Genomic DNA, 288,358 nt, shown 5'->3' on the forward strand with positions numbered 1-288,358 from the left:
ATGTAGAGAACCTTATTACTTTGTCATATTGAAGACTAAGTCATCCTGAAAAGGATTCAGCTGTGGGTCCTGGAAGTTCCCTTCATTTTCTCCTAGGCTTGATAGGACATTTTTGATTCTGGTACCAGAATAAAGAAGCCCCAATCACACAGAGCTGAAAGGTTTTGTCTTTGGGATGACATCATCATACAGTAAATTATAGTTCAGTACTGCAGAAAGTTTCTATTTATGAAAGACTCCATTGCATCCTTTCTGAAAACCATTTCTATAGACTTGATAATCCCAGCTGTTTTCCTGAAAGTCCACAGAGCCCGAGGTTATCTACAACACAGACACTGATATAACTTTTAAGTAGGGTTTAGGGCAGCAGAGCTGGCTGGGATATGGCTCTGGTCTCGCATATTGATTATGTAGAAAAATTTTGCCTTATGGGGTCAAATTCTTAAGCTCTTACTTGTGGATCAAATAAAGAGAGATTGAGAGCTGCTGTGCCACTTATTGATTTTGAAGTAAGCAAGAACTGCTCAGAACTTCTTACAGCCAGGCCTGAATTGATCAAAGTTCATATGGGTTGAAAGTTATGACTTGTTAAGTTACTTAAATTATTTTAATCTTAAATTATTTTACACATAACCCTAATCCAAAGCTTAGTGAACTCAATAAAAATATTATCTTATGCTACTATAACTTGGACTGAAGGTTTATTTTAGCAGGTTAGACACAGAATTGGACAAATACTTAGAAACTTAGTGCTAAAAATTAGAGTATTGAGTCAAAAAAAAAAAATCAAAGAATGAAACATTCACAGCAAGATAGAGGAGGCTCCAGACAAGCAGTGACTTTGAAAACGGTGAGCCTTAAGTAGCTGCTTAAATGTGGAATTTAAGGAAGCCAGAAACAAGCTGGAAAAGTGCATTTTCTAGTGCATTGTAACTGGCTTGTCTGTGATCTCTGTAGACTGAGGACAGGAGGAATATGATTTTCAAAAGGCCAAGACAGGTTTTCAGCACAGCAGGGAATGGTTCAATCCCTGTTGTTACCCAAGATCTCCACTGCAATGCACGTGTGCTTACAGTGTACAGGAAGAAGCACAATAGCATCAAAGATTAGCATAGAAACAGCTACAGTGAGCTGGAATAAAATTTTTTCCAACTTTCATGAGACTCTCCATAAAATATTGTGTTACTCAGACTTTTTATTAGTATATTTTGGGTTTATACGCAGAGCAAAACTGTTCCTGAAAATTCCCTGTGGGAGCTGTATATGCAACAGTTACTGATTTTATCTCAGTCTGATGTATTAGTTTAAATAACCAAATAATAGTTACAGAAGCTTAAAGCAGATGGTACCACCATTTAATCTAATCTGTGGCTAAGAGCCACTGCATTTTTCATTCTTATTTAGAACGAAATAATACCATTACTGACTTGTAAGAAATATCAATGTCAACAAATCATCGTTCTTCTTTATCAAGGCATTCATTTTACACTGATCAGGGCCTCTTAGTTGACCTTGATTATATTCTCTCCTTTTTCTATTTTTTTTTTTAGTTTAATTTTAACATTAAAAAAATACTATAATGCAAATCTGTTACCATTTTTCAGTATCTATCATTTATTCAGGAAATGGCAGAGATATTTAACAGGTACTTAGCATCTATCACTGCAAAGTAAAAGGTTGCTTATAAATAAGAGTGAAAAGGTTTACTGAAGACGGAGGAGGTATGAATTTTCTGATGATCAGAGCAGCTGATGAATAATTCATTATCCTTCCCTTTTCCAGGAGCCAAACTCATGAGCAGTGGCCACTGTAATTGTAGACAGCAGGTGTCACGTTATTAGGTTATTAATTTGATTATTCAGTGTCATGCCACATTCTATCACAGCAGCTCTTTGTGTGGCCCAGCTAAATGGGGAGTTTGAAGTGCTGGAACGTGGTTCAGCCCAACAGGGACAGAGATCAAACCCCAGCACTTCAGGGGATCAGCTGCTCCATGCTCTGTGCACTGCAGCCACTCCCTGGGATGACACCGGGAACACAGGAGTGGGATGGAGAGAGCTGCCCTCGGCACCTCCATCAGACCCAGGTGCTTCAGCACACCCCTAATTAAAGGCACCGAGCCTTGAGTTCCAGGTGACAAAGCAGGAGATCCAGACAACACCACTCTGGAGAGAGTTTGAAGGAGCAAGACAGAGGTGTGAGGCGCGAGTCTCGATAATTTCATGGGCCGTTTTCTAATTAGCTCATCCCTGAGAGGTTAACTTGCAAGGCTGATGAGAAACCAGCCAAAGAATAATGGAGTCTGCAGCACCACAAGTGTTGCTTGCCTGACCTTACATGGATTTTATGCTCCTGAAGAAGTGCAGCCTGCCAGTTACAGAAGAATGTCTTTGCCTGCTCTCCTGGATTGATCAGGAGCTGCTGCTCCAGACACAGCAGCTGAGCAGGGATGTTGTGCAAGTAGATGCTGTTGAAAAGGAGACAAAAAAAACAAAGCCCTAGCTCATGATCCAGTAGGGGAGGCAGAGAAGATCTCAGGATGTTGCTTGGCTCTGTTATCACGATCAAAATGAAGCCATCATCAATTAGCACAGTTTTAGAATCAGTGACAGGACTCTGTAATAAGCACACCCAAGCAAAACATAACTGAGGAGCTGGCTTTAGCTTATACAAGGGTACAGAACAAATAGGAATTGGAATGACACTGCCACAGATGTAGTTACCTCTAACTTAGTACAGGCATTCCAGCAACAGAACAGATATGTGTAAATCCAAGAACATGGTGTGCTGCAAGTAGGAATTTCACCCACAACTCATACTTTTAATGTAGGGAGGTTCTATTCTTTCTTTTGAACACTAAAGAAATAATGCCTTATTTCTACCTTATGTAGAAATCTTTCAGATTTGAGTGAGAAAATAAAGGCTTGGAAATTGCAAAAGTTGTGAGAAAAGTTTATTCATGCTAAGTTTATTGTCATGGGGGAAAGGAGACTTTATTAAAGCTTTAAATTTAATAAAGTAATAACTCAAGGAAGAAATAAAAATTTTTATAAAGTTGATCCAAAAGAGCCTAACAATAAGAGGGCTTAATCTGAAGGCTTACAAAATCAGGAGTCAAATACAAACTCTGCAGAGCAGGTTCATGTAGCAAGTAATGAGCCTGCACCTCTGCGTAACAATGTGAGAGAATATAGTCAAGAAACTGAAAGAATTAGATGAGATTCTTGACACCAGGGATTAAGGGTTGTGGCACAAAAATAAGGAAAGGATCTGAATGAGTGAACATGTGATGTATCTTGAGCCGATGACTTTCTGTTCTTAAGATTTTATTTGGTTTTTAGTACTTTCTGTCTTGGAGGCACAGCACAACTGTGGCTTGTGACCAGGCTTAGCCTTCTGCGTCTTTTGCTGTCAGTCTGTCCATTTTCCTGATTGTCTGGGGCTGAGTTCACAGCTCTGCATCATGAGATTTCTTATTCTTTCAAAGTTACCATTTGGGGAACTGTCTCTCAGTCTGAGCACACTGGATGACATTTTCATTGCGTCCAGATCCTGTAGGAGCGAGGCATCAGAGTTTCATTTGCAAAGGAAGGTACTGACAGCCAGAGATTTCTAGTTTAAATTTTCCACACTGAAAATGGTTATTGTGCTACATATTGATTGAGCAGCCCAGGTCCCACTGACTGTCCATTTCCCTCCTTGCATTTTTCATTGCACTCTTTACGTTTACCCTGGGAGAGCTAAAGTGGCTCTGTGGCAAGGCTGAGCTTGCGTCGTTTTCTCTGTGTGGGCCTGGGAAAGTTTACAGAAAATACTTGACCTTGAGATAGAAAGATGTAAAGGGAGTGAGGGAATGGATGAACATGATTTCCTTTGATTTAGATTACAGTAAAAATTTCAAAGCTTCTTGACCCTTCTGATTCCTTCTAGTGGCTCTCCCAGCTGCGAGACACTGGTCTGCAGGAGCCACCTGAGATGTGCTCGCTGCTCAATCCAACCACTTTGCAGGCGTGGCAAGCACGTTTAGAGCAGCCTGAGCCAGGCACGGCTCTCCCTGGGCTGAGTGGGGGTGAGAGTTAATTAAAGCTAGTCTTTCAATGGACATTCTTTCAGTGCATTTCTTCTATCTGTGATTGAGGAGAACATAAATTGGCTGATTTTACTGCAGGTCATTAACATTCCAGTCCTGGCTGCATCCCCACTGATCCAGCTCAGCAAAGACCGCTCTCAAGTGATGTCACTGCATATTTCTTTGCACAGTCAAGAGTGGCAAAGACCATGATCATTGCAATTACTGCTCTGGTTAGCCCACTCTGCTGCTTGAGGTAGTAAAATATAGATGCTTCTTTCACCTCATGGCAAATCCTCATTGCCAGGCTGTCAGAAGCAAGGAAGCAATATTTACAGTTTTCTTTAGGGAGCTCTCTCCCATCATGCAGTTAATTATGATAAACTGTTTTATTTGTAAGAGCTTAAAACTGCTTTGTACTGTGGCAATGCATGGCTATAAAGGAGCTGCTTAATGAGGATGGTCAGACCAGCAAATGTCTCCTGTAATTTGACAGGAAAAACAGCAAGATGTGCCTGCCCTGAAAAACAAAGGTGTGATTGTAGCATGCCCTGATAATACAGCTGTGTAATGACAAGTGAAGATGAAGGCAGAGTTTTCAGTGTTTCAGCACAGGCTCAGGTTTTCTCAACACTTTAGGCAAAATTGGATTATGAGTCCCCAGAGAAGGCAGGGCCTCAGCATTCCTGTCCCATGGGAGAATGAAACATGGGTTCTCACATGACAGGAGTAACAGGGAGAGGAGAGCCCCATGGAAAGCTGTTTTGTTTGCTTGTATGGAAATGGAAAGATTTCTGGGGAACCAGTTCCCAGTACAAGTGGTTGCCCCACAGTCCATACAGACTGTGCCCAAAGCCTTTTGGGATTGCCTTGTTCTGGAAGGGCTCTATCAGGTAAAATAGGCAGCAGCATCCCAGGAATTTTGTTGCCTCCCAACATCCAGCTCTCTCCCTAAGCCTGGGGATGGCCCTGCAGGTGTTAGGCTGCGTGTACACAGTCCAGGCTGAACTCCCATCTCCCTTTCAGCACAGCTCCTCTGTCATTGCTCAGGCTCTGCACAAGCCCTGAACTGGTGTAGAGCACACAGGCCTTATTGCAGGACCTGACACGAGCATGGACTCGTGGCAGGATGATCCAGGTGTTAAGGACTGTTATAGCACCCTCTGAAATCAGAGTGAGACATTGTGTGGATTTCAGCAGATCCCAAAACATTCCAAGATTCAGCACAAGCAAACAACTGGGTCATTTATGGGTGCTGTAAGGAGGGTCTAGCTGAGGAAGCTGGCTGGGGGCTTTCATTGGAGGAGATTCATTAGCATTTATACAGTAAGAGTTGAAAAGCCCCCGCACTGTCTCTGCTGACCCACATCAGTGTCTTTCACCATGACGCTGCAGAAAGGAGGACTTGACAGACCATCTAAATTAAGGCTGTGTGAGCAAAAGTATTCTTTATCTTGGGGAAAGAAAGAAATTATATTAATATATAATGCCCTACATTTAACATTCCCTCAGTACCCTCCCATTTCTGAGTTACCGTACTTGGAGATGTGATCATATATTAAACACTGTGAATTCAAGATCTTCTTCTTCCTGGAAGTTTGTCTAGAGCTACTCTATAGAATGTGTTCAGCTTTTATATTCATCTCAAAACTGAAATTTATTGGAATGATATATTGTTTAGCATGTCTGGGAGCATCTGACAGTATTGTAGTTCTGCTCCTCTCTTTTGTGTTTCACACACCTGTCAGAGGAGCACATGCATTTTCCTTTGCAGTCAATTGCAAACTAATTAGAGCATAATTAGAGCAACTATTGCTTCTCATGCATAAAATCATAACGCCTCGACCGTGAGTCACAGGCTGTCTATAGTGTAAGGTGTGCAGGTAGGTTGGCCTGTGGTTACTGGTACTTTTCCCGAAGCTTTAATTAGAGCTTTTTGCTGGCTCAGGGTTTCAGAACTGGGAAAGCGGGGCTGGGGACAGAGGAAATTGTTTTTTCTGGTCAGCTGCTACATCAGGACAGAGCCACAAACAGGGCTGTGAACTCAAGGAATTCAGCCTACAGCCCGATTTCCTGGCCCTTCAGTTACAGGCGACACAAAATTTAGAAAGTTTGTAATGCTGCAGAAGTGCATCTTTTTTTAACTCAAATAGTTGCATTTTCCAAATGTTGTTCATTCACAAAACTGATACAATTTGCTATGAATCCAAAAACATTTATAAAATACAGGAGGCGTAGCTGAAGAGTTTTCTTTTAATGGAGAGGTGGTTAGACAGTGAAAAGTTGGGGCTCTTTCCTAAAACTGTCAGTGTTTATGAGGCTGGCTGGCTGAGCTAGATGGGATTTGAGGACATGTTACCAAGCTCTCTGTACAGGATAGAATCTTAAAGAATCCAGAGAAAGAACACATTTAGAGGACATGTCTCTTCAGGTTACAGTGCCAGTCTGGCTCATGATACAGAGGCAGTCAGTGCAAACTCAGGTTAGATCAATGTAGAGCAATTTTCACAAGGTAACCACTTGCAGGGCTGTGGTGATACAGAAAAAACCCACCATGCTGAGATAGTTCAATTAAAAATTGTTTTATATTTAGTGAAGAGGAAAAAAAATTATAAATCTAAAGCAAAAGAGGAAGAATAAAGAGAAATTAATTTTTTGAGCTGCATGGTGCTTGAATGTGCTTTGAAGGACTCTGTGTGCAGAGCAAGAAATTAATCTTACCTGGCAATGAATATTTACAGTATTGGGAATTCCATGCAGAGCCCAGCTTTGGTTTCCTGTGGAGACTGGAGCATAGTTTGCTGTAACAAAATAGTCAGGTTGTTCTGGAGAGGTATTTTCTTTCAGTTCCAACAAAAAATTGTATCAGTGAGAGCATAAAGGAGTAGTTTGGGATGAGTGGGAAAAGGTCCAGTTCAGCAGCCCAGCCCTGTGAGCAGCCTGCTGCTACAGGGGCTCTGGGGTGAGCAGGTTTCAGTCTTCGCTCAGCAAAGATAGATGGAAGAATTTACTTAACCAGCTGAATGTCTGGGGTTTAGTCACTTGGAATCATCCTTTCATGCAGAAAAGGTGGTTTTTAAACACTTGGCTAACGGTGCCTGGGGTAAAATCTCCATTTGTTCAGTACTCATTCCATGTTAAATATTAACCTTTGGAAAATGGGTTTAACTTTACAAAAGTTTAAAAGACTTCCCTTCTATTAAGCAGTGTTTGAATGCATTTTTCCAGCAGATATATGCAGGACTAAAACTTAGGAGATGAGTTTTGTAGCAAAAAATTAATATGCACTGAATTGTAAGAAATAATGCTTTACTTCAGTACTTGATTAAGGAGCTGAGCAAATTATATGTCTCAACCAAACATAGGCATTTCTCTCTTTTAATAGATCCCTTGATGTGGGGACAATGAAAATGCACTTAGGAATCTGTCTTTTAAATAAAAACAGAAATTAAATGTACCGGTTAATAGCCAATGTGCAGGTGTTACCTTATAAAAGTATTATTTGTCATTCCTATGCCTTCTTTCTGGGCATGCTTAAATAACCTGATATCATTTCTATGAGCTGGATTTTATTATAGCTGATTTATGGAGGCTTGCACACAACCTGACATGCATAGGAAAATGACAGACAAGGGAAAAGCCAGAAATAATTTTCTTTGCTGCTAAGCACTAAATGATATTATTTTCTTCAAATGAAAAATTCTTTCCTCTTCTGCTCTTTACCTTCAAAATACCCTCTCACACCAAATACGTGTTTCCTAATTACAAGCAGAATCAGTTTAGTTGTTCATTAACTACTCTGAACCAGCATGTTGGACCTTTCCACCGGAAAAAAAAAATTGTTTCTGTTTCTGAGCATCTCAAAATTCTTCTGTTTGAAGCTCAGAGATGCCTCTGTAAGGATTTAAATTAATTTTTAGATTTATTTCCAAGACATCAGGAATGCAATTGCAATTTCCCATTGGCATGTAGATACTTAGAGATACCAATGTGAGATAATTATGAGATCATTTAATTAACATTATTATCATATAACCACAATTAAGAGCAAAGATTTTAATGCACAATAAAATTTTCAGCTGGAAGTTTCCAATTTGTGAAATTATGGGCATGAGCAGTTCTGCAACTGTATAGCTTAAAACATGAGATTTCTTGTTTAATTGTACTTACATTTTACATGTCTATCAGATCCTGTCTTGACCAGAATATTTACCAATTTTGATAAATCTGATTCTTCATTTATTTTAGGATTTCTGTTCTTATCCTGTATATGAACAGTTGTGCAGGTCATGAAATCTTTAGATTCTTTTCATGAGTTACAGAAAGTTCTATTACAGTCCCATAAACCAATGTAGGATATGCTTCCCCCTCAACTTGCCACGATGAGTCCTCACAAAAATTAGCATTATTGTAATCCTTTCAGACTACAGAGAATAAGAAATAATGCAAAGAGCTCAGCTGGCTGCATCATATGGGATTCTCAGTCTCCTGGTTTTGATTCATTTTCTCATATTTGTGGAAAATGCTTTAAAACCAACATGAGTTCCATCCTGCTCAGCTTCCACAGGGGAAGGAGCTGGAGCAAAGGGCAAGTCTTTGGAGATGTGTACATGCTGAAGCCTTCTCTGGAAATCTCTAATTCCCTTTACTCTTAGCAGTACAGAAATCCAGTTGGAGATTATGATATTGGAATGCAGATGTCCTTTTTCTTTCCATCTTCTTCCGGAGGGATGGATCACATGGCGGGAACCTTTATGAAAGAGAGCTAAGGATGGCTTTGGACTTAGTGATGCCAAGATGGGGTTTGGTAACATATTGCAGTCACCTGCAAACTGCGTGTGTTTCCCTCAGAACTTGTTCTCTTCCAGCCTTTTGTGTGTGTCATTTGTCAGAGTCTCCTGAAAGGAAAGTTCAGAAGTTTAAATGGTCAGAAACTAAAGCTGGCAGAGACCAAAGTTAAATCCTCCCTCATCCAGTGCACGCTCAGGGCTGTAGTGCAGGACATAACTGATTTGCAAGCACAGCCGTGGCCATCAGCGGCTACAGCCAGAGTGCCAATGAAAGCCCATTTCTGGAACAGCAGTGCTCTAATTGCATACATGAACAGGAAATTAATTTCACAAACTAAATGGTACATGGGATGCACCTTGACTGAAGTCCTGAGCCAGGCTGCCATTGCAGAGATGGGAACTGAAAGCATTCTCGGTTTTCTAGAAGCTATAGATGGATATAGTCACCTTTATGAATAAATATGTTTTCCTTGGAAACTTGCTTTTCTACCTGTGAAATCTATGGGTAGTCAAGGCATTTTTATATGCGTATAATTCCTTCTCCTCACAATGAAAAGACCCTCCCTTTTCTTTAAAATCAAGTCATCTTCACATCTTTCTCTCTTAAAATAATGCATCACTATTCACGCTCAGTCTAATTCTAGACCTGTTTAGTCAGACTGGATGTGTGTGTCTATACATATAAGCATACATATAAATATACATAAAATTCCGTTTTAAACATTCGGAGAATAAACACAAAATTGGACCATACAATCCATTTTTTTTCTTTTTTTGGTATGTAGTTACTATTTCCACCTTCATAATCCTCAATGTAAAGTGTAAGTAAGTTTTTCTATCTGTTGTAGCAAACCATAAGCACAAAAGGATTCAGAAAGTAATAACAAAGATAAATAACTTTGCAATAAAATTTCAGCTCCAGTAATTTCCCATTTATATTTTCTCACTGAATCATGTAGTCCCAAGCAATGCACTTTTTTACATCTGGGCTGCATCATACAAAGTAATTTTATATCTAATACTTCCCAGTGTGTCCGAAATATAACATCACATGCACAATGCATGACAGAGCGGTCGATGAATTATACAGAGCCTTCAAATAATATCACTGGGAATGTGATTTCATAGGCTTTCTAAGGCAATCAATCTTACCATATTATGACGAATGAATTGTCAGTCAGGGGGTTTTTTTATTCTACCAGGAATGTTTCAGAAGCTGTTACTTAATGCTCTTTATTGTTGAAGGCTGCCTGCTGAAGATGTTTTTCCTGTGTGAAATTAGTGATGTGTTCTGAGTGTCTTAAAATTTAGATCTCAGTTAGCACAGCATTTTGCCAGAGTGAACTACCTGAGGCTGTAGGAAATGTTATCAAGTGAAAGGAAGTGGAAACTTCAGGGAGGAGGAGGTAGGATTAGTAGGAGCAACAAAAGAATAGCTTTTGTGTATAAAGAGCTTGTCTTTGTCTTATCTAAGTGTAAGCTCTCTCATCTTCCCTCCGTCTCACACGTACTCCCACACACTTATTTAAAATATGATTTGCAATGACAACTTCGCCATGTCTTCTGAGAGCAAACAGATGAAGATGTACTCTCTTCCTTCCAAGAGAGTGACTGGGATGTTTCTCCATATTTTTCTTGAAACAGCTGCATCAAAGAGAAAAACCACCCTGGCAGAGGAGACGGGATTTAGTCTTAGCCTGGCTTTTCTCTGATGTTGCCACAGCATGTCCAAGTCGGCTGAGTAAGTGGTGTGAGGTACCTGTGGATTCCTGGCAGTCATGAAGCCTTTTGGGGTTACAACTGCCTCATTTTCTTTCCTAGAAGTTTTCTGTAGGTGTTTTGAGCAGTTAGAGTTGGGCTTCTCTACTGAGTCACTTCCGACAGACAGCTGAACAGATGGCTCTGTGCTCTCCATTATTAATGTTAGCTCAGATCCAGTCACGTGGCACCGAGGAGTCAAACGCAGTGAGACAAACATGTCAGTCTTCAAATTTGGCTCTTCCTTCTGGGCATTGATCACTGAAGTCACTTCTCATTCGCTAACAGTTTTTCACCTGGAAAGACGTGAGGGCTTTACTGCCCACTGCAAACCTGACAGGTTCACAGGGAGCCGGGAGTATTCGCTCACCAGCAGCTGATTTCAAAACAAGAAGTAAAAGTGACAGAGATGAACCAGCCAGTTGTCTCCCTGCCATCCCCTGGAAGCTGATGTTCCAATATTCTTTTGGACGCTTTTTCTGAATTTAATATTGATTAGTTTAAATGTGGGGGAGAAAAAAAGGGATAGCACAAACAGTCAGAAAACTCTTTGTCTTGGGACACTCTTTAATAAGAAATTTTTCCCAGTGGGGTAAATATAATCTTTAGTTGATTCCAGCAAGCTTACAGGTTACTGAGACAGAAGAATCCTGAGTGTGAAATTCTGCTGAGTATTTACCTAGGTGCTGTCATCTTACTCTTTCTCTAGAGACAAGTGCAAATGTGTGCCGCAGATTTTAAATATGCCATTAATTACTGCACATTGCCTCCCTTGCACATAGCCAGTGAATTCCATAAGTTGCTTTCAGTGTAAAGGAGACAGAGAAATTCTGCCAATGTTTTTCAGTTTGCAACTTACTTTAACTTCTGGAATCAGCTTGTGACAGCAGATGTTAATTCTCTGCTCAGTAGAAGCCTCAGCACTGGTAAGCAGCAAAGTTACCAAGAACAGCTGTCATAGTTCAGTGCAATCTTAACATTTCTGAGACTTTTATAATCCTGCTCTATTGTACAGAGGGAAATTTAACCTTGGAAATGGAAAACCTGTTGCATCAGCACCAGAGAAACAAAGATAATGTTAATACTGGTGGATGCCTGGTATGCATATGGAATCCAACAAACAGGAATGAATTTTTAAAAATACAGTTTTAAAAAAAGGAAAAAGCCATTCACATGTTATTACATAAAAAAACAGGGTGTGCTTCAGATTAGTGGAATACTATAGTATTTCTATGTAACATCTTTCAGAAATGCTTTCCCAGCTGTTTTTTATTCTATTTTAAAGACTTCTCCCTCACCTGCTTCCAAATGTTAGTCTCAAGTTCACAGCATTACACTGTTCAATCACCAAGTATCTCCTATTTCCTGCCAGGGGAATGAGCCTTTCCACATGAGGGCTTTGCTTTCAGCTTGCATCTTCTTTGTTGTCACTTTCCCAAACTGGAATTACCCTAGTGGTTTCAGTTCTTGCACCATATAAGTTGCTTCATTGAACTGGCTGCTGCTGACAATATAACATGGAATTTAAGATGGGTTTGGAACTTTCCCAGCCTCCAAAAAATGATGTGTTTCACACTAATGGGTCACATCCATGAATCTGTTCAGAGCTGCAGTTCATAAACGAATTTTGTTGTCCCCACTTGCCACATGTTGGTTCAGCTGCAGAAGGGTTCTGGTAAATTCAAAGCAGATTTTTTCCTAAGAAAAATCAATCTGAGAAATCAATCCTAAGAAAAATCTCTGCCCATGAAGTGTCCTCAGGCCACCCACCAGTGAGTGGGGATGCTGAGTCCAAACCAGCACTTGCCCCTTTAGGCAGGTTTGGTCTGTATATGATGGGGAGGATCCTAAAGTCAGACTCAATCCAGTCCAAAGGAAAACCCCAGATTACACGAAATTTCAACAACTCAACCTTAACACCGCTGGCTTTACTCTGCTGATCATTTCCTTTCATAAGCACTTTTTTGTTGTCTAGACTCTTGTAAGCAAATAATCTTTAGTGGGGGTAGAGGGGAGGGGATGGGAGTTGCTGCAGGAAACTTGGGGAAACAGCTTGGGCTGCACAGTCTTGCAGCTGAAAAAATGTCACCCCCTCTATCAGCTCAGGGGATCCCTCTGATTCCAGGGCAGAAAATGGAAGTCAGGGGAGATTTCTTCTTTACAGCTGAGATGCAAATGTTCCTCTCTGCAGTGCCTTTTGACATATATGTTGTCATATAAAAAGCTATGTAATGGTATAAAATTGGACTGTATTTTTTCTGTCTTCATATATTTCCTTTATTTCTGATTTATGCAGTTTACTGGCAAGTGTGCATTTTCTCTGGAAAAATGGCATGCAGTAGCTCAGCAGGTTTATGTTTAAGACTCCTTGTTAAATAGCCAATATTTGTGAGTGATGCTCTGCCTCTGAAATAATGTTATTTTCTAATACTTAAGAACAGTACATTCTGCCTTTAAAGTGCACTGTGTGCAAGAGACTTCTGTTTGTGAAGCAAACCAAAAAGAGACCAGATTATTGTGGGTAGAATTAATTTCAGTGACTGGAAAATGGGACATCTCTTTTCCCAAAAAGCAGAAATATTTGTTCATTCCCACACAGTTGCACCACACACACAAATAGCCAGGAAAACACACTGTCTGTCATCTGAATTACTTTTCTGCCTCCTCTTGTTAAATAATCTTGCAGATGTGCATACATTGAATTAATACTTGGCTGCTAGAACACAATTTTAGTGTATGATCTAGTTAGAATTACATGTACTCAAAGCTTTTAATCTTGTGCTATGAATTTATCTCGGGTTTATAGACTGTATTTTTAAATGCTTAATCTTCTGTGAGGATACATATATTTCCAGGCTTTTTTAAGAGTGGTTCTGATTTTTGAATTTCCTTGGTCTTTCTTCAAACATTTTGTATTGATCTAACATACATTTAAATAATTTACAGTAATCATAGGAACAAATGCACAGTCATGATGTAAGAATAGTTGCATAAATATCCAACATATTCCAATAGCCTGACTATTTCGTACTCTTATTATTGGACTAATATTTCCTTCATAGAAATAACTGTTCATAACATTTATTTTATAATATATTTTAAGAAATTTTAATATGCACTGGTTTTCTTAAAGCATAAAATAACTTTAAATTTAATTACTAATTTAAATCAAATTACTTATTTGAATATCTGATATGGGAATGGACTTTCAAGCTCAGTGGAAATAATTTAAATTCATTCATTAGAGTAAATATTTAAGTTTTCTTTAGGGAAAAGGGGAGAAAAGGGAGAAAAGACAATTGTACACATACAATTAACTATACATATGACAGTGGTTAATCTTTCCAAAATAGAGACTATCCAGGGGTCTGAGATCATTTAATACTTTAATAGATGTTTTCAAATCTCCATTCCTGGGAAATGATTATAAATAAAACACAAGATACCATCTTTGCACAATAAAGTGAGGGTTTGTATCTCCAAAATAGCGTCCAGGACACACAAACACCTGGACCTATCAGATTTGCTCTCACACCTCAATATTATTAGGATTCTCTGATCATCCTGTGTGACCAGGCAGTTGAGAATATACTGAATTCTTGGGGGTGTTTTAAAACAGTTGTGCCCAAGCACTGACTCCATCAGCCACCCGACTTTTTCACAAAGATTGGTCTTCCATTCTTTGCAGCCATAAAAGAGCCCAGCTTACTGAGCCAGCTGACACTCCATCAGCTGCAATCCATTTTGCTGGAGCTGTTTGCTTGTCAGATTTATTTGTAGCAGTATCTCATGGCAGACACCTCGTACAACTGCAGTTTCTTACAGGGACGTTTCAGGAGAGGATGATGAATCTTCACAGCGATTTATATGGATCCAGATGCTGGGGATTTGCACAGCGTGAGGGACAAAGCAGTTCCTCATGGCAACACCTTTTAGGAGCACAACTTGTGTATTTTTTCACTGGAGGATTTGGGGGTTTTTCTATTTGTCTATTTGTATTGTAGTTTCTTGTCATAAAGTTAGGGAGTGCTGAACTTGTTTTCAGTTAGATTGGAATTATTTCTAGGTTTGAAACATAATTTGTTACTAGAGGTTTCATATGGTAAAATTGATAAAAATGTCAATTTCAGCAAAGCATACTTATCACTGGATTTTTAAAGTGATGAGCACTGCTGAAAATCTGGGGCAAAGTATTTCCTACTGACACACTTGCCAACTGCACTGGAAAAAGAGCCCACTTATAAACTATTTCCAGCATTAACATCCAGCATTTCATCCTTCACCTTAGTTAATCGAGAATACTTTATACACCTTTGTCCACGTGGAAAATTTTATCTTTATCACCACTTTTTAGATAAGAAGAAATTGGAGTATGTGAAGTACATTGGATTTTTATTCCCATTCTGCAGTTATTTACCTCAGAAATCCCAGGCTTTGCCTTTCCCAGTCTGCACTGGATGTGCATTCCCTGGGAGCTGGGCACGGCTGCAGGGGCACTGTATCTCTGGGATGTTTGTCTGCACACTGTGGAGATTACTGAACAAATTCATGTCACTTGTGTTCCCCGGATTCTTCGCTCCAAAATTGGAACTATGAAGCGTAGGATTTGTCAATACTGTGCAAAGCCTTTCTGTCTCACAGTTCTCCAAATTAACTCAAGAACCAGGAGCTTGGTACTTGATGGAGGCTTTGATAAGACAAATTATCCTGCTCCTGACACCATCTGGCTAAGCTGCACTGCTTTTGTAGCTACACCATAATATTCTGCAGGGCAGAGGTTTGTTCACAATCCTAATAAAATCAGGTGAGGCTTCACGGGGTCTTGCACAAGATGGTGGTTTTGCCAGCATAAAGCATGTTATAACAACCCATCATTAGCTCAGCAATGAATCTATTTCAGTTCAAACACCCAGCACCTGTCCTGATCTCTGCCCCCACTCCAGGATTGCTGGGACTGAATGGCACAAGCAGTGCCCAGGTCTCCAAGGGTCACTCAGTCCTGATGAGTGCTGCCCGGCCAATTTATCAAAATTTCTTTTCCAGATTATGATAATGCAGACACTTTTGTCCTATTTTTTTTCCCCTAACAAAAACCATTTTAACCTGAGTCCTGAATACAAAAAAAAAGTGTTGAAAATGTTTCAGAACCACTACATGCAATACCTTCTAAATAATAGTCCCTAGGCTGACACTTGTAGCATGATTTTAACTCTGCCCAGCAATTTTACCAACGGGTAGGATGCAAGAAGGAAACCAGACTAGTTAAAACTATTTCTAAGTAAAAGAGGAGTGGGAAATAGGGCATACTACAATAGAATTGTTGTTTCCAGCCCTACAAGGAGGGCCAGTACAGACCATTAACATGAACTGGCAGGACCTGTGCATTGTGTTTCATGTAATTAGAATTTTTTTTCCTGGATGCAGATGAGGCGAGACACTGAGTAACCTATTATGGCATCAGGATTTCTTACTGGATTTGTACCAATTCTGAACCCAGCTTGAAAACACCCCCTATTATTTTTTGGTTTTGCACTACTTCTAACCAAAACACCCCTGGTATCCTCCATGGACTTGAAATGCACTGTGGTAAACTCCTTGGAAACCTATGGATAACACCTGAAGTCCTGAGGCTAATAATTGATAACTTGTGCTACCAGACTAGAACTGTTTATCCTGTATCCAAAGCAGGCACTCAGGGATTTTCCTTAGGGATTCTCAGAGAATTATTTCCCAGAATTTTACCTCCCGGGCTACCCTGGGACAGCTGTAGTTTTACCACTTTCAAAAACCTCTTCAATATTAAGAAGAGAGAAAAAATTACATGGTCACTAGAGTCCATTTGATTTCACTCTATCTTCATTCTTTATAAGACTGTTAAAAATTTTGTTCTTCAAGCAGCAGCATGTGGGTGGTATAAAAAAATGCAGTTTGAGCACTTGAGTGGATTGCTGAAGTGCCCAGAGGTACGTGCATCCAATGCTGAGGACCCAGGAGCAATTCTGACCTTTCTGCCTGGAATTGGGTATTTCTTCAGTAATGGATTTTCCCCCTACTGTTCTGCTTGGGTTTGTATAATAAAGGGAATTCTTTGGCCATGCTGGCAAACATTAGTTGCTATAGAAATGTGTAACTGTTTACAGGTGCAATATTGAATTGTGCTCCCTTCCTGGGACTAACAAGTGACTTGTGTTTATTTGTTGTGGACAAAACAGCCTTCAGCAGTGAGGGGAGCAGGGGCACACGGGTTAGAGGGGCAGAACGCCTCGAAGCCGTTCATCTGCCTTTGTCTTTAAAGAGAATGTCTGTCAGCTGCAGTGGCTTAGACAATTCATTATGAAACTTTGGCTGTAAGCTCTTCTAAAATGCAAGCACTGCACTCATTGATCTGCAGATATGAAGAGCACAAACCTTTCTAATACAGATGTTGTTCTCTGTGTTCCCTGTTCCACCCGACAGGAGAGCAGGAAGGCACTGTATTTCATGGCACATGGAATTGCTGTTCTACAGACGTGTTCTTCCATGTACTCCTGACAGGACACACTGCTCAGACAGATCTTGCGAACAAAATATTCCAAATTTTGTTATAATGCTACTTAAAGTATATTCAAAAACATTAGAGTTATGATTTAAGGCCCAATAATCTGTTTCAGGGGTCCTAATTTGATACCAAAAGCAGTTTTCCAACATGAACACAGGATAAAGGGCACAGAAGGATCACCTGTTACTTGTCTGCCAGAAAACACAGATTGTTTTCCTACACCTGCCTACTCCATGATGCATTTCAGCTTTAATGACAGTAGCTCACTCTCAAATTTAAAAAGTACACTTTTATACACTCATTCTTTTAAGTTCTTAGGCAAAAAAACATTGTTAATTGGCAAAGCCATCACTTTTACAACACTCTATTTAATGTCTTAGGTGTATGTTAAAATGATACAAACCAATCATGTATAATTCTAGCGTAGCAATTTTATAACCAAAATTTTAATTCTATAAAACTTTGAATTAATCTTTTTACTCCACGGGAGCTACTTCTTTAAAATAGTGTGAAATGAGGATCTGGTCCTGCAGAGCAGTTAATCAGGTATTTAATTTTTGTATGCTGAGTTGTAACAAAGAGCTGCTCTCAGTCTGTAAATGCCCCATTAAATCATATTTAGGAAAAAAGGTAAGAATATGCGAGCAGGAACAAGTGTGTCCTCCAAGGATCTCAATACTTGAACAGATTTATATGCTTGACTTGGCTGTACAAGGTCACCTCATCACTGAATTCTTTTTTAAATGTAGGCCTCCAATGGTACCTTTTATTTAAAGAAAGATGTTGCAGTAGCTGTACCTGTTCAGAAGGCTTGGCTGAGGTGAGGCAGTTGTGCTGATCAATTCATGCCCACAATTCATCTTTTCTGCTTGGCAAAGGGACTCAGCTTTATCAAGGTAACTTCCAGACAAGGGACAAGGTCAGACGTTGCTGTCCTTACAAGCAAAGGCAAGATTTCCCAGGATCTGCTCTCTCTGTTTGCTGTGCCAATTTTATTCATGCAAGCCACAAGGCAGAGGCCTGGCTTTGAGCCTTCCTCTTGCTGAGGAAGCAGTTTGGGTTTGGGGACTTTCCCCACCGTTGTTATTATCTAACTCTGGCACCTCTCCTTGCCTTAGTCAGCAAAGAACCTGTGAAGGAAACCTGGGAATGAGCAGGGCACTCCTGGGAATACCTTGGTCCCACCTCACTCAGAGCAAGGACTTTGCTTTGTAAGCACCTGAGGAGATGCCTCTTTCCCAAAGGAGAGTCTTCCCACTTTTGGGCAGCTCACAGAACATGAACCCACACTGTCAAGTTTGGGATTTAGGGGTTTTAAGAGTTGAAGTTTTAAGTTTTATTTCTGCATTGCTTTACATCTTCTTCTGTCAGGCACTAACTGACACCACCAAGGTGGGAAGCTTCAGCTCCTGGTGTTCCTGGGTGTCTCATCTTTCGTGTGCTCAGTTGGTATTGCTCCCAGAATGTAACACTTGCATGTCCACTCCCACACATGCACAAAAATAAAATGGAATGTCTAAAGCAGTAGAACAAATGTAACTGGAGCCTTGGTACTTAAATTCGTCTTTCTAAGTTTTTTCCATACAAAAATTAAGATAGTTATTTGAAGAAATTCAGTTTTCGAAGAGCAAAATGCCATAATTTGTTATACAGACAAATAGAACCTTTTGCTTTATTCTTGGTTTAGGTAGACCAACAGAGTTATCTGAGTTTGACAGGAAAAAAGGTGAGGGGATTTTGATCTTTGGGAGCAACTTAACATTGAAAATGCTGTACCATGACAGCTGATGCATAGATTGATTTCCTTTCCCCAGTTAGGAGCTTTCCACTGCCAATCCACCAGTAATGCCAGAAATGCAACAGTGCCATCTCTAGGACAAACTCACTCCCCTTCCTTGTGGGATTCTTTCCATCCCAGTTCCGGTTTCATTAGTTTTTCCACACCATCATTTTCTTTGTTCAATTAGAAAAGCAAAATATTTGCATTACAACACCAGAGTATTTGATCACTTCTGCTAGAATTTTTCAGTTCATTTTCTTCAGTTCATTTAACTAAGTAAAAAAGGAATTGGTAAATTGTAATTTTAAAAATCATTCTTTTATAAAATCCAAAATTCAGAGTTATGCGATGATAATTTTTATTAAATATATGTTTGCAAAAAACTATAATCTGGGACTTGATATATGAAGCAAGATTTATTAAAGAAAAAATAACTTTACATTAATTCAGTGAATGGAAATATCTGCCCTAACTTGGTTAGATTTAAATTTTCAGTTTTCTACAGTTTGCACTTTGTTTCAGAACTTCTGGCACAGATTTAGGAAAGTTTTGATGCTCATTATCTACGTACGTTCTCGGGTATACTCTCAAAACGCTCTGCCCTGTGCTTTATTCAGGAATGGTGTGGATTTCTGCTCTAGGCACTGCTCAATTAAAAAGGTTCTTTTGCTTGAGAATGCAAATGCATACACAGACTGAAAAGAGAATTTGTACCTTGGAAATGTTTTCTACAGAGAAGGTAGATGATGATCCAAAAAACCTCTCATTTAATGTTTTTGGGGAGAAACAAACTTTGAGGGAATTCTCTTGGAGGAAGATCATTTCTTACTTGACTCTGTGGCTGAAGAAGCTGCTATTGGCAGCTTTGCAGACAAACGGTGCCCCGTGAAATCCTGGAATTCCTCTTTCGTCCCCTGCTCTAATCCACATCCAAGAACAATATGTATTCCGTACTGTGCCTCATCTTGTTGTTTTTATTTCCAGAAAGGTCATGAGAAAAAGATTAATGAAAGGAGTGTTGTCTCAGAGACCCTACAGAGAGAGTATAGAGTGAGGCAATAGAGGGACAATCAAAGGGTGAGACCAAAGAACTCTTTCATAGGTTCTTTTAGGCTGCAAAATGTCTTAAGAAACAATGAACTGTAAATGTTGTAAGAGGCATCTCCTTTGGTCTTAACATATACAAAATGTGCTTCTGGATCACTACCATTTTCCTTTCAAATCATGCCAAAGCAACATTTGCTGCCTCTGCTCCATAAAGAAAATTCTGTTAATTTGTTTGAAGAATAAATATTTTTTTTTTAAATTGAATAAGTTTGTTATATAATACTTGGAAAATTTGAGAGCCAAAAGCCTTCCTATTTAAAAGCAAATACTACCATAGTTTATCTGCCTTCATTTTAAACACTTTCTTTTTAAAAAGAAAAGATCTTGGTCATTTAATCTCATCAGTCCATCATAATCATTTCCCAGTTAAACAAGGACTATGGAATATTCTTGTAGCCTTTCTTTCCTTGGAAATAAGAAAAGAAGGAATTGTTTATGCTTCACCTAACATTTTCCTGCCCTTTTCCTTTAGAAACCTACAGCATATTGTTTTATCTTCAAAAGTTTCTATTTCTCCTCCCTCCTTTTATCAACACTCTCTTCAGTGAAAAGACTTTTTGTTTTCTCCTATCAGTTGAGCCAAAGACTACTTCAGTCTTCATTTACTCTTTCATGTTGAGCCTTGGGGTCACACTCCCTTCTCTTTTTTTTTTTTCTTTTTTTTTCCCATACAATCCAAAGGGGATACATTTTGTTCCTGGTCACTACCAATACCAGGTTGTTGGATCAGAGAGCTGATGCCCCTCATTAATTCATCTCTTGTTTAAAAATACCATAAATGAAAGAAAAGGCAGGAAAAGTACAGTCTTTAATCTTGGATCTTCTACCTGATCTTAAGGAGGTAGGGAAAGATAATTCAGTATTATTTTGTTGTAGGGAGTCCTGGTTTTTGGTATGGTGACTTATGACCACAACTCTGTGTGACAGAGTTGAACTACCCAGACAAATCCTGTCTTGTGCCTTTAGCCAGACATTGATACAGGTCCACTTTTTTACGGTGGATATGGAGAAGTTGGAGGACTTCAGGCATGAGAAAAGGACAATGCTGATTTCCTCTGCCTGAAGGATTACATTAATATCTTCTGCCAGTAACAGATTAAAGTGTTGGGAATACAGATGTGCTGTAATGAGCTCAATAAAACAGAATTATTCTATGCGGCGTTAATATATTAGAATCACTCCTAACTACCATTTTAATGTTACTCGGGCTATGTGCTGACAAGACTTGTCCACAAAATGGATGAGTTAATTGTTCTTCTAACTGTTTTATTTCTGAACTGGAGCTCCTTCCAGACTTCACCACTCTTTCTTGACTTTATGTTTTCAGCCTCATGCTGACCGATGTGTGTCTTTGGAAGCCTTGTGGTTGATCTCTGTCTCTAATCTCATATCTGTCCAAGCTGACAGTTCTGCTTCTACCGTGACACTTTGTCCATTTATTTAAAATGTTTCTGCACAACATCTGTCCCCATTTTTTCCTTCATCTTTTACTCCAAAGCAAGTGCTCGTTTGTCACTTGGTTACGTGCCGTGTTTTCATATGCATCACAATGATTAGTGGTGCATGCAGAAGCAGGAGCAGTCAAGTTGTACCTGAAGGAAACATTTGTCCATGTTATCGACGGTAAAATGTTGTTTGGACAGCTCTCCAAATATATTTGTGCTTAATTGCCTTGAGAATTCTATTTTTGCTGTCAGTTGGCATCAGAGGAGCTGCTCAGGGTGATGAAGTCACCTGAGATTGCAGGTGGGGAGGTGATGAAAGAAGGGGGTCTGTGCTGTGACGAGGGGTTCAGGCTGTGAGCTCTGCACACACCTGGAGCCCCACTGAGGTGCCAGCTCTGCCCACATGGGACTCTGTGTGACACCACAGCAGAATGAGCTCCCTGCCTTCCCTGGGTATTCAGGTTTTACAAGGATTTGGGGGACAGGATGGTGAAGGTCCTTCCGGGCACAGTTGCAATGATTGGACGAATGAACAATGATTTTTAAATACTTTGGTCATCCACATAATCTTGAACCCTGAGGAAAAGCAGACAGTGACTGTGACATGCTTGTATAGCATCTGGGGAGTGATCCTTTTAAAATGTGTATTTTCATTATCTCCCTCTTCTCCAGAGCTTCCAGGAATTAGTTTGAAGGACACTGTACCAATTTAAGCACCTAAATAGTGTTGTGTGACAGTTAATTAAAAATTAGCTATAAATGTTAAGTAGAACACAGAGGAAATGTGGTCAACTGTGTTCAAATCTCTTTGAGGCACCCGTATGAGATTTACAGTGTTATATTTGCAAATCTATGGAGTGCTTATCACCCTGCTGTGTCCACTCAGTCTCCTCTACACAGGAATTTATAGGTTTTTAGTGTACAAAATGCTTCTTCAGTATCAGGATGTTCTGCTGACATAATGCTAATACTTTCAGGTGAAATACTCATATTCTGTTAGTAATTTGAAAGTATAAAAGAGACACATCTAAAGCATTGCAAATAAAGCTATACAGTGCATTCTGCTGACATAGATGGATGCAAAACTCAATTTCTTACTCCTTGTCTTGCATGCAGCACATCCTACATTGAATTCCACTATAATATTTCATGTTGTCAAGTTCTCCTGAGGCCTTGCTGGCCCTTCAAAAAGGAGAGGGGAATATTCTTTATTCACAGTTATATTTCACATGTAGAATATGCCTTCAAAATCTCCACACTTTAATTTTACAATTTCAATACATATAAGAGACGTCATCCATGAAGGGTATCACGTGTCTTTCAAAAGCGTGAATGACCCAAAACTCAAAATACCCTCAGGTATAAATGAATTATGAAGGACTTTCTCATGAGTGAAAGAAATGTAATCACTCTTCAGGGCTGAGATATTTTATTAACTCCACAGATATCCATTTTAGTCTCTTTAAAAAACATCAAAAACAATATCTATTTAAATCCCGGTGTGTGTCCTAAGGGGAAAAGGTGAAAAAATACGTTGGAGTCATCAAAATATCTCTTGGTCCCTTTATTTAATTTTCACTTTCCTGAACACCATGATGGAAACAGTGGATTAACTGTGCTTCTCTACTGAACTGCTAAAAGCCTGGGATGGGCCACTGAGTGACACAGAAAGAGGAGCTGTGTTTTTGAAATAGTTATCTGTATCTTGTACCAGTCATGAAAATATAAGAGAGATACTTGGCTACTTTCTGAGGTGGGTTAGAAATTAGCTATTAGTTGGTCTAGATAAATTTAGAAGCACTGATAAATGTACAGTTGATTTGGTTTTATCTTGGCTTGATTTTAATTTTGTTGGTTACAATAATAAGGGGGGCATTCAACTATCTGTAGACCCAAAAAGATCCATGACCTTACTGCACTAAAGAGTTTAAACGATAATTTTAAATGTCATTCTACAGACAGAGAATGTAAAGAACATTTGATTGATGGGTGGTGGATTGGTGTCAGAGTTAGAAATAGATCCCAGGTCTCATGTATCTTCATCCAGGACATCACCCACCAGGCTACGCTTTTAGACCTAAAAACTGAACTCGATCCTTGCAGATATTGAGAATTTTACATAATGTAGAGCACGTTGCAGCTTTGACATTAGTAGAAGTAGCTTCTGCTCAGTAGTGGATGGACATAACACTGACAGAAATTTTTTTTAAAAAAGTGAATGTGCAAACAAGTGATTTATGAAGGTCGTGAATTCCATAATAAGAATCTCAGCGAAGATCTTAAGATCCTAAGGAGTTCTGCTGTTCCACAGTACATCATAAATCCCAAGGTGTTCTTCAGTTTTGGGAATCAGGACTTTAAATGTGCATTCACAAGCTGGGAGTAGTTTACCAGCATTAAACAATTTAATCTACACTGTGAGGTGACATCTCCTTCAGGAGTGTTACCAGTTCTGTGAAAAAAATTCATCTACTCTGTTTTACCTAGCAGTTTGTACATCAGTACAAAATAACACAGAGGAAGTGTAAACCTCTCAGGCACCTGATTTATATCTGATTTGTAGTAAAAACAAAAACACAACAGATCAATTAAATCTATGTCAACTTTCAAAGCATCCATCCTACGTCACACCCAGTGTCCACACCGGGCAGTGCTCACACGTGTTCCTCCTGCCTGGCAGCCAACTTGTGTTGAATGATGGGTCACAAAATTCCCAGAAAAGGCATTAAGCATCTCTAAATCATCTCTTCATTCTCAGTCTGGCTAAGACTGTGTAGCAGACACGATTTACAACATTTTGTTCAATCTGTGCAGATTAGGAAGAGGAATCTTCGTAATTATATAGGCTTGCTGTTATTTAAATATTTACCAACATTAAACACCAAAGGGGCTGTGCAAATGATCCAGGGGATTCATATTGTTCTAAGCTAATATCCGCTGTACAATATTATGCAAATTGTGTAAACTTTATTCGGTTGCCTCTGCTCTGAGCAGTGTATCCCAAGGCAGCTATTCACTAACTTGAAACAGATAAAGTTTTAATAATAAATAGTGATGATGAATAAGTTAAAAAGTTTGTGCAATGCTAATGTAGTCGTTGGCCCCGGGGTAGTTTATTAGATAAACAAGTAACGTTTTATAAGTTGCCTGCACATAAGTGGCTTTTGTTTTCCAGGAAATGTTTATATGATAAATTATTTCAAAACATGAGGTGTTAACGAACAAATTGTATTCACTTTCAATTTGCCACCACTTTCCTGAGACATGATTTAAACAACAAAATTTTACTTTATCAAAATGACTGTAACGTGAGAAATTAAACTACGGGGTGAGGGGAAAATGTAGTATTCCTAAACCAAGGGATAGAGCTGTGGCTCTTTCCTTTAGTGTTCTGGGCATTTCCAGGACTTAGCCTCTCACAGACAGTAAAAATTAGATAAAACACTCCAAGGAATACAGGAGTCCCACTTATGCTCACATTATACTTCCGGCCACTGGGCAGTATGGACGTGTGGTAGATCAGCTGAAAGCATTTATATGATTGGGAGAGAAATCCTGCTAAACCAAAAGGGAGTGAAGCATAAACAGGTTTAGTTAACCAGCACACTGCAGTGAAAAACCAGCCAAATCTATTAATGACTCTTTCCACTCCATGCAGTGTATCCCTGACCCATATAGGGCTGTCTTTTTCTAAAGTACATTTTGAGCATCTGCATTGTAGTTATGTTCAAAATCCTCCTGATGGTACATCAGCTCTTAACAAACTCAGATCACCATCATTTGGATCTTTGTTGATTTTTTTTTTTTTTAATGTAAATAACAAAACAATTTGATATCCTTTCAGGGAAAGAACAGATGGTGCACTGGTGAGAAGGGTCTCTCATTACATTTCCTTGGATTTTGCAGCACTGGGCTGTAGTCTGCCTGATTATTGCTGCCCTGCTGTGAGTCACTCACAGACACATTTATGGCATGGGACATGGCTGCAAGGTTTTTGGGAAAAGCCTGTGTTTCTCTCTGTGTTTGCTGTCTTACTTGACAGCATCAGTCACAAATCCCCTTCTTTTCTCCCATCCCATGGCTGGATGGATTCAGAATTGCTGCAGAATTGTCAGGAATTTAAAGCCTACGAAATAAATCAAAAAAACCAAATGGATTTGCAGAGGGTTTAATGGTTAGAATTTTGCACTACAGGAGACAAGTTTCCCATTTCTGTCTCTTCCAGTTTCTTACCACTAGTTAAGATGAGTCACTGGAGTGCTGGTGGGTTCAAATAATTGGGGGTATTTTTAAGAAATATGTAGCAGAAATCACATTTCAATTTTAAAGAAAATACTTTTAGACTCTTAAATGAAAAGTAGCATAAAAAAGTCTTCTTTTGGCTGTACATCAGCACACCTGTGCTCCATTTCAGGATGAAGTACAAAGATAGGCAAAAAATAAGGGAAGAACACAGATTAAGGTTTTAACACTCAGAAACTGCTTGAACTTCATAGAGTTTGCGTATAGTCTTTAGAACAGTGAAAAGGACAGAGGAAACTTTAATGAGCTACCTGCTCTCTATTCCCCCAAATTAATTTGATCATTGAGATATTTGTTTTACGAGATCCCACATGCAGCCTGCACTCCAACAATGGGAAAACTTTTCTCACACCCCTACTCTGCACTGAGGTAAAATTTCTGATGTTCAAATTTTTGTATACAGAGAAAGTGGTGTTTGCCTTAAAATTTAGTTGTAAGATTTCTGCGAAAGTAGGAGCAGAAATTGGTTTTTTGAAATTTTAATTTTTTAAAAAACCCGAGCAGTTGAGGAACTTCCTACAAGGTCTTCTAGAATATCACTTGAGTGCTTGTCAAGTGTCTTTCTTCTGTTTGAATTTTCCACATTGGTGGTTGTTGCTATGATACATCAGAGCTGCTGGTAGCAACAGGATTCATTTCATGGGCAGGAGATCCCGTGGCAAAGACTTATCAGAGCGGGAAATTAGAAAGATGCTGCTCCTGAAATCCATTAGCATAAGAATGCACTTCAATATAATTTTAAATAATTTACCTTTAGAAGAAAATAGAAACATTTCAAATAAAAGTCTAGCCAAAAACATCCAACTTGTGGTACTTTTAATATAAGTAGTGGAAACAGTCTTTCACCATATTTTTGCAGTAGATGAGCATTAAAATTTTCTTTTGAAAAGGCTACATATCCAAATCGGTTTCGTTCAGACCTTCTGGAAGCTGAGTATCTGCTCTGATGAAAATGGAAACTAATTATGCACTTCCCCCTACATTCTTGCAACATTAGTCTTTGTTGGTAAAAGACGTATCACTTTCATTCATCCATCTTCCACATCCTCCCAAACACATTAAAATACTCAATTAAAGTCCTTTATTTCTAGAGTGAAAGGTCCATTAGTTTGCAAATTTCTGCAGAACAGCTGAGCATACTTTTGTTTTGACATTTGAGAAAAAGATGTTCTTCAGGAGATAATGAACCAGACCCTCAACAGATATATGTCAAAATAACAGTTTGGGATGAACAGAAGAGTGAGTGAGAGGGGGTGGCATAGCTTGGCCATTAAAGTGGGGAAAACAGCATTTTTAGAGAAATTAAAATGGAATTTAAAAGGTTAAACAAACTGAGTAATGAGTTTGTAGCAGAACGAGTAAAAGATTACTCAAGAGAGGGCCATCCATAACAACTTAAATATCCACCTCAGAACCACTCCATTTTTAAAACGTCCTCACAGACTTTAAAATGTGATCCCAAAGTTTGATTTCTGTTTGTGACCTCAATCCTTTTCTTGTTAGGTCCCCAGTAACACTGTGTATGTTGGATTCATCCAGAACTGCAGTTCTAGGAATCATTATTTGGAAATGTCTAGCAAGGAGTTGACTCATCCCTGAGTCAAACCATAAATGTCATGTTTTGTGAAGGTTATAATTTCCCAAGAAATAACATAATTATGTAAAGTAAACACATGCAGCTTATATAGGCCATGCCATGACCTGTGTGCTTATAGACACAAGATGAAGGTAACAAAAAACTGCAGAGTTCTTTTTCACTGTAATAGTTAATTAATTCCACTTTCTTCCTGCAAACAAAAAAGTTGTTTGTTTTTTTGTTTGTTTTTTTTTTTTTAATGTAAAATATTTCATTCTCTCTATGGTCTCAATGGTAAGAGGTTATTAGACAAATTCTCTGAGTCCTGGTTTGCACAAAGCTGCTGAACTGCACCAAGAGAAAAGGGAGTTTACAATCTTCTTCAGAGGATTTACTCAGGGTTTAATCCAGATTTGGGATTAAAATTCACATTGTTTCCATTAGTGGGGTGCACTCTAGGAATAGCTGCTAAAAGATCAGTTAATGCTGTATTAGCTGTAGTATATAAATTGAATAAATACCGTACATAATTGCTCCCTTCTTTCAAACAAACAGAACACACACACCCCTCAGCACGTGCCTTAAGGCTCTGTTTTAACAGCTTGCCTGTAGTTTGCATTTAGCAAGCATCAGCTAGGACAAGTTTTGTATTTGGAAATATCACAAATACACTGGATAAAAGATTCAAGCAAAGGTAGCACCTCTTGCCAATGGCACTGCAATAAAATCTGCGTTGTGGCACTAACCTACAGCACAAGTGTTTAAAGGCATTTTATCAGGTACAGATGCTTAACTCACCAGCCAAACCCTTGTGTCCTAGAGCTTATACATGTAGTGTAAAAGACCAAATTAGTGCATGAAAGTGGTGTAATTTACTTTACAATCTTTATAAATTTAATTATCACAGCTGCTTTCATAGAGTTGCTGCTCCAGAGGAAAATATTCTGTAATTTTTTGCTGGGATCTCTCTCAAAAATACACTGGGCTCTCCAAACATGCCTGTACACTCATGGAGGGAGAAATTCAAAAGGCAATGGTTTGTAAGAGAACCTGCTGAAGTTGTGTTTGGAAAGGTTGAAGAGAAAAAAAATAATTATTTGTTAACCTTACCTAGGTTTCAGCATATACTGGATAAAATATTGGTCATATATCTTTTGTGAGTGTTTCATTACAGCTTCTTATCTTCAAATGATTCTGTTTTTTAAAAAGCCCTTTTTTTTCCCCATTGGAAGGTACATGTGCATTATTCCTCCTTCAGTATTCATTCTTCTGCTCCCATGGTTTGCATGAAAACAGTGGTCTGGTACTTGTAAAGTGCTCTTGTGATAGCTTTGGAAAAGCCCAGAAGGGCCTGGCAGTTGTATTCTCCACCGATAGATCATCCCTGAGTAGATTAAGATGAAAATTAGTCCATTACAAAATTATAATGTCATGGTGGAAACAACATCCTTTTGTGCACAATAAGCTTAGAGCATCTGTCTGATGTGGAAGCTGCAACCCACGGACAATCAGAAATCTGTGCTGAATATTAACCAAGCACCACTGCTTCCTCCTGGGCAATGTGTAAATAAATGATCACAGTATTAGGCTTCAAACAATCTGACTTTAGAGAAGAGAAAATAAAGGCCGTGTAATGCTGACACACAAACATTAAAAAAGGCTCTTGGCTCAACTCAGATGCAGCCTTTTTACTATTAAACCAAAATAACTCACAAAAAATCGTTAGTGCAGCACTGGTCCCTGGTGGCTTCAGTAAGGCTCTTAGGGCTCTCTGAATAATTGATTTTTTTTTGGTTCAGCTGCCAAACTGAGGGAAAAATAAATTCTGCTTGAATTGAGCCTAAATAAAACTTTTTGTTTGTTAACATGGAATACTGAAAAAAAAAGTTTTATTTCCACTCATGAATGTTTGTTCAAGACTACTTGGGTCCGGATTTTCAGTGCTTTAATCTCTGCTTTGCCTCTAGAGCTGAGCATGGGGCAGGACATTGAAAAGTGAACAAGAAGGGGATAAGCACCAGGTCAAGAGGATGTTGGAATGATGAGAAGTGTGAGTGTAGGCAGGAAAACGGGAGCAGGTGGCCTGTGAGACTACAGACCAGCTTAGACTGAGCTGCACAGAGGAGCAACTTAATATTTTACTGTTTTCTTCTGTACTTTGTTGTTATTTTTATCTTTTGAAAAGCATGAATTACCTTCAAAAGAGGCTGCTTCATATTTGGATGTTGTAGCAGGTTTTTTTCAATATTAACTGACTAATGCTTGCTGCTGTATTGATCCTAGACCTGAGCTGATCCCAGGCTCTAACACTCCAGCCACTGAAGTATTGTCATTGCCAAAAATGATGGTTTTTGTGTACTCAGAGCTATAGGCACTTATTATAACCTGAAAATGTCAATGCAACATTGCTGTGGAAAAGAGGACTGCAATCAAGTTATTGATTAATTTTCTGTATAATTTTGAAGCCAATTCTGAATAGATTTATGCAGTTCATTATTTCAGGTACAAACTATGACAAGAGTATCAAATAGGTCTAGATGTGATTGATTTCTGAAAACTCCTCTATTCAGCACTGCAGGTAGCCCACTTCAATGACAAGCTGTTGTCTAGGGGTGTCTAAATAGCAGAAATGATGGCATTAACAGGATATCTCCATTTACTGCAATGGCTCCATGATATAAAATTTGCTCCCAGACAGTTTCTTTTAATCAGGTGAGCAGAAATTCATGGCCTTCGGTGTAAATTGTGAAAATGGCAATAACCATAATCACCTCTACCAGAGGATTGCATGTCCACATGGCCATATTCTCATTTTGATGGTACTGGAACAAAGCAGAGACAGGGAGGTCACCAGAGGGAGGTTAAAGCAGCACTGGTTTGGGGCTTTGATTGATCAGAGACACATGGCAGCTCCTACCTGCAAGGCTCTTCTGCCCCCAGTAGAGAGAAAACCTCTTTATCCTTCAAAGTGTTGCTCTTCTGAAAAAGTGACTCTGTAGGGAGAACTCTCACCTTCTTGTTTAAGGAGTTCTGAAACTAGCTGAAAGGCAAAACATCTCTGTCCTTCCTTTTTAATACCAGGTTTGAGTGAACATTTCATGGAAAAATGCACATTTCTGAGCCAGTAAACAGAGAAAGGCAGATTATCAAGCTGGCCTGGTTTGATCCAAGTCATAAAACTGACAGTTGAGAATAACTTGCTGTTCACTGCCTTGCAGCCTTCCCACGATTAGGGAGTTTTAAATTAATATCAAGCCTATTATGGGATTTTACAGTCCAGTCCTTCCTTCCTGTCTCCCTCCCTCCCTCTCCCCCTCCTCACCTCCCACTATTGGGACTCTTAGTCCTGATAACCTCCAGGCACTCCTCGCTCTGGAACCAGAGAGGATCCCCACTGTTGTTCCCAAAGCTCGTCGGGCACACCCCATTGTGCGCTTGGATGATTCCTGTCACGAGTTTGTGTTCGTTATCTGTGTGTTCCTCTGCAATTGATAACACACACAATTCCTGCTTGCTGGGGAGCACTGCCACACTGTTTGTCACCTCTTAGCAGCACCTCAGGAATATGTCGAACTCAAATGTTCTCGCCAGTACCAAGAGGCTCTTTCCATGCTGTGACATTCCCTCTCACACCTTTCTGCACAGCACATCCTGTGGGGCTCCCACCACCTCACCTCCAGGGCTTTGCAGGCTCTGCCTCTCTTCTGCTCCTGGGGAGAAGTGAGCACGGAGCTGGGAAGTTCCATGTGCAGAGCTCAATTTTTGTAGGTTTGATACAGAGAAGCTGACAAAGTCTTACTGACACCGATTTTGGCAGACAGGGAAGAATTCTCAAGCTCTAAGAGCAAAACAGACCAATAGATCAGCAATTGCTTCATTACAGATGCATCGCTATTAACACTTAATTTCCTTTTAGGGTCATCTGCAAGTTGGTGTTTTAAACCGTAGATAAGCCTCTCCCAAGGGCTGTGTTAGGGGGGATCTTCCTGTTGCCAAGCAGTAAGTCACAGCGATCACTCCCATGAATATTGCATGTTGTTGCTCTTAATTAACAACGTGCAAGACTTAAAGATTCTCCTCAGCCAAACGCTGCTGTTTCCCAGCATCCTGCTCTTCCTCACTTCCCCACTCACTTTCACCGTCCTCTTCTGCACAGAGAAACAAGAAAATCAGGAAAACCACGGCACTTGAGATTGTGACAAATCTTTGTATTTTGTTGGCTTATTCCAGATCTCTTACACAAAGGAAAGGATCTTTTGGAAGTTATCTATAAAACAACTACTTTTTCTTCTCTTACAAGATTCCACTTGAGCAAAACTAGACCTAAATGTAACATAGAAAAACAAATAAACTGGAGGGAAACATGTACCTGAGAATGGAAATAGAAGCTGAAGATTTAGACCAGTCTAATTTTGTAAGTTGTCGTTCTTTTTTTCCCAGCCAGCTCAAAGTAAATGTTACACCACTCACGTGGCTGCCAAAGAAAAGCAAATATCAAGAGAGAGTGGAGTGGAGGGAAGGGAGAGACAAAGGCAAACCCAGCCTGTTTAGGTTCAGACCCCTTGGACATGGGTGGTTTTTCTACACTCGCACAGCAGCTCGTGTGATAATGTTGGAGCTCCCTAAAAGGTCCTACCCCAGCACAGCACAGATTGTTAAACAGTATTTTCACCAAAATTTTTACCCCACGTGGGAATCTCTTGCAGTTTCCTTGAAACCCAAATTTTACTTATCACTTCCCAGATTGTAACATCCACAGCAGGAACTGAGCATCAGCCAGTCCTAATTTCTAAATTTACTTTTCGTTCAGCTGGTATAAAGTTTTGCATGGTGGCCTTTCCATGTCATAAATATTAAATGTTAATGTGTAAGCTCCATCTGGAAGACTCTTCATTCTCAAATTCTCAGCTCTGTTTCCTCACATAACAACCAATAACAGAGATCATTAAATAAGATTTTTATTTAGGAACACTGAGAATGTAACCTGGAGTAGGAGCAATATGCAAAAAATTTAAAAGTAATGTTTTATTGACCATTTTTTCTTTATTGCTGCTTATCTATGAAGAAATGAGAAGATAAAATCAGTACAGTAGTAAAACAACTTCCACACTAAGTGTATTGCTGTAAAAAATTTTACTTTTTTTGTGTGCTTAAAGTATAATAAGGAAAATATGAATATAAAACATTTCCTACCATCTTCTCCAGATCTGCTTGCTGTAATATGGAGCTTTCAATTTCTTATGGTGCTGTTTGATTATTCCCCTTAGAATGTTCCGTTATGCTCAGTTTTCTTTGCAAGTGTGAAAGAGATGCAAAGTCTGTTGTTGTTCCCTGAAAATTTTATTCAAATTCAACAGCATCCATTTATAATCACATTTACAGAATGACTTTCATTCTGAGTGATCCAAATGTGCTTTCCAGACTTTTATATAAAGAAATGTAGAATGCAGCCACCTCCACACAATGGCTTGTTGGGTTATTTGGTGACATCCAGCAGTGTCACACATGTGGCTTCAAATGGAAAGTGAGCGTCCCGTGCTGTGTCCTGGGATGTTTGGGAGGTGGATTTGGTGTCTCATCATCTCTAAGAGAATGTCTTTCTAATAAAGGCATTAATAAATCTTTAGTGGTGATGGCACTGAGGGTGGGACTTCACAGCAAGCTCTGAACTCCCACAACTCACTGCCAGAAAAAGTAGAGACCTGATCATATTCTGAATATCAACCACATTTTTTTGTGTGTTTTCATTTTGGGAAGGGGCTTGGGCAATATTAATAGTGATGTTGTTTCCTCATTGTTTATCAAATGTTGTATCTATAATTCTAGAAGACTTCTCCAAGCTGTCTTTCAAAATATTTCAATATATTAAGTATTTGTTATATACAAGCCTATAAACAGACCTTTTGAAAAAATGGGGCTAAATACAGGCGTGTGTTAGCTGAGGTAACTGCTGTGTTGTGGAATCCAGTCCTACCATCAGTTGTCTTTTTAATTCATACATTTCTCACCTATTATTATGTTGAGCTTTTGATGGGTTACCCTTCCTTCTCAGACCAGAGTAAAAGAGCAGAGGAGGCTGCTGTTCTGCTAAATTCTTTATTTCATGGTCTCAAAGCTTTCTTGAAGGCAGAGTTCAAGGGGATTACATGATAAAGGCAAGCAGCAACAGCAAACAGCAGGCAGAAAACAGCTGCTTCTTCTAATTCTAGTTTCTTCTATTATCTAATTCTCTTCTTACAGAAGTGTGGATTATATTTGTTAATTGACCAATAAGATTAACACACGATTCTAGTTTTTCTTTTCTTAACCTATCCTGGTCTAATTCTAACAGTTGTAAGCCTTACACCAGTGTTACACAGGTATTACACAGATTTGCATGTACAGTTTCTATCAGCTCTTATTGTTTATGTGAACACTGTCTAAGAAATGTGAACAGTACAGTTCCATCTACATTTTGTCTAAAGTAAAGAATTCTGTGAAAAGCAAGAACTGTGTTTAAGCTCTCTGCTACAGCTTTGTAATGTTTAAGGCACTTAGCATATATTTCTACTAAAAGTTAAAAATCTGTATTTCTAGTTCACTTTGGTGTGGCTTCATGTATCTCAGCTTATCCAAAGGTTTTAATTCAACCCTTGTCCTTTGGCTTCCCTCTGAGCCTGAGTCCAGAGAAGCTTCCACTCCAACATTTTTAGTTACATTTTTTCTAAATATTTTCTGTTCCTCCCTGGGCCAGTTGTTGGGTTTAAGTTACATCCCATTTCCATTAAACAGGACATGTAACTGTGGCAAACCACAGTGCACCCATCAAGCTGATGTTCACCTGAAGGCCTGTGAATAGATTTTGTCAAGATCCAAAGTAATTACTTTGTAAAGTTCATTTCCCACCCCGCATCTCTTTTCTGCTGAATAAATATTGCAAGAGGATGAAATATGGACGGGTTGTTTATATCCATCAGTTTTAAATATTAGTGCTTGGTTTGTGCAGCTCTTTGTTGTGTAAAAATCATTTGGATACATTATTCCAAGTTGAATAACAGAGTATTTCAGACTAAGAACTAAAGGAAGCCTCTCTTTGTCATCTTGTATTGAATAAAGCAGAGGGAAGGGACAGTCTATTAATTCTAGGGCTAATATGTCTTCCCTCTAAATGGCTACACCTTGTAAACATTTTTGTTAACAAATATTATTAAATTGCATATCTGATTCAAACACCTATTATGCTTTATTAAAGTAAATATACTAAATTGCCTATAAGGGCACATAACAACACATCATTTCAGTCAAGTAATACCCATTTTAAAATTACATTCCATTCCTATTTAAAGATTACTTGAGAATGTTACTTTTCTCCAAATTGTTGGGTGTGATTTCATTTTTGAAGGCACACGAATGCATCCATGAGCAGTGTCCAGTGATGTTTTCTTTGTGCCATGCTATGGAAAAACAGAGAGGATTGGGGAAGTTTAATTCCAGCAACTTTTTTCCATCTTTTTGAAGTTTAAGTCAAGTGGAAAAGTATCTCAAGAGGAGTCACAAAATGTGGTAGAAAAACTTTCTCACAAAACACTAAGGGTTCTTCAAATTCATTGGGCCATTGTTTTGTTTCCTCTACCTACTCTTATCCTAATAAGTCTGGAGTTGTCTTACTCTTCTCCATGGAGTAGTATTTCTTTGTATTTGGAAAAGAAAGGTGACATATCTGCTTTTTCTTTTTTTCTTTTTATTTTTTGCGTGCGGAATTCCAGCATGATGTTCAATTTCTTTTCACTTTAACTGAGATCTAAACGAACGTGCCACAGCAAAACTGATCCTACAGTGTTTGTAATGAGTTGTCCTTTTTTTTCCTTCCCTCCAAGCTAGACATTGGTGTCTAGGGTAATAATAAAAATGCCACTGGGTGAGGGCCAGGAGGATATTTTATGTATGAAATTGCTTCATGAACAGTTTCAGAGAGGTTTTCAAAAAACCCAAATCATGAAGGATTTTGCACGTGTTCTGTCTCATAACAAAAGGTTCATCCGTAACATTTGTTAACCTAGGCTGGTGTGACAAATTCAAAGTGTTTGAAAGTCTCTCAGGACAGTTATTTAAAGTGTGTTTTGCTCTCTTTTTCATTAAAGAACGAGGCTTGTGTTTGAAGATGAATCCTCAGCTGGAAAGTTGCTTTCAGTTTTAAATGGAGAATTGACACTTTTTCTTCAATTAGATTTTGGCTGTAATCCATCCTTGTCTATCAACCTTTCCAGAACTCCAGTAGCCTCATCTCTTATCCTTTTCTTTTTGAAGACAAGGGTTTTAAATTAAATAAATAATGCATGACATTCAGGAAAAGGTAGAGTAATGTAAATTTTACAGCAAAGAGGGAGAATTTTTTAATTGGAAAGTGAAGAGTGCTGGGGAATGGTCTGTTAGAGCACTCTGTGCTTTCAGACTCTAAATATCCTCAGGGAAATTTGGAGCCTTGCCATGTTAGATATCCATATCCAGAAATACAATTTTGTTTTCACAAGCATTAATTAGCAATTTTGGGAATGCTTTCAACAAGGCCAAGGATTGACTGGAACACTGAATTTATCCCTTCCCATGAAGTGCTCTGTTTGGGGAAAGAAAACACAATATACACACTTTTTACCGACTTGGACAGGAGCCCAAAAAAATTATAGTTTTCAGTGGACTTTCAGTTCAAGGTGGGTTGGATCTCATAGGTTGTGGTGGGACCTTCCAAGACACAAGATACTGGGCAACAACAAACTTCCAAGTTTGTGGGAATTCAGCTCAAGCTCCAAATGCCTTAGTCAGCCATTTCCTGCAACTGAAGGTGTGGAAAGAACAGTTATTAAATTGCCAGAAGGATTTGAGTCTTTCTTCAGCAAATTCTTTGTCCTTCATTGTCTTTCTCTCTCATATGCGTAAGCAATTCTACAGAGATTCGGAGCAGCACAAAGCTAAAAGTGCCAACTCCACGGAGTCCTCTCCTTTATTGTTAAACAATTCTGGAGCTTCTTGGATCAAGAAGTTTTGGCTGAACCTCATACAGAGAGTTCCTCATCTCAGCTGCTTCACTCACTGTATATTCATCTATCACCTGCTGTGTTTTCTGCTGACACATTCATCTGTCCAGCCTCAAGTGAAATGGTTTCTCTTTCCTCATTATAAGAATTCTTATGGCAATAACATTCAGAGGAGTCTTTTAATGGGAAATAAAATGTAGGCTAAAATGTCACAGAACTTTATTAGACAATCTAAACTTAATTGCACATGAGTTGATGCACTCATAAAGGATGATGCAATGTTTCTATTAACTCCAACATATGGTAACTATTCATGGGAGGACAGCAAAGAGAGATATCACTAAATGTTACTCTAAATGGTCAAATTAGGAGGCTGGCTATTTTTTTTTAATAATAACAACTTCAAATGTGTTACTAACCAGTGAGAGTTTACCTGACATTAGAAGTATTCGGAGGGCATTGCCTATATAAAACTGTGGTAGCAATTTGATTATGCCTATGAAGGCACTTGGTTATTTAGAATATTTACCCATAGTCTGTGATGGAAAGTGACAAAGAGCTCTGCTTCCCTGAGGACTTGCAGGTCTTGAACACATTTCCCTGCTTTCACTGAGGTTCATGTGAGGTTTATTTAAATAACTAATTCTACAGTAAATGATACGTGCTGGTAGAAGATATTTCAGATAGCATAGTTTAATTATTTGTGCCATTACTCTCCCTATCTTTAGAAATTTTAGTGAAAAGCTCTAACAATTAAATGATCTGTATTAATTACAGTACAAACTTTATTCCATCCTGTTCTTATGCTGACAAGTTCTGTACCCTCCCACTTTGCCCTGATGTACAGTTTAAATGTGCCATGGTGACAGGTTAACTCAGAAGCTGCTCCAAGTTAATCACACGCTGCTAGAGACCATTGCACACAGACAAGTCCTGTGCTGGCAATTCCAACAAAGCACAGACAACTGTATTTTGTGTTTGCCTCAGCTAAGATATCGACTGAATAAAGAGAACTAAAGCCAGCTCCAAAGGCTGCAATCAGTAGATGGTTAAGTAATTTCAGGGTTTTTCCTTCATTGCCAAAAATCAAGATGGTTTCTGAACACATTTGAAGTCTATAAAGACTTGGCTAAATTACAGTTGTTCTACAGCAAGTGTGATATGCAGGGGAGGACTGGAAGGGTTCCAGGGAGCTTGTTTTCACACCAGAGATCCTTTCTAGGAGATGAAATCATAGTGGAAGGGCAGTGTGCCCTGGAGGATCAGACACCCTGGTGTGAGTTCATATCTGACTCTGTGATTAGTTTGACGTCGCATAACATTTACATAGCCACCTCTTTAGGAGTTCTGATTAAAGCTCTCCAATTATATCATTGATGCATTCAGCAGAATGAATATTCCAGTCTGAACAGATTGTGACCATGACACACTTTCAGTTCTCTCTTTGCTTACCCAAGTAGCCAAAGGACACCTTTAAAAGGTTTAATAGAGAACGCCAGTAATGTCTCTATGGAAACATGATGTTTTAGAAACTCCTACTTTCACAAAGCACCATCTTCCCTCATACAGCCAGGATTTACAAGTCTTGGCTGGAAATTCCCTGTCATGTCCGTGAAAAGTATAGGATTCAGGACTGTCATAACCTTACAGAGCAGAACAAGTTATAGAACAGGACATCAGTGAAAACAAATACTAAAGAATCTTTTTTTCTAGCTGAATTACCAAACTGCTTAACCCAATATTAATAAGAACTTTTTTTAAAGTTAAAGTTTTAAAGTTTAAAGTTTTTTTAAAGGGTTACTAATGGTATGGGGGGGAGTTGATACAAAACCAGTTCAAAAGGCAAAAGAGAAAAAAAAATTACAAGTTAATGGATGGTGCAAGAAAAATATCTTGAGAACTTATGCTGAGAAAGAGGATTGCACTCCCTCAGGCAGATGGTCAGCACAGAGGACAAAGAGCCGCTGGCAGTTGCTACCTGAAAGATTTATGCCCTTCGCTCCACAGGTATCATTCTCTTGCTGCCAGGGGCCAAGAATCCAATATCCACTTCCAGAGCATGTTTGTGTAGTCCCATGTTTGTTCTAGTAATACTATTTATCATGTTATTTATCATGTCATCCTTCTCAAGAAATACTGTATTTGGAAAGTTGTTGTAGCTCTTGAGAAGCACTTTCTGGACTATATATATTTTTAATTACTACAAATGAACCCCCTCAGTGTTCTGTGTTTCTGTGGAAAGAGATGAGAATTTTGTAGCCACTTTTTAAAAGTGAGTTTATGAAAAAATGCCCTCTGTGTAATGTTTGATAAAATATTATGTGACCTGGAGTATAAAGCTTGGAGATTCTGCTTCGATTCACATGTGTTAGGGACAGGTGAGGCTGTTCCTTCTGCTTCTGACTTTGTGCAAAGGTCCTAGGAAGGAGCTCAGCTGCATTGGAATGAGCCAGGCCTGGTCTGGCATGCTCTGTGCTCCTGTGAGAGGCTGGGAAGTTGTGCTTAATGAGGCTGTGGTTCATAAACCCACCTTGGGTCAATCAATGCAAGTTGAAAACACTTAGGCTCAGGCAGGTTGTGTTAGCTGGGAGCCAAACCAGGAGCTGTAGCTGTTATCAGTTAACTCAGCACTGGAAACAAACTCCAGAATTCCTGTAAAGAAGCCCAGCAACAGCAAACTCATTCAGACAGGGAATTCACTTGAGACTGATCCATATGAATAACAAGCAATTTTCCTTGTGGTGCAGCTGCATCTCTTCCAAGCAGTTGTTGTTTCTTATCTCGTGTGCTCCTGGGGCATGAAGCTGTGCATCGCCACCGCTCAGAGCAGATCAGGTTATGTTGCTGCCCCAAATTCTCAAACAAGTACGTGCAAACAGTTTGCTTGAAATGAGGAGTTCAGCTGTTCAGAAAAAACAGTGACACATATACAACTTGGTGACAAGTGATTAAAATCAGTGAAGCAAAGGAAAGGAAAAAAAATCAAGCTGTTATTAATTTAAAGTGAGTTCAAAAAGCAGTTGCTAAATCTCTAGCGATTTTTTTGATACCTGTCCAGGCTACAGGTGGTTGGTAAGTGCTTAATAAAGCACCTGCTCATCAACTCAGTTTCTCATGATTTTAACTAAAAAATAAATTACTGCAATAATTTAAAATCAGCAACTTACGTTGTTAAAATGTTGTCCTGGTGTCAGCTGGGATAGAGTTATTCTTCTTCCCAGTATCTGTGATTTGGATTTGGGATGACAACAGTGTTGATAACACACTGATGGTTGAGCTGTTGCTGAACGGTGGCCAAGGACTTTTCATCCTCTCATGCTGCCCTGCGAGCGAGGAGGCTGGAGGGGGGCACAAGAAAGGAGGCTGGACAGGGCCAGGACAGCTGATCCCACAGACAAAAGGGATATTTCAGATCATGTGGCAGCATGAGGAAAATCTGGCCAGGGGGTGCTGCCCTATTAAACTGTGTCCATCTCAACCCCTGAATTTTCCTTTTTTTCCTAACTCTCTCCCCGTCCCACTGAGGCAGGGAGGGAGCTGTGTGGTGTTCAGCTGTCTGTAGGTTAAACCACAACGAGTGTCCTGCCAGATGTTTCTGTACAGTGATTTTTCCCAGAGTATGGAATGGGGGAAAACCCAGACTGGATTTTTTCCAGAGTACAGAATGGGTATAACTTAATTCCACACACAACGTGTTCAAGTGTTCAGCTGAGGCTAATCCAGAGGAAAATAAACGGAGATTGAAAGGGGAAACCCCAGAACTTTCTGTTGCTGAAAAATCCCTTTGATTTGCTATTTCTGTAATCTTTATAGTAAGCTTTACAAAGCTCCTCTGTGAGGTATCAGACAAGAATTTTGCAATCAGAACCTTCTGCTATTTGAGGTTTTCCTGATGTCCAAGCCTTCCTGCCCTGCACTGCTATTTAACCTGTTGCTGTTGTTTGTGAGTCTCAGAAGATCCCTCCTGCCTGCCTTCCCACACTCAGTTACCATCGTGGCCTATTTGACATGATCTATTGCTTTTCTTCTCACCTGAACAGATCAGTTCTTCCATAATTCTTCCTTTCACAACTTCCAGAAGTCAAAATTCATTCTTTTCCACTTCTGAAAGAGAATAAACCTTATGCCCAGTAAAAGCAAATCAGGAGAATGGAAAATACTGCAAGAGGTGTTTTGAAAGAAGCCAGAACCTTCCCCCTGCAGTGATGCCTAACTGCACAGAAACTATAACAGGCAAATGTTCATAGTTTTCAACTGGATTGTTTTATTAATTGGTTCATCATTACAGACCTGGGGTACTGGGAGAAAGCAGAAAGAATAATGGATCTTGATGTTCCTCTGTGAGACAGGTGCTGGGCTGTCTCTGCCTGATATGCAAAAACAGTGCCAGCAGGATAAACACCTAGAAAAGTGTCTCATTAATATAAAATGTATAATTAGAGTTGGTCCATTTATTTCAGGGAAAAAAACGTTGCTCCTAACAAAAAAAATATATTGCAGATTTTTTTTTGTCAGATGTTGAAATTACCAAAATAAAGCCTAGAAAACCCCCCAATTACTTCCCATGTTTGCCTACTTTCCACTGTGAAAATGCGTAAATCAACAAATGGAATCAACAATTTTCATAACATCTGTAAAAATAATGTAAAATTTCATATTAAATCATGATTGTTTAAAAGATAATTACAGAGGAAAGATATTCCAGAAGTTTTTCTCAGTATGAGTGCCAGACTGCCTCTAAAATAACCCCTATCTTATCCTGCTTTATATCCAAAGGGTAGAATACCCCAGGAGTCTCTACTTGCTAAAGAAATAAAAGCCTATTTTTCCCCAGGAGAAAGAAAAGTAGAACAAATTATGATACAATCATTCAATGCATTCTCCTTTTCTCCAGGGCAGAACCATCTACAAGGCTGAAGTAACCTGCACTTCAGCCTTGTTTGTATTTATGCTGCAGGAGTCAGCAAAGCCTTCCTAGGGGCAGGGTCACATCCTCAATTCAAATTTAAATGTCATTCATAAATGGAAAGGGCATTTCACTGAAATGGAAGTAGGAAATGGTAGAGAAGGAGGGAAGTGATAGTAAAAACAAGAGGAAAATGGAGGAAACACCAACTCTTACAGCTTCAATACTATGCCAGGATAGGAAATGGGTGTCCACATGACGATTTTAAGTCACCAAGCAGAGACAAATTAAGATGCCAGAGCTAAAGGCGTGAGAGTCCTGATTATTGCTATTATTGTCCTCCTTCTCAGTCATGCCTGAGCCAAACCCACACTCAGTAGAGCAGCAGGAGGCATAACCTGGAGTGGATAAATAGATAGACTTGAAATGAGCACATGTGCACCTGGTGAGAATTTTCCGTAACTGTTTGTAAATGTTGTGTGTAGCTGCCTAGTGTGGCCTTTTTGTTTAATCCTGTTGTGTTCCAAAGATATTGATACGTCATTAAATTGACATTTCTTTGACTTACAGGGAGAACACAACCTGTATGACTGTACTCTTCCTCGTGAATTGGGTATTTTCTAGCTAGAGTTAAAATGCAGCCTCCTATGCCAGTTGTGCAGGCAAGAACAATGATCAAAGTGATTTGAAGGTTTTGGGGAAGTGAACATTTGAGAGGAGAAGAAGAGTTAGAACCTTGAGGTCCTGGTGTTTGTCAGGTAGCTCCACCAACAAACCATCTTGTGCCTCCATCGCCTCTCCTGTAAAATGGAACCTCTGGCTTGTCTTTTATTAAGCTTTAGAGATCTATGCAATTTTCATTTGGTGTTGCTCTTCTGCCCTTCACTTCTGTTATCTTTTGTTGTATTTTAGAGCAGAAACATTAGATCCATGCTACTCAAATAACTACAACTTGCAAAGGGTCCTTCATTTGCTATTGATAATAAAAAGGGAAGCAGTGGATATTTTGATTCTGTTCTGTCTTGATAAGGTGGCTGTGATGGGTGAGTTAATAGAAAATAAGTAGAGCAGATGTAGTAATAAATTACTACCTTGACAGATTTGACATATCTCCACCCATGTACTGAAGAAGAGTTGAGAGATGTGTGTATGATTAACATTGCTTAAATGGGTGGTGTCTGAATTAGCATTTTGTGCTGTAGGCACTGGAAGCTTCTATATTTTGTAGCAATACTTAGCAATTAAATTGCACTTTACATCGTCAAAGTACTCAGAACATCAGACATTATCTTCCATTAAAAGCAGGGATAGGTTTTCTTTACATGGGAGACAGAGAAAATGCCCAGGGTGACCAGGAGCATCCAAGTGTCAGTAGCAGAACTGCCAGAAGGACACTGCAGTTCAATATTTTATCATAAGATGCTTTTGATAATGGATATTGCTACCTAAGAGTTGCCTGGCTGAGAACTTGAATGTACTGTAGGAAGAGATGCTTATTCTGTCAAGTCCGAGGACTAGTTCCTGCAAACAGTTGGGTTTGTACCTGGCTTAACTTTAAGCAGAGGACTACATCCACTTGATTCCCACAAATATGAACATGGATCAGAGACAGAAAGAAATATGGGTTTTCTTTTCCCTTGATGTGTGCACTAAGTGTGACACATACAAGTAGCCCTAACAGTGTGTGTTAGTAATTTCTCATCTCATCTTGGCTTTCTTTGGTATGCTTTGCTGTTATTGAGTTTGTTTGCTTAGGGGTTTTTCTTTGCAAAATGTGTATTTCTTAATCATTTCTTCATGTGGTCTCACCCAGTTTCTTGATCTATGAGAACAGCACTCCAAGTGTACTGCCAGGTTTTGCAGCAGCCATGCCTTGGTGAGGAGAAACCACGTTTTGGTAAATTTAAATGGCAAATCCAAATGCAAACTGATAGACCAAGGAAGAGATGGGGAGAGAAAGCAGCAAAAGTGAGAGTGTAAAAGGGATTTCAGATCCCTTATGCCCCCTTGGATTTTCTTTATCTTTTTAACTGAACAACACTAAGTGAGGTGATGCTGTTGGTTTAAAGTGAGATTGTGTGTCTGCTGCTGTGCCTGGGCCTGCAGAGGGGATGTGGCAGCACAGTCCAACAGGAGACAGGCCAGCACTGAGTGCTGTGAGGGGTACAGAGTCAGCTGACAGGCACAACAGAGAGTTTCTCCTTTTTTCTATTTCATTTAGGGTAAATACTCTTTGTTACCATATCAGAATTTTTTAAAAATAATTGCCATTTTAATCATTCCTGTTTCTGTTGGAATACTTCATAGTGGCAAGCATAATTTCAAAAAATATTGTGTGACATTAACCCTGAACAAATGAATCAGTGGATAAATCTTGAGTGATTCTAAATATTTGCTAAGAATCAGCAACTCTGAGCGTGTACAGTAGCACTGCAGGAGCTCAGCTCTTCATCATGTTTGAGATCAGCCGCCTTTAATCCAGACCTATTTCTGACACAGTTTTAATAGCAGCAGTTACTCTAGTAGATAAATGTGTTACATTCTTTTTTTCTTTACCATTGTTTCCTATTTTTTCTTCAAAGAAACCTTCTTTTTCAGATTTACGAGAAACTGAAGTCCTTTGATCTCTACAATGTATGTACTATTTATACCAGAGATGGGGAAACTGCTTTTGTCTAATTATTTTTGACATCTTGCAAATATTCACAAAATTCTTCATGGGGATTAAAAAGATCCACAGAGTTCAATCTCTTTGTGACAAAGAAATGTTGTTCTCAAAAGGCAAAACAATTGTTTGTTTGTTTTCTCTTAGAAAGATCCTAGACATTCATCTTCCAACATGGCACATTTTATTTGAGATAGCACAGGAACACATCCCATTTTTAGAATATCAGTAAGTTTCCATAAATAGAGCCGTACCTTATAAGATCAAAATAAAATAGTGACAAAAATGGAGTGCATTTGAAAAGCATCAATTCCACCTTTTTAAAATGTTTGACTCCAGCTTTGTAGAAACTCTTCTCTGCAGAAGCTCCCATTTTAGGGTGTGATGTCTTTGAGCTTCTGTTAAGTTATTTATTAGAACAAAGTTTGTGAGGCGGTCACTGCTGCACTTCCCTCCACTGTCTTACAGAACATCTATTAATTTACATGTCCTTATTTATTTATTATGCAAAGTAAGTGCCATGTGAGTAATCACACTTCCACTTCCAAAGAACAGCCAGGGTTACCAGCACTCACTAAGGCTGAGACCCATCATTTTGGGTTTTTATAGTGTCAAGCAAATCAAATGAATATGAGTCAAGTGAATGGGGAATTCATCAATTTTCACCAGAAAATTCTGGTCTTCACAGTTTCAGAATCTGGTCCATATGGTCAAAAAAAGGAGAAGCTGAAGTTCATTATTTAAACCTCATTTTTACTTCCTGATGGAATATGTAATATTTGGGATAAGCAATAGTTATGAATTCCACAGAAATCCCCTAAGGCTCAGCAGGAGGTTTGGGGGCCATGGGGAAAGAATCAGGTAAGTGGTCCCAGTCAGGGAACATCACCAATGCCAGGCAGTGGATGCTGTCTTGGTTAGAAAAATTCAACCATTTTGGAGACTTCTGAACACTTTCCTTAGTAAAAATGGAAAATTTCTGTGTTCAGCCATGCTCTTTGCTGAATTTCCTGAGAGTTTTTGTCCACTTATGCAAGTGTGCACAGGCAGATCAGAATAAAATAAAAACATAAAGTTTCCCATTATTGCCAAAATTTTCCTTTTTCAACGAGCATACAAAATATGGAAAAATTGAGTCATAAGTGGTTCTGTACTACAGAGTAGATATCTTGCTACCTTTTTAAAATGTATTTTGAACGTGGAATTGAGCGAAGCACTATAAAATTGAGATACGTAATGTCTTCAATAATACAGAAATATAGACATTATTTCCTCAGTAAATCTTCTGGGTCTCTTAGAGGAGTTGTATTTCTCAGACATGACATGAGTCAGACACTACGAGCGCTGCAGCAAATTCCAGGCAATCCATTAAGGGTGTCACACCCCGTTCTTCACTCCATGTCCTTTCCAAGGTGAACACAAGTGTCATCAGCAAGTGGTTTGTGAAGGTGTCTGTGACTGCTGGCAGGTAAATAATTTTTTTAAACCCAAGTTAACAGTCCATGTAATCATGTGCATCAATCTGACTTGTGTAGAGGCAGCTGCTCTTCTCAGTGTGCTCTGGTAAGGAGTTCAGGATGGGTAAGAAAAATGGGAGCATGAGGCTGGCAAGGGTGCACAGTGAGAGGGTCCAGAAGAAGGAAGGAGGGGTTATAAACCCCCAAAGTGTGAGAGGCAGAGGAGCTATGCTGGCTCTGTGCAAAAGGAACAGAAGTTTTCACAGGCCTCACAGGTTTGTAGGTGGCTGTTTAGATAATTCTTCTAAAATTGGTGGAAGAGCTATAATGCTCCTTTCAGAGAGAAAAAAAAATAGCAAAATATCTGAGATGCCAAAGCTGTGTAGCTGCAAATATCTTTCAACCTCTTGATATCTGCATCAGCTGCTTCATCTGGGCCTGGATAGGTGTTATGTGCTAATGGTCCTGGGGCAACCAGAGCCTGATCCTGAAGAACAGTCTCACTTCTTGTCTGTTTGGAAGGCTTCCTTTAGACCCTGACAACTTTTGTGAGTGTCAGTCACTAAAGAAGGAATCTTCCTGGATGTTTCAAAAGGTCTGGCATAAACCACATGGCCAACCCTGATGTTTCTGTTTCAGGGAGATGTTGTGTCACATCTTTCTAACAAAGACCAGCTTGGAAAATCCTCCATCCCTACTACAAGAGGTTCCCTCAGCACCAGACTGAGTGCTCAGTGTTATGTTCTGTGATCAGATAGGTCCTAGTGGCAGCCCATGGCTATGGATAGGTTCATTAGGTCTTCCAGTGTGTTTTTACAATGAATAGTATTAAAAAAATACAATTTTATGTCTCCTACAGAACCCTAATGCATTGCTCTAAGAACCACGCATTTAATTAAGGTACTTTTTCTCTCCTCTGTGCTATCTTTGAGTAGCAGAGTCCTCCTGTGCTTAGGCTAGAGAGACCATGAGCTCCTTGTATCCTTTTGGGGGATTTTGACATCTCCCACACCTTCTCCCAGCACTCTGCATGAAGACTTGAAATCCCTCACACTGCTTAGTGTCCACCCCTCTGCACCTCAGATGCCTTTTTACTGCTTTGCCTTCACTGCAGAGCTTCCATCTCCTCTTGCAGCCCATCAGAGCTGCAGCTTGTGTGGTTTTTCCAAGTGAGTGATGGCCCAGTGGTGTCACTCTAAGGATGTATTACTCACTCAGGGCATTTGCATCTTGAGCTAGACTGACAAGAAGATGAAAAGGAGGCTTGGCTGCATGGCCAGCTTTTGTTTATAATTTAAAAGAGTTTTTCTATTCATGCATAGATAGCATCCTTGTTGCAGGGTGTCTCTATTTCATCCAGAAGCTGGAAAAATTTATAGCTCCCAGATCCCACATTTTCTTTAAAATACTGTGTAATAATCAAAATCAGGACACTGATGAAGAATAATTAAAAATCTATTTCTTATTGACAATTTTTAGCTTAAAGTTATTTCAATAGTAGGAAAAACCAAGCATATGGAAAATAGAAGACAAATTAGTTTCGCCACTTTGACTGCAAGTCCTCTAGGTCAAATATTTCACATGATGACAGAAGGTAGTAAAATTTTTCACAGATGCTTCTGTTTTCTGCTTGGAAGGCAGATATCTAAAACCACTCCAGATTCATGTTTTGAGAAATCCAGTGACGCCAGCATCCAGAGCTTAGAGATCATCGAGGGCGTTTTGAAAGGCATTGGTTTAGTTTTAATAAACTGTGAAGAAACCCCTATAGTCAGTCATTCCTGTTCCTGCAGGAGAGCTCCAAGGGTCTGCCAGTGCTCAGGCTCCCATGTGCTGTGAGTACCCAGGGAACCGTGATCCATACAAAAAAAAAAAAAAAAAAAAAAAAATAGTTGGTGTAAATTAAATAACAAAACTTATCACTTTCTGCAATGTTCTATCAGCAACTTGCACATTTTTGCAGACACTTCCCAAAAGTCTCCTTGGCACAGACCACACAAACACAGAGAGCAGCAGACAGCACCAGCAGGTGTCTGCATGAAATCCTGCTCCTGGAGAGATTTCCAAAAGCAATTGCACTGCCATACCTTTGATCCTTTCCCCAACCAAAAGCATGTTGTGGATTTGTTTTGTCTTATTTTTTTTCTTTCTCTTCCACAGCCACAAATGCATTTTACAGAATTTCTGCCCTGCATGTTTTTCAGCTGCCACGAGGTATTTGCAACCTGACAGGCAAGGCTAAATATCTTCCACTCTTGTCTATACCCCAATTATTTACAGGAATCTTCCATTCTTCAAGTCATATCACATGGCTCTGAATTTTCACACCAGATCTCAAACACCTCATCAACCTCCTGTAGCTGAGTAGCAAAGCTAACTTTAATTTAAGCCTTTAAAAGTCAGGTAGACATTTGGAATTTGGAAATTTTGTCTTGTGATTTTACATGGATGCCAAGCCAGATCATCAGCTGACCAATGTAGATATACAGGTTCTACTAACAAAAATAAACACACATTCCTGCATACTGAAAACCTTCACGTACTTACACAAAAACATATGTCTTGTGGTACACTTTAGGTGTGCCATCTGTCCTGCTGCCTTGTTAGCAAATACAGAGATGCAATATCTGCTGAAAAACATTTACCGTCTGAAGTGAATAAAGAAATTATGGTGATATTGTGGAAGAGAAGTTTGTCCACACGGAAGGAAAATCAGGTTGTGAGCACAGGGAATGACCATGTTTCTCCTGTGTCATGCATCTCTCTCTTTCCACAGCCAGGGCAACCTTCCTGCCTGTATTTCCACAATGAACTCAGAGAGATAACAGGGATTAAGCCCAGCATTGACGTTTGTGTTTACAATGAGTTGTTAATAGAGGTCCTTAAAGCCTTGCTCTTGATGATGGTATTATTTTATTTGTTTCTGTGCCTTTGTATTTGTCATGGCAATGAAGAGACCATTTTTTAACTGAAACAACTGGATTTGAAGAGGGACCTTCTGGGCTGCTTTTAAGCAGCTGCTGCCATTGCCAGGGAGATCTGGATAATGTCTTTCCAAGAGAAAGGCAGAATGCAGTCCATGATGGGATAAAGAAAGAAATAAGTGGTCCATCAGGAGGTTTTCTAGTAAGAACTGAGCCATGGTATGAAAAATGTGACAGCAGCCAGGATGAAAAGGGAGGTAATGTTCCAGATGGCAGGGCATGCAAATAAGTTTCTCATGCTTGTAGGCACCACAGTAATTCTCATTTTTTAATCCAAAAAGAAAAGTCACATCATGTCCTTCCGTGGCAAAAAGCTGACTTGATAACACGACCTTGTGCTGCTGCTCAGGGTCACACATTCACACAGGCGTGTCCTTTCTCTCTTGTTCAGCCCTCCTGCCTTGCCCTTTCCCCATCAGCAGGAGTCCAGGTCACTTCCCAAGTCCCTTCCCTCTCCTGAGCTGCCCGGTGAGCCGTGCTCTGCTGCTCCTGCTTCCCCCAATTAGTGCCTCTCCTGCAGCATCTCCTGTCAGTCACTGTCATGCCAGTGGTGTTGCTCCCAGCAATGCCAGTTCAATAGAGATGAGACAAACAGCCTAATGGTTGCCAGCAGCTGGAGTGAGGCTGAGGCAGAGTAACTCTTTCAAGTGTTTTAGGCATGTCTGAAATATTCACGCATACAAGAACAAATCACTACACGTGTATGCGAGCGGCAAAGTGACATCTGGGTCTCCCTCTTTGGTACCAGCTGTAGTTCAGTCCTGTTGCCAGTGGCAGGGATGTTCACTAATGGAACGGAAAGCTTTGGGACTTCCCTGTGCATCCTCTCCTACTTGGAAAGCAGAATCAGCCAAGCACATTCCCACTGCATGGCCCTTCCCAGCTCCTCAGGCTCAGCACTACAGCCCAGGAGGAGCCAGCGCTGCCGGTCCAGCCCACAGAGACTGCAGGGCCCCATCTCTGCCATGGTGTCATTGCAAGAGAGGAGAAACAGCTGGGCTGCATTGAAGAGGCAGGAATTAATCATTCTTGGTAGGGAGGGAAAACAAAAGTGTCTCTGAAGAGCTCCACCTGCAGACACTGCTAAGTGCTTCACACAGGTTCTCCTTCCAAGCTGCCTCTGCCACAAAGGAGACATTCCCTCCCTGTTCCTGCTGCTGCAGCTCCACAGCACTTTTAACTTGTCAATTTACAGCTGCAGCACCAACTTTTGATTTCATTTTCTCAGAAGTGCTGGATGAGAAAAAAGCGTCTCCTACCTTACCAAGACTGACTTTGACTCTCTAACCTGATATTAAGGGCTGACACATTCATTTCTTCCTACATTGTTTTGAATTTCCTGATCATAGACTCCCTAACTAGAACATAAATTCTAGAGATGGGGTGCTGGTGTTGTACATCACACACTGTTTAACACTGACATGAAATCCTTCATCTTCAGGAATGCAAATTCCCTGCAGATATATGATCCCGTTTATGTGTGTGCATACCAAAACCACACAAAATAGTTGAGTCATTGCTTCAAAAATCCATTCCAAAAGTTAAAAAACTTAATCCCTGTTGCCAGTTTTCTGATTCCTAATATTTATTTAAAACTCTGGTATAGTACTATGTTTTAAATGTATGTGTGAAGCTGTGTTCCAGTGTATAATGTTATAGTTATACTAGTGTGAAGTCCACTACCCATGAAAAAAACTCTTTGCATTAAAAGACATCTAAAAGTGCTCTTCACTCTGGGATTCCACATTTCCTTTAAGCCACTCGCAGTGGCCTTGCAGATCACAGGGTGGGTACCTTTATCTAGTCCATCCTCCTCTTTTGATTATCAGGGATATTTTTACCATTCTTACCACGTGTTTTAAATTATTCAATGATGATTCCACTGTATCCTTAGGCAATCTGTTCCCTTACCAACATTAGAAAACTGACTCTTTTTATTTTCCCTTCATAAAGGTGAAATCCTACATTTCTTGTCCTGTCTCTATGCAGAGGGAGAACAATTAGATGGAAACATATTTGAAATATCTTGTAGTCCTCTTCTCTCCCTCAGTGTTGTCTTTCCTTCAGCAGAGCAGCCCAGGTGTTTTGTTTACATCTGCTGCCATTTTAGTCAGTCTTCTCTGACTTCATTTTCTCAACAGCTTTCCCAAAGCATGAATTTCAGATCCAGTGATCATTTACTTCAGCTGAAACAAACAAATAATTACTGCCTGTATTTTACCAAGATTGTTTTTATTTTATATTTTTTCTGCAATAACATGGCCTTAGTGACTGCTACAGAGTTTATGGTGGCAGATATACAGAGAGAGTCCATTATAGCTCCCACAAAACTTCTGCATTATGATGCATGTTACATACTTTTCTGACTATAATATTTAGCAGTTATTCAAATGGATTTCATCTTGTATTTGTCTTGTATCTGGTTGGCCAATCATTCATGGAAAACCTCAGTCTCATGATGGAAAGGGGTAGGATATAGAACATTTCACATGATCAGGTTTGCTAAGGAGAGGAAATGGGTTCTGTAATGCTGCACCTGACATGAAAGGCTTTGGATTTGCATTACAGACCTCTTAGTAGTTTCCTACTAGAATAATACCTGAAATGAAGAAAACAGTAAATGTTAAATGCTAATAGAAGTTGTTGCAAATTATTTGGGGGAATGTGGCTCCTAGACCTGTTTAGATTTATAGCAATGTCAATATGTGAGGGATTTTTAAGCATCATTATATACTGTATTCCTGTTGATGCTTCTCTGCTTATTGCTGTGGTAATACATTTGGCACAAGGGACATATATAATGCTAACATTCCTATGATATACATACCCAATAAAAGCTTTTTCAATTTCATTATTTTGACAGGCAGATTCCATTAATACATCCACAACAATAATGCTCCTTTTCTTCAGGATCTAAGAGAAGAGGATTATTAAAAATTACAGGCAATACCCCTATACACTTAATCTCTCCAAATTCACTTTACAATTGCTGTCAACATCAATAATGTCAGACAGTATAATCATGTTTGTATAAAAATCAGAACTTGTATGTTTTCCAAATGGGATTTGTTTCCCCATCTAACATTGCAGCTGTTTTGGTTTGGGGCGCTTTTTTTGTGGCTTGTTTTTATGTCAGAGAATGATGTTCCCAAAAGCCTGTGGAGAATACAAGTGCTGTGAGACAGCCAGGTTGCAGCTCCTTCATCTCATCCCATTCTCCATCCTGTACCCTTGGTCCACCTTCCAATTTCAAAATCCGTGTCATAAATAATGAGAGGAGTGGGAAAGGAGACAGCTCCAACAATCCATGTCCCTTCTTCAGCTGTCACAGGTTGTACATGAGTAGCCAGAAGCACAAGGGCTTCCCCACAGGCCAGTGGGCAAATTGCTGCGGAGTTTCCTGAGAACTCATTTGTTTGTACCACTTTTTTACTTCTCGGTATAAAATGGAAGTTAAAATCATTTCTGTGGCCAAATAATATTGCAATTAAATTTTCCCTGGTTTAGTGTGGATTTTAAAGGATGTTTGTTGCCCTGTTATTAGGCTTGGTGTTTCCAGTGCATGAGAAATATTCTCATCACTGATAAGAAAAGGATGCTGCAGGTCCAGCTGCTCTGGTAGAATTCTGAAACACAGCTACAGCTCTGAAAATTCAGCTCCTACTAATTTCAATACATGGAGCAATTGAATCCTTTTGAAATCCACATTTTCATTAAGACATGCTGGAAAAAAAATCACAGTATCTTCATGTGCATTGCTCTTAAATCAAACTATGCTTAGTGATTTATTCTTTATTTCTGTTGATATTACGTTTTCAATATCAGTATGCACTCTCATTGGTGACCAACCTTTTATGTAACATTTAAAAAATCAGTTTCTCTCATGCCTTTGAACAAAACAACTGTGTGCACCCCCTTTCATGCCAGACTTATCAGCTAATCTATCAAACAAAATACAATTTACTTTTTCCATTAGGTTCCTGGAAAGTCAAGCTAAGTGAGAGCAACTGGATTTTGTTGCTGGACTCTGATATGTTTTTCCAACAATATATGAGTTGTCAAGCAACGATTGCTAAGATACAGGGGCATTTGTATCTTAAATCTGAAGTGGTTGAAGCTGGGAAGTGTCTTACACTCTGCTGAATGTTGTCTGTACAACAGGTTTCCAACAGCGTGTTGTTAATAGTGATTGCTTATCAGCACCCACTTTAGATGGAACAAAGGGCTTTTATCTTTTTATATTCTGGTGTTGTCTGAATTTATTGCAAGTGTCTGTGTCGGGGGAGACAGAGAAGGACCGCAGTGCTGGGCAATAACACGTCGGTAACACGCGTGTTTCGTGGCTTTCACAGCAGTGGTGCCCCCTGCTCCCAGCACAGCTGGGGCTCCAGTCACAGACTCTCATTCCTCTTTTTTAACTCCCAGTTTGTAAACCCTGAAACAGACACATCAGAGATGTGTGTGAGGATATAGATCAAAAGGGTGACTGCACACGTTGACAGGACACTAATTGAATTGATCCACAGTTAGTGATTACATACTCTGCGCGGTTAATTCTGCAAGTGGTGGGATTGGCGGCCTTCTGGTTCCTGCTTGAAGAGGCACCGGCACCGTCTGTCTCCTCCAGACACCGAGTGCCACCTGCTGTGCACCCACAGCCCAGGAGCTGCCAGGAATTCCTCCCTTAGCTGGATGCACCTCAGCAGACACGATCCTCTGCAGCAATGCAGAGCCAGTCTTGCTTCTGACCTAAAATACACAAACCCCCTCTCAGAATAGATAGAAAATGGACTGAAATTTCTATGTAAGTGTATGGGAATTTGGTTAAGTAGTGGTTCTTCCCTGAGCTGTCCTACATGGTCATAAAGGTGTTTTAATGACTAGAGGTTCAGGGAATCTAAAGGGTATTTTGCTAAAGGTTCCAGAGATTCGCTCTGGTCAAACCTTGATTAGGATCAGAAGCTAAAAGTAGCGAAGCAGTTGAATGTGTTGATATTTAGCAAAATAAAACCTGTTTACATTTCTGATAATCATCTCAGTAAACCAAAGCAAGGAAAAGAGATTATAAAGGCACCTCAAAAATTTTTTACCAAGAGAAACTTTGTGATCAACTGTCAGAAAATGTGCTTTGTAGGGGTTCAACAAACCCTTAAGTGACAAATACTAGAAGAACCCTGTCAGAAGTAGCTGGATTTTAATAATGTATTTAATATTCTATAATACGCCAGACAGAGCTATCATTTTGCATCCTTAGAAACTGCACTGTTCTCTCAGCGAGACAGAGAACAATACAGAAGTAACAGTGAGAGGGATTCTTGACAAACTGCTACCAAAGAGGTTATGCAAATGCACAGTGTGCTGCATGCAGCTCCTTTTCTCATAGCAAAAAGGCATCTCGGTGCCAAAAGGAGCTAGGCATGACCTCTCTGATGGGTGGGACAGGACAAAGGGATTCCCATCAAAAGGCAGAAATGCTGGAGTTCTACTAAAAGCAAAACAAATTCAAGAAAGGAATTCTGGTCGGTCCATTGTGCTTTGAATTTCACTCCAGCAGGAGATTAGAAGCTGAAAATGTGGTTCAAATGACTGCACAGAAAACTTTGCAACTGTTCTACAACTGTTCTGTAAGCAAAAAGATGCAGATTTGCCCACCTTGCTTAGAGCCAGTGAACACAGAATTAGTAATATGTAATATGACTTTTCTAACTTCAGAGAGCTTCGATTCAGATAGTTGGCAACAAAAAATTAAACAAGTGAAATTAAGAAGTAAAATCAGTTCAAGGTCAAAAGATTTTACAAGTGATGAGCTGACACTGGAGTTATGTACATTGATCAGCATCTCATGAACAAAGGATTTAGGCTGGATCTATACTTTATTGCAAACCTTTCTTTCAAACTATTAGATTTTTGTGTTTATAGATCAGATTTGTAATTTAAGGGAAGGATTTAGGAGCCTAAAGGATGTAAGCACTCAGCTGTTTATGAAGTTCAATGGCATTTGAGTGTCTGAGTCCCTCAGGCTCTAGTCTGAATTCGTAACTTATTGACAATAGTTTTTCAGCTCAGGAAGCACAAAATGGTTGCCCTTTACAATAACAGAATATTTGTTTCGTAGCGATAACAATAACCTAGTCTGACTTCCAGGGACTATTTTGTGGTCAAAATCAGGATAACTGACAAAATTTACCCCAATGGAAAATTCAGCTCTGTGGATGTGGGAATGGTGACTTTACTATAGATTTACAATCACAGGTCCCTGCTTGAAAGATAGTATCACCTGCTCCAGCTTCTCACACCCAAAAAATCTTTTCACTCTTGTCTGCTCCCTGACCAGATCTCTTCAGCAGACCTTCAGCCCAGGCCAGAAATGCTTTCTCAGCATCTCTAACCTGGGTCTGATCCAAGGATTTATTCCCAGCTCCCTCTCCCCAGGAGCTGGTCTGATTCCAGAAACCACTCCAGTCCATCATCTCAGTGCTGCTGTCCAGCTGTGAGAGCCTAAATTACCCCTTAGGACATAAACCCAAGGGTTGGGCGTGATGGGGATGGATCTGCAGTGCAGGGTGAAGATTCTGTTTGATTTGTGGGTCTTATAGGTAGACGCTGCAGGAGTAAATTCTAGTAAATATCTGCATGTGCACAAAAAGGTCTGTCCCTTTGCAGGGGAGCTCACTTGGTGTGAGGTCTGGAGAACAAACAGGGCTGAGGGACACACCCTGCTGCCCTGAGAGAAGGGTTGGCCATGGGGAGGGAACTGATACCCGGTTTATGATTCTTTATGTTAGATAAGGGATATTAAAGTTCATAGCTGTCATTGCATAACATTCCCTGACTGCTAAAACATCTGTTATAAAGTGCTAAGGGACAGCAGGGAAATGGGAAGGCCTTGCAATGGGGCCAAAATGAGGATCATGTAGCTCTGATGAGAGCATTTAACAATGTCTCTGAGCTGCTCATGCAACACAATGCCTACAAACACTGATTACTGCTTGTCTGAGGGTGTGAGGAGGGAAATTCTAAGGCAAAGTTAATTTACATCTTAAAATAGTTTCCTCTTAAAAAACACACCATGGCAACAAAATTTCAGTATTGTGATGATTAATGTCACCACACTGCACTGACTTCACTGCCTCATAATTAAATAGAAGGTATTCAGTTGTATAGCACTTGAATATGATAATGGTTTATATATTAACTCATTCACCTTGCAATTTCTTGACCTATTTTTCATTTTTAGAGGCACATAATGATGGAATGTATACAGTAGCACAGACTGAAAACAGTCCCTGAGTTGTCCTGGGGGAAGGAGAGACTCTTCTGTCACTGGCTTTGCATAAGCCTTTCTTGAGCATTAAAAAAAAAAAAAAAAAAAAAATCCCAATAACGATGTTCTTCTGCTGTTTTAAAACCACCTACATTGAAAGATCTTGGGATCTTGAATCAGTGGATGTATGTGTTTGGGTTTTTCACCTGTTTCTGTGAATGTCTCACTCTGATGTTTGCCAAGTATCTTGCACGAACTATTTGAGTGCCTAAAGTTATCCATCCAAGTTCAACAAGATACTGAAATAAATCTCGATTTTTCAACTCCCACACTCTCCATTGAAGTCAAGCACAGGATTGTTTCACCCTCATCATGGTCTTGTTAGCAAATATCCAGCAACCTCATAGCAGGGTGTCACTTTTCCTCCTCATTTCTCATATAACTGGCTTCTCTACATGAAAGCACAGACTATAAATAATATTGGATCTTTAGCTTAAAAAATGCATAATCTGATGAATATTTATTCAGCACATTAAAAATACCATCCATGCCTGGCTTTCATTTGGCTCATAAACCTGAATATTGCGAAAAACCTAAAGACAATATTTATTCAGCACATCAGCACAGCATCAGCTGAGGAAACTTCATATTTCTGTTTAGGATACGTGCACACTTTCTATTACTGCCCTGTCAAAACACTTCAGAATCCCTGGAAGTATTTCTTTGAGGCAGGAAGGACAGTTCCCATTTCACAGCTGGAGAGATGTAATAGACAGATTTATGACATTTAATTTCCACTAATTCCAGTGGAGGTAGATGCTGAATAGTTTATTAAAATCCAGCTGCACGTCACTTGCCCAGGGTCACAGAGGAGTCTCACAAAGCGTGATTTGCAGTGAACCTGCTGGAACACAAACCTTCCTGATTTTCTCCTCATGCTGAGGGCACTTTATTTTAAATACCATAACCAGGTGTATACAGCAGCATTAGCTCAGGTTTTTAGCTCAGTCTGGAGCCAAACCTTCCTCAATATCCATCATACCACAGTGGTATTTGTTCTCTCACTCTGCTTTGGAGCCACCTTCATCTTTAAGAAAGAAAACAGAAATAATTTCTTAATTATTGGCCTTGGCAGTGCTTCCCAGTTCCTGTGCTGGATGTCTGCTCCAGTTACCTTTTCCTGTTCTCTTGGGACAAGATGCAAACACAAACTGTCTCCTGCACCTGAGGTCCTGATTTTCTTGGGAGGAGCCACTGCTGTGTCTGGAGAGGGATTCTGCAGTTTTACTCTTCCATGCATGAAGCAGTGATGTCTGTGTTTGCATCACAGCCTGCCCAGGACAGGGCTCTGCTAACAAGCAATGTTGAGCCTCTTCAGCTTTAGTGTTGAGTCACTCCAGAATTCTTTTTTCTTGTTTATTCCAATTTGGATTTGAAGAGATACTCCTTTCTACTGTGGTTTCTAAGCCTCTCTGAGTAAGGAGTTGCCCAGATTCTACAGTCCAAACTTTCTCATCCTCCAAGATCATTGGGAAAGTTGAGCTTGTTTTTTCCCAGTTCCATGTGTCTCCTTTTGAATATAAAACATCCACTCTTCAAGAAGACATGGTTCCTACTATGTCCTCCTGGCATCTGTGAATAGAATGTCCTTGTCACAGTCAGGGATGTTCTGACCAAGAGATGTGTGGGGTCCCATCCTCTCCATTTGCTTTATTCAACCACCCTGGCTTTGCCAGAATCACCCCTGATTTTCCCTAAAATAACAAAAAGAAGAATCAACCATTGGAGTGGGAAATTCTTTCCACTGTAGATGGAAATAGGAATTCACTTGTCACCACTGCTTTCAAATTAATTTCTAAATGGAAAAAACCCTTTTACACTGTCAGTACTGAAACATGGGGATGACAGGTTCTGTTGGTTTTCCACCAGTTACAGCCTGTGTCAGCAGCTTTGCAGGATCCAGGATACACTCCAGTTTCTACACTAAAAGCCATTTCTTTATGTTGCCTTTCTGCTAGGAGCAACTGTGAGTGCCAGGGCCTTTTAATATATTTGCTATTGTTTTTTCCATATAAAATTCTGTAACGTGTTCTTTGGAAGTTTGGTTGGTGCAGCTTCCACAATCATCTGTATTGTTTTCCTTATCTCTCCTAAATGCAATTCAGGTAAGTAGTCTGATGCTGTTTATATTAATCTAAGCAGCATTCTTGGCAAAGTGACAAGCTGAACTGGACTGAGATTTTGTGCGTTTATGATAGTCCTGGCTATAGCTGTTGGTTTTTAAACAAAATGTTTGAAAACAAAAACATGGATGCTTTAAAACATGAGATTCCTACCTCTGGCCATGTAGAAACTATTCTGGACAGGAAGTAAATATTACAGGATAAAAAAACCCAAAACACCCTTTCACAGATATCCTGCAAAATATGGTTAAAAAAATTCAATAGCACAAACAGTAGTTCTGTGTCTATCTGTTACTGCTTTTCTTGCAGAGGCATCTAGAAGCCCTAATTAAGGACTAAAATCTCTTTTTTTTGGGCTCTGTCAAGGATCTAAAAGATGCCACCTGCCCACAGAATACATGGATAAGATTCACTGATGTTTGATGGAGATCAGGAAGGATGATGAACTGATGATCTACAATTCCGAAAGAAATAGGCAAGTTTAATATTTTTTCTTCTCTTTTATATTAATATGCTCATCTCCCCTAATCCTAGACATGGTACTTTTATCATTTCCATGTAATTAACTCAGAACTCAGAACTGTGGTGCTTGCCTTGCCAGCTGTTTACAAATCCCCCCACATGACTGAGCTGCTGCATCACTGAGCTGATTTGCAATAACTCTTCTAACTCAGCTCTTGCCCTTTCATGGTGGGAGGTTTCAACTGTGACATTCTGGGGTACATTGCAAATGCCTAGGGAAAAAAAAAGTGAATGCAGAGTCTATCAAGATCCCTTTCAGCATCTGCATATTCAGGATTTGACCCCAGATCCAATGAAGGGTTTCTTGTCTGATTGCATTTCTCTGTGGTTTCACTTCTGGACAATAACCTCAGTGTGACAGCAGCAGGTTTCAAGTTAGGAAATTTCACACTAACCCCAAGTACATTTATATCATTGAGAACTGCAGTTTGACAGTATCAAATGTCTCCCTGAGCCATGATTTAGGCATTTTGAAACACAGAGAGAACATTTTTGAACAGAGAGAGGGAAACTGATCTTAAATTTTTGATTCTTTTTTGAAGTATCCATTACCACAGTGTGCTGAGCATCTGTTCTGTTTGTGGGATTGATAGGTTTGAACAGGGACAAAATATATCAGAATATGTAAAAGGCTCAGATGGGAAGTTACATATTGAAGGCCAGTTGCAAACATTAATTCCTCCTCTGTGCTGGAAGTGTTCATTTGTAGGTTTAAATGGATTATACCATATCCTCTATACTTTCAGAAATTCTTTGAATAAAACCCTTTGCAAAAGCAAACAGGATGGAATGAGGTAGACAGAGAACAATGCAGATACAAACAGAGGCATTTCTTATCAGTCATTGCTGCTGTCTCTTCTTCATAAAAAAAGAGTGGACAAATAGAAAGATTTCTATATAATGGACATAGCTTAAGGAAAAAAAGTCAGAATATCTTCTTAGGATTTTCATTTTGGCCTCCTCACATCCCTTTGCCTCAGTGCTGCTGTACAGCTATGGACTGCTACCTTCCTTGTGTGATGCTGATGGGGAAAGGGCTTTGTCTTGAGAAAGAAACCTCCTCTCCACTGACCACATCAAAATATACATTTTGTCAGCAGATTGGTTTTCAACTAGGGTATTAATAATCCTTCCTTGGTTTTACTCCTTGGTACTGAGAGGTCGATAACTGGCCTACTTATGCCATCTCCTGGGTGACTACAGAACTGTCACTACACAGGGAAAGCCTCTATCAAGCAGCATTAATAATTATCAGTGCCTTGAAATAATATGCTAATTGAATCCCTGAAATAATTTTCTTTCTTATTTTATAGAATTTAGAACAATTCAAAAACTACTGAATTATTAATAACATATCATATTCAACTATTATGAATAATCAGTAGATTGTACCAAAAAGACCTTTGTAATTGCAGTCCCAACAATACTGATATATTTAGTGAAGTTTCGTTTCACCAAAAAAATCAGGATAGAATTTAGTAATTACAGTGGACATTGTGAGTTATGTTATTCCAGGCATCAAGGAGGGATCCTGGTCAGGCCCAGGTCAATGGGCTGTGTTTCTCTAACAAGAGCAGATGTTTCCATTGTGAAGCCTCCTCACCACTTTTGAAAAGTATGAAATAATGGGAGTGCAAAGAGCAGAGGCAGCACAAGGAAGGGATGTTCAGCACCTGCTCGACTGTGCTTTGCATGTGCCTTCCCTCAGCTTTCCCCAATCACCAGTTTTCTGTCCAAGTGCTATTACAAGCTGAAATGGAAAGCCATTGTAATGGCATAAATCTCTCATTTTTCTCAGTTGTCAGCATCAGCACCTGTTAAAGAATGAAAATCCTATTTCCAGTTTCTTTGAGGGTGATCATGGCCTTTGAACTCAGTTGGGAAACTTTGCCGCTATCACACGTGCTACGATGTCTGTTCCCTTCTTGATCTCAGAAAACCTTGAGAAAGCCTCCACCTTGGTCTGTGGGGTTTTTTTAAACACTAATCCAGCACTCTTCCACTAAGTGTTTAATTATTAGGATTCTGAAATACAACAACACCTAAGGCATTAATAGAAGGAACTAATTATAACCCTCTCAGCATGTGATTTCCCCTTCACTTGTAAAATCTCTTGTCATTTATCTGTCCTTTAAATGACTTCTGGTAATACCTTAATCAGGACAAATGGATCCTTCAGAGGGAAGAAAATGACCCCAAACTGGCACAGAAAGATTTGATTAAAACTTATATGCCTTCTGTGGCAGCCCAAAGATCCCAGGGGATCCCATTGCTCAGCAGAGTAGAGGAAATAGCAGACAGGGAAAAGCTTTCTGTCTGAGACAAAAAGACTTTATCACTGACATGCTGACATTCCCCCTCTGTAGGACCAGCCTGTGATCAGTGTCTCTTGTTTCCTTTAAAACTCAGTGTCAGAACTTTGGTTCCAGCGTGATTCATTTCCCCTTTACTGATTGTGTGTCATTTGCTTTTAAGTAAGATCTTTATAAACGAGGTAAAACAAAGACAGAGATGAAGATTGTGCAGAGATAAACATTTGTGCTGCTGAGACTCCCACTGGCTTGGGCACAGCAGGGGCCAAAAATAATGGGGGTTCACAGGAGTCCTGATTAGACCTCTCACTGTGAACAGGTAATTGAAACACTGCAGACCATCACAGCAGTGGGAAAACAGCAAGCCATGGAGGTACTTAGTTTAAAGCAGACCCTGAACAAGCCAGAGGCTTCACACACTCCCTCTGCCAGTGGGAATGAGCCGTGCCTGGGCTGAGGCCATGGATAACGCACAGCTGGGTGTGCACAGAGAGCATTTGGGGACCGGGGCTGTTCCTGTGGGCACTGCAGAGTTCTCTGCCTGGCTTGGGGACAGGAGGCACAAGCAGAGGGCCCTTGGGAAGAAATGTGGCACCTGCCCATACTTAAGGTCAAGGGAGGTTTGCTGTGAGGCCCTGGCAGGGATGGTGTGTGTCCAGCAGGGACAGAGCATCAACATCCCTGTGAACCTTTGAAAGCTCCCTCAGTGCAGGATTCTGATGGTTCTCCCTCACACCCTGTGGAGACAGCAGCAGCTGTGAGGCCCAAACCTGCTTGGGGTATCATTATCATGTTCAGCATGATGTGTGGCACAAATGAACCTGCTGCCTCCAACTCTTCCCTCTTGGTTTGTCTCCTGGTGTTGCCTCACCTGTTTAAGAGCCATTCACTGAGCAGCTTCCTGCAATAGTGTCTTTAAAGTGTGATTGATGGAAATGTGTGATGCAGGGGAGAAATGCGCTGATTTATGCCTCATTTTCACTTCTTAGTAATCATTGTTCCTCGTGAAAGCCTCTAAATAAACTTTTTTGATTGTAGTAATTTGTTAGTGAAGCTGTTCCTCATCAGCCTGGGCCTCCCTTCTGCCAAGCTCTTCTAAAAACTTACCGATGCCTCAAGCAGAAGTTTCTAGTTTTAAAACAATGGGAGATTAATAATCTAATTTAGGTTTCCTTCACTCCCCTTTGAGGAAGAATGTCAACTCAAACCTAATGCAATGATGAAGAATCAATTGTCCTATGGAGCTGACACACATACCTACAACCCCGACCTAGTGCTGGAGTTTTGCTGTGTCCCAGATCCCCCCAGTCGATGTATGACAGATTTCCTGTCCCTGTGTTGGCAGCAGGATTCATAACAGCTTTCAGCAGTTTGAGCAGTTATTTGGGTGTTTGTACTATGTTTTGTCTTTCCTACATAAAAGTATTCAGTGATCATTAACAGGAGTTCAAGTGTCAAATCACCAAATTACTGACTGCAAATTTTTAATGAGAAAAAAGAGGAATATTTTTGGCCAGGTAGTTGCATAAATGACAGGGCTAGGTGGGAATTATGAATATAATAATACTTCAATTATTACAGTGACAAAAGGGGATTCTGAAAATCTAGATCCATTCTGCAAGTCTCCTTTTGATTACAGGCGCTGACTTAGAATTTCTGTGCATCTGTCTCTTACCTGTAAAATGAAGGTTTTAACTATTTGCTGTTTCCATCACTGTTTGCTCCAAGACTGTAGATATTTGAGATTTTGTACTAGTCTGAAACGACCACAGCAGAGCACATTTCCCTCAGGTCTGCTCAAAAGGAACAGGGTTAAAGCTGCTGCGAAACATTGTTGGTGGAAGGCAAGATAGACATGCAGCACAATTGATAAGTACCACTCCTTAGTTTGGCACAGCTCTGTGTGACTGTGGTCAACCAAGCAGCTCTTTCAGCCTAAATTTCTGCTCTTTTGAGTGTGAACACTGCATCTTTATCTCACAATGGTGCTGGGAAGCTGTATTAGCTTAGTGTGTGCAGGTCTTCAAATCCTTGAAGACACTGAAATACTGAATGTTACCACCTGTGTGGGCACAGGGTGTACAGTTGTGAGAACCTTCAGGGAACATTCTCATTTCCCAAGAAATAGGTTTTCAATAAAACAGTTCTTTTTCTCCCATGCAAGAGAGAGAGAACTTTACCAACATTAGCAACCATGGGTCTGATCACATCTCACGTTTGGGTGACTGCAGGCATGCTGTGCTCCAAACCCAACAGGAGTTTACTCAAGCAATAAACACACAGAACCACGTCCGTGATTATTTTCAGTCTTGCGTAATTTTCAGAAGAAATAGCAAAACACAGCATAACTCTCATCTTACCAATATGGTTATCACCTGCAATAAAAATGTCACCTCAGTTACTAGCAGTGCTGCTAAGTCACTGGCCTGCCTTGAAGACTTCCATCTGGAGTTATAAATTAAAGACAGTTTATTACAGGAGTGATTTATTGTGTAAACAGATATTGCTGCTGGCATTTAGGAACACGTAGCTGCCTGCCACTCAGCCAAATTCTTTTATCACACTTGACTGAAGTTCCCAGCCTTGAATTATTAGTTAATAATATTGGAGCAAAAGCATAATTTATTGTTTAAGTAAACTTTGAAACACAAAAACAGTGGCTTAGCTCCCAGACTTAGTGCTTTCCGTAGGCAAAACATTTTTCTTTCAGCACAGGATTTTAATAGAGCAGGAGGAAGATTTGTAACTAATTGTAACACTTCCTGCGTGTATAACCTACCTGATGGCAGAACACAATCTCCTGAGCTGCGCTTCCCTCAAGACCCACAGCCTTCATGCCATAACTGAGCATAGGTCAGTCACACACAGGCAGACATGTCCAAACCTCCAAATGTAAAAGTAACATCCGTGCTTTCCTAATAGGGAAATTTGATACTGTCCCTTCTTTATCATTTCATCTGTTTCATCAACAGTGCTTGAGGGAACCCACGAATTTCCCCCTCAGAGGCACTTGTGGCTAATTTAGAGCAGGTAGTTACTTCACTGAAAGGAATAACCTTGTCTGACAACAATTTCTCAGCATTTAGGGTATTTACAGCAGTGTTGTGATACCAACAGCCAGCAGATGCCAGCACAGCACACAAGCACCAAAAGTGCCTCTTTCATGCTTAAAGGAAGGATGGTGCATGCCTGTCCCAAGTGTGTGGACCCAGAGGAGAAGTGAACTTTCTCTTCGATGTTTCAGTGTCATATATAAAGGATATAAAGTTAATGTTGGATTTAAAGAGACCACTTACTGGAGAAAGGACCATACACTGGTCTAGCAGGTAACTGAATTGTCTCTTCAAAGCTGACTTATTTCCCTATGGAACTCTGCCTGGAATTTCAGGCCTAGTAGATCTGGGTTTTTTTTTCCTTTGCATAATGAATTGAGGATTCTTAATATCAGATCTTTTATTTGTGTCAGTGTGCACAAATATGCCACAATCCCTCCATCACCTCTGCACAGTAGAGTGGACCTTCCAGACATGCCAGGTCCTTGGCTGCCCACATGCAAACAGGTCAGGCAGGAAGAATGAAAGGCCAGGTACTCATGGTGCAAACACTGCAACGCTTCCAAGTACAGATAGTCCTTTTTTTCTGAAACTGTCAGTGCTCCTGCCAGAAGCCTTTGCAACACCACAGTCACAGCTTTCTGACATTATTGAATGATGGAGATCACTTCTGACAGATTTCTTCCAAAGCAGAAAACATTGGTCCCAGAGTGTTCAAAAAATCAGCAGGCAAGTCCTCACTGCCAATGGAGATGGAGCAGGGGGAGTTATTGGGTTCTAGTTCCCCTTCCTCAGTGAATCTGCAAGGTTCACAGAGGTCCCCGTAATCTTCCAGCGTGCTTTGGTAATACACTTTCTAGAGAAGGCAAGAAACAAGGCAAGTCAGCACAAAAGCTCCTTCTGCCCTTTTGAAAATTAAAGGAAATTTTGGCATGCAAATTAGGCAGGAATTTACAGGGAAGGATATGAGTCTTTGTCTGACAAGGAAGAGTTCTACAGAAACTTCCAGCTGCACAAGCTCCAGAGCCTGAACTTTCCCCAGGGTACAAATGAGGCACAAAAGGGAGTTTGTTCTCTCCTGGACCAGAGTTGGCAAGTGACCCTGGCTGGTAGGGCCTGCAGTCTGGCCAAGGAGGCCAAAGGACAGGACTGTAAACATGCAGAGATCAGATAGGGCATGGCCAGAGGAATTAGAATTTCCCTGACAGCACAGAAGTGTAAGAGCAGGTGACAAGACTTTAACCCTGCTTAGGCACAGAAAGCATTTTAGCCCCACTTCTCTCACCTGAAGGGCAATTCAGTCTAGGAAAAAAGGTATTTTCAACAAAGTCTTGAATGTTTTCCCATAAAATATATCCCTTGCTTTCAATTGCAGTGCTTCTGAGATGAGGAGTTGCACTCATTTCTTACCTGAGCCAGTGTTTTGTCCACTGTCTCCATGAAGCAATCCAGGTGTCTTTCTTGGGATGACCCATAACCAGTGAAATGGCCATTCTGGAAGACAAGCACAGCATCTCAGGTTTGACCAGCATAAAGTCACCTTCTGACATTTCTTTCACTCACAAATAGCTCCAACTATCTTTCTCTCTGATACATCCATTTCTTTTATTCTGCCTTCTCCAGTTACTCCAACAAGTGATAGTTATTTTCTAATTGAATGATATTGCATTATTCTTCCCACTACTATTAATACCAGACCTAATTCTTGGGCTACCACTTCCCTTGGTATAGAAAAGTACATTTTCATCAAGAACCAGGCAGTTACCTCAGCAATCACTTCTTTTCCAGCTTCCACAGACACAGGTGGTAGAGTAGCACCATGTGTAATAGCCAGCCCAGCCTGCACACAGGGAGAGGGATGGTGTTAATAAGGAACTGAACCAAGTGTGAAGGATCACACCTCTGCAGATTATTCCATTTTCCATTTTCATTTGCTTCCTTGTTGCACACACCAGGATGTGTGTGTAGTAGAGTGACAAGAGGTGCTATGCTTCCTCACCTGTCGGATTCACCAGCAGGATGAGGCACCTGGGAAGGTCCTGCTGATACTGAAGAAGGGTAGGAGTGGTAACAGTCTGTCACCAGAGTGGCATTATCCAGCCCATGCAGAGCACAGCTCCCCAGACAGGCTTAGTGCCAAAAAAAGCTTTATTTTGCTCAATACCAAAACCAGAGGAAACATAACTAAAGAGATGATTAGTAGCACATTCAGCTACACTTCACTGGTGGGGTAGTGTCGATATATTCTGTTACACTCACCTCAGAAAAAGAGCTTCTGCTCTCTTCATTGTAGTTGATTAAAGTCTGTTCACCTTCCTGGGGTGGAGTAATGGCTTTGCTTTTAGTCCCTGACCTGTAACACTGGCAAAGCACAATGCTGGAGACTGTAGAGGAGAAAGGGAAAGGAGAAATTGGCACTGGGAATAGATGTGTTTGGCTCAATACAGTGGTGGGAGAGGTTCCCAGCCCAATTCCAAAGGAGCTCTCTTGGGAAACCCCAGCAGTGCAGCTGTACAGATGGAATTCTTGGTTGGAGTGGTGAGACTGAGCAGGCAGACAGGACAGATCATGCACAGGTAACCAGAGAAACAGTGCTCAGATAATGTATTGATTTTTCTTCAGATAAGGAATCAGCAGTTCTTCTCTCCAACATTAACCAACATGAGCTGGTACAGAGGAACCAGCTCCAGAACAAGGGTAACCCTATGGGAGAATTTCATTACTTTCAGATTGCCAGGACACAGTAAATGTCAAAAAAAGTCAAGTATTTGGTTGTATTCAATGCAAATAAAAATATTTGCTATGTTCTACTAGAGTTTAGCTTAATGACAATTTACATTTTCCAGTCATCATCTAGATGGAAAACAATCATGATTTTAATAGATTTGAGCTCATCAGCTGCAATTGCAGTGAGACCCAGTGGGCAGATGCCAGAGAACCTGCATGTCCAACTTAGGAGTTTACTTACCCAGTAGTAATAACAAAGCCATCAGTATTATCGCAATGGCACCGCTTCCAAGTCCCACTGCTGCTTGTAGAACTGGTGAATGTTTACATGTGTGTCCATCTGGGCAAAAGCAGAGCTTGATGTTTTGGTTCTGCCTTGTCGAAAATCCTTGCCTGTCCTGAATAATGATGGGCACCAAGTAGCTGCCTTGTGGGAGGCTTCTTAACATCAGAAGTTCAACTGACTGCCCTAAAAACACAAGTGAATCATTTCAAGACTCACAGAAAGAAGTCTAATATTCTACAGTCCCTTGTGTTGATAAAGGAAGCTCATTTGCACCCCAGTTTCAAATACTTTTTCCAGCCTTAATGCACCATAGCAAATAGGATTAAATTACATCCCACTTCATCACCTCTCTGAGCCTTCTGGACAGAGATCTGTCCCAGCCTGACTGCACACTGGCACAGCTCCCTGATAACCTCTGGAATTCCTTAGGCACTTAATCAAATGAAGAAGTGGTTCCTCAGCTGCATTATCCCCCTTTCTGCAGCCTGACCACATTGCTGCTGGTCCTGCCCTCCGCAGAGATGAGGAGCAATGTCACTTTTTACAAACTGCCATAACTTCATATTTTGAAGGCTGTTCTTTCCCATCATTTCAGTCTCACTGAGACTCATCAGTAACAAACCATAAAGGTAAGAGACAGTGAAATAACCAGAGGGCCCACAACTGACAATAAACTCAGGAAGAACACAAAAGGAAGAACTCACCAAAGTTCCTTCCTAATGTCCAGTTACGCTTCACATCTTCAGAGTCCTCAGCCAGCTCAAATGTAAATGGCCCCGAACGTGAATGGGCCAGAGCAGGCTTGGCTTCTATAACGAGAGGTGTCCCTTCTTGTTTGTCACACATGTCTAAAGAAGCAGCCACCAATGATGGCATATGATCATTAATGTCAGACAAGTAAAGCAGGATGGTTCCAGTGCCAGTCTGTGGTGGAACGCCTGGGTAGGAGCAAAAGAAACAGAAAAACACAACAGGGTATTGGCAAGTGCCAGTCCATTGGCAGGATCTACCTGGTTTATCCTACCAGTCACACATAGCACAAGGTATGAACATTAGGGTGTTTTATTATCCATTAACCACTTAGATCCTTAGTCTTGCTATCTTTTTATGTTCAACATGCACCTCATCTCACAGTCCAAACACTGCTTGAATATTCTCTGACTGGCTGCTTACCACGATCAGTAGCATGAACAATAATGGTGTACAGGCTGTTGTTCAAAAAAGGGGATTCTTGATCAAATTCTTTTGCCACAGTAAGAACACCAGAGTTCTCATCCACATTCAGCCAACCATCTGGGTCATGGGCTAGTTCATATCTGAAAAAGAAAGGGAAAAATTACAAATTATTATTTTAAATGGATTTTGGGTACCAAACTACACTTGCAAACCTCTTTACATTCCTAAGCTATTATATAATAGCTATATAATATATAAATATATATTCCTATTCTTATTCTGAGAGTTGGAACATCTCCACTTACTTTATCTTATTTGGCACATCATCTGGATATGTGGCAGGGTACTTTCTAAATACCCTCCCAGGCTTCATTGAATCTTCCTTTTGGACAATAAGGATAGGAGGATGAAACCTTGGGGCACGTTGTGACTGTAAGACCTTGATGTTCACAGCTGTGTTTGTGGTTTCCAGATTAGAGATCATCACAATGCCATTTTTACACCAGAAGAAAGGTTCTTCATTTGCTACAGAAATGACAAGTCTCATCTCAGAGTCACCTTCATAGCTGAGAGGCTGAAAACCCAAGACAAAAACAGTTAAATTAGCAGTTATGACCTTTGTTTTGGCAGTCACCTCTGTTACCTGGAGCACAGGTGAGATGAGTTTACCAAGTCAGCTGACTCTGATTTTCACAATAAGACAGGCCACTTGACACATTGTCATGCCCAGCTTATCTATTGCTGTTATCTCCTCACCTTGATAACACTCACTCAAGTCAGCTGACTCTGATTTTCACAATAAGACAGGCCACGTGACACATTGTCATGCCCAGCTTATCTATTGCTGTTATCTCCTCACCTTGATAACACTCAGAATGCCTTCATTTGTGGCTGGATCTGTCTTAATGGTGAACTGCTCCTTCTCATTGCCCTTTACTATTCTGTATTTTGCTCTCCACGCTGGAGTGTTGGGAGAATCTTTATCTTCCACTTGGAGCCGTAACACAGCCAGATGTTCTTCTCCTGCTGAAATCTGCAACTGGTACTGGGAAGTAAAAGGAAGGAAATAAGGATGATATCTATCTATCTTACGTAATTTCATCAAAATGGCTTAAGTTTTTGATGGTGCAATGTAGCCACCAGCTTGCCTAACTAGCATTCCATAGGCAGACTGAGAAATGGCAATTAAATCACCTAAGGAGTGATGAGATGGCAATAATATGTAATTTGTTTGCCTTTCTTTCTTAAAGTTAATTGGTCACTGGTTGAGAGCTGAAAATTCAGGCTCTTGCCTTCTAATATACAAACAGCATTGTCCTTGCATCACAACTTTTAAAAATGCAATAAAAGGTGATATTCAGAGAGAGGGAACAAATCACAGCTGTGAGAAGGGTCAGAATTTCACTAGATAGGAGCTAATGACAAAGCACAGGCTTCTTGTGTAAACCTGTTTTTGCAAGTGATCTAACATTATTCCCTCAGGTCTTCCAAACACCAGGTGGGAGACACTGGTGAAGGTGTTGGCTTTTGTAGGTAACCTTGTACACACTGTTGTAACCCTACTGTATCTCTTCCTGCCCTTCACAACCTCAAATATTTACACAGACCAGTACCTGGCATGACTCAGCACTCTGGATACATGTGCTGGGTTTGGCTGGGATAGTTTATTTAGGATTTTAAAATAGAGAGCAGATTGTAATCATAGAATGGTTTGGGTTGGAGGGGACCCTAAAGGCCACCTAGTTCCAACCCCTGCTGTGGGCAGGGACACCTCTCAGGAGACCAGGTGGTTTAAAGCCCTGCCCAACCTGGTCTTGAACACTTCCAGGGGTGGAGCAGCCACCACTGCTCTGGGCAGTCAGCACCTCAGCTTCCCAGATGTCAGAATAAGCTGATCTGTCAACTTCCTTATGTTTCCAGTGAGGCAAAAGCCTTCTCGTGCCATACAGAGAAAATTAACAACATTTAGCGCTTTAAGAGATTTTCATCTGACAGATGAATCTCATTTGCACATGTTTTGTCCTGGTTCTGCAGTTCTGGGGGTTTCTATTTCCACTGCTGTGTGCATTTAGCAGTTGGAAGGACTGAGCTGTATTTAGAAAGTCTCAGTGAAGTAATAATGTTTTCCCTTACATTATCGCTAGTAAATACAGGGAGGTGGTTGTTTGCATCTTCAACAGCAATAGTCACTGTTGCAGTAGATGACAGCTGGGGACTTCCATGGTCACTGGCTTTAATTAGAAGCTTGAAAGAGTTGGCAGTCTGAAAAGCAGAAACAAGGAAGTTCCTGAAACTTAGTTCAGAAGCAGTTCCCACATTTTGCCAGCCACAGCTGGATGTGAGACTGTCCTTCCCCTTGTAGCTGGTAACGGTGCAGTGAACACGTACCATATATTAAATGGTGAGAAGATGCTAAATATACATCACCTTATAATCCAGGCAGCCTGACAGAAATATTGATCCTGTGGTAGGATCAATGTTAAATGTGAGCCCATCTGGAGAGGGCATTTGCATTCCTATAGAATAGGACACCTGTGAGTTCGCAGTGCCGGCTTCGTCTTTGTCCAAGGCTGTGACTTGGATAACTGGCTCATCTAGGATGAAGAATTGAGATATTAATGGGAGTGTTTAGTCTCAGTGTGGAGTTTCTCAGGCCTGTCTGCAGGCTCTTAAACACACAACTCCTAAGAAAACCTGCAGCTTTTCCTGTGGTCATGGTTATCCCTGTACAGACTCTGGTCACTACTTCATTTGGGTGGCAAATGTTCCTGAAGAGCTGTTAGAGAACAAAATTACCGTGCTTCTGAAATTACTTCATCAAAAACACTTACTATTTTTTCATGTCAGCTCCTGAGGAGTTGACACCACGTGAGTATGCACCCAGACTAAGTCTTTGTATTTCTGAGCAGTGTCTGACCATCTCCTGTGATGCTGGGTGCTTGTGTAGCTTCCAAATCCACAGCTGAGATCAGCCTGCTACAGTCGTGGCTTGCAGTTAAGACAAGGTATCTTGGAATTTTTTCCAGAATGTCTCCAATGATATTCTAGTGTAAATTGAGGTTAATCGGGAAAGGGGTTGAAAGGTAGGAAACAGGAAATTGTCCCTAAACTCATGAGTGTTTAAGTAAAAAGTAGAGAGAGGAATAGATTTAGTAGGAAAGGGATAATAACTATGAAGGAATTAGGATAAGAACCGTCAGTAATAATTGTTGTTGGGGTGGCACTTACCTTCACTGTGGTTCTCTCTTATTGTAGTGCCGTATTCTTCCTTGGAAAACTCTGGTGCATTGTCATTAACATCTTTGACCTTTATCTTGAAAAATATAGGGCGGTCCAACAACTCACCAGATTTTCTGCTCTCAATATCAAAACGAATCTAAATGAGTAGCAACACAGACATCAGAATGAACTGAACAGCACAATTTAGATATCAGAATAGAACAGAAAACCTTCAGTTTTGAAGCTGCTTCCATCAAATTTGCTTAGCATTGGCTTTCAATCACATGGTTAAATCATTATTTCACCTTTCAAAGGTAGTAGATTCATAATGGTCATCCTGGGCCTCAAACAACATTTTTAAAAGTAAAACAATATTTTTACTGGAGCTGGATTATTTGAAATGGCTGCCTAAAAGGCAAGATGTCGTACAGAATACCACATGAAGAGCTATAATTTGGGTACAGTTAATCCACAGAGACACAAATAGATATCATTACAGAATAAACATAAGGAGACCACGACTGAATTATTTTTTTTTCAGGACGAAAACAAACCCACACTCACATATTTCATTCATAAACTTGTTACCACGTTTCTTTCATTGCACTTCCTTCTTGTGAACACTTACCTGCTTTTTAAGGAGAAACATATGCTTCCTCTTATGTAAAGTTCCAGTAATAGAGCTTTGCAGCTCCTCCAGGAACACCCACTTTTTTGTGACACATGACTATCTGCTTGCATTCTCCTGACTGGGGGGTTGTGTTTACAACTCAGTGTTCTGGCCACCAGAGCTGTAACACATTTTGAATTTCAGGACAGCTTTTTAAGTTTTCAGGTTATGATCAGGGGTCATACCAGAAAGGTCAAAAAGGAGTATGTAGATATTTGTGGAAGTTCAAAGAAGCCACAGAGATTTGTAATGAATAGTGATGTGGAATTTAATTGGTCTCTGCTGAGCCAATTGATTTAGCATTTATTCGTGTGTGCAAGGTAAGAAAAGCAGGTCATGAAAATACACATTTAACATTATTATAGGTGTGTCTCATTCCTGTGACGCATTTAGCCATGAGAGAACAATTAACCTTTGCAGACAGTTAGAAGTGTCCTGTGCAAGTGTGTTACCTGAAAAGCTGGGGTCCTCTCCCTGTCGATGGTGCGATGGACGTACACGTGTCCATTGGCATCATCTTCTATGGAAAACAATCCAACCTCTGGAGGCTCATCTACCCCAGGTCCACTGATTAAATACTTCAGTGATGTATTATATGATTTGTTATTGAACAGCTTTTGAAGAGAGAAGTAGGACAGTGCAACGTAAGCAGGGAAGATGGAAGACAAATAAAAATAATTTAGATCAATTCTCTTTCTGCCCCCCCTTCCCTTTGCAGATGGGGCCTTTCCTGATCTCAGCCAACCCCACAGCTCCCTGTCTGCAGCACCACTGCACAGTGTGCAGGGGGAGCCTCTTACCACTCCCTCTCCATAATCTTCTTTCCCCTGAGTGTCCTTGCAACTTCCCACAGGGAGGACCGGTAAATCCCTCCCACCTCACAGTTCTCCCTATCTCCATGGAAATTAGACAAGTTTGGACAAGTAAGTTTTATAAAGTTGCTGTTTAATGCACACTTCTTGCCTTCTGCTCCCTGAGGTATTTTAGTGTACAATTTGAGGTGATGAATGCCTCACTGAGCTTCAAGCAGAACTTTTCCTACAAGGTGGCTTGTACCTGTCCAGCATATTTGGGGAATGGTCCTTTGTCCTCCTCTTGAATAGCAATGGTAGTGATAATCCAGGTCCTTTTTGTTCGCTTCAGAGGTCGCAGACAGTCTGACTGATAAGAATCCATCCCCTGTTGGATAAAGAAGTGGGTTTAGTGTCACAGTTTGCACACTAGCTGTTGTTATCTGTTATTACATAATATTGACTACAAACCTGAATACTCTTTGTTCTGATGGCTTGTCTTAAACTGGAATCTTCAATTTCAGGAGAAAAACTGTCAGCAGCAGGAACCTTGTGAAAAAAAGGAAAGTGATTGTGACAAGTGTGAGTCACTAGAAAACCTTGATGTCTTGTCTGTGAGGAATTTGCTTTCACAGAAACATATTGATCCAGTTTTGACAGTATTGTATTGAATTGTATCTAACTCTTAAGTCCACAAATATTATCATAAATATCATCTATCTCATTCCAAATGAATGCCATGACAGTTTAAGGGCAATTCCTCTGGTCAGACGATGCCAGTCCCCATAAAAATGCTGTGTCCAAACAGATACCAGTCCATGGTATCATCTCTGTGGCTTTTCCCAAATCAAGTATCTCCAGGTTTTTTAAATATTCACTCCTGTCTCTCTGTGTCCAGTGCTCCTTTAGAAATTGTCTGGTATTGACAGGACATAAACTGACTTTTGCAAAAAAGAGTTAAGTCTGGGAGGTATTTCAGAGTCTCAGGGGCTCTGTGGTGTGACTTGAAGTGTTCCAAGCACAGCTGATTTACCAGAAGTAAATCTCTAACTCAGATGAGTAAAGTGAATCACTGAGAATGGTGGCTACACCCAAATTGGCACATTTTGCCTTTTTATAAATGCAAGCTTCCTTCCCTGCCTCAAACACTGCTTTTTACTGGAAATCTTTCACCTCCAAGGACTATGACAGTGCTCAAATTAAATCATTGCCATTAGCTCACAGGTCACTTGGACACCTTTCTCCTCCTTCCCAACACTGTCCTTGAAAATCTTGGGGTTTGTTACTCATCCTATCAAATGTTTGCAAAAGTGGAACAGATCTCTGCCTGCCCAGACTCAGGCAAAGGCCTTTACCCCGTGACTTTATTCTAAAGAAAGAAAACACTTGTAAAACTGTCAGTTTATAAACCTGCTGAGCAATGAATTGGGTTCACCAGTAATGCCTTAGAGCTGTAAAGCTGTTTATACCCAGGAAAAAGCTCTGTCATGTATAAACAGCAAACAAGGCTTCAACTCGGCACTTGCAAGTTGTCTATGTTGGATTTTCTCCAGGTTCAGCCTTGCTGGACCCCCTGAACAGGCTGTTTTCCCCTTTTCTATGTGTAGTCACTTTTAATGATTTTAGAAGCTTTAATGGGTATTTTCTGGCTTCCCCACCCCTCGTGTGTGCCAGCACGGCCATGGGGTAAAGCTGTCTCCATTCCAGCCATGGGCACTGCTAGAAAGGAACAACCCGGTACAGGACCATGAATCCCACAGAAACACGCATGGAAATGCCACTGAATTCCTGGGGGGGATGATGATTCACATGGCAGGGTCACCACCAGGCACCAGCATGCTCAGCCAGGTGTGAACACTCCGGTACCCCCAGCAGAATGAGCAGAGGGTCCCCATCCCTAGAAAGCCCTTCCCAGAGACCTGAGCCCAGGAGCTGGAACAGAGGAACCGCCTGTTTCGGAGGCACCGTGTGGGGACAAACAGACTCACAGAGGGGTTAAGGTGGAGGGGAGCACTGGAGATCACCTGGTCCAGCCTCCCTACTCCAGCAGGTCCCCTCAAGAACACTACTCAGGATTGTGTCCACATGGATTCTGAGTGTTTCCAGGGAAGGAGACTGCATCACCTCTCCATTCAGCCTGTTCCAGGGCCCAGCCACCTGCACAGTGAAGTTTTCCTCATGTTCAGGTGGAGTGTTCTGTTGCCATCTCCTGCCCATTGCCTCTCATCCTATTGCTCAGCACCCCAAGGAGATCCTGGCTCCATCTTCCTGCCATGCCTCCTGTGCAGCCAGACCCCCTGCCCACATCCCAGCCCACACCCACCTGCAGGAGCAGCAGGATGATGAGCAGCTCCAAGGGGCGCAGCAGGACCATGGGGGATCTGGGAAGACCCTGCCATGGGAGGTGAGAGCATCCAGGTGTAGCAGACGTGGGTCTGTGGAACATTGTGTGATGGCTCCCTGCAGCCCAGGGCTTTTCCACCAGCATTTCCACCTGCATCCAGCCCCGTGAGCAGCCCCAGAGGAGTGCAGGTATTTCCACCCCGTCAGACAAAGTGAAAAAACCGAACTGTTGTTTCTGTCAAACTGAACTGACTCCAAGCAAAGCTCAGTCCTCCCATGGTGTTGGGTTGCTTCAGTCAGTCTGCACCTGCCACCTCCACACACAATAAATGGACTATGGCTGCAATTTTATTGCCATTTTACAACTAACAGTAAACACGTGTCTTGATTCAACAGTTCCTTGGAAATGCCATTCCCTAATAACTTCACCGTTGTTTGCTAATAATAAACACACAACTTTACTTTCAACAGGAGCTGGGTTTATCTGGGTTTATGCCCAGGAGAGCTGCTTCTCTATGATTTCAGACTTTGAAACGAGAGCGAGCTCTGCAAAGCTTATTTGAAAGCTGATATAACAACCCCAGAGAGTCCTCTTCCACCCAAAAGCCATCACACAAGTGCGTTAGTTTGAAAACAAACCAGTGAGAGATCGCAAGCCAGAATTATAATTTAATAGGAAAATTAAAATAAATGCAATAGTACAAGAACGCTGACAGAGTCAGGATAAAACCTGACACTCTGTTAGTCAGGGTGGTGGTAGCAGTCCAAATGAAGTGGTCCCATTGAAGCAGTGATCCTGTAGAAAAGGGTCTGGTCTTCACCTAAAGGTCTAGTGGTAGAGCTCTTGTCGTCTGGGAGTCCCATAGATAAGGGCTGCTTATGCAGTTCCAAACCCCAGATTCTATCCCAGTGGGAATGCTTGGCTCCTCCCCCTGGGCAGAGCAGCTCACAGTGGGATGATGTCATTCTATGAGTCACATGGTGGGTCCTTGATTGCCCATTAAACAGAGACAGCACCTGGAGGGAGCTTATCAGGGATGAGTCATGGTAGGAGATAATGATCACTGCCCCACCCAGTTTAACAGCTTGTGAAGATGATCACAGAATACTGCTGTTGGTTACATCTTACATTGTAACCTAGGACAGCAAGGATGAACAAAAACATGGTTTACATAAAACTACATAAAGAAGCAGGAAATTAAAAATTAAGAAACAGAGTGCCAAAGAGCAGGGAGAAGGTTCTGGCTTCTTTCAAAACACCTCTTGCAGTATTTTCCATTCTCCTGATTTGCTTTTACTGGGCATAAGGTTTATTCTCTTTTAGAAGTGGAAAAGAATGAATTTTGACTTCTGGAAGTTGTGAAAGGAAGAATTATGGAAGAACTGATCTGTTCAGGTGAGAAGAAAAGCAATAGATCATGTCAAATAGGCCACGATGGTAACTGAGTGTGGGAAGGCAGGCAGGAGGGATCTTCTGAGACTCACAAACAACAGCAACAGGTTAAATAGCAGTGCAGGGCAGGAAGGCTTGGACATCAGGAAAACCTCAAATAGCAGAAGGTTCTGATTGTAAAATTCTTTTGTGATACCTCACAGAGGAGCTTTGTAAAGCTTACTATAAAGATTACAGAAATAGCAAATCAAAGGGATTTTTCAGCAACAAAAAATTCTGGGGTTTCCCCTTTCAATCTCCATTTATTTTCCTCTGGATTAGCCTCAGCTGAACACTTGAAAACAAGTTATACCCATTCTGTACTCCGGGAGAAATCCAGTCCGGGTTTTCCCTGAATCCATTCCGTACTCCGGGAAAAATCCCGTCCGGGTTTTCCCTGAATCCATTCCGTACGCCAGGAAAAATCCCATCCGGGTTTTCCCCCATTCCGTACTCCAGGAAAAATCCCATCCGGGTTTTCCCCCATTCCGTACTCCAGGAAAAATCCCGTCCAGGTTTTTCCCCCATTCCGTACTCCAGGAAAAATCCCGTCCGGGTTTTCCCCCATTCCGTACTCCAGGAAAAATCCCGTCCGGGTTTTTCCCCCATTCCGTACTCCAGGAAAAATCCCGTCCGGGTTTTTCCCACAGCCTGGATCCCGGATGGAATTGTCCCCTTTTTTATGGCTCCCCGTGTCCGGCAGGAGCCGGGGTGTGCTGAGCTGCACCCTCCACCCGACACTGCAACACTGGAATTTTCTCCAAGAAAATTCAGTGGTGCCATCCTGAGAGAAGACAAAACTCAGCAACAAACAGAGCAGTATCTCACTTTTAATGTAGCAAATATACGGTACCTTTGAATTACAAGATCACTTTTCCATGGAATTACTAGCAAAAATATCCACAAAAAGTTCAAATAAATAAGAACACATGAATACCAACATCAAAAGCTGGGCTGCAAATCCTCAGTTAATGAAATTCAGTCCTTCCAGCGTGGTCCGTTTATTTTTCAAATGAAAAACCACTAATGCAATGGGAGCAACAAAGGCTCAACACCTTTAAAATAAGGCAAAACCCAGTACATTCTAGGCAATTTCATACTGTAGAAATTTAAAGTGTAATATCAGCTCCAAAAAAGGGTAGCACATACTGGCTGAAAAAACTGTCAAAATTCTCTCAGAGTTCTAAGAAGATCCTGTAAATAGCAAATACAAGGTAACAGTTACCTCAAAGAACAATGAATGAAACACAGAAAGGACATGAACAGTGACGGGATTAGGGCAGATTTCAGCAGTCTGGAGTCAAACAGGACAGTTTAGCCCAATGAAATCAGCACAAGCCTCCTCGCAGCATTATCCTGCTGTATCCAACTGACAATGCGGTGGGAGAGGAGGCAGGGCAGGTAAACTTTAACTGCCCTCAGAATGAGATGCAAGCAATGGAGAAAAAAAGAACATGTCAAGAGAAAAACAGTATTGCTTTAAATTTCTTCATGTGATGCACTAAAAATACATTAGCATTACTAAGGAAAGCAGTTTATACATTTTGGAGTAAAATTCTGTTTCTTCACATCTAACAGGGTCATTTCACTGAAAACAACTGAGTTGTTCAAAGTTTATATGCATGTAACTCAAGTAAAATTTGCCTGTTTATTTAAAATGCAACCTGAGCATATTTGTTCTGCAGGTAATACTGCAGAACACAAAACCTTTACATTCTCTAGCAAAAAAAGTAAGTCACTCTAAATATCTCACATCACAGTAATCTGTTCTTCAAGAAGCATCACCAGTGCTAGGCTCAGATCCACAAGATTGTATTGCTAAACCTTGCAAAAAAAAAGGATAATAACCACACAAACAATGTGCTGTGGACGTATCTTAATTAATTTTAAATTGAGTATATTTGATGCAATAAATTTTCTGCTCTGTTTAGAAGTGCTTCTAAAGACAATATCCAGCAATACAAAATGAAAGAAACATAAACCATAGCCCTCTTCATAAAAGGAGCTCTTTCCCTCTGTAGGCCCAGGATATGGTGAAGTTACAATGGATACATAATAAAACCCAACCCTTGCAAGTCTGCTCAGGCCAAGAGCTGTTGTTGAGGCAGACACAGAATTTCTGGTTTTGTGTGTGAATAGAGACAAGCATGTCAGAAATAGCAAATCACTGACAGAAATTAGACTGGTGTGATTATCATGGGAGACAAACTTAATTGGCCAGATCCCACACGGACACGGAGCCCAAAGGTGAACAAGTTTTCAGACTTCTTTAAAGCTGCATCACCACTTCCACCTGCTTCACTTTTTAGTCTCCAACAACAGACTGATGTCCATAAGATGACAAACACTACACTAAAACCTTCCTACCTCTGTGACAAAACCTTTTTCCCAGTGCCAATCACCTTTGCTCTGGTCACAGCTGGTTGAAATAGAGTTTATTTATCTTTTAAGAAGTGCTCATGCAAAATGTGCCTGTATCTACATGCCCTCCTTACAAGCCAGGAAAGCTTCAATTTAGATAATTTAGCATCCAGCAATATTCAATGCTACAACAACATGCTGAATTATTTACTGTATCTAACAGAATTTGGTTTAAAAAACTGCTATTCTATTATTGCCTGGATCCTGCTCACCTCAGGTTTGGTGCTTTTGACAGTGAACTAGAATAGTGCATTAAATGCCTCATTACTGGCAAAGCAGCCCTCCTATTTTTCACTTCTGTTCATGTGATTAAGGAAAACTTGACTAAGGCAGGCTTGCAGAATTTGGCCAGAGCTTGAAACACTACCACTGGGTGATGGAACCTTTCATTTAAAAAAGCTGAAATACATGAGGCTGGACCAAAACAAAAGGGTGAAACAGCAACACTGGGATGTGCTGGTCCTCTGCAGCTGCTGGTGTTCAGTCCCATCCTGAGTGCCACCACACCTCAGACACAGCCAACTTCTCTGGTCTTTGAGCACGTAAGATTAAGTTTCACTTGAATTGCATAGAGCTGAATGTACATGCAACTACAATTCATATTAAGTGTAACTTTACAAATACTGATTCTGGAAATGTAATGGTGTCTTTTACATTCGTTTCCTTTACCAATTCAAAATTTCACGTTTGGTCTGCAGTAGACTAGGAAAAAAACCCTAAAAATATTTCTTGGACTATTCCTGAGCAACGTTTTTATGTACTGTAAAATACTCTACTTTATTACTACATTTCTTAATATTCTCACTTTTTAAACTACATATAAATCCATGCTTTGAAATTTTACAAAGCTAAAGATCTGGTAGGCACAATGAAAGATAGAAACAGCTAAGCATCTTAAAACCAAGATGAGCTCACCAAGAGAAGTGCAATTTAGCTATATACATAATGTACTCTTCAGTATTTGCTACTTTTTCATTTTTTTATCACAACATGAAGGATCCACTTGCAGAATCTGGTCCATCAGACCTCAGCTCACTTCTCATGAAGATTGTGACTGGTGGTTGAGGAGGAAAATATGCTGACCAGGATTTTAAAATGAAAGTAAAAAACATTCTTTAGAATTTCGTGTTAACATGATCCTGTCCTCAGCTGCTGTGATTGATTTGAAATCATAACAGATGAGCTGACACTTGAATATTCTCTGAACTGTCCTTTGTATTCTCTTGGATCTCACAGACACGAGAGAAGACAGAAGGCCCAAAGACAGGACCCAGTCCTGGTTGTACAATTTCTTTGTGTAGGACATTTCCCCATCTCACCTCCCTAAACATTAAGAAGCCAAGCTAGACTGGACCACAGGATAGATAAGAGTCATCTTAGGTGACTGAAAATATGTATTCTCTGTATCAAAATACATCTTTACTTGAACTTACAACCTTTAAATCCTTCCCTTAAGAGTCTGCCTTTTATGTTTTGAGAGGCTACCACTTCTGAAATTCAGACCATACAGTCTCTGCTAAAAGCCTTAGCTGCATTACTCAAATATATCCATGTGCAGTTTGAAATTTGGTCATTTCCCCTAAATGATAAAAACCATCAAGGCCTACAAAATGAACTTCCAGGAAAACTGTCTGTAAACACAGTGAAGATTCCAGGGTATAAAAATACACATTCCATTTTCTTAATCTGTCATTATTGAAGCTGTCTGGTCCCTAATACTTTGTCTTAAAAAGAATTCTTTCTGCATTAAAATATTTCAAAACATTATCTCCATTCTTCTTCTTCTTCTCAAAAAAATATCTATTTCATAAAAAAAATCCAATTCATCATCTTCTGTGAAGAATTAGAGTTGACTTTGCATAGATAACAGGCTCCATTATTTTATAAAAACAGCTGAGCCATTTCCATCAGAAAACACCACAATCAAACCTGTCTTACAAAAAGCACAGGTGGGCAAGGAAAAAGAGCGTGAACCCTATTCCCTCACACACAGCAGGGTAAGCACAAGGAACACCTCAGACTTCAAATGGCGCAGACAGGACGTTCTATACTTCTCTAAACTTCACACTGTGCTATTGTTATCTTCATTGAGCAATTACAAATATTTTTGAGGAAAGACCAATGGAAGACACTTCCCTTCAGGGAAAACATTTCCTGCTGGCTTAAGATCAAATGTATAGAAATGAGCAGTGCTGACTCAGAACCATGTGTCAGGAACACATTTTTCTCAGGATCTTCCTATGAAGAAAAAAAAAATTCTTCTGCACTGGCCAGATGCTTTCTAGCAGTCAAGAAGCATCAATATTCACTAATGAGTTTTCCCTCACTGAAATTTGCGTGGCATTTGCTTTGTGCCGTTTGTTTTTATTTTCCTGTCCGCTGTTGGTTTTTTAGGAGGAACATAATTGCTGGCATTGCCATTTTTCTTTGGATTTGTACACGTGTATGTTTTTAAGCCTTTGATGGGAGCAGCTGCACCATGGAATGCTGGGGCTTGCTTGGGGGGTCTGATGTTACCAACACTTTGGATTTTAGAGCTGCTCTCAGGGGACTGCAGACTGAGAAGCTGCTGCTTTGCAGCTGGTTTCTTTTTCAGTTCACTCCTTATATCACCAGTTTGCCTCTGAGAAGATGCTGCACATCCCATTCTCTCAGGAAGTTTCAGGTGACCGGGATGGGAACGTACCTGGCGACTCTCCTCAGAGTATGGATCTGCCCTGTGCCCCAAACAGCTCCTGGGCAGCCTGGTGGCACTTTCCTGGGGCATTGCCTGCCTGCTGGGCACAGGGCTGAGCAAGGCTTTGCCTTTTCCAGGGCTCTTGAGGGCACGGGTGGAGCCAGGGGCAGTCTGGGGCCGGGCTTTGGCAGCTTTGCCCTTCTCACTCTGCACCGTCTGCATCTGCAGCCACTCCAGCTGCACCAGGCGCTCGATGTATTTCTCCAGAGATCCCGTGGGCTTGGGGCGGAAATCCGTCTTCCCTTCCACATGGACAAAGATGGCCAGCTGCTTCAGGTCCCACGAGTTGAAAGGGGGTGGGAGGAAGTCGGGGTAGTAATATTCAGATTCTTTAAATCCCATTTCAGGGACGTGTTCCAAACAAACTGGGTCAATTTCTTCAGCTCTGAGGATGAGTTCTGGTGGTGTGCAGGGAGAGGGGGGAATGGGAATCCTTTCTGAGTCAGAGAGGTCACTGGCACTATCATCTTCAGCATCTTCTTTAATAATTTGTACTGATTCAAAATCAAGAAACATTTCACCTACAGATGCTTCTTGCCATTTCGAAGAGCCTGGACTGGCTTCAGCATATTCTCCATGACTCTTTCCCAACTGTTCTTTTTTACTGCAATAAAAATGCTGCATTGGGACATCCTTAGCCCTACAGAAGCTTCCTTGTGTGCTGCCCTTTGTGCCAGGGGGGATCCTGTGCAGGAAGGAATCATTTTGCCTTCCTTCTGGTAGACTCCTCTTTGGTCCTTGTGCACTGTGCAGAGAGGTGCAAACACTCGGGATCCTAAAGGAAAAGGAAGATCATGTCCTGTTAGCATGGTCAGTGCCTTTGAACAGCAGCTTACAAAGGTCTTGCCACCCCTTCAAGGACGGGGATCTACAAGAGGGAAGCTAAAACTGGCACAGAAACCTAGTAATAGGAGAAATTAATAATTGCTGGTAGAGATAACAGTGCCTACTACTGATCTTGGGGGTGTTTTTTAGTTCTGATTTTGCTTGAGAACTCACAAAAGCAGGATAGCAAGTTTCCATTTTGATAACTTAGATTTGTTGTTCTCATAAATGCTGAACTTTGGGCCAGTGAAGTCAAATGCAAACCACAGCAGCCACAATTTCATCACAAGCATTTTGTACACCAATTTGAAATGACTACAAATAAAACAGATTATCTTAACATAAAAGTACCTTTTTGAGTGATTATTGCCATCCAGCTGGTTCCTTCCCTTCTTAAAAACACTTGGTTGGTGACCATCTTGAGTGTCATGGGAAATCTGAAGGGTTATGAAAGTTTGTGATGTTAGTGAGAAGCTGGCTTAGAGTAGGTACCCTTTTTATGTTAGAAAAAGGGACTATTTACCTTTTCAATGGCACTTGATACGTTTTTGCCTAATCTTCCAGGAGGAGATTTCACATAAGAAATTGGTTTATTTAGTCCTTTGGTGCTGGGATGGCTTTTTCCATTACTGTAACCACAAAGGATTAAATAGAATATCAGATATAAATAGCAGCATATATGGGTGTCAGAATGGAAACAGAATAGAAGCTTAGAGTGCAACTGAGTTTAAAAAAGGGTTGATTGCAGTTATTCTTAGACTTAAAGTTCATCAGAACTATGCCATGGCCACTTTTTACTTTTCATAGTACTAAGGCACTGCTGTATTTTTAATATTATTAATGCAAAAGTGACTAATTCTATCAGATGGTATAATAATAGAATGTAGTCCTTATATAGAATCCTCTGTCAGAGGATCCCAAAGTTCCTTTGAAGATAATAAATATTACAGACTAGATATTTAACTGCTGATTTCTACAGTACCTGATAGATGCTCCCATTGCAATTTACCAAAATTAATTATAAAGTACAATATGAAGGTCACTGCAAGCCAAATCTTGTTTGTCTTTCTCATTTGCATATTCCCAACAAAATTTAAAGGATTATTCCTTTGAAGATGAGTGGAAGTGAACAGGGAGCATAAGGTCTATTCTGATATTAATACGAACTATTTCCCAATGAAGGCATAAAAAAATCACTATTTCATGTTATAATGGGGTTGTGAAAATATTATTATCAGAAAAAGCTCATATGCGAGCAGAAGGAATGGCATTACTGATCTGGGCAGCTTAGAACTAAAACATACTTCCATAATTAAACCAGATACATTTCTGCATAAACACACAGAATAAATAAATAAATCAGCATATTCTGTATGAATAAGAAGAGTGTTTGTTCTACAAACAGGAAATAATACTGATTTCCAAATGGAAAGCTTTAAAATATCATTTAAGAACAGGAATAATCAAACTGTGCCATCCTGTCTAATCTAGCTTTACTGCAGTTCTGTTAATTTGCCAGGCTGTACATCTCGTTCTCAGTTTTTATGTCAGTATAGCCAGATTTTGTTTTTAAAAACACATGATTTCACAAATTCAAGAGCTTATAAAAGAATGAAACTAAGTCCTGTGCCTCCAGCATTGCTGCAGTCACCTCTGTGACCTTGTGACCTGCACAATCATTTCTGTCCCTGGGATCAGGGGAGAGGATGGCAGTGGGAACAGGACAGCCAGGCACTTATTAACTAAGCCACATTACGTTGACATTTCTGTAACCATAAAAAGAGAAATTAAGTTCCTTACTTTACCATTCCTTTGTGGTTTTCATTGGCGTGGCTGTGGCTTTCCTTCTGCTGTGTCTCTCTGTGCAGTAATAAGGGATATTCCTGAATGCCTGGTCCCATTATTCCTCTTTCCACAGGGTATCTGCCCCTTTTATGTTACATAATCTTCAAACGGCTCCAGTCTTTTGGCTTTGCAAGACTCAGTGTATCCAATGCAGACATCCCCACGTCCTGGAGATGCAGCCAACAAACAAAATCCTCCCGATGTGATTCTATTTTTAAAGCGGTAAGATAAACATAATCAGCTACCAAACTGTACTGGAAAACAGTCTCCTCCCCCAGCACTCGCTTAGTGGGAAGCAGCATCGTTCAATTTACTATTCCCAATCTATGGAAATACCTGAGGGTACGGCTGTGCTCCCAGAGCTTCCCGTGCAGTGTCATGTGCTCATCCCCATCCCCATCCCCACCGCTCAGCCTGCGCAGTTCCAAGGGCTGCCTGGATCCGGGCGTCACAGCTCAACGGGGTGGGTGTTCCTGCTCCCAATTTATGGAGAGCAGATGATCAACCCCCTGCGCGCTGTGCGAGCTGAGTTGTCCTTTTTCTGTCAAAAAATGCGCTCTTCCGATATTCTTATAGGCAAATTTTGTATCCAGTACCTTTTTTCTTTTTCCAAAACAAATGTCTCATCAGCTCCTACTAAAAATACCCAGAGCAGCATCCATAGCTTTCTCTTACTTCTCAGGAGCTGCATTCCCGTACCAGGGAACTGCACGTTTCCAGGGGTGCACAATGGTCCGCAAATGTGACAGGTGACAAACAGGTCTCCTGGCCCACCTTTACTTCTATTGCAGTGCTGTTTATGTATTTATAGTCACATTAACGTTCGCAGCTATTTACACTTGATCCCGTCCTATCCCTCAAACGCTTTCCCGCACCCTGCCCCAGCCGCGCTCAGCGGAGCCGGGCCCCGGAGCGCCGCAGTCCGGCACCCGCACGGGGCAGAGCAGCGGCCGCGAGGGGCCAGCGCCGGGCGGGCAGTGCCCGGGATGGTGGCAGGCTGTGTCCTCAGCTATGGCAGGCAGTGCCTGCGGTGGACGGCAGCAGTGCCAGCAGGAGCAGGCTGTGCCCGCAGCGATGGCAGCTGTGCCCACAGCGCCCGCCGAGCCGGGCCCGCTCCGCTCCCTCCCGGGAGGCACCGGCGACTCCCGCCGCCGCTGTCACCGCGCTCTGCAAGGGCCGCTCCTTCACTCAGTGGCCGCCCCCGCATTCCCCGGCGATCCTCACCCCCACTCCGGTACCTGCCTTTCCTCCGCGTCCGTCGCCAGCGGCAGCGGGGGCGGCGGCAGCAGCGCCGCCCGAGCGCAGAGCCTGGGGGCCGGGCCGAGGCGGGGCGGGGGAAGTGGCCCTGCGCCTGCGCCGCGCGTGCGGAGCGGAGCGGCCGCGGTGTCGGCCTGGGGGTCGGGGCTGCCCCCGCGGCCGGCGGGTCGGGCTGCAGCGGGGGCCGTGCCGTCCATGGGCGCTGTGGCGGCCCCGAACGCGGATCCGTCCCCCGCCAGCCGCGACACCGAGCCTGGCGCCGCGGCCGCGCCCGACAGCCCTCGCCCGCCCTCCAGCCTCTGCAGCAGCCCCGGCTCCCTCCCGCCCGACAGCCTCCAGGCCTTCCCCGGCCTCGACTCGCCCAGCATCCAGTGTGACAGCCTCGAGTGTCCCCCCTGCTCGTGCTGCTGCTGCTGCCGCCGGAGCGCAGGCTCGGCCGCAGCCAGCGAGGACAGCCTGCAGGCCCCTCTCGCCCGGGGCTCCGGCACACGGTGCTTCGGTGCGCACCTCGCCTCCAGCGACCTCTCCGACAGCCTGGAGTCCTTCATCCAGCACGACAGCCTCCAGTCGCTCTCCAGCCTGTGTGTGAGCTCCTCCAGTATCAGCGGTGATAGCCTTGAATCTCTTTCCGGCTTGAGCCTCGGGGCCACCACCCAGCACAGCGATCTCGAGTTCATCGGCCACTGAATCTGCCTTCAGCTTCCAACACTACGCCTTACTGCTGGCTCTCTGCCAGCTGCCGTGAGAGCTGCCGGGCTTCTGCCCTTCGTTCGAATGTGACTTTGTTCCAGGTGATCCTTGCTGCATCCAGTGCAATAACCTCAGACCTTACTGTGGTGCCATTCCCAAATTCAGTGCTTCAGAGGGGCAGTGCTCATTATTACCTGCAGTATTAACGCTGATTTTTTGTCACCAGTTAAGAATGGAAGTGCGTGGTCCTTGGAGGAATCCCAGCTACCTCTCAGATCTCTATGAGAACATGTTAAAGGCTGAAGGAGCAGTGGGGCGAGGGCAGCAGCAGTCCCCAGCAGTCCATACAAGTAGCAACAAGACTTTTTGGAGCAGTCCCCCAGCCAAGGAGAGCTCCCAGCCAAACCATCCTCCGAGCAGCACCCCCTCCAGCTGTGACCCAGCCCTGCGGCCCATCATCCGCCGCCGAGCGAGATCCCTGCCTACATCACCCGAGAGGAAGAAGAGAGCAGCAGTGCAGTGTCAGGAGCCCGGCTGCCAGAGCCGCATGAACCGGGTCAGGTTTGCTGATGCTTTAGGCTTGGAGCTCACTGAAGTGAAAGTCTTCCAGACTGGGGAGGATCCAACCATCCCCTTGCATGTCCTTTCCAGGCTCTCCATAAACTCAGACCTCTGGTACAGCAGCTTGAACTTGGAGTTTACTATGCAATGCTTGGTCCCTGACTTCCAGCAGCCTGCAGACTGTCCGGATTTCTCATCCCGACTCCAGGAGCAGCAGGTGTGTCTGGAACGGGTGACCAGCTCAGATCTGGGGCTCAGTGGCACCATCCAGGTTCTCAATGTTGCTTTTGAGAAGCAGGTGTCTGTGCGCTACACCTTCAACGAGTGGGAAAGCCTCCATGAGGTGTGTGCTCATTGGCACCAGAGCCTCCCAGAGAAAAATGGGCAGGATCAGGTTGATGTGTTCACTTTCTTTCTTCCTGTGCCTCCTTTCCTTCTTCAGCTGAGCACTCTCGTCCAGTTTGCAGCAAGGTACCAAGTCAACGGCCAGGAGTACTGGGATAACAACAGAGGCAAGAACTACACCCTCACCTGCCGGACTCACCCCCTGAAGCTGCCAAGGGAATGTGAGGAGAGCTGGATCCACTTCATCTGAACAAAGGGAGTGGTGCCGAGCAGTGTGTCAGTGGTCTCGGTGGCACTCTGTCCCTTGGCGTGGCTCTCTGCTCCTATGGCAACAGTCTTCTTTTTGAAACCTGCCAAACCTGGCCAAGTGTCCTAGGGCTGAGAAGCAGCCAGTGACCTGTTCAAAACCTCTGGGAAAGTTAAAAATCTGTAGTGAGATACAATCATAGGAAGGCCATGTGGTTTTTTTGAGTGTATGAGTCATTGCAGAATGGTTCCAGGGAATGCTCTGAGGCTACCAGAGAGCAAAATAACACATCTCTTGTTGCTAGTGGTACTCTTGGTTGCATAGAATGTTTCTAACTGATCTCTCTTACCTTTTTCTACTGTTTGTTTTCTAAGTGGACAGTGTGGCTTTACAGGTTTTGTTTCTAATTTTGTTTATATTACTTCACCAAGTCAGGGCACTATTCCATTTATGCATAATTTGGATGGCAGACACTGTAGGGAGGACTTGTGTATATATATATATATGTTATTAAGGCTGTAACCACGTTAAATATTGCCATTAATATTTGAGTCGGAAATTAAATGCTACTATGAGCAAAACATACACGAAAATGTACCATCAGCCCCTCTGTTTCCCTTGGGGAAAAAAATAAAAGGTGCCTTTTCTTATCTCCTCCTTGCAGCAGGAGTGATTGTTACCAAAGTGTGTGTAAGGCAGATCGCCTGGGGAAATTCTCTTTTCAAGTGAAGCCCAAGTAGGTTTTTTTCAAGGTGGTGGTACAGGAATTGTCTTCTCTTGGTGCACCTGTTTTTACTAAGGGAAACGTGAGCAATTTTGGACTCGTGTTGCAGTTGAAGATCTCAAAGCACTGTATGAATGCTCATGATTTTATCACCGTTGCTGGTAAAATTATAAATCAAGAAATGGATATGATATAAATATATATAAGGAAAAAAATAGTAGGGGGAGCAGGGTACAGAGGCTTGGAATAGCATTCCAGAACCCTGAATCCTGGCAGTTCCCCAGTGTTCCAGTGCTACTGCAGAATTAACTTTGGCTTCTTTATTTAACTACTTGCCATTATAAAACAGTTGAACTCTTAAGACTGCAGCCTTTGCAACACAAGCTGGAACTTCAAAGCACTTAATTTGGTAAACTGCTACTTACATAGACCCATAAACAGAATCCCGTCTGTTAGAACAGGAACACTGTTAGACCATCTTCCCATGCTTCTTGCTCTATTATTTTCATTCTGTGGTTTTAGTGTGGTTTAAGATATGCAACAGGCTTAACTCTCTTAAATAAAAGCTCGTCCATAATTGTTTCCATACATATTCATTACTGCATGGAAAGTTTAGCTTTATATGTGTAGCATAAACTTTCAGAGCTGGCTGGAAATATTAGAAGAGCTGTGTTTTAGGACTATGCTATGAAAATTAGGCCACTTATTTGGACATCTTACTTTGGATTGGTGTTTATTTATCAAAATCACAAGTTGTTTGTAAAATCACAGTTGTAAGCAACCCGTGGCCAATTATATATTAGTCTGAAAAGTCCACTGAGTAATTCTGGAAGTGCAGAAACACCAAGAAAATTAATTTGTCTGGCAACTGAATGCTGCTTCTTTGTTGTGATACCCATTTAGCAAAGCTGGGCTTTCAAGTGAGGAAGCTGCCTCATTCCATTGGTCTTTGGCTTTCGAGAAACCAGAGTCAGGAATGAGGATTCTGTGAGCTGCTGGGCACCTTTTGCAGAGTACTCAGAAAGCTCAATCCTATCTGAATGTGCATTATCCCAAGTTTCCTTTAGCTCTCTCTGCTGCTCTGCACTGCTGGAGGAGGACTGACAGTTCCATTCCTGCCAGTGCAGTTCTCTGGCTCTGCTGGCTCAGTGGAGCAGTGGAACTGAGAGCCATCTCCAGGTTAAGCTGCTAAACGTTCACACCAGTACTGGCACCTGTCACAGCAGAGCTGATATTTGCACTTAGGTTTTCTTGGCACTTCTGGTTGACGAAAATGGGATTAAGCTGTTTAGTGCTAATATGCACCTGTCGTGAAGGTAAACTTACACCACATTTGTATCTTCTCAGGACAACTTGACTGCTTGCACTGTTCAAATTGAGCACTTCCCTTATAATGAGGATTTTGTAAAAGTTAATTCTTCACAAGGGTTATCACCATACAATGCACTTTTAAAAACATGTATTTATTATTGTCATACAGTAAATGAATGTCTAGTAGTCCACAGTTTAAAGGTTCTTTCAAGCATGTTTTTTAAAGAAACATTAAATCCATGTAAATTAAAAGGGGTTGTGTTTCCTGATTAAATGTCTTGTCCAGAATAAAGTACATTACACAGTATATCAATAAAGCACATATGCTGGACAAAAAGTCTAGCAGTTGTAAAATTGCAAAGTGCTTAACTAATTTTTAAAAGCAATAATAAAACTATGGCTATTGTAATACAGAAGATTAAAATAAAAGCTTTTCACAATTTTCTGTTGTTTTTGTCAATGGTACTTCTGTTAAGAAAGCTCATGAAAAAACTTGAGTTGTCACTTAGAGAGCAGCATACTTAGGAAAGCAAGGTGGGTTTGAGTTGGTAAACAATGAACAGCACTTGATAAAGATACAGTGACTGGTGTATGGATCTGCAAAGATGATTAGGCTGCCACTTTCTACATGGGATCTGCTGTCCTTTCACCTCAGAGTTCTGTGCATGTATCACCTGCAGGATTGAGATCCAGTTTTGGAAAAAGGCTTGCCGCGACTTGATTCTAATACAGCTTCATGGAAGAGAAGAGAGAGGGGTTTTCCTCAAATTGCACTTTCCAAATCTGTGCTAGACTGTACTTCACACATTCATTTCTGGGCCTCACAATTGTGTTATTATTTGTTCTATTTTTTCCTTTCAGTTCTCCTTGCTGCAGCCTTTCTTCTCAAACCACATTCTCTTCCTGACAGGTTTCACGAGTATCTACCTGTGCTGTGTTAAGAGTGTCGATATGCAGTGCCTGATTTATCCTCCATGTGAAATGCTGCTCCTCTGGGGTCAGGCATTTACTTGATACACTTCAAGATTGGAATTATCAGTTGCCAGGTTTCTCCTAAAGCAAAATGGGGCCATTTAACTAGCAGACAGAATTAATAAAGATACATATTACCAATTACTTTTTAATCAGTGCTAGTAACTTCAGCACTGCATTGTCAGAGTTGCTTGGGGAAAAGATGATTATTGCAAATCAGTTTAAATACATGGGCCTGTCAATATTAAGTTGTTCAAAAATGTAAGATTATTTAAGAAAAGGATTGTTTTTTTCTGCAAACATCCAACTATCAGGTTTATCTTACAGGTTGTTAATGTTTTTTTTAATATAGGTGGTATTTTTACATTTAGTTTCAAATTCATAGCTTATTTGTATTTATTTTACAAAGAAAAAAATTGCAACTTGTAATGACAGTAGTATGTTTCTACAGTCAGAAACTACAGCACTTAATGTAGTGTATCATCCATGCTCAGTTGTACTTTACAGCTGGTAAAAACTTAGAACTGCAAGTCTGAGTGATTATTCATTTGGCAGCAGGAGTGTAACATTAGTACTGACTTCTTTCCCAACTTCTTTCTCCCTGTGATCTCAGATCTGCAAGTATTTCAGCTGACATTTGATATTCAAACTGTTGGTATCAACACTTCTAACCCTTCTCAGTTTCACACAGATAAATATTTATACTGCTGTAGTGAATAAGGGTCCCTGTAAATAGTGCTACCCTACCCTAAAGAGTTTTGGTTCCATTTTCTCTAGCGTTTTCATGTGTGCCTGAAATGACTGTGGCCAAATAGTTTCACTGTTGGTTCTGGTCTGTTTAACACATAACTCAATTAAACTTCTCTCTGACTTCCCTTCTGCTAAACCAAACAAAATAGACTAGTATTAGAGAATGAGAAGTGAGCTGAAGCAATCTCAGTGTAGATTGCAGGAAGGAAGGTGTGTGATCCACTTCTGGACTGTCTCACTTCTCTTTTGCTATAGAATGAGTAAGGCTGGACAGGCTCAGCCTGTGTGTTTGCTCATGTGACTGGTAAGGGAAAACATCAACTTCAAACTGGCTTTGATTATTTCTGCTTCATAGGATGAAAGTACAATTCAGGGTTCAGTTTTCATAGCAAACTTCTGATTCTCCAAGTTCCTCATGCAGTTTTGTCCTTAGTAGGTTTCTCAGTAAAGCTGTTTTACAAATCTGCTTTAGCACTGCTCACTCCCAGCTCCTCAGTGCAGATACTTCACTTCTCACACCACTTGTCATTTTCTTGCATTACAGTGACATCTCGTGGTATTTTAAATACTTTCTGTACAGCACAGCTTTTTTTTTTTTTTTTTTTTCCTTTTATAGTATTGAGTTTTTGTATTTCTCATTTCAGGGATTCAGCAGTGTTATTTTATTTACAATTGCTGCAGGTTTACCTGCTGTGAAAGGTGATTTCTCTCCTAGATGCTCCACTATTGCTGCTTATTCTAGGTATGAACAGAGACTCTATTGGAGTATGTAAGATTCATTATAAATTTTATCATCTGTATTTATGGTATGGCAATAGATACACCAGCACAGGTAAAGCCCCTCTTTGGCACTGTCGCATTCCATTTAGGCACATTATCCAGTGCGCTGCTGGATTCCACTTAAGCACATTATCCAGTTCCCTCTGCATCATAAAAACCACAGATGTCAGTCAAAGCCATTTGCCCACAGCAGGTCTGTAACCGAGCGTCTTTGCACCTACTCGGGCCGTGAAAGGGTTTCTGAATTAAGCACAGGAATGGATTACACTGGTTTAGCAAGCTCATGCCCAGTAATTTCTGTGTGTGCGCGGAAGTTGGTTCTAAACACCGGCTGTAGACAAACACAACTTCCAGTGCCCGAGGCGCGGCCGCCGCGCTCGAGGCGCTCCCGCCGGCCGCCCTGAGGGCCCGCAGCGCCCGCCCCGCCCCGCGCCGCGCCATTGGCCCGCGCTCCGAGCTGCCGGGCGCTGATTGGCTGGCGCCGGTGGGCGCGCGGGCGGTGAGGGGCGGGGCCCGCGCTGAGGGCCCGCGCTGAGGGCGGGCGCTGCCCGCGGGTGCGGCTGCTCGCTGCCGGAGAGCCGGCGGCACGGTCCGGCCGGGCGTGGGGGTCTCCTGTGTCCAAAAGGGGGTTCTGTTTCCTCCTCAGGGCTGTCTGAGCGTGCCGGAGACAGGAGAGCTGTGAGGTGTCAGCACAGGCCTCAGCGGAGGCCGTTGCGTTCTTGTGTTGGAAAAAGTAATTTAAAATCACCCTATATTTGTTATTTCTGTCTTACTTAGTACAGGAATAGCTAGGCTGTGTTCCCAGTTGCTATTCTACAGAAGTCGTTTCTTATCTTTAGTCACTGTTTGCTTGGTCTATATAATGTCTGGGATGGGGAGACCAAAGCTGCATGTTGTTGACTGTAGATGGTTTGGTTGGTGTAAAATAATTCATACAAGGCATGAACAGGTTCATTGCTTTTCTTAAATGTTCAACAATGCAAATACTTTACCTGCCCTTGAGTATTAAGACACTGTTTTCAGAAGCCTCTGACACCCAGATCTTGCTTTTAGCTGGTGACAGTCACTTTGCCATCGCTGTATATATAATCAAGAAGTCTATTTCCTGTATCATTTGTGATATTTGTGTTAAATGATTCAATTTACCATTTTATGGTGAGGCCTTTATGGAGTTTTGCTGTTCACTCACCTGTCCCAAATAACCATCTGTGCTCTTTCCTTGCTGGGAAATCCTGAGGGTTGTCCCAGGCCCGTCTGTGCCTCCAGCCATGAAACTGATCATTCCTTCCTCTCTTTTGCTTTAAGTAATTGTTTATCAATGCAAGAAAGTTTCCTTATAGCCCCATTAAATAGCTTTTATATAGCATTTATACTACTGACAAACTTTGGAGTTTGTAATGTATTTTGACTGATTGCCAATGTGTTTGCAAAACCTCTTTAAAGTGTAAGTGATGATTGTTCCCTTTTATGCAGCTGAGTTGGTGAATTGCAAAAATGCCAGCCAGGAATGAGTTGCAGGTATGTGCTGATGGAGCAGAATGAGTATTGATTGTTTTAATTACTGGCATGCAATTGCAAGTAAAGTCTTCAGTGTGGCAGTGCAGTGTGGTAGGAAGAAATTTTCCTTTGACATAGCTTAGTGCAAAGTAGCTGGGTGGAAAGCAAGAGGAACTGGAAATTGTTATTGATGAAAATAAATCATATACATTTGGCAGAGATTAATCAACTGAGGTGATGCTTAAAATGAAAATGTTGAAATCCAGTTATAACTGATTTAGAAAGAATAAAGGGGCAAAATGCCTAAGGTAACTTGGAAGTGTAAATATTAAATATACTGAGTAAGGGGCATTGATACAACAATCACTTCTGTAGGAATTTAGTTGTAAATGAGGAAACATTTACAACTAAAAATAGCTAGTTAAGGGAAATAATTCTCAGTGCGTAAGTATTTGCAGGATTAATGTATTGAATAAGGTGCTCTATACTTAAGGTTTTACATTTAATTATTTTGTGATTCAGAATATTTGCTTCAAATGCAGCAGGTGATTGTGTAAAACTTGCATCGAATCTGTGTTAATTAATGTGTTGTATCAGTGTTAAGCACACAGTAATACAGTTGCTTTGGTTTATTGCTTACAGTTTGAAAAGTTAATTGACGAAGCTACAAGAAAAAAGGATTTCCAATCCTTAGAACAATTTCTGGCCACAGATGAATGTGAAAATGTCTCTCACAAATGCAGCAAACAGTTTGCCAACAAATTGGACAAGCTTCTCTGTTGGGTAATGTAATCATTGCATCAAAGTCATCTACACCATTTTTGGAAGAGACTGAAAAAGATTTTTTCATTTGGCTTGGTTGATACCACCACTTGATTTAAGAACCCAAAATAAAATTTAAGCATGAAATCTCTCCTTTAATCTGCAGTTAAGGTGGCTTTTGAGAACAAAAAAGTCATCTGGTTAATTAAATATGGGTTCTTGTGGGACTTCACACTAAAGTTTATGTTGTAATTTCAATTTCAGGCACTTGACAAACAAGAAGTCAGAAGCATTTCTATTTTACTAAATGCTATTCAGAAATGTGCGAAAAAAATCAGCATAGCAGGAGAAGATGGACTCCCAGCAATGATAAAACACGGTCTTGTTGGAAGGATAAGTAAAACCATAAAGCATCTGTGAACTTCTAAATAAATATATGAACATCAATGAAGTGCATAAGCTGAGCTTAAGTGCTTCAGTGCTGAGCAGCTCAGTGTTTGATTTGGTTCTTGATTGGGTCAGAATTAGGAATTTCCCATAACTTTGCAACAAACATTGTTCATATATAAATGTTCTTTGTCAAGGCACCCCTTATAAAGGGATGCTGCTCTATCCCCGTGAGGGTTTTGCAAATCATGCAATATATAATTAATTTAGATATGCTTCCAGCAATTAAAACAAGATGATATATTTTCATACAAGTTTGCTATATTGCTATGGACTCAAGAATTAGAATTTCCTAGTGCTGTTTAATTTTTTCTGGTTAATTCCCACAGCAGCAATTTTGTACCTGCTCTTTCAACAGATTTTAGTGCTGTTCTGATTATTTGGTGTTATTTTAACCTGCATGTTAGAAACATGAATCATTTGTAACTCAGCAAATCCTGAGCAGATACCACTTCCTAACTGCTTTCACGAGAGATTTCACTGGAGAAAATTAATGGCAATGTCAGATGAGAGTTACTCAATTGCCTTCTCAGCTGCTTTAATAATAAACAACAAAACCAGGGTGATGATGACCTTATCCTTGTATTCACACCTAGAAACAACATTCTTTCATTCAGTCATTATCAATTTTCAGCTGTTCTGTCTGTGGTGGCAGATGTCAAAGTAGATCTCCAGTTCTTGTGTTAAAAAGTCCCTAAAATCCCCTAACTTTGTTTAGCCTGAGTGAAAAATTTCAGTCTGGGGCCAACATCTGCTCAGCAGAGTAGTGATGCTGTTGTTTGAATCACTGTGGAGTTTGTATAGATTTACTTAAGTATAATACAAACCATTGTCCTTTCCCAGGCTATTAAAATAGATTTACCTTTATTTTCCCTTTACATGGTCCATTGGTTTGAAAAGTTAAAAGGAATTTTGGTCCTCAGAGGAGATGAAAAGAATGAAATGCTTACAAGTCTGGCTGAAGATTTCTTCATCATGTTGCTGGTAAAAATACATTGATAATAAAATTTATTTATTAAAGTAACCAGTAACAATTATCAAAGTAATTGTTACCAGTTTAGAAATAAAAGGACTTTAAAATGTGTTTCTATTTAATATCTTCCTATGGTTAACATTGCAATGACTTCTGAAATAGATTATAAATCATTTGGGATAAACAGTTTGCTGTATTCACACTAATTTCTTTTCATGGCTGACATCATGAAATAAATTGAAAAAACACCAATAACGGTAAATGCTCAATGAACAAAAATTTTTCATCTTGATCAAGTTTTGTTTACATCCATTATTGGTATTCTAGTCCAGTTAGATCTGTGAGTTTTCTTCTCTTCATAAAAATGTTTGTCATTGGTGAAATAATTTCAGTAAATTTAACTGAAATATAATTTTGGGAAAACACACTTTTTAGTAGAGATCATCTCTTAGATTCTTTGTTAAGGACAAAATAACTTCAAATTCTTAAATGCTTTTTGATTACTTTCTTCAGATATATGTTGCCTGACCTTTTAATGCTGTAATATTTTCTTTATCAAAATGATGTGTTTTGGGTTCTTTATTGCAGGCTGTGTGTGATAGCAGACCTGAAGGTGAGCTTAAAAAGCAGAAATGATGTTTAAAATGTCTCTCAGAACACGGAAAGGACAACATTTCTCATTCCTGTGACATGTCAGCTTTAGTTTGAGGTTTCTCTATGGACAGGTTTCCTTGTAACTTGCTGTTGTCAGTAATAAAAAAGCACTATAAGTCTCAGAGATGGCAAATGAACTGAATTATTTTTTAAAAAAGGTGGTTCTAAGGTCCTGTCACAGCTCAGCACAGCACAGTGACCCTTCCTTATTGACCTTATCCTCATGAATGTCACCCTGCCCTTACCTTTCAGTGTGGCACTAGAGAAAGTCCCTACAGACTGTTTGTTGTCATGACCAAAAGGGAAGATTCATTTCTTTGGCCCTGGGGAGAAAAATTCCACCACCTGAATTGTATCTCAGACAGCTGAGTTATAGGATTGACCAATCACATTTAAAAATTAAAAATCTTCTGCCCAGGGGAGTTACACAGTGATGCACAGGAATAGAAACATAGTTACTATAAATTGAAGTAACCATTCTGTTTTATATATCACTAATCCTATATAAAAAGACAGACATGCTGTATTTTATTTCTGAATGAAAAGGAATCCTTTCCCAAATGTTTATGACGGGGCACCCTAACAATACACTCTTGACAGCTCTTTGAATTATTTCTTTCCTGCTTTTTAGGTAAAATGCAAATATTAGAAAACTTTGTTCTGAGAACATGTTCCCTCATCACTGATGCAAGAATTAATATTTATGTTCAGCAGGAGGTAAACATCCTTCTTTCTAAGCAGCAGTTTTCTGGTTAGTGTGTTAACAGACTTTGTGGAGAGAGTTATTTAACTGTGCAGATGCTACAAAAAAGAGAATATTGTGGTGCTCTAGGATCAGAAGGATTGTTTAATGTTTCTCTGGGAATGTTTGGATTTATTCATATGTTGGGGCTGTTTCAGATTACTGACCTACAATTTTTTTTTTTTTTGAGAGTAAGTTATAAAATAGTGATAATAAAGTTCTGGTAGGAAAGCTGTATAAAAGCAGAGGAAACAGTGTGCTCTACAGCTGCTAGAAATAGGATTAAGATTGTTGGTTGTAAATTCTTTACTCACTTGCAGGAAATTTGCGTTCCTTCTAGTACACTCCAAATTTCTCCTGTTTATTTTAGTAACCTCAGGTTGTCAGGGTTTTTTTCCCTCTAAAGAAAGGGAAAGTTATAAAAAAGTCTTCTGTAAAGGCTACATCCCTAAAGGAACGGCTTTTTAATGCTAATTCAAGGTACACTTTAGCTCAGCAATCAACTGCAGAGAGAACTCTGGCTTTGAAAGATTTTGTTTCTGTATTTAACCTATTTTTTAGCAACTATTGTTCACATTAAAACTAAGTAATTCATTGAAATTGAGGTTGCTTTAGTAAGATAAATACCATTTAGAACTCATGTAGAACTCGTCTCTTCTTGTTTTGCAGTTACTTAAGCCTGTTGCTTTCTTCAGTGGTATGAAATATATTACAAGGGCCAAAAATAAGAATAACTCAAACTTTAACAAACTTACGTTATTTAATCTTGCTCCCTTTTTTCCACTCTTCGTAGGTAATAAAAAAACTGAATTTATTGCTTGACAAGATCCCTCGAGATGCCAGGAAAAAGATACTTTCTACAAAGGAGATGTTACTTGTCATGTAAATGATCTTTAGTATAATTTTTATATCATTCCATCATTTGCAGAGCTGGGAGGCAGTTTTTACTAAGCTGTTGTGCAGATTGATCCCTGTTTAACTCAACTTCTGCACTTGCTGTTGAATTCTCTGTGGACAGGTATTCTCATGGGTTATTCTCCATTAGAAGCCTGAATTTTCCTCTTTCCCAGTCTGGATCAGGCATCTCTTCATCCCAGTTGTCATAAAATAATTAAACTCCTATTTGTAAGAATGTGCTTAAAAAGCACAGTGAATCAGTCGCTGGAAGGTTCGGTTGTTCACACTGGAAATTGTTTTACAGCAATTCAAAAAAGCAAATAAAATCAAAATTGTATCTATCAGGTGATTCAGGTCCCCCAGCAGTGCTCCCAGAGGTATTTACCCCTTGGAAGTCTTTCAGTTCCATGGAATCAGGGGTTTGTCTCACACATTGAAAGTTTATAATAAACCTTTACTCTGGGCCTTGTGTTGCTGTCACTTTTTGATGAAATGTTCCTTTGTTTGGCAGGAGTGAAATGGGGAGGACAATTTTGGATGCTGGAGGTGAGCATGGGACTTAATTTAGTATTGAGCTTCTTAAATATTAGATGCAGACCCATTAAGAAACCAGAGAAGGCGTTTTGAAGCTGCAGAATGTTGTGATTCGAGTTATCTGAAAAATTTAAATATTGCAGGAAAACAAGCTGCAAGCTGAAATGTTTTTGTGTGTTCAGCATAGGGGAAACGCATTAAAGTTTTCAATTCTTCTCTAGAATGAAAGTTTTAAAATAGGAAAAGTGATAAGGAAGTCAGTCTTTGAGGCTGTGAGCTGTGACCATGGGTAGTAGTACTGTAATTTCCCTCAGGGATCACTTTGGTATCCAGCAATTTCCCAGCTCAGAGAGATCAAAGTTGAAAACTTTCTCTTGTTTAAACACCTGGTGTGGCTCTGACAGTCTGTGCAAGTTTGGTTGGAGTTCATTTTGAAAAATAAGTTGTTTAGTCATCGTTATTCCCATACTTATTTTTCTAATTATCCTTTATGGGTTACATATTTGGATCTAATAGAATCTAGACTATGTTCAGCTCTGCTTACGCCAGTTTTCTCATACTATTTTTCACCTCAGTAGTTATTTAAATCTCCTCTTGTGTTGTGCTGCAGATTATGACACACAAGTGGCCATCACAGAAGCTCTGTGCAGAATGGTGGCAGAGAAGCAAAGGGGAGAACTGGCCTCGCAGTGGTTTCCCATGGAGTTTGTGGCCACTGCATTTAGAGGAATTAAAGATTCGGAGTTTGAGACAGTAAGTCACACAAAGAATATTTCTAGGGAGGGAAACTTCCATTTACAATTGTTTAAGAAAGTTCTATGTTTTAATAGGATTGCAGAAAATTTCTTAACCAGGTGAATGGCATGCTTGGAGACAAAAGAAGGTAAAAGTGATTTTTTTAATGCTAAGGATTTTTTTGGGGATTTGTTTTGGGCTTTTATGTTGTGATTAAATTTCATGTTACATCCTTGGGGGAGAAATTTACTTTGGGATCTCTAAGTCTCTAAAGTGTATGAAAACAAAATCCATTTGCTGTGTTCAGATCTGCAAAATTTATTTACAGCATTGTAGAATACTTGAAAAAATATCCTTTTCTTACAGGGTTTTTTCATATCCATGTCTAACAGCAGCTCTTGATAAATATGAGGTAAGGTACTCTGCCTTCTAGTTAAGAAAAAATAGAGCTAAAATAAGATCACGTTTTTTCAAAAGTATACAAGTAGACATGGACTGAAAGTTTGTCACAGGTTCAGATCAACATGAAGCTTCTTAGCTGGTAGAAATCTGTGCTCTCTGCTCTTGTATCCTGTTCTTTTTGTTTTAGCTCCAGATACCACTGGATGAAAACCTGGAAGCATTTTGGATTGATTTCAATGTTGGCAGCAGAAGTATTTCTTTCTACGTGGCAGCAGAGGATGCAGTAAGCTGAGATTTGTCTCCTGCTGGGTTGTTATGAGGCAGCAGATATGCATTCCTTGGAGTGTGTCAGATTTTATTTCCCCACGTTCAACATGTTGAACTTACTGTGTGCATTCCAGTGTTGATGAGGCTAAAAAAAAATCCAGATTTGCTGATATTTAGATCAAATAATTTCACAGTAATGACTTTCTAATGCTGTTTGGAAATAGCTTAACATGTACACAGTGAGCAATAGTGAAGCACAAGTTCCTGTCACTCTGTGTAACAGATGTTTAAAAGGTTGGAAATTTGTCCTCACTGAATGACTTTGATCTCTGGATTTCATTTAATTGTAATATAATACTTCTCTTTCTTTCAAAATGTGTTTTTCATGTAAGGAGCTTCAGTGGGAAACCGTCCTTATACGAGAAGATGATGTAAACATGTACAGCCTGGAAGGTATTTGAACTCAAAAATGGGACCTTTTGTTGTATTCTTACTTGGGTTTGCAAACTGATGTCAAACTGATTAATCTAAAAGTACTGACTTAATCTAGCAAAGCAGAATTCTCCCTTAAAGTATTGTAGGAACTGTTTTTATCAGGGACAAAATTGCACTGCTGTCGCATCTGCACTTTGGGCATGCAGGTGTGATTTTATGAAAATAATTTCATAATCTTGTCTTAGAGTTATTTCAATACAAAGTAAGCCATAAGACAGTGACAGATAATATTTCTTTTGATCTAATTAGAACAATAAATATCTGTAATTTGTTTGCAGCTATAGTAAGTAATCTTCAAAGAAAATTCTGTGGAATAATATACAGAATAAGTATTTCTAGAAGATTAAATCTTAAATTGTTTCACTAATAAAATTATTGTAGATTAGGGTGAATTAAATAAGATATTAGTCTTAGTACCTGAACTGAGGAATCTGTCATGTGCTTACAAACATTATATGAAATGAGATGCTGTTAAATTGAAATGAAGTTGCTTTTCAAATTTTGTTTTTGTCCAGAAAAAGGTTCAAGGAAATTATTAACAATAGATCTAAAAAGCCCAATGAATGTGGGCACTCTTGAAGGAGGGAAATTTCTTTTATATTTTGATTCTATCTTGGAAATCAAAGATGTGACCAGAAAGATTTACGGATCTCGTAAATGTAAGGTAAGATTTAAACACCTTTTTGAATAGTTTTTAATTGATTCAAAATCAGTCTCATTGCCATATAAATGTTCCAGCTGTGATTATTGGTATCTCTCCATACCAAGAGTTTCTAATTAACTGGTACAGAACAGCAGAATATGTTAAGCTTTGGGAAAGGTGCTTAATAAGGACAAGAGGAAATTATCTCAAGTTACACCAGGGGAGGCTTAGGTTGGATTTTAGTAAAGTCTTTCCACTGAAAAGGTTGTCAAGCCCTGGCACAGGCTGCCAGAGCAGTGGTGGAGTCCCCATCACTGGGGTTATTTAGAACACAGTGGATGTGGCACCTGGGGACATGGGTTAGTGGTGGGCTTGACAGTGCTGGACTCAATCACCTGAAATTGGTGATTGGTGAAAAAACACCATATCTTAATGTCAAATATTGCATATTTAATTTTCCAGAAACACGACCTGGTTGCTTACAAATACTTTCAGAAATTATTCATGAGCTATCTTGTTTTGCAATGCAATTACCACTCATGAATTTACTCATTTAGTAAAACACTTCTAGCAAGCCATACGTTACTCCTTACTGCTTGTAACAAGCTCTTTGTCCTGAAGTCTGACTGACTGAGGAACTCATGAGGGATGGAAATGCTGTGAATTTGTAGCATCTGTTTTTCTCTGTAATCTGATTTCAGACACTTATGATCTCTCACTTAAATATTTTGTGTCTTGTTTAAAATAAGAGCAAAATGTCTATTTTGACATATCCCTTTGCAGGATTTCAGCAAAAAGCAGTCTTCATCAATAGCCGAAACAACTGTTCACATCGTCTTTGATGAAAGTGGATCCCAGGTATTTTACCTCAGTGTGCTGAGATGGTTTCTTGGGTTTGTATAATTAGTCTGATTATTCATAATTGTTTTCACTGTGAACAATTACCAAGGACTTTAAAATATCAATAGGTATAGATAAGTCTAAAGCCAGGCAAGTGTTGTCTAGTATGTATGTATTGTTTTTCTGGGGAAATACTAACATCTAAATCATAGAATAAAACAGGCATATGCGCAGGGGAAGTTCTTTTATGTTCACTGTTACTTGAAAACCCATTCTTGTACCAAAATTAGTAGTTAAGTTGGAAGCTTTTTAGACTAAAAGTCTGTAACCTCTGAATTTTATCAGAATCTCTAGTGGGTGATGTGTTACTTAGGGTGAAGAAGTTGCTCTGTGTATTAGTATAAATATAAAAATAAGACATTATAAAATCCTGATATTGTATACAAATTAAAAGAAATTAAAATAATTCTATAGGTTCTGGTACCAGAAAGTCAATTGTCACCGGGTTTGAAAGAAAAATCTGGAGAGGAGGAGGAGAAACTCAGTAAGTACAAAACTCAGCAACCTCCTGGAAGTTTGAGGACTCAGAGTAAAAATAACAGTCAAGAAAAACCCAGAGGTGATTCCTCCAAGGTAAGTAGGATTGTCAAATCAAAAAGGAGTAGAGAGAAAATGCATGTCAGTTTAAATATTTGTAATATTTAATATTCTAACCCCTTCTTATTTGACAGTTAGAATATAGTTACTACAGGGTTTGATTATTTTTCTTATGACTTGACACTAAACTATAACAATCCTTTTGCTAAAAAATTCGTTAGTATTTTGAAACTGCAGTAATGTGACAGAAGTGAAAAGGAATTGTTAATGTTCTTTAGACAACAGTGTTCTGAGAATTCTCTTTAAAGAGAAGTTTTTGAAGACATGCTCAGATGCCCCAGTATGGAAAAGTCAAGTATGGCCTCAGAGACTGCTGGGGAGGGGGTAAAAACTGAAATAGTCACCATGTCTTCATCGGGCAGCAGTGGGTGTCTTGCAGGAGTTTCTAAACCTATTTCTTCTTAGTTTGTAGCTTTGCAGAATCTCCAGGGAATCCCTTGCTGGGCAAGGGACAGGAGTTGCCCATACTTCATTGAATTAATTTAGAAAGCAAAAACCATGAATCTCAGTTTAAAAATAACTGAAGTATAACTGCATAAAAATCGCATTAGCTTGATGTCTGCTGCAGCAGCAATTGTCACTCTAAAAATGGAAAGTGTCAAGAGACTCCTGGCAATAGATTTTCTGAATTCTTGTTCTGTCAGCCTTAAATCAGTGTATTACGGTCAAGTTTTTTCTGTTCCTCAAGATAACTCCATCTCATAAAAGGAAAGTGTCTGAAGCATCTGTGCTTATTCCTGGAACTACAGGAGCTTCCACAAGGAGTCCACTGGGTTTTGTTAGCACATGTAAGTTTGCAAGTGCTTTCAGGGCAAAAATGCACTTTGAAAATGGTCTTTGAAACTCAGGTATGAACTGTGATCCTTGGCAGAGCTGGAAATGAAAAGGAGAGGTTATAAAATCTCCTGAGCAGATGCTTTAAACTCAAAATGCTTAAGGGCTGCTTGCTCCTCGTCCATAGACATGGTGTGGGACAGGGGCTGCACTGCATTCCCAACAGCTGAGGGTCACCTGGCCTTTTTCCTGCAGCTGTCAGACAGCTGCTGGTGCTGGAGCAAGCTGAGAACTCAGTAAAAATATATTACAGGGAAGTCTTTAAATAGCAACCAACTATTTTCTACCAGAGCCAGCCTGTAACAAGCTTTGCTTTTGCCTCCAGACATCCACAGTCTGTGAGCTCTTAATCTCAATGTAACGTAGTTGGAATCAATGGAATTATTAAAGGTCCATAAGGGGCTGGTATGAAAAATAACCAGCTTTTGTTGGAGTTCATGGAATAGCTGTGGTTGTGGGCAAAACTCTTCTTGTTGTAATTGTAATGGGAGAGCTGGTGCAATTCTAACACATCTCTGTTTTGTTGCAGCCACTCCTTTTAAAGGGAGATTTAAATTGCCTTTGGAAATGACCAGCTCTACTAAAAGGTCTGACAATGATGCAATAAATGAGAGCAGAACAAAGAATTTCTATCAGGAACCTCCTGGAGTATGCATGTCCTCTGTAGCTAAGTCTTTTTCTTAGAATAACATTAATTTCTAATTTGTTCCTAATTCATATTTCAGAGAGCTAGAGTTTTACAGTCAGCAAGTCACTTCTAGAAAATAGTATGTTTTACTTTATTGCATGATGTTTTCTTGCCCTCTGAATTTCAGGTTTAACATGTTTGAAGTCAGACTGAGCTCTAACAAAATTAGGCACAATTTGCATTCGCTCATCAGTTCTGCCCCCAGAATTAACTTCCTATTTCTGGAACCTCAGTTCTTCCTTTGTGTATAATAGGAGAAAGGTGCATGCAATAATCTCTAATTGATTATGCACTAGTGAAATAGCCGTAAAACACAGAATACATTCAGCTGTGCTTATGAAATGTTCATGTCTTCAGCTTGTAGCATTTAAAGTGTTAGTGCATTTTTGATCAGGCATTCACTACTATAAAAAAAACTAAATAGGTGTCACTGACCTGCAGTTTAAGAATATTTTTGAGTGTTTTCTTCCAATTGAGCAATGACTGCAAAATAATATTTTTATATTATTTCTGGTTGTGAATGTCTGCCTTGCTCAGATTCAGGTCAAGCCCCAGACTATGGGACTCTGAAGCATTTTTTGATCCAGCCATGCTTTGAAAAAGGCTTTCATGTACAGAATGTTTTGTTTAGAGCATTTCTTTGGCTTTTATGGGCTGTAACTGGCAGTGTTACTTACTGTGCTTTTTAGAGGGGGCAGAGATGCACAGTAGACAATGAATTCTGCGAAACAGAACAGATCAGGAAGTCAGATACCATGAATGAGGCAAAAATACGTGAAAAATACAGCACTTCCATGAAATGAGAAAAAGAATGTCATGTTTTGTTAGGGAAAGCACAAGTTTATGAAGTTGTACTGCTTATGGTCCTACACTAATATTTCCTTTTGGGTGTCGTTCCACTGTAGCAAATGTGTTCTGAAGAAGTTTTAAAAATTTTACAAGAGGCCACAGAAAAGCAAACTTTAGGCAAGTAATTTTACAAGCATTGATAGTCCTTACTTCTAAAATTATTTTAATTTTTTCCATTTTCTTGGTCATAATAATTGACACCAAATTAATGTCTCATTTAGATGAAGTGCTAGATATTGTTCCTGATTCTCAGCCAGCTGGGAGAAGCAACAAACCTTTGTAAGTATTGGAAAAGAATTCCAAGTCACTCTTGTCACTCACTTTGAAGGGAGAATTTTCAGGCATTACCAGACCTAATATTTTGTTGAAATTTAAAATGCTTTGATACTCTAAGATATATCATCATTTTCCTATTTTATGATGCATGTTTATTGTAACTGAGACTCAAGTTCTGACAGTAAGATGGTGTTGTCTTTGTTAGGCTGCCTGGTCTTTTGGCGACTTCTTTTGATAAAACTGAGCCATGGAAGAAAAGAACGTTCCCTCTTCCTGAGAAGAATATAACAACTGGGGACGAGCAAAAGCCAAATCCATCACGAGCATGTGCATCCCATCCAGGTGATGGTCACACTTGGTCAACTGTTACTCTGAAAAATAGATCAGAGAAATTAACTTGCAATGATGCTTTTTTTCCCCCCTTTATTACTGTTGGTTGAGAGAACTGTGAAACAAAAAGCATTTATTCAGGTCTTTGAAGTACCTCTCCAGGTAAAGAAATTAAAAAAACAGAACCAAGACAATTAAGTTGATACCATCCTTAGTGGCAGTCAGAGTGTTGATCATTTGGAACAGAAACTGTTAAATACAGAGGGGAAAAATATTGAAACTACTACTGAACCATGGTTTAAAACATTTCTTTCAGCCAGAGTGTCTGACACATCTTTGCATACTCATCTTGCACAAGAGGACCCTGATGTTCTCCTCAGAAAAGAGACTTCAAATCCAAAACAGTCAAAGACAGTGAGAGTTTCTTACCTTTCCACTTGCAATTAAGAGAATTGTCAAATTTTCAGTGTTTCAGAATTGGTGGGTTTACTGTCATGGAAGGGAAAATGGTTTTCAAATGACTGTAATTTAATCCATGTAGGAGACATTTAATGAAGTTTAGGGGGTTGTTAGGAACCTGAAGTTCTGTGTGCAGCTTAGTTCTTCTGTTGGATGTTGAGTCTTAAACTGTTTTTATAGAAACCAAAGTCTAAAGAAATGGCAGATGCAGCCAAATCACTGATCAGTAAAATCAGTGACCGATACAAAGACAAGAGTGATGAGAAAAGCAAAGCAAGAGATTCCCTGGGCTTTAACAGGTATGATGTGAACCACTTCCTGTTGTGATGAGTCTTTGTGTGCCTCTGGCTGTCTCTGTGATGTACCGATGAATGCTGATAAATGAAAGGGGCTGGGCTCTTTTAATCCATCTTTTAACTGATGTTGTATTTAAATGCATGAATAAATTTGCTGGGTTTGATAAGGTTTGTGTTTATATAGGCACTATTCTAATGCATATATTCTAATGAGCATTTAACAAAATGTATCTTTATTTTTAGGACACATTTAAATAAATCCTGGCTCTCCAAGGTAACAGTGCTTTTGTTGGAATTGTTTTTAATATGTATATATATGGTGGTAGTCAGTAGGTGTAAAGGGAAAGTTAACAAATACCATTGAATATTAAGTATTTGTAGATGTTAATTATGCATTTGCTGCATGTATGTTTTGCCATATTGAACTGTTGCTGATTATCTTCATGATGAAGATTTTGCTTTTTGAGATGACAGTGTCTATGCATGCACAGTCCAAATTTGACAGAGCAGCTAACTTTTCATTTATGGATAGGAAGAAGTTCAGGAGAGGACCCTAAAAACCACTTCTTTTCTTAATATAACTGCTGGTCATGTTCTGTAAGTAGTTACAACATTTTCAAACACGATTTCTGATTACTCACACCTGACTGTGAAATGTTCATTACTTCACTCACAAAATTGATCTCTGTGTCTGTTTTGCAGGGATGATGTCTACAACTTTAACATCAGTGGGTTTGATGAGCCTACAATAAAGCTTGGAGTAAGAAATAACTGCAACTTATATGTTATGAATAAGATAGAAAGGAAATCAGTCAAATGTTGTCTACTGAAAGTATAAAAAAGATCTGAAAATGCAAATTATATCAGTGAACTAAGTGGGGGAAAAGGTTTGCCATGTAAATACCTCTAGCATTCTCAGATATTTAATATACTCTGTCTTAAGATTCTGGCCACTTCAAGCTATGATGATGTTTTTCCTGAATTAAGAATTAAACAGTGTGTTAGGAGTATCATTATCTTAAATTATCCTGACAACGTTATTGCCATCCTTCTAATCCCCATTTCAAAGACATCTTTTTCCAGATGTTTGAGCAAAAAGAAAATCTAATGATGATAAAAGATGGTTTTGCTTCTTATGGCTCAGAGGAGCCTGGTGAATTGGGGAAGGTGGTGAAGCAGGTGGTTGGGAACTCTTGTGTTGCTTTGAGATACTGAAAGCTTCAGTCAGCTGCAGCTGGTTTTAACTGTGAGCTCTGATAAATAATTCTAAGATAGAAATTAATGACCATTAGTTTCTCAGTGTAATAACTGAGGAATAAAACCCTTAGCAGGTACTCTCTGGTAGCCCGTTTAATTTTGTTCAAGTTCTATAATAAATGAAAACCTCCATTTGTTTCCTCTCTATTTGCATTTTTAGATCCAAGAATTGCGTGTGACTGAACTGAGTGTTCATACAGAGACAAACAAAAAAGGGTAGGAAGTTCTGTTTTGATTGCTGATTATCCAAGTACAGCCTGCACTTTCCAGCAGGCAGTTACAAATTTCCAGGGAATGTTGCATGACAAGAATATCTTGGCTGTGTTGGTTTTTTTAAGCAATAAACACTGCTGTGTTGTCCTAGGCTGTTCCATGATTGTCCTTTGGGAAGGTGATATAAAGGAATGTGTTCCATGAAGGAAACAGTTCTCTTCATGGAATGCTACAGGGGGAGAAACTCCTGAATAGAGGGGGATGGTTTTTGGTTAATGACCCTCCTGGAAAGGGCTGTGTTGTTACTGTGTGCTCTTCCTGATAACTGGGAAACAAGCACAACCTTTAGGGTTTGAGGTGAACAGGTAATTCCAAAATAATGTGGAAACAAAAGTAGGTACCTCTGTTTGAATCTTTAGTCTGCATATCATAGGAATAGTAGGAAGTTTAAGAACAACTATTTTTAAATGTATTGTGTAAAGGTTTTATTTCTCTAATTAAGGAACACAACCACCAGTAAATCCAGTGCGGAAGTGAAAGGAGGAAAAAAGGTAAGGGTCAGATTTTTATGGATCAGGATAACTTGTCTTCCTGCCTTTAAATATCAATTATGTAAGCAGACTACGTGTAAAAACAAATCAATAACTTAAGAACTTTTTTGGGTTTTGTAGAGTAGGAGCAATCGAGACAAGAAGCATCTCTTTAGTGACTCAGACACAGAAAACAGAGGGGATGACAGCAAGACAGAGATCAGTTGGCTGGAGGAATCCAAGAGAAAACCTAAAGCCCAGATAATTGATTACAGTAGAAATAAAAAATCAGGGAAACCAATAAGCACAGACAAAAGTAAGAAACCTTTTTCGTATTTCTGAAGAATGCTGCAGTAGATTTGTCCTTAGATATTAAGTGCCCAGCATGGCATGTGCTGTGTTGCAGGTACCATATATTTTTGTTGTCTTGTTTCCAAGCATAAAGAATTTTCAAATTAGTTCTAATCATTTATAAAGATCAATTTACAGAAATTCTGTACTTTAATGTGGAAAACTGTTGGAGGATGGGACAGGTAGAAGTTGTTGTCAATTAAAAAAAATGTCTTTTTAAAAAAAGAATGGGCTGAAATCAGTTACTGAATTAATCAATTTGTGGGCATGAAAGTGATTCTGTTATTTTACAGCTAAAAGTAATGACAAACATTTGAATATTTCCTGATTTTTTTCAACCTTCTTGAATTGTAACAGCAGGTAAATTCTCGGAACCTGCTTGCCACGTGGATAAACCTAAAAGCAAAAATACAAATAAGAAAAAGGTAAATGTAAATTTTCAACTAGATTTTTAATATAGATTCAAAATCTCTTAGTTCCCCCAGAAACTGTTTTAAAATAATTTTTCATAAATATGGGATATTTATCCCAGATCATTTGTTAAATACAGTTTATTCTTTGCAAGTACTATATTCTTTTCTTGTAGTATTTAGCTGGTTTTGTAGGCATAAGTGAGTTAGAATGATTTTTGTACATTGATACTGTTTTTAGTAGAATGATGGTTGGACTCGCTGAGCTTTGGTAAAGTTAAACCTTTTTAGCTGCTCTGAGATAATACATTTCAGGTAATTAAACCAAGTTACCTGCCATTTTATCTTATATTTGTATTAATCATTCTTGTAAATTGAAGATGGTTTTATTCTTCCAAAGACAAACAAATGTAAACCCCAGAATTCAAAAACGGATGAAATGATAGTAAAATCCACCAGAAAAAAACTCCCTCGAAGAGCAGCAGCAACAAAAAATTACAAAGAGCCGTCCAGTTCTGAGTCTGAGAGTGAAGAAAAGATTCCAACGTGCACCTCTAAGGAGAAGAAATCCAAAATACAGGTGTGTGGTTCCAGTTGATTATTAAAAATCCATTCCTGCCATGTCTTTCAAAGTAAACTCTGCTCTGCTTTGTACTTGTTACTTCTGAATTTTAAGTGCCCAACATGAGTATATTGAAGTTAATTTTATTATTTTTAATATTGCTTTTTTTTAATGATGTGTATTGAGCTGCTGAGAAAATCAGTCCTAAGTGATCTTCTTAGTTTCTCTTTCTGAGTATTACTCTGCTGCAAAGGACTACTGTGAGCTGTATTTTTCAAATGTGACAATATTTGAAAGTATCTTTAAATGGGAGGGTTTAGTGAGCCAAATCTTGTTGAGTTGATGTGATGCTGGTAATGCTGTGTCAGTACATTTGCTGAATATCCAAGTAGGATTTTTAGTAAATGAACGCTGGTTGCTGAAACATTTTCATTGTTTTAGTATAACATGTCAATATACATGGAAAGCTTTATGACCTTCATTCATTAAGTCCTGAAGCATCAGTAATTGCCTCCAATAATTATTTCATAAGAATAGAAATTTATGTGTTGAGTTAAATTCAGTGGTTATTGATGTTGGAAAACCTGATTTGCTTATGGATTTAAGTACTTCTGATGATGGTCCTTCAGCTTGATCAATGGTACATATAGATAATATATCCATATCTCTCTTTATCAGCTTTTATGTGCACTGTGGTTACAAAGATGTTTATATATAACGTTTTGTACTTTAATAGAAACATATGAATGGTGCAAACAAGGATTACAGGTGGCCAAAGGTACTGCAGATTGTACCTGTGGAGCCAAAGAGAGTGGATAGCTATGTGCAGAAAGCACTGGTCAAATCCAGGAATTCTGCAGAACAGAAGGAAGTGGAAATGCCTTCAGCTGAGAGCCCTGCCTCGCTTGAGACAATGAGATGTAGGTATTTTGTCTTCTAATTTCTAGCAGTACTGAATCAAGAAGTGGAGGTTAATTGAGGGTTATCACAGCAGTAAATTTTAATTTTATTACATGGTCCTAAAACAAGAGATAGCCCATAATTCCAGGTGCTCCACATAATTTAAGGAATTGTATTAGTATGTCACTGACATTTCTACGGGTTGGTGCAGTTATTTGACATCAGTGTAATATAGAAACACATCATGTCAGTGTTAGAACAAATCTGGTACTGCTGAAACTCAGAGAGGGAGAAAGGGGAACTGTGGCAAGGCCTGTGCCAAATTCCACCCATCTGAGGCTTGGAAATTCCTAAGGCTGGAGCAGGGAGCAGTGTGGGGCTTTGGCTTCCCTCGTGTAACTCCCGTTGCTGGCGCTGACAGTGCAGGAATTGTTTCCTAGGTGCTGACAGAGTGTCAGGAGATGTTACTCCAGAGCACAGTTCCAGTGAGAGGTCACTTGGTCTTCAGGAGTCGACACTAGAAGACAGGGAAATGCTAAACTCTGAGAAAGAAATCTCTCCCAGTGATTTCTGTCCACAAAATAAGAGTATGCAAAGTCTGGGTGTAAGTCAGTCCCCTGAGAGAGCAGTTACAAAGGTGACATTGGGAAGGAAAAGCTTCTCACCAGTTTTAACTGAAGCATCTTTGGTAAGAGCATTAACATTTCTCTAGAGCTGTTTTAACTGAAATTGTTCCGTTCAGCTGCCAACTGTTCTGTGCTTCTCCTCTCAATAATGTTTGGGGGGTTTTGTTCATGTACAGCTCAGCTTAACCACATATAAAACTGTCAGTGGCAAAAATTCCAAGGGAGCTGCACCAGAAACCTGTAACAATAATGAAGATTCAGGTTTCCAACGTTGCTTTTCGGACACGTTTTCTGTTAAAGGAATGCTTCAGGATATCACTAAACCTATCCCCAAAAATAAGGAAGAGGTATGTTCCTAAATGCTTTGCTCTTCAGAAGAGACCTGCAGCTCTTTGTCTGTTTTACCACTTTACAGGTGGTGACATTTAAGGGACATCTCCTTTCAATCACGATTTTTTTCTTAATGTGTAGCTCAGCTTAACAACGTATAAAACTGACAGTGGAAAACATGCAAAGGGAGCTGTGCTGGAAACAGGGAATGACAATGAAGATTCCAGTCTCCAGTCTTGCTTTTCAGACACACTTTCTGCTAAAGACAAACTCCAGGATCCCACCAAGCCTCTCACTAAAAGTAAAGAGGTGAGTTAGTATATTTCTTGCTCTCAGAAGAGGGCTGCAGCTTGGCATCTGTTTTATCTGCTTTCCAGGTGCTGAGGTTTAAGGGAAATGCATCTCCATATTAAACACAGATCTTCTTGGGACCTGCTAATAGTTAATTTTTAAATATTGGAGATAAATTAGATAATTATTTATCATATGGATACAATGAAAGAATTATATTCCAACAAGATCAGATACAATTCGTATTTTAAAAAAAACAACAGGGAGTAAATATTTTCTTAGTGACCTCCCATAAAAAATAAATTATTTTCTCAACATAAATGTGAGTTTCTGATGGAGACTTCTAAAAGCAATTTAATTTTGAAGCTAGTAAATAAACCAGTGACTTTTCTTTTAGGATTGTGTACCACCATCTCCATTGTCTGCTTCCAGCAGGAGTAGAGTACAGTCTTGGATTCAAGAACCTTATGTCCCCATGGATGAGTCAGGTACAGACATTTAACACAAAAGACTTCCTATGTGTCTCCGTAAAGGTTAAGAAAAATGTTTTATTTAGCATAATAATATGGCCAAAGTTTTTAAATCTTGTTATATAGTTTCAGTATTATTCCATTTTTTACTCTTTTTCTCATTTTCTCTGCTGTTTTAATTATTCTTAAAAAACCCTGAAAATTAGACTCCAAAATACCGATTTAGTGAAGAGTTAGTTGTGTTCCAAAGAAAGAGGCATTCCCACTGATACTGGGGAAAAAATGGGGCTAATGGTTTTATGAAGAAAAATCCCAGATTTGCTCATGAGTCAGAGTTCAGCTGAATGTCCCCTCTATAAATGTAATGGTTATTAATTTTTATATAATTCTCATGTTTTAAAGCCAAGACACATCTTCCTAGAGTTTGCATCCAATGGGTCAATAAAATCTTCTTTATCCTTCCATCTGATTGTTCTAAATAATGCTAAAATGCAGCACTGTTTCCATGTTTATGAAGGACCGAGTGCACAGACATACCTCAAAAGAACTTACCACAGTGACACAGAAAGCAACTCTGATGAGGCAGAAACAAGCAAAGAGGAAAAGAAAGGAAGGAGAAGAATAAGTTTAAAGCCAAAAAAATTATTTAAAACAGATGATGCTGCTACTTACAGAGGTTGGTCATGGACTGACAGTGCAAAATTTTAAAATAATGTGACAAATTCAAGTTTTTACAAGAAAATATAATATCCAAAAAAAAAAGGCGTTTTACATGTTAAAGCAGAGAAATAAAATATTCTAAATGTTTGGAGACTGGATCCATATAAAAAGTCAGAAAATTGATATGAAAATAGAAACTGGTTTCAGCCATCTAATGGGTGACATTAATTTATATATAACGAAAGCTGTCCTAGGCCCTGTGCTAACTTCACATAGGGGACTTTATAATACTGCAGTTGACATTATGTTTTGTTTCTCTTCAGTGTCTGAAAGTGTCTCCACTCAGTCTGTAAATGACCCGTGTGGTTTGGATGGGGAATTCTGGGAGCATGGTTGCTCAACCATCAGCATTTGTCAGCAGCTCCAGAAAGAATTTACCAAGAAAATTGAGGCAAGACCCTTCATGTACAGTATCACTTGGGGGGTACATGAGCACACAGGTGACAGCTTGGCTTGCACCACACAATTACATTTTAAAAAAGGGGGTTTGCTGTGATATTAAGCAGTTACAGTACTGAACATACTACAGGGTTTTTTTCCTAAAGTGGAAATAATCTGAATTTCATGTTAAAACATCCCCATAGAACCGCTCCCGGAAAATGGATAATTTTAATAAGCAAACACTGAGAGCTGCCCATCAGCATTTGGCAACAATGAGTTACCAACTCCATGAATGCAGGTCAGTAATGGAAGATTGCTGTTAAAACATCCTTAAAATGCAGTGGATACCTTCTACAAGTAACCGGGTTTGTTTTGGTAGGATCAGGCAGCTGGACAAATTTCATTTTACTCTCACTGAAGAACTTGAGAAATTTGAAAAGGATTCTCAATCCCTGAAAATCATGGAAAAAGAATTCTTGGTTTGTATTTTAGTTGTTTGATCTTGAATAAAAGGGAATTCTTGTGGAATCTATAGATTATTCACTTCATCTTTAACTTAAGATCATTAACTTTGATTTTCAAAGCCTTTTTTGCTTCTAGTTGGCTCAAATTTCAAATAATGCATTTGAGGAGTTAGGATGCTCTTAGAATTCTCGGGCCACTCTATGTTTTCCTACATGTATCCACTATATGAATTCCTGTATGTTTTTCCTCCTACAATAAACTCCTACAAGTACTTTATTGGGCTGGTTTCTTCCAGCTTCTGTGGGGGTTGTGTAACTCCTGCCCCTTCTGTGTTTAGTCTGTTCTTGTGGTCACTTTGTTCATATTAGATATTAATTACTTTTAGTTTGGAAAATCAGTTTCTGATGATTAGCATCTATTAATATTTTTCTTTCCAGGCCTTTTGGAAAAAGCATTCCCACACTTTTAGTACGTACATGAAAAATGAGCAGCAGAGGTCAGTAGGGTTCACTAATCCTGGGGTGAGATTTGTGTTCTGTTCAGTTGAGAGAGAAGTCAGCACAACTCCTCTCTCTTCCATAAAGAGAGATGGTTGATGAGATGAGAAAATGAGATTAAAATGTTCATGTAATCTCCAGCTAAATTTCTCCACATACCTGAGGGACTGTTCCAGCAGTAACAATGATGGGGATATTTATCCATGCTTTAAATGCCAATAGACTGCCAACAATGGGCAGCTGTATTTGTGCTCTGTGTAGGGTGTTCATATGTAGCAAAGCTGTTTGAACTGCCTGTATTTCTTTAGAATTCAGATTCTTAAAGCTTCATTTGAAAAGAGTATCTACCATTCTGTTGACTATGAAGAAAATGTTTTTACTTCAGAGGTATGGTGAACTTTTGCTTTGCTCATTTTAATAATTCCTCAATTGTATCCACAGATATAAGTACAGACCTTTTTTCTGAAGATTTTGTCCTCAGCATTATATTAATGATACATAAGCATTTTTGTAGTTTTTAATATTTATTAAATGTTCTTAATTTAAAAATATTCAGCGTTTATGCCTAGATTTCACCCATTCCAAGGTGTGTGCAGTTATCAGGACTTACACTGGGTTCTGTGGCTTTGTTTATTGGTGTTACTCATGCAAGAAAGAACAAATTTAAAACACACATCCCTTTCCACAGGCAGGTGGCTGCATGTGCATCTGTATTTCTTGGTTGTGACACATTTAGGGATGCAATTGTTTGCTTGAAAATGTGTTGGCAGTTGTGAGCAGAGGAGATGCATTCAGTGTCTTTTTGTAGATGCATCTGATGAAAGAAGACATAAAAGGACTCCAAGACAAATTTCTAAAAGAAATGGTAAATAAAGTTATCTTGTCCTCATTTTTATTTAGTTTTTGCTGTTTGAACACTAAATTACTAAAATTTTAATTTCTGGTTTTTAATTTATGTGAATGGACTCAGTTCTGAGTCTTAATGTTGAAAAGAATCACATTTGATATGTTAAAAGCAGCATGTATAGTGCACCAGGTACATTAAATAAAATCTGCCTTTTTTTCAAAAGCATGTGATAAATGTGGTGTGATTGATGTGATAAGCAGTGATAAAAGTGATAAAGGTAATTTTTTTGGACAGCAAGAAGAGGAGCTGTGTAATGTTCGCCGAGGATTGCAGGCCTTGTTTCAATCAAAGGCAGAATTCTGAAGTGATTTTTCAGATTCCTTCCTGAAATTCGAGGTGAATATAAACACTTTTGTAATGGAAAATTTGACAGCTTTTTCTTTTTTTTCTTTTTTTTTGGTCGCACTTAAGGAAACTACTGTAATGGAAGTTTATTTTCCTTAGTAATACTAAAATCTGTGTGGATAAGACTTTTCCACTCACCAGTGAGATTTGGAATTATTTTACTGAGTCTCCTAAAATGTAATTTGTAATTTTCTTTTTAGCACATGCTACTTTTAAATAAGTCTTTAGCAATTTTTATAGGTTACTTAACTGACTTTCAGAGAAATGACTTTGAATTGCACTTTGAATCTATGTTTTGGGTCTGATCCAGAATACAGTCAGGAATTTTTTAGGGACCAAACCACCTGGTTTGGTCTCAGTGCTGTTTGTTGGATTTCAGTAGGATTTTCTAAGAGAGAACACTCTCAACACTTGTGCTTGAACTGTTTGAACACTGTGTTTGCAACTGTGTTGCAAATAGTTGTATTAAACAGGTCAAGAAAAACAGATAATATCTGTTGGGTTTTTTACACAATGTCATTTCTATTTTCCTTTAAATCAGTAAGAAGTCAGATAAAGCTGCTGTTCAAATATTTTGGGTAAGAATTTGAAAACCACAAGGCTGTGTTGTCTCTGGAAATGATTATACTGCAATTTCCAGTAAATAACTCAGTCCACTCATCCCATTTACGTAAGCGTAGGGATGTTTTCTGAGCCTCTGGTTTTTGTGTGGTTTGGAGATTTTTTGAGCCTGTGCTCACTGTAATCTCCACTAGATGGACTCCGTGAGATGTTAAACTTTTCTTTGCCCTGGTCTGATTGAATTTTATCTGAATGAAAGAGGACTTTTCTTGTAACTTACAAGGTTTTTAAAGTGCACTGCAAGGCCCAAGTTCTTTTCTTAGTGAGGCCATGTTGGAAAGATAATACAACAGCCTTGTTTTTAGTTAGTGATAGGAACTGTGCACTGCAGGCCTGTTTCTCTTTCCTGTTGGGAAGAAGCTGCGCAAGAACAGCCTCCCTGAACCCTCTGAGGTGTGATCCCAAATTGCAGCAGGAACCGAGCACAATCCATGGCCCAGGGAGTGTCCAGACCCCTCCACAGCCTCCCCCAGCAGCAGGCAGGCAGTGCTCAGTGCCAGGGGTCAGTGGCTCTGGAATTGTCACGAGTTGTGTCTCTCCCAGGAGCAGAGCAGAGGCCGGGCTGGCTGAGGAAGGAGTGGAGAGCGCGGGAAGGACGGAGCCACCCAGAGCTACCCCGGGGTTCAGGTGCAGCAGTGACACAGCTCAGGGCCATTGTTTGACATTTAAAAGCTGCTCTAAGTTACCCTTACAATGTTTTTCATTTTATTATGTTTTTCAATGTAATTTTAATGTGTTTTATATAATCTTTATTACCAGTGGAAGCGTGTGTCACTGCTGAACAGGAGTGTTCTGTGCATGGGTAATTAGCCAAGTTTAGCTTGTAGTTAACAGTGGCTCATCTGCTCTGCTCAAATTGAAAATGCTTCTTCTGCTGAAGAAACTTTGCTCTCCTTTCTGTTTATACTTTTTGTATATTGCAGCTGGACTATCATTATATTGTTGTTAAGAATTAATGCTGTATTATTAATAATAAAATGATAAATATATTTATGTTAAAAGGCTAGTTATGATGTTACATATTTCTGTGAAAAGCCAGCAAGTTAAAAAATTTCAATAAAGAGGAAAAAACACATCTTTGGATCAAGTGATGGGGTCATTCAAGTCTTCAGCTGATATTCAAGTAAGATAAACATTAAAATGTTGACACCGCTTCTCCCAGGAGCCCTTAGTTCCTTCTCCCATTGCACTGGCACAGACTTTGTGTTGCACTGTGTGTCCTTACCTTCCATTCCTGCCTGACAGTTTCCCCAGGAGCAGCTCTGGTTCCTGGGATTCCGTCCCCACCTGGGACAGAACAGACACTCTGTGTGGGGACTGTTCCCACCTCACAGCAATTCAGTAGTAGTCTATACAGACACTTTGACAGACTGCATTTTATTATTTTCACACTTCATGGAGATCATCCCAATGAAGCTACAAGACCGAGAATGCCTTTTTCAAGTTTTTAACATTGAATGACTCCCTAGAATGGTAGCACTTCAGAGTCTTGCAGAGAAATGTTTGTCTTGTGAGTGAATTCACCATTTTGTTCTGACTGATCAGGTGTGGTTAACAGCTATCAATGTATTATTCTTCTCCTCACAAGTTTTTTCTTTTTTTTAGTAGTACTGAATAAATCCTCAGGTGCTTCTCCATGTCAGGCATTATTAAAATGTCTGGCTTTACATTTTTCTCAATGAGTTCTATTTGCTTTGTAATTAGCATTTAGTAACTTTTTTCTTCTTACTGTCAAGAAAGCATTAAAACCATTTGTTTGCTAAACATCAAAGTACATTGTTACATTTCTGCCTCTGGTTATCCAATTTAGTACTTTTGAGTAACAGTGAACCAAACTGTCATTCTTTAGAGGGTCAGAGCCTCAACTGGTGCACAGTGACAACCAGGTTATTCTATTCCACAAGATGGAAAACCTTAATTGAGATCATCCTTTTGCAGACTCTGTGTGGATGAAGAAGTCAAATGGTTTGGTGCATAATAATTATAATCTCTTCAACTATCCCTGGGAAAAAAAGAGCTTTAGGAAACATGTTCATTTCCTGCAATAAGTAGTCATTTAATTAAAGAACAAAAGTAACAGGAATCAAAAATGCTTGCAGCTGTGATTCTGTTAGACAGTATATAAAAAAGAATGAAATTATAATACATTAAATTAGTTTTTAGAACATGAACTTAGGTGTTTTACAAACTAACTGTGGTAAGTTCAAAATTTCTTGTCAACATAATACTGGATGACAGAGCGTCATGTCCGTTTATGTCATAGGCCTTGGAATGGTAAAGCCTGTACATGCACAACATCTCCTTTTCCAAGGCAGGCTGCAAACCAGTTCCAGACAGGTGGGAAAGGAGAGGAGGAGGCTCTTCCAAGTAGCTTCACTTCAGTCTTTTTCAGCAGCTTGTCCCACTCCACAGGCCAGCACTCTTCTGCCTCCAGAGCTCGGGGCTGGTGTCCTGTCCCCAAGTGCTGCAGAGGCTTCAGCTGCAGAGTCCTTCTGTCACATCAACATCCAGGGAGCCTGTGCTGAACCTCAGGGAAAGACTCCAGTATTCCCTGATGTGTGTTCAGCAGCAATATCAAAAAGTAAAGACAGATTCTTCTCAGAAGAAAATTTCTATGGCCTGTGAAATCTAGGAGAAAAGGGAGACATTTTTCAAACCACTTCGCAATAGAATTCAATTATTTTGGGGAGTTTATGTTAGATTAATAAAATTTTAAAAGCCCACAAAAGTATTCATTCTGTTTAAAGGTACAGTAACAGTACTGAAGAATATTAGCAACCCTTAATTTTCCCCAGCACATTCCCACCCCTGTGCCATGACTGCAGTGCAGCTGCCATCCTCAGGGCCCAGTGTACCTCGTTTACATTTATTTGGAAATGCAGTTGCAAGTACAGGTCTTTAGTTGATTGGGGTTTTTTCCGTGTAGTAAATGAAGCCACAGTTTGTCATTGGTAGCAATAGTCTTTACTGTGCAGTGCTCTTGGCTTTTTTTAAGAGTTAAACAATGTCAAAATGCTTCATAAAGTATGAGGAGATACAATCGATAGTCTTGTGAGTCTGGAATAGATTTTTCTCTGTAGGCTTGGTTTTTTAGCTGAGATCTGTAATTAAAGTCCCAATCATTTGTAATGCCTTAGCACTAATTGTAAATTGTAAGCCTGTTTACTCCTCATATCCTGAACAAATTTCAAAATCTCTCATTATCATCTACTCAAACTCCCCAGGTAGCTTCAGTTAGGGAATGTATAACTCACTTTCAGACTGAAACTGCAGCCATCCCCTCTTCCCTTCCCATGTTTCATTCCATCAATGCAGTGATGCTGCTTTGCCCTTAATAAGGCCTTTTTGCAAGTATCAGTGCCTGTGGAATCAGCCTCTCATTTTTTCTCCACTTTAAGAAAGGAATTGAATGTTTTTATGTGTGTTTAAACCCTGTCACCAGTGCTGGCACATGGAGCAAGCACTGCCCTGACCAGGTTCACAGTGGCCTGATCACACGGAGAGTGACAACAATCTAAACCTGTTCTCTCTCCTGACCTCCTCCGTGGAGTTAAGTGTCATTAAGTTACCTGGGGCTTGCTCCTTCCAATAGCAACTGGGCTGACAGGGAATACTGAAATCCCCAGGCTGAATCCTTTAGAACAAATCCAATTAGAACAAAGGCATTACCCCTGGGCGCTGGGCGTGGCCTGTTATGGTCCGTGCAGTTTTGTATTTCTTAGCAGGGAAGTTCCAGTGTTTATGATAAGGCTGCAGACTCAAGTACATTTAATTCAGAGCTCTTTATACAGCGTATTAAGCTGTTCTACTTTAAAAAATCATATTATTTTTGTGTTATATGCTTTATTTTTTTGTCCTATCTTTGAATCTGTGGTGCAAGGGATGCTGACTGAGGGATGCCCTGGAGAATGTCTGCAAACTTCTTGGTATATGCTAATAAAAGCCCCCCAAAAAATCAGAAAATTGGGTTCTCTTCAGGAAGAGAAATGCTTCAATTTTCTTTTAATATTAAGCTCCCTTTGCATATTCTCCCACATCCAACACGTAAGAATAAAATCTACAGGTGCAGGACTCAAGCAGAGTTTTTAGCAGGCAGTGGAAATAAATAGCTGGAAAACTGACCTTGTCAAATGTTTGCTCGATGCATGGACCTCCATTTCATTACTTTTGTATTCATTCAGCTCTTTCCGAATTGCTGCCTAGGAATTGAAAAGAGACAAACATGAACAAATAATTTTGTGTTTGTGAGCACTGCAAAATGCCAGACCTGCAGAGCAGAACAGTTTTCTGGGGTAGGAGAAGCAGGTATTGGGTATAGCAGAGCACTCCGTGCTGGTAGGAATGCTGAATATTAGGGCTATATGGATTGGTGACACAATACTTCTCATTAGTTATTGATTGCTGACAGGGTCACTGCTGTCTAGAAGCAATTCTGACAGAATAACACCTCAGGGCTGGTTGTCTCACATTTAATAAGATTCCAGTTAAAATTTATTAAAGATAAGAGAAGTTGCCAAGAAATTGATCCGTTTTTCAGTCACAAATGTGAAGGTCCAGCTCTGCCCCTGACTTCCTGATGTGTGCCACCAGTGTGAGCAGTTGAACTGTCACTTTCTCTTGGCTTATAAACCTGCCTTGTTAATTGAAACATGAACACTGGAACAGTAAAACCAGGAAAAGTCTGATTTTAATAAAAGTACGTACAAGGAAAATATAAAATCATTATTCCATTGATTACTATGGAATAGCTTATTAACCATTTTAGAGAGCTGGGGAGAACAACTACTGGAGTAGAAATGCTCTGTTCCTTTTCTATGAGTCCTCTAAAGCCATTTGTCACTTACTGAGGAGACACTGGGATGGAAACCAAAGTGTTTGATCTCCACATACCAGCACAAAGCCATGTTAACAGTCCTGTGTTTGCCATTTTGCCAGTAATTGTCTCAGCATCCTGCTCCTTCTGCTTCCTGCAGCCCTGAAACTTCCCAACTGGCTGGAATCACGGTGACCTATTCTTACTACTCAAGCATCTAAGTGTGATACTTAAATTGGGATGTAAATCAGCTAAATGGCAGGTATGAGATGGGACAAAATGAGTGTTTCTGCTCGGGAGAATGTGGGTCCAGTGACTCCTTGAGCATTCACAGGAAAAACAGGAGAGGAAACTTCCAGTCTGAGAAAAAAGGTTAAAACTCTATTGGCTGGAAATGGTTTTGAGTTGGAGCCCAAAAGATTGTATCCACCTTTTTGGGTGGGGGGTAAAAGCCTTTACAGTACTAAATAGGCATTTTTATAAATAGCATTTTTTATTACATTGATGTGATTTCAGCATAAAAAATAATGGTAAAATTTACAGATATTAAATGTTCCAGAGATTAAATGTCTGTTCAGAATGTGAGGTATCATTACAGACAAAGCAAGGAGAAAGCAGAAATCTGTGGTTCTGTCAGTACCTTGTCTGCTGCTGACAGTCGTGTCCATGGTTTGTCCGCTCTCCTGTCGTAGTCCTGTGCTTTTGCCACTTCCACATAATCACTGAATCGAATCAGGATCTTTCTGTCTCTCAGTTCATCAACTGTAGGTCTCTGGTTAAGCTGTATTCAGAAGTTTTGTGAAATAAAACCAGGGTTAATAACAAACGTATCAGTAAAAAATGCAACATTTGCTGCTTTTCATCTTGGTTCAGTGTGCATTTACACATATGGAAAACCACCCAACCCTTGGAAACTCCAGGGAAATATTCAATCATTTGGAGGACTGCTAGGAGAGTAATAATGCTTTAAATGGAGTTATGGGCTACAGCACAGTGCCTTTATAATGGACAAAAGAAAGCATTTCAACCCAGATCCTGATAAAATACATTTTCAAAATGAAAAGTAATCATGATGGATTTTTTTGATCTCTGGATGATTCTGGATGCTGTAGGATGTTCCACTACAGGCAGAGGCAGATTGTCTGTGTGACATTCTCAGCACTAGACCCATTTTAAGAATTTTAGTCTGGCTTTAACAAGTTATCAGCAGATTTGGTCTGTAATTCCATTAGGGTTTTCTAGGAACAGAACAACAAGATCTCGTTCTAATTCCGAGAATATTTTAAATGCAAAAAGAAATGTACTATGGGAGCAGACCTGGTGCTCAGCAGGGAGCCAGCTCTGCTACAAAGAATGAAAAAGTCCTTTCCTAGCAATAGAGCTGACTGATAGGCAGTGTGCAAACAAATGCCCATTTTCTGCCCAAGTTTACATGTATATATTCTACTATATCTCATCTGGCTGAGATAAGGTGGGTATGTCTATAATTCATATTACCAGACACTACTATCAGACACTGCTGAGGAGGATGCATATTAAGGGAGGTTCTGTATAATAACAACCTCTATGGCTGGTTGATATTATAGTAATTTTAGTAAATTTCTAAAAGCTAATAGCAGGTATTGCAAGGTTTTACCTTTCTTGTCAGTCTCTGCTTGATTTCCCTTCTCTCTTCCTGTTCCGTTTGATCATTTCGTTCTGCGGAGAATATAAAAAAAAAAATGACTTTCCTCATGAGGAAGTTTGGTGTTTTCCTGACTTCCAGGCAATAATGAGCACAGCAAAAGGAGCTGCTTGTAGTTGTGTGTTTTGGTAATTCAGAGCATCTCTGGTGTGTGTTGGAGCACGGAATCACCTCTCTGTGAGGACACTGTGCTGGTGCCAATGTCAGCTCTGCCTGCGCTCTCTAAAACTCCACAGAGATTTAATGAAACAACAGCAGCCACACCAACACTCCACTCAGAGAAACTTTAGAAGGAAAATCAAAACACTCCACAGTTGATTAATCATCCTTTTTTACTCTCCATATTGCTGGAGCCATTCATGCTGTCAGATGCTGAGGAGCCTCACTGCAGCAGCTCCAGGGAGAGCCCGTTGTGCCCTCTGTCCCGTTTTCTCGGGCTGCATCACTCGCTGGCTCTGACCTGCACCTTGGCTTTCCCTGACATGAGACCCCGTTCCCCTCCCAGGGCTTCCTTTGCAGAGTTCTGCTCTGAGCTCAGCCCCTTGTCTTTGTGTGTTGTGTCTATTAACATTCAAGCCGTGACGACTCCTACACACTGGCTCTAAAAATAGACCCGAGTGCTGTAACGCTGTGTGAAATAGATCCCCTGCCTTAGGAAACGAGTTAATGGCGTTTCTATTTCCAGTACTATCTGTTACTAAATTTGGGCGTGAGCCCATGACCTGAACAAAGCTGCAGAGCCAGAGAAAAAGGTTTAACCATTCTGGGATTCTCTGGGTACTGCCGTGAGGTTTATTACACCACTTGCATTAAATATTTCCAGTGTTAAAGGACACATGTGATTTCTACTATGCCTCCAAAACCCACTAGCACTGCAGATGGATTTCCAAGATGATATTTTTAACAATGAAGCATCTTTCTCCCTTATTTTTGCTCCCACTATGCAGTCTCATTTCAGATGACACTGAAATGCAATCATATCTATTTAAAATAACAAAGTAGTAGCTCCACCTGGCTATGGTAGAAATGTAAATCAAATTAATTTAAAATGTGCTGCATTACAGTTCAGTGGCAAGGCACAAAATGTAAAGAGAACAGGTCAGCTAAAATTAGTGCTGTGTCAGGGATGAGCAGCTATTTCAGTCTGCAATGTGGAAAAGGAGAACAGGTTTTGAAAAGTAGAGGGTATTCTTAGATGTAGAGATAGCTGCAAGAACTTATTCAGCTTTAATTCACCCCTTTTGGAGTAGATAATCCTATTCTGTATTTTTTTTTTAATTAAAATTGATAATTTTCTGTAGCATAGTGCCTTTATAAGGTGTGATATGATATGCAGTGAGAGAACTGCCCAGAGAAGCTGTGGCTGCCCCATCCCTGGAACCCTTCAAAGCAGGTTGGATGGGGCTTGGAGCAACCTGGGATAGTGGAAAGTGCCCCTGCCCATGGCAGAGGGGAGAACAAGATGATCTTTAAGGTCCATTCCAACCCAAACCATTCTGGGATTCTATGATTCTAATTCCCAAAGAAAAGCCAAAAATACATATTTCTGATCAGAAAATACTTTTTCAAATATACTGTGTAGTGACTTATTTCTATTCACTTGGGTTCAGTGCTTATTTCCACCTCGAAGAAATAAAAGAAATGGTTCTTTTACCAATAAAACCAACCCTGAGAACTGCTATGAAATGCTGGTGAGGGATTCTAGAACTCAGGCATTATTATTCAGACAACCCAGAGAGGCTTTTCCCATCACCATCATTCTGCCCACACAAGATCCATTCATTCCTGAGGGCTGGTTTTGTAAATCTCAGCAGAGATGCTCCCAGTTCTGAGGGGGGCTGTGCAGTGCTGGAACTAATTCTGTGCTCTGCCAGTTCCTCAGGGAGCTCTCAGCTCTGCGTGACACTAAGGCAATTCCTTGGGTTCAGAATGAAGCAGGGATTGTACAGTGGCATTCAAGAGATGCCTTCTTGGCTGGGAGTTCAGCTTTCTGTCGAGTACAGCAAGGCCACATCTGACACCTGGGCTGTGATTTGAGTTCATTTGCTTTTCATGTTTGGTGGGAAGCCAGCAGTGTTTCTATGGTTAAAGGACTTGGAAGATCAAGAAAATTTTAAGAAAGTGCTGGCTTTAAGTTTGCTTTTTAAGTATTACTTTTATCTCAGAAACAACTCCCTAAAGGAGATAAGAAATCACTTTTTGAAATCTTGCTGAGATTTGCTTTAAAGTAACAGTAGTTGTACTTTGCAATATGCTTCTCTTTTTACCAGAGTTGTACAAATGTGAATTCTGAGTCCATAAAAGAACTTCTGTCAGCAGTACCACTTATGAACATCAAAGATGTTGGGAAATGCACAACTTAAAACTGCACAAACCCTTACAACACCTGGAGGAGTTTGTGGAGATTTCACTGAAGGGCTTTTATACTGCTACAGCTTTACAGGATACTCAGCTTTTTATATAATGGCAGAGGTAAATAAAATGGAAGTGGTTCTGATCCCAGCTGAACCTGTATAAAGCCTGAGCAACTCAACAGAAGTCAATAAATTTGCTCCATGCTGGGAGCTCTTTAAATGAGATACAAATCTAGACCAGTATGTTTAGCTGGTATTCAGGAACTATCTTTAATTCTGCTTTATCTTCTTTCTGCTTTATCTCTCTCTAAGCTCATTATATGAATGTATTCAAACTTTTTTAGTATTAAAACCAGTCAGTTTAACCCAGATTAAGGATGTAACCAACACACTTCAAAAAAGTAAACATGAACAGATTTTGTCAGTGGAGATCAGCTTTTCCTTAGCCAGGAAAAAATCCCAAAGACAGATTTTCAGAGGTCTTGGTTACTGACTCTTGAAAATCTGGTCCCATGTATTTCAGGATCTTGGGTTACTGTTTCTTCCTGCCTCTCATGGTAGATGACAGGTGAAGTTTGGCCAAGCGCACCCACTCATGTTGCAAGGAGGGTTTCCTTTTCCTCCTCAAGCTGTGCACATGCTAAATACAGCTCATTTTACGGTGTGTGATCTGTGCATTGGAACAGCATGGAAAATACTGCTAAATATATGTTGCCTGTGGAATCCTTTTGTATTGAAACTCAGATGAAATCCCAAATAACTTCAATGGCAAGAGCATAAGGCTTTTCCCTAGGAACTGCTAAGAAAGTTCGGATACATTAAATTAGGTAATGCAATGTAGATAACTTTTTTCCTAGTGAATTACAGTCACATGATTAAATATAAATTAAACAGTGTAGGCAGCACTGCTTGTGTGACAGATTTCTGTGGCTTTATGTTTTGTGCTTGCTAAATGTGGAAACTACAGTTCACATCATTCCAGGTTTTGTCTTTCCACACTAAATAGACTAAATAGCAGATGGATCCCCCCTTTTGAGATCCATAGTGGAGACAATTTCAAAGCTCTCTCTCACCTTTCCCTAATTCAGCAGTTTTAAGGAAAGGGATAATGTTCATCACTTGCTTGATCCCTTGGAAACATTTAGGAAAAGAGTTGCAAGTTTTGCCTTGTGAATTTGAGAGGTGTTGAGAACACCTTTGTTCTATTTGTCTATTTAATTTGTCTATTTAAAAATAATACATTCTGGAAATGCAATCACTGATTTCAAGAAACACATATAAAATACTTAAGGAAAAAAGAAATACTCACGTTTCAGTATATTCCTTCTTTCTAGCTCCTCAACAGCGGGTCTTTGGCTGAGTCGCCTGCGGAAAAACACCAAAATCACATTTTGCACCATGCCTGTTCTTTGGAAAGTCTGCAGTATTCTGACTTCTGGTTGGTGTTTTCCTCAGGAGGGGACTACAAAATCTCTCTCCAGGACTCGTGAAGAAGAACAAAGAAAAGAATCCTGGCAGAGAATTCTTTCTTATATTATTTTTCCCAAATGTCAGTAATGCAGGTAAAAGTTCTCCTCTAGTTTGCTCTGCCGTCAGTGAAATGCTTCCTCAGAATGTGCATCCTTTTCATCTCACTTTCCAGACAGTCAGTTGGAACCAGCACTCTCCAGAGGTAAAATTCACTCTCAAGGTGGTTATCAAAGGAGTTTCACAGCGATCTTCTGTCTCTATCACTGCCTTTACCTTTTAATCACACGTAGCAGCACATTTCCTTTTCTCTACTAACACCATCCTGACAAAATGCAGACTGGCCAGAAATAAAGCTTTCCCGACTCCTCATCTACCAGCCCGATCCCCCAGCTCTGCTCCTGCCTGCTGAATGCAATTCGTGTGCTGCTCACAGCCTCGCGCTGTCTGAACAGAGCGTCTTGGTTCCACCTCCCCTTTTCAGTAGTGCTGCCTCAGGACTGAGTCTTCAAATCATATGATCGGTGCCACAGCGATTTTATTCCGCATACTAAATGAGACTCCCCCACGAGGCACTGTGATATCTGCAGAGGATCTCAGGTAATAGGAGCCCTCCCCTAGGCAGGCACACACACACACACAGAGGCTGCATTTGCTGGCTTTCATGTAATAATCCAGCCAGCAGATCGGAAAGAGTTTCCGATGCTTCCTGGCCTGCGTTCTGGCAACGCTAAGGATTCTCATCGTCTGCTCTCAGCAGATGTTTCCAAGCCGGAGATGAAGTTACAGAGACAAAGAAACATTCAGAGCAGGGACCACACTGCAAACTGCTGCAGTTATTCCTCTACTGGGTATAGGGAATAAATGAATAATTATAAAGTCATGCTGTAACAGGATCTACATTTTATCACATATACAGCAGATGGAAAAATGAAGTAATTGTTAACACACTGCAAAAGAACCAGTAAAAGCACCTGATTCCAATTTCTCCTTGTTTTGTAAGCCTTACCCAATATACCTTCAAAATCAACTCTGTGGTCATGTGCTATCAGACCAACAACTCCTTACCCTTTTTTAATTAAACTCTCTGGAAAAACTCTCATCTTCGGCCACAGGAAGACACCACAACTACTGCACTGAATTCACACCGACAGAAAACTTGGATTAGATGAGCTCTTGTGTAGAAACACCTACAGCCTAACTCTCACTCTTTCTGCCTAACACTTTGTATCACCTAAGGCTTTTCTCCTGACCTTCGGCTTCTCGTTGGGTAATAAGCTGGATACTCCAGCAGTGGAAGTTGCAATAATCCCAACTGAAACAGGAATGATGCTGAAACTAAAGGCTTTACACATGTATTTCTGATTCCTGTTACCCTTGGACTCCTCCCTCCTCGCTCATTTCCCTGTATGTCTCAGAAATTACACAGCTCTGGCTAGGTTTTGTTTGAAACAGATTGAAATGTGTTTTATAATATAAATCAGGGAAGAATGACTTACTCCAAGAGCTCATCTGCAAATGAAAGGTCCACCTGACCTGCTGCTCATATGCCTCTCTCTCAGCCATTCGTAATTACAGCCCTGCCATTTGAGATTGATAGATTCTTCCAAATCTGTACATTAGATTTCAGAGGCCCCTTTTAAACTGGGGGATTAAAAGCCTAACAGAATGAGTAAAGCACTATGCAAATGCAAATGTATACGAATTTTCTGCGATTCTGTGTGAATGCCCTGTATTTATATATCATATGTATGATGGTTGATTATTTAAACCCTGTTTCCCTTTTGGCTTTGATAAATTCATGGTAAGTGCCCTTTTTCTGCGCACACCCTCAGCTTTACCCCCAACAGAAGGAAAGGTGCAGACACACAGAGAGCTATGTGCACATGAGAGCATTGCAGGGTTTTTTCCTGAGTTTTTCAAAGACACAGACCACACTTCCAAACTTTGTTTCAGAGTCACAAAACTAGACATGGACTTTGGTTAAAAATAAAATTCTAACAGGGTTTCAGGAAGGTGGGGATAGAGTGAAAACACCAAGTACAGCCAGAGTCACGATCAAATGAGAAGTGGTAAAAACCTCTGACATTGTTGCTATCAAGGTCCAGGGACATTTTGGGTCCATTTGTTATTTCTGTTGTTCAGGAGAAGCCTCTCTGTGACCAGAAACAACTTTCGCTTCCTTTCTGAGCTGCTGTGGGGTGGCTGGGCTTGGGGAGCTGCTGAAGGCAAAGGGCTCCAGACGCCCTGACAGTGACTGGGGCACAGGGGCTGCAGCACGGCCTGGGGCCACACGGCTCTGCTGAGCTGGGCCGGGGTCACTTGGGGCTCCAGAGACCCCTTCTGCAGGACTTTGCCGCTTGTAAAGTGAATCCACTGCCTTGTCTGATCGCCCCTCACAGCAAGACACACGTGGCTGCAGCAGGTGCTCCCTGTGGGACAGAGCCCACCCTGCCTGAGGTGCTCTGGGGGAGGGTGAGGGCACCTCAGCCCCACACCGGGGCCTGCAGCCCCAGCCGCACCTTCAGTCGCCGCCTGCAGCCGGACCCAGAGCGAGATAAGGACGGGCACCTTTCTGAGGGCTCCTGGCAGGGCAGGGGCCTCAGCAAGTGCAGGGAAAGCCACAGGTCACCCCTGCCAAAGGGCACATCCCTCCTGAAGGAGCTTTAATGTAAGAATCATTTCAGATGAGTTTGTGCCTCTGCTTGGGTGAGCCGTTCTCTGGCTGCTGCAGGCTCCGAGCAACAAGTGCTCTGCTTTGGATATTTATTTCATGTTTTCCCTGAAGCTGATACATGTGAAATCCTGCTTCAAAAACACACCCTGTGTGCTGAGCTCAGTGAGTTTCCTCAGAAGGGACTGTCCATCCCTGCAGAGAGCCAGTGCTGCGGCCTCGGGAATGCTGCCTCACCTCAGGGACAGCTGGCCTGGGGAAATGGCCCCCAGCTCCCCTCATGCCATGGCTGGGCAGCACAGCCCTGAACAGGGGGTGGAGAGACTCAGCAGCCAGAGAGGGGATGCTCAAATCTCGTGTTTAAAGGAAACAAACTCCAGCTGAATAACAATTATCAGCAGACTGCAGCGCAGGGAAGCCAGTGTGTGATTCTGGAGAATAAAAACAGGCTCTTGCCATGAAGGAGCCTTTGTGAAGGCTAAAACCTGACCCCTCAGTGACTATGGATGGTCTCCACAGGCTTTGCACAGAGAGAATTTTGTATGAGGCAGGTGCAAATGACTGTGAATCGGAGTCCTGGCTCATTTCCTGTGGATCCAGTGAAGTCCCTGCACCTGAGTGAGGGTGGTTTTATGGCTTACCCTGGGCTAGTGTGGCTGCTGTGCTGTTCAGCAGCTCTGGAGGTGCCATTTGAAGGTCTGAGGTGGACAGGAGGCTCCAGCACTGCTGCAACACAGTGTGGTCATGGCTGGGTGAGTCCTGTGCTTTCCATTTCCGTTCTTTTTTCACTTAGGGTCTCAGAGCCCCATGTGGATTCACCTCAGCAAGGTGACTGTGAGCTCCACAGGGAGCACTCACGTAGTCCACCACTTCTGTTACGTGACAGCAATGATTTCCTTTCAGCCAATTTCGGTATCTATTTCTTGCTTCTGGGAAAAACAGCCAATTAATGCTGTTGTGTTCTTGGGTGTTATGAAAACCTAGGTTTGGGTATTTTTGTATTGCCTGGTGAGGTAGGAGTGCTCCCTCTGAGCACCTCTGTCAGGTCAGTTCTTTTTGGGAAGGTCTTGAACCTTTCTTGAAAATGCTTAAGTAACTTGCAGGCAGGTCCTACCTCTGTCCAGATTGCCCCAGAGTGTCACTGGAATTGCCATGGTCTCACGTGAAGAGTACTCAGTCTGGGAATTTGCTTCCCTGTTAAACCAAGGGATGCCAAGAGCAGCAGTAGTGGAGCTGAACTGGCAGCACCTCAGAGGTGACTGCAGCTGCCTCAGGGAAACCAAGCACAACTGGAGGCACCAATGGCACTTCCCTGTAAGTGATGTCTCGATACAGTTCAGAGATGCTTCAAGTTTGGATAGATGCCAACATCTTCTCACAATACTAAAGCAGTCACCATAAGTGTATGGGGGTAAAAGGGGACAGGCACACAACACTTCATGTGCAGCTATTTCTCATGTTCAGAAAAATTGCAAAGGTTTTATGTTACTGTTGTTCTGTGCAAAGTGGGCATAAACTTTCAAGCAGCAGGTGTTCTTCAGTTGTTTGAAGCTTGGGGAGTGTTCTGGGTGTATTTTCAGTGTTTTCTCCAGTAATTTGGGCTCAGAAAGAGAAATCAGAGAGATAATAATATGTATATTATTACATATAGAAGCCAAAGACTTTGTTTACTCCTGTGCTCTCCCAGTGTTACTCCTGTGGGTGAGAGGAGCAGGTCATTGCAGGTTCGTGCAGTCACCTGTGGCTCTCCTCAGAACACCCTGCAGGTATAGCCAGGTGTTCTTGGTCTCAAAGCACCCCAGGTGCCCAGTTTGCACATGGCCTCGAGGTATTTGTTTTCCCCATGCAATGTGCACATGGGAATCCTCTGACGTCTGTGAGCGCTCCCTTGGCTCTCAGAGGGGCAGGGGATCTGTGGTGCCTGGCTTTTCCCCTTGGTGAACGTGTGTGGTGCGTAATTGCAGCAAAACAGGCTGCCCTGTGCCATCAGAGCCCTGCTACGATCATGCTGGACACCAGCACAAGTACAGATGTGGATTTGGAGTGTGGGGAAAGCCACAAATGGCTCGTCCCCTCCGGAGCAAGATCACATGTTTGTGAGCTCAGGGGCTCGCACATGTGCCTCTGACTGCTGATCAGGAGATCAATATTTTCTTCACACTGCCCGATTGTCTCCTTCACACTGAAGGGAATGATGTCTTGGGGCCGCTGTTACACAAGGAGTGATCATACTGGACAGTCACAGGTGACTGAGGGCTCAGCAGTTGGAGGATCTGTGTGTCACCAGGACCCAGGGGCTGCTGTCAGATGGGCAATGCATCGATGTGTGCTGTGAGCAGGAGGTGCTGCCAAGTTATCTGCCCTCTCAATTACCCTCAGCAGCATCTCCTTTGTTCCTTGTGGGAGCTGCACCCCAGCAAAGCCACAGTAAGCTCAGGGCTTGCAGGTGTGGGCACAGAAAGCTGATGAGAGGCCAATGTGGAGCAAGCACAGCCCTCTGTGTGCATATGGGGCTGTGCCGGCTTTCCACACTTCAGACAGTCCTTCCTTTCTGGGCAGTCTCTCCTTCCTTTCTCTCCTCTTATTAGTCTGTATTAGTCTCACCTGCCTGGCAGATTCAAGCAGAATCCAGTGAAAACCAGCTCAGGTTTGTGTGGCTCCTTATCTGTCCCCAGAATATGTTCCTGTTCCCCAAATATATTTTTTTCGTAGAATCTGTTGCACGGTATCTGTATGTATGATTTCCACAAAACTAAATTTCTTTCAGATTTGTAGCTGAAGCCAAAAGTTATACTTTGGAATCCTGTTGCTGGCCTTAGTAAGATCCATGTGATTCTGATGATCTCCTCCAAAGGGAGGAGTGAACTGGGTAGACTTGGACACGTGCATGTGCCTGTGGACCCTGGACTGACAAGTGAGCAATCAATCCAGCCATCAGTAAATGAGCTGTAGCCAGCAGCAATTGCATTGATTGTCCCTCATGTCAGGTGGTTTTGCAGATGAGTCGGGAAGGGAGGTGGTGGGAAAGATCCCTCTCACAGCCCAGGCAAAGGGAGGAGGAATGGGAGTGCCCTGGTTTTGCTTCTCATAAAGCTGCTTGTGTCTGCTACCCATCAGGAGGCAGAGGCTCTGCCTCTTAAATTGGCATCTCTATTGCCAGAACACCATGTTCAATTCAACAAGAAGTTTATTTTCATCCTTCCTATAAGTAGCTGTGAAGAGAGTATGTGCCAGGGCTTTGAGTCACCCACGCACTGCACTGTGCCTGCCTGCAATGTACAATTATGGGTAGTAGTAAATCTGTGGTGGGAGGGACTTCTCTTTTACTGTCTGCTCAAAATTAGAAGGCAGACACTGAGACACAAACATGTTTTTTACCCCAAGGTAATTCTGGATCATGTAAAAAGTGGGAACTGATGTGCCAGCATTTCCCATAACAGGAAAATCACAGAATCAGGATAGTTTGAGTTGGAAAGAGCCTTTAAAGGCATCTTGTCCAATGTCCCTGCAATGAACAGGGACATCTTCAAGTAGATCAGGTTGTTCAGAGCCTCATCCAACATGACACTGAATGTTTCCAGGAATGGGACATTCCCCCACCTCTCTGAGTAACCTGTTGCAGTGTTTTACCACCCACACTGTAAAAATCTTCCTGCTCTTATCTACTCTAACCTGACCTTCCTTCAGTTTAAAACCATTCCCCTTGACCTATCACTATCTGCCCATGTATCTGCCTCTTTTTTTTATAACCCTCTTTAAGTCCTGGAAGGCCACAGTATTATCTCCTTAGAAGCTTCTTGTCCCCAGGCTGAACAACCTCAACTCTCTCAGCCTCTCTCTCCATAGCAGAGGTTCTCCAGCCCTTGGAACATCCAAGAGTATCATCCTAAGAGCAGCTGCTGACCTCTGAGGGTAGGGAGCTCAGAATGGTGTGAAAAGGGTGAGCTGGTTCGGTAAATGCTGCAAGTTGCATTCTTTAGAATCGCCTGATATTTGTCTCTGTGCCATCATAAACTATTTTTTGCATCCAAATAAGAAAGCTGCAGATAAACACAGAGGCTATAAGTGTTGCCTTAATTACATGTGTTATTTATTTGTTTGGCCTTTAGTTCTGTCTGGATTTTCAAAGCTGCCAATCAGCATGAGTTCAGTTAATTATGTTGCCACTCATCTACCAGGCAATTACAGTTGTCCATCATTATCATTTCTGTGATAGGAGCCCTGCAAAGAGTTCAGATTTCAGCTGAAATAGAAACCACACACTTGCCCAGCATGACTCTTGTATCATAACCCACTGTCCCTGAAGGACCTACCCTGTGACAGGTTTGTTACTGCACAGGGCTGTAAGCACTGTGTGGGCTGAAACAACACAGAGGCAGGATCTAATTGTGTGAGAGGATTCAGGTGGAGAAAGCTTGAGGGTAATCACTGTTTTCACCACCTGTGAAAGCCCTGCTGCATTTGACCTTTGGGTGCCTGGTTTTCCCAAGGTGTGAGGAGGAAAGGCCAGGCACAGCTGGGAGCAGATCAGGACCCAGTTCAAGACCTGCTGCAAAGCTCACTGCAGATGCTGAGCATCCTTCCACCACCTTCAGGAGGCTTTTGCTTTCATACCTCTCTCCACACTCAGATAAAGACTCTTGGAGGATGGTGTTGCCCATTGTGGGACCAACATAACAGAACAGCTTTAATTTTCAACTGAGTTATTGGTCAATATGCAAGAGCTAACATGCTGACACGGGATTTAAATGTACTAACTGCTTATTTCAGAACAGCAGCTTTCTCCTCTCCCTTCCACCTGCTTCCCCACTCTGTGGTTTAACAGAGCTGGTGGCTATTAGATCTGTCCTGTTTGTAATAGAATTACAATATTTAGTCATTAGGGTGACAAAAGTACAACTGGTTGTTCAGCCAAAGACATGTTCCCTGTCTGTAGTTTGATGCAGTGTCAGCGTGAGCAGCACTGTTCTCATGAACAGCAGCTTGTTCTCGCTTCTGCTTTGCCTTGCAGCTGGGCAAAGAGCTGGTTTGGGGAATACTTTCAAACTAAAAATAGCTCAGCGAGGCAAAGTGCTGAAAGAACACACTCTTCAAATAACAGTGAGTTGTGCATCCCAGTGCACCTCCTCTGCTGAAGGTTGAGGAGAGCTTCAGGCTGGGTATAAAATGGGTGTTGGAGGGTCTTCCAGCAGAAACCATGTGCTGGGTATGACCTGGTCACACTGTGCACGTCACTGAAAATGGTTGTAAAGTAATCATTTTCAATTCTACCATTACAATTTCATTGTAAAGCAATAGGTTTTCTTTTTTTATTTTTTTTTCCTTTTTTTTCCTCTGAAATAGGAGTAAAACTCTGGAGCCCTGTGTTCCCACAGAATGAAAAAGCTAAAAGCAGTGCTACACATCTCAGATTTGGGCAAATCGAGAACATTGTGGGTTTGATGCTTCAGGACAGGCAAACAAAAGCAATCATATAAATCCCAGGGTTTTAGTTCTATCCCATTATGTGTTTATTACCATGACATCATTTTAAATAAAGACATCTGCTGCTGCTGAAATGATACTAAAATCAGCTCTGATAGCAACTGCATGAGCAGCAGCAGGAGGGAGTCTGCAATAACCAGCAGACAGTGGTGGGTACTGCCACTGACCTGGGACTTTCTTGTCCTAGTGACAGCTGCATAGTCCTGGGTGCTTACTGGGTACAAAAATAGATAAGCACTAGATACAAAAAAAAAGACAAGAAAAGAAAAAAGCTAATTTTGAACCTCACTGTATGAACCATCCCTAATACAATGTTTGTGCCTGTTCTCCTCCAGGGAGGCTGAGGCTGGCTTGTCGGCCACCTTTGTGCCCTGTATGAAATGAAGTGTCTGTAGGCTCGTGACTCAATTTCCTGGGCAGCCAGGAGAGCAATTTCAGCTGTGGCAGAGAGAACAGGGACAGGATGACAGAGACATGTCAGTTTGGACTGCAGCACTAGTTCTGTTTCAGAGCACATTAAATAAGAGATATTGTCCATGGATGGAAATGTCCCAGAATGCCCTGGACTCAGCTGGGATGCTCAGGGCTGCATTAAGACCCTGCAGTACCATGCACTTAATCCATAAACAGTTGCCCCTACAACAGATGCCACTGCAATGTGCAACTGTGGGATTTGGGTCACTGGAAGAAACCACAGCTGGATTTGCAGAGAGCAGACAAAGTATTGGTGTGCGTGGGCTGTCAGCTGTGTGTCAGTTCTCCTCCTCCCCCTCACCTGCTGCAAAACAATTTGACAATGGCCCTTCTTGCCATGGGTGTGAGCTGCTGGAATTCCCCATGCAGTGTGAGTTCTGGAGAACATCCTTCCCTGCCACCTGGAGTTGTATACCAGGAACACTTTGGCAATCTGCAAAGTCTGTGGGGTGACAAATAAACCTCTGCAAGGTGTCTTTGCCCTCTGCAAGAACAGAGAGGATTTACCCCAGAGCTGTGAGCCTCCTAACCCAGTAGCTCCAAGCAGGAGTGGACATGCTGTGGCACTTAGCAAACTCCTTGTAATGTCAGGCTTAATGCCAAGGAGCAGCTTTCTTAATTACAGAAGTAAATCAAGGAAAATGCAGCACTCTCCAAGTACTTTGTGTAATCCCTGGAGGAAAAACCTAAATGACAGCAATTTCTGAAGTTGCAAATGCTGCTGGGATGGCCAGCCCCTGCTGGGACCGTGTGTGTGGCTGCACACCTGCTCCCAGCCTGCAGGAATCTCTCTGGGAATGCTCCCCCTGGCAAGGCAAGTACTTTCTAGTTCTCGCCTGTCACTCACCCACACAGCATCTCCAAAAGGATGGGATATCCCTGCCTTCAGACAGCATTTCACCATCTGCTGTACGATTTTCTGTTTCTCTCATGCACACTATTGTTGGCCCAGCATTTTCCAGGACAGAGTTAGACCAACAGCTTGGCCTCCCACTGTCACTAACCTTGGCTGGCCAGAGCCACACAGCCTTTGCCCACAGCAGGCTCCGAATCCTGCTTTTTACTGCACTCCCATCTATTTTTTCCAAGTTTCTCTTGAGGTTCATCTGTTGATTTTTGAATACAGAGTGTTCCTGCTCTCAGTGCAGAGTGAAATGAGAAATTCTGTTGATAGCTCAAAGATGTGGCCCAAACAGTCTGTAGGGGTTCGAGTCCCCTGGTCTCAATAAGCATCAGTTTTGTAGTTCTTTCAGCAGCAGCTCTCACAATGCTCTGCAAAGCTGTTCTATATGGTTATCTCTGTTGTACAGAACAGGAGAATGTGGCAAACTGTCTTGTCTGAAAAACCAGATTTGCAGCCCCTCTGGGAATTTATTCACTTCCCTCTGCAAATGGTATTTCAGTAATTCTGTTTTTCTTTGTTTTTAAATTGGACTGGGTGAGGAGTATGACTTGTCACTCGATGCCACAAAGTGTGATACTGAGCACTGCTGACAGGCTAACTTACAGGAAAATACAGGCAGGATTTGAATTTTAAAACGTCATCCTCATATTCTGTCTGCTTTCTGGAACCCTCCTTAACTTTGTTTAGGATCCTATGTTTAGTTTTGGTCACGTAAATCCAAACAGAATTTGCTGGCAAATACAGCAGAATATTCTGAACTTCTGAAATCCAGGTTCCTCAATTGAATAAAATGTAAGAATTCAATTATGTAACATTAACTTTGGATGTTACAACTGTGATTTGTTGTGGTACAACACGCACTGTCTCTCACTAACAAAGCTCAAGGCTGCCACACAAAACCTTTGTGAGTGTTCTTGGGAAAGGATCCCATTGTGCCACCTCTGTGATTGTCCTTGAAGTTGTCTCCTGCCTGAGGAGGGACTGCTGGGTTGGGGAAGGCCAGGCAGAGCTGTGGAAGCTGGCAGTGACTCCTCAGAGCTCAAACAGGCCTTGGCTCTGTGCACATGCCCTCCCTCAGATGCTGATTTTCCTGGGGTCTGCAGCTGATGCACAGCAAGTCACAGCACTGGAGTGCTGGTCCTCTGCTCTACCAAAACTCCCTGCTAACCCTGAGCCTCCTGCTCCCATCCCCCTTGCAGACCTAAGCTTGGCATTTCCACACACATCATTCCCTGTCACCTTTTTCCTTTATGGTGTAAACAGGCTGAAAAAGGGATTTCTGTAAACTTAACTGCACAACGCCCATAAATATAACTTCCTTTACCACATTAGTCCTGGTTTGTTTAACCTCTTCTTGAGAAGGAGGATTTTTCCCCAGATGGGTGGTATTTGGAAGTGCTGCAGCCACTCCCAGTGATGATTATAACAAGGCTGCAGTGTAGCCTGGCCAGAATATGGCTTTTGCAGACACCCTTGAATTAGCCGCATCTCTGTGCAACAGGCCAGCTGCTTTCTGCAGAGACTGCTGACAGGGCCTGGCTTTAATTTTTTTTTTTTAACATAATTTCTGAGAAACTAATGAAGTATTAATTCATTCAGAATTTAATTTGCTTAATGAATATGATCATCTCAAGAAAATGACACTGGTGCTTCATCTGTGAGCCACGCAGTCCTGGTTTTGAGAGGTTTTTCTTCCACAGTCAGGCACTCGGGTTTTATTCTGCTCTTTGGCTCTGGCCCAAGTAGTATTCTATATAGCTTTAAGAAAACAAAATAACTGACACATCTTTGCAGAACAATGGACTAACTAGATTGAAGTATCTGTTTCTAAAGTGCTTTAAGACTCAGATTTTGCCAACTAGCTGGTTCTTGTTTCCCAGTTGCCTTGATACCCTCTGTATAAGGGGACTTCCACATGAAGTGGAATCTCCAAAGGTCCATTTCTTCTTAATTTCACTGGATAAAAACATGAGCATGGATTGATAAAACTGGGAGTCCTTATTTTTGTTTGCTTGTTTGCTTTCTGGTGTGTTACATGTGAGAGCTAAAGGAAAAGATGGAAAATAAGAGTGCTTTTTTCAGGGGAAAAAAACACTCTCCAGAGTCTGGGGAGGTCAAGGAAGTGTGCTGGCCACTTGGATGAGTTCATTATCCTGAAAAACAGATACTGAAGGAAACTTGCAGTGCTCTGGTTGACTCAAGTAGCTCCCAAGACCTGATTATACAGCTGCAGCTTGTCAGAAGGGCACTGGCAATGCAATCAAAGAGACTTAGCTAGAGCCATGTTTTAATAATTGATACAATTGCACATCATCTTTTGAGCAGTGGTTGAGGAAAATCAGTGACCTTCTGTTCTGACCTGTTTTCTCTCCTTCCCCCACTTCCTATTTTCTAAGTATTTATTTCTTTCATTTTTCTCCCCCCTCACCTTCTCTGAAGTTATTTCAAAAAGATATTGTGCTAGACGGACCCAGTTTGTTTTATTTGAAAGCAGCAAGCCCAAGCCTCCAATTCCTGGAGGAACTGAGATCCTGAATGAACCAGGCTACGGAAGTTGTGCTCAGAGCTGCGGGAGGAGGGAGCTGTAGTAACTCTCAATGTGGTGAACCAGGAACTGCAGGGTATGAATTACAGTTTCCTTGGAACACATGTACTGAGACACAGTTTTCTTGGAAGAGAGCCCAAAAATATGATCAAGTTCTTCATGGGAAGGTGCAGGTGATTCATCTGAGAACCCTCCCCATAAACCAGGGATAACACAGTGCTCTGCCCCCAGGGACAGGGTGTGCAGCTGTGGCTCTGCACAGGAAGGAGGTTCTTTTTCTCCAAACTAAGCCACATTTCAGATTTTGTGGGAGAAGTACCCATTTAGGTATTCTGCAGGCAATTCACTGCAACAGTCACGGGGACATTTATATCCAGTCTGCATAAAAATTTGCTTAGGTTTAAAAGGCAAGTGGGGGGAGAACCAACACAGCACCAAAACTTCCTCCCTCTCTTTTGTTCTGAAATGCTTTCAAGTGGCACATCTGAGATGGATGTGTTAAAAAACATGCAGCCAAACCCCATTCTGGCTGAGACTGTGCTTATACAGTTCATAGCCTTTCAGATACACACTGTCCATCCCATCTGGCTTCTGTTCCAGCTAAGTGAAGTAAGTGCTTGGCTTTAAGTGCAGAAAACACTTTTCCTGAAATCATTAACAGATCTAACCCAAAAAAATCTAATCCTAAATCATCTCAGTGACACAGTGACCATGCCTATACAGAGTGAGGGCTGGCACTGTGCATACCTGAATCCCTCCCTGCCCAACCCTTGGGTTATCAGGAGCTCACAACTGTTACAGCCCCTTGTTCTGGTCAGGTTTTCATCCCTCAACAGCACAAATCACTGTGACAACCAGAGCAGCTTTACTTTGGTCTCTATCGATTAAGATCTGCAAATTAAATTAAAGCAATTTCTTTGTGTAATTACTTGTGCTGCACGCCCACATCAGCTCAAGGACCTGAATCAGAATCCAGTGTAAGGTGAAGCATTACAGAATATTACTGGCATTTCATGCATTTCCACTTTGGTTTATGACTGCTTGTCTCACCACAGGGGTAGAGCCCAGATCTTCAGGCATGTGGAGGTGCCCAGTTTCTGGGAAGGGATCTGAGCTGAGCATGTGCTCCTGTTTGTGGGCGGGTTGGCAGGGCAAAACAAGTGCACTGTTTTCTTCCCCAAAAGGCTTTTTTCTTATTCAATTACACTTGCTTTAGCAGTTTTCCTGTAAGTTTACTTATGTAATTATGCTCCTCTGTGATACTTTACAGCTTTCTGCACTCTGATTTTTTTATTCTAGTTTCACTTGTGCCACTTACGCCAGATCTATTTGAGGAATTGACTCTGTGTCCCAGAAAAGGCCCTGTATATTCCTATCTGTGTTTCCACCTGCTGCTCTGCTCTTCCCTTGCCTGCTGTGCTCTGACCTGCTGCCCTTGCCTTCACTGTGCTGTGCAAAACAGGTTTGATTAGGAATTCCCAGCACTGGAGTCAGGGAAGTAAAACAGAGCAGTGCAAGGAGATAGTGTCTTCCCAGAAGACAATCTTTAATCAGCTGTGCCCTGGGAATTTGGAACTTTATTCTGTCCCCTGGCAGAATTTACTGCCTCTGCAGTGACACTGCCTCATGTTTGTTTGCACAAATACCCCCATTTTCAGCAGGAGGTGAATGTTGAATCCTCAGCAGTACCATCCTGCACTGAGAGCAGCTCTGGGTGGTGTGCATGTGTTCAAACCAGAAAATAACACAGGCTTAAGGCAACCCTGTTTCAACCCTTTATAAATGAATTAGTGTGTTCAAAAATTCTTGCCAGACAAGCTGTGGGCTGGTCTGAGACAGCAAATTGCTCATTCTGGTTCAGCTGCAGATCACAGCTCTTGCCCAGAGCTGACAGGGTGCTCCATAATTAATTGTGCAAGTGCTGCTGAAGCAAGGAAGCACCTCTGGTTCAAGGGCTGCTGTCCAGAGTATGATCACACACTCAGGGAGGTTGGGTTTACCTCCCCTCCTGACCAGGGATTGGTGTTAGTAAGGTTCATTCTATTATTGGAGTTTAATACCTGAAAGGAACAAACCTTTTTCAGTCCTTTAGACAAGGGGACAGCGTAGTCCAGGTACAGCATGTACAGATGTACTTGAATCCTCTCTAATGCTTTATTTGAACTGCACTGCAGCTCCCTTGGACTTGAAAAGCCCTGTAAACAGGAGGCTGAACTTACTCATTGCTTGGAGACCTTAATGACACTTGAGTCTTCTCCCATTCCTCCTGATTTTTACCACTGAAGGCAGTCTCAGGAGCTCTAGCAGCAAACACTACCCACCCTCAGCTCCTTGACCAGGCCAGTGCTGTCACTGTGTTCACAGCAGGGTTCCAGCTGTGTGGCACTGCCTGACACCAAGGAAGAGCATAGGGAATATTAATGCCTTGGGACCTGGACATCTTAATCCTTGAGACAGCCCCAAAAAAATCTCAGCTTCACTTGCACCTCCTCCATTCTTCCTACTGCTCCCCCCCATCCCTCACAGTATCTTGCTTTTCCATAGCCTGAAAAGCAGAGGCCATAACTGAAAAGGGGCAAAACATTCAAAAAATCCCAAATCCTCACCGAGGACATGGGTGCTGTGCAAGCTCTTATTAAAATCCTGCAGCCATGTGCAGGTCTGACAGCAGCCCCCAGCTGTCCCCCTGCCAGCATCACGTCTGCTGTCTGGAGCAGAGCGAGGAGATGGGAGACTCCCTGGGCTCCCACACACCCACAGAATTAAATTGTGGCTCTATATTTAGCTTCTGCCTCGTGTGAGGGGCTGAGCCTTGCACACACGCCCACGCTGCGCTCGCTGGGGTTATTTTTAGCATCAGCGAGATGCTTACCTGGATGATTCCTGCCCATTAATGAAATGCATTAAACTGTACACAGCTAATTAGTGCTGACAGCTGATCTGTTCTTTGTACCTGCTCCCTGCCTTTCTGCCTCTGGAAGGAATCTGTGTCAAGCCTTCCCAGCCTTCTGAAATTAGGGCAGTTCCCTGGTTTTTAGTCCAGTGACTGGGAGTTGGAGCACAGTTGGAGATTCATCAAAAAAACCTGGCTAATCTTCAAATGAGCTTAGGCTGGGCTCAGTTCAGCATGTCCTAAACTTCTGCATTAGGGCTACCAGTAGTTTGTACGCATACCCACACACGGCTTTTTTTGGTCAATCTAAACACAATGTTCCCCAAAGTTCTGTGCATTCAGCCCAGCTCCCTGCTGAATGTCTCAGTCTGGAGGGCTGCTGCCTTTTCAGTGAGCAAAGCTGAACTGAGACATTTCTGTGAGGAAGTGGCACTGGACTTGCTGTCCTTGGGAAACATGGTACAGCTTTTGTGTCATCAGAAGGTAAAATTGTCCTTGTGAGTGCTCCGTGTTGAGCTATGGTGCTGTTTTGCTTTTAGGCTGCCAGTCTGAAGTGCTGTTTGCCTGGTATTGTTCTGTCTCCAGCAGCACTGTGAACTTCATGCTCTGTTACCTGAGGGACAAACCAGGGTCTCATCTAGGTGAGCTTTTAGCTACATCCGCAGTTCCTGGGTGAGTCAACTCGAAAATGCCTCTCCAGGAACCTCAGGGCAGCACCACAACTACAGACTCCAGTTGTGGTAATGACTGAATAAAGATGCCTCCTTTTCCCTTTATGTTGCCAGGAGACCTTGCCCTAGCATCATCCACTTAGCCAAGCCAAGATTTTCAGTGTAGTCAAGATCAGCTTTAGGTGCTCAAGTTTGGGTTCCTCTCTGTGTACACAAACCCTTTGTTCTTCCTGTCTGACTCCTCTGCCCACGTTTTTGTATCTTAATTCCTCCCTCTATCATCTTTTAAGTGCCACTTCACCCATCGTGTCTACTTGTACAAATACCCAAGGAGCAGCACATGAAGTGAATATTACAAGTATAATCTTTTCTGGGAATTCGTGTTTTCATCAAGACATTAAGTCATACTGGAGTGTCTTTAACTGTGGTTGTATGAGGCATTCTTGAGAAGCACAAGCCACCCAGGCACTTCAAACATCAACTTTCTAAACAGCCAGATATCAAATTTAATGAAGCAACCTTTTCTCGAGTCACCCTTCAGTCTAGCAAGTCTTTCACTCCCCCAGGTTTCCGCTGAAACCCCTTCTAGAGCAGAGTGTGTCTATGAGACAGGAAGCAGATACTGCAAACAGTCATACTTGCAAATGTCTTTTCTGCCTCATGACACAAAGAGCTCTCAATTCACTGAATTCCATTGAGGGCTTATTATCTGTGCTCTGAACACATGATAATGGAGCCAAGACCTGTTGGGAGCCATGTTGCCTAATGCACAGTAGAGTACTCCAAGTGTACACCACGCTCTGGGGCATGGGGATGCATGGATTAGTAAGAGAAGCACTACAGCACAGGGAAAACTGGAATATTGCCATTTTCGATGGAGGAGGAGGGAAAAGTGCATGTTTCCACGGCAACAAGTGGTAGATTAAATTGGCTGGGAGCACGAAATACAGGAATTACACTTTTCAAAAGCAGTGATGCGCATAAATCCTGGAATCTCTCCTCACGCTGCTGTCAGTCGATAATGAATCCGGAGTCAGTGGATTTGCACTCTGTAAAAGTAGAATTTGGCTCAAAATACAGAATTTCCCACTCTCCCTTTTGAGATGGAATGAGTGGAAAAGTGAAGGAAAAAAAGGGGTTTTAGCTTTGACTTCATAAACACTCATCAGAGTGATAGAAGAGAGTTGCTTTTCTCAGCAGGTTCACAGCTACTGCTGAAATGTGTTACAACCAGAACCATTCCAATAATACAGAGGTTTTGAGAGGATGCTATTCTTTTGTCTCCCCATTTTTAAAGCTATATAAACACAATTATTTTGTGTATTTTACACATTATGTATGTCAGTGCATCTTTCCTTCCAGAGCACAGAGTGAGGCTATGTTAGCTGTGGGGCTGAGGCAATTTTCTAGACAGCTACAGACCATCAAACCCTGCAACTGTGCTGAAAAATATCGACCCTGTTAACAACTGCCTGGTTATGAGCCATTCTTATGCAGTCAGCCATTGAATAACTACTTGCTAATATGCCCATAGATTATTCTTTGTGCTAAACACAGATCTATAGCCTGATGGTACACGTGGATTCATGATTTGCTGTTATCCGATTGTTACTATCAGAGCAGCAGCAGCAATGTGCTGCTCTTTTCTGCACAGGGAGTGGCAAAGCCCTGCAGAGAACAGACATTTCTGCTGGATCCCACTTCCCAGGCAGCACTTCCCACCCCAGCACTACATTCCTTAGCTATAAACCTCCAAGTTGTCACACAGAGACTGTGCTGCACAAGTACCAGTGAAATGAATGAGTGTAAACACCTCAAAATCTCATCCAAGAATTTCACTCTTCCCAGTTTGGTTTCATTTCTGCACCACAAGCCAGGCTGTGCTCTGAGTGTGGGCTCTGGGGTGGCCTGGGTTTTGTGAGGTGAGTCCTAGTCAGAAACTCCAAAGGGGTATCTCTATGACTTGGGATCTTTGGCTTTTGCCAGAATTCGTTTTAACTTTGTTGGTTGGCTGTTTGGTTTTTTTGTACACCCACTTGCTTTTCCTGGTGTTGTAAATATTTTCTTGCATTCATCCACCACCTGAGCTTGTTTGCATGGTCATGTTCTATTCTGGTGGATGAGTTAAGAGCTGAGCTGAGCTCTGCCAGCACATATGCGCTGGAAGTTGTGTGGGAGACTGCTCCCAATCTGTTTTGCCTTTCCTGGCTATTCCAGCAATCTCTACGCCGTCTGTTCCCCGAAATGCACTCAATCTTCCATGTTCCAGGAAGAAGGAACCAAATTAAGGCCTGACTTCCAGCATTTGGAACAAAGATGGCTTTTAGCCATTCTCTAGACTTCACCAGTGACACTGATGGGCTGCATCCCAGATTGTTGCATGAGATCACAGCAGGAAGGGGAGGCTCCCTTAGCTGCATTCACCTACAGACAGTAAATTTCCTGCCTTCTCGTCAGGACCAGCCCCTTTCACCTGTCCAGAAGTGTCCTCTGCAAGTCCTTGTACTGACATTTGACTCTAGGAATGCATCCCTTACAATAATTCTTTAGGCTCATTATTAAGCAAGATAAATGGTAAATGGAAAGAAAGGGATAAATCCTGTAGTTACAGCACCTGAAGCTGCGATTCCATCAGACCTTTCACACTAAAGGAAGTCAGGCAGGGCTGAGAAGAGATGTGACCTTCCAGGCATTTCAGCAATATGAGATGGGGCTGGATATGACACAATCTTCTCATTCAGTGAATACTTTGTGATGGTTGAACTTGATTTTAGGGATGCAGTAGGGTGGCATTTTAGAGCAATCAAATTCGGCCTTTGATGTATGAAGAGACCTTAGGAATGATTAAACGGCTAAAATAATGGAGTTAACAATATTGGGCGCAATGTGACATGTTTCCCTGGAATGAATGCACAAGGCTTGCAAAGTCAGGATGATCAAGGCCCATCTTCCCTTCCAAAGGTGATGGGTACTAATGGGACACACCTATAATCCACTCTGTAACTCTTGGAAGTTAATGTAGACTGTAGTGAGATCTTTTCTACTTGTCTGGATGTACGTGCTTTGTGTGGCAGGGTCTGCCACCTGCACTGAGCTGTGCAGCCCCTGGCACAAAGCACTGCTCCCCTTCAGGTGCAAAGTGCTGCTGTGCACCCACTGAGATTGGAGGGACCATAACTCCATCTCTGCTGTTGCAGGGGCACCATGAAGGGCACTCAAAACCTCCTCTGTGTTCCTCAGCAGCTCATTCCTTAGCTGAGGGCAGGGGTGGTGGTGGCAGAGATGTTCTCTTCCATAAACTCCGGTCTGTTAGGACTTGTGCTCTGATCCACACACTTGTTCTCATTCCCTGTCCCCAGAGGTAAAGTTTAATCAAAAGCATGCACATGAATGAGTTAGTCTAAATATCAATAAATGTTTCTTTCAGGAGAGGCTTGAGATATTAATATTTAATAAGCCTTGAAAATGAGCTTCTATTCATGTTTCTCAATTTGATTCCAAGCATTTTGGCGGAGAGCAGCGCTCGCTGTCCCCGTGTGGGCAGCACGGCACAGATTATTTAAAAATCCACTTTGTCTCCTCTAAAATATTCATGTCTGCAGATATCCAAATACAGCTATTAAAAAAGGCACACACAAAAACCAAATGGTGCAGTGTGAGCCTCCTGGTTACCTTCAGTCTTTGCTTTAGGCTACACGCCACAGTGATGCTGTTTCTCTCACAGCTCTCCTCTGTTGCCCTGGTTACTGATCAAAACCAGAGCATCCCTGCTGTGCCTGCAGCTGGACTTACACAGGCACCTTCCCCAGGTGAGGGCAATACTGCTTCTGCCTTAAAGCACCAGTGCAGCCACCAAGACAGCAGCTTTCCCTTGCTAAGTGTGCAGCTCTAACAATTGCTTTTATCCTCACATTCAGCTAGAGCTGACAAAGCCAAATCAGGTTGATAAATAATTATATTACTATTTTTGTTAAAGCACTGGGTTTTCTGAAGGACCTCCAAATCTTGATTGCAGCAGCAGAGCTGCAGGTAGATTTGGCAGGATTTTGTCTCCAAATTGACTTCTGTCTTGCTTTCCCTTGAAATCAAGGCAATCCTGACTGAGGAGGGAGTTAAGACTTTTTTTCCTGTGGCTGATTGACAGCTGAAAATGTGCTGTATTGGCTTGTGGATGGTTCCCTGCAGGAAATGGACAGGGGTGGGTGACAGTATCTCATCTGACAGGACTCAGAGGATGCTCCATTGTAAAGGGAGGCTTCTCCCTGTTCTCATTCACAGCACTTACTTTGAGAGTTTCATTTCAATTTGCTGCCGGATTTCCTGTCTTTCCTCATCTGTTCTCCTTGGGAAAATATTCCTGTCTTCCAGCTCCTGCTTACTTGGTCTGTTCCGTAGTTTTACTGCCAGCAGTTCTTTCTTGCATTTTCTTGGCAAAGTACCTGGGACATGCATTGAAAGGAAAGTTATTAGAAAGGCAGCTCCTGGGGATGAAACAGGAACTTCTGGAGAGCAGGGGTGGCACAGAGTGGCAGTGATCCATGTGCAAGAGCAGCACTACAGCTGAGCAGGGCTCAGACACAAAACCACCACAAATGCAGAGGGAACATATTCCTCAGGGCATGCAGGAGCTGCAGTTAAATCTTTGTTTCATCTTGGGGGCACGGTGTGTAATAGGGAGGTTAATTTGTTTTGGTTCCTTTTTGCTTTAAATGGTTTGGTTTCTTTTTAATTTAATGTTTCACCTTTTCTACAGAAGGTCACCTCGTTTTTAAAGAAAATGACATTTAATTGGTATTTTTATTTGGCATTTGAGATAGGATTAAAGTCCATTTTTTAAAGGATGCTCTGGAGGTTGACAAGACTCTAACTCCTAAATAGGTTCTCATCCCCAAATACTGGGGTTTTATTTGCTTGGGATCTGTGGACCTCCATTATTATTATCACCACTGATCTCGAATTTCTTTATGCAGAGGGAAGGAGTCTGTACAACCTCCTTCCCACATCTACCGGCTGGCAAGAGTGGGATAGAGTAGTTTTGGTCTCCCTGTGTGAGCAGTGAAAAATCTCTTGAGAGTTGCAGTGGTCTAAAGTTAAACTTTTTAGAAACCATAATCAGCTCAAAACCCCTTTCTGGAGCCTAAAAGCTGTGCCCTTATTTAGCACCCTCCTTGAAATGCTCTCACAGTCTGTCGCAAGCATTAATTAAATTAAACCACACAGCCCTGTCTGAAGTAGCAGATATACATTTAACAGATGGGCAGGGAAGTTAAATGATTTGGCTGCTGCCACATGGAGCCTTCTGCTAACTGAGTATCTGACTCCAGCAGGAGCATTTGGCTCACAAAGCCACAGACTTGGGACTCTGACAAGGTTTCTCCAGCCTCCACCACGCTGGGAGTGGGTGCACAGGAACCAACAGAATTCCTGCTGGAAACAACCTGAAGGACTTTCGGGGCTAGAAAACTCCTGGGTATCCCTGCACATGTTCCCAGTCTCACTTGAGTATGTTAAAGTATGTTATAGGGAATTTGGCCATGTCAGGAGGTTTCTGTGGAGAGCCTGCACATGAACAAGGAGCTCTGTGTGTCCAGGCCACGGGATCTGTAGCACTGGCCAGTGCAGTGTGTCCCAGGGCAGGGCAGGACACCTTGGGGGCATGGAAAGTGATATAATCTATAGGATTGTTGTCATTGACTTTAAAGGAAGTGTGATCAAAATCCTAATTAATGGTGTCAGCTCCATCTGTCAATCAAAGGTGGGCTATTCATAATGAAACATTTACCAGAACAGGTTCAAATGCAAGTATACATGCAAAATTTAAATATTAAAAGAGAATAAGTGCATGTGAATCAAACAAAACTAGAGAACAAAGAGAAAATGAAGCCCCAAGCTAGTTTTCCCCACATCCATTTTCAGCACCCTGAGACAAATTCCTTCCTGATCACTACCTCAGAAGAAACTGAACCTGCAAACACCGTTATTGAAGTATTCTCTTCCTAAGGGTTATTTTTCCTGGTCAGTCAGGCACGTTCAGTGCCAGTCTGTCCCATGACCATCTATCTCAGGCAGAATCTTGGCTGGATTGTTTCATGGTTTATCACACCTCAGCTAGGTCAACAAGAAATGCTTGTGAAATTCACACCCTTTTCATGTTAGGGCTGCAGGTTCCTGCAAAAACTTCCTGGTTTAATTCAGTAGAATCATGACATTTAATTTCCTGTATGTTTACTGTTCTTTTTCTCATATTCACTGTTCTATCAATTAAAAAGCAAATCCTAACACTGCCTGATGCCGGACAGACCTTGATTGTACCAGTTATCAGTTGTGGGCTACATTCTAGTAATGCTGATTTTTAAGCTCATCTTGCCTTGAGTTTTCGGAGGTTTCAAAGAATAATTTATTGAGTAGGATGCTAATGGAAAACCAAGGTATAATTCCTCACTTTTTCCAGAGTTGTCTGTGACCTGTCTGTACCTCCCTGTAGCCACAGGGCTGTGTGCCCTGTCGTGGTGGCAGTGGCTGATGTACTAAGGGAGTACAGGGATTAATGGATAGTTTTACTCCCTGACTTGGAAACCAGCCCAGATTTTTTTCAAACCAGAAGGAATCTGGGGATGTTTAGGGAATTGTTCTGGTGCTGTTCCTGTCACTACTGCACCTCTGGAGTGGTTCAGTGGTTCACTTGAGTGAATGCTGGCACCAGCAGTGCTTCCCAGTGTCCGCACCAGAAATGCCTTGGGAATGTCCCAGCTTGTCTAACTGGACATCAGTCACAGAGCTCAGTATCCTCTGTGCTGAGCAGCAGTGTTGTTGTAGCCACGATAAAGCCAAAATATCTTTAAAACAGAGCTGGTTTTCTCAGTTGGCCTCAGCCATCCCCAATACACCACTACTGTCCTTCAACTGCAGACATTTTCCAAAACTCAAGCACTTATTGTGGAAAGCCCAGAGCTGCTTCTAGATATCACTGAAACTTTTACAATAACCAGCGTCCTCCTATCATCATAATCATGAATAATTATTTGTTAAATATAGAGAGGTTCACCTTCAATAGTAAAATATTCAGATTTGGTTTTGCTTGTAGGGGATAATATATTTTTTGCCTGGCTGCCTCTAGCTCTTGGAATTTTTATCAAAGGAGACCGCTTTTACACACGTAGGCAGAAAAAAAAATAGAACTTAAAAGGTGGTTTTTATGTTTTAAGCTATCCTTAAATGCACAGCAGTTAGGCAAGGGACTCTTTTCTTTTGCCTTACCTCAGGAGTCTGTTCTGTTACTTGGTGTCTTAAGACACAGCAGCAGAACTCGTGTCCTGTCTGCTGGCTCAGGCTTTCAAAGACATCTTTTAAAATTCATCTTTCATCTGCTACAACAATTATTTTTTGATTAATTGTTCTCTGCCTGCCTTCTTTTAATGCATTCATGAAGAGAGTGAAGGATTCATTTCAGATTGAATCTGTCTTGCTAACATGGAAAACATTAAAACCTTGAATGAAAAATAAATTTTCTAATGAGAGCTGATTATTTTGCCAAAGCTCACTTAAATAATTGCACAGGTTTATAAAATGCATTCCCCATATGTCTCAAGAAGGGGTAAAATGGACCAAATGGAGAGAAACTTTATTCTTTAAGATATTTTCTCTACATGTTTGTCCTTCCTAGATTGATTGGTCTCAATCACTTTTCCATGTACCATCACTGCATGGAATAATAGTCCTGAAATTCCAAAACACCACCAGCATTGGCACTGGGTGTACAGAAAGCTCTGGCTACTGACAGTGAGATGTCTGAGAGTGCTGCTGTTCATACAGAGCAGTCCAAGGGCTGCACCAGTAACTGAGAGGGTAAAGCACAGTGATACATCTCAGTGTGCAGTACCTGCCAGGACAATCACAATCACTGTGACTCCAATTTAACTTCAGCTTTTCACCAGGATTCCTTCAAACAGTTGATGTGATAGTAGAGGAATTTACCCTTCTCAATATTTTCTGTTGCCTGCTGCCTTTAGAGCGTTCCCTTCAGCTGCGAGAGTGTATCTTTCTAATACAGTGACTTTCCTTACCAGAAATAACAGAGTCGTTCAAAACTTCCTCATCCTGATAAAAAACAGACTCTTCCTTGAGCTCTGAGTTCATGATCATGTTTTCTTTGTTCTCATCTGACTCTTTAACCGAGTTCCTCTTGTTTTCTGAGTCGCTGCCATAACTCAGCGAGTTCTCCTTCTCCTTGTTGCGCTCCATACTCGATGTTCTTGAGGGACGGACATCCACTCTTTTTTTTGGAGAGCCTTTGCTTTCTCTTCCGTGGAAGCTGTGGGTGGAAGATGCACAGCCCAGTTTTTACAAAGACTGTTTTATTGCTGCAGTAGAAACTTATATGAGAATGAGAAAAATGTCCTGTAGCTCGTAAAGGACAGGGCAGGGAGTTCAGCATGGACCAACACAGGATGGCATTTTCAAGTTGAGAATGGCTAATGTGGATCTACTTTCCTGTCTCTGCCATTAAAATAAGATACGGAGGGGTGGTGACAAATGTTTTTCTTTGATATATATGGTCACAAGATAAACTGTAGTGATTAAAAAACCCCCCAACAACATGGTCTTCTAATGTAAAACATGCGTGGCATAAAACATGACTATTCATATGATATTGTATGATCATGAAAAAGGTTTAACAGGGCCTGGAAATGATAGCATGTGAATCTGTGCCCTGGGACAGTAGTTGTTAGGGAACTGAGAAATGATACCAACTTCACTCCAAAGCTCTGGGACGGCAAAGGTTATGTCTGCCCTCCTCTGATATACAGGAGGGTTTATAATGAAACCCAGATAAAGCACCCAGTGTGCTTCCCAGAAGTATTTGTATTAAAAATGGATCTTGTATGTGCTCCTGTGCCAGCCAAGAGACACAGAAATTGCAGCATTTCTCATGTGTAGAGGGCTGGTACTTGGAGCAGGATGTGCCTTTGCTACTCTAACTTGATCAAGGATTATCCCATTACTCTATCTGTTTGAAAACCTACTCCATGCCCCAGTAGCCTCCCTATAAAGGAAGAACATCCTCTGAAGTAGCTGCCAAATTAAGCACTTTAACCAGGGATGGATGTTCCAAGCAGTGACATCACGAGGAAGGCAACCGCAAGCTGTAGGAGCAATTAAAACTCTAACAACAGGGATAGGAACATTTTCCAAGAAAGAGGATGTGGTGGGATGAGTGTCCTCATGCAGCCCTGGAGCCAGGAGGCTGTAGGTACCTGTCCTGCCGGTGTTTGGTGGCCAGAGCCCTGTGGAGTTCTTCAATGACTCTGCTGGGAGGTAAAGGCAGATGAACGGCAGCCAGGTGAGGGGAACCGGTGGGCGTTGTTACCTGGCCTCTGCCATGGGGCTCTGAGCTTTTCTGGCCAGAGGGGTGGAAGAGGGCAGCTTGTCCTGAGATTTGGGAGGAACCAACAATGACATAGTTCTTCAGGATGGTGGAAGGAGGAGATTTCATGGCTGGGTCATCCATTTCACTTCCCACTGTCAAAACACAAAAGGGGAAGAGGTTGTGCAGTGCTCTTTTCTTTTCTTTTTTTTTTTTTTTGCACAGAGCCTGCACTGAAATGCATTTGTTATATTGAACAGAGGATAAATGGTGATGTTTTGCTCTTGCTGTGAGGTAACTGGCTGAGTAACTGAGTTCAAAATGCTCTTGCTGCACCGCTCCACACCTTTAATCTAGCAAAATAGATGCCTCTTCCACTTCCCCTCTTTCTCACAGGATCAGATCCTCCTTTTTCCCAGCCCACCAATGCATTTTTTGCTTGCCCACACTGTTGCTCCTAACCACCAAAGTCTTGGGCTGTGGTGCCTTTCCAATCCAGCATTTTCTCTGCTGGACTCTGGCAGACTGTATTAAAATTTATGCCCCGTGGTTCTGAGTCTGGACAAAATGTACCAGTGTCTATTCGCTGCTGCTCTGTGACTGCTGCACAGCTCAGACCTCTGTCTTTCATATGCCCGTTGAGAAAATGCCAAAATCATTATAATATGAGGATAATGTTTGCATAACAAAACTTACCAAAAGACATCCAAATGAAAGATGGGGTATTGAGCACTAACAAGAAAAAAGAAGGGTGGGGCAATCTAACCTCTTTTTACCCCCGGATTCAGGTATTTTCTATGCAATGTAAACATTTTGTCTGAAGTTAGAGTTGAGTTATACATTTAGACTGATACATAACATCTCCTAGCATTTGAGTCTGCAACACAGTGGACGTTTCCCTGGTTGTAAATTTGGTAGCTTCCCACCCTTAGGATAACTGAACATCTGGCCTGGAAAAGATGCTGCTTAGTTTTCCCGTTCTGCAGTCCTTTTCCCTCTCCCCCTAGATCCCTGTCCCAAGCCTCTGGCATACGGAGTTGTTTACACCAGCAGCTCGGGCTGGGTGTAGAAAGGCAATGCGAGTGCCTCATCCCAGAGTATTTCTTGTCCCTTGTTGCCACCTAGTGCTTCACACAGGAATTTAAACTGGCACAGCTTGTGCAGCTTTGGTACAAATGTGTTTTCTCAGGTAATTTTTCCTTTTTTTCTGCTTACTTTTGAGATAAATCCTTCCATTCATAGCAGAGAAAAACTTCTGCTCAAGCCAGGATTATCCTGAAATAGGTCCTGTAATAAGGACTTGGTTCCACTTAGCAGGCTAACTTGCTAGACAACTGGAGAGGGTAAAAACCACTAACTTCAGATATTAAATATCTCCTCTCAGAGCCAGCATCCTGCATAAGGGTTACCAAAAACGTGCCTTTTCTTAAGTTTGCTTAAGAAGAGCTCCCGAAGTGATAACCAAAGTCTAACACTGAAAATCTGAGTGTGGCAACACTAAGCCTGGTCTCTTTTCTTGTTTGTGGGGTGAGAAGAGCATCCTTCAGTGGGGAGGGAGAGCTGCATCCTCAATAAAATCTCTTTTGTTCTAAGGAAGGTCTAACATTACTTTTTTTCATTTCTGGGGCTGTTTGTGCACATTTGTGTCCCTCCAGCCCAGAACCCTTAGCAATGGCTTTGTCCATCTCTATGCACACAGGAGACAGGGCTCAAACTAGCCCAAAACTTACCCTGTTTAAAATCTGCAAAGTCTGAAAGCACAGAGGCATTTCTCCAAGTGTCACAGTGCCTGAAGTGCAATGCCTGAGACACCTTCCCACCCCAGAGCTCCTCCTGCACTGCTCAGGGTGGCTGCTCCAGCCAGAACACAGCTGAGCTCCGCTGAGCAAACATGGGGTTTGGTACTCAAGGGAGTTTTGATTTTGTGCTACGGTGGAGATTGGACAGAGGACATTTATTATCATTGCTGCCCATTGAATCACAGCCTGAGGGGATGGACAAAACCATTTCCTGAGCCACTTTATCCTCTGCACAGGGAGAAGGGGTCTGTGTTTCCTCAGGGCAAGAACCATGGGTTCAGCTCAGCCCTAAAGCAGGAAAAGAGAAGACTTTGTTTCATCTTTACACCAGCTTGTTCCTGGAACAGGTCAAGGGCCAATTTCATCCTCATTGCAGCTTTGGACAATATTGAGAATTTCCTGAGATCACACCTGATTTGTCCTAATGACAGATGCTCGGTGAATAATCTTGCAAAGTGATGTCTTGGCACTGTGCCCTGTTCCTCCTCTCTCTGATTAATTGGTGCTTGACTTACTCCTCACTCCTCTGCTGACAGCATCCCTGGCATTGTATAGGGGGGAAAAAAACTGAACACAAAAGAGCTTTTCAGCCTCTTCATCTTCCTTTTCTTTCATAATCGCCCTCTCTCCCTACACTTTTGTATTTCCTCTCACTCACTGACGGTATTTGTTTAATTTTAACTTAGCACTGCCTCCACATCCTCACAAAAATAAACATGTATAATCACTACTGGAAAAGGGTCTAGAGTTACTGGAGTCATTGAGAAAATTAAAAGTCGTTCTTTGTGGAAAATGTAAATGAGAATTAAATACCAAAACCCAAAATATCTCAGATGCTACAGGAAATACTTGGGTTAAGCAGCAAAATATCTGAACACTAAATGCTCTGAAGTGCCTGGTGGAGGTGTAATCTCTATGCCCTGCGTGGGTCAGGTTTCCAAATACATCTGATGCCAAGCATGGCCTTCTCCTCAGCTGAGCAAAGGCACAGGGGGCTTGGGGCTGCCTGTTCCTGTTGCAGGGTGGAAGGGGAGCCTCACCCACAGCACAGGATGGTGAAGCAACCTGAACAGCAGCTCCCAAGGAGCACTAAAATACCATTTTGAATCCAGCTCCCACTTGAGTTATTACAGCATTTAAGCACAAAGTATGAATTGTTTCCATGGGAAACACATACTTGTAATTTTCTTCAAAGAGACTGAAACCTCAGTATTTTCTGTGAGGCCCAGTGGTCAGGTCACAGTGCCTCTCTGATGTTTCGTCTCCTGGTGACTTTGAAAACCCTACTCATTGTGCCAGATGATGAGTGTGGATGCAAATCAGGGCTCACATAATGGCTGTCATTTAAAAGTCTAAATATCCAACAGGTCTGACATTTAGATGTCAGGACTTGATTCTAATTTGCAATAAGGCCCTTTTAACTGCTTTTACCATATGTAGGGACCCTGAAATTGGAACCAACTAAAATCATTCTCATTTTAGCACCCTTTCTGCAGTGCCAGAATGCTGAGAAATGTAACAACATTGGCAATACATTAGAAAATCAGGCCCAGGGGAATTGCTTTTGGAAACATTCAATGAAGTCTGGCACAGAGGAGTGCCAGGTGTATCACTCTTGTGTGCTCTGTTAACGAGACCAGATTTCATAGCTCTAGTTTAGACCTGCCCTAGAGAGCAAACCCTTCTGACAGAAACCTCTGCAGAACCTTTGACTTGAACCAGATTTTGGCTGCTGTCCTGCTCTCCAGTGGGAGTCTAGGTAATGAAAACATTTAAATCTTCCTTATGTTTTATGGCATATCGATATGAGCATGGGATTCAGCAGATGTCTGCAGTTGGTTTGATTTGTTTTATGTGTGTTTAGTGCTATAGACTCACACCAAATAATCCCCTGAGAGATTCAGATAAATATGTGAAGTACAAAGATCAGTGCATTGTTATCAGGCAACCAGACATGGTTATGGCTCATTCAGTTTAACTGGCCTGATTCTCAGCAGTTTGGGGCTTAAAAACAGACATGAGAAAAGGATTTGATAGGAGGTGAACAACACATAAAGGATGGGAAAATCTTTACTGAGCAGTGATGACTGACCTGTTATGTTCTTGGTGACCTTGGAGATTGCCTTAGGTGGTGGAGCTGGGAGCAATGGAGGGCTGGGAAGCTGTGCTGGGTTTCTTTCTGTCTGCTTCTGGGGGGAGTCTGTGGATTCAGGTACAGGTAAGGCTTGTGGACTGTCTTCAGATGCGGGCAGGCTGGCATCCTCCAGTTCTTCCATGGGTGCTGAAGGTTTCTTGGCTAGTGGGAAGGTGTGTGAAATTAATGGAACACAAAGTTAATAATGACAGGCCAGGGGACAATGCCAGGAACATTCAGAGAAACTGAACACATGGCACACAGCTAGAAGCACTTCTTTTCCACAATGAAAGTAATTGTGAGAAACAGCCAACCAGCCAGGGCAGGTGAAGAATAAGATGTATGAGGATATTGAAGAAATGTTAGTTTTGATGTTCCTGAGACAACTGCTGAGCTTCCTTTATTTCCCTATAGCCTTTTCCCCCTGACTTTTTTCCTTTTTTTTCTAATAATGAGGATAGTGAGGCAAAGCTACTTCTGAGAACTGCAATGAATTTTCTCAGAGCACACAGCTGTGGTGCCACAGTCACTGGGTGAGTCTTCTGTCTAGGAACACACAGCCAAAGGGCAAAGAGTATCAAACCCATATTATTACCTAGAAACTGACTTTCCAATAGCTGATGTGTTTATTTTCCCCATATGATTTTTATCTTATTTAATACATTATTTCAACTTGCTTCCCGAGTCTCCTTTTACTGTACCTGACTCCAGAGCTGTTGAGCCTGTCCTGAGGTTAAAGTTGATAACCAGAAAGAACCTGCCACAAAAAAGATTTGCTATCGGATGTGAGCAGTTGGAGTGGAACAGGGGAGCAGTGAAGTGCTCAAGAAAAAATTCAGTCTCCAAAGCCCTAATTTGAGATTGTGAAGCACTGCTCATTTCAGGATTGTCTCTGCAAGGATGGTAAAAACACTTAGCTGTGAAAGCTAGTGCAGGCTGAATCACTAAGCAGTTCATCAAATTGACCCGGCTGTGACGAGGGCACAGGGGAATAGATCCAGAAAGGCATGAAGCTGAAGCAGGACATAGGTGGAATTTCAGTGATGAAGTCCAAAATTAGCATCCTTGAATTCTGCTCAGATACAGCTGCTCTGGCAATGCCCAGACTTGCACAGAGCTTCACTGCTGGGCTCTCACTCTGTTGCATGTCCTGATCTCTGCCTTGGCAGGTGTGGGGAACCACTGAGAGGCTTGAGGCTGACTCTGATCCAGGTGCCCAGCCATGGCCAGGCTCCCTCCAAACTGCATTTCCAGCCACTCTGGGCTCAGCAGCAGCCATGAGGGTCATTTTTCCTACCCCAGCAGGCAAAGCACTCATCCAAATGGGGAGATCAGTGTTGAAATCTCTCCTAAGCACAGAATTACAGAATAGTTTGTGTTGGAAGGGACCTTTAAAGGTATCTAGTCCAACCCCCAGAAATGAGCAGGGGCATCTTCAATTAAATCAAAGTGCTCAGAGTCCCATCCAACCTGACCTTGGATGTTTCCAGGGATGAGGCATCTACCACCTCTCTGGGCAATGTGTTCCACCCTCATTGTAAAAAAAATTCTTCCTTGTATCTAGCCTTCCTTCTTTTAGTTTACAAACATTGCCCCTTGTCCTACAGAACCAGGTCCTATCAAAAAGTTTCTCCCCATCTTTTTATTAAACTCCCTCTAAGTACTGAAGCGCTGCAACAAGATCTCCCTGAAGCCTTCTTTTCTCCATCTGGATGACCCCAACTCTCTCAGACTGCCCTCTCAGGAGACGTGTTCCATCCCTCTGATCCTTTTGATGGGTCTCTGGCCCTCCAACAGGTCTATGTCTTCCTGTGCTGAGGATCCAAAGCTGGGGTCATGCAGAGCATGAGAGAGGTCCAAACTCCTGGGCAAATCCCACTTCTTTTGGCACTCTGGATTGTCTAACCAGAGGACCTTTCCCTCTACACCGTTCTAGGGCGTCTCCTGAAATCTCGCTGCAGTGGCACCCACAGCTGCTGCATCACGAATCTTTTCTTGGCTCAGTTTTGTGTGTCTCGTTGGGAATTCAAACTCTCTGTATTAATGATCATTCAGCAGCTTCGTGCTCAGAGTGCGTGGGGAGGCACCAAAGCACTCAGGCAGTTGGAAACAATAGCACTAGCAAGATAATGGCATTTAATTTGTTGACAAACAGATTAATGAGTATGCCTAGAAGAGGAGGAATGAGTATTTATCACTCAAAAGAGACAGGAAAGTAGAATAAATATGCATCATTAACAGGAGTTCTTGTGAAATTTGTCATGACAGGAAAGCTGCCGTATGTGATAGTTATGTGCATTATAGAAGGAAATAATTTTTTTGAATGTACTTCTAGGGAAATGCTTTGTTCCAGGGTGACATCCCTTGGGTGTTTGTGCCCACTGCACAGGAGACAAAATGGGTAATAGAGGAAGGGAAAAACAAAGTCACTAATGGGTTACATTATAGAAAGATCAAGAGCCCCAGTAGATGTGAGGAGCTTGAGAGGAAAATTAGTCAGATTTGAGTGCATTTCCCTGAGTGGAGCAATGCTTTCTCTGGCAGTAACTCCAGAATCAGTGGGTGTGCCTGTGACAGGAAGGGCTGCTTGGCACAGGTGCAGAGGAGCAGCCACAGTGGGACCTCTGCTACAGAGAAGGTGGATCCCAAACACTCTCAGCCCCAGTCAGACTTTTTTGGTCCTGAACTCCACTCTGGTCTGGGAGTGGTGTCAGGCAGACCTGAGTCTGGAGCACACAAACCCATTAACAGATTTCATGCTGCAGAGTGAATATTATCCTGCTGAAAATATTCCAAGTGCTCAGCACTAGGCTCCTGCTGGAGTAGCGAATTATTCATGGAGTGCCACTTGTCAAAATGCCATCTCAATCTCATTACCAGGTAGAAATCCTCCCCTTGGGACTGGCCCCAAGGCTGCTGGCAAAGTTAGGTGGGGAAAACCACCCTCTTTGTGCCCTGGCTGCTCTTTTTCTGTGTATTAACATGAACATGAAGTCTACAAATTGTGTTTTCTCCTCTTCCCCCCTTGGCTTTTATCCCACATCCTCAGGATGACATAGAACACATTGGGTACAAAGCAAATATATTCACTTTGTTTCTAGCTGGTCACTTACTCATATAGATTTCTAGAAAGACACCCATTGCATTAGGCCTGGATTGAGCTCAAGGGCAAATGTTATAAAAAACTCGGAATTATAATAAACTTAGCAACACTGACAATAAACTCTGACAATTTTGAAGAGCTTTCCCACCCATTTAATTCCTTCAGGTGCACTCACTAGAGACAGGAATGTTAGGATGTACAGACAGGGATAAATTAGCACATTAAGACTAGATCAGCAGTAATTCTTTTGGAAGCCAGAGGTCACCAATGGAAGAGATAGAAAGATTTCCTACAAATTGGAGTCTCTCAGACTAGGTAGGCAGGAGAATGTAATCCCACAGGGATTTTTGTGGAACCTTGGAAAATGATGCCTCAAAAAATGGAGGAAAAGAAATACAGAAGACAGGAAAGATTGTTTCAGGGAAACAATAAAAGGAACTAGGATTCGGGAAAGAGACCTAAGAAATTGGGATGATTTTGAAAGCTTCAATGCACAATTTTGAACACACTGTAAGGTAAATTTTAAATCACAGTATGAGTTTATGCAGAGCCATAAGGTTAAGTACATGACACCCTATTGGTGCTATCTTTCCATGGTAGTACGTCCCCATGGCAAGAATCAGAAGTTCAGAAAGAAATTTCATGAGTGATACAGAATTAAACACCCTAGAAAAGAGAAAGAAGGAAAGAAACCTGTAATCTGGTGAAGATTTTATCTGGTGGTTGTAAGAATAGCGAGATGAATGGGTTTTGCCTCAGCTAATGAGGGAATGATTTCCATTCTGAGCTGCTAAAGCAGGCTGAGGGTGGAAGCAGGCAGGGGTGGGCTTGGGGAAAGCAGCCAGGGGCTGGGACCCCCGAGAAAGCAGGGCCTGAAAGGGTGGGACAGAGAACAAAAGGTAGCTGAGGCAGATGGAGAAGGTGTAAAGATTGAGCAGAGGCCAGGAAGATCCATAATCACTACATGGCACTCCTCACAAACCAGGATAAAGCGTTATCTCTGCAGCTTTGCATTTCTTGGTTGTCAGGAAGTGAATGGAACCCTCCAGCTGCTGGGTTGTGCCTGGCTGCTCTAGTCCCTAGGAACTGCTGCCATGGATGAGCTCACCGGAGCAGAGCTGCATGAAAGGAGCTTGGTTTAGCTGATCTGTGCTTCTGGTATCGAACTTCACTGGTGTTTGCAGCATGCTGGGGACAGGGTGATGATATGGACAGTGTGGGCTGTGTATTGACATTGCTCTCCTGAGCCAGGACAAACAAATTCAGGCTTGGCACAGAAGTTTAAGAAATCTTTTTAAGAGAAGCTTATTTCGTCTTCACAGCAGCCACTGCTGATACCAAAGGGGCACCATGCCAAGACTGGATCATCTCATAATTCAATTAATCCCATCATGCCAAGCTTTGTGTAGTTCCTCAGTTTGGTAGGAGTCTCACAAATCACTGCTTTTAAGTACCAATTGCTAACCCAGTATGGAGCTGAGCTGAACAAGGTGCTTTGACCCTTTAATGCACTGACAAATTCAACTCCTCAGCAGAAGTATTTTTATAACACTTCATAGTTTTTTTGAAAACATTTTCTATCCAATACCTGCATCTTCGTTTGGCTCATCCAAGTGCAGCTCCTCACCAAAGGAGGTCACATTTGTTGTGGCTGCTGTTGTGGTCTCCTGCTGCCCCTCCTCTGAGGTGAGTGCCTGGCACACGGGTGCTGGAGCCTCGCTCTGCGTCGCCCTCGTGGCATCGTCACCGGTGCAGGCTTTGCCATCAGAATCTAAAACAACAAATCATTTAATCTTAACTAAACCATGAGCAGTGAAGGCTGAGATCCCCCTGCTATCCTCTTGAGAAGAGGGGGTCTCAAACCTCCCAGTGCTCAGAGGACTGAGACTTCTCTTAGAACAGCACCCGATCTCCCTGTTAACCACCTGTAATGCAAATCCTGTGATTTGTGATCCAGCCCATCTGGATACTAAAACCCACTCAGTTTTCTCAACAAGGCACCTACTTCTGTGGGCATTCAGCAGCCTGAGCAAATGGCCACTGTGCTCTGGAAGTAGCTGCCATGTGGGAGACGAGCAATGGGCAGAGGTCTCTGGGAGAAGGCAATTCTTCCCTCGCACAAGCAGAGCAGCACATGCCCAGGTTGGTCTGACATGTCTGGGTTGTGTCAGGCTCTGTGCACGACTTGCTGTCATCCAGTGATGCTGGAGCCTTGCTGAAGGAAAGAAAGGCTGCTCACATTCCCTACCGAGCTGCAGGTTTTTAGCACAGTTTTAGTTACTCAGCTTTGAAAAGTGTGTCCTGTGTGATTGAGCTGATCAGAAATTCAAATCCCTCTTCATGCAGACCTAGAAACTGCTCCCTTTGCTTACTCTGAAAGATTTTTGTGCCAGTGATCCCTGCAGCTGTACGCATCTTGATGACTGAAGCTTTTCTAGTATTCTCCTATTCAGGCAAGAGTCCTCAGAATACAAACCACCCTTTTACTCCTGCAGAATTTACAAGATCTACATCACTGTTGCAAACCACAGAAAGCAATCACTTCCCTCCCTGGGCAGCTCTCCATGCTGATGGACACTCCTGCAGTTCACCTCCCAGCTTGTATTTCTCAGCCCTGGACACTCCTTTCTGGAAGCTCCTGACAGGGCTGTGTTTTCTTGCAATGGTATCACTACAAGTTCCTTGAACATTGAATTAAAATAGCAACATTCACAGTTGCCTCTTTTTGATGCTATTTGGACAATCTGCAGGGTAATTTCCTATGCTTTTGGGTGAGGCTATCAGATTTTGGCCCAGAGATGCTGCGGAAGGGATGCAGAATTTTTGCACACTGAGCTCACTCAGTCTGCCTCATAATCACGTTTGGTGAAAAGTTACTGTTCTTAAAATAGCCCTTGCAGTAGCACAGTTGCTATGATACAGGGAAGGGGAGTGGGGAAAAAGTTCATTGCCTACATTTCAGCTCATTGTGAAGGCAGCCTGTACACAATCATCGGTGTGTGAACCACTGCCCGCGTTGCTTGACAGGCAGCCCTTACCCCAGTGCTGGAAGCACAGATAAACCTCATCAGCCTCGTGCTCACAATGGGGAGAAACATCGAGGGGGGAGCTCCCTAAATGTGTTCAAGGTAACACTGCTCTGCACGTTCCTCACATCCTTGGGAAAGGCAAGCAGCTGTCAGCTGTGCCACAATGAAACTGCAGCCAGAGACAGGGCTCCTTCAGTGCCCGGCCCGTGGAAGTGCAGTGAGTAATGAAGAGATGACAGGCAGAAGACATTCCTGTTGGAGGATTTCTGAGGCTCACAACAGCAATGTTCTTGGGCAGGAATGATCAGCGTGTGCTTTGATCAAAGTGGATGTGCTGCTTTGGGTTGCAGTGGGTCCCAACACCATATTTTAGAGATGGTCTGGAGACACAACAAAGCACAGACCTTAGATCCATGGGTAAGGAAAACACCGGTCCTCAGTATTCCAAGGTAATCAGGAGCAGGGCTGTGATTTTGCTGGGAATTAACCCCACTGTATGCCAGATCCCGCAGCCTGTAACATCTCAGAGAGTTAGAGAGTTAAGCTGCTTCCCTGGAGTGAAGCTGCATTTCGGGAGTCTTCCAGGGGCAGGTTGGCATCTGGCTGTGTGAGCAGAGCTGGAGAGGAGAGAAGGGCACAGACGTGGCCCAGGCCACGCAGTGAATGGGCAGCCAGGCTGGGGGTTGTGTGAGGAGAAAGGGTGACATAACCTGCCAGGGTGACTCATCACCCACCAAAGGACGGTGCAATTCCACCCTGGGCTGCTCCCAGAGCGCTGCAGATCCTGCGCGAGCTCTGTGGAGAGCTCAAAGCCACACGGGCCACTGCCAGGGCCACTTCCAAACGCTGCTGACAGACTTTATGCTGTGGGTCTGAGTGGCACCTATTACAACTGCACGAGGCTTCTCAGGCTGCAGCATCATGCCAGTTGGGCCATTTATGAAAGCGAGCAGGAATCAGCTCCTGGGAGTGGAGTAGAGCCTGATGGAATAGAGGGATCTGAGGATTTACCGTAGTCTTTTAGCACAGTATTGCTGCTTTGACAATTGCAACTTACTGCGTAAACGAGGACTTAGCCTTGAAACTGCTGCCACTTCAGCTCAGTCCAAGTAGGGCACTAATCATTTACTGAGAATTATTTGGGTCAGTTTTTTATTCCAGTTAATAAGCTGCTTCTGCTAATATAATAAAATAACCCTGGAGATTCACAACACCCCATAAAGAAAAATAACTTGCAGACAGCTGCAATGTCCTTCAGCTGACTGTGATCCATTCTTCCCCTTCTGGGCACAGGGAGGCACTGGATATTTGTGTGATGTTTATAGGAGCTCTAGGCAACTTTCCTGCAGACAGGTAAGCAGTCTGTTTGCAGCTGTCTGGTTAAAAGCACAGCTTGTCCTCACACCTTACTGGAATATATTTAATTAAACTATTTTGATTTTGTTAAAATGCTCTTGCTGCTTGGCATCACCTTCTCCTCCCAAGCTGTTCTTTATGCATGCAAGAGGTTTATTGATTCTTCATTATTACCTCTTAATGTGCTCTACAGAAGTTTTATTTTACTGTTCTTTTGCAGAGCTGTACGTATGCATGTTTTCAAATTCATGGATAATAGGGAACTTTCCCACTCCTAGTGGAGACGGTGTATATCCAGTAGTGCTAATATGTTAATAGGGCAACTAATTATCTAGAATTATGAGAGACACAAAGACTTCAATGGACAGGAACTAAAAATGAGCTTTCTAAGAACTTCCATTTTAGAATAAGCTGATGGTTTGATAGATTATTTAACATGAAACATAAAATACATCCAAGAAAATAATATTAAAATTGCTTTACTGCCATGGAAAAAAAAAAAATCCTATTTAAAATGCTCTTTTTCTGATTCTTCAGTTGCTTGGTTTCACTCCAGCACAGCATCACTGAGTATTGTCCCAGGGGTTATTTATAGGCATGGCATTTGTTTTATACAAAAGAAACTCAATTACTACTTTCAAAGAACATAACTTCTATCTGTGAGATTAATCAAACTCAAAAGGCCAGTCCTCTTTCATGACAGTACTTTCTGCTATAATGTCTTCAAAGTAAAGATGGATTTGTGGGGTTTATCTCTGTTTAGGTGGAAATGGCAATTGGGATGTTGTCCATAACATTGGGAGTTCAGTTAATCTCACAGAACAGTCACCGAGATCTGTGTCTCCCTTGAGCATCTGTCAGGGCTTTGGAGCACAAAAACCACGTCCTTTGTGAGCGTTTCTGACACTTCATCACCTCTCCTTCCATTATTTCTGGTTCGTACTCAGGAAAGCTTTAAAATGGCTCCACAAAATGCTTCACTTTTCCATGGGAATGAAAAGTAGGTGGACTGGTAACGTGTTTACATCACAAACTTGGTTTACTGGAAAACAGCTGAACACATCAGATTAGGATCATTTGATGGGATTTGGATCCGTAAGTTGTTCATGTTAGCTTCGACTGCACTGTATGTTGAAGTTTATATTTATCCAGCTTGAGCTGGATTTCTTGGCAGGAGGATTCAGCTGGGTTTAGAGGAATTGCATAAAACATATGTGGCAGTTCAGGCTGCACCACGTGTAAACCAAGGGAAGATGGAGCTGCATTCGAGATGGTAAAGCATCAGACACTAAACTACATGGAGTGATTGCAGCAGGGAGGAGCTTGAAGGAAGACAAGCCTTAATTCAAACACTGAGATTTTCTCCCTGTTTGGATTGAAGGTTCTCCTTTTTATTTATCTGCTTGTTAGGTTTCTGCTTTTGCAAATATGTGTTTCCTACTGTCCTGAAAGAGCTTCTGATAAAAAAAATGAAGCATTTTTACTTACCTTGTTCCATCATCTCCAGAAGACCTTTCTTAATGAGTTCATCCCGCCCTTGCCGTGCCGTCATCTTCTTCTCCAGCACTGCACAAAGAAGTGGCACAGCACAGCACCAGTTACCAACAGAGCAGGAGATGTGATGAGAAGGATGCAACATGGAAATTCCCTCTAGTCTCGGGCCCCTGTGTGCTTGGAAAGGACTGCAAGGATTCTGTTTTGGGGGCATGGATTCGTCAGCCTGTTTGTGCCTCTTCCTTTGTTAAAATCACCACATGTAAAGCTGAGGTTTATGACGGTGCTGTCAGATCACACTGAGTGCAGAGTCACAGGGATATTGGAGCCTTCCTGCTGTTTAATGTGGCACCCTGGAGCTGCCTGGGACAGTGCCCTTCACTGGGACACTCCCACAGGGTACAGGAGCAAGTGGAGGGAACTGCAACATCCCATCTTAAGAAAATGCAAGTCAGTTTGTCTCCTTACTGATCTCCTGGGCCATCCCTGGAGACCACGGAGAGCATGCTGTGCTGTGTGCTGGGCTCCTTCCCTGCAGAGACAGCTGCTTGAGGGAAGGCATTTCACATGCTGCAGCTCCCTCCTGTCACTTTTCATAATGTTACTGTGACCTATATAAACTTCACCCCAAATAAAAGGGGTGGCAATACTTCAGGCCATAAACACAGCCTATGTGGACAAGGGACAGCCCATGGAAAGCAGTCTGGGGGCAAGGCTTGTGCTTCACTCTCATATTTTGACCTTTTCTTCTAAGTGTACTATATTGTGTTATATAGGAAGTCAGCCTATATGGGCCCCTCCTAGCCACAAACATTATTAACCTGTTGGATCTCTGAATTGGGCTCTGTCAGGTCACCTTTAACACATCCCATGTAAGCTTTGCTGTGCAGCATCCCTCTCTTGCTCTCAGCCTACCTGCAGATGTCTGCTTTAGCTTCTCGTTTTTCTTTTTCCGCCACTTCCATGGTTTGAAGATCCTGCCCAGTGTTGCCAGTTTGCTGTTCCTCCTCACTGGTGGAGTTCGAATCCCTGAGACCAAGTAATCAGAACGCACTGCAGGGGACTGCTCCATCTCATCTGAGGGGAAGAGAGGAAAAAACTGTAGGACAAAACCCTTCCACATTGACCTGCAAAGGGCAGGCAAAGGTGCTCACCAAGGAAATGGTGTCACTGTCCCCCCAAGGGCTGCAGGGAGCTGTCACAGCCTCCTGAAACATGGGGAGCTGAGAGCTCCCCACGGCTTTAACAAGAGCAGTGGAAGTTTAACACATTTGTAAATCCAGCTCACGTGGCCTCCAGTTAATCACATAAATGTAATGTTCATTTAGAAAAAGGCAGACCTTTATGAAAAGCTGAGAGGAAGTGTGAGAGAGCTCAGATCCCTTCGGAATCCCCAGCTTCCAGTTCTGTTCCTGGGTCACAGGATATGACTCCCTTTTAAATGAACTCTTCACATGAGCTAACACAGAACATGCTGACTTTTGGGAGCTAATGCAAATCTTATATAAAAGGAGAGTTTGTTTGATATTTGCTACTTAAGTAAAACCTTAGAACGATTGTGAAAATTTATTCCTTGACGAAGCTAAGAGGAAAATTCTTTCCCTTTTGTCCAGCCAAGCCACAGGAATTCAGAGTTAATACTTCAGCTGGAAAATCAATTGAGGTATTTTTAATAATTTTCCTTGAAAATGCACCCTAAGTTTTGCTAATAGACAAGTGTTGCATAAAACAACACCCACTGAGTATTCACAGCTGTGTGCCAGCCAGTGCCATGGAGGACAGTGGGACAGACCCTTAAATGAGGTTATTGATGTCTTTACTGAGATTTATATTAGAGCACCAATACAGTAATTGTTGAAGGAGAAGCTGCCATCAGATCTGTTACAGAAACAAAAGCTGAGCAACAATTTGTAATTTTTTTTCCCAACAACCAGTTATGATTTAAATCAGCAATGCAAAGCTATGAACATACATACATTTCCAAGTAATTTTTCTCTGGAACAACAACATTTATCATAAATTGCTTTATGACTGCAAGATCATATCCAGCATCTTCTAGGCTTTGTTTTTAAGTTAACAGGGTGAAAATGCCTAAATCACAGCGTGGAGGTGGGGATTTCCAAGTAAACAGGAAACAATTTTTGGAAGATTATTAAACACAGCAGGGGAATGAACACATTCCTCCTCTTCCATTTAATTTTGAAAATACTGGTAATTGAGATGAATCATTCAGTGGAAACAAAGTAAAAACTTGGCTATGTGAATTATCAGAGCAGAGAAAAGCTGTAACAATTCCCCACACACACCATGCATGCCCAGTGAAATTCTCTTTCTTTGCCTGAATTTAGAGCACCTTTTTTCTCATTCCACTGAGTTTATCTGGGGTTTAATTTACAAGAGATTTAAAGTAATAATATTTTTTTTTGCCTTTGAAAGTGTGGTGCCTACCCAAGGTGATATTTATAATTTACAGTTTGGAGGTCAGTATTAAGTTGAGAGCAGAAAACAGCAATGAGCCTTGCTCAGAAGGGAGGCAGTAGCCTACAAACCACAGCTAGAGCGCCAAGATACTCTGCTCCTTTCCTAGCAGTGTATTCAAAAATGAGCAGTACCACAGAAATAAGCTTTGAAGAATTAGAGCTGCTCTTGATTACAGCAGTAGCAATGAGAATGGAAAATGGCAGAGTAGATCTCCTATTAATTTGCTATTATGATCACTTTAAAGCTGTAATAGAAGCCTCAGGACATAGCATTTGGTCATTTCTTGTGACACCTCTTGAGTGGAAATAGAAATGTTCACAAAATTGGCTCATCTCAGAAGAGCTGTAGATGAGCCTGTGAATCAGAGCCCTGGGAGCTGCAGTGGAGTGGGGAAAGCTCAGCTCAGCCATCCCTGGTCCTTGCTAGTGAGACTGCTCCTCCCAGGCCAGGAGTTTCTCAAGCATGGAAGTGAAGATTAAACAAGAAGCTGATTTAAAGGAGTACCTTGGCAAGCTACTGACTCTGCTGTGTTTCCTTCAGGATGTAGGTGTCAGCAAAGTGGGTTAGACATGCCGCATGTGTTTTGTTTAACACTGCCAGCATGAGGTCATTTTAAGCTTTTGCCAGATAGGGGATATACAAAATACCAGTGCGCCTCCAGCAATGCTTATGGTCCCAGATATTCCCCTAAGAAAGAGAATGGGGAGATATCATAAGGACAATGAGGTTTCCCTGAGTGCCCTGTTGGAATGAGTGCTTCTGTGGTTTCCATCAGCCTTGCCAACTGGGTTTCTTCCCTCTCTTTCTGCCCTCTTGGTTGTGGAAATGCAAGGATTTTGTGCCTCGGTCTTTGATTGAAGATGAAGCACAGGTAGAAATCCAATGTCAAAGAAGGAATCACAGCTAAAACAAATGTTCCAGTGGAGGTTTTTGTGGGCTTTTTAACTTTATTAATGTTTCTCATATGGTACAAGCAGTCCTTAAGCAAATGGATTTATCACCTGGTACATTCTCACCATATGCAGTTTCTATACTGTGCATTGGGAGAGACAGACACAAAAATAGATAGAGACACAGCAAGACAGATGTCCTGAAGTCATAAATAACAAGGAAATAGTCTCATTGGCAATAAGAATCACAAGAGAGCCCTTGGAGCACCTCATTTCCAGTCAGTTAATTTTCTTCTGGTTGTGGGTTGGCTGCTTGGGAGATCAGAAGTTGACAGCACAAAAAGCAGTTCCCACATACAGCAATGAATACTGGAGGAGAAGGCACTCCTAAATATCAGCCAGTTCCTGCAGCCAACAAGCTGCCAAGGCTTGCCAACCTTCCAACCACTCTGTGAAACATTCAGCACATTTTTTTAATCTGCAGTCAATATTTTAATTATGCTAACTGTTCTGTGGAATAATGTGGTTATTTCTCCCAGAGCCTGACAGCCTGGGGCCAGGCCATGCAATTACACAGGGGATGTCTGCAAAATATAAACAGCCAAGAGCCAAATCATGACTCTCCAAATCAGCAGGGGGAAGCAAGCAGCAGCTTAATTCGCTGTGTAATGTGGAAGGATGAGGGACAGTTCTTAACAGGGTCCAGAGAGCACCAGTTTAACCCCCAGCACAGCAAGGCCAGCCTGTGCTTGGCCCTCACTGCCCCACAAGCAGAAAATCCTCAGCCCTGTGGGGCCACAGGATTTTGCTCAGGCTGAAGCTTCTTGGCTGTTTATGGAAAACCACTTTAAATTCCTTGCTGTACCCCTTTGAGGGCAAAGTCTTCCATGCTGGAGCTCCAGCCCCAAAACAAACCCCTCATGTATCACACTGGTCACCTGCTCCATGTGTGCCAAAGGGGTGGAAATGAATGTGGCTGTGCCCCTGCTGATGATGCTGGGCAAGCTCTTACAATGCTAGCTGGGGTAGTTTCTAGAGCTCCTGACAGTGGTCCACTGTGAGTGGGTTAATGTCTGAGACATCCCCTGTCAGAGGAGGGGAGAGGTTCCAAAGTGATGGGCACTGCTCTGCAGGGCAGCTCTGGGCTGCAGAATCAACCAGGCAACAAAGAAGAAGCAAACAAACCATAATATTCATTACATTTGGCTCCAGGGTCTGACCCCTCAGAAAGTCTGAGCATCTGCAGCTTCTGTTTACATCAGTAGCAGTTGTGGTGAAAAACACCCCCTTGCTTTCTTCTTTAAAACATTGTGGTGCCATAAATAGAGCACTCTTCCTGCAAGTCCCCTCTCTGTGGGAATTGTGCAAGGATTGTGAAGGTTTTCTGCACACAGAAGCTCTCCCATTTGCACTTGTCAAACCCTGCCTCCATCCCAGCCAGCCTCCAACAGAAGTGGGGCAGGTTTGCTGGGAGTTGTGTGAGTTGTGTGCTGGATGTGTGATGGAGAGTGCCCTGAGCTGCCCACAGCCCTCATCTGTACAGCAGCTGGCTTTGGTGCTGAAGTGATCATGTCTGGGTGATAACAGCATTGTTAAATTGAGCACTGGGCTCAGCAAGCTTGGTTTATCTTCTCGGGTTTTTCATGATGAGCCAGAGTCTGTAGCTGGATGCCTGGGCTGCTGATTACAGCAACTGCAGGATGCATTCCACAGGCTGAGGAAGGGCAGCTGGGAACATCAGGGATGTAGGGCTGACTTACACTGACCTTGCCACGCAGACAGGCTGCAGGAGACATGGCATGTCCTCTTGTGAATGCAGCAAGAAGTTTGTGGGAAGATGAAGTATGCTGAATTTTAATGTCTGGAAATTTTGGTAACTTAAATTCATGGCAATGAAAGTTGTGCCTTGCTAAATCCTGTGTGTACATTGGTAGGAGAAGGACCACTGAAAAATCTGCAACCTGCAGGCAGTTTAAAAATAACACAGCAGACAAGAGCTGCAGGCAAATTTGTAAGGCAGGCGTGCTCTGTTTGCTGATGAATTGGTTTGTAATGCAGCTCTGCATGTTTTCCCCTTTACTGTCATTGCATCTGTCTTTGCAACTCATATATGGAGCTAAAAAAAGGAAGTATGGCCTTTTTTCCCTTTGGTCCACTGCAGAGGGGGAGAGACAGTGAATGGAATCAAAATGACCTTTTGGGATAGAGGTGCCTTTACCACCAGTAACTTTCAGTGCTGCCTGGAATTCAGGACTGCCTCTAAAAAGGATGTGAGGGAGGATGACACTGAGGCAGCTCAGCTTTTAATGGGTTCCTGTCTCCTCCTGGCTAGCCCCAAACTGAGCCAGCACCTGGGAGGTTGACCAAGGCACAGCACTTCCCTCGAGGTGCTCCTTGCTGAGGGTCCTTGGCATCCCGTGAGAGGAGCCTGCAGGGCAGGGAAGGCAGAAAGGTGATCTTGGTTTCAGAGTAAGGATTATCCTGAGCATTGTGAAACAGCATTAGCAGCAGCGACAATGCCATTTTTCTCAGTTTAGCATCCTAAAAAAGAAAGAACTGGCCACAGTGACTGAACATGCAGGACAGGCATAAGCTTCTTGTGTCTGGGAGCCTTTGAATCCTTCTGTTATGTTCCAGAGAAGCAGAATTCAAACTGAAGAGCTTTTTGTTGCACTAGTTAGATGTTTCCTGTGATGGAGCTCTTCCTTGTTCTAAAAATGTTTTCTGTCACCTGCATTTCTGCAGACATGCTCTCTTTCTTGACTCTCTTTGAAAGAGAACTGCAGCAGAATGTTCCAGTTTGAAGTTTCCATTTCCATACATACAGTATTTTGATTTTTGCAATTTTGAATGACTGTTAGAAATTAGAAATGAAAATTATAAAGGAGAAAAAAGTCTTTTAAGAACCTGAAATTTATTTAATTTTTGAAGGACTTTTCATTTGAAGCTGTGAATGTTTCAGTATTGTTTTGGGTTGGTTTGGAAAAAACTTACGCAGAATCCTCTGTAAAATAGAAAACTTAGTTCCTAACAGTTTAGTTATTTAGAAAGGCAAGGTACCTGTAGTAATTATTGAATGTAATCAGGAGCTGATTTTGGGTGCACAGCTGCTTATGTGACATAGATTGTTGCTCTGACCCATCATATTTGTTACACCAGCAAAACTGAAATAAAGTAGGGAAAATTACAGGTTTGAGGTGCAAACTCAGGCATTTACTTACCCAAATTTTTAGGTTTTGTATGCTCAACAGTGTAAGGAAAAAATGGCTTGAATTCTTCTCTCTTATTGCAACCCTTTATGTTCATGGTTTCCCGCCGTGGATTTCATCTCTCTGAGAGTTTAACCTCACAAAGAGCAGATGGAGAGTGGGCCAGGTTTATCCACATGGCATCTACGTCATTCCCTGAGTTACCTTGGGGGAAAAATCTGGCACAGTAAATTTGTGCAGGCTGCAGACTCATGGAGATCCATGAAGGCAGGGTGAAAATGCAAAGATAAATGGCAGGGAAATACAGAAACAGCTCTGGGTTCAGCTTCCCCTCAGTAAAGGCTATGCTTGGGCTCAATCACTTTTCCTTTTGCTGGGTGATATAAATCCTGATTAAGTTTTTATACTTCCCTGCATGAAAATGCAAGTTTATTGTGTTGTCTCCAGAGGCTGAGCTTCCATTTCTACTTCAGACTCAAAGGTTTGCCATTTGTCCTTGTTCCATAATTTCCACTGCTCTTTAATATGTTACATTATGATTTAACATTTTTCTCTAATTGAAGGAAATTAAAAAAAAAAAAAACAAAACATAACTTGTGGGTGGTAGGGGGGGAGCTGTGCTTGCCAGGGAAATTTATTTCCATTTTGTCATGCTGAGCCTACCTTCAAAGTATTTGGATTTTAAAACCAGGTTTCCCTGACATGAATGGGGAAACAGATTATGCTTATCAAAGGAAAGAGAGCAGGGAAGTGGCAACTCCAGCTAAATCTCTTAGATAAAAATATGCTTTGTATGCCTGAGATTTGTGATTTCTTCCAGAAAATGTTCCTTTGGAAAGCTGACATATCACCTACCAGCATTACCACCAAGTGAGCCAAGGTGCAAAGAAATTAATCAGGAACCTCTCATGCTTTTGGATCATTGTGTCAAGTTCCAACACCACTTGCTGTGATTTACAACGCACGGTGTGACATTAGCAGTTCATTAACAAAATAGGTTTGTCAGGGTTTGCATAAAGGAACCCACAACACGCTTTACCTGGGTAAGAAAGGGCTCAGTAGCAATAAGAAAATGAGCCTGATGAAGGATTACTGTGTGATCACTGTTAATTCAGTTACCTGAGCCTGTACAGTGTCTGCTTTGGACAGGGGAAAGCTGCTGTTTGCAAGCCTGTGCCCCACTGAGAGCTGGCTCAGGCAGCAGAGCAGCATCTCCCCAGATCCACAAAAAATCCATTCAAATAAGATAAAAATTCATTCAAATGGGCACTGCCTCTGCAGAGGGCCAGGAGCAACTCTGTTCCTTCTGCAGCTGCAAGGGGTTTGTGCCACACACGTTACCAATCCCCAGGGCTGGGCAGTTTCCCCCAGGCTCCTGGAGAGATGCTGTGCTGCAGGACACAGGGAGCCAGGCCCAGCAAGCACAGGAACGTTTTGGATCAGGCTTGCCATGCACTCAGAGCAGTAAAGCTGCTGTCTGCACTGCAGGACCAGCCTTTCATCACCTGCAGTTGTTTAATTAGCTGTAGCCTTGCTGCAAACCTGTTGAAAGGATGTTTTTTATAGCATCCTCAGGGAGTCTGCAGACTGAAACACACCCTGGGCTGTCTCCAAGAGGCACCTTCAAATCCCTTCCACTGCAGTTATTGCTGACAGCAGCTGCATTTGGAGGGACATGGAACACCCAGGGAAGCCATCAGTGTAAGGGCATCATGTTTGCCAGCAGGGACCCATGCACGACTTTTTCTGGGATCCATGGCCCAGGACTGACCTGTTCAGAGTTTCTCCAGTTTATGGGAGTCTGTGTCTGCCAGACATACAATCATCTCTCACTTTGTATCTATCCCAAACTTGTCTATTCGAGAATTAATCAAATCCTCATGTCCTATGCACTTTCATGCCCTTGTAATTCCATGCAGAATTTCCTTCTTTGCTCGAACACATCACAGCTCTCTGTTGGTGCTCTGTGACTGTTCAGTGCCACTGCTGCAGATGGAAAACGCTCTTTGTGCTCTGTGAAATGCAAGAGCATCTCCTTTTGTTTAGTTTTGTTTTCTCCTTTATCACTCCTGCTGCTTCACACTCTCGCTTTCCTCACACCCACTGGCAACAAATACACACCAGTCACCAGTCTCTGGTGCTCACTCCAGGCCTGCTCTACAGCACAGGACAGAGATTTGGGAGAAGGAATACTTACACAACAAAAATCTGACATAAATCAGAACAGCTACAGGGAAAGGTAGATAGAAAACAGGCACAGTGAGCGAATTCAACTTTTGTCTAAGGTTATGCATCCAACGTGGCTCCTTGTAAAACAGTTTTAAAGCTCCCAGTGATTTATACACTTGGTAGGTATGTAAATTGTAATGAAACCCTTCTTGGGAGGTCATTTCATCTGAATGAATGGGTCAATACTTCCTAGGGATGGTTTGCTCTGCTGGGTGTAACAGTTTGTAAATATGAGACACATGTAGGAAGTCCTTTAAGGGGAACATTTTTTCTAAAAATTAATTTAATCCACTGTCTACTGGTACTTCTCAACAGGCTAAATTGTACTCAATTGTACTAAATACTCAGCAGGCCTCCAAAGCAAGGTACCACAAACCCTCAGCCTTTGAAAAGATATATGTGTGCTTAAACACAGAGCAGAGTCAGATGCTATCAAGTCCCCAAGGGCGAGGGCACTTCTCACCTGTTAAATCCTGCATTAAACACCATCCTTAGCATGGAACTTTCTCAAGGCCCAGATAAGGGTTTTAAAGAACTGATCTAACCAAACTGCAGCATGCCTTCCAAAATTCAATTCTTCACTGGTTGAGGGCCAAGAGAAATAATTGCTTATCAAATTTACTGTAGTGATTATCACTATTTGCCTGAACCAAGACCACAATCTAGTCCTAATGGGAATGGCAGGATCTTCAGAGCAAGAATAAACATGGAAATTAAATATATGAAGCTGTCTCCCTTTTGCAGCTCTTGGAATGACTCCATTCCAGGTTGTTTCCTCCTTCTATTATAGGAACTAGGAAAAACAAACTACTGAGTTGTAATCCTTGGCCTGTGTAAGAAATGGGAAAACAGAGAGACAATGTCCCACATGGCAACAACAAAATGAGAATTTGGCAGGAGAACAGCAATGTCTGTCCTTTAACTCCCTGTGTCACCAAGCAGCCAAGCAGGGAGAACTATGGAAGTAACTGCAATTCCTCTTGTTAATGTGATTTATTGGCTGTGTCTGCATTAGCAAGAAATGCAGTGTTAGAAGTGGGTCTGTGAGCAGCTGGTGCTGAGGACTCAACACCTTCTGGCTGCATTTGTTAAGCAGCAGAGGTGTGATCTTGTGACTCCAACTCAACAGTGAACGAGCTCTTTCCTTACAAAGTGCAAAGGAAACACGATTCTTCTTGATAATAAAAATACCAACCAAGCTAAACAACCATCCTTCCACAAATAAACTAAGGATGCCTGTGTTTTCTTCCCAGAGGAAGGATATAGGTAATTATTTGTCTTATTAAACTGCAAGATTCAAAAGCCCCTAATCACACATGCAAATTTGTATGACTTGTTGGCACCAAAAGTCACCAACTTTGATCAAGACGTTGGCTCTCAAATTTTTGGTGAAGTAAAAGTTCCCTTGTATTGCATTTTACCCCATATTAAAGCTTATCTGATATATTCTCATACTGCATTTGTTCACTATAAATACCTCTGTCCAGAGTGGCAGGTACCTTCCTGGGGCCTTCCAGCAACACGTTTTAGCATCAATGAAATTGCTTTGCATAAATTAACATTAACAATGGCAATTACAAAATTCCTAGAATGATGCTGAGGCTGTGACAGAGAAAGCAAATTTAATGCACAGATGGATGAGTTTCTTTCATCTTGTCTTCTAAGGTTCATAGTGCACTGAATCTAGTGGAGAATGGACTCTGCATTTAACCAGAGTTGTACTGGTTTTATTAACTGGAGTGAGTCTCCTTGCAGTTCAGTGCAACAACTGAGCTTTGTATTCATTTTTTAGTTCATAAAACATTCTTTCCACACAAACTAGACAATTGTTGCTAAAAACAATGTAATGTAATAATGTAATGGTGAAAAAAAAAAAGAAAACATGGAGTATCTATAATTTTGAGAAGTGTCCAGGGAGCACATGAGTACACTTCTGTTCTGCTGGTCAGGGCTTATGCAAAAGAACAAAATGTAACAACCATTCCCCAAACTAAAGTAAGACAGGAGGCTCTCTCCTTGTACAGACCAATTTTGTTAATTTTACTGGCCACAAGTTTTAAATTCACATTTTTTTAAACCAACAATCCTGGACAGTTCCTTTGTCTCCAGCTCTTGATTTTCATTCAGGACATGTTTTTGAGACAGAAACCTCTAATGAGTGTTTTTCTAACATTTGCCTTTCATCAGCAAGAATATTTGACTTTCTTTTCTTGTTTTCTTCTCTTATTTTCTTAATTTATTACTTTTTACACAAAAGGGATAACCAGATCTGTGACAAAACTATCATTTTATAACTACCACAAAATATGAACTGAATTTCTGTTTCAATGCATGAGGTTTTTATTAAACAAGTAAATAATAGTCTTGTTCATTTCAACCATATCCTGGGCCTGTTTTTATGTCTCACAAAGCCCAAACAGCTTGGAAGGAAAACCAGCATGGAATATTTTTACCCTGTCTGACCTAAATTTATGTATGTTTTAGTTCTTCCAAGAGAAAGAGAAGCGGAATAACTACTCCCTCTTCTCAGTTTCTTTTCAGCACTTATATTTTAACTGTGTTCTCAGCTGCCTGCATGAGTCATGGAGAGCTGGAAACAAGAACCCCCCACGATATTGTAATAACTGCTTCCTCAGGAGGGAGCCTCTGTGTGTTTTGGGGGATACCACTAAAAAACCACAAAAATCTTCTTGTGCTAAAAACCTCCATGGGAAATAATAGAGGAAGTGACAATACCTTAGCTGCAAAAAGAGATTATTTATGAGTGTAATAATAATAAGGATACCCGAGGATTGCCATATCGCTGTCTTGAAATTCGTGTAATTGTTCTTCAGCATTTGCAGAGATTTCAGACTGCTGTTGACTTTGTGGATTGTTTTGTGTAATGACAGTATTGAATTTCACTGGTCTAGGCATAATTTGGACTTGGTCCTGTGATGTTCCAAGAAATTCTGAAATCCACACGCTTTTATAGGAACTGGAGGGTGTTCAGTGCTTGCCACACTGATCCACACTATTCCAAGGCACTAAGTTCATCCAATGCCTGTCCCTTCCTATACACTGTACGTTACATCCAAACCAAATCTCTTTGAAGCTGCCTAGGAAATATTTAGAAAAAATGGGGGAAGCTCATGGAAAAAGAAATCCTACATTCCGAAATGCCATAATTTACTGAGGACAAGCCAGACCCCTCTTCCTTTGGTTCATGTCTGCACTGAGCAGGGCACAGCAAACCAGGGCAAGGATCTTGTGTAGTGAGAGGAAAAACAAAGAAAGGTCAACTTAATCATAAACCAAATTCACTGGTGGGTCAAATGGATTCAAAGAGCAAACACACAACAGTAAAAAGATGCTGTGAAACATTAACAGAGGCTCTTGGTATCAAACGTGCCCATCAGCTCTACGGCATTTATAGGCCTGTATCATTGTGCCTCAGAGTGCCCTGGCTCAGTCCTGTTGGCTGGAGCTTATCTGCCTCTAACACAGAGCTTCAGTCCTAAATTCCTGCACATGAGGTCAGACAAGGAGTTGGTCACACTGAAATCACATCTCCCTGTCTGAGACTCTTCCCTTTCTCACTGGGCTGCCCTTCCCCTTCTCTAGTCACATTCTGCTTTCACACCCCTGTTTTTGCTGTCCTTTCATCTCTGTACAGCTCTGACTTGCCCTGCAGCCTCCCCTCCCTGCTCAGTGCAGTTTGCGGAGCCTCTGCACAGAACAGCCTGACTTTAATCAAAACTATGCAGGAAAAGCCCTTCTTCTCCAAGAAAGCTTTTAGACATTACAAGTATTCAGGGTTCGTTTACAACATTGGGTAATGAAGCAGAGCTAAAAATACCATATGTTCCTCTGACATTGCCCATTCATTGCTACAAATGACTGGAATTTCTGTGACTGCAGCACAAAACTTGTTTTACGTTTTTGCTTTTAAGTGGAGCTGTGTATAAAGCTCTTTGTCACTTGGAATATCCCAGTGTTTTACATAAGAGGATAACAAAGTTTATTTGGAAAAGGCGGCGAAGCCTGCAGCTTGTTTTCCTCTCATTTTCTTACATGAATGAGGAGAGATCTTAGAATGTGAGATCACAGGAGTGGAACTGGCTGAATTTTCTCAGTTGTGAGAAAATACAGGGAGGAATTTATTGAGACTGCCCCCAGAACATCACCTCTGATTGGCAATTCAGTGCACTGGATAAGCAGAAGTCTTTTCAATCGGCTTCCAGCCTCCTCTGCAATCTGTGTAAATCTATTTCAACAACAGAATGAGATTATCAAAGCATGAGAGAGAACTGACACATAGGGCCAGATTGTTTGAAGATGTTTATTTTAAGTCATTTCACATAATCTTATGCACTATATTTGTTTTTTGAACTCAGAGAAACAGAATTATTTTTTCCCTAGTAATTAAAACTCTGAAGGCAGACACTCTTGCCTGCACAATAAAAGAATTTATAATATTTTAGAAAGTATTAAAAAAAACCCCTATAAAAACTCTCGACTAATTTCTTCCTTTCAAATGCTGAAATGATCTAACGCTATTAATAGAAGATTCTTTCTCTGTGGAAAATGTATTCTTCTATTTAAAGCTACTGGGAAAAAGCTTGAAAGAACAAAAAATTATGATTCTGACATCTGGCTATCAGTATAACCTTCAGATGATGAGTTCAGATAGCAGCTTTAAAATGCACACATTTATTTGGAAATAAGGCAAGGCATCATTTCTCCACACAGTTGTATCCCATGGCTACACCCCTGCTGGAATCCCACCCAGCTTGTCCCTTAGTGCTGGGGGAAGAAAACTGGAGGATCCCAGATTGACAGCCCTGAAAACTACAGGTTTTCCTTCATGCCCAAAACCAGGCAGAGCTGATGCAGCAGCAGAACCTCCCCAGGTGCTGCTCAGCCAAGCCTGAACCTGACCCAGATGCCCCAAGATTGGCAGAGCAGGTGTTGCTCTGTCCCCATGATCTCCCTGCAGAGGTACGAAATTGATACCAGAGCTGGGATGACATTTCCTGTGGGCAAAGGATGACAATTCCTGTCACAGTAAGTCAGCAAACAGAGCACCTCCCCAGGAGTTTAAAGGGACATTTTATAATGAATAGCTCATATGCTGCTTCCAGGCACCCGATCCATGAGGCTTTACTTCCCTGACATGTGCCAGCACTTGGTCATTTTCTTCACACACTGATCCTGCACCCAGGTGCCATTCTAGGAATTCACTCCAGCGCTACGTGCCTTGTCCATTCCTGGTGGGATCATGCACAGATCATATTCACAAAAACACGGGGGTATGTTGCCCAAAACAGGTGATTCACAATAAACACATCAAAACCTGAATAGAAGGCTTTTAAAGCTGAAAATCAAATACCTCTTTTGGATTTTGTTCTTGGTTTAATAAGGAAATGCAGGCAAAATATTTGTAAAGTGAACACTGTGCTAGAAATCTCTAAGTAACCCAAACCCAAGTCTATCTCTGCAGCATTTGCATGGCTGTGAGTCTAAAATGGAGAGCTAAGCAGCATTCCCCATTAGCAGGGTGCTGGATGGGAGGAATTATGTATTTCTGTGATGTATGCATGGCACAGAATTAGATACAGCAGTTCAGAGCCCCTAACACAACATTTCTTCCACAAGAAGATGTATCTTCTTCCCTTAGAAGATACAGACATGCCAAGCAGGTCTTGGTTTACAAACTCTTGGGCTGGTATCCAATAAATTGTGTTTTAGGGTATTCAATAACAGATCAAAATGACCACGGTCCCAATGGTACAAAGTGCAGATCCAGTAGAAATTCATTCTCACTTCTCAAATTGTTTAAAATACATTTATTAGTCCACACTGTTCCTGCAAGCTTTTTGCTGGATCAGGTATCATTTCTCTGCACCACTTGGACTTTATGCTGTATCAAGAATTGTCTGTCTTCCCCCAGTTGGCATCAATCTGGCATAAAAGCACAGAGCTGGCATAAAGTGGATCACAGCTCTGGCTGATTTGACAGAAATATGGTAATTTGCCCGTGCCTGATCTGCAGGAAACCTGTCCTGCTGTTAGAAGCCCTTGTGCACATATCTGGTGTCAACATCAGCCTCTGGTAGGGCAGCAGAGCCTGGCAGTGCCAGAAGGTGATGGGAAACTAATGGAATATCTCTGCCTGTGCCCCAGCCCTGAGCTCAGGGTGACAAAAATGAGACATCACATGGTGGCTCCAGCCCTGTGCACATCCTTCTGCTCAGTGACCTCAACTCTCAACAGCAGCTCCTGCCACAAGAACAGCAAGGAGAGGATTTTCGCAGGGCATGAGCCTGTGCTGCGCAGCTGCAGCCAGCAAGGGGGATGCAGAACAGCTCTGTTTTCAGAGCAAAACAGACACCCTTCCCTCATGTTTGCTCTTCTTGGGTTTAGGCTTGGGGCTTTTGGCTTATGCACCACAAATTCAGCAGTTATTCTGTAGTCTGTATCTATATATTATATCTATACCGTATATAAGTATGCACGCAGTATTACATGTTATATTGTGTAACTACACGTTGAAAATCTAAAAAACACCATCAAGGAGTCTGCTGCTAATATGGATTTGATTATAAAATAGCTGCTTCTTGTGGAGGTCAGAGTGAGAGAGGGTTTGGGAGCTTGATTTTGGGGTGGCACAGTCAGCACCAGAGATCTTGTAAACCCAGCCCAGCTCCCCAGCAGAACCCAGTGCTCAGCCTGCCTCACTCAGCCAGGCTGTTCCTAACCCCTCCTCAATAATGCATCTCATTCATCCGAGGAGCATGTGTGATGACTTTCAAATAAAACAAGATAAGGCATCAGTTAGAAGTTGGACTTTGGCATCTATTACAGTGCTGTCTTACACGTTCATATTTATAATGCTCCAGTGCCTAAATGCACAGTGAAAGGGTTGTAAACAAGAGTTAACTGCAGTTCCCATTAAAGGCTTCCTTAGGTCTCCTCATCTCTCCTGCTATTTGTTTCCTCTGATTCTTTAGTTTCCCTTTTTTTTTTTTTTTTGTTTTTTTGTTTTTTTGTTTCCCCACCCCCGGCCTCCAGAGCTGGCAGAAGGGCAAGGGGAGAAGGGCAGTGCTACTTTGTACTTAGACAACATCAAAAGTGAAAAGCTTTGACATTTCCCAAGCCAAAACTGGCAAAGCCAGCTGAAAAAAACCAAATGTTCCTGTTCCAAACTGCAAACTTTCCTTATTTGTTGAAAACGTTCCAGGGTGGCTTCAGGATATGCTGAGCCAGCCTAAAGGCAGGTTTAACTTATGTTTTGACCATTTAAGAAGGAAAACAACTGTCTTCTTCCATGATACTCTTTGACACTCAGCAAATAAATTTTACCATGGCGACTGTAAAGCCACTTGAGTCGCACAAATTCTTCACTAGAGTGGTCCTCGACATCTTGTTCTACAAACTAACCTGGGCACTCAACAGTCATTAAGAATAAAAAACCCACATGAAGTAGCTGAGTATCATGCGTTAGTGTCATGTTTTCCAGTTGTTACTTCAACATAACAGCTGAGTCTTACATAATCTTGTTTTGTAATTGTATACCCAAGTGCTCTACAGAGCAGGAAAGCTAAAATGTGTAGTGGAACCTGAGTCAGCTTGTTCCAGTGCTGGAAAGACAAACTTCACCTCTGAATATTGTTCCAGAACTCTGCTTCTTTATCTAAATCCTGGAGCCCAGCAAATTCTGACTGGTCACAGGCAGAGGAAGTTCCCCAGAGCTGCCCTGTGATGTGATACCTTATCTTGCTCTGAACATGGTAGAATTCAGAGTTTGTGAGGTCTGAAGGTGCACAAATGGATAATGTAACTGTATTTTTTTACCAAAACTGAATGCTGTGCAGAATGACTGCACTGACCTCCACAGAAAAATATTTTCAGTGCTTGTAGCATGCAGCTGTACACGAAGTATGTGCATACTTGGACCTAATTTGAGATATAGCTGCCACAGCTGGAGGTATGAATCATATAATGGCTGTGGGTTTGGGCTCTTCTGATGTGTAACCACTCAGCTCCAAAGCAAAGCCAGGGATTGCCAATCCCTGCCTTTCTGCAGGCTCAGTTAATCACCCCCTCCTTGACACCGTGCCCTCGCGTTCTGTGCAAACAGAATGACGACTTCACGATTTCCACAATGAGACCTCGCTGTACAAGCAGAATTTCTTGCCATGATTCTTCTCAAAATAGATTAATCTTTGTAGAAAATGAGAGCAGAGGCTAATGAGGGTTCAGGCACAGATGGGATGGCACCAGCAGCTACTTCCTACAAACACAGCAAAGTAATGGTTTCTAGCATGACATTTAAAAAAACCAAGCCCCACCAGGATGCACAGCTGCAGGGGACTTCAGTTTGAAGTCAAATCCGATGCTGACTGGTTTTCTTCAGTGAAATACGACACCTGGTCTCCTTATCTCACCTTATCAATTTAATCACACTTTTAATGAGCAGAAATATAAAAAGTAAACAGTTCCCTTCTCTTCTTAGACTAATTTTCTTTCTATGCTGTTTATTTTGAATAACCAGAGTTCCTTTTTAGACCCCTGTTCAATATTTCATTCGAAGAATTTCACAAGCATCTTTGAAATGTTATTTTGAATCTTCAGCAATGTTCAATGCAAATTTCCTGGGATTTTCTCCCCTCTCAAACTGGGCTCTGTCTTTCAGAGTGGGGGAAGAGCTGTTTCATGGCTTGCTTATGAATCCAGCTCCATTCCCAACTGAGAGAGAAGTGAGAACTCTGTAGACCAGGTTACAGATGAACTGTGGGTAATTTCTGTATTAGCCCCCTATCTGTAGCTGGTCCATAAAAATCCAAATGTTATTCAGGGGTGTGTCACTTTCTGTTATGAATTCTAAATAAAGAATCATGAACTACTCCAAAAAAAAGTAGCCCAGTGGGATAAGAATCAAACAGTGTTTCAGCAGTTATGGAATGACAGATATATTTGTGTCTTGATACATGTGGAACTAACAGTAACTGGCATTGGTAACGGTGTTTGGGAAGATTCTGTGCAATTTTATGCTCAGAAGAAAATAATCTGATGTGTCATTTGGCATAAATTGCCTCCTCTGGATGTGCAGATCACTGCAGTTGCTGTCTCATTTTAATTGGGTTTCACTGTGCTAACTTCTCTGGATTATTGCATTTACCCCCTTCCAGATGATTGTTATATCCTGTATTGAAAAGGAATTATTACCTATCTTTCATCTTCTAGAGACAAATAAGAAAAACTGGGAAAAGTTCTCATTCTCTCAAAAGGGAGGTGAGGGGATCCTGCTGTTTTTCCCTACTTTGGGCAATATTTTTAGCTGGCTTCCAGTGGCAGTGCAGGTGCAACAGGCCAGGGAAAGTCTCCATGGGGCACTGTGCTTGTGCCATAAAATAGGCCCAGCTTTATTTTTCTGGCACTGAAAACAAGGGAGAAAACTTTTGACCTGCAGACATAGGGAGAGGAACAGTCTTTTGGCTTTATAACCATTGCCAGGTGTGTGAATTACAACATCCCCTTGAAAATTGCATATATCCCCTATATCCCCCCTCTTTTTTTTCTTTTTTTTTTTTTTTAAACAGTGGGAGAGGGGCAAGGGAATGGGATGGATCTCCTTGCAAGCCCCTCTGGTTTTTGAACCAGTAGAATGCATGTGGATCAAATTCTCAAGGCTTATTTCCCAAAAGTGAAAATCAGAAATTTGCATTCTGAAAGTTTCTGATATTGGATATATTTGTCCATCTTCCCAAGCGCTGCCTAGGTAGTGGTGCCTGGTGATCATGCCTGGATAATCCTGCAAGAGACTGAGTTCTAATTTTGGCAAAAAATATAGTGCTGCAAAAATAACTTTAGGGTCTGATAGCTGAGTTTTTCGTGAGTGACAGAGCTTATTTTTCTTGAAGAACATTAACAGATTTTGCAGATAGACAATAGAAATTAATTAAATTTTCTGGCCCACATGGTTATTCAGCAGAGCTTGGTAAAGTGAGTCATAAGGGTTCAATAGCCCATGGTTTAATTTAAGTTACATGACTTCTACGAAAATCTTGAGATTTTTGGGGAGGGAGATGAACTTTGTGTAGAAAGATTTAAAGAACAAGGAAGGACCAGGGAATAAATCTGAAGGAATTTGGTGCACAAAGCTGGAGAAAGTTGGCACAAGCAGCCTCAGTGGAAGACAGGATGGAGAGACCCATCCTTCATGTGTAATAATCCTGACCTTTGCCTTAGTTTTAAAGTTATACTTGGTAGCCAAATTATACCAAATAGATTACCCAGGAGCAGAAGGTTGAGAGAGGGCTGGCTGCATTAAATGTTACAATAATTGTCAGAGTTGTCACTGTGGCATTTTCCTCTTCAACCACTGCACAAGGGGTGAAGTCAGGCATTTGCTGTACAATTAACAAATCGTGGGATATTCAAACAAATCAGTGCTTTCATCAGCTTCTACCATTTCGTCACATTACTTCTGAAATTGATTTTATATTGTAGGCCTACATATCCCCTGAAATACATTTCTCTGCATATGTGGAGCATGAAAAATTAATCCATTAACAGGTATTCTTTAACTAGGTCTCGAGAGTGCTGTGAGCCTGAATTATGCTGCATTTTCCAGTATCTTTTTCATTTTGCATGTTCTAGATAAAAAACTGTTTCCTTTAAAAATCGTTGCTCTCTTCTCTGTAATGCTGACAGGAGGGGAAGAGGATATTGAAAAGTTCCTCATCAGCATAAATAAATTAGAGTCCCCACTTCAGAGAAGCCAAGAGGAATGAAGCTCCATTAAATGTTTTAAGAGGAAGCTGGAGGCAGAGATGACCAAAATGAAGCTCCCCAGTCTAAATATATTAGCAACCCTCTCCACACTTGGATTTTTAAGTGCCACATAATCTATTAAAACTGAAACATCTTTGAAGGTAGCGCAGTTAGAGCAGGGATTGTGGTACCACGTATTTAAATAATGGAATATCACATTTGCAGTTTTTAAACCTGTATTTTCAGGTAAAAATTCAGCTTTCTGTTAATAGGGCCAGTGTTGTATTTCTGTCTCTCCCCAGGCTCCTCCTCTCTTTGTCATCCCTTTCTCTGCTGCCTGATGATGCCTCATTTTGCAGGATTTCAAAGATTTGCAAAAATTTCACAGCAGTAATCCTGTCATGCAGCCAGGGATGTATGTACACTATTTATAAACTGATACAGTTCCACTTGCTGCACAATAGCAAATTCATGATTAATCAGATATTATATTAGAGAGCTTCACACACAGACAGCGTTGTCAGCTCAGGATTCAGCCCCAAGTTTTATGGCATTTATACTTCAGTGTGGTTTTTTTCAGGCAGATACCAATAAATTGGACACTATTTACATTTTTTGCTGTCACTTTTCATAAAGACTGCCTTGTGCATGGGCCAAGATAGCCCAAGCCTGGAAGATCTGTTGATATTTCTTTGTACAGTCCTACCACTGACTTGCCTGGTGGCCTTGAGCAACCTTTTCCTTCCCTCTGGGCTTCATTTATCCTCTTTGAGTAAAAGGGACACAAGAAATTTAATTTACTTTGAAAGGTATGATTACCACTTGCAATGTCCACTGGAGTCTTGGGATAACAGATGGATGTGTGTTTAACAGACAGGACATTCCTGGCAGTTGCTTTGGCAGGAGGATCCTTCCCTGTGACAGGAGCCCCATTTCAGTGCTAGGGAGGGGGAAATGAGAAATGTGCCCAGAGTTTCTACAGTGATCCTGCTCCATTCATCCTGGCAAACTTTAATTTCTGAAAACCAACCTTTTCCCTACGGTATCTCCTTAATTTTTCCACTGCCATTCATTGTATTTTATGACAGTTTTATCTTGAGTTATGGGCATATTTTTCACCTGGGTTTCAAACACAGTATGTTTTTATCAACTTAAAGGCATCTTGCAGGCATCTTGCTTTTCAGACTGTTTATTTTAGGGTTTACTTTTTTTCCTGATCACCTCATTTTTACATGGTCCCTTTTCTAGTAATTAAGCACCTGGATGCACTGGGCCTCTGATCCCCCCAAAACAGAACTGGATTTTGGCTCTTACTCCTTCAACACTTTTGAACTGAGCCCCGAGCACCACTCCAGATGAAATTCTGAATTCACTTCTTGTGGGTCCTAAAACTGCTGTTTGACAAAGCAGTTGTTTACTGTGCCCAGAATTATTTATCCCTCTTGTCCTGAAAAGAGAGTGATCCAGGCTATATGAGGGGAATCTTCTACTTATTACTACTCTAAAATTTACAGCTTTTCCTTAGAATCTTTTTTTTTCATTGAAAATTCCAAAGCCCCATTTAAGTCTCTTTTATCCACTTGACGTATTTTTTTTCACCAAGATGGTTTTGCAAATATTAACAACCTCTGTAAACAAGACCAAACCACACAGGGGAAACTCCTCCTTAACCTGCCCCCTGAAGAGCCATTTGGAACAAATGGCTTTGCATAATACAGCTTTTTCTAATTAGTATCTCTGGCAATAAGCCACTTGGGTATGTTTGATATGCTTTTATCTTAAGATTAAATTTACATTTGCTCCTAGGTAGCTCTGACATCTTCATTCTTGTTTTAGATCTCTGTCATAACATGATTACTGTGTGATCACTACTCACAGCAAACCAGCCCCATTTGTAAATGGCTCAGGTTCATCCGCAGTGATGGGCTCTACAGTCCTGCCAAGTGAGAATTTGGGGGGTTGTTTTGCAACTTGGCTCTTAGAATTCAAAAAATATTGTTGTAAAAGCTGCAGGGCAGGTTTAAGGTATATTTGGAGCCATATAACAATTCCAAGAAATAAGACAGAAAAACAACCAAGAAAATAATTGATAAATAAGAATGTTTTTTCTGAAGAGATTGCAATTAAATATTCTAAAGGAGGTTAGTCCAGCTTTACAGACAGACTTTGGCACAGATTTTAAAGAATTTTCCAAAGTTTTGAAGAACTGAATAAAGAACTGATCCTTTCCTTAGTCCAGTTTCCTAACCACTGAACTTCTTCCTACCACAGAGAACTAAGCACTTTCAAACATAATTTTTCAAGGGCAGATTCACTATCAGTGCTATAAATTGTTCCAGCTCTTAAGAAATCAGTTGATCTGTTACTGATTATATCAACTGAAGATCTGTCACAGGACTCTCCAGTACAAAATAAGTTAAACAATATAAATCAAATGAAAGTACTTTCATAAATGTTAGGAATATTAACAAAATTTCTTGTGCCACGAAAAAAATCCGTAACTTTAAAAAATTTTATGTTTAAATAGAAATTTTTTTTCCAATACTTGGAAACAATAAGAAAGTTCTCAGGTCACAGTAGGAAATGTGTAAATCAGATCAGTCATTCATCTAATTTATTTTAAGAAGTTTCACTGTTAGGTTCCCTACAGCTGCTTTAGTGAGAGTCTTTATTGTAAAGTGCCAAAAAGGATGGAAAATATCCTACCATGCAAAGTTACTTCTCCTAGACATCACTTTGTGAGATTAGAAACAGAAAAATCAAACTGCAATGCAAAGGTAAAGTGACAGCTACAAATCAAACAGGAATCTAATTCCATTCACCACACAGGCCTTTGGGATTTTCATACTTTGTGTGCTTGATCAGGTTTCATTTGATGGCCATTCATTAAGGAAAACATTCTTATTTCCCCAGGTAAATAAATAGATTTCTTTCTCCAAACAGCTTTGTACTCCACTCTCACTTTACCACATGAGCTTGTTAAGTGGTCAGGTCAAAACCACAGAGCAGGAAAATACTAATGCAGAACTGGAAATCCTTTACTTGTTCTCATTTGAGGTTTGTTCATCTCCAACACCACCAGGAGAGCGAAGAAAAGTGCTCCAGTCACACAACTCTGAAGTTGTACTGGGCACTTTTTACTAAGACCATGCTGAAATAAATACCATAATGCCACCCCATGAGGTCTACAATAAATCAACTCCTTTTCAACCCACTAAAAACGACATAAATCACATTCTGTTAGCTCAGGGTTGCTTTGTAATTGCAAAATAGTGCCAGACTTCCAGTGGAGGACAAGATTTGAGATTCATAAATCAATCAAGTATCATTTACCAACTCATAATATCAATCACCATACAGCATTCACAGCATCCTCTTCTGTCTAACATTTAATGCTTACAGCATGGCCATTATAGAATATTATGGTGTGAAGGCTACCACTACTAGAAATTACACATTATAGATTCAATCTATTGACTAACACTAAAAATCCAATGGCAAAAAAAACTATACTGTTCATTTCAATGGAGATTAAAATATTTTTTTCTAGGCTCATTTTGAAGAGAGACACTGAAAATCTCCTTAACCCTTCAATGTGTATAATATAACTTCTTTTTTAAAGGGTTGTCTTAACTTGGGTTATTTCAGTGCTACACTTCACAACACTGCCTCAGAAACCATTGAGGGGGCAAAACTGAGGACAAGGAGCTGGGTGCAGGATGATGGAATACAAGTGGGAAAGGAAACAAGTAGCTGAAGGCAGAACAACTTCTTAATTGGCTTTGCTGTCAAAGCATGTCCTAAAACGCTGTCCCAGACTTAGAATTAAGAGAAGAAAAATTGTGCCTCGGAATGGTGAAGCGTAGGATTAGAAACGTGAAAGAGAGAAAGATCTGGAGCCAGAATTTTAAGAGAGACAAAACTCAGCTGGAGAGATCTAAGGGGAATGAAAAAAGTTGAATCCAAAGCACACTGTCCTCTAGAGCCTCAAATGGAATCCAAGATTTCAGACATTGTTTCTCTACTGGGAAATACCTGATGGGTGCTGGTAAAGGTTCCACCTTCATTCCCACCTGCTGGTTCAGTTTGTCACCCTGCAGCTCTCTGCAGGACCTCTGCTGCCTGAAGAACTGCAGACAGAACACTGATGTTGAACTCTGTGGCAGAAGGTCTGGGGCTGGTTTAATTGATATTCTGAAGTCTTTACTAGAGCTCTCACATGCCTGCTGTTAGCTACATAATCTTATGCAATATTCTATTGTCATTCCCTGAGAAACTGTATAGTGGCTTGCTTGCAAAAGCTGTGCATGGGTCAGGGAACTGTGGAAAAAGGAAGATGGAGAAGGCCTTGGAGAACTGGGTTCTGTCTCCTAACCCTGCCAGACTGCCAGGGGGGGAAAGTAAATCATTTAAACACAGTACAGCTGATGTGTAAATCTTCAGGTAGTTGAGAATCCACAAGAGAATTTAGTAAGACATTATTCTCTAAGCATGTGAAGTGCTGCCTTATCTAATGGGTCTGGAAAATCACAGTGTACACGTCTCAAGGCAGTCAAAACGAGCATTTTAAAATCCCTGATGCTCTGCACACCCCTCAAGCCTGTAAGGTGGACAATCCAGCCCCACACTACTCAGAGCTTTTGTGCAGCAGGTACTGTAGTGACAGGCACTACATAAAAGTTTCTGAATATATTAATAACTTCTGCCCTCACAGATTACTGGAGAAAAATGTGTGTGATGTGCACTTTAAGGCTGCATCACAATGCATATGCACCAAGGAACAAAGTGAAGATTGCAGAGGCAACCATAATTCTGGCACTTCCTAAGTTTTTAGTGCATGCCTTTAAAATCTCAATAATGTGCTTTTAACATAGCGGCTTTCTGGTATATAACATGTGATTATCTGAAATTACATATATATTTTCACAGTATCTGGAGAACATTTTGTTTTGTGCTTTAGAAGGATCCTGAAATCAATCGTTATTTAAATAAAACATCTTTGGCTTTCTTTTCACTTTGCTTTTGTGTGGAAGCCACAGAACAGCTTTTCACATAGCAGATGAATAATGTGTAGGAAGAGTGAGAGAGGAAGGGAGCTGATGGCTTCTTTTTAAGTATGTGAGTTTAATTTCACCAGGCACTTTATTTTAATCATAATGCAGATCCAAATTTGTAGGGGAAAAAAAAAGAATCTCCTGAATGCTCCTGTATGTTGGTTCATATACATTACTGAAAAAGTCCACATTCTGTAAAATAATCCATTTCTTTTCTGCTTTTTCCAACTGTAGCTTGAAAATGAATATACATTGATATCTAAAGTACTAGGTAGCATAAAAACATTCTGCACCTTCAAACTACAGCAAAATGCAGTCAGAGGCTTGCAGGACAACTCTTAGATTACCTGACCAGATTTAGAGGTTCCATAGACAGAAATTTTCTTGCACTGTTGGATTTTTTTAGCAAAACTTTTTCTCATCAGTGCCAAGAGGAAAGAAACAAACTATCCAGCACACGCCTAAACTCAAAAGTATTATGGCACTTGCAGTGAGAAAAATTCCTTGTTTCCTGCCCCCATTCCCTCCAGCTTCTCTGCAACGTAACTGCAGACAAAAATCCCTCTCCCTATTGGAAAAGTTTATCTATTGATCCTGAAATAAGCACGTGTAACAGTTATGCAGTTGATCTGCCAGCACCATCCCTGGTTCCCAGTTTGGGAAGAACACGTTCCTGGTTATGAAATGGATGATTTCAGAGCCCAAAGTATGAAAGAACAATCCTACTCGCTTAGGGAAAAGAGAGCCAATGGAATTTTTTTCCTCTGTTCCTAATGATCACAGAGATAACACATTCTTAGATATTTTATCACAAGCAAAACATCCTAGGAGTCCTAATTCCTTCAGGTTAAAAGCTCGCAGCATTCCCCCAATATAGAATCTCAGAAATATTTTTAAAATATCTGAAGCTTTAATGTCCACTCGCCTCAGCTAAAACTCCCAGTAAATAGATCAGTTTAAGGAAATAAGGCATCTGTAGCAGGAAGGAAGTATTTATCCATCTTTCTGTTCATTTCTTTTATCCCTTGCTACTCACCTCCGAGTGCTGCTGTTGCTCGGAGCACACAGAAGGCAGCAGCTCATTCCGAGGCAGAAAAAGGTTATTTCCTTTCACCCTCTGTTACTGCTCTCCCTTGAAACTCCTTCACTTTCTCTTTTCGAGCTGCACAGGAACACAAGGATGGACCCTTTGGGCTCTCTTCAGTTCTGTGTGTATTATGTAAAACAGATGAATGCATTTCCTATTTTAACCACGGAAATCATGTCTGCACTGACGGGCGCCGGGATCATTAACAGCGCACTGTGCGCAACGGTGAAAGCCCACGGAATGCTCAGAATCGGGCTCAGCTCTCTGAATGCAGAACCAGATGAAAATCTGAAAATCAACTTCTCTTTGCTGCAAAAGTTTCTCTTTTTCTCTCCATCAGAAGAAGCTGGAAATTGCTGTTTAACCAGTACCTTTCATTGGAAATGCTGGAGCAAAGCTCTAGACTTGGTGTAACACCAGAAACAAACACACTGGAGATGTTTTGGCCATTAAAATGCCTCTAACCCCAGTGTAACTTTCGATCAGCTACCACATCAAACCTGAGATTCCTTTCTCCCAAGACAATTTTGTCTCGTAGCACTGTCAGCAAACTGCTCCAGCCCTGCTTGAAAAGATTCCAGCCCAAATTACAGCAGTGAAAGCCTGTTCTGGCCTCTTCCCTTACTGTTTTTTTCTACAATATTTACATTTTATATTATCCCACACCAAGTCTTAGCCATAGCTCCCAAAATGCAAGAAAACAGTCTTTCCTTCCTGCAATCCTAAATGCCTTCATTAGGGAGACTTAATGCTGAAGTGTTTTGGAAGGCAGATGCTCTGGATTTAAAAGAAACAGGAGAGGACTCAGTGAACAGCTGCATTGCTCTCAGCTTCCAGAGAGCCATATTTCAGAATGGTTTTCTACATTATTTTGTCAGTGGGAACATATTATTACCATCTAAATTTAAAAACACTGGCTTTCCTGCACGAAGGCAAAAGCAGACTTAAAACCACAATGACTGTTCTGTGCAAGTATTCTGTGCCAATGATGCAGAAAATGAGATCCAAGTGAAAAACAAAGTGGTTTAGAAGGTCTTTGCTTGCAAGGTGTCTGTACAGAACTGGCCAAAAAGCACCGGTACAGGAATTCTTGTACATGTTAATCACTGTTCACAGTTCTTTGTTGAAATTTCATTCCATGGATGCTTCAGCTCTTCACCGAGTGCTCAAAAATACTAACGAGCACTATTGTATTGTATCTGTTGTACACTGAAATGCTGGAAATTAAACCCACGTTCCAAAGTTACAATTTTTCAGTTCTAAAGGACAATCTTTTCCAAGTGAACTGAGCACTGTCTGTTTCTGTAGATACTAGATCATGTAATTCCTGAAAGAGTGTTCTGGCAAAAATTCCACCTTGGAGCCCTGAGCATACCTCCTACTAGGGAACTGCCAAAACCCAGGAAGAAAATCTAAACACATTTTCAATAAAATCTTATAAATTTAAAGTAAATTGCAGTCTTTTTTTGCCCCAGGAAATAGATATTAACAGTTTTTCTCTTACTGAGTCTTCTTATGCATCATCTACAACCACCCACGTTTATTTTCCAGAATAGTTTAGTCAGTGACTAAAGGATCCACCGCAGCTCAGGTAAATTGCTTCTTCTGAAAAAAAGTGCACTAATCATGTGGATAATATAAAACTGATTTGGCTTAATTCAATGAACATATGTAAAACAAAGGCTTTCAGTGGACAGCCCATTGTTTATTCCCTAAGGGATACTTTAGGGAACAAGTTTAATGAAGTACTGCTTCAACAACTTATTATCACAGGGAGTCTTTTAATTAATGTCAGTGGCATAACCCAGGTCAAAAATTTTGCATAGGGAAATGTGGAAGTCAAACAAAGCAAAGGACAAACATCCTTGTACCTAAAAGCCTGATTTCTTGGTTGTATTGATCAGTTAATTGAAAAAAAAAAAATACAATGTCTATCTCTCACCATTCTGTGCACAGGTACCAGCCCTTCTACTTACTGAAGTTCTGGAAAAAGCTATGACAACCAAAGGCCTAACTTCAAGTGCAAATAAAAATATTAAGCAAAATCTCTATTAAAAATTAAAGATTCTTAGAGCAAAGTTCCCAAACATGTGCTTAAACTTACGCACTTAGTCTTTGCAAGGTTAACAGGATTCATCTGCCAGGGAGATGCCTTATTCCAAACAGGCTTCTTTGAGTTTTAAACCCACGTTTGCTAAGCTTCTAAATACTTGAAATTTAGGCACGCAAGTTTGAAAATCTGGCAAAAGCTTCTTAATTGCAAGTGAAAAATAAACAAATCTTTCCTGGTGCCGAAGTTTCTATGAATCATCGCTCTTCAGGCGCAGAGAAGTGGCTGTTACCCAATGCAGGAGCTGTGTCATGGCCACTCAGGCAATGCTGGAGGCTCCTGAGGCTGCAGCAACCAAGGTAAGAGGAAACTTTGGATACAGGACTAACAAGGGACTAAACATATTGAGGAAGCTGCTGCTTTGTACTCTTGCTGGTGGGCAAAATTCCCCAAAAGCTTAGAACAGCTTAACTTCAGATTTTTCAATGCCATAAATAAAACTTTTCCTCCTTACCAGACTCAGATTTAATCTTCCCTTTTTGCATGAGACTCAGAACTCTCATTTTTACACTTCCATATATGAAGCACCTCTGGCCACTTACACTGCAGGAATGAATAATCTCTACAGTGAATACAGCCCTTTCTACAGTACCTCTTTTAGAATCTGAGCTCCATTCATACACTTTGTATTCTCCATGGAATGGAGTTCTCCATTTCTTGGTGGAAACCACGTTTTAGTGAAGCTTTCCTTAGCAAACATGCTTCAAGTATGTGAACTTCGTAAAGCATCCTAAAGGTCTCCTGCTAAATTCTGTGTATGTGGCAATAGTTTTGGGTATAATAGTTTACATTTCAGCTGCCAGTGTATTTCTGTGTTAGAAGACATTCATTTATTTATGAGATTCACAGATCTTTGGATTATAGCTAAAATATAAGACTTTGCTGGTAATAAATTGTGACTCCCTTCACTGAAGCTGGGCAACATTCCATCTTCTAATGCTTTGTTGCACAACTTCTTAAAAAGTCTTCCAGTAAAAAGAGATTAAATTGTCAAAGTTACCAGGTAATGGCTTGGGCAGTGACAGAGCACAAACTTGGCACACAAAGCGTATGTGGATATTGAAAATCTCGTTTCTTCATTGAGGAAGGGGTCATTGGGTGCAAAGTGGGTAGGTCACCTCTTGAAAATCCAAGGTGTTTGGCTTTTGATTCTTCTTCTCAAAGAAAAAAATGATAATGAGAAAATCTGTCTGTGTATCAGAATGCTGAGTGCTAATTTTAGAACTCTTCAAATAGAATCAGAAGACTCTTTGAGACACAGTGAAGAAAAATTGATATTTGAGGAATCCTTCTTAACAGGTTTTAAATTAGGTGAAATTAGGACTACAACATTCAGTATTTCTTAAATACTCATAAATTGTGTTTGGACTCAGTTTTGAGACTTTTCTATCAGGTTTCATGAATACTTACAGCAGAGGCATACTCATAAAAATTGGAAACAGCTACCCTTTAAAGCAAAAACTTTAAGATTAGATTTAGAAATACTGTAGAATGAGGCATTTGTTCTCTTGTTGTCATGAACCCAAAGAAACCTCTCTTATTTTAAAGTCTTTTTCATTTGAATACACTTAACATGCTTGGAGTACTTTGTTACTACTGCAGTAATTAACATTTGTAACCTTTGCTGATTTGGAATTAATGTTATATTTAGTAGAAAAAGAGAGACCAGAGATTCCAATATATTCCTGGAAGTATCTTTAAAATGTCCTAAGAATTATACTCAAAAGCTAGAAAATTCATACACTACTATCCCTGGGTGTCTTGATCCGTCTTAATTACTATATTTGGGGGTTTAAAATGTGACAATAAGTTGCTTTAATTTTCTCAATAAGGCCTTTTTTCAATTTTTATTTTTATCATCTGTCACAGAAATCTGTTGTATGTGTAAGCAATTTAATGGTTCACTGAAAGGTTGTTATGCAACTGAGTTGTACAAAACCCTGTCCAAGCCCAGAAATTACTGTAAGGGGGAAACAGTGAAATGGTGAAAGGCTGAGAATTTAAATATGTTTTCTCTTGGTATTTCTATCTTTTGTTAGTGAGTTTGTAGAGCTCCTGTGAGGGCAAGAGGGAAAAGGTTACCTAATGTTGGGATGCCAAGGATAAAAAGCTGCTTCCCTGGGCAAGAGTCTGGAGCCATAAGGTAGCCAATGGGGAGTCTGTAGTGCCAGAACTGCTCTGCACAGGTCTGAAGTGATTATTCCAACACAGAGTTTTCCAAACAGAAGCCACTCAGTGCAATGCTGAGCTATTATTAAAATCATTAAGCCTGGATTTATCAGTGCAGGTGATGAGTGATTAAATGCATCATTCCAACTGCACCAGGGTCAGGATTCGAGGGCTTTCTATCAATACACATTTATAATCCTGTAAATGAATACAGTGGATGGGCAATATTATCACTTGGTGAAGATGTCATTGATGCAGTTTGTGAGCCCCTGTGACAGCATGTACAGCTATTTCCAGAGTGAGGATCAGGGTGCAGTTAATGCAAATGGCAGATCCTGCGAGTATTGCTCAGGTCACTAAATCAGACATATTCCTGTTGACCACTGCTGTGATTATCCACACAGCAAAGCACTGCTCCATGAGTGGGGGATGCAGAATTTGGCCCTAAACTGATTATACATAAGTACAACTCCAAAAGCAGTGAAAGACCCAACACTGGGGTTTTTATTTCACTGACACTGATTTCACAGAAGTAAGAGCTCTTCTTAAGCTATTTGACAGAACAAAGAAATATAATCATGCTGTACCCTTGTTTGTGCAGTAACAAAATATAGCTTCACAATTCAGTTTATTTTCCAACCACAGCATCCTCTGAGAAACTAGAAACTCTTCCTTGCAAAGAACCTTTGTGTTGGACTGGATGATCTTCTGTGATCCCTGCCAGCCTGAATCACTCTGTGATCCTGTGATCTGTTTATGTAACCCCTACAAATAAAATACACGTCCTCATCCATCAATTATTTACCAATATTTCTACAGATGTCCCAAATATATGTTTTTGACCTTCAGGCAGAAACACCGAAGCACAACAGAAAATTCCACTTGGCCAAAGCTGGAAAAGTTCAGAAGCCTATAAATTATCCACTCTTCTAGACTGCAAGATCAACTTTGGTAAAGCAAGAAACAGTAAATCAGGTTCATTTTGTACAAAAAATTCATAAGTGAATCAGTTGTTGATAACCAACACCACTCCTTGGGATGAATTTCTCTATTTGCAATTGAAATTCCTAGTTTGAGCTCTAAATAAATTTTTAAGGGAAGCTTTAAAAACATTACCTAACATCACAAACAACATGTATTTCTCTTCTCACTTGTTAAAAAAGATCTTTGTAGCTTCTAACATTTGTCACCACAGAGCATATCATTTGAAACAGGGATGACCACTTTTTCACCAGCCAACATAAAATAAAGTGAAAAGAGTGGTGTCAAAAAGTAGCACTCAACTGTAATTCCTGTAGGATTTTCTCTTATCGCTTCCCACATTCTATGAGCATTCTTCACAATCTCTCCTGCCTTTTCACTTGAAGTTGTGATGGTCTTTCCAGAGAATAATCAGTGAGAAGGCAATTTCTGCACTGTGTAAAAGTACATATTTTGTCTCTAGTCAGTTCTGATACGGGTTTTTGTCCTTCCTATATGGGATAAATCAGGAAACAACGGAATATGAGGACAGGGTTGGTGGCACAGGCCATAGCCTTAAAACTGTATTTCCATTCCTCTGAAGATTAAAAATGGATAAAATTCTCATTAAATTCATAAATTTTCATTTCATTAATAAAACTTCCATATCCATAGATCCAAGCCAACACATCAAGAATTGTTGATTTTCCTGTTTAGTAATGCTTTCATGGACTGCTGTTTTGGGCCTCTCTTCAGCACTCTCCATAAAAAACTGCTGTAAGAATTTGAAACTGGCTCTACATTAATCATCTAATAAGAGTAAGATATCCCAACATGTTATTTATCCTCATAAACTTGCAGCTCTCTCTCACACTGGGAGTTCCAGGGATGTGGTAATGTGGAGCAGGGAGGACCACGCCGGTGTTCAGCACCAAGGTCAGCTCAGGACTATGCACAGCCCACAAAAAAGGACCTTGACTCACGAAAAAGTCAAGACTCCCATCAAAAACACAGAGAAATCTCAACACTTGTTGAACAGCAATAGAGAAGATTTTTTTTTTAAATCTAAATCTTGTATTTTATTCATTAACGGCATTCTTTATAGGCCATTCTATGTGGAATATAATGCAAATAGATGTGAGGTAAGTTTGTAACACTATTTACACTCGGTAATGCACAATGCAGCTGCAGTGGAAGAAAAGCCAGGTGAATTGAGCACTGCACTTGCATGTACTTTTCTTTGAACCCCTTATGTACAATATATGGGCTAAATCGTGCCTTTAGGCACAGGCTTGAACAAAGATCATAAATTGCACGATCTCCAAAGACATAATATTGTAGCACAGCTCCCTCTTGGCTTCATGGTAGGCCAGCTACAAATGAGCCTTTTCCAAAGCATTCGACAGCGTGTGAGCAATGTCCTGGACACGCTCACCAACCAGGGCAGGGCAGTGCCAGCTGAAAAACCTACTGCTCCCTCCACTTCTTGTCTGCTCCTCAGCTACATCCCCCAAAAAAGAGAAATGTGTGCCCCATGTATGGAGACTGACACACATTTTCAGTCCCTTCAGTGGATGGATGGATGGATGGATGGATGCAACTAGAGATTGGTTCTGTGTAGGTTCAGCTGACTTTTATTCCTTTTGAGAGTGGACTTGAAACATGGATGCATTGGGTAGATTGAGATTAATCTATTCCTGACTTAAACTGATCTAGATGCATGTGAGATGCTCATTCAGAAGGCGTCTTAATATATTTTATACATGTGAAAAGGCAAATTAGGTCCTACTGGATTTATTATGTATCAAGCTAATGAGAGCTTTAATATCTAGAGAAGGGATTGTCATAGGTTCTGAACAAGTTCTTTGGTAATTTACTACTGACAACAAAGCTGGCCTGGGAGTCTAAAATTTCCACAACTTCCAAGTGTTGTGGGTGTAGACACTTTTGGTACACAGTTCAAAAAACCCAAACTGCAGTAAGGTTAGAAAATCTTCCCCGTGAAGTAACCTGGAATGCGCAGCAGCACTAGAGAGAACATGGCAGCAGTGCACATGGGAAATCCCAGAACAAAGAGAAAAGTCAATCACTGCATGTTTACTTAAGTGGCCAGACTGATACATTACTGCACACAAAGACATTTCAGCCCAAAAGTTGTCCTTTACATGAATCCTATGGGCTTTTTTACATGGAAATGCTTACAAAATCGAATCCAATTTACCTAAGTGCGTGTGCTTGGAAGTAGCTTAATTAAACCACAGTAAATTTGCATGAATACTCTCTCCTAGAATTAAAGTAATCTTAATTCAATTTAGGTTCATTTACTTTGGAACAGAATAAAGCTAAATTAAATTGAGCTCACTTTAATTCTCAACATGAGTGTCCACACAGATTTTAATAGTTAATTAATGCACTGTACTTTCATAAGTGAACCTGCATGGATTTTCATAGGCTGTGTTTATGTAAACAAGCTCTAAACACACTCATATTTCATTTCAAGACTGTTCTATTTTCTGTTACAGTCCATATGGGCTAATTTAACAGTCACTAGGAGGAGCCAAGTATTAGCAGATTGTTCTTAACCAAGATTGTATTTTCCATCACTGGATATAAAAGACAATTTTTTATATATTCTCTGAATTACAGTCCTTAATGCAGCCCTTTAGGCCTTAAAATTCACTGATGATGAGCAAAAGAAGCTAGATGTGATTTCTTAGAAAAAAGTCTTTAAATTCCATGTCTAAAAAAGATATACTTAAAGATGTTCCTTTGCAAAATAGATTATAGCATAGGAATTGGATTTTCTAGATAACAGATGCACTAAAACCACAATTTGAAACAATTTTTGGACTCTGTCCCAGCACAAATCAATCATATGGATTCTGAAAATGCTAAGACAGATCTTGAAATGGTAATTAATTTGACATCACAATTTTGATGTCAAAGAAGAAACTCTGAATTATAGCTGTTAAGGCTCTAACTCAGCACTTATAAACAATGTTTCTAAGTTTCACTGTTTCCAAAGTTGCTGGGTCCCCTCATTAGTTTCAGTTTTTAAAATGTTCTCCCGTTCATGGGGTGAGAAACTCTATCTTTGGCTGCAACTCCTTTCAAATCACAGCTTGCTGGGCAAGGCTCATGTTAGCTGTGATTGCAGTTGGCAGGGCACTAGATTAGCTGTTGACATCAAGCCAACATTTAATTTTGTTTTCTTGAGTCATCTGTTGCCAGTTCCCATGACAACTGCTCTTCTAGCCTTCAGATTTACTAGAGAAAACCATTAAAATGGCCAGGAGTACAGAAAGAGATCCTTTGATGCAGATGGAAGTTCAACTGTTTCCTTCAATGGAAACGGAAAGATCTTTTCAGTTATTACTTTAGCACCACGTAACTTCTGTTCAGGAAAACACAGATGTTCTTGTATTAGAGAAAGAGAGTGAACAGCAGTTTTTAACAAGAAACCTGTTTTAGCATTGTTCTACTACAGAATGAAGGTCTTTGTGTCTAAAAAATCATCTCATGCAGAGGACGGGAAAAAATATTTTTCTATTCTTGCTTAGTAGTAACAAAAGATGAAATTTAAGATATGGATTCTTTTGATCTTCACTGGAGTCCCTGTACATTTCCATTTCTTGTTTCACAAATGTGTCACTTAGGTAAAGGATGTATCTCAGGAAGACATCATTGCTGTGCTGAGTCAGCCTAGAGGTTGAACCAGACCAGAGGAAAAGGCCAATCCCAATCCTGTGGGAGCACCTGGGATCAAAAAATACCTTTGGCTAAAAATACTTCTCAGTGTATATAAAATATGTACAACCCATAAACCCCCTGGTTATGAAAGCATAAGAAAAAATTAAATACCATACTGGATTACAAGCCGTCCTTGTAGTAAAATGTTAACACTCAGTGGTTATTTCTACATCTCCTGTTGTTTTTCACAGGTCTTTCCGAAGTCTGAATTCCACATTCCTCTTATTCACTGTGTTCAAAGCACTCCAAAGCACTAAGCACCCCCAAACCCCTTTGAAAGAAAAGCAAGCACAAATAGAATGCAAAAAGGTGCACAACTGGTTCAAACACAGACAAAACCCCAGGTAGCTCTGTATCTCTTCATTAGGCAAACATTTGCCTCTGGTATATGGAAAAACAAGCAGCTACACAACTCTGCCATTGCATGGGTATTTCCCACTGCCCAGGAGCTTGTTCTAGCAAGCATTACTTGCAGGAGGATGTCCAATTCCCCCAGAGCTGCACAGAAAGGGCAGCACATGGCAGTGCTTGCAAGCTCAGGTGAGGATCCAATACTCATGACCGTGGTCTAAGAATTAATGGCCTTCTGCTCATGCAATACCCTAGGGATCTCTATGCACCCCATTTAGCCTATGTTCCATTATACATATCTGGATGACTTTTCCAGGCTGGTTCTTCAACAGCAATTCAAAATTGCTTTCCCAAATGTGAGGATACCTAAGCCTACTCTTGATTAAAATGGAGAGAACAAGGTGATTACTCTGACAAAAACCTACCTTGCTTCTCTTCTTCTCCTCTGCCCAGTAGAAGCAGTTAAAACATTTTAAAGATAATGTGGGAGAAAGTGAAAGATAAGGAGAGAGAACACACCAGTTCCCCAGCTTGAGTTAACTCTCCTGATCCCAATGGAGAATCATCTTCCACCAGCTGGAAATCCAACCCGCCAGAGATCTCAGCAGGTTGAGTATGTTTGGTACCAGTCACACTGCATGGACTGAGTGTCTTCCCCCCACAGCTGTCCCCCAGTTTGGGTACAAAGCCACCCTTGTCGGACTGGTGTGAATTAGTGACAAAAGGAAGCGCCATGGCCGGGATGTGCGGCTGCCATCTCCCAGTGCTACACTGGAGATTAAACAGCCACATCCACTGAAGCTGGCAGTGTTTATGTAATGGTTTGGGCTGTGAATTCAGGCTCTGTGTGATTGTTTCAGAAAGCACTTGGCTCGTGAATTCCATTGATGCAGACGCCCGCATACATTCAAAATGATGTGTTTCATGTTTTGCTTTTATCTTTAAATATATTTGAGTAGGTTTTTTCTCTCTTCTAAAACAGCTCACATAATAGGTAGAACTAAAAATTATCTAATAGCTTCAGTGCCTTAGAGCTACTGCCATGCATGAAATTCAAACTGTGACTATAAAAAGAAGCAAGGACTTTCTCTCCAATTCACATTTTTAACTATTTCTGTATTTTTTTGAGAAGGACAGAACTTGTTCATGTTTCAAGTCAGGATCAGTTAAATAAAACACAATCTGAAAGTTATTACAGGTCATCTGGAGAACTGGAGGCAAAAGTCTGAGGGTTTTTGACTGGTTGAGAAGACAATAAGCTTAACAAGATTAGTAGTTACTAATTAAGTGGTAGCATGACCCAAATTTGTTTTCACAGCCCTTACTGATTTAGTCAGATGCAATGACATCCATTACAGCTGAGCAAATAGTTCCTGATGAGTAATGTATCTGCACCTCCATACTTTCTATCTGCATATTGCCTTGACTGTGTCAGTTTTCCTGTCACCATCACCAGCTCGTACCTGCTAGATTATTTCTGCAGTGTTTGAAATGTGTATGGTCTGTGTTCAGCTGCCAAACACAAGTGGCACTGCTCAGTCCTAGTCCAATACCTTATGTCAGCTCACTCTGTGACTGAGTGCAACTCTTAATTAAGTTTATTTGCATGTGTGCAAAACATATGCTTGGCTATTCAAACCTTGCTTTGCACAGATGCTGCCTAATTTTGTTAAATGGGAGAGACCACTATAATTTTTAGGAGAAATTAGCCAAATTAGAATAGATTGAACCATTTGACTGTGTTCCCAGACTAACATAACTATTTGGTACCTTGCTTGTCAGAATTTAAATATTATCTGTTTCCAAATGCTCTGAAATAAGAATTGGTGGTTTTATTGAGCATGGGTGGCTGTTCCTGGGTTTCACTTCGAGCTTCAGCCCAGCACAGGCTGACTCGGTGAGTTCTGAGCCATATGCACACTGAGACTCTCCTGCAGGGGGTATATTGAGACACTCCTGGAGACTGATTTTAGGTTGAATCATAACCCTTATGACTTTGGACGAGCCCACTGAGGAGGCTCACTGTGGGGAACTGGTCTGTCCGCTGGAGCATGCCTTAATTGTGTCATCAGAGCCTTGGGTCATACTGTGAAGAGGTAGACGATGTCATATCCTCTAAACATGTTCTACCCACTCAGGCATTTAATCAGAGACTGACATATTTATTATGGATAAAAAGAACAGGAGGATACCATGAATTTCTTTAGAGCCACTTAATTGACAGTGCACTGGGTAATGAATGACCAATTAATAAAATGAAAACAGAATATAATGGATTTGTACTTTGTTTGTACACAACACGCATCATTAGGACTCTTCAGCCATCATTAGCTCTGTCTCCTCTGCACTGAGTCATTCTGCTCCCTGGAAGAAGTCTACGCTGCATTACAGAACTGCCAAACCATTCCACTGATAGAGCTACAGATTTCTGGGCTGTCCTCCTGTGCAAGCTGGTTCCCTGAATTTAGGGGATTCTTTTTTTCCATTTCATGATGAAACGGGTTTTGCAGATAGCTCAAAGCTAACCTCATCAGAATTTTTAAAAAGCAAAGATATACAAAGAAAAACCCTTACTCTACCAAACAAAGAGTCACAGCAGCACTTTGCTCTTGGAGGAGTCTTCTTGGCTCACCTGGAAAGGAACTGGATGTGGAGAAACCAGGACTAAGTAAAAGTGGATAAGTTTAATGACTTCTTGTAGCACAACTTACTCAGTCTTAAATTAAAAAGGAACATTGAAGTAATGAAAAAAAAACCAAAGGAAGAAGAGCAGTCTGGCAAATTCTGGCTTCTGTGTTATCAACTCTAGTGAAGTTCTTCCAGTGGTAGATTCTGAAGAAAATCCCCAGAGGGATTTTCTCCATGTCCAGTAAAAATTTTTGTATTTCTAGTAAATAAGACAGTCCTTGATCTACCAGAGAACTAGACAAACATGTAAGACTCAGCCTTTGATTAAAAAAAGAAGCACTGTTCATGCAATCTGATTAAGCAGTCAGTCAATTATAACACACATATCAGTGGTAGCTGTGTGCTTGAATTCTTCGAATTCTTCATTTAATATCCTGAATAAAATAGGCATGGCAACCACATATAAAAGAGTCCTTTTACATACAATGAAAAAAGTTGTACAAAATATACAAATGATCTGCATGCACAAAAATCCCACAAGTACATATGCAAAACACTTCATTATGCCTGTTAGTTATTGTAATTGCCATTAGCATGTGCAATTACTTGCTCTGCATCACAATTCCAGGTGAATGGTTAAATCAGCTACAAAATTATGAATAGCTGAAAAATCCTGTTTCAAACCCCAAGCCATTTCATTAAATCTCTTCTTGTGTAGTAAACAAAGTGCATATCATGAACTAACAAATGGCAAGCTGTATTATTTCCTGAAGTGACTGCAGTATTCCCAGGAGAACTGAGGTTGTTGTTTACGGAACAAGAATTCCCCATGCAACAGCAATGAAATTGCTCTTCCCATCAGGACTTAGCCACATCATCAGGACGAGTTATTTGTGCCCTGTCAAACCTTGGCTGTTCTCCTAGGGCTGTCAAACACTTTTTTTATGCTGTCTGTGATCTGAGTATTTGAACACTTTCTGCTTAAACCCATTAGCAATAACCTAGGTACAGACATATGTAATTGCCTGGCTTTTCCCTTTTTTGGGGGACCAAACTTTGGGCAGGGTTGGGTTTTCTGGAATCTTATTCAAAGAGATGAGGACTAGAATATTACAACTGTAAATGTAATTTTTGGTGGGAAAAATTGGAAAATGAGGATGGTTATGTAGTACTTCTTAAGGACTATCAGAGTAGATTTGTCCAAGCACTCCTACAAGACTGTTCCACACTTAAATCCTCTTGGATTTAAAAGCTTTGTCCTCATCTCTTATGATGACCAAATGACTTAATTTAAGGCTCTACATTTTCTGGGAGAAAGAGCTGTTATAGTGGTATTTCATCAGCTGAAATTCAGTCCTAAATATAGCTGAAATTTCAGCAACCTCTTCTATATGGATATTAGGAGCAGAATTGGTGCTCGAGGTTGGCTTCTCCTAAGATCACTCCAGGCTACTGTGAGGATGTGACTGCAGGCCTGATGGATTTATAGTGGCATGAGCCATGAAGAAAGAAAATGTCATAAATCCAGATACCCTTGGGTTGTGCTTTTCACACAATATGTTGATAGGAAAACACACAAAATACAAAGGTAAACAGGTGATAGCTGCCATCCCCTCCTTACCTCTCCTTTTCTCACTTTCCTCTACCAATGAAGGCTACAATTGGGGTTTTTTTTCAGCAACAATGGTGAAAAATGAAAAATTAAAACCTGATAGCTGCTCTGTCTTATCCTGGAGGTTATCCTAGAGCCTGACCATAGCTGCAGTGCAGAAAAATCTGGGCACATATTTTTAAAATTCAAATTTGAGCAACAACATCAACAACAGCAAATCCCCAAACCCCACCCCCTTGCCCCCTGCCAGGACCTGGACCACACATAGACTGTAATTACCAGAGTTATTGCTGAGCACAGAACACCCAGAATGCAATTATGCTATTAGGGCAGGGTAATCAGAATAACTTGCTTATTAAGAGAAAACCATATACTTGTCCTATGCTTTTATTTTCACTTCTATAAAACAGCCTCCTTAGGAGATACTACAATTAAACAGTGATTATGCATGTCAAATCAATTTTCAATGGATATGGATTATATGATAGCACAGGACGTGAAAGGGAATCACAGTTTAGTGTCCAGGCATTTAAACTGTGCAAATAGTTTTACAATGATGCACTGGTTTAGATGTGCAACTGTGAGTTCCCATTATCCTCAGTCCAACAAACTGATGGTATCAAACACAGATGTGAAATGCTCAGTAAAAATGCATTAGAACTGTTACATTTCAGACAAAACTCTAAAAAATGTATACTTACTATTCAAACACCAGTGTTATTGGAATCTGAGGTTGGAGCCGCTTGGAATTTGCTGATTTGCATGCAATACTTGGGATCCCAAAGCTGCCTACAATGTATGAAAATGATACTTTGTACATCTTTGGGATACAATTGCTGTAAATAACCCATCTGTCACCACAAACATCCTAAATAACCAGGCTGTCACCTCAAGCAGACTCAGGTGGCAGTGGAATAGATAAAGCCTTCTTCACATCTCAGAAGGCAGAGTGTATTTTGGGCAGAAAAAGGACGAAATAAAACAGCTACTTAAAACCACTCCAGACATACTATTTTTAACAGAAGCTTTGAAGTCATACCTTCTGAAAGCCACCCAAATGACAAGATGAGAGCACTGGGTCAGTCAGGCTGCTGCAATGGTAAAATGCCTGCAAAGGAGTCTCTCTGCTTTTTCTGGAGATTACAAAACATCTGAGTTAGCAATGGTTTTGTTTTGTGCACAGGTGGATGCTCTATGAGAAATGAGGGAACAAAAAAATTGGGCTTTAGAAGGTGTAATTAAAAATTTCACAGCAGCAGTCATGAATCTAAAGTTTGGAACATGGCTTGGATGTTTAATGCAGTGGAAGGACTTCATTTTCGTGGTTCCTCTGAAGATGGGATTGCTGATTTCTGGTATCAAGGGACTGTAAGATCTGACTTGAGGCTGTAAGGCAGGAAATCAGCACTGCCACGACAAACTTTGCCGATTTCAGTATGTATTACTTCTTATTCTCAGGAGGATCTTGCAGCACCAGTTTTTTGACCACTTCTTCACAAATCCATTTATCTGCAAGACTTGAGCATGCCTGAACTTTGGCTCTCTAGCCCTCGCCCTTGCTCTGAGCTTATCAGAGTCCCTCACTGCTATCAGCTGAGGGACTCACAGTGCTCTGACTCTGCAAGAGACAGGAGCCCTTGGAGCAGTCACCCAACATTTTCATGACTCAAAGCCAACACCTGTAAGGCTCCTTGGAAAAGCTTTTGAGAGCTGTTGTAACAGAAAAGCAGGATTGATGTGGTAAAACAGCTTCCAAAAAGCTGCCGACCACAGCAAAGTGAAGCAAAAAGGCAGCCGCTCACTCCAGCTATACAGACCTTGCCTGTGGCCCTGCTTTCAACAACTCAAGATGCAATTACACATCTATTCACCACCACTGCAGGTGCAAGCTGAGCAACAGCATGAGTATAAATGTGTGTGGGTGTGCAAATGCCTCATTATGGTGATTTGTTAGCACAGTGAGTGATGCTTTGTGTCCAATGAATGTGTAAATTAGGTGCTTAGCTTACTTGAGTGAAAAAACATTTAACTTTGCCTCCCTAGCCCATCCCTCTCGACATTGGAAAAGGAAGTCGTCTCATTCCTTGTCAAAGCAGCAGCTTCCATCTAAAACCTAACCCAACTTTCTTGTGCTGTCCTTGGGTTTCTAACAATGAAGAGAAGTGAATCTTGAGGAATTAGTCGTGTTGAATCGTATCTTAATCACATGCCTGATATGCTCTTATGCAGCATTAGAGTAAGAGGCATCACATCTTGTGTTGTCATTTCTGGGACAGAAAACTGGGGCTGTTGGCTGGGTTTAAATCATTTCTGGCATTAACGAGATTCTGACCAGAGGCTTTATTTCATGTTCAGGATCTGCGCTGCATTATTTCCTATTATATTGCAATACGTTGCAAAGGAACAGCTAAGTTACCAAGACTAATCCTTTAAGTCTTTCTTTCTTTACAATGTCAGACAAAACAAGTCTATGCCATATTTCTGTAATCTCTCTTGTATTATGAGAATATTATGATCTGTAACAACAAAATCTCTAAACTGCACGATTCCCGTCAGCTCTAATATGCTTAGTCTTGTTTCTTTCTGTCAGAAAAGATATTTCTAAGTCCCTGTGATTTCATTTTAACAGATAATATCTGGTTAAAAATCAGATTATTAATGTAAAGCAGGAAAAAGAAGTTTTCTTGTGTTTAAAAAATGAGTATTTCTGATAAACCATGATGTAATACCTAAAGTCCTCCTCTTCCTTCAAGAAACTACTTTAAATGAAAGTTTTGAAGCTACTGCCACTTTTTCCCTACTTGGATATGTACATTTAGATTAATCTGTTGAAAAGTAGATTTTGTTCCCAGACAACTTTACAGCAGCTACCAAGATCTAAAAGAGATTTCTGCAATGCTCTGCTGGCAAATTGAGGGGGAATTTCTTGAGGGAGGGAGGTGAATTTGAATTAAAAACTAATTAATTAAACCCACCAGAAGTAGCTTTCCATTTCTTTTAATAGGATGAGAAAATAAACTTTAAAATATATATGAAGTGTATCCTCCTTCTGAGAGATCTGTCCTTTTGGATAGAGTGAAAACATCATCCCATACTTTCTATTCAGAAAGTGTGAGTTTATTTCTCTGCTGGTATTTTATGACGTCTAAGCCACTAAAAGTATAATCAGTAACTTAACTCTTTTATAATTATTTCACTAGAGCAGCCAGGCAAACCATGATCTGAAAATGCATAAGCTCATGGCACTGCCAAATGTTTGGGTTGGGGAGGTTGGGGTTTTTTTACTGTTGGGTTTTTAAAAAAAGCTACTGCAAAATATGTCTAAAATCCTAAAAAAAAAACAGGTGACTCAACAATATTAAATTCCAGGGTGCAAAGCAGAATAGATTTTCTGCAGGTGCGTAACACAAATAGCTGATTATATAAAATATCATCTCCCAAATAAGAGAGATGAGTAATGCCCCAGGTCATAGTGCAGCTTTTTTAGAAGAGGTTGGTAGAACTAGAGACCCTTGACATGTTGGAATAAAGCCTAGAAGTTGTGTTGTGAGAGCAAGAGTGAGAAAAATATAAATGGAACAAGTTATTGAAAACAGCCTCTCCTGGGTTTTTGCTCCCAGGGTCTTCTTTCAAAAACAAGGGCTGTTTAACCACTTCATCTCCCCTCACCCACAATAACTTTGGAGCTCACTGGCAACTTTCAGCAAAGGGTGGAGTTGGTGAAAAATGACACCAGTGACCCTCTAAAGTGCTACCCGTAGGAAGAGCCTGAGTGTGAGGAGCCTGAGTGTGAGGTCAGGTTTGGTTCCACACCAGAGCACCCCCAGGAGAGCTGCTGCTGCGAGGCCCTTAAGGGAGGAGCGTTCACTCGGCCTGACACTTCATTAGACAACAGAGGAGCCAATCTGAAGTCCTCAGTCATAAACGAGATTTTTAACAGTTTAAGATTGAACTGAGGACTGAAAATGCTGGACCTGGGGGAAGGCCAACTTTGTTGGCTTCTCGGTTGTTACAGCAGTAACACCCATCCAATTTCCACAAGAATTGTCTGGGAGAAAGGCCTCTGGAGCAGGAGCTGCTGAATTTGCTAAGGCAGAAGAAAAGAGCTAGCTACAAGAATGAACTCAGACTAGATGGCAGGAAAAGAACTGTAGAAAAAACAGACTGAAAAGTAAAAAGAAGTTGCAACAAGGTCTACCCTGTCACATGAGGACAGGAGAATGTATGGAGGCACCAACCCAGTGAGGTAAGAGGAATGCCAGTCTTCCAGACCAGCCTATGTTGCCTTCAGTGATACTTCCTTGGACTGAAGAAGAAAGATACAGGATAAATTTCTATTAATTAGGGCCCCTTCTTAAAACATTTTCATTCATGCATAATATTCTGGATTTTTGAAGGACATGGCTTTGTATTTCTACATGTTAAAATCATCTCTTTTACTTGGCTTCCTTTCAGTTTATTCTTCTGGTTGAATTACAGCAACAAATGTACGCCATAACACTAAGAAGTCTCTCTGCTATCCATCTTGACAGCTGTAGTTTACATTCCCTATGTTTGCCTTAAGAAAATCCACATCTGATCATGTCATCTGTTAAGTTCACCACTGCTGCGAGGGTTCAAGGCACCAGCCTCGGGCAGTGGCTGATATTTGCTCCCATTACAGATCAAACACAATCAAGGGTTTAGTGAGGATAGGCAGTTTTTGTATCACGCCATTCCATCCTGAATTGCTATCAGGAGTTTACAGCAAAATAGGACATTCTCAGGAACCTCTGGTATGTTCCCAAATGTAGGAGATTCCCAGGTGGCAGGAGTTCACTTATGTTCCTCCCTTGCAGGAAGATGTGTTATTAAGTTCTCCACTGTTAAGTATCTCCTGTGAAACCTGAAGTGATACTCACAGTTTATGTCAGTTCTGATTTTTCATTAATTTTCTTGAGTTAAACAAGAAACAAGGCATTTAAAACTTACGGTGGACAAGCGGAGAATTTGTATGAGTCGAAGACTAGGCTCCATTTTCTTTTTACTAGAGCTTTCTCTGCCTAGTTGGTAGTCTAATGTAAGCACATATTCTCTCCTTCTAGGCACTGTAACAGAGAGCAAAGTCAAATGAGCAACTGTCATGGAAGGCAACATTTAAGCTGAAGTTAAGCTGAAGTGCTGTATCTGAAAATAGGATGTTTTTCTCCTTGAAACTTCTGCAATCCCATAAAGCTGCTACGCAGTCTACATAGCTGCTTTAATTTTAAAAAAAAAATTACATTTTTTTCTTCTATCCTAAATGCAGAGCTTACAAAATTACAGAAGTCCCATCTGCAAAGCATAAACTTCAGAGAAACCCAATTAAGTCAGTGTTGCATACTCTATCATGTTCGCTCTATTTAAACATTCCACACAGATTCATCTCATTCATGATGGAACAATTAAAAAGGAACTTGCAGGATCCAAGAAACTCTCTTGGAGGCTGATTTCCAAGAGCTCCCCAAGACAGCAGGACTGCTCCAAGATGCTGAGCAAACCTGCCCAAAGCATCAACCCTTGTGGCTGTTATTTGAAGGCAGCACAGGAGACTGACCCTGACTATTTCATGTGGAATTCATGTGGGCTCCTTCAGCCACCCTTCTCTTTGCTCCCAGCCTGTCCCAAGCTTCCAGCCCCTGACAAGAACACTGGCCCAGGCTGGACACACCTCGGTCCTGACTCAGTGCAGCATTTCTTATGTTCTTTTAAGCATTAAAGCCCAAGTCTTGGTGCAGGCTGTTTAGTTGAGAGATGAGATGCAGAGTTCTGAGAGCAACTGAATGAAAAGTGACAGCCATTCCCAGCAGATCAATATGGACAAGGCACAGGGAAGACTGTGTGGCCTGAGGGATGGAGCAGCCCTCAGAAAGCAGTGAAGGCCTCACTGGTTTGATGTAATGCAGTGATCTATGTCCACTTGCTGGTTAGGCAGCAATTGAACAGTTTGAGGATGTTAAAAAAAAACTAAACTAGATCAAGGAAATTAACACACGAACTGTCTCTTCATTATAGGAACAATTCTGAAGTGCTTTATGCATAAGGACAAGCCTTCCTTCAGCTGTAACCACAGGTCCACATTCCTGACCCAGAATACTGCTGTACTACAGAAAGCAGGATAAAATACCCTTTGATTCAGATCATCTTACTGAAATATTTATGCAGACTCAAGCACGGAGCTATTGACCTGTGTCAAGCTGCTATATGATGTTCTCTCTGGGGCATGTATAAATTGCGTATACATTAGGCCATAAATCAACTTGAATTTCAAACAAAAGTATGGGATTTAATGGGCACAAAGAATCCATTGTATTAGCATCCAAACTGGCTACATTTTGAAGCAAAATCAAGGTATCATATTTAGTTTTACTTACTCTTGGTATTTATAGACCTGACCTGCTTAAAGAAGCGAGGGCAATTAATTCTATGTGTTAAATTTTAAAACTACAAAGCCATAAATTTGGTTTAAAAACCCCATGTTATAAATAAATAAATGGTGTAGCCCATTCATTAGAGAACGACTTGGGCAGTCTTGAAACAGCGTTCCCAAATTAAAAATTTTGGGAAAAATTAACACTGTTACTTAACTACTCACTAAAATATCCAGTTACATTTCCAGATAAACATGACTCCCAGCATTATGTAACTCATTCCATTTCCAAGTGTGGTACAAACATTAACTGAATGAATAATCTTAAACCATCTTCATTCATAGCTAAGGTGTGAAGATCTTTTATTATTTAACAGACATGAGTTTCTCTTATTTGCACAGAGAAGCAACTACTTGTGTGCACAAGTTATTAGGTGTGCAAATTAGGTCTGAGTTCTTTTACTTAAGGTTTGCAATTAAATTTTAGATTTTCTTTTATTTTAAAAGAAAGCCTGAATTAAAGAGTCAAAGGTAAACATAAAAAAACCACCAGGTATTTCCAATATGATGACCTCACTCTCATAAATCCAGCCTAGGTTTTGATGGTGTATAATCAGTATTTCCACTTCTTGGACAAAGAGGTTTTAATGGTTTAAGTGTCTTTTCAGCAACACTCAGACTACCTGTCAACTTGGGATTTAGAAGAAAAGACAACTTTAAACCACTTTTTCCCCCATTAAAGCTCTGTATTTCCTTTACAGAACTCTAAAGTTTGGCTAAATGCAAATCTCCAAACACTGGGAACACTCAAACCCTGGAAAAGCCTAAAACCTCCCCTCAACATGAACAGCATACTTATTAACTGACCTCATTTAATTTCTGCTAAAGTAGCACTAAAACATAACTTCACCAAGCTCTCTCTTGATTCCCAAAATATAAACTGAGCATCAGTAAGTAAAATACTCAGGCAACAGCAAAAAACAGTTTGTGTTAAGTGTGCATCGTGTTGAGGAGTGTAATGATACCCCACCACTGACACAAATTATATGTACAGGACAAACATTATGCATTTGGAGCAAGAGAATCCATGCCAAAGTCCCACCTGTGCAGCTTCTTGGGTACACTGTGCCCATTCTCCTCTCCAGACCTGGAGAGATCATTCTCCCCTCCTGGAAAATGCTGGAGCAGAGCTGCCATGTGTGAGATGAGTCGTGTGCCAGGGACAAGGGCTGCTGGGGAAAGAGGGGATTCTCTGCTGCAGGACACAGAAAAAATGGGAGTTCTGTGCTTTCAGTGAAGTTTCTCTGCACCACAGGGACTTCGGGTCCAGCTGGATCAGACCAGCAAGGGACTGGGAATTTGATGAGGAAGAAAAAGACCTTCTCAAAAGCACAGTGGACCATTTCTTAAAATATAACTCCCATTGCAGTACTTGGTAATATGGTGATGATTTTTCAGGTGCTATGTATTGAAAACCTCCAACTCTGCATTCACACAAATAGCAAATGTTTTGGGAAGCTTTATAGGGCCTAAATTTGGATTTCAATGGAAAGGAAAATGGGATATTAACTAACAGCCTGCATGTTTCTAGTCTCTACTGAGTATTCCTGAGTACGGTCCCCCTTAGGTGTGGAATAGTAACTTTCTGCAGGGAGCCCTTTGGTTGAATAGGAATTTTTGAGTGAGAGAATATCACTAAGTTTCATATACACAAAACATAGGGTTCAGTTACAAACTGGAGCAAAAGCATTGATTAGCTAATTTTGTCCATAAATTAATATAGAAAAGGATGTAGGACACCTGATAAAATTCTGTTTCAGAAGAAATATGATGCAGGGGAAACAAATTGTGTTAACAAAAAAGACTTGATAGAGAAAAATGAAATGGAAACCAAAGTCTTTCTGGTGAAAAAAAAAACCCAAAAAAAACACCAAACACAAACCTTTTATAGGTGGCCTGGCTCAAGCATTAGGATCAAATGTAAAGATTCATGCAACAACTAAAGACATCACAGATAAGCCTTTAAGTCCCTGATTTAAGTTGCAGTGATCTAAACGACTGCAGAAGGATGAAGCAGCAGCCCAGATGACAGGCAGGGCACCCACAGCCTCTCTCTCTATCCTCCCTCTGCTACCCATTTCCTGCATCTTAAGCACATGTTTGAAGTTAAGCACACACTTAGAAGATTTTCTGAATTACGGGCCTGGAATGAACAGACTTGCAGCAAAGATGACTCAAGCAGATTCAGAGAACTGGAACCAATCTCTGTGGATTCCAGTTGTATTCCTGTTTGTCTTTGCCTTCCCTTCACTCCATACCAGCACCTGCAGCCCAAACCTACCATACTTGACTCTCAATATGCTTTTGAGTTTCCAAACCTCCCCTGCCAGTAGCTTCCAACATCACTGAGGTTACCAGTCCTGGTTAGGGGGAAAGCCCAGCTTTCCAATGGCTCACAGGCTCCTAACACTGCTCAAGACTCAAACTGAGCAATCTTGTTCAAGGAACAAATATGGCAGTAAGAGGAGTCAATTAAAATCTTTAGCAGCTAAATCACCCCTAAAATGTTAAGAGAAGACAATGATAGATATGGAGTGGCACAGTCCACCCAGGGGAGGTTACAGCTTCAAAACAGAAGACAAGAAAGGAAAAGCCATATTAGAGAGTATTCCTGTACCTGCTGTTTATTGCATCACAACTTTCCCCCGCCGTTTTTTGGACAGCTGATGTCCTTCCTCACGCTGCCTGTGAGGCTCTGCTGGCTTTCAGGTCAGCCTCCAACCCAAAGAGAGATGATGTAAAAGGAACAAAACACTTTAATTCTCATCTCAGCATCTCTTCTTAGCATCCTAGAAGAATACTCACAAGAATGCTGCCTGCTACAGGACTTTTGAATTACGAAAACTAGAAGCAGTGAGGAAGGAGCTTTAAGTCTTGTGCAGTTGTTCTTCCCTGGAGTTAATTCAGAGCACAATGCTGCTGATTACACGTGGTATCAATAGAAATAAAAAGGGAATTACTGTCTGGCATAGACATAATCATGTACCTCTGGAACAGCTACTCTGCAGTAGCTTTAACTTGTCAGGTCTTGAAGCACACCACACCAGAGTAGAGGCTGAGGAGCCCCCCTTCATCAGGCAGGAAGAAATTACGATGACAGAGCTGTTAACAACATCTACCACCACTGCCTGCACCACAACAGCTCCTTGCCTCGATACAGATCCTCACTGGAGGACAAGGAACACATGGTGGACCACTGGCAAGGTCTGCTGGAGAACTCAGTAATGCCCATCCTGAAAAAACACTCCTTAACTGTGTGGTGCCAGGAAGGAAAAGCAGCACACAGAGAGCAAAACGTGATGGCATCAATGTGTACTTACACAAATTCAAATGGATTATCCCAAAATTAAGGGGGGGAGGAGGGTGATGTTTTCACAGATTGTCATGGTTGTCTGTATCTCCTCAAGTAATACAGAGTTTTGACATGGTGTGCTCTTCTTCAGTCTGTGCACCCCTCCCTTTTATGATACAAATCAAATGAGATTGTCAATCTTCCCTGTGCCCTGTGACTGCTGGAAGGATATAATGAGAGCAATATTTTGGCTTCCTACAACTGTCTCTCAATTACATGGTGATACTGAAATCTGTTCTCTTGAGATGCTCCTTTCTCTCTTGATCCTTATCTGGAAAGGTGGAGGAGGGGAAAGACATATAAGATAAGGAAATTCTTGACATCCCTGGAAGTGTTCAAGGCCAAGTTGGATGGGGCTTGGAGCAACCTTATGTAATCAGGTTAGGAAGGTGTCCATGCCTATGGCAGGGAGTTGGAAGCAGATCATCTGTAAGGTCCCTTCTGACCCAAATCATTCTGTGATTCTATGAATAAGATGAAATTCACTTGCTTAACAACAACCTGGCCTAGCGACAGCCTACAGTTAAGCAAGACATGAGTATTTTGATGTCTGTTTCCCAAACTGAGGACATATTCCTGTTTCAAGGCTTGCTCACTCAGTGTGACAGTGAGCTTAAACAGAATCTAACATGAAGCCCAGTGTTTGTTGTACTACAGTAATTCTCATCAAATACTGCTCAGTGGCCATAAAATAGTTCCCTTAAATCACGGGCTGAAATGCATGATTTTATCTTAAAGGAGAGAATAAATAAGTGATCCAATTAAAGCAAAGAAACACTCATTCCTTCTTATCTTTCTTATACTATTTCCAGTATTCTCTACATTCCCAATAGGACCTCAATGCACCATTTAAATGCTGGAGGAAATCATCTCTTTGTGAGTAGAGCCTGATCTAAAGTCCATATTTTCTTCTTAGACCATGACTGTCATCTTAACTGATCACTGTGAGGAGCTGCTGTTTAATTAAAATTCCATGTGAAGGATCTAAATCAGTGAATTTGTATCTCTGTTTTGGAAAAAATAGCTATTAAATGTCCCAAGTCTAGTTTACTGAACACCTTGTTTATCTTATTTATTATAGGAATATTTGTAAGATTGTAGTGGCTTGTAGTAATTTTGTAAGTTTTTATATGTGATAAAATTCCCTGTAGCCGGTAAAGATTACAGCTCTTCTAAATCAAGGTTATAAAATAGCTTTTCATTTCTACAGTGAATGCTTTGTGAGGAAAAGCACACTAGATAAAGGACCTTATCATGAAGCCTTTATTGTTCAAGGCTTGGAGTAATTGCAGCTTCTGCTGGCATTAGTCAGGACTGTGAGTGTGCAGAACTTCCCAAAAATCAGCATCTAAGGCTATTTGAACCAGCCAGTTACTGAGTTATTCCACGCTCTTGCTGGATGAAGACAGAGTCCTCTTTAAAAATGAACAAAACACGACAAAAACCTCACAAACAAACTTCAGCTCTGCTCTCAGATGGGGAAACTCCCTTTGACATTTCACCCAAGCAATAGTTCATCATAAAATTGCAAATGAAGGACTGGGAAGGTGAACCTCGCCATCTGCAGTGTGCTCATCCCGTGTTCCTTGGATCTGATGTTTATATTGCTCAGGATCAGCTAAAAAGGGATGATTTGGTCCAGTGAGAGCAGATTTTGAGACAGCCAGTGAGGCTCAAACCCCGCTGTGATGGGTCAGTTATACTGGTTAAACTGGTGTTTCAGGAGGGAAAGAAAAATGAAGCACTGCATCACAGGATTTCCTTTGGACATACATGAAAATCTTTATGCTGCCAGCTCTACACTCTCAGCTATGGCACTGAAACTTCCATGCATAAAGCTGGGCTAAACAAAAAAAATACTGTAATTTTACAGGTCAAGAAGAGGAATATAAATATGTCTTTAAACAACTCCACATAACCAGAAAAAATTTTAGAGTCCAGGCTGGCTTCATCTATTACCACATTTCCTACGTCAATATCCTTTCCTCAGTAGGCACAGCCAAATGAGTTGGTGCAGAATAATCCCCGACCCCATCACACATTCAAAAAGCTGTTCCAAAACAAGAGTGCATCTCCAGTAGGGATAGGTAAATGCCAGGTAAAATAGGAATGGTTTTTGTAGTGATCCTATGGTTACACTCTATTTTGGTATTGGTCTGTTTGTCTGTATAATTTAAACACATCACTTAAATGTTAATAAAAATTAATTTCGTTTTTAGAGTAACAAAGAATCCTACATGTTCACATTTCTCTACTTGGTTTGTCTGCAAGCAGGGTTGGGATGTAAACATAAACTTTGGACATATCATTTCCCACTCCTAAAGACTGTCTTTCGACTTAGAGTCTATGGATGGTTAGGTTGGTATAATGATAATGATAAAATTATTTTGCAGGACAGTAAAATAAGATAAATTGCAATTATGTCATCTAGCATACAGAATTCTTAAAATAATATAAATTGTATTCCAGACTTTTAAGTAGCCAAATGTATGAAATTGCTCATAATGATTACTCACAACATTGAAGGGCAAAATTTTATTTAAATTAAGCAACTTAGGTTCATTTTATTATCATCTGGAAGCATACAGATGTTCAATACTATTCAATGAACAAATTTAAAGCCTGAAAAGCTTACCAAACATGCTAATCACTGACTATATGTACCTACCTGGACAAAAACCGTATGTATTTAACACCTTTTGTTTCTCCCCACATATTGTATGTGGAGCACAATACATAAAAGACACCTTCTCTTGCATTTCAGTAGAGCTTCTGCCATGCAATGGGGCACTAGCTGATCTGATGGAGTCTCTATTAGGGGAAAAAATGCTCCTTGGTATTGACAGTTCCTTCTCCTAACAAAAAGCACAATAATGTTTATATCTTTGTCGATTTGTCGGACATGTTCTGTACTTTTTTTGTTGTGTATCTCACAAAGGCCAAAAGAATTAATTAGCGGAAAATAATCTAGAGGAATTAAAACTGAGGTTGCACACGCCTTCCTTTCATTAGTCACTTCTGCTTCCAGAAATCAAATGGCAGGAACATACATTCCTCTTTCAGTCAAGATTGCCCCTTTGGGAGTGAGTCGAGCAGTTCATGTTAGAAGAGTCCTTTGTTCCCTTCACTTAGGGTATCGGAACAGTTGGTAATCAGGGATAAATCATCCACTGTTTGCCTTAATTTAATTTGTATTTCACTCCAGACTAATGTGCTCAGAATTGCTTGATAAGGCAAACAAACAGAAGAACATAAAATAGATACAAATATTAATATCCTCATTGGCTCAGAAGGAAGCAATATAGCAGGTGTATGAATAGAGCCTGGAATATTTTATTTACTCAGTAATCTGAGAAAGGGGAGCAAAGTTCAACCCGAAATTGCATCCAGGGATTGTCTCCTGTAGGCTGATACTGCCTGACCCAAAACCTAAACCTGTTTCTAGGCTTAGAATTCGGTGTAGGGGGCAGTGACGATAAACACGTCATTCATTGTCTTTACGCTGTTTTGATTACTCCTTTTCTCATAAAGAAACCTGACAGCTCTTGTGTGACCATCATCTATTCAGGGAAACTGAGAGTAAACTGGCTCTTACCCTTTGCTTCCAGCTTGTTGTTGTGCCTTTCCGTGCAATCACATCACATCAAAGTGATGTAGCTATTTGTTTTTTTTTTTCCTAAAGGTCTCAACACTGCTTAGATTCTGACAATCTGAAATTACTGAGTCACCACCAACAGACATTTAGAATTACTCCTCAAAGTGAAGTTAAGATGAAAACACCCTTAGCCATTGTTAAAGAAAAAAAAAAATCTAATCACAATATTCTATTTATATACTAACGACTGGGCTGTGTCCCCTCAGCACCACCCTCTGTGCCCACACTTCATAAGGAGATTACGCTTCTCCCTATGAAGTGAAAATTACCTTCTTGTGGGCAGAAAGCGTTTAATTATGACTCTGCTTCCCTTGTCTCCATGGCGATCCCATGCAAACAGCCTGCTTTATTAGCCCTCATTTCCCCCTCCCAACCAAAGTCATAAATTAGCTCTGCGGGAGCCCGGGTCGAGCGCTGCCGGCGGCCCCGGGACCCCCGGCCGGCCAGGACCCGGCGCCAGCCGCGCCCCCGCGCTCACCCAGCGGACGGGCGCCGCGATGGCAAAGCCGCGGGACGCGCTCCGCTCTAATCCCGTTTGGAGCTAAACCGCTGCACCATTTCGGCACCTACTGCAGGAAATATGTTCCCAATCCCTGCCCGCCCGTGGCGGACCGGCTCCCTGCAAATTGGCGGATGCTCCCGGCCCGCCCCGAGCGCCGCCGGGAGAGCGGAGCCGTTACCTGGGTGCTCCCCGGGGCCCGCGGGGTCGGTGAGGATGCTGGGGTCACTCTGCGACCTGCCTCGCGGGAGAAAGCAGCCGGTCCCTTCTTCCGATGCAGCCATGAGGTGGAGGGCGGGAAGCTCAGAGGAGGGGGGAGGAGGAGGCGCTCATGGAGCCGGCGGCGGCCGGGGGACAATGGGGACGGGGTGCGGCGGCGGCGGCGGCGGGGCGTCAGCCGGGCAGGACCAGCCGCGGCAGCATCTTCCCCGGCGCCGTCGGCAGGGCTGCGGCGCGGCGCTCCGCCGGCTCCGGGCGCTCAGGGGGCAGCTCCGGGCGCCTCAGGGGGGTGGGCCATGCCGCCTGGCGGGGTGGGGAAGAGCCGGGGCGCGGGCCGCCGGCCCGGCCCCCCGCGCGCCGCCCCCTCCCGGGACGCCCCCCGAGCGCCGCTCCCGGAGTCGCCTCAAGCCGCCGCGCTGCTGAGCGCATCCGTTGGAAAACATTGGGATTCTCCCATGGTGCCCCGCGAGCGCCCGCCTGACGTCACGGCGGGGGGGTGGGGTGGGCGCCGCACCTGCACTGCACAAAGGCGGGGGCTCCGCAGGTGCGCGGGGTCCGCCCGCCCGGAGGCGTCACGGGCCGCGGGGAGGGGCCGCTCCTCCCTGCTCCGCCCCGCTCCTCCCTGCTCCGCCCCGCGGCTCCTCACCGCTCCTCCTCACCGCTCCTCCTCACCGCTCCTCCTCACCGCTCCTCTCCGCTCCGCTCCGCCCCGCTGTGCGGGACCCGCCCGTGTTCCCCGAGCCCTCCCGCTGCTTGTCCCGTCCGTCCGGGCCCTTTGCCCCGCGGGAGGGAGCGGCGCGATCCCCCGGCACCGGGGCGGCCGCGGGCTCGGTGTCCGCCGCTCGCTTCTCCCCGGGGCTGGCGGAGGAGGGTGTCCCGCGGGCTTCCCCTGGGCAGGACGAGCGGGGAATCGCTCCGCGCCCGCCGGCACCCCCGCGCAGCTCGGCCGGAGCTTCCGCGAAGCCGGCGGGGCTGGGCTGGGGCGGGGGCCTCGTGGCAAAGGAGGTGTCTCACGGGGACCCCGCAGGAACGGGATGCTCCAACTCGGGCTGAATAGCTTGGTTGGGAATTTAAGGGGAATAACTGCTTTTATGGATTTTTATTTTGCTCCTGCCCATCCAGCGCAGGGTACTGGCAGAGGAGATGCTGGTCTGTTCCCGGTTTTCTTGAAGTTTTAGCCTGTAAAACCAGGGATGTTTTTTAATCACTCTCCGAGGAAAGTCCTTTAGAATGCTCGGTCAGTGCTTGCTGGACTGTGGGGGTTCTCCCCTCGTGTTTTCAGCAGGGCGGTGTTGAGGAGCCTGCTTTAAACTTTGCTTTTGGCTTTACGTGAAACTAATGCTAAGAAATAACTCACCTCTTGGGCTGACTCAAGAGCAGTGGTTATACATACAGCTGACCAAGTTCCTGTTGTGAGGCAGGTACCAGTTGGCAAAATTTTAGGGATGAATACTTGCATCAGAAAATTTTCCATTAATGCAGTTTTTTATTCCCACACACAGGAGTACAGAATGCGTCAGGTTGGACGGAACCACAGCGGGGTCACCTGGTCCGATCTCCCTGCTCAGGCAGGGTCATTCCAGAGCACAGGGCTGTGTCCAGACAGGTGAAGAAAACCTGCAATGAAGGAAACTACACAGCCTCACCTGCGCAGCAAAGAAGTTCTTCCTTATGTTCAGGTGAAACTTTCTAAGCATCAGTTTTTCACCATTGCCTCTTGTTCTATTACTTGGCACCACTGAGAAGAGCCTCGCTCTGTTTTCACGTAAATATGTGGAAAACGTTTTGCTTCTCTTATATAAAGAAGATGGGGTTTGGCCATTGCTGAAAGCAGGGCAAACAAAGCCCTGTGGGGGTTATGTGGGGTTATGTCTTTGTTGTGTTTGGGGGGATTTAACCCAGATCTATCACAGTGAGCCATGTGCTTGATGTTTTTCTTTAAGCAGGAATTTCAAAGTTAAACGTGTGCACACATCTGATCTGGGAGTCACTTTTGGGCTACGTGTCCCTGAGATTCAGTTAACTTACTGACCTTCTGGGGAAAGAAAAAAGCCTGTGGGCGTGGATTTAATGGTGGAGCTTGATAAGAAAATTCATCCAAAATTCCATTTGAGGAAGGCCTGAGTGTGGCTGTTGGGTTGACGTCTGCCTGTGGCTGGGGTGAGCTGCTGCATCCAACAGCAAGTGGGAATATTGTCCTGAGAACAGAACCTGAACAAAGGGTTTAAAGTAAAATATCAAAGAGTTCCTGGTCCAATGAGCAGCACTGTCCCTTCTTGCTGTGCATAAGGTAGATCCTAAGGAAAAAGAAGCGTGTGGTGGTTTAATCTGTGTTATCATGCAATGGAATACATTAAGGTGCCAAGTGAGATAATGAGCCAAATCTATTTTTAGTCCTAAAAGGAGAGGAAGTAGCAAGTTTTAAATGGTTTTTCTCTATATAGATTTTAGGTCATGCTAGAAAATGCTGATGGTTTCTAGTGAATTCTCTGAAAGTCTGTTTGCACTAATCCACATAGCTGCCTTCTGAGATGAAGAATGACACTGATTTTGTGTTTAAAATGTAGGACTGAAAAGTTCCATATCAGATTTAAGCATTCATACAAGACTGAATATATTAAAATATTTGCAACCCAAGAAAGTATCTCCAAGACATTTTTAGTAGCTATAGAAGCACACAGGATGAGAGGGATGTATTTTTAACCAGCTCCCATACTGGTTGCCTCTGTAGAGGACACTTTTTAGGATTCCTTTAGATTTAAAATGTTGTGTGGTAGAATACACTCAAACAGGGCTGGAATCTGCCTTGCTGTTTTGACTTAGTTAAAGAGCATTTTCTCTCATTCCTGACAAACCAAGCATCAAGAGGCTCAGTCTCAGAATAAATCCCAGGTGTGGTTTATGCCAGCTGATGGAGCTGCCCCTGGACCTTGCTCTTTCCAAATGAGCCATCATCATGTTGGGGAGAGGGGGTGCCAAAAGAAAATATAATTGTATGCAATTATTTAAATTTATGTTGCTAAATAATATCTCCTGTTAAAAGTAGGATTGTCTGCATGTCTTTTACTTTCAAGTTTCATAGATGATGATGATGTATCTGTGGCACTTTGTACTTCCTTACCTTAAAGCAGGCTCTGAATTCCTTCTGGGGCAGGGCTTTGGAGAGGGAAAAATAAATGTGAGGCAAAGTCTTGTCTTCATGATGAAAGACCAGCACCAAAAGGAATGGAGCCTTTAAACAAAAGTAAATAGAAGCTGATGGAGGCAGGCACTAACTAATGTATTCCAAGTATACTGAATTGTAAATCTCTCTGAAATTGAATGAAATTGGAATGAAAATAAGCCTGGTTCTACCTGTGGGTACAAAGCACCTGAAAAATTGTCCTCAAGTTTCCATTTACGACTTCATATGATTCTGTGTTGCAAATAAAACTATTTGCAGGATCAGAAGGACCAGAAACATGACTCTCCTTTTGTTTGGTTTATTTTCTCACTACAGCAGTCTTGTGGTAAACAAGTTTTCAGCATTTTCCCGGAAAGTGCAATGATCTGATCTCTTTAGTTATCTCTCAGAGGATTTCTAGCCCTTTATTTTTATGATGAAAAGTTATGATGAAATTTTTCTACCTTAATAGCAGATATCTCTGCAATTGGCATCCATTCAGTTGCAGGAAAATACTTCTTCAAATGAAATATCCACACAAGGAGCACAGAAAATACTTTTTTTTTAATTTTATTTTGATGCATAGTCCACAGCCAAGCCAACACATGTCCATTTGATCTGACTTTCCTTGATATATATTTTTTTTAAATGCAACTATATAAATGGTATGGATGATTTGCTTCGCTTGTTTTCTCTCTGACAGACAGCTGAAGGCCTGTTGTATGAGCTGGTTATATAAAGAGAAATCCAAACTTGTATTAGAAAGGAATGATCCTCTGAGGGGAGAAAAAAGAGGTGAGTCACGTCAGTGCTGTTTTTCTCGAATCAGCAGAATATTAAACAGCCTCATTTTCCTTAATCTGAAGCCTACATGTGATCTCTGAGCACCACTGATGTGGGGGTTTTGTGTTGTTATTTAGAAAAATGAATTCAGGGTACATTTGGATTGACAGTATCAGCTTTCATGTTCAAATTGTTTTGATGACCAAGGCACAAATAGCCTGGCTAGGAGCAGTTTTCTTAGATGCAGCAACAGAAAGCATTTGTTCTGCTGCCTGTGAGTCTTAACCTAGTTTTTGAGATTTTTATGCCAGCTTGTTGTAGCTCAGCGTGCTCACCGTAACAGAGATGAGCATTCCCATGCTCAAGAAGCTCTTGTCTCTATTTACTTTGTTGGGGGTTTTTTCCTCTCAGATGCTTTCTTTGTAAAGAGGACACGGAGCCTATTTTGAGCCTTCGTTTGTCAAGACCATAAATGCATGTCACTGAGAAGAGATAAAATATCATCCAGCAGTCACAACTTTGTGAGTACAGGGATTTGAGATGCGTCTTCTCCAAAGTACTACTACTGAAAGCAAATAAAAAATGAATAAGCGTCAGGGGCTCGTTTGTTGGGGGCCTCATGTGCACATTGAGCATCTCTGATAGTCAGGAGCTATTCTAGCAATGGCCCAGCTGATTTTCACATTTGATTTCCTTCACAGTTCCAGTGCTCACGTCCATTTTACAGGTGAAGGAACAGGAAAGGAAGAGGCCTGGAAAATTGTAAAGGAGGGCCCTCAGCTCAACTCTCTGCCCTGACACACAGCTCTGCTCACATCCTTCTATGCTGTGATGATAAGGAGGGGAACCTCTACTCCTATTTCAAATTATGCAGCCTATAATAGTAACAGCCCCGTGTGTGGGGAGTGAACTTGTATGTGCAACATGCCAAGGCCAGCAGAGAGCTCCAGGGATTTGGTCCCTGAGCACTGTAATTGTGCATGAGGAGCAAGGAAAAGGCAGCTCCGTGCGATCACTGGAGGATTCCTGAGGTTCTGTTGAAGCCAGCAAGGTTCCAGGTGATGTGCCACATAAATGCTGTTTGTGCCAGTTTGAAGGGATGAATCTCATTATCCTCTCTGGTTTCTTGTTCCCCTTAGGCTGCGGGAAGTCTGAGGAGAAGGGATGTATATATAAATTCCACTGCAGGTTCAAATCTCCCTCCCCTTCCCACATTTTGGGGAATTAATATTCTTGTATATGGAATATCTTGGTTTTTTACAGGCCCTGTGTTCTTAAGAAGGCATGTGGCCAGAAGTTCCTTATTCTCGCTTCCATCCCCAAAGTATTCCATGGTCTCAAATACCCAAAACTACAAACAACTGCAGATATGCAGGGTCTGAAAGCCTTTTTTGGGGGTAATTGAAACCCTGCAAGCTCTAATGAATGAATACAGAAAACCCCAATGAGCTGTTTCTTGTTACATTTATAACATCAGTCCTGCAGGTTCTAGAATTCAGGGTAGTAAAAATAGCTCCAAGAAACTGCTGTTGGTTGTAAATATGAAAGAATGCAGAGTAAGATGCCAGACTTTTAAAATAACTATTTGGAGCACTTAAATTCCATTTGGAAACAAATTGCCTCTGAAAAAGAAAAACCTCTGATTTTCTTTGCAAGTCTGTGTTTTAGAAGCAATGCAGCTCATTTTTGCCTCAGAGATAAGTTTGGATAACTTGTAGCCTGATCAGAGATGTCATTTCTTTTTATTATGTATTGCATTCAGACAGTACATTCTGATTCAGATCTCATCTTGTTGCCAAATCTGGAATAATTTTGACACATAAATTTTTCAAATTAATTCAAACAGTGAAGATCATTCAGTTGTCAGCAGAGGTGGAAAGGGAAAAGTAGTGCTCTGTGCTAATTAGATGAGAGCTGACGAGTCTTTGATGTAGAGTTGCAGGACAAAATCCTGATTCCACTCATGTTAATACATTTACTTCAATGGTATTTTGTTATTGTCACTCCATTTTTTGTGTAAGACAGGACTTCAGGTGATATTTCACACTCTGACCACAATACACAGCTGTTGGAGAGTTAAAATACTTTTGGGGCCAGTGACAGATGAAACAAGTGGCTGTGCTTCCTTCAGGAGGTCACAGTTTGCAATTCTTTGGGACCTGAAATCCAGTGAAGACCATAATAATCAGGATTTATGAGCATTTCTCAGAAGATACAACCTCAGTTGGGCTTCAAGTCATGGAAGGAAATATAGGAAGTCTAGAGCTGATCAGCAGCTGAAGACAAGAGAATCAAAGATCAAATTGCTTGGAACTCCCAATAAGCAAGGTCCAAGTTAGCAGAGCAGTTTCTGTTCTGAGACTGAAAGTTGTGCACTGCATGACAGCCCAGGAGTCATGGCCAGCACTTCCAGGTCTCATACTCAGGGAGCTGCAGTGAGAACTGATACAAAGCTTGAGGTTTGAGCTTCCCCTGGGAGAAATGCTGTGGTGACTTTGTGTTACATATTCATTCTTCGAGTGCTCCTGTGTGTTGGGTTTTTATCTGCCTGGACACACTAATTTTTGGGGTGATTCTGTCTATTCAATTTCCTGCTCACCAACTCCCAAAACAAGACTTGGGAAGGGAAGCTGAACAGCTACCAATAAATTTCTGGAATTTCTAGTTTAATTTTAAGGAAAACTAGGACTTCATGCCATTCCTACATGGTAAAGTTACTGCTCCCTCAGAGCTGAAGGATTTATGCAGTAGTTTGCATCCTCTTTTAGGCGGAATGTGGATGTGCAGCAAGATCACTGCTGGGGAGGCTGTGCTTTGCTCTCTTGCAGATGCAGTGAGTCATCTGAGAAACCATTCCTCAGCAAAAACCCAGCTAACTTGGTTTACTTTTTAAGTATCGTTTTTTTGGCCAGTTGTGGATGTTGCCATGGCAGCAGGATATCTTAGGGCATCCCCTCCCCTCTGGGCTGCAGCTCAGTGTGCTGTTTTAATGCCATCTTGCTGTGAGCTTTGGAAGGTCAGGCTGCTCAGCAACTCCATCACAACTCCCTTCATGGACAGAGGCAGTGGTAGTTTTTCTAGGAACAGCCCTAACAGCAAACCTTTAACCTGCAAAGTTATCCCAGGACAGAATTAGATGGATCTTCTGTTCCATGACTTCAAGGCTGGAGATGGACACTGTCATAAACAAAGTCAGAACAATGTAATTATGGAATTTTCTGTGCTGTTCTATTGTAAAAAACATTCTGCCAGCCTTGCTTCCAACCAGCCTAGACTGTAATGAGGTGAACACCTTCAGACTCTGCATTTTGGAAATAAATCCTTCAACATCTTTGTCCAACAAGTAAAGTGCAGACCTTGTCTGGCAAATTCTTCCAGTCAAGTCCAAAATCAGGTGGTTGCCACAAAGAGTCCCTTTGTTTCACTTGTCCCTAACATGTGCCTCTCGTTGTTATACAAATGTATCCTCTTAGGGCTAGACACAAAAAAATGCATTGCAAAGGAATTCCCAACATCAGTTTAACGTAATCTATGAACCACACAGATACTTTAAACCTTTCTCTCCTACAAATCATTCTGCAAGACCAAGTCCTTCAAGTTTTGAGGTTCAGTTGCACAACTAGATTTTTTTTTATTAACATGTAGTGTAAAAATGTTTTATTCTAACCCAATACAGAGACTTGGAACACAAATTTTTGCTAAATATGCAATTAATTATGTACGTGAATGACTGCTTAGAAATCTTGCTTGTCATGTGTAAGCCTCTGTGTTGTATGGAGATGGATGTTCATGCAGCTAAGGATTGTATGACCCATGGTATTTATAATTAGGTAATTATACCCTTGCTTAATGAACTAGCAAACAGGGGTTTTTTGCTGATGTTGTTTTATCCCCTCTCCTAGAAAGTGGAAATAAATCCAATTAGATCATGCCAGTAAGTTTGCTTCTTCCAAATCGTTCAGAAGTCATGAATTATTTTAACATTTAGTCTTCTTTCTCCCTTGGCTTCGTGGCTGTTACAGAAATTCTGTTTATTAATGCATTACGAACCGAAGCCGTCAAAAGCAATCTCTCTCTCCATTTGTAAGGATCTTCTATATGTGCATCTGAACGGCACAGTATGTACTTCTGAAATTTTCATGTGGGCTCTGACTGGATTTCCTGAGTAGAAGATCAGCTGACACTACAGGAATGTCACAGCCTGTGCATTCTACCCAGGGCAAGTGTCATCTACATGGTGTTTACAGAGGTTTTTCCAGTTCTGGAAAATGCAGTTCCTGGGACCAGGTTTAGCTCCATTTTCTATTACTCTTGGGTTTTGACCTGCATTTTCCTATCCAGGGCAATGAGGAGCTCTGCTTAAGACCATAGGGAGCTCTATTTAATTATCATTGGCAGCCTGCAATCCTTTGTGCTGTCAAGGAAATCCTGGAGCTAATGGATGGTACTGCAAACCCCTGGTAGTGGTTTTACACTCAGCAATTTGTTCTTTATTTAGCTGAGTAAATGTCTGATGGAGCTGAGAGAATCCACTGAGGAAACATTGCTGGACAGAGGAAATTCTTGATGTAGCTATCCTAGGAATTAATTTATTATCTTAAAGGGTAATTTTGCCATCTATCCTTTACTTATGCATCTGAAGTAACAAATATCAACGGACAATTTTATTAGTGGTAAGACAATTTACAAAAGCAGTGTAACCTGGCAGTGGTTATGAAATGTGTCACTTACTGTGGGCAGAGCATTATTGTCTCTGCGCAGATGGTTTTATACCAGCACTGATGGCCTCAGGCTTGGTTTATGAATTGTGTTTTAAGCACAGTGAGAGAGTTTTAATAGCCCAGAATAGGCACCCATTTTGCAACGTGCCTGTCTCAACTGCAAAGTCCAGATAGAGCAGAAGGGAATGGTTTTCCCTTCACCTTTTATAGGATGAGGAAGAAATCTGGCACAGCTGGAGTTTGTTAAAGAGTCAGAAGGTGCCACTTTTTGATACCGACTGTTGAGACACCTCGTACACTTCATCATCATCGAATGTGTTAAATTTATTCCATGTAATTTCAAGCACATCAATATTTGCAGTCCTGTTGTGGAATTGAGTCCTTAGGGAAGAACAAGCCCTGGGCAGTGCAGACGGCTAATGCAAACACGGGTGCCTGCTCTCTCCCTAGGCAGTCGTGGCTGACTACAGGGGCAACCGAATATTTTGATAATTCTATGTAAACTTGCAGTGCAGCCTGCAGAGGTTTTTTGACTGGCGGCCACTAGAGAGCACTACGGGATTGTCTCTTTTCCAAAGCAGGGTGTGGTGAACTACGATGTGAAAGGCTTTTTCCACGTTTCTGAAGAGTCCTATTGTGTTCTGTACAAAATAGAGGATATTAAACCAAGATTTTAGCACCTCTGGCATTTTGCTTTACACAATTATTATTATTCATGGTGGCTTCTCTCATCAACATGTAATTCTCACTCAGTAGAGTTTCTCTGGGGTCTGTAATGTAGCCAGGAGAAGTTCCCTATAGTAATTAATGTATGGGCTATTTTTACTGTAAGGCTGAATGATGATGCTTTGCTGCCTGCTGCACAGATAACCTCAGAGAATCTGGTTCTGCTTTAGCTTATCCTTAGAAAAACTTCTGCCTTAAATCATTCTGATTCAGCGAACAATGAATGGAGTGGATCTATGTAAAATACATAAACTCAGAGAAATGGTGATTTAAAGGGAAAATGCTGCATGAATGAATCTGTTAGTATCTTCCTGATCCAAGTATTTGATGTTTCCTTATCTGATTGACACTGTATATTTTTAGATCTCATGGCCTATCTTTCATATTCCCCCAGAAAAAAAATTGCATTCTTTTCTTTTGAAGTACCTGTGCCTTGAGATTTTTTTTTCTCTTTTCATGCATCCTTCTGAAATCAGCTGGGCCTTTAATGTTTACACTTTGCCCTTTTAAAGCTCCTGTGTGCTTTTTGGGAGGACTTTCTCATTGAAATCATTGGTGTTTTTCAGCTTAGTTTATGAGCAGAAGGTTGTAGCTTAAAACTTGGCAGTGCCTGTGGAAGAAAACACATTCTCAGAAGATAATGAGCAGCCCAGAAGTGCAAAGTTTTCCTCCCCAGGTCTGCAGCTCTACTTCCAGTGAGTGGTGAGTGCAGCTGTGGCCAGCAAAGGGATTGTCACAGAACAGTGTTTCCTTCCTTCAGAAATTGGTGCTGAGGGGCAGAGGTACTTGTTCTACTGAAGTGAAATTTTTCTGTCAGCATTGTCGAGTCAGAGCAGCTGGAGGGGAATTAACTGGATTCTGTAGAGATTAAATGTTGGGACCAGCTGTGTAAATGGAATATGTGGTGATGTGAAAGACCCCTCTCATGACAGTGGTATTCATCACATCATCCTAAATAGACCAGACTAGAAAAAACCTCCCCTGAGCTGCAGATCCCAAAATTAGTTTGCCAATCTGTTTATGTCAGTGTTAAACTTGAAATCCTAATTAGCAGGATTGGTTTGAAGTACTTGGTGACAAAGCCCACATTGCTTCTCTGACAGTTGAACCAAAATGCTTTAAATAATAACTCACAGGTGTCCCTCTACATTTCTTGGGTTTGTTTGGGGGGTTTTTTTTGTTGTTCTTCTTCACAAATAATGAGGAAACTTCATAAAAGACTCTCCAATTTTATTCACTTTTCCAGTACCAGAATGCTCAGCTGGGAAGTGATTTGGCCATATGGGAAGTGTTACTGGCTTTAAATCAAGTGATGAAATGTAAAAGTTACTCAAACAATTTGTTTAAGCAACTTAGAATAAACAACATTCAGGATATGGTATTTTTTTAAATTCTGACATCTATACACTTTTTAGGAATATTTGGGGCTTTCTAGGAGTTTTCCTGGACATCCTGGATCAAGACCCTTCCCAGGAATACCTAGATTCAGACCTCTGTTATGATTTACTGCACTGAGAAATTTTCAAAGAATTTCCTATCACTCTCTGGGAATTAATTGATCGAAATCTTTTCTAGTTTTCCTGGGCTTTGCAGGTATTCCTGAATGTGTTATCTTTCCAGGAATTCCTGGACAGAGACCTTTTCTACAGTTTCTGAACCTACAACCTTTCTTGGCATTTTCTCACTTTTTATAGGGATTTCTGGATCTAGAACCTGAAGTACTTTCTGTGCTGTTCTAAGAATTTCCCATCCTAGATTTAGGCCCTTCCTAGGAATTTTCCCAGGTTTTCTAGGAAATCTTGGATCTAGAGTCTTTCCAGGAATTGCCTTCAAAAGTCCTTACAGGAGCTGCAGTAGTTCCTCACATCCCATATGCCCTGATTTCTTTTCAAGGTCTAGAAATAGTTGTTACCATTTTTTGCTGCCAGAGATAAGCATCAGTCCTATGCAGAGCTGAGGAGATGGAGGCATCCTGCAAAGAAACTCTTTGAATTCCTGTGTTAAAATCAGTTACCACTAAAGTGATTTTTTTCTCTCTCTCACTGCTGAACACACTGCCCCCAGGAGTGAGGATAAAACAGCTTCGAGTGCAATCTACATTCCCTCCATTCTCTGATTCCCATGTCACTCTTGCAAACTCAAAAATGCCTCACAGGGACCTTGTTAGTTAATACATGAACTCCTCATAGCATCATCCGTGCAACGGCAAGTCATAACATGTTTACTCTTCTCCTTCTGCCAAATGCTCGGAGCCAAAACTTTAATTGGACTTGAAAAATATGCTTATATATTTTCATTTAGGGCACTGGAGTTTTAAACTGCCATCTGGCTGTTGTCCTTAATCCTGACTTTACTTCTGTGGGCTAACTCAGAGTAAATCCAATCTTCCCAGAATTGTCTGCTGCAGAGGTGATTTTATTTTTCTGAGAAGGAGAAACACAAGGACAGTGTGGTGGTGTCTGATCAAGGCACTCTGATGTCTCAGAGTTACCTGAAAATTTCTAATATTGCTGGCTTTCTTCTAGCACAAAAAAAAAAAAAAAAGGAGGATTCATAAACATGTAGATGCTTCCTTGCAGATCTCTTCCTAAGCAAGGTGTGATCTCCAGCTGCACATGTTCTGCACCAGGAGGTGCTGTCCCTTATGAGCCCAGTAAAAAAGGCACTGAGCTGCTCTAAAGTGAAACTTTAAATTGTGTTTATTAGAGCTGACACTATAAGGAAAGAGTAGTACACACCATCTTATGTACCAAAACAGATATGAACTGGGACTTGAATTTTTGTGGATTCAGTAACAAAATTAAAAGTTTCTCCATTCCGTTCCTTCCTTCCTTTTCAGATCCCCTTGTTTTACATCAGTTTAGGAAAACGAGCCAAAGCACCCATGTGGACACAAAGATGCTGCTGGCAAGGATTTTCTTGCTATTTTCTAAGCCCGTGAGAGACTTTTCTCTCTCACAGAAGAGGTAGCAGAGTTACGTAACAACCAAACACCTGCAGCCTTGAAAAGTCTTGTTTATGGTATAGTAGAAAAATATTTTGACAATGGATGTTTTATGATTTTGGCCAATCACCCCAAGGGGTGGCTGATCCTTTGCCCAATTAGACTATGAAAAAAAAAGTCTATAAAAGAGTTTGTAAAATAATTAAATCAATCAATCTTGCTGCACAATTCCTGCCTGCTGGATCTTCTCTCCTCCTCCCTGTGGCTGCGGGACACGGTGATACACCCTAGGGTTGCTGTAATACACCCATTTCTGTACCATCACTGAAATGAAGCAGGTGTGGAACCATTTGTTATTTTGTCACTCTTGGAATAGAACTGTATTTTTGGAAGTGACAGCAGAGAGAACAGTCTACGTGAGCCAGTTGTTAAAGCTTCATCCCGTTGTGAGTTCAGTTTAAGACTTGTGCATTTTTCAATCCTAATGTTGTGTTGAACTTACCTTGCTTTCCACTAAGCATGAATCATTCTCCTTGATTAATTCTGATAATAAAATTACATATTAGAAGCCCTGTAGGATGAGAAATAATTACTGAGGCACTGTAGGAATGAGGCAGTCACAGCTGCCTTCATAGAGTATCCTTTAGAAACTCCAAAATGCCTCTTTATAATCATTGCACGATATGAGCTGCCAAAAAGCAGCATTTGAGAAGAGCTTGAACTGCAAAACTGGCATGACAAGTTAGAAAAACCACTTTTCTGTGCCTCCTGGTGTAATGTTATACTGAATGGCTGCTGTGTCAAGAGGATTACTACAATCAGAAACATGAAGAATTTAAAATTAAGTACTAAATGACACTGACTTTATAATGCCTATAAATGATGTTACTCAAAGTGGCTGGCTTTCATCAAAACTGGAGTTAATTTGGTCAAATTACCAATGCATTTCTTTTCACTGCTTCTTTCAAACCAGCTCTAATTTTAACCTTAAAATAGCATCTTTACTGGGAAAAAAAAAGCCCCAAGACATGGGTCAGCAATCTATTTTCCTTAGATCAGATATATTATTTAAATTTTTAATATTTATTTTCCCCCAAGAAAAGCACACGTTTGCTGACGTAGTTTTTTAAATGGGTGCTTCATTTAACTAATCTTTTTGCAACTTCTTTGGGTAGGTTAAGATATAAAAGTTGCAGTAAATTAAAAAAGTAGTTTTCCCCCCCCAGGTTTTTTCATGTAGTTTTCTCATTTACCTTTTTCAATCAGGCAATATCTAACAGCAAGCTGGCAATTAAGATTTTAGAACTCTCATTCTTGCTTTACATGAGCTGTTTGGACACATCCTGAAGCAAACAAGTAAAACTAAAATGCCAAGCAAAACCTCTACCAGAAAGGCTGCAGAAAGATATCTGCCCATATATATTATAAAGGGTAGGAATATTAAAACTGGATAGACCTCTCCTCTTTTTGATGTGGAATCTTTAACCAAATGCTAATGGTGCTGAGAATTCCATGTTGCAATGACTGGAGATGATCAGTCCAGCTGTTCCCCTCAGCTCTGTAGTATCTGGTACAGGATCACCTTCCTTGCAAATATTGAATTCTTCATCTTCAAAGCTGACACAGGTGGTTTCCATAATGCACTTGGGAAAATATTCTTTGGGACAGAGTTTTTCACTTAGGATCAACTAATGGTTACATTTACTTTTCCCAGTACCTGGAATGAGGGTTTTGCTGTGAGTTGCACTTCTGTTCTCTCTCAGGTATGAGGTGCCTGAACCTCCTGAAAGGAATGAAAACTGTGCTCAGAACTTTGCTTCTCTGGGAAACCTATGCCAGGGCCTCACCACCCTCAGAGGGAGGAATTCCTTCCCAATATCCCGTCTAATCCTGCCCTCTGGCAGTGGGAAGCCATTCCCTGTGTCCTATCCCTCCATCCCTTGTCCCAAGAACATCTCCAGCTCTCCTGGAGCCCCTTTAGGCACTGGAAGGGGCTCTGAGGTCTCCCTGGAGCCTTCTCTTCTCCAGGATAGACACCCCCAGCTCTCCCAGCTTGGCTCCATAGTGGATGCACGGATCTGTCCTGGCTTTGCCACTGAGCTGGGATAACTCCCTTTGATCAGGGATACCTAAACAAGTTATTTCAGGGCATAAATATTTCAAACCATTGTGTGAACTTGAAATGCTTCAGATTCTCAGCAGGGTTGCCAAACAGACCTTCTTACTCCAGGACAGGATAATCCATCTCCCATTCACCTCCTGAGGTAAGACAAGAATTTATCCCCTTTTGAAATAATTACTTGTTAAGATAAGGATGTGCATGTATCTATTTCTCATGGAATAACTGGAGCTCCTCAGGTTTATCCCCTTGCTTGCCCTGCAGAAACTTCTTTGTGTATTTCAATCCTCTGCATTTCTTTTGTGGGCATGAAGAAGAAATAATGTTTTTAAGAGTTCTGTTGAGTAGTGTAAGATCTCCAGATAAAAGTGTAATACTTCCTTTTTTACATCTGATACAAACGATTCAACCAAGGATTAGGAATCAGAGCAGCCCAGCAGGTTGGTTTATTTATAAGCTTGCAGGTTTATTAACTGTGGCTGTGGGAATAACTTCATTTTTCTGGTCCTGCAGTTGAATGGGAAGATCAGAAATCAAAACTACCCTGTTTCCAGTTTGCTCACATTAAAGGCCCTTATATTTTTTTTCCATAAATTGCTGTGCAAATTAACTTCTGGAGGTAATTTTTCTAAAAACTAGTTTCAATGGCACTTCAAAAAATATTTGTTCCATCACATAATTTCCTCAAATGAGTGCAGATTCTTCAATAATTCAGCAAACTGAACTTTATTACCTCATTCTATTCTATTTCAGAAGGTGAAGATTAGCTCTTTTGGCTGAAAATAGGTGTTAATTGATGTAGCAGTGTCATGGAACTGCACCTTCAGTTTTTCCATTTGAGAGAAAAGATGCATTATTTAAAAGCTGAGATTCCTTTTATGAAGCATATTTGTAGACTGAATACCTTCTGCTCATTCGAACCCAGGCAGACACTCTTTACAGGTAAGTACAGATGTAAGCTGTGACCTGAGCATTTGAGGTTCAAATTCTGTATGAAAGCTGAATATTAAAGGCTTTGTATAGAATTTGGTGCTTATTTCTCCAACTGCTGAAATGCCAGGGAGGCTTGCAAAACATCCTGGTGCAGGAATTGGTGCAGCCACATCCATCCAGCAACCTCCATGCCTTTATTGACATTTGCTTTATTCGTGTTCTCAGAGAGCCTTCGTTGGTTTGGTGCTGCCAATACATTTGGGTGAATTTCTAGAGAAAATGTTAATGAAAGATCCCAGAAGTCATTCCTGTTTATATCAAGGGGGAATCCACTGCCCTTCAGTGCCCCTGGCCTGGAGCCTGGCAGGGCTCTACAGCCTTGAGGTCTGAGGGTTAGGAAGAGCAGGAGCATTCCCATGTCTGCTCCGTGGAAACGTGTCTTTTGAGCACAAATTCCATGCCTGGAACTTCCAAAATTTGCTGCTACATTAAAATATCCTTCTGCACTGAGTATACATTATGCAGATATGTAAATGAAGATAAAATGTAAAGTAATCTGGTAAGGTTTGGATACCACGGAAATGCTGCATAGTCCCACCAGCACCAAGTTATCTTTTCTTCTGGGTGAAGTAATGTGTCTTGGTTTCTAGCTAATCATCTTTAATCATTTCAGTCTACATAGAGAGGGAGGAAAATATGTTTTCAGCAGGATAAAGCTGTTAACCAGCTCAGATTTTGTGTTACACCTGACCACTGATTGCTTGGCCTAACATGTCTTAGCCTGCTGGGTCTACACAACTTTCTCCCTCTTCCCTGCATTTTCCAGGAAAGAAGAAGGTTGTGTTCCTGAGGAGACCAGTGGCAGAGCCTGGATTGTGTTCTGAACTGATCTTAATTGGTTATTTTCTGCAAAAGGGAGAAGCTGCAAAGCAGAAGATCAGTGGAAACTTCTAAGACATTTCTACAAGCACAAATCTTCCTTGATTGCCTGGCTTGGTTTTAAAGACATGTAAATTTTCAGCTTACCCGGGGATCTCACAGAAAACCTAGTTCCTGCAGTTTATTTTTTCTCCCAGATTTTTCATCCACATCCTATGTACAGAGCAGATTTTTTTTATAGCCTTCAAGAGTATCGTGGATAAACAGTGGCTTTGTTGTTTGTGCTCATTCTAGTGTAGCAGCGAGAAAGCAATTTCACCTGTGCAGGCAAAAGTGAATTCTGCAATCCAAAGCCTGAGGGCACAACTTATTACCCTGGAAGGTGGGGCTTTCTGGGGCAGCCTGAGTAAATTGGGGTGCTGAAAGAAATGGGGGGGAAAAAAGAGGTTGCTTCTCTTTTTTCCTCCTCCTGGCCACTGCCCCCAGTATGCTCGGAGCCCTTCCTCAGGGACAAAAGCTGTTCTCCAGGTTCTGCAGGAGTCTGGTCCAAGGAAAGTGGGACAATCCCTTCCAGGGACTTTCTGGTGTCTCAGGCAGGAGATATTGCTCCTTTACTGAGAGCCCTTCCTGGAAAGAGGATTGTACACACGTTGTAAATGGTGAGGAGCTGGCAAACTTGGGGCAGAGAACCAAGCTGGCAGGGACAGGTTTGCTTGAGCCAGCCACAGCAAGGCCGCTCCTAATTCTTGAGGCAGGGAAGGGGAGAACAATCAGTTTGTCTATTATAATCTTACAGCAGTGATTCCACACTGAGCTGGAAGCTGTTGTCACAGTGTAACATGTTTGGGGTGATCCTTGTGAAAACAGAAGCATGAATGCCATCCTTCCATCTAAATGCTTCACCAAATGCTGAAAGTTCTGAAATCAAACTTAAGGTAGTGTTATTACTTGTCACTCATTTTAAGCAAGGACCCATCCCAGTTCTTTTTAACTCCTGCGTGAGCGGGACCAGCTGTGATTCTTCCCGTGATCAGCTCAGTGATTTGGTTCCAGTGGCATCTGGAGCCTGCAATTAAGCCTTCACACCAAGCCCCTGGGCACATGATACACGTGTAAAACACAGGAGGAGGAAACGAAAAGAGTGTCCTGCAAAGCCAGCTTGAAAACACGTTGAAAGGCAGCTCTGAAAGATCTAATGACAAACCTAAAACAAGCACCCACCTGATCAGGAGAGATAGCTCTGCTGGCACCAGGGATGGCTGGTGCCTGCCATTGAGCATTTCCCTACAGCTCAGCACCGGGGTGAGTTGATGTGAGGCCCAGCTAAGCTCTCCCCAAAGCTTGGAAAAGATTCTGAGGTATAGTTTTTTTTTTTTTAATACGTTTTCACTTCATTGTGGTTGGTGTTTTTGTGCTTGTATTTGATTCTCTGAATGATTAAGCACCTAAATGCTTGCTGTCTTTGTGGGTTGTTTGTTCTATTTGAAGTTTATTTTGTTTGTTTGGGTTTGGTTTCCATTTGTACTAAGTGAAAATTAATAATTATATGCTTGTAAATGACTGGGGCAAGATTTAAAACCAAAACCAGAGGGTTTTTCTTTCTGCTTTCATGTGTCTAGCTCCTTTAGGAAACTTGATTTTTTTATTATAAATTCTGAGCACTTTTTTGTAGATTTGAAGCTTTAATTTAGTAAAGTTGACTGCGCAGAAATCAACCTGCCTATGGAGAAGCGCAGTTTGGTAGAATCAGTAGTTTCCAGTTACTGTTAAAAGGTGTATCTTTTTCAGAGAAACTGTAATACTTTCTGTTAAAGTTAAAAGAAAAAAATGGGGTCTTTCATTTTTTTATTGAATCCAGCCTTATTGTATTCGTTCCTGTCTACATTATCAAGTCTTCATTGCTATGACTGAGACAGTAGCAGAAATTATGCCGAAATTGGATTGTCTTTTGAGGCTAACTAATAATTAAATCTCCTGCAGCTTGTGCTGCTAATAAGCAATGGAAGTAATTACTAAGTTTGAAAGAAATACCCTAATTTGGAAAATGTTTGAAAATGTTTGAAAATGTCTCCAATATAATGGAGACAGAAGCCAGCAAGGGGTTATTGGTCTAGACAACTTTAACCATGGCATTTCATTTTGTGCCACAAGCTGTTTAGATTACCATCTGAGGAGGGCTTCTGTTCATCACTTTTAAATTTGATTTTACTGTATGGCAAAAGTGGCATTTTAGCTTGTTCTGTAAATTGCTATTGTCAAGGTTATAAACTTGGTTACCACCCTTAGCTTAGATGGGAATTTTTTAGAAGAAATGTTTATCAGAGTTCTTCCTTCCCTTGGTGTCCAGAACTATTTGATGTAAGCAGAATTTTTCCTTCTCTGTGTTCCTTCTTTAAATCATATTTTCTGGCTTGTTCCATAACTAACTGGTGGCCCTTACCTAACTGGTGGCCTAGTTCTTCACAGTTCTCATCTGTCTCTGTATGTTCTTCCTAAAACAATAAAATTCTCACTGTGAAAAACTTTCTGTTTGAAGTGGAATGGCAGCATTCCTTTTTAATGTCTGCTCTCTGTGTTCCAACATGGCTTGCCTCTGGCTGGAGTTCTTGCATGTCTCCAAGGATATTACTAATCCACTTTGGAAAAGAATGGAAAATCTGTTTTACAAAGGTTTTAAGTCTTTTAAACTGCTTTTGTTTCAAAATGAGTCCACTCCTTCCAAATTTAAATTCTTTTCTTGAAAGAAAATATTTTTATTTTTTCATCTTATAGGAAAAAGCTACAGAATGAAATCCATATCAAGATTAATGGTGATGTTCTTAATTATTTTTGAATAAAACAAGATTTTTTTTTTTATAGTATTGGAATTAGTAGTAGGATTATTTTCTCCCCACTTGGAAAAGAGAGATGAGAGAAGTCAGTAACATTTTGTCTACTACTTTAAATTTAGCAAAATTACAGGATTTACTAAAGAATTAATCCAGGTGGGTTATTTAATCTCAGTTTGGTTACCCAACCCTTTTTCTCATTTATTATCCAGTTATATACTGGCAATGTTATTCTACTTCATTCCACCTCACTCAAAGCCACTTCATTGCATCTTTTTTTCAAAACACAACATTTTTCATGTGTGCTCCAATGTGACTAAATTTTTTAGCTTTTTTCTACTTGGTTGAGAAACACACTTCTTTTTTTTCTATTTTTTTTCTGGCTACGAAAGCCCTATAGATTGGATCTGAACCCTCAAGGAAAATATTCCAGATACTTCCTCCCAGGTATACCTGTCACTGGTTCACCTGCTTTATCTTAGAAATAAATGCCTTGGAGGAAAAAAAATGCATCAAACTAATTACTGAATTTTGACACTGCAGTGATCTGTATTGGCTAATGGTCCATCCCCAAATGTGTGATGTGAATCTGCTCTTTCTCTTTCAGCCTTGGAACATTAAACTTGCTTTATTTTGAGGCAGTTGCTGCATATTCTTCTTATTTAAATGCATATATGTATGAGTGCACTGATAAATATTTCTTTTTCATAGTACTAGTAATAAAATTTTTCAAAAGAATGTTCCCTCTTCTCTTTTAGGTAGAGATGGAGATCTCTTTATTTACAGTAACTTTCATTGTTTGGTTTTAATTAATTTTTTGAGATTTTTTTTCCATGAATCACTGAGGTTCAGATTTTTGCAGGCTCCCTCAGGAACCTCTGTTTGTGCTTTCCTACTCCTCCCACCAAGCAGGCAAGTCAGGGGAAGAGGGCACATGGCATGCACCAGTTCTTGGATTTTCTTCCCTCTGGTTTCTAGAAGGAAGAAAATAAATCAGGATTCCCATGACTTGTTGTGATGCTGGATCTCCTCTACATGGATGAGAAAGAAGTAGAGGCTGAGCTGCTGAAAACAGAGCACTGAAATCCTGGCCCTGCTGGAGCCACTGCCTATTGTGGAATAGGCATTTTCATCCTGATTTCTGGAATGGCAAAGGTTTCCCTGCGTCTGGAGGGAATGCTTTGCATGTTACATGTTCTGCAATGTTTGCTCTTTGTAGCTGAGTCCTGACATGTTGGCTGTCCCTAATTAAAGTAATCTAGGAAATTTAAGCAGCTGAGCTTAAAATGTGTGTTGTATTCGTATAACAAATCTCCTGTGATACTTATTTAGATATTTGCCAAGAGTGATTCTGTCTGAAATCATTTGAAGTATATATTCTCCTCTTAAGACCATAGACCTTCTTGTCTTTTTTTTAAGTTGCTGTTTTTTGGTTGTTTTTTTTTTTTTTACAAAATGAAATCAATTGTACCTACTCTTCCATAAAGAAAACCTCTATCTCTTATCATTTCTAATGTATCATCTCACAAGAGGAATGACATAAGATAGAAATCATTCTGGAGAGAATGGGCAGAGCATGTGGGGTAAAGAAACTATTGCCTATGTAGGAGAAAAATTACTTTTCTCTGTGTGAGACAATAGTAGTAGTTCTGTGTTTTTGCCTTGAGTGGCAGAAGGTAACAGTGAGAGAGAAATATTGTTCAAGTAATAATGGAACTTCCTTTTAGTCAAGGTGAGGAGGGCTATGGATAAATGCATGTTTTTTTCAGGAGAAACACAGAATCTTTTAGATAGTGATAGTGGGGAAATAATCTAAAATATTTGGTTAAAGAAATTATAAAGGCAGTAATAGCATTATTTTTCACTCTTGAATATGTTCTATTCTACTGCACAGAAAGCAATTAATATTTCATAACAGTCTGAAATTGTATCATGCAGGTGTCATCAAATGCAATAATTAAGCCTTGGCAGAGTGGTTCAAACATGCTGTTACTGGTGTGACCAGTTAGTGCTGGGAGAGAGGTTGATGGAGGAGCCCGTAGGCAACCAGGGTTAAAAGACCAATGTCAGCAGCATCTTAACGAGCTGAGAAAAGGCTTTGTGCCCAACATGCTGCTTCTTGTGCTTTAATAACTGCTCATTCCTGATACTGCTCCCTTTGGCAACCAAGCCTGTATAAAGGTGATAAAAACATGAACTGTGAGTAACATACCTGAGCACAGTTTGGGAGGCTTTTCCTCTTGTTTTAAGAGGCTGGTGATACAATCATTGCAAGCTACTTCACTGAGCTACAGAGGACCAAGATTGGACCCCTTGTGCAAGAACGTTGGTTTTGTAAGGAACAGTTCCACATGCATTCCTCTCTTGTAGGGAGCATCCAAGAACAGTTACTCAGCTCAAAAGATTAAAAAGCCAGGTTTTGTTCTCTGTTTTTGGCAGAATCTGTCTTATCTTAAAATCAGTAACAATATTTATCTGTAAGAAGTGTGTGTGAATGCTGAGCCACTATTGTGGACTTTGGATTCAGGAGACAGGCAAAGGTGATATTTGAACACTTGAAGATTCAAATTGATATTGGATATCAGGAACTCACCTTAAGAACTTCTCAGCCATCACCCCTAGATACGAAGGACTGAACTGTAGTACTCTTTAAAGACTTCATTTTGTTTTTATTGTGCACAGTCTTCCAGAATGACTGTTTAAATCAAGTCTTAATAATTTGGCTAGAGAGTGGGAAAATAAAAGCAAAGAAACACTCTCAAAACAAACAAACAAAAAAATCTAAAAATTAAGAGGCTGCTGGGTAGAGGATGGTAAACCAAAAAAAGATTGCTTCTAAATTGGCAAGGGAATTTATATGTTATGCCAGGTATCTGCTCTTGTGAGATGAGTTTAGATTTGGAGAGTAGAAGATGAGAGCCTTAGGAAAGACTGGAATATGGAGAGCAAGACAGCTGGGAGTTCTGGAGGGTTCCTGTTCCAGGTGGAAGGTCTTGTCTCTAAAATGCAAGTGAAGCCTCACAGGTGAGGGAGGCAGCAAACATCTGACAGAGCACAGCACTCAAAATGGGCAAAATTAGAGAACAGGCTCAGGGTGGCCACTGGGAAATTCCTCTGAGCCTCTGCAGAGTTTCTGTTCCCGTTTTTGAGAAGGTGCCATCGTCTGTTTTGTTACACTTGGAGAAAAGACTTCCTGCCTGTGAGTAACGCTTGGATTTAGATTTGTAATGTGTGAATGTATCAGTGCTGTTTCTTTGGAAAATACCTGGGCCAGTTAAGTTCTCACTGGGAATCTAGTTCAGGGGGAGCTGATGTGAAACTGCAGACATCTTTCTGTGGGAGAGTTGGAGGCAAAGATACTTGTGATACAGCAGGATTGTGATATTCTGAGTAGGTAGCTTGGAAACGTTTAAATCAAAGACTGGGATTTTATTTGAAAAATACTGTCTTGGTGAAGCAAAAATTGTACCAATTCCACCACACTTTCTGACAGATACATGACTGATAATTAGTGAAACCTCCCTGGTTGGCTCACAGGGTGCTAAAAATCATAGATGTTCAGTATTTGTGGTTTCTTGGCCAGAATAGAGTAACATTTCCTTAATCCTGCTTCTGAAATGGAAACGAAAGAGCAAATAACCCATTCTAAGTGAAGGCCCTGCTGGTGCCCTGCCAGGCATTCCAAGGACTGATAAGTTTTCTAGGCCTGGCACCTTTAGAGTGGGGATGTTGGGGTTTTGTGCTCCCTGATAGCACTTGCCCTGCCTTTAAGAGGACTTTATGGAATGCCCTTATCTTTTCTGGAGCAGCTGAGGCTGTTACCAGAATTAGGTCTGGCACGTGCAGTTGCTTGGAGCCAGAGCAATTTTCTGTCTGGTTTTTTTGGGGGGAAAAAAAAAGGTTATTTAAAATATTTAGATTTTTTTGAAACTGTTTTTCTTATGCTGGATTTGTTTGGGTTGGTTTTCTTTACTTGAATATGGGTGTGTGGGGTGTCCTGTCTCAGAGAGGGATGATGCTGCTGATGCAAATTTCTTTCATAATGGAAGTTACAAGTTTACTCAACATTCCTGGCTAGTACGGTAGAATTGTGCATCTAAAGTTGATGGGGTTTACTCAAGCCACCAGACAACCAATCCTGCCTTCTAGTGCTTCTTGTTTATTCTGTAATAATGTAAGGACAAGTGCAAAAATACTGCTAAATAAATCCCAGTAGAACTTGCTTTTTTTTATGGCAGAACCTGGTTCACTCTTTGCTGTGATTACTGCTGCTTCACCAGAACAGTTTGTGCTCTTACATGTTTTATAATACGCTGTTTTCCAGCTGCTGCTTTTGACTTGTTTAAAACATCTGCTCAGTCATCTGCAACACTGCTCCTTTTATAAGATGCAGCAAAACCTTATGAGCTGTTCTTTGGATGGAATTAGCCCTGTTATAAGTGTGGCTGACAGGCTGAGACTTGGTGCTGTGATATTTAAATAAACATCTTTGCCTTGCATCGGTTTCTCATAAATCCTATAATTACATAACTACATGTTTTACTTGGGACAATGATATCTTGGTAAGTGATGTTGGCTTAGTTGATTTTTTGTGGCACAGTCACAGGATCTAAATATGCAAACAAAGAGGTTTTTGGGGTTCAGGTCCCATAGAACTGAAATACAGGAGGGTCAAATTTAAATAATGAAATGGAGCAACTCTTTTCATGTTGCTGCATACAACTGAGTTAGAGGTTGTTAATTCAATGACTTCTGGAAAAATCACAGTGCAACAATATTTTGGCTTGTGAATTGCTCTGCAAATGTAATTATGTAGGTGTGATGTTAGTCTGAATTCTACTTGGGGCTGGATTGCTGCCTTTATATTTGGTTCATGCTTTCTGTCCTGTACAATTATATATAATTCAGTATTTATTAAGGTTTTGTGTGCAATGGCATCTTTCCACAGTCCAAGTTTCATTTGTGGTAGTTGTTTTGGATAAAATATAATTGTACAGCAAACTAATTGCTGTTCAATACAGAAATGCTGTAAGGAAAAAAATGCAAACATCTACTGACCTGTTTAGTCTCCCTCTTAAGACAGAAGAAATGAAAAGTCAAACTGTCCCTATGCCAGTTGCATTACAAGCTGACAAAATATTTAGAAAAGCCTGTTCCTAAGCAAATACACATACTAGGGAATCAGTTGGATGTTTGATGGATCTGATAATGAACACAAATTAAGACCCAAATTGCTGAAGGCAGTTAAACAACCTTGGTGCCAAATGAGCTGCCACATGTTTGGACACAGGGGATTGAAATTTTCTGGGGTCTTTTCCCCCAACACACCTTTCAACCACTCAGGCTGGCTGGGGCCACTCATCCATTCACTGTAAATCAGAGTCTTCTGAATTTTCTGCTGTTGTAACTCATGGCAAAAGAACTCTTCTTGATTCTACCTTAATAGTGCTTTGCCTTCTAGAGATTTTACTCTTGTCCTTAGAAAGAAGTGAAGATGGCAAGTATCCTGTGTTCTCATGCCTCCTTTGTGAGGTGATTTTTTTTCCATATGCACTGAGAAATGAAATAACTAATCAACTTCAAAAAGGAAGTTTATCTATGTTGAAACTTATTCCAGTGTTCTCATTACCATCAATGGAAGAATTTCCCAAAAACCTCATTTTCCTCACTGGTAAAATGCAATTCACTTTCCTCTGGGGAGAGAAAGATGAATGATACAAGTGAATCAGAGAAGTAGAGATAAGAAATAGGATTAAAAACAATAATGCAAGGGGGAATATATTGCTAGCATTGTCTTGGGTTTAATGGTGTGACTCAGCCATAAACTGTGAGTTGGCAATTGCCATTCCTCTAGAACTGAGGAAGAGATCAAAGAAGACCCACTACATCTACACAGGAAAGCCTGGAGGGGCTGCAGAATATTGCCAAGGTGAATCCTCTAGGGGGTAATGAAATTGGGAATGCTTTAGTCACAGTTGAGAGGTTAATGTTCTGTGATGAATGATATGACAGCATTTAAATTACTCTGCTTACTTCTCAGTGTTGAGTGTTATATTGTCTAAATTGGCCAACCAGCACAATTTGTTTCTTGTTTACTGGTAAATGCAGAACTTTTTAGATCTCTGTTGTCAATGCCTAGGCCTGGCCTTAGTGTCTGTTTAAAAAAGCAAATAAAAACAACCCACAAATTACAAACCTGCCTAATAAAAAGCAAGAAAATACTCATGTCTTGTCTAAATTTGAAAGGGTGAGGTTTAATTTACTGGGCTATGCATAAGGTAATACATTTGCTTTGTAAAACTTGGAATTCCTTTGCTAAAGTTGCATTCTAAGATCTGGAAGGCCTCATTAGTCAGTGACCTTCATTTCTTTCTCACACCTCCAGTTCTGGGCTTTAGACTTCCTGCCTGTAGAACTGATTTTCCTTGCCCTGGTGGCGCTTGCCCAGTTTGCAGCTCAGATCACCAGAGGGTGAACACGAGCAGTGAGTTGCTCCCAAAGCAGCAGCATTGCTACAGCCCAGTGTCTCGCAGAGTTTCACTCCATTTCCATCCCAAGTGCACCCAGTCTCTGGCCTCTCATTATCAAATGATTTTCGCTTCAGTGACCAAACCCCTCCTGTTTTCTTTGCTTACCCACAAAATATCCCCATTTTATCCCCATCTCCCTCTCGAATTCCCAAACTAATAGTTGGGCAATAGGCACTCACTGCTCTATTGCATTCCACAGTGCTTTTAGTCTGACTGAGCTGCAGATACTGAAGTGTTTCCCTTCGTGCCAAGACAGAACCAGTTTCTGGCACCTATGATCAGTTCTGCAAACCTTTAAAAACAAATATTAAAATAATAATAATTATAGTAATTCTCTAGCACTTTATTCATTTGACTGAAGTTGGCCAAAAAAATCAAAGGTTGTTTGTGGGTGATATGTATGGACAGCAGGAAAAGGTAAATTTTTGAAGAGCAACCTCAAGTTTGTTTCATTCTTTTATATTTAAGCTTTACAACAGTGTCTGGCAATGAGTTCCCTCTAATAAAGAATGTTATCAGTGTTGTGGTTGTTCTGAATTAACAATATGATGTTTCATCCTTTGCCTTCCCTGTGTTCTCACTAGCTCTTCTAGCTCTCACATTCCCTGCTGTGTTCTCTACTATTGAGTGTTTATCCCTTCTCTGCTCACACAATGGGATTTCCCAATTTGTTTGGCCTGCCTGGAGGCTTTTGCTAAGTGAGAGGTGGCAGTGGCTTTGTGAAGTGCATCTCAATGTTCTTTTCTATGCTGTTCCATTGCTTCCATCTGGGCAGTAAGAAAGCAGTCCCAGGAATAAAATGACACATTTAACGACTCTCTCAAAGCATGGGGCACTTGGCCATATTTATATATCCTGCAGAACAATTATCTGGAAAAGTTTGTCTGTGAAGCTGAGCTAAAAGGGTTTTTTTTTTAATAGGAATTTTTGTTTTGTTTTAATCTTTTGGTTATGACAAATGGTACAGAGAGTTTCCAGTGTGCTCCTCCATGGTGCTAAATGACCATGTTACTGTCATGTCCCAGAATGGAGAAACATTTGTATAAGCAGTGCTTTTAGCAGTGTTTTTTTGGCACAGTAACCATTCAAATCTTACTAATTTCCTGTGTTACATACCAACAATAACCCTTTACGTTCTGGTTACCTAACCACAGCTACTTACCTCATGCAGAGAAAACACTTTAGGAACCAAAGTATAATGAAAATAAACCTGTTAAAATAATGAGCTTTGTGTAGCTCAGTCTCAGCATGTCGTTGACCTGATGAATATAAACATTGTAAATGGACTGATGAGTAACGAGTTTGGCTTTTGGACAAATTAAGAGTTTGTGTAGAACACAGCGACACATTAGTATGTTAATAAAAAAAATCCTCTAAATTTGCTCTCAGGAACTGAACTTAGGTCAATTTTAATACGAAGAAATCTAGCACACTAATGGTTTCTGTTCTCATGTAGTGCCTTTCTCTACTTATGCATTGTGCCCTTTTGCCCTGAAAACTCATGTGGAAGAGTAAAGAAAATAAATGTTCTGCAGGTTTTCTACATGTAATTGCAATCCAATTTTTCCATTGTTAGTGCAAAAGAAAAGTGGGAGAGTGAATCCAGAGCACAATCTGCATGCCTGGTGTTTGCAACAGCTCTCTTGTCCTGGTGATAAGAAATGGAATATACTCTTCTCTCTATGCCCAGATTATAAATCGCTGTTTGCACGTGGCCAAGAACATCAGTGTTTGTCCATCCTGGCAGAATCTGTTGTGCTGAAGCAATGCTGTCACATCTACACAGAGCTGCAAGAAAGAACATCCTCCATTCCTAAAATGACAATAAGTCAATGCTTTGAAAAAATACTATCAGTTATGTAAAGGAAAGGTTAAGAGGTGAGCTATCATTTCTTATTCTGAAAATACACTGTGTTTTGAAAGAATTTTGGTGATTATTTACCTATAAAGAAGTATGCTTGGTCAAAGTTCACGTACAGTAAAGGGCTCTGTGTTTTAATTGGCTCTCATTAGTTCTCTGAAACATAAAAGGAGCAATGTTATGATTGCGTTTCAAGGATCTCTTGTATATATTTTTTAAATTTAAATCTAATCTCTCTTTAGAAATCACAGAACCCTAAAAACATTTAGGCTGGAAGGGATTTGTGGAGGTTATCCAGGCCTTGATCTCCCTGCTCAAAGCAGGGCCCTCTTGTAAGTTAAATCAGGTTACTCGGGACCCTGTCCAGTCATGTTTTGAAAATCTCTGAGGATGGAGATTCCAGTCTCCTGAGCAACTTGCTTCATGCTTCATCAGTTTAATTCTGAACTTTTTTTTCCCATATAACCAATCAAAATTTCCCTTACTGCAACCTTTGTCCTGTTTTTCCCCATGGATCTATAAAAAAGAGTTTAGCTCCAGCTTCTCTGTATCCTGCTTCAGGCAGGGAATGCCAATTGTTCCTCAGCCTTCCTTGTCCCAGGCTGACTAAAGCCATTTCCATGGGCCTTGGTGTGCTCTGGTCCCCTCGCCATGTGGTGGCCTCTCCTACCCTGTCTGGGTTCCAGATCTCTGTCTCCTCATGGGTGTTCCAAGCCTGGACACAATATTCCAGAACCAGAGGAGCCTCACATGTGCCAAGCAGAGGGGAGCAGCGGTTTCCCTGGAGCTGTTTTCTGTGTGTACTGGTGCAGTTGTCCTTTGCCACCGTGCAAGGGCTTCCTGCTGCCTCCAGTTCCGCTGGGATGCAAAATTCCTCTGCAAAGCTGCTGCTCGGCCATTCAGTGCCCAGCCCATCCTTAAGTTGTTCCTGCAGTTCTGAAATCCCCTCTCAGTCCCTTCTCAGCACTATTGAATCTCACTGAAATCAGTGTTGTGGGGTGCAGGTCAGCTTTTTGAAAAAGGCTGCTGGAAAAAATATTCCCTGTAATTGGGGCCAAATATTCAGCAAGCACGTGGTGCCACTGGTGGTGGAGCAGCAAAACCAGAGTTTGTCATGAGCACACTGACTTTGTTCCTTCCCTGTTCAGCCTGTGGATATGGGCTCTGATGGTCTGTGCCAAGAAAACATGCAAACACTGAAATGGTTGTTTTACTTTCAAGTCACTGATTAATCAAAATCATCTTTAGAGTTATGACTTTTCTCAAACACAGGCAAAAAGGCTGTTTCTAATGGATGTGGGGTTTTACTGCAAAGGACACATAGTTTAGTGTGTGTTTAGTTTTCTTCGTTTTATGTGTTGTACTAAGAATATAAAAGCACCGGAAATAATGGTAAAATAAAAACAAACGTTATTATCCTATTAGCTTTAACATCAGAAACAATAATCTTTTTATTAACAGATGGAGTCCACACTCTGTGCATTAAGTATTTTAAAAGTCGTTTGACATTTGAACAGCAAGTGGATCACTTCAAAGAATACACACAAGAAATGGAGGCTTCAAGAATAATTATCTTTTAGGTGATAAATAGCTTTTCAGTCTGATGCACAGCTAGTGTATCTTCAATCCATCCTCAATTAATTAAAAAAAAGCACGCACCAGTTAGAAGTTATGTCCTATATAGGTCTCAAAGTGTTTTGTCATGTTGTCGTATCAGCATCCCCATTTTGGCTGGAATAACAAATCCCCAGGGTTCTCCAGCAGGAGAATAATGATTACAAAATGCATAGTCCTGAGTAGTATTGTAATGTAGTTGATGCTAGCTAGATAAAATTGCTTTGATGCTAGCTAGAAAAAATTGCTAAGTGTTACTCACTCTGCATCTATTTAGAAATTAACATAAACCAATCCCTCTGAATCAATGAGGATCTTAATGTAACAACTCTGAAAATGCTATGAAAAAATATTGATTTTAAATACAAGCCAGCAGAATACTTATAGGAGCTGAAAAGTGGCTGAAACTGTTTGTCCATGAGTTTAATTCTTTAAAAAAATCAAGCACAAACCCCAACAAAACCCCTCTGATTTTTCCATTTACTCCCAAAATGCAGTTCTCTGTCTGATAAGAAGTTCAGTCCTCAGCAAAAACCCTTTGCTGGTTTTGGGCTGAGTTTATTTATATTTGTTTTACACATGTTTATCCTTGGGGTGAGCCTGTCAGTGATGAGAATTCCAGACTTTGTGGAACAGAATGCATTTTATAATTGGACAAAGCAAAGCCAGGAAGAGAAAGGGCTGCTCGCATGGGGTTTGTTCAAAGCCCCCATGATCTTTGATACATTTGTCATCTTTAGTGTTAAGCTCTCCATTCTGAGGTCATAAAGATGTGAAGAACTGAAATGAGTGCACCAAGTTATTTGGGGGACTTGACCACTGTGGGCTCACTGCCCAAAAGGAGAGTTGAGTTTGTTTATTCGTTAGGCAGTGTGAAATTCTTTCATAAGAATTCTTGAGAATTTAATAAGAAATTTTTTCATCATTTTGGCAAACTAAATGGTTATTTTGTGCCATTTGTATGGGTAAATCCTTTAGCATCAAAGACAACAATGAGATATAGTGAATATTCATTATTTTATATGTAAGTTACTATATACAGGTGCCAAGAATGCTGTATTACACAATTCCTGTGCCGCTTAGCACATAAACCATCCAGTCACTGCATTTAGCAAAGTACCGATCTATATAGAAAAAAGAGGATGATTTTAAATTTTGGCTTAGCTTTTAAGGAGTTTAAATACTTGAAATCGTACACATTAATTGGTAACAACTCCATATGCATTTTACATATTATGCTGGCATTTAGAAACAAATGTGGTGTTAAACATTCTACACAACTTTCATCTGTTACAATGGTAAAACGGTAAAGAATCAGGAAGGACCTCACAGTTATGCAGGTCTATTGGGTTGCCTATAAACAGGTATCTAAATATGATTTATAAAGTCCACATATAGAAAATATATTCAGAGAAGGAGAGAAAAAAAGACTAGAAAGTGCTTGATTAGATGTACCTTGTGGCTTAAAAACCGTGAATAAAGGGAAATTCATTAGCAAACATTCTTGTCTGTAACATCCAGCTTCTCCTCAAGCTTGCAGAAGTCTTCAGTGTGTTAATACATAGTTCTAGGAATGCTGAAAAATAAGGCCTTACGGTGAAAAAGTCAGCAATTATAGTCTGTAACACGGACAGAGGAAAAGCCAGAGCTGTTGTTGCTGGCATTCAGTTTCTCTCAGGCTTAACTGAGAGTACTCAAAGTTCTCCTTGCTCCACAATGTTCCCAAATTAATCTAGACCTTGGTAATCAAGGTAGTGGCTGAGGGAGTGATTCATTATAGGGTGGGGTTCTGCTTTTTTCTCCCCTCCTTTTACAATCTGAAGAAAATTTTATACTGAAATTTACTTCAGAACTGAAAAGATCTCAGTGTTCTGCTGCTTTTTAAAGTTTGGAAATGAAAATGAAGGGTTGGGGGAGATCTGAGAATTCAGAAAAGGGGCCTAGAGCTCCAAAATATAAATATAAATATGTTATATTGTTGTCAGATATTATAGTTTTCTGTTTTACTTCGTTTTACATCAGCTTAGTTTCAGGAGGCTCAGAAAGCTCCCTTTGCTCTGTCCATTTTCCCCAGCTGCAGTAATGAAAATGTGATTTGAAGTAGGTTTTCTTCTCAGGGAAGGAAAGAGCAAGCGGTCTTGCACTGCACAGAGCTGCTGACACGCAGTGGTATGAATTTTGTGTTGGACTACATGATAAATTTGTCATTTTGTATTAGAATTTTACTATGCCAAGACTACAGCCCAGTCAGAAAACTGCGTGTTTCAAATCTGGCTTCGTAATCTTATTTATATTAACTTGTGCTCATGAGTAATCTCTCTGAAGTCAATGGTATGAATCCAGTCATAATGAAATTATTTGTTGTTTATTTTTTCTCATCTGGTAATTATACTTTGCTATCTGATTGTTTTGTGACCCTTGAAGCAAAAGTCTCAAGGACAGAAATAAAATCATCTTAGCTTCTGCACTGGAGCCAGTTCTGAAGAAATGAAAAGTTCTTATATTCTATTCTTAAAAGCAACAGAAAAAGGAGTGTTCATATGGTGTTAGGAAGGTGGATGATATATTTCAGATTTTTAAATATAGATGGGACTGTGTGATAAAGTTCTTTTGGATGGAAGATAATGATCTAAAATTGTAACCAGTTGCACCTGCAGTAAGCCTGAAGGAATCTTTGTTCAACTGAGTTATCACACGCACAAAAATACAAGATTTATAGCAAAACCAGGAGGCTAATATTCAAGTTAGGAATAAAGCTTTATAATGTTTACATTCTGTAGGTATGTAATATATAGTATTTAGAATATATTTTACCCTCACTACTCAAAAGCAGTAAGTCAACTCTGAAATAATTTAATAAATAGAAACAAAACCAGCATGGCTGAAAAAAATTCTGAGTATTTAAGCACAGCTTTTCTTTTTCCAAAATTGCGTCTTCATATTCTTTATGAAGTTAACAGAGAATTTAGATAAAGTTTATTTTCTGAAGCACGAGAATTGCTCTGCCCTCTCCCCGCTCTTAATAATACTAATGCAAATTTTACACAATTTTTTTGTTTTGTGACAGTGATCAGAAAACATCCATTAATTTTTCAGACTCTGAATTTTCATACTTAGTTGTGCAAAGTATTTTTCTCAAGATGTTTCAAAAACTAAGGTCCAAACTTCATTTAAACAATTTCATAACATTAAATAACTATTAGTATACTCACTTTACTCAGTGCTTTGTTCATCCAGTCTAATACAAAATGCTCATTTCTGATTCAAGCTTAAATTAGAGGACACAAAAACTCCCAGGAGCATTATAACAATTTTTTGTGGTTTTCCCCCCATGGGGTTGGTCAGTGGTGTTTGAACAGTTCTGTGTTAGAGATTTTGTTGGGAATTTAGTGGGGTTTATTGTTTGATTTGATTTTTAATCTTTGCTGTGAAAGAATTATGAGAGGTTTGGTCAGTTCTTGTCCTGCAGACTAAGTAGTGCCTATTGTTTGTGCTATTAATCTGTGGCATTTGGGGTAGTTTATTTTTAAATGTTCCTAAACTACGCAGTAGCCCAGAATACTTTATTGCAGGCAGTACAGAGAATTTGGAGTGGTTTTCACTTGAGCACATTATATCAAAGTTCTAGAATTCTAAATTTTAATAAAAAGTAAAAAACTTAAATTTTTTTTAAAAACCTGTTTTTAAGTTTTAGAATGCTGCATGCAGGGAAAAAAGTGCATCCAGATAATTGCCTTGCAATTAAGATGTGACCTGTATCTCTTCCTGGTCCATGATAAGTTTGTTCCACAGATGGATGAGACTAACACCTTTATCACATTGGGATTAATGATTACAAAGCTTTTCTTTAAAATCTCCAAGTGGAAATGCTGATTTGTGGAATGGAAGCTGTCTTAAAGTCTTCCAATTTTTGTCATTTGTCACAAACCAAAGTAAATATCGAGTCACATAGATATTTATAACCAATGCAGGTTGGCTTTGTATCATTTTGCCCACTGAAAATAGAACATTGATGGGGATATTTTTGTCAACCCATTTAAGATCTTTCAGCTTAGTGAGCTGAATTAATTGCATCAAAGGCACTGACAGTGAGCCATAGAACTGAATCATAGAATCATGGATCTTAGTCTAAATCAAAGTTACTGTGTCACATGTGGGAAGAGGCTGAGTGAAATAACTTTACGGACACACTGAAGAGGTTTTAGTGGAAATCTGGTAAAAATGTAGATGCAAGTGTAGTTTTGGTAACCAGAACCATTCTGAGTACCCTTCATGAATTCACTGGGCTGCATAATGTCTGGTTTCTGTGCAGTGATTCTAGGGGAGGAAATGGAGCTCAAACGTTTTGGTTCTCAGAATTTTTTGTCTTCTCTTTGGACATTTTGTAAATCTCCAAATCTCCATATAATACGTGCGCTTCCATCCCCGTTGCTGCACAATGGGAAGGGAACAATCCCTGACCTCCTGGTTTCTACCTGCAGATTTTGCCCAGAAGCAGACCTTGACTCGTCCACCCAGCTCCAGGAGGCTTCTCAGGAATGGCACGCTCTCACGTGGAGCGAAAGCCGGGTTTCCTTCATTCAGCGCAGCCGTGCCATGGAAAGGGCCGCTGTCCCTTTCCCGGCTTCTGGAATGGTCCCGGCGGGCTCCGGGCGCCGTTCGGGTCCCTCCCGGGGGCGGCCCCGCCCCGCGCCGCCAGGTGGCGCTGTGGGGTCGCGTTATCCCACAGCGGATGGCGCGGGATCGTTTGGGATCCCAGGATGGATTAAGCCCCTTCTGCCCTTATTAAGTAGATTTTTTAAATTTTTTTGCCATTCCAGTACTGGCAGCTTTCCACCTTGCCTTGAGGGGCATCTTTCTTTGACTGACGTGCCCCGTGTGTTCTGATTGCTCAGATCCTGAAGAGCTGCCAAGTTGTTTGAGGTCAGGTCACCCTAGATGGGAAAATCGCTTCTGTGAAAGCTAAACTCACACTTTAAAAGCTGTGCTGAGTTGAGATGTAAATCCTGGTCTAAACTCTTGTTCAGTCACCCATTGATTTAACTGAGTTTGGGCAGGTCCTTAATCATGTGGCAGCTGTGGCCACAAAGATGCTCCATGGGCTGGGGAGCCTCCTGTATGAGGAAAGGTTGAGAGAATTGGGGTAAAAATGCTGATGGGAGACGTTATCACCATGGGCCAGTATTTAAAGGGTGGCTACAAAGATGGAGATTTCCCCTTTACAAGGAATCACATGGGAAAGACAAGGGGTAATGGGTACAAGTGACTTCTGGGGAGATTTCAGCTAGAACCAAATGGACAAATTTCCACAAGGAGAACAATCAGCCACTGGAATATTTTCAGTTCTCATTCTCAATTCAATTTCTATTTTCAATCACACTTCTGCCTCAGTGCCCCTTCTTGGTCATCAGGAGGTCATATTCAGGAGACATCGATGGCTTTCCTTGGAGTTCTTCCCATGGCCACAGAGCAGCTGGAGCTGTTCCATGGCTCTGGAGGTAATTGCTGGGTGACAGGCAGAGTTTAACATGTTTGAACTGCTTGAAGGGATGAGCTGACTCTGAAGAACTGCAAAAGTTACAAAACTCAATAAGCAAACAGGCCCTGCCCCCAAGCCTACATTTCAAAGAGGTGTTGTGACCCATAAGCGAGAGCAAGGATCCAGCATGGGAATGCCTGGATTTTACAAAGGTATGGAATTAGGAACACACACATCCAATGAGGCTACCCAGAGGGTGCACACTTATTGCAGAAACTCCATGTAACATCATAAAAATATGGGAAAATACTAACTGGCTGCTTTCCTGGACACCTGGCAGCCAGGTATTCAGAAAGGTGGGAACTAACTCCTTTAATGAATAATGGATTTCGTGTGAGCCAAAAGCACTACTCACACGTGGTACCTTTGACCTGGGTTGCAGACATGAGGTGTCTGCCCAGACCAACAAAATGCACAAGAGGAGGGTGTGAAATCACTCACAACTTGCAGCTTTTATTTGCCACAGAGGCTGCTCAGTGCATCCAGACTTTGTGACATGGCCACATCCATTCACTGTAAAAATCCATCAGAGCAAAAAGAATAATATTCCAGGAAAGAGTTGGGCCTGAAGAAAGTAAGTGAGAACGTTTGTTATTAAAATTAAGGGAAGAGGATTTAAAAATAAATATCAGAATGCTCTGGAAGCACATTTCCCAGCGCAACAAGCTTTGGAGGGCAACTTGCACAATCCCCTGCCCCCAGCTACTGTTTCAGTGCTGCAAACCCCATCCTTTCTAGGCAGATTTCTTACAGGTATGGATTGCCAAAGGTAAAACTGCAGGAATATTCACAGCACTGGCATAATTTAGAGCATTTACCATCAAAGAAGATATTTTATTCAGTTGTCAGAAATCTCATTATCTGAGCAGGATGGAAAAAACAAAAGGGAAAGAAATTTCAGGCTAATAAATTGCGAATATTTCCTTAGTAATGAAGAATTTTTCTTAGGACTTTTTAAAGAAAGAGGTGAGGAAATATCAGGATGAGAAATGACAAGAAAAGATAATGCAATTAACAGGCTTGGCCAAAAGAAGGCTGAATTAAAGATATTAAGCTTGCAAAAAATTTCTTTTCCAGACTTGTCCCACCACAAAAAAAAAAAAAGAGAAATTTTCTCTAGAAGCCAGATATAAGACCCAAGAATGGAGAAGAAACTGTTAGGACTTGGATGGAATGATAGCTGACCTTTTTTTTTTTTTTTTAATGTTTATAATTCCTATCCTCACAAAAGGTTGAAGTACAGTTTTAAAAAAAAATAACCACCAACTAATTTCCTCTTCCTCTCTACCTCTAAAATCTACTGAAGGATTTTTTGCGTGGGGCGTTCATTTCGTATTCTCAAAAGAATATAATTTTGTGGACTGTCCAGTTTTTGGATCATGGTCCAGATGCTATAGAAAATTCTGATGAATGTTGGATAGACGTTATTTTTGGTTAAGTTGAGGGGAGACTGTCCAAGGCCTCTCTGAGAGATTGAAAAACTAGTTGAATTCTCTAGCACTGTTTCTGCATTTTCATCGTTTTAATCAGATTTCTCTGGAACGTCCTTTCTCCTTGAATCCATATGCCAACTGTTAGCCTGCATTGTGTCCATCATTCTTAAATACTCACACAGCATAAACCGAACCTGTTTTGTTTAAATGCAGATAAGTCACTGGATTTCATTACATAACAAATTTTGCCTTGAGGTTGTGAGTAGTCTTTGAAAGTGACTGTAATGTATTCCAAACTTTTAATATTCTTGTGTAATGTTTCTTTCTGTTATTATACTCTTTTTTGTTTGTCTGAAGTGGAAGAGATTATCTGTACTCTAACCTAAGCCTCCACAATATCCCACCACCACAAACCAATAAAGGTTGTGGGACTGAGCCCTGGTTTCTCCACAAGATAAATAAGTCCTGAACAAAAGGCCCCACTATGCTGTCAGCCAGACCCTCCTTCCCTGCACTGTTGCTAAGATGCAGTGGGTAACGTTACCTTCAGTAGTCAGAGAGAAGGCAGCAGCTGCAGCCAAAAGTATCAGAATTAAGAAACTAAAAATTCTGCAGTTGGCCAAGCAAATTATTTTCTTGTAGCAGTGGGAACAGCAGCTCTCTCAGAGAAACTGCTCCCAAACCTTTGGCAAAATTAGGATTCTGAAAGCAGTTACAGAGCAGTTTCCAAGAGCAGCGTGACTCAGGATCTCTGTAAGGATGGAAGTTCTATTTAAATGTGGCAGCCTCATAAAAGGACTTTTAGGTTTTGATCTTCCTGTAAATTTACTGATAAACTCCTTGGGTGTTTGTTTAGATCCCATCCGTAAAAATAACTTAATTGGGATGGAGTCTACAGGACAGCATTCTCGTTTATTGTTCTATTATAATTTTCTGACCCTGATTTCCTGCTTTGTCATTTGGTTTGAACTGGACCTGTCATGAGAAAAGCCTTCCCCATAAGGCATAAGTTCTGTGTGGGAGAATTCTTTGTAGATATTTGTTCTGTGAATTGAAATAATAAACTATTATAAGACTACTATAGATTTGGAAGCTACTTTGGCCGATGGCAGCAAGTTTGAAACTTTTATTTCATTATTGTTCATTTTTCGGTTAATCCCATTGGCTATTTCAGCTCACCTATTAGCTCTCTCTCCTTTGGCAAAAATGCAAAAACTATGTGCACGTTATAGACTTGTGCTACTGACATGACTGGGCTTTAATTGGAGCTCTGAATGAGTGGTTTCATAACACACCATGGTTTTAGACATGGTATTAAATAAATATATTTAGAAATTATAAGACAGATTGATCTTGGTCTTGAATGAGTGCATCCTGTTCCTGACAGGAGAGACTCAGAGGGGCTGGATTCAGTACAGCTGTGCCTTGGTAAGGTCCATTCAGGCTGTCACTGGTACCGTTGGCTGTAGTTGCTGATATTCTGTAACATTTTCTTCTGAGGGGTTGTATTTACTTTTGATTATTTTTCTTATTAGGCCAAGGAGTTTGCCATTTCCAGCACCAAGAGCATGTTCTTCCAAATCCAAAATTTTAATTTTGTTCACATTTAAGCTTTTTCAAATCCTTTGCAATGTTTTTAAAAAGCTTTTCAGTTTGCAGCTTTTTTAAGATTATGACTAAATGACATGATTTAAATTGCCTTCGAATGCTGATTTGACTCTCTTGCCCCCATACCAGCAGTAGTTGTGTTGGGCAATGTATGTCCACACTTCCTGACGTGAGCTGTGTTTATTAAGCGAACAGATATTGTAAATATTAAAAGAAAAAAATCTAACTGCAGCTGCTTTTGTGACACAGCAGGTTTTTAAGGCTACTTCAGAAGCACTGCTGGGGAAGCAGGCACTGCCTTATTTATGATGTTAATGTTGTAGTAACATTGGCTTCAGGGGAGGGACTTTTCAAAGCTTCCAACTGCCTAACAGCACAAGGAATATGTGCTCCCGACTTTTATTAGCTACATTTGAAAACCCCATCATAAGAATCAACCTATCTGTAAGGATAGATACTTGCCTGAGCCATCATTTGGATTAAATGGAAGTCTTAGTGCAAAAGAGAAAAAAAATACAGACAGTATCTGGAATTAAATTTAAAATATTGCTTAAGATCTGCTAATATAGGTGGATATCCTGAGAGGAAAATATTTTTGGTTCTGAATGAAGATTGCCTGGCAAACTCAGTAAACAGGGTTATTGAACTATGAATTTTCCTGAAGAGAATTTAGTTTTCAGATTCTGATCTGAAGTCCAGTGAAACAGAAAGAACTTTGACTCAACAGAGTAAAATGCTCGGAGTAGTTTCTGAGAGCCTTCCTTTCACTGAATAACTCAAAGAATCTCAATGAAGTCTATAAAATTAGTCATTTAGTGCCTCTAGGGATGCAGTAATGAAAAACATCCTGACAAAGTAAACTAAATTTTCTTCTCTGTGGTGCCAAGTAATAAGACCAGAGTCAGTGGGCAGAAAGTGATGCCCATGAAGTTCCACCTGAACATGAGGAAGAACTTCTCTCCTGTGCAGGTGTCTGAGCACTGGACAAACTGCCCAGAGAGGGCTTGTATATGACCTTCTGGAGGGAATTTTCTAAAACATTTAGTGTCTGTTCCTGCAAAATTAGTCAGAACAAGTCAAAATATTTCAGAACCAAGTATTGGAAAATATATTTCATTTTGCATTCATCCACACATGAGCACTTTTCTCAGTGCCCGTGTTTGTTAGTGATTCTCAGTAAAATAACCTGAAATCAGACTCTTAAATATGAAAGCGCAAGACCTTGCCTTTTGCATGTTTTGCAACGTCAGGCATTGGAAAAATAACAAAAAAAGAATTTCAGGAGGCTTGTAAAATTGTTATATAAATTGGTACTTTTCCATCATTACACTACATTACAGCTAATCTTCTGTGAATGTTCCTTCTTATTACTTTTTTAATGAATGCCCTTCTCAGTTCTGAGTTAGGCTTAGTCTTATGGTTTTAGGAGGGGCAGGTATTGTTACAAACACAGATGGTTTTGGTTTGTTTCCAAAGTTAAGACTATTAACTAAGTGTCGGCAGCTGCATTTACCATTTTATATATATTTAAATCCATTTTATGGTAAGAGTTGTTTGTCCTGTACCTTGTAACCTCATCAACCTTTTGGAGTTCAGTGGCACCAAGGCACCCAAGGGCAAAGGGATTCTCCTGTTGAGGGATTCTCCTGCGAATGATGGCTTGAAATTGGTATAATGCCAATAAAAGTCTGGGAAGTCTTATTTATTTGATTTTCCATAAAACTGCTTTTCGTGGCCCTTATGGACAGGGCATGCAGGGCAGGCCCTGCTGGAAGAGCATCTACAAATTGTTGTTATGCTTGAGGGATTTTGAATTGCCAAACTAGAGGTGATTCTACTCTATTCCCTGACAAACACTGGTCAGCAGTGTGACAATTCCTAAACAAATTGCCTCACTGACCCTGCTCCTAGATTTCTTTGGGGTGCCCCACTTAAGCCTGCGGCCATCCCTTTCTGTGGTGCAGCGTTCCCAGCCCACTCATTCCCATCCGAGCCCTCAGGCACTAAACCTCTGTTCACTACCATCACCTTCCATGGGTCAGGTCAACACCTGCAGCATCAGAGATGACATCTTGGTTTTTAAAACAACATATTATTGAAAATTAAACACTTTAGAGAAAGCAATATTTAAAAGCACCATCAGCCTGACGTGTCTCCGTGTCCACCTTTTGGTGTCAGGGTTCTTGCTGTGTAAATTTGCAGTCCTGGGCTATGTCAGGTGTTTTGAAAAAAGTTAAATCACTCCTTCAGCTCTCCTGATTGGGGGGGAAATACTGAAATACTCGACTACTTTTTTGTTGTTATCACCATGCTTTAAATATCTCGAATTTCTTCATTTCCTGTAGAAGCGTTTCTTTAGCTGTTTGGGAAACAAATAAAAGTACAATACATGTTCCCGTATCATTCTTGGAAACTTCCTGAGGGAAGAGATGTGGCTCTAAGGTCTTCCTACGCCTTGCAATTTAATTTATTTTATGCAGATAACAGGAGGGTACTTCATTATTCAAGATCCTGATACATTTGTATGCTTAAAACAATTTTAAAAGGGAGATATATGTAATAGCACAAAATCAATAGACTCTGCATTGCTAATTTATTGGAAGTTGTGTGAAGTTTTTTTCTCTCTAGCACAATTTTTGAATTAATGTCTTCCATTATTTAGGAATCAACAGACAATGTGATCTGTTGATTGGTTCTGAAATTCTCTTGATAAACTACAGTCTCGCAAATAATTTCTGTTTACCTTGGACCTTGTTCTGAACACTGTTTCTTTTGTTACCCATTTTTAAAAGCTTTAATTTATTTTTTAGGTGGTTCTTTGCAACAAAGACACGTTACAGAGCTGTTCTTAAGTGTCCCTTATTATGCTTTTGAAAATTTATGAGTGCTGATGTAAGTTAATATATTAAATGATTTCTCCTAATTTAAAAATGTCTGCATGGTATAAGAACAAAATACCAGAACTGTAACCAGAGGTTTTGCTTTAAAGAACCTTTTAAGTACTCATCACTTTATGATCTCCTTTTTTCCTGATAAGTTAAATGATGATGCTTCTGAAATTAACCTCCAACCTCTAAAGCCAAACTCCCAGTGGCTTTAGAGAAGGATAAATTCACAAATATCTCCTTCAGCAGATTGCATTTATCAGTTTTTCCATCTCTCTTCAAGATGAAAGGTGAAACAGTCTGACTTGACACAAAGAAATAAGTCCTATCTTGTCTTTGAATTGTTTGCCAAGGAAGTAATGGGCTTTTTCTGAAAACAGCAGCTTTCCATGAAGCTCACAGAAATATTTGAAATTTAGACACATCTTGGTATTGCAGGAAGGGAAAGGATTTTTGTTTGAACAAACTAATTCTAAAACGTGTTCTGCAAACACATCCTTAAGATGCACAGCAAGCACTGCCCCTTGTTTCAGGTGTCCCACCAGGACTCTACATCTCCATGAGAGTCAACCTGCAGCTGACGTGAGCCAGGAGTGTAAACAAAGACCCTTTTAATCACAGCAGTTCTAATTAGTTCTTCAGTTTGCCATCACATCTTCTACGACAGATAGACTTAGCACTGTATGGCTCATTCCTAAACTATCTTACTCTCTTCTTATGGAAGACTATTGAGATGTCTCAAAAATTCTGGTGTTGTAAATGCTCCTAAATTAGGCTGCTCCATGATTAACAAATCTATTCTGATTAGCCGAAGTTTGAAATCTTTGTTCCTTTTCCATTTATGAACGGGAAGGCTTTGTGCAGGAGGGAAGCATAGCAACATGGATTATCTTCAGATTCCCTAATCCATTTCAGAAATCCCATGAATCAAAAGCTGTCTGTAAACTCCTGGGTGTGAGAAGCATTCTAACATATGGTGGCCATGTTCAGTTTTTAGACCCAGAAGCAGCAGAAATGCAGAGTGAGGCTGTGCCAAAAAGAGTATTTCTTACTGCATCATTGGGATTCTGTTGTCTTCATCCTCCTAGGATTCCTCTTCCTTGCTCTCCTGCTTATGGGACATCAAGCTCATCCGAAGAAAACCTTGAAACAATATTTGGCATGAGTAACATTTGTTGTAATTTAAGGCTATTCAAGTAGCCAAGAGAGAAAACAATTACTGCCTTTTTTTTGCACTTTAAACACAGCTGACAACTGTTGCCTTGTGTGTCCTCCCCCACTGTCTGTTCTTTACATTAGACCAGCTTTTCTCTGCTTGCAGAAGTGTTTGAAATAATTGTGTAGACAATCCTTTTTTAAAAGATATGGACATATCTGTGCAAGCACAGCAAATAGGAGCAAGCAGTATTAATTAAATTTAAATTAATTAAAGGTTAGTCTTATTTTTATTTGGTTGAAAGTGGAGACTAGCATGGGAGCATTGCACAATAAATCCAAAAAATTCTGCATAGGGACTGGAAAATGTGGAAAAGCATGGGCAGAAAACCTTCATATTTTGACTCTGCTCTTGCAAGCACATTTACAAGATGTTTCCCCGTCTTTATTGTTCTCTTGGCTCTTTCTTTACTAGCTGAGCATTCTTTTTAGATACGGTACAGCAGAAAAGGAGGGATTACTTCACACACCTTTCAAGCAATACTGTTCCCCAAACCTATCAGTGCTCTTTCTGCTGTTCTGGTGCCAGTGTGGTGTTGTGTGTCCCAGGTTCAGTTTGTGGCCAGGCAAAGTCCCAGCCTCTGCACTGTAGTTATGCCAACATGCCTAGTTATTTCCCACCTTATGAGATGGCAGCAACACAAAGAACTGCAGAAATCCGTTCTATCCCTTCTACAGGGCTTTCATATCCCTAGGGAAAAATCCACCCCCTTTTGGGGAAGTAGGATTTGTGGTTAAGAGAAGACTGATGGTTCATTTTGACACATTTTGATCAAAGCACTTATAAAGTACTCTTTTTGCTTTGATGCACCTTCTTCTGACTTAAACGTGTTGGTGCAGATAAGCCCCAGGCAGGAAGGATTTGGCCCTAGTGAGGATCTCAGTGAACACTGGGTAAAGTCAGGAAAGATTCTGTTATTTTTCACTAAGTTTTGAATTAAGTCTCAGTGGAAACTTGCATTCTAAGCATCCCTACACTTGTGAATTTTGCTGCTCCTTCCTTTCTGTCAATGGACCCAAATGGTCTCTGCATGGAAAAAGCTGTCAGGAGGCCAAGGAAGTGGTTGTAGCCTGTATTCACTTGTGAGATCATGTTTTGGGGCTTGAGAGGGAGCCAAGCTTGAGAAGGATACTGATAAATTCATACAGAGTACCAGGTACTGCTTGGAGCCCTTAGGTGCTGAACAAACCTGAGCCAGAGCCTGAGAGCGTTGGGTTTGTCATCCTGGGGCAGAGGCTGCAGGGACTGTCCAGTGGTTTCGAGCCTAGCCATGTAGCCAATGGACTGGGGTGGCTCTTGGAGGCCCATTAATGACCAGTGACAGGTTACAGCAGGGAAAATTCTTCCAAGTGAGGATGGTCAGTCACTGAATCTAGAGCCTGAGAGCAGCTGTAGAAATTTTGCTTGGAAATTTTCAAAATTTAACAGGGCAAGGTCCTGAGCAACCTGATCTCAACTTGAAATTTTCTCTAGCTTTGAAGATAGCTGTGACATTGGACTAGATGATTTTCAGAGATTTCCTCTAAAATATTAATTATTTTATAATTCTAACATGATAAAGCATCTTTAGAGAAGTTTTTTCCTTTTATCCATCTGGTTTGCCATGTGGTCCCAGAAATGGCTGTTTAAGCACAGATGTAGGGGCAGTAATTGTGACATGAAAAAAAATAGGATGAAAAGAGAAAAAAGCAGCAGACAAAGGAAGCCCCCTGGATAGGTTTGGGTGGTGGACACATGGAAAGTGGGAGCGTGACCCCAGGCACTCCTGGCATTTGCCTTGACATTTGCGTTGTGCCAAGGGCATCACCACAGCACTAAGAGTGTTTGGATCACTTTCCTCATGGACACTATATGGGAACAGGAGATCAGACTGAGATCATGCTCCGCAGTACAAATTGCTTAAATCTGCCAGGGATTGGGAGCTCTGTATGGGAAGTCAGGAATGGTGTAATAGATCAGTGCCATGTATAAAGATCAGGCTGAATCAATGTCAAAGCTCCACATCCCAGATTTGGTACAAAACAATTATCAAATCTTAATCCTGGCTTCTGAGATATGTTTCCTTGTCATGGTTTTATCCATTACACCAGTCCCTACATCTTAATTAAAGCCTAGCAAAGTGTAATCCTATAGCTCTGTATTTGACAGACAGACAGAAAGAGAAAACATACTGCAGTAATCACATTGGAGAAGGGAAGGAAGCACATATGGAATGCACATGTAGGTAAGTATGTGGGGAGGCATATTGAGAATCCTGCAGAAATAAGGAAATAACTGAAAAAAATGTTGTAAATACTAAAAGCTAGCAATTCCCAATATGAATCTTAATTATTTTTTGTTTAAAGGTAATAAATCGAGGGTGTATGTGCAATCTTTAGGTCATTCTTGGATTTTAATAAGCTTGGGTTCAATGCAGGACATATGGAGTCTTCTTGTACGTAATAATAGGACTCAGTAAAAAGCCTACACAGGGACTGAAAATCATAATTTCTGAACTGTCCTGTTCCAGATGTCTTTATTGGTATGCCCATGAGCACAGTCTACAACAAACAAGTGCTGGGATGTTGTCTGCCTGTGCTTTTGTCTGCTATGGGAACAAATGTTTGCATCTGCACAGAGTCTGCTCCACTGCTGCATCTTAGGAAGAAAAGCAGGATTTCTCCTGGCCTTACTTAAAAAAAAAATACTTTTTCCTTAATTTAAACAGTTTATAGTAATTTAAAAGTGTATGATGAACACTTCTTTTTCTCTTCCTTTTCCCCATTTTTCTCATTGCTCTCATCTTCACTGTTAAAGAAAGGCCAAAAAGAGAGTGGTTCAGACGAGAAGATTAAGTGGATGTTTCCTGAGGGTTTTTTTTCAAAATAGAAAAAAACCCCAAACCCTCAGAATACTGGCAGTGTGAGGCCGGGGAGCATTACACTTTTGAGCAGAATAGCTGCTTTGCTGCACTAGAACAAAACTGTTGTGGTCTTGCTCTTGCCACTTTGGGGGTTGATGCTTTCCCTAGAATTAGCACTACCAAGGGTGATGCTTCCAGGAATTCAGCCAGGAATTCTGTAATTGGCAGAATAACGGCTGGAAAATACAACTAAAGGGTTATTTATATCCGTGTACTGTGGAAGGTAGATAATTCCTTATTCCTCCCCCAAAGCAGACGGGAAGAGAATGAGTAGGTGGGAACAGGAATGACAAAGTCGGAGTGTGATGAGTGTGTGTTAAACTTTGCTTGCAGTCTGCCCCCCACACAACTGACACAGCAACTGAAGTCTCTGCTGCTTCCAGAGGGCACAGGGGAATTTTGGGTGGCTGAAGGAGGAGGGATCATCACTACCAAGTTACAGGATCCAAATAGGAGTTGCTTTTGGCTGTAGTAGTTTCGTTTCCGGTAATTCATGCGCTGGGCTCCTGGTTGGGCCCATCCCTCTGTGTGTCTTTCCTGCTCCACTCTCTTGTTTATTGGATAGTAAACACCACAGATTTTCTCAGAATATGTGTATGTGTGTGTGTGTGTGTGTGTTGGGAACAGCCTGGATGCTCTTGTAACATGATTGCATATGGGATGATATGCCCTTTTCCCCTTTCCCATTTCCATATTAGTAACTAAGCCAACACTTTTTTGTTTGGTTTTTTTAACGTAAATCTGGAATACAAATGCTGGCTTCCTTTCACATTCCTGAAAAAAACCCCAAATCTGTGGATAACAATGCTATATAAAACCCAATTTTGTATTCTCCTAGCTTGTAGGCCAAAAAAGAGGAAAAAACTGAAGGATTTGGGCTTTGGTAATCCATTTTTTCGGGAAATGCATAATTTGCAGTTCTTTCCAGGTTATGGAGTTTTGGGTTTTTTTCTCCTTTATCTTAATTTTATTTGCGTTCCTATTTTGCCTGGTAATTCCCAAGTCTGGACTGAACCTGAACATAAATTTTGGTACTCAAATGTGCAAGGGGTGCAAGCAATTTCAACTGCTTCATTTCAGATAATTTCAACTGCTTAATTACCAATAAGGTAAAATTGCCTGAGCAACATGAATAGAAGTTATTAATGGCACTGACCCAAGATAAATTACTGCTCTGCTGATGTTTGCTTCTCCTGCTGAGCTTTCGTGTAAACCCATCCCCGTGGAACTGCTGTGAGTACAGAACCCACCAGTACCATGCCCAAGGGACATTTTCAGGCATGAAATTCTGCTCTGGAAGCTAACAAAGCTCCTCAGGACAGCTACTTCCCCTTGTCCACTGCTTCTGCAGATGAGTAATGACAGGCTCTTGTTTATTCTTCTGAGCATGCACTTCTTGAGAGCAGCGTTTTTCCCATGCCTTTACAGCATTTGTGGGTATGGCCTTTCCTAACTGCATTTAAGAGAGGCTGGATAAATACACAAGTATTGCAAGCTGAACTTGAATTCTGCAAGATATTACATAACAAAACCACCCCCCACCCCACCCCAAAAAAAGCAACAAATAGAAAGATGAATCTGTTCCCCAGAGTGCTGCAATTGCCTCAGAGATGGAACAGTTTTGTGGGGAAAGGGATTGGTTTCCAGTTGGTGAACCTGGGGAAGGCTTTGCCTATTTCCCAGCCTCTGTTGTTGGTGAAACAGAAGTGATGATACTGATTTCTGTGAAATGCTTTGAGAGCTGTGGATAAGTTATGGGATGTAAGAGTGAGATAATCCTGTTCTCCCAGGCTGTACAGTAGAATCTCTGCAGTTCCCAAGGGAGCTAAATAGGTTCACTCCTGGCAGCATTTCAGAAGTAAACAGCCATTTCTGCTTTCCTCTGTGTATCTTTGTCTGCTAGGAAAGATATTAAATACTGGAGGAATGCCATTGTTTCCAATAGATGTTATGACTAGCACTGAGTATTCTGAGGGTGAGGTGCTACAAAAACTACTGAGTGAAGCCTTAAGGGCTGGACAGACCATACAACTGTAACTGAAGAAAATTGCCCTTAATAGAAAAACGAAATGCAGTCATTACTTTTGTCCTGTTCTACAGAATAAAAGTACTGACGATAAAGGTAATTTTTGTATTTAACATCCCTGCCCAGTTTTCAAATTTGCTCTTAAAACTTCAAGAATTACTGCAAAAGTTGGATTTAAAAAAAAAAAGTCACAAATGTTAAATTAATGTCATTAGACTTACAGTTACTGAGAGGCTTTTATTACTAGACAGCTACAGACATGACCTGCCTATCAGGTATTATAGTTTAAATCTAACTGATTTTTCATTGTCTTCAGTGCTTTTGCGGGGGGGCGGTTGCATGCAAAAGCTGTAGCAGAAGGTGTGAAGTGGTATGTAACAGCGTGTGGAAGTAACTTACGCAAGCATTTGGATAGTTGTGCAGATGCTCTTGGACCAACCTCAAAATCAGTTAAGTCCAGATCAAATCATTCATGAATCACAAATCATTCCCATATGAGGACTTCTCCATGAGTACGATAAATAAATCTCCATAATCAAACCAAGAACTTCCACTTGCCTGCAGTGGGGGTGTCAGGGGAAAGGGGCAAAAGAGTATAGAAATTAAATTATATTCATGTGAATTGTTCTTTCAGATGAAACGCTTTGGGACAGCAAAGTCTCCCTACAGTATTTCTGCTGTTGCTGCCACATGGAAGGATTTTTGTTGTCAGTGAGGCCTCTCCCACGGGACTTCATTTAACGCTGGCGGGGGACTTTACCTGTCTTCTAAGAGGCAAAATGCCAGTGTAGATACTTTACCTGTGGGAAGGTGGAGAGTGAAAATGCCAAGACATGGATGGTCAAAGAGTGACAGTGTCATGTGGTATTTATGGGTAATTAGAAGAGTGAAGTCTGTGGCTGCTTCAAGAGAACCACGGGAAAAACCCCAAGCTTGGACACTTTTGGCAGTGCATCTCAGTCATAAGTTTCTTCCTGTATATCGACTGAGCTGCCATTTTCTATGAAATCATAACAGAAATTAATTTATTTTATTATACTTTTGAAATGGACTTACTATTTTTAGGAGGGAAGGACTGCATAAAAAGCTGTTTAGTTAGGTAATGTGTTACACTTTTGTTTTAGTCTGGCACGTTTCTGAAATTCCAGGCATTTTTGGCTTCCTGTAGAAAGCAAACTTCTGCCTTTCAGGCAAGTGCTGTGAGTGTTTGAACTTTTCAGACGTTCTTCTTCTTAGGACCACTTTTGATAGATGTCTGGCTGAGTTAATAATCTTAGGTGTCCTTGAATGCCTAGTTCAGTACAAGCCGATCATCAGGCAACAAACAGTTCCTTTATAGGTTTGTCCACAATGACCCATCCACCAGTGTTTGTCGTGACTCAAGGCAGCCTCCCTGTTACCCCCAAAATCCTCTGAAGATCCAGGATCTTCTAAGGGGGGAAAAGGACAGAATTGTGTAAACACGTGAGGAATTAACAGGAAAACTACAATTTGATTAAACGATTCATTTAAAAGAATACAAACACATGTCAGACCCCTTTAAACCTGTTTTGGAAGAATTAATGGTTTAGTGTTGCTATTACTGTAATACATAAACTTTGAGTGATGTCACATGGGATTTCCTCTCCTTAATTATCTAAAAGGCAATTTTTTAGTGGTGTTAGGGCTTAATTTGAGCAAGGTCTCTCTTTGTACAGAGGAGGCACAATACAGCAATGGACAGCAGAATTGGGTTTGTGTAGTTTCAAGACGAATGTTTTGTATTTGAGAAACTAGAACAATTACTCAATTCCAATACCATTCATATGATTCTGGAAACAGAAAATGTGAATAAATAATAGGAATAATGTCTTTCTAATGGGTCTACATCTAAACCAGCTGATTATTTAAAAGCACATTTCAAGTGCTAACAATATATCAAGTGATCATATTCCTTATTAAGGTAACTCTTTAATCATGGGGGATTGAGCTGATACAAGTTTAACAGAAAAATGAAAAATTGCTAGAATTTTTCAAGAAATCAGTGTTGTGATATTTTGTACAGCATGCAATATTCCTGGGGCTTTTAAGTGAAAATCATGGTTGATAAACATCTTAAGACTGTTTCCCAGAAGTGAGATCTGCAGACATTGGAATCTGCAGTAGGAGGAACAGATGAAGCACAAAAACCCATGTGTAAACTACTCACTGTTTACAAACAGAGGAACACCTGGAAAACAGGAGTTGACTACTTAGGAATGTTCTGGATGACTGATGTTCCAATCCATACCATTAGACAACCCTTTCATAAAAGTGCTGCTTAAGAAAGAAGTCTTATTCAGGCCAGTTGAGGAAACACACACTGATCAAGAATGCTGGCAGATGTGCAAAAAAAAGGGAAAAAAAAAGAAGTTTTTGAAATATTGTACTGAAGTTCCGCTAGCTGCTGCAGAGGCAACAGATGTTGGAGGCCTCTCACATCAGACACTGTAGCTGTGCCATGTTCTTTCTTTACCAGAATTTCTTGAAAATTAGGAAAGAGGAATTTGGAACTCATGTTTCTTCCAATAGGCAGTGTTTGTTTTCAAAATGGTGTTTTTCACACAGTGAGACAGGCACAGTAGAAGGAGTTTGGCAACTAACATGGCCTTTTAAAATAAAATAACTCATAGTGCTGCATATGTGGCAATAAAGGCTCTGAGAGCTGTTATGAAGGCAGTGCATGTGACTGGTAAAACATGTGTACTCCGTTTGCTCTGTGGTATTTGGGGGAACAGATTTGCAACATCAATGAACGAAATACCGCTGCAGTAAAACGCCCTTGTCAGGAATCCTTGGCTTGGGTAACACAGTTCTGGAAGTTCATGACCTGAAGACAGGACCCGGTGCCCACACTGTCCCCTTCCCTGGTAAGCACAGGGTGGGACAGCCTGGCTGGTGTCACGTCCTGGGCTGCCTCTAAGGAGATGTGCAGGATCCTACACCAAGGGGTACCTCAGAAAATGCACACAAGCAACTGGGACATGCATTTGAATATTAGTGGTAGCAGTAGCAATATTGAGACTTCTGAGCACCTGGGCACAGTGTACATGAGTTTGGTTTTTTGGGCTCTTGCCAAGAATGTGCATTGCCAGTGAGTTTTTCATGCCCCTTGCTTAGTTTTCTTCAGGTTCTTCCCTAATGCTACAGTTCCTCAGTTTGCATTGGTAATAACATGTCAGTGTTCTTTTCAAAATCTTGAAGGCACGCAGGGGACTGGAACCAACCAGCCAAAGCAATACTTGGTTGTTTCAGGACAAACAATGTGTACCTGAATGCACAGGCAGCCATAACCAAATCAGGCCTTTGCTCTACCTTAGTTCTGCTCTGAATCATCACCAAACAGTTTGCTGTGTGCATGCTCCTCTATGTACATTATGGTAGTATTTTATGGACTTTTTGTTTCTGGTAAGCAGTAGCTGACCAATTCTTTGAAAATAATCAGAGGTGCAGTGACAGTTCCACCGAAAGACATAGATCCTTCACATGTTCTCGAAGATGACCAGAAGCACCTATAAGTAAGAATGTTACTTAGAGAGAGGCATGGCTTAGGACTGGCTCTGTAGGGATCTTAACATGGACATTGCCTTGGGTCTTGCCCTTGTGCCAGTGTTTGCAATAAGACCCTGGGTAATTTGCCCGAGATCCCGTAATGAGATAGCAGAATCAGAACTATGATTCGGGGGTTACTGAACTCTGATGCAGGATTTCCTCTGCTCCAGTTTTCTTTTTCTCTTCTGTGCTTCTCCAAATACAGAGCATCCAATCTCTTTGGAACTTTGCTTAACAGAAGTATGTCAATCAAAGACAACCCTTGGGACCTGGTACAGGTGTTTTGAATGTATTAATTCACTAGCAGATTTGTACAAAAAAATTTTTACATTTAAGAATTCAAATGCTTAGGTTCAATCTGTAGTGTCTTAAAACCACTGAAAAGGTGACCTTCAGCTGACCCATGACTATACAAATTGACCCCAGAAGGAGCTGCAAATTGGCTTCATTGTGAAATTAATGGATTCCTCTTCTGTGATTGATATGGGGAAACAAACTACAGATATAAAAAACATCTCTTTGGGAACTGCAACTTAATGATATCAGAATTGAATAAATGTATGCATAGTTCCAGGAATCTTCTAATGGAGCCTCTGGGCTTTGATTTTTACATCTGCTTTTCTGTAGTTTTGTAGCTCACCTCATGCACTAGCCATTCAGTATATATTTTCTATTGCTACAATAGTTTGCACATTTATCTTTTAATGACAAAAGGCTCCCACCCTCTTCACTCCACTGGAAGTATTTGCGTAGCTGAGGGCCTGCACTGGTAAGGGAAGGCAGCTCTCCTCTAGAGCAATACAGATTGCCAGGCCTGGAACACCAAAGAGAAGCAGTGAGACACTAAAATATTTCCAAATTCAGTCAGTTCTTTGTGGTAGGGATGAGAGGATTATTTGTAAAAACACGACAGCTAAATCAAAATGAACTATAAAAAAAAAAATTACGATTATTTAATTTGTTGCAGTAGAGCAAATATTTCCTGGAAAATTGTGGCAAAAGTACCATTAATAGAACACATAATACTCAGTAACCTAAGGGAGAGCTGGTTCACACTTCGAGAAACAGCTTTAGCAGAAATGATTAGTTAAGAAATGTGACTTGTAGTCTAATGGAATATCCATTATAAAAGGTAAAAGGGAAACTCTCACCTTCTCAAAGATTATTTCATTGTTAACATGCTGGCCCTTTAGTGTCTACATTATCTTGTCCATATAGGATTTTTCAAAAGAATATTTATGGGAAAAAATGGAGTCTGAATGTCAAAGACTTCTAATCTTTATTGTTAAAGGGCTCGAACTTCAGTCAGTTCCATTTATGTTGCTCGAGACATTTGCAAGAAGCATGAGCCAAGGTATCCACTTACCAATGACCGATGATAGCACATGGTAAAGATATTTAGATCCCTGAAGTAACACAGAGGTGCACAAGGAGTTTTTAGACCTACATATCTACCTAATTTCTGAAAGTGGTGTGTTCAGGAAATGACCAGCACCTTACTGAAATAAAATGAGGGAACTAATCCAGAAGACTTAGATAAGGGGAGGGGTGTTTGATGTGGACACTGGTACTACTCTAGGCTAAAACCCAGTAAGAGCCCAAGGCTTCAGAGAGGCGTTTCCCATGGCAAAACAGGAGCCAAGACTTGAATCTCATCCCAAATCTCTCTTGAAGCTCAGTTGTGCTACCAACAATCTGCATGGATCCTTCATCTGCAGAGATAGCTCTGAAGTGCACATCAAAGCACATCTGTCCTCTAAAGCACTGCTGAAAACCTTGGAAGTCAACCTACTCTTTAAAATGTACTTTTAAGCAAAGTTTGGAAGATACTACTGCAAGGTGAACAGAGAGTGCAATATGCTTTGTTTAACTTGCTTAGCATTTTAAATCTCTCAATCCTGACATTTCTTTGTAGCATAAAGCTCTCCAGATCAGGTTATATATTATGCATTGTAAAACTCTAGTAGTGAAAACAAACATTGTTTCCAGAGTCATCTGTTTGCAGTTTTCCTTAATTACTCGTCCAATAGATTTCAAGCTGTGGATTGAAAGATTTAATGTTCATATGGATACATTTTGTTCCTTTTCTAATGATAACTTTTAGTTACATTACTCAGCCTTAAGTCAGCCTGTATTTTACTTTTGTCAAGACAAACGATTTTGTCGACTTAAATCAAATTGTCATGATTGTCCTCAGCAATTTGTCACAGCAGAGTTATTTTTGTTTGACAGCTGGCTCCTAAAAACAGCATCTGAGTGCGTGTGAATGATGTTGGATGGTGCCAGTGGGGGATCAATGTAGGGATGACATAAAGGAGAAGGATCTACAGATGAACTTGGCTCCCAGATTTTACAAGAATTTTGGACGTAGAGAGAATCAAAATCCACAGAATGGTGTCCCCAGAAGCAGGCACAGCAACAAGGCACAGCCATTTATTGTAAAGCACGGGGAATGGGATGAGCTCTGCTCTGAGAATGGGAACAGTCACCCAGCTCTGGAGGAGGACACGGCCCCTTCCACTCCCAGCTTTGGTGCCCTCTCAGGCTCTCACTTGCAGACTCTGTGGCTTTCACAAGGCACAGCCAAGGAGGGGATGTGCAGTGGTGATGGAGACGTTGTTCCATGGCACTTCCTCTCTCCTGCTGATGAGATTACCTGAGGGGCTTTGCTGTGAGCCCCAAGCTCCTTGTAATCCCTTCTGGGAACACAGGGAACAAAACTGGACTCTCTCTCACAGCCCTTTGCATGTGACAACTGCACTCATATCTCTTCTCTTCCCTCTCTGTTGAGGCTAAAACCATAAATTCTTCCAAGGCTCCTTTTTACATTGTTTTCTTTGCTTTTGATCATTTATTGTTTTTATTGCTATTAACAATACAAAACTGAACTTTCAGTACTGGGAATTAGAATGAGTGCTATGGAAATCTGGCAGAATTAGAGCAGACTTGAACATATATGGTTTTACATTGAATAGAGTAAGAACTGGAACTAATTTGTTGTTACAAAAGTAAAAGTACAAATGTCCTCAAAATAACATCCCAGAACAAGAGTGATTCTGAGGACACCTAACTACGTAATGTTACATGTTGAAAGGTGAAAGAGCATTTAATTCTAACTTTTGCAAATAGTCCTTTTATGATTTATCAGATTTTAAGTGTTGTTTCTTAATTAAAAACATATATTAGTTGTATATGAAGTTAATTCTCTGTATAATTTTTAAGGAGTTGTACTTCAAATTAGCTCAACACCTTCTAGTACAAATTAAAAATTAGGTAAACAGAGTCACTGAGGAATATTACTGCTGACATTTTATATAAACATGAAATTAGGTAAAAACTGTCTCATGGTTGTTAACTGTTCCCAGATGGAATAATGATAGTTCAAAGCCAGAATCCAGCACACAGAACTTTCAGGGAAATGCTGTGGTTTATAGTTTTATTTGGAAATATCTACAGTTAACTTTTCTTTCTTCTGAGCTTGATACAACATTATTTCTCACTTTCCTTCTTTTGCTGTATTCACAATGGACTGATTTTTACATTAACTGGTGTATTGGCACCAGAGTCCCAAAAGCAAACCACTTGAAAGTGGAATTCATGTAGAAAAAATCGGGATTTTTCTTTCCTAAGGAGAAAATACAGCAGTAACACCTGTAGCCCACCACTCAAGGGCTAAATCTGCCTCCACGTCAAAGAAAGAACCCAGTTTGAATTTTTTTTTTTTTTTGGTGAATGTTTAAAATAAATTGAAAGTGTGTGGGACTAGGGAAGGTGTGAATCCATCTTCAAATGCAACCTTTAAATCGAATTCACATGGGAGAACACAGTGGAATTCCAAACACAGACTGAGCAGTTCATGTAAAAGCCGGGTTGTACCCATTCAGGAGGCTCTGGAAGCTTGGTCAGCACTGGGATGTGTTTGGGATTGGAGCTGAAATCAGTGGACATTGTCCACAAAAGGAACTCTCAGGACAAATAACTGTTGCCTTGCTTGTCCCAGGATTAGGGGACAGATGAGGGTTACATTCATAGCAAAAGGGACACAAAACTGTAATGTCACTTTTTAGGCATAACTATTATCACTGAATTTGTTATCCTGTTTTCCTACTTAATTCCCAGACTGTCAGGAGAATTATTAAGCTCTTGAAGGCAGCGAGTTGTGTTACCTGGGTGTAGGCATTCAGGGGGGAAAACTTCCAGGTTTTGGTCATAAAGGAACATTAGGAACATTAAGCATTCTTCATAACAAAGCTTGATTCTTTTTTAAAACCCCAAAACTATACAATGTCTTTTAAGAAAGAATATGGGAATATAGTATGTAAAGTGGTTTTATACAATAAATAATCTGCTTTCTATAAATGTACAAAATCAGTTATACAGCAAGTAAGAAACGGAGACAAATGCAATAACTGAAAGATATATTTAATTTTATAACTGTAATAATTTATTTATGAAATATATCCACATATATATAAAATATATCATATGTTTTGGCAAAGACCTCCCTTTCTTGTTTCAAACAAAAACTATTACCACTGGTTTAAGCCCTAACTAAACATTTTTATTGTTGATTTCTTTTCACTTTTATTTTGGTCTCCATCTTTCTTCTTATAAAATATAATTTAACAACATGGGGTTAGAGTTTAACCTATGTGCCTTGGGGAAAGTCTGCAGGAAGGTCAGTCAACCCCCCCCAAAAAAATTTTAACATCACAAGTAAGGGATTTCCTCTCTTTTTAAATAATATAGAAAAGGATTTGCAAAAGTTACTCTTTTTCCCTTGCTTACTCTTGCATCCTTGTAGCAAAAAAAAATCCATGATTTCTGAAGAAATTGTTTACTCTGAAAAATGTCCAGGGTTGGACTTACTCCTTATTGCCAAGTTTCCAGGTTATTTGGTGATGGTGCTTCAATGGAGAGATAAAGGTGGGATTTGCAGCACTGGCAAAGCCCAGGGGATGTGCTGTGGGCGTAGGGGCCTGGGACAGCAAATGGCCAGCACAGAAATTACTCTGATGGCATGAAGTTCCACTTTCCTACCCTTGCATCTGTAGGAAAATTCTTTGGGATGAATCACTGAAGTTCTGTTCACCAACTACAGTGCATCCCTAAATAATCACTATAAGTGTTTCTGAATGGAACTTCCAAGTGCAGGAATAATTTGTGCCTACATTAGGTAATTTATTGAATACTCAACGTATACTCGTAACTTGCTATAGTTTATAATAATATTTATATTAGCCATTCATATTTATTCTGCATAGATACTGTCATTTAAACATCTGCCACAAAGTTACAATATGATGATTCAGGCTTGCATACATTAACAAGAGAAATAATTTGTATCTGTTTATTCTTAATGAGAACTCATGTAGAGGCAATCTCCCTCTAACTCTCCACATTCTCCACTTGCAGCTGCCTGCACAGAGCTGTGGATGGATTCTTCAGACACAGAGCAAGCAGTAAGTGGAACAGTTTCTACTGTACTTGTTTAAATCACAGAGAGAAACGTTTCCTGAAGCTTTGCATTGCTGAAGTTTGGGTCTGCCTTTGAAGTTTTCCTCAATAGTGATACATTCCCTGCCAGGTTACATGATAAAGATTATCCTTTTCTGAGGCTCTCTCGAGGGAAGAAAAGCTTCTTCATACAGGTTCCCATGCCGTCAGAGTGGCACTGCTGAAACAGAAGTGTTGCCTACTGCTGAATTCTCCACTGGCATCACACTGAAGCATCAAGTTTGTCCATCTCAGGGGAGAGTTGTAGTTTAAGTTCTTGTTTCTGAGCTCCAGCAAATAAATGTTAAAGCTTTAAAGAAAACAAACAAACAAATACAGCCAAACTGCTGAATATTCAGCGCTAAGTCCCTGGTACCTGATGGAACTGTGGCTCCCCTCCTTGTTCATGTGTATGTACACAGAGTGAACTCTACACAGTTGCCCAATTAGCTCTGCTCAAATAGTCACAGCAATAAATTCAGCTTGGGGACTTCTAATCCAAGTGCCTCCCTTCATAGCAAAAAAATTGGGGTAATGGTGTGACTCTTTTAGAAGTGGCAATAATAGAAACTGGCTATTAGGTTACAGTAACCTCTTTATACCCAACATCAAAAGCACATTTACTTTTCCCTCCAGATGCTTCTTCCACAAAGGTTTTCCTGTTTCTTTGCCTTAACACTTCAACTTTTACTGGAGCACTGCACTGGGACGTGTAGCTTAATTTGTTGCAGTGCTAAATGAGCAAAAACATGATAGACAGGAACAGCCCTTGCCCTAAAAAAAAAGCCAAAATATGTATTGGCTTATAGCCAAGTAATCCAACTTTTGAAGGAGTTACACCAACACAAGGAAGGTTGTAGCAGTTCTGTGTAAAGTTTATTTTAAAAATTAAATTAGGAAAAAAACCCCCAAACAACTCATGGGCCAAATTCTGTACTTATTTAGGAAGGAGTGATAATATTCAGTTGACAGAATTAAGGGTTCTGCAAGTACAAAGGACATTTATGGAAAGTTATTATTTCTTGTCAACATTAAGCATCTGTAACATACCTGATTGTTCAGAATACTCCAGACTCTGTGCTACTGAATGAAATTGTGTTCCTCTTCCCTGCATTGGTCTTTCTCCTCTGTCTTTTTCATTGATCCATGATTTCTGTAGAATAGAGATTGCCTAAGCTTGTCACTGTGTTCTCATCAATGTCCCCATTCATGAAATGATCATTTCAAGCTCTTTGTTAGACTACATAAAGCATTCATTTCAAAAGCACCACATCATAAAAAGAAACAGCAAAAAGAAAATTCCAAACAGTACTGGCTGGGTCTGGCCTCTTTCCTCCACTTATTAAACTCTGATGTGACACAGGAGTTTTCTTGCTTTTTTTCTTCCTGTTCACTCCCCCATCCCACTGAAGGGGGAAGTGAACAAGCATCAGTGTAAGTGTTTGGCTGCTGGCCAGGGTTAACCCACCACAACTGCAGAGGGGAATTTTATTTAAAATCAGTATCATTTAATCAGTTCCACTTGATAAATGCAACTTGATTAATTTATCTCCATGAATGAACTAATCATGTGGCCAGATTGCAGTGTTAGGGAAAGATACTCACCTTCTTCTGTCCTGCATTCTTCTGCAAAACTGCAAACACTGCTTGTCATGAGCATCTGAACAGGAACACCGGAATGAGGACTGGGAAGTACTTTGAGTCTGGCCTATAGACCTTTTGCCTCTAAAGCTGCCTCTGTAGTTAGACAGTCCATATGGCACAGTCCTCCTGTTGTGAGAATCACAAGTATTGTGTATTTTAGGAAACAATTAAAATTATGTTCTATGTCTTTTCTATTTTAGTGAAGAGATCTGTGGATGGAAAGCAATAAATTGTAGCAGAAAAATCAAACCCTCTGCTCATGTAACTTCTGCTCTATCAACTCAGGCTTTCACCAAGTTACAAATTAGCTGACAGTCAGCTCTACTGGCAGGATTAATTGGCAACTACACTGTCAAAAAAAATTTGGAATACCTAAGAGGTGATGCAAATACATCCCCAGGTTATTGTTTATTTTACTCCTTATTCCTGGGTCGTGTTGGTTTCCCCACTCAATGCACAAAATTTATTACATTCAGTGCGATGGCTGGTCTAAAGTGACAGGAGCTGTGCTGATTTCACCAGACCAATAACATTGTGTAGTTGTCATGTAGTTCATGGTTCTGGTCCTGATTTGCCATTAATTTTATCATCAAGAAATGGAGAAAACTGTCAGCATGATTCATTTACAGCATCATGTTTGGAACATGACCCCTGGAATTACAAGTGTGAGAAACTGCTAGGTAATCCTCCCTGTATGGCTCTACCTTTCTGTGAGAGATCCTATTCTGTACTGCAGCACACCAAGAAATAGTAGGAGGTACCTCTCTTTATTTCCCTGTATGATTTGCTCTTTAATGGGTTATAGTCAATATTATTATCAGAAAAGGACATGGTTCATCACTGCCTGCTAACATCCCCAAAAAGAATTGGATAGTTTGGATTGATGTCATAAATTGCTCTCCTCCAAGTTGTTAAAGAATCTCAATCAACAGCAGCTGTACTCCCCATGAAACTTCTGGAGTCTCATAAAAGTTCCTGAGGACTTGAGGGATGGGCTAAGCAAGCCACAAATCCACAAAAATTAAAAATCTGAAGAGAATCTCACATTCAAAAATGAGAACGAGGGGAGGAGTGAAAAAAAAAAAAAAAAAAAAAAAAGGCAGGGAAGAGGAAACCAGAGTCAATCTAGAAAGGTTACAGAAAGGTTACAGAACAAAGCCTGAATAATGAGTCTGGAACCACTACCTTCACATAGTTCTGCTTCTTTCATTTGCTTTCATAAAAACATCATTAGGCTGCTAATGGGAAATCTGCAAACTTTCCATTTTCCCACACACATGGTGGGCTGAAAGGTTCAGAAACATTATTTTCCTAATCTCTGCAATATTTTTGATGCAGCATCAGTACAGTTGATGCAAATCATTTATTCAAAGCCTCTGCACTCACAGCACATTTGTAACAGTGCACCTTGTCTTTCACAGCCTGAACCTATCAGAGTTAAACTGATCATAAAATCATCCTGAGAGAAAGTCACAAGCAGTATTTCTGTGTTCAGAGCCCAGGAGATGGTTTTTCTCCAGCAGATCCTGGTCTGTCTCCATGCAGAAACTGTTCCTTATTTCCACCACTTTACTCCTATGCTGGGACACTGGGAGAGACCAAGAATACCCATATTTGTCTTAAAAGACTTTGGGATTTGATTTTGGCCTCCGTTCTCAAACCATCATTTAAAAAGCTTTTTGTTGTCTTTAGGATTAGGAACAAGTCTCATTTTATAATTTAAGAGTATTAATAATTCTATACTGACATCTGCTTTAGAATAATGTGAAATGGCTAATGTAGGGAACTTCTGACATAAATAATTGCTCCATAGTCGTATATTTTACACATTCATGTTCTTTATGAAGTAAGAACTGGTATTTAGAGGCAGGAGCAAGGGAAAGTTCCTTTATTTTTAACAGTGGCAAACCCTCTATGAAAACTGTCTGGTAAAATTCTGTTATTTAACTTCCTGCTCAAACTGAGACTGAAATGGAAAGATTAATTTTGTGTGTTTTAGACAAACGTGAGAGCCCTGTTTAATGACAGATAGTTTGTCAAGGCATAAAGAAGCTTCTTGTAGCTTTTGCAGACATCATCCTACATTATGCTAACGAGACATAAAATACTGTCATATGTTATTCTCATTATTTAAAGTGATTTCTTGTTCAAAAGTGCACTCCTTCAGAATATGATACTGGGCTTTTTTACTCTAATTCTCTAAACCAAAAGCTCTGTGGGACTGTGTTGCAGTTTGCCCTGTGTCAGAGGCTCTGCCTGAACAGCCAGAGAGAAAGAAGGGCATGAGTTTTATTCTTAATTGCTGCAATTTGCAAATTAATGGACCAACAGAATTGTCATCAACTTTCAATTTTACCTTAATCCAGCACTATGTGAACTACAGTGATTGAGGAAGGGGCCCATTACCAATCTGCTGCCTTTCCTGAGACAGTAAATTCCAGCAAACAGGGAGGAGTGGAGAACATAATTACAATTACGAGTGATAAGAGCCATGAATCACAGCCTTAAGCAAAGGAGGAAATTGGTATTTTAGATACTCCTTCTGATCTTTCTAATGAAGTACTTTATGCTTCATAGCTTAGAAAAGTATTCAAGGCTACCTCATTGTCAGTGGACCAGAAATATGTGCCAATGCAACTACATTTTCCAGTATTTCAAGTTTCAAAGAATTTTAACCAGAATATTGAAGTTTTGTGTAAGATAATGTGCAGATTTTCCAATCAGATAGAAATACAATAATACTCCCAATTTGCCTGGTTTTGGTTTCTAATCCAAAAATTCAAACCCAAACCAGATACACTTCAATAGCAATCCAAAGTCTTTCTGACAATAATCACAAAGAGCTTGATTACTTGAATATATACAGGGCACTCTATGTCCCCTCAGTGAAGATGAAAATCAGCTGGAGTAGAGCAGAGACAGAATTGTGGGGATCCTGAATTACCAGTTCCTTACACTGTGTTTCTTGTGGTTATGACCCAGTCCCTGGCCAAAGTATTGGCTAGGAGCCATTTACTAATCTTTTGGAAATTTCTCTGCAGCATCCACAGGTTTTTAATTAATTTATTTTTTTAAGGCTTACATTTCACAAGAAAATTTGAATTCCTGACCTTTAACTCAGTATGCAGCATTTCTTCCTCTAGGAGAATAAAATTCTCCTGAAGTAAACTAATATGGGTTTCAGCATATTTAAAGCTAAGGTGTGCTGTGAGTCCTTAATGCCTTTCTTCTCTAAAAAGTAGAGAATAAGCAAACCTAGACATTTCTGAATCAGGCCTTCCAAGGTACTACTTTGAACTGGTATCTGATTTGCAACTTCCAAATCTGTGATTTCTCAGGAATTACTCTCTTTTGGGGGGTTCACTATGATTACTCCAGCCAGACAGTGGTTGCATAAAAGTCTGCATGCTCAGTTTTTAAGCTTTTTCTAACAGAGGCAAGGTCTGAGTTCAAGGAAATAGTTTATTCTTCAGTATAAGCTATGTGTTCTTTACTCTGTATGAAAAAACAAACAGAAAAAAAACAAAACCAGAAAAACAAAAAAAACCAAACTAGCACAACTCTCCAGTACTTGCAATTATTCCATGTGTTGTAATTATGCTTAGTCAGTGCAACAGATAATTAACCAAAGATAATCCTATGTGTCACAGAGCAGCACAAAACTAATGAAAGCACAGTGTGTTCTTGTCAGATTGTATATGAGATGCTGAAATAACCGAGATTATTTCTGTACTTTGTGTCCACAAAACACAAACATAAAAGCTCTCCCCCTAAAAGCCAGCTAGCTCTTGGTGCAAGGTTTTGCCATTAAATTAAATAAATAAGCATTTTTTTTGTTGAAAAAAGACAAGAAGTACCAAGTAATTGCTACCAGGTGATTGTTCCACTGAACAGCCATTTTGAACCAGTGAAAATTTTTCACAGAAGAAAACTGCCTATTGAAGGATTAATGCCTTCAGGTTGAATTGGAAAGGATGATTTGCCTGAGTCCTGCTGTCCCCCACTCACAGTTAATGCTCAGCATTCAGGCAGACAAATCCAATTGGTTTATTTTAATTTTTATAACATGTGGCTGAGTTTCTCATGCTATGTTATAATGGACCTATGAGCCACTATTATTTTCTACTTTCCCAACCACTTAAACACAGTAGATACCTCCAGGGCACTGGCGAGTTTCAGCCAAAACAAAGGGATGAGGGGGTTGCAGCAATCATCTTAGATGCTGTGATTTCAGTATTCAGCAATATATTTTCTGGCACATACCCAGGCCAGCAAGGCTCCCAACAGTCTCCAGTGTTTTCAGACAATCCCAAAAATATGTGAGATCCCTGTAAGGACCACTGAGAGCAAAGAACACAGAAAGGAAGCAAAATTTACCATCCTCCAAATGAGACAAAATGTCTCCAGAACCAAGGATGATGCCTGGGGGAAATAACAGATATTTCTGTGTATATTTTTGTATAAAGGCACTGCAGTAGCACTGTGTAGCTTTATAGATGAAGAGATTATTGGCTGCTCTGGAAGTTGGTTCCAGCTCTTCCTGTAATAAGTGTGGTTTTTTAAGAGTTCACAATAGAGGTACCTCCCCTATTAACCCATCCTTATCATTATTTAAGGAGTAAATGCCTGACTGGATGGTTTGGTCATCCTGACCACATTCTCAGAAGATGCACTTTTTTCTGAGTAACATTTTGCAGTTAAAGTTATTTTCAGATGAAACAACTTTTATCCTTTATAGCCACACCTTTCTTTTCCACATCCTCAATTTAGTAGTAGTCAGTGCTCCTAGATACCTGCCCAGCTCCTATTATACAAAAAGATACACCTCCATGACCGTGCTGTCTTATCCTTTAATTAATACTTGCTAATTCATGAGGATGCCAATTAGTTTTAGTCCATTAGTTACAGCTAACTTAGGTAATAAGCCAAGGATTGCACACATCTGCTTCGTCATCCAGGTTCACTGACCACGTGAGTTCTTTGATTTTCCTCCCCCTGGGGCTTCTTGGTCCCAAGTCAGGCACTGTGAGAATCTGGGGGCTTTTTATCACTCTCCATCCTCCTCCTGTAGCTGTCTAAGGGATGTTACAGGTTTTGTTTCTCAAATATGATGAGAACAATACCTGAGTTGTTGAGTGAAAAGCTGGGGTGTATTTCTTGAGGTAAACAATATGAAGCAAGCCTGGAGGGGGTGTCCATTAACACCCCAAATCCCCAGAGAGGCTGGGTAGAGCTCACCTGACTTAATAAACTGAGCCAGTGTTTCACAGAAATACCTCTCTCAAAACAACTCTCAGCATCTCCTTTAGTACCTCGTATCAATCCCAGTCTGCTCCCAGTCCTGTGGCAAGATACACGATCATTAGTTTAAAGAAATAAGTAAACTTTGGAGCAGCATCTTCTGTCTGCCAGGCCCAAACTCCCATTATTCCTTTTCTCCCCCTGACTGGCAGTCAATATTATTAGTTAGTGGTTCTTATCACTTACCAGTGGTGCGAAACCACTGAGGTAAATCCCAAAAGGGAGAGTAGCTGGGAAATATGGATGAAAGGAATCAAATTAAGATTTTTTTCAAGCTAAAATTCAGAGTAAAGCAGTGCACACAAGGAACACACACTAATGCATGTTCCTACCTCTCTCTGCAGAGCCTGTATAGTTCAAAATCCACCGCTGGTTTTAAACAAATAAAACAAAAACCTGGGGGAAAATAAATGCGTGGTGTTAAAATGTAAGACTGGTGAAAGTGACTGTGGTTTGACAGCCTTCAAGAGTGTTTACTCTTAGAATTAGGCCAGCAGGAGCAGCAGTAGTGAAATTTCAAAGCCCTGGCTATCAGCGTGTCTCATCCCTGACCTCCTCTTCTCAGGGCCATCTCCTGCAGGGATGTGGGATTGTAACTGCAGAGCCAAATCATTTCCAGTCTTTCCGAGAGACTGCTGTAAAACATCAGTCCTGGGAGTACTGTCAGTAAGCTCAGAGGAGATATTCTAGACTGAGGAGGGCATGCAAGCTGTGCACACTTCAGACAGTGAGCGACTGAAAGTTTGAAGGCAGAACACAATTTAAATATGCAGGGATACCTCTTTGAATAGAGAAGCCTAAAATCAAATCAGTTTGTCCACAATAAAACATAACAATTACAGCAGGAGCCTGTTACTATGTTCAGTAAATCGGTTTGAAATATTCTTCATTTGAAATGAAGATTTCGCAAGACAAACAGATTGCATGTGAACACGTGAACAGTAAAGACTGCAAAATCAGGGCAAGCTTCATTCAGAAAAATAAATCAATTCAACAAAGATTCATCACTTCAGTTTTGGCACTTGGTTCTGATGGTTAACCATTTGCACTGTTCAGCTGACAGATCAGCTTCCTTACTTGAGCTTTCTGGCTGGCAGCCACTGTTTTATCATCAAGCCTTTGGCTAGCAGGGATTTTCAATCTGATCTAGAGTTTATAACCACCTGTTTAATTGTTTTGCTGAACAAGAGACCTTTAGCTGTGTACTTTTATTTCCAGTTAAATACAGGACACCATCTACATTTATTTATTGATGAATATAATTATCCAGAATTGGGGTAATTATAATAATTTAGAACATCACTTAATGCCCATAAGGATTAAAAGCATCTTAAATTTTGTTATGTGGGCTTCTGTTCAACAAAACTCAATCACCAAAGAGATGCAGGTAACAAAAAGATGTTATGAAGGAAAAGTTGGCCAGCAGAACACGCAGTTAGAGCAGAATAACCGCTGGGTTGTATTAAGTCTTATCTTTTGTAACACCATCCCAAGACATCATCTGTGTGTGTAAGTAAAACTGTGAGTGAAGTGATGATAGGGTACAAATTGTTTCCATTCTAAGATGACTTTCTGATGGCAACCTAAGTCGGTAATGAGCAAAGATGATTAACTTGTAACTGTTGGAGAGCTGGGTGCAGGTGGGATCTGCTCAGTCTGTTTAGCTCCTGACAAACCCATTTGTCATCACTTACAGCAATGACCACAAGAATTTAAGTGTTTGAAAAGGCTTTCCCACTCCAGCCAGTGGTCACCTGAGGTCAGGAAAACACATTTCTATTGGGAACTATCTGGAGCTAACTTGTTGCTAAGGATTATATGACTTGCATGAGCCACAAAAATAAATATTAGAGTGACAAAACATCAGATCCTTCCAATGTCCCCATGTGCTCACCATGGAGCACTCACCAGTCCTCTGGTCCTGAGTCCTCTGTTAAGTACAGAGGACCAGAGCAGCAATGCAGTGTTAGATCAAAATCTGCCTTTCACTTTGTCCATCCAATTTTCCTGATTCAGAAATTCATGTAATTGGGAGACAGAACTCTAAGATCATCATGTAAGTGGGTCTTTACAGTGTGGTCACAGAATTTCATTCAGTTACTCCTCTTTTGAACATAATAACAAATACCAAAAGGACATGTCATTTAGGAAAAAAAACCCCACCACTTTTGGTTTGATTTAGACCCTTCAAAAGAAATGTTCTTATTTTTGGTGCTTAGCTTGAGTGATGAATTCTCCTTTGGAAACACCTGGATTGTTGGCATAAATTCTCATTACACTTTTATTTTAGAATTGAAGACCACTTGAGTATCTGATATTTTGCCCGCATGATACTAACACTTTCTTAGGAGTTGTCACCTTTTAATCTATCACTCATCATTCTGAGCATTGATAAAGCTTCACACCACAACATTAGCATTATCAATTGAACTGTTATTAATTAACTGTTATTATTGCTGTTGGATGCACAACCTCAGTTCATGTTGAAATACAGGACCCCTCTGAAGAAGTGCAGATCTAAAAGTAGTCTTGCTCATATTTTTTTGCTTGCCTATATTTTCTTCTTTAACTTAAAAAATTAAGCACCAAGCTGGGTCTGTATTACATCAGTGGGTACTGTTTAAAAGACACTTCATTCTTTAAAATGTGTCTGTAGCTATAGATCAAGATAAGCATAATTAATCACTTGACCAAAAAAAAATACATTGCAAATTAATTCCTGCCTAATCAGTCTTATCAGTGAGAAGAGTTTACCAGCTTTTAATTACCTTTGTTACACAACGTTTGTCTACACCACATAATTGCATTATTCTGTTCTGACTTACCTGCCTTTCTTTAGGTCATCTTCTTTTCCACTTTCCCACTGTTCCCAGAATGAAAGACTCACTATATCAAAACAACACTGATGCTCTTCGTGGTCTGGACTAACAGCAGTGGTTCATAGTCAAGTATAAAGCAATACTCGAAACATGTGTGCAGAGATAATTTCTCATCTAATTGGCAAAAGCTGCAGGGAGTCAGAGGCTCCACATTCTGCAATTTTGGGCTTTTCTACAACTGCCACCCTGCTGATCTAAGCGGTTTCTCAGCAGGGATAGAAATAGACCTCCTATTGTCACTCTGCCTCCAACAGCTTCAATAAAAACTTTAACTGCTTTTCCAGAAAAGGAGGAGAGGCCATGACCGAGATTTGTTTTGAATATATTACAACAATGCTTAACAGCTTCTGTTGGGAAAAGCAGAAGAAACCAGAGGAGGAATTAAAGTTTGTCTTTAAAGTGTAGAGGTATGAGTAGCCTGAAAACAGAAAGTACTGAGGAATTTTTGTGGGGAACAAGAAATGATAAAGTGAAATAAATAAGTTAGGGGGAGATGGAAGGAAGGACAATTGTAGCATTTGATGTAAGGGGGAAAAAAAGTAAATAAGCAAGAAAAATATCAGAATCAACAGATGTCAGGAAAACTTCTCCAAACTTTAACACCAACTTTCTGGCCTCTCACTGTGTGTATGATTCTCCAAGTTGTGTTGGATCCAAATTTTTAGTAAATATAAAAACTTTCCACAACATGTGTACAAGAACAATGTAAAAGCCCCATTTACAAACAGCCAGCCCGTACACATCTAATGGTTACTTCTATTTCAAAGAAGTACTGTAACTTGCTCGGGATATTAAATTGCCCAAGCAGGCCTGGTTCCGCCCATTCACATCCAGAAGAACCTTTTGACTTCCTGAGACATTATTCCAAGTCAGTCATGAGAGCAGGATTAGTGCCTGTTCATGGCACATGGAATCTTAAATCCTGCTTCTCTTGCACTGAAATGATCCAAAATGTCCAATACACTTAATTTAATGTTTACCTCTGCCCTGGGAGCATTCCTAGGAAGAATCCTGGGATTTTTGAAAATCACAACTGTGCTGTTTCAGCAAGAGATTTGTACCTCTGCCACCTGTCCATGGAGCAGGACAGCAATGCTCAGTTCAGACAGTGTCCAGGAAATTCAGTCCCTACTGGACTAATTCCAGACTAATTTCACCATCATCCATCCACTCTTTGTCAACCCAGAGGGCTCCCAGCATCCTGATTCTCCCAGTTCCAACAGCGTTGTTACATTATACAAGTTCATGTCTTTGGAGAGCAGTAGCTAAAATGTATCACTCTTTGTGAATATTTAATATTGAAATTGAATGTATGCATAGAAATGTCCCATCACATGGCATAAAAATTATAAAAAGGGAATTTTTAGTCCTCACATTAAATAATTTCAGGTTAACCTATAACCAGCAGGGGTTATATTTTATGTACAACTGACTTCAGTTAAGAAAGCAAAGACTTAGAATCCCAGCTGTTTAATATTTGGATTATTATACAGACTTCGTTGCTAATTCTACAGGTATCATGAAAATGTTATATACCTCTACCTCTATTTTCTTTTTTTTTCTTTTTTTAATAATATTTGCACAAAGCTTTCATGTAGGAAAATTCTCCACATCACTGAATTAATGCACACTAAATAATTTTGTCATTGGAATGACAATTCTAAGTCCTGTAGACTTAAAACAGGATATCCTAAAAAAAAAAAAAAAAAAAAAAAAAAGAGGAAAGAGGAGTGCGTGTTTAAAATTAGCAGAAGTCTATTTATTCAGTGAGTAGGGGAAAAGGAATGTCATTCCCCCATTTTCACTGGTGAGCTCTGACTTAAATTTACTGAGTCATAAATATTTGGCTAAAATAACCCTAAGTAATCCTGGGGTGGATTAGTGCAGGTATGGAACTAGAAGAATTGAATGACTTGTGTGAACGTGATACTTACAGGTTGGTAGAAGTTCAAAAGACGTCATCAGACATGGCCTCTAGCCAGGACACACACGTGAATTTACAAATTAAGTGCCCTAACCCCCATTTGACTTAACCTATTTTACTGCTACTTTCTATTTTTCTACTCCTTTTGTTATTTTAATCTCATTAAAAGCTTTGCAATCATTACAACTGTTCCCAAACTGTAGTCACTGGAGTATTTGGTGGTATGTGTAGAAGTTCACATCACAGAGTCTGAAGAACTTTAATTCTTGAAGTCATTTGTTTTCAGGTCCATCTGATCTCCTGATTATTTTTTTACTGAACTGATACCTGTGGTTGCTACAGGAACCTATTAGCCTGTGAGAATCTTTACAAATCTGAAGTCTGTTTGGGTTAGTCAGCAAGACAGGATACATACAGTAGTGTAGGAAAAGGAGGCCTCTAACCTTTAGGATGTAGGCAAAGTGTCACTTTTCCTGGATGCTTTCTTCCCACTAAGCACTGTCAGTACAGACAGCAGAGCAGCTTTTCTGCACGTGTGCTCCACCCCCACCGCCCTGTGTGGAGCTCAGAACTTCCAATCCAGGGGAAATGGCTTCAAAATTTGTTTTTATTACGAGTTGAAACAAAAGCTTGTGTTTCCGTAGAGCACAGTTGAAAAAGACTTTCTTTTGTAACAACTTAAAATCTGGCATATTGAATTTTTCAAACATTATCTTAACGTCTCGGTATTTTCCCATATTAATTTGTACCAAAACTAGTATAGTTGCACGCACACACACTGTTCTTGCTTTCCCAGCGGGTGAGTTGTTAGAAACAGATTTCTCATGCGGAATCGCCGCTTTTCCCTCCTGTCCCCCATGCCCGGCACACCGCGGTCCCTGTCCCGGCGTCGGCGGCCCCCGGGCCGGGCAGGTGCCGGGACAGCGGCGCTCCGGGGGCTGGGGGGGCTGCGCTGGGCTCCCCCCGTCCCGCCCTGACCCGGCGGGGGCGGCCCCGCCTCCGGCTCCCCCCGCCCGCGCTGTCCCCGCGGGGTCCCCGGGGCTCCCCCGCCCGCCGCCCGCCCGCCATTTCCCGCACTCACTCGGGGGTGTTGATCCAGATGATGTCGAGGTGGCAGTAGTACACGCACTCCTTGTCCTTGTAGGTGTAGCAAGTGCAGCGCCGGGCCCGGTGCCGCAGCGCTCCGCCGTCCCCCCTGGCCTCGTCGCGCTCGCGGTGTCCCGGGCCGGCCGCCGGCAGCGCGGAGCGGGGCCGGGGCAGCGCGGACCCTGCAACAGCCGCGCTCAGCTTCCAGCAGCTCCCAGCGCCCCAACCCCGCACAGCCCCCGCCCGCAGCCCCCCCGGGCCGGGCCCGACCCATCCCCGCTCCCTGCGGAGTCCCGGGGCGCCGGGAGCACCGTTATGTTTGTGTCCGCCCCGGCTGCAGCGCCAGCCCGGTGTGTTCGGGTTAAACCTACGGACGGCCAAAGGATGCCTTTGGCGTCTGGTTCTTTACCGCGCACCGGAGTGGGCTGTTGCTTACAGCCTTTTGGAAGGAGAGGGGAGGAAAAAAAAAAAAGGCAATAAAAAAAAACCTACCCAGCCTTTCTTTGTGTGCATGCGTGGAAGTAGGCAAAGAAAGAAATTCACGTTACCTGCAGTTGACGTAATCGTAAGTCCAAAGAGGAACAATAAACCCAGCTCCATTAAACCCAAATTGCACGCTGGTTAACTGCAGGCAGAGGTGAACTGCAGGCGCGACTGAACCGTTCCAGGAGGAATCACTTCAGGCTGGAGGCAGGGAATATCCCTGGGCTGGCGGCACTCGCTGCTCCCGGGAGTTAGTTCCCACACGGAGGTGTGATTAGCACTTCTCCCTCGCAGTTATTTTCCTCCAGTGCAGACTTAGTCCTGAAGAGGAGAGTGTTGTCAAAAGAAGGGAAGATCCATCGCTTGGCTTTTCCCACACACACCTCCCACCCCACCCCCAAATCTGATCAGCAACCGGAGCTGCTGTTTTCCAGCTGCAGACGCCTCCCACCCGCCGACAGCTGCCGGCCTCCCCCGGGGCGAGGGCCGGGGGCGGGGGCGGGCACGGCCCCGCACCGCCCCCGCTTCCCCCCGGCAGGTAGAAGCAGGGATAGGGCAGCACATCCTCCCGGGAACGCCAGGGGAGGTACAGTCTAGTGAGCTGCTCATGCTGCCCTTAGTTCATCGCTTTTAAATGACCTGGTCTTGTGGTCTTGTTGCTCCGTGTCTGATTCCAGGAGGAATCGCTTGTGTGGTAATAATGCAGCTTTTTGATTCAAAGCTGGGCTACAGATTTGAGAGTCGTTCGGGCTTTCCCCCCCCCCTCCCCCAAGACTCTGAGACTCTGCCACTGATTTCCCTGGGTGAAATTGTCACTAATTTATTAATACTTTCTTTTCCCCATTTACTTATGAGCACCTCTTTGCAGGCAAACCCACCTAGAGTGCAACACTTAAGACAAATTTCATATTGTGTGAAATACCTGATAGCTAAGCATAGAAGAACACTCCTGCCTGTGGCCCCGTTTTTTATCATAGTATCAGCTATTAAGCGATAATAGGTAAGGGTTTCAGGCAATTGGCTATATCTTTTCCTACAGTAGTATGTGTAGTATATCCTCTTATGGGAAACACATGCTATAGAGAGCACATGGAGAAAGGTCGCACACTTAATTGTGGATATTTTAAATAAAAATGTAATGTTTCACTTAAGAATGTTTCAGTACTAACAGAAAGAGCTGTAGCCAAAATTTCTTTTATGTATCATACCAATTTAACATATTCACTAAAATCTGGTTTGTGAGTAGAAAACTGGTTGAAGGATCACCCATGAGATATCCAAGTGAGGAACACTGTTCTCTACTGCCTTGCATTCTTCTCCAGCCCTGCCCCCAACTCCAGCTTCTGGTGTGGACTATCCAGTAACACTTGCAAAAAAACCTCATTAAGATGTCATGTTTTGTCAGCTTGTCAAGCCTTGCCTTTTGTCAGTGCCTGAAGATTGAGAGTTTTGTAGTTGACCATATTCCCAGCTGGTCACAAGAGCACGATCGTCATCAGGCAGGGCAATCGCCAGAAAGTTCAATTTCTCAGGTTTTGTTGAGCCCACAGCTCTCTGTGGAAATTTAAATTGCTTTTG

The 288,358-nt window shown here is 41.0% G+C and overlaps 6 protein-coding genes and 1 long non-coding RNA gene across 21 annotated transcripts; 3 read left to right on the plus strand and 4 right to left on the minus strand.

Annotated features, from left to right (window-relative positions):
• Nucleotides 1-63,342: 63,342 nt before the first annotated feature.
• CDH26 (cadherin 26) lies at nucleotides 63,343-75,603 on the minus strand. The gene is made up of 15 exons (XM_039563184.1): nucleotides 73,063-75,603; nucleotides 72,857-72,979; nucleotides 72,253-72,414; nucleotides 71,140-71,287; nucleotides 70,339-70,505; nucleotides 70,045-70,173; nucleotides 68,771-68,956; nucleotides 68,217-68,485; nucleotides 67,909-68,051; nucleotides 67,440-67,673; nucleotides 66,691-66,918; nucleotides 65,982-66,106; nucleotides 65,488-65,562; nucleotides 65,133-65,216; nucleotides 63,343-64,578 (listed from the first exon to the last, which is right to left on the minus strand). The coding sequence occupies exons 2-15, from the start codon at nucleotides 72,974-72,976 to the stop codon at nucleotides 64,387-64,389; spliced, it is 2,262 nt and encodes a 753-aa protein (XP_039419118.1). The 5' UTR covers nucleotides 72,977-72,979; nucleotides 73,063-75,603; the 3' UTR covers nucleotides 63,343-64,386.
• A 1,573-nt stretch (nucleotides 75,604-77,176) lies between these two features.
• Nucleotides 77,177-85,519, minus strand: FAM217B (family with sequence similarity 217 member B). 6 transcript variants are annotated; one of them, XM_039563539.1, is made up of 5 exons: nucleotides 85,433-85,519; nucleotides 84,155-84,402; nucleotides 82,873-82,978; nucleotides 82,701-82,786; nucleotides 77,177-82,299 (listed from the first exon to the last, which is right to left on the minus strand). In XM_039563539.1, exons 2-5 carry the CDS (start codon nucleotides 84,172-84,174, stop codon nucleotides 81,111-81,113), a joined length of 1,401 nt encoding a protein of 466 aa, XP_039419473.1. In that variant the 5' UTR covers nucleotides 84,175-84,402; nucleotides 85,433-85,519; the 3' UTR covers nucleotides 77,177-81,110. The 6 variants fall into 6 exon arrangements, with proteins under 6 accessions (XP_039419473.1, XP_039419470.1, XP_039419471.1 ...); XM_039563536.1 differs by having other exon boundaries at nucleotides 84,150-84,402; XM_039563537.1 differs by having other exon boundaries at nucleotides 84,150-84,402; nucleotides 85,419-85,472.
• A 199-nt stretch (nucleotides 85,520-85,718) lies between these two features.
• On the plus strand, nucleotides 85,719-89,773 carry PPP1R3D (protein phosphatase 1 regulatory subunit 3D). Its single transcript, XM_010396828.4, has one exon. It carries the CDS (start codon nucleotides 86,374-86,376, stop codon nucleotides 87,295-87,297), a length of 924 nt encoding a protein of 307 aa, XP_010395130.1. The 5' UTR covers nucleotides 85,719-86,373; the 3' UTR covers nucleotides 87,298-89,773.
• A 2,605-nt stretch (nucleotides 89,774-92,378) lies between these two features.
• On the plus strand, nucleotides 92,379-117,288 carry SYCP2 (synaptonemal complex protein 2). 5 transcript variants are annotated; one of them, XM_019284397.3, is made up of 46 exons: nucleotides 92,379-92,564; nucleotides 93,305-93,349; nucleotides 93,971-94,111; nucleotides 94,355-94,483; nucleotides 95,417-95,521; nucleotides 96,099-96,123; nucleotides 96,796-96,881; nucleotides 97,700-97,788; nucleotides 98,315-98,349; nucleotides 98,948-99,090; nucleotides 99,168-99,220; nucleotides 99,439-99,484; nucleotides 99,662-99,757; nucleotides 100,134-100,194; nucleotides 100,752-100,900; nucleotides 101,663-101,737; nucleotides 102,194-102,352; nucleotides 103,065-103,164; nucleotides 103,740-103,858; nucleotides 104,804-104,864; nucleotides 104,969-105,026; nucleotides 105,229-105,365; nucleotides 105,670-105,767; nucleotides 105,993-106,111; nucleotides 106,352-106,382; nucleotides 106,641-106,705; nucleotides 106,811-106,868; nucleotides 107,526-107,581; nucleotides 108,081-108,129; nucleotides 108,250-108,424; nucleotides 108,817-108,884; nucleotides 109,270-109,449; nucleotides 110,168-110,351; nucleotides 110,772-111,019; nucleotides 111,134-111,304; nucleotides 111,429-111,596; nucleotides 111,976-112,066; nucleotides 112,566-112,724; nucleotides 113,032-113,159; nucleotides 113,353-113,447; nucleotides 113,529-113,628; nucleotides 114,052-114,110; nucleotides 114,420-114,498; nucleotides 114,920-114,976; nucleotides 115,253-115,354; nucleotides 116,528-117,288. In XM_019284397.3, exons 2-45 carry the CDS (start codon nucleotides 93,326-93,328, stop codon nucleotides 115,319-115,321), a joined length of 4,398 nt encoding a protein of 1,465 aa, XP_019139942.3. In that variant the 5' UTR covers nucleotides 92,379-92,564; nucleotides 93,305-93,325; the 3' UTR covers nucleotides 115,322-115,354; nucleotides 116,528-117,288. The 5 variants fall into 5 exon arrangements, with proteins under 5 accessions (XP_019139942.3, XP_020439516.2, XP_020439518.2 ...); XM_020583927.2 differs by having other exon boundaries at nucleotides 108,820-108,884; XM_020583929.2 differs by lacking the exon at nucleotides 112,566-112,724.
• Nucleotides 117,289-117,345: 57 nt separating this feature from the next.
• Nucleotides 117,346-217,924, minus strand: PHACTR3 (phosphatase and actin regulator 3). 2 transcript variants are annotated; one of them, XM_039563211.1, is made up of 13 exons: nucleotides 217,650-217,924; nucleotides 165,142-165,303; nucleotides 164,221-164,298; nucleotides 159,936-160,118; nucleotides 155,203-155,406; nucleotides 151,202-151,466; nucleotides 150,011-150,258; nucleotides 146,233-146,386; nucleotides 126,145-126,200; nucleotides 122,434-122,495; nucleotides 121,438-121,578; nucleotides 120,107-120,183; nucleotides 117,346-118,612 (listed from the first exon to the last, which is right to left on the minus strand). In XM_039563211.1, exons 1-13 carry the CDS (start codon nucleotides 217,750-217,752, stop codon nucleotides 118,597-118,599), a joined length of 1,749 nt encoding a protein of 582 aa, XP_039419145.1. In that variant the 5' UTR covers nucleotides 217,753-217,924; the 3' UTR covers nucleotides 117,346-118,596. The 2 variants fall into 2 exon arrangements, with proteins under 2 accessions (XP_039419145.1, XP_010395132.2); XM_010396830.4 differs by lacking the exon at nucleotides 217,650-217,924 and adding an exon at nucleotides 189,884-190,054.
• A 426-nt stretch (nucleotides 217,925-218,350) lies between these two features.
• Nucleotides 218,351-241,282, plus strand: LOC104687626. Of its 5 annotated transcripts, XR_005603438.1 has the most exons (7): nucleotides 218,351-219,108; nucleotides 219,190-219,366; nucleotides 221,554-221,645; nucleotides 222,045-222,154; nucleotides 222,335-227,782; nucleotides 232,897-233,085; nucleotides 233,903-241,282. It is a non-coding gene; the product is annotated as an uncharacterized LOC104687626 (long non-coding RNA). The 5 variants fall into 5 exon arrangements; XR_002045008.3 differs by having other exon boundaries at nucleotides 222,045-227,782; XR_005603439.1 differs by having other exon boundaries at nucleotides 222,045-222,691.
• A 30,104-nt stretch (nucleotides 241,283-271,386) lies between these two features.
• Nucleotides 271,387-287,185, minus strand: EDN3 (endothelin 3). The gene is made up of 5 exons (XM_039563576.1): nucleotides 286,846-287,185; nucleotides 286,293-286,479; nucleotides 275,069-275,233; nucleotides 274,514-274,616; nucleotides 271,387-273,773 (listed from the first exon to the last, which is right to left on the minus strand). Exons 1-4 carry the CDS (start codon nucleotides 286,895-286,897, stop codon nucleotides 274,544-274,546), a joined length of 477 nt encoding a protein of 158 aa, XP_039419510.1. The 5' UTR covers nucleotides 286,898-287,185; the 3' UTR covers nucleotides 271,387-273,773; nucleotides 274,514-274,543.
• Between the last annotated feature and the right edge of the window lie 1,173 nt (nucleotides 287,186-288,358).

The sequence above is a fragment of the Corvus cornix genome, chromosome 20 (genome assembly GCF_000738735.6).
Source record: "Corvus cornix cornix isolate S_Up_H32 chromosome 20, ASM73873v5, whole genome shotgun sequence".
Taxonomy (NCBI): Eukaryota; Metazoa; Chordata; class Aves; order Passeriformes; family Corvidae; genus Corvus; species Corvus cornix.

Coding starts and splice junctions, on each gene's coding strand:
- CDH26 (XM_039563184.1), bottom strand. CDS start 72,976: ATGGATTCTTATCAGTCAGACTGTCTGCGACCTCTGAAGCGAACAAAA. Junction 68,486..68,770: donor GCATTCTGAGTGTTATCAAG/GTGAGGAGATAA, acceptor TTGGGTTTTCAG/CCTCTCAGCTATGAAGGTGA. Junction 65,563..65,981: donor GCAGAAGCTCTTTTTCTGAG/GTGAGTGTAACA, acceptor CCCTGTGTGCAG/GCTGGGCTGGCTATTACACA.
- FAM217B (XM_039563536.1), bottom strand. CDS start 84,250: ATGGGACCAGGCATTCAGGAATATCCCTTATTACTGCACAGAGAGACA. Junction 82,979..84,149: donor AACCACAAAGGAATGGTAAA/GTAAGGAACTTA, acceptor TTGTGGTTACAG/TAATGGAAAAAGCCATCCCA. Junction 82,300..82,700: donor GGCAATAATCACTCAAAAAG/GTACTTTTATGT, acceptor CTTTTCCTTTAG/GATCCCGAGTGTTTGCACCT.
- PPP1R3D (XM_010396828.4), top strand. CDS start 86,374: ATGGAAGTGCGTGGTCCTTGGAGGAATCCCAGCTACCTCTCAGATCTC.
- SYCP2 (XM_019284397.3), top strand. CDS start 93,326: ATGCCAGCCAGGAATGAGTTGCAG. Junction 99,091..99,167: donor AAGATTCGGAGTTTGAGACA/GTAAGTCACACA, acceptor ATGTTTTAATAG/GATTGCAGAAAATTTCTTAA. Junction 103,859..104,803: donor TCTATCAGGAACCTCCTGGA/GTATGCATGTCC, acceptor GTTCCACTGTAG/CAAATGTGTTCTGAAGAAGT.
- PHACTR3 (XM_039563211.1), bottom strand. CDS start 217,752: ATGGCTGCATCGGAAGAAGGGACCGGCTGCTTTCTCCCGCGAGGCAGG. Junction 165,304..217,649: donor GGGCCCCGGGGAGCACCCAG/GTAACGGCTCCG, acceptor TCTTCCCCTCAG/ATGAGATGGAGCAGTCCCCT. Junction 164,299..165,141: donor GCTAAAGCAGACATCTGCAG/GTAGGCTGAGAG, acceptor TTCTTTGTGCAG/TGCTGGAGAAGAAGATGACG.
- EDN3 (XM_039563576.1), bottom strand. CDS start 286,897: ATGGAGCTGGGTTTATTGTTCCTCTTTGGACTTACGATTACGTCAACT. Junction 275,234..286,292: donor ATCTGGATCAACACCCCCGA/GTGAGTGCGGGA, acceptor TTCTCACAACAG/GAGGACTGTGCCATATGGAC. Junction 274,617..275,068: donor AGAATGCAGGACAGAAGAAG/GTGAGTATCTTT, acceptor TCTATTCTACAG/AAATCATGGATCAATGAAAA.